This window comes from Phascolarctos cinereus, unplaced genomic scaffold (assembly GCF_003287225.1).
Source record: "Phascolarctos cinereus isolate Bilbo 61053 unplaced genomic scaffold, phaCin_HiC Scaffold_5;HRSCAF=322, whole genome shotgun sequence".
Classification (NCBI taxonomy): domain Eukaryota; kingdom Metazoa; phylum Chordata; class Mammalia; order Diprotodontia; family Phascolarctidae; genus Phascolarctos; species Phascolarctos cinereus.
In genome coordinates this window covers 19372901-19621459 of record NW_027555958.1, presented here as the reverse complement: position 1 = coordinate 19621459, position 248559 = coordinate 19372901, and the positions used below count along the sequence as shown (strand labels likewise).

The window sequence follows — 248559 nt, the reverse complement described above, 5'->3', positions numbered from 1 at the left end:
AGGGAGGGAGAAAGCTGAGGTTTTAAGTGGTAAGGAAGTGAGAGGGAAGCGTCTTTTTTCCTGGAATTGGGAATTAAATGAGGGCAAAGGGGAAAAAAGGTGCCAAGGCAAGGAGGATGTGAGTTTGAATTCTGCCTCAGATACTTAATAGCAATGTCATCCTCTGTAAGATAGAGCCTATGTCAGAAGGTTGTAGTGAGGACCAAACGAGCCAAGATGTATGAAGTGCTTTGCAAACCTTAGAACACTACATAAATGCTAGCTATTATAGGATATTATGACGAAGTTATTTACTTATTATTTTGAGCAAACAGGTGGGCCAGGGCAGTCCCTGGGCTGAGCCCCAGCTCAGAGGTTCGTATCTGCTGCAGCCTTTGCTGCAGGATGCTAAATCAACGTTTCCCAGGTCCCTGGAGGAGTAATTAAAGGCAGGGTCAGAAAGAGAAGGCCGCCTTGCTGCTGTCAGCACTGCGGGGGCTTTTCTGGGTGATGTTCAATGATCCATTATTTATAGGGCATTTGTGAGTGTGTGTAAGTATGCGTGTGTGTGTGTGCGTGCGCGTGCTCCGGGGCACTCTGCTTTTGAGCTTAAGTTCTGGCTGGTGTGCAAGGGGTGACGTGGCAATGTGTATGTGTCTTCTGTTGGAGGGATGTGTTTGTGCCTGAGGTCTGAAGCCCTGTGGGCGTGGGGACTGCCAGGAGGTGAGTGAAAGGATGTTCTGGGTGTGTCTGTCCATTCTCTCTCTCTTTGTTGGAATTCGGGGTTTTCTCTAGTCTAGGGATATGTCAATATAGGTTCGTGTGGTTGACTTGCATCGTTCTGAAGTGTTCTGACAAAGGTCTGAGCTAGGATGTGCCTGCCCTGCTACAGGGTGGGGGAAACTTGGGTCTTTGTCTCTGAGCACACACCCTGTCTCAGCTCAGTCCCTGTCCCTTGTCCTGATTTTTCCCTTAGGTTTAGGGCTTTCCAAGAGCTAGAAACCTTTAGTAGCACCCTGAGAAAAGGGAGCTGGTCCATGGTCCCTCCTTTCCTCGTTTTATTTTTTGTTTTATTATCTTTTGTTTTTTTCTTCTTCTTTTTGTTCTTTGTAAAAAAAAAATTTTATGAGCGCCTAGTATACTGGAGAGAATTTTTTGGGAGTCAGGAAGACCTGGGTTCAAGTCCTGGCTCTGACATATGCTGGCTGTGTGACCCTGGGCAAGTCACTTGACATATCATTGTTCTGTTTAAACTTCTGTATTGTACAGAAGGTGCTGACCTGTGCTGGGAGAAGTTCCTCACTGAACATTCCCTGTTCTACTGACATCACAGGTCCAAACTGCAAACTTAATACTTAACACCAAACACTAATATTTCAATATACAGAGAACAAGAAAGAGGATAACATATGTGATTGTGAACTTCCCCCACCCCCATCCCTTTGTCAATCCCCATTCTTTTGTTCCTTTAGGCTTTCCTTCTGTGATGCTGACCCACCCCACACCTTTCCTGAGGGGGTCTCAGGCTCAGGATCTTCCTTTCTCTCTCTCCTAGAGAAAGCTGATGACTGCAAGTGGGGCAGGGGTAGCTTGATATAAGGAACTTTGGACAGCTCCCCTGCTCCCAGATGTCATCCTCACTGATGTCTAAAATTTCACCATTAGAAATGTATTCCTTTGGATCTAGTAGACTTTTTGGTCTCTGAGAAGTCCCTTATGACAGTGTTGTTAACAGACACCCCCCCCCTTCATCCTGGAGTCTATCACCTTGAGGTGTCCATGAGGTAGCATGGCTAAATGGGAGAAGTACTGGCCTTGGAATCAGAGGATCTTAGCTCTGCTGCTTACTGCTTGTGTGACCTTAGGCAAGTTACTTAACCTCCCTGGGACTCAGTTTCCTGATAAAATGAAGGGTTCGGTCTAGATGGTCCCCTTTAGCTCCTTATCTGTGATCTGATGGCCTTTTGGAGCTAGCAAAAACCTGGTTCCATCTGTAAGATACTGCATCCCTGGTAACCTTCAGCATTCCCAGTGATCTTTCCCTCCTGTCCCCACCACACTGGGCTAGGAAGAGAAGATGGCATAGTCCTTGCTCCGCAATGACACCTGTGAACATTCCATCTCTCAGCAACCTCTTCCTTTGAAGACCACTCCATCTGTCTGTATCTCTTCATCCAGAGTTTTCCTGCCATCGTCCTCCAGCCTCCAGCTCATACTTGTACTTAGACACTTGAATGTACGTCTCACAGGTACCTCTAGTCCTTCTACCTCCTCCTTCTCCTCCATCATGGCTGCTCTGGCCTCAGTCTGAAATCTCTAGTTGACCAGCTGCACTAGACACTATTCTCCTTTGAATCCCTTCACTCTTTGTCCCACTGCTCAGGTCTTTGCAAAATGAGGCTCTGTCTGCCCCACCATCCTTCTCTGCTTCTGTGGGAGAGACTGGATCCACTACAAACCTAGATTTCTAAACTCAATCGGACCTTCACTGCTACATGACGATCCCTTTATTCTTTCCTTCTTGACTCTGTCACATTCTCCCCAGGGGCTATTTCAAACTTTCTCCTCTCTTTTTGAATCCAATCAATCCTTCATCTTCTCCCCCTGCCTCTCAGCAAAGAACCAGCAATGATCATGGTCATCCGTTGTGAGCTATGGGTCATAATGTTACACAGAGTCAGACTCTTAGTTTAGCTTAACTATTTTTCTTTCTTACAAGAGAGGGCTCAATGCTAGGGGTTGAAGGTTGGGACAGTTATATCTGCAAATGACTATGATGTAAAAAACAAATGTGGTCAATAACACATAGTTTTAAAACTTTTGCTGTCCCTTTCCATCATTTCAAGGTATTTCAGTTGTTCAGTTGTTTTTCAATCATGTCTGACTCTTTGTGACCCCATTTGGGGTTTTCTTGGCAGAGATGCTAGAGTGCCTTGCCAATTTCTTCCCCAGCTCATTTTACAGATGAGGAAATTGAGGCAAACAGGGTTAAGTGATTTGCCCAACTAGTAAGTGTCTGAGGCCAGATTTGAATTCAAGAAGATGTTTCCTGATTCCAGGTCCTGTGCTCTGTCCACTGTGCCACCTAGCTGCCCCCATTTCAAGGTATGAGCCTAAATATATTTTCTTTCCCATTAACAGTCAAATTCCTAGAAAAAGTCAGGAGTACAGTGGTTACCGCCATTTCCTTATCTCATACTCACTCTTTAATCCCCTTAAATCTGTTTTTCTAGCCCAATGCCATCTCCAAAGTTACTGTTGATTTCTTAATTTCCAAATCCAATATCCTTTTCTTTATATTTTTCTTGACCTCTCTGCAGCCTTTGACACTGTTGACCTCTCTGACATCCTCTCTCTTCCCTAAGTTTTCTTGACATTGCTCCCTCCGAGTTCTCTCTTGACCTGTCCAAATGCTCTCATTTGCTGCATACAGCTCCCACATTTGTTCTGCAAGGCTCTGCCCTGAGTCATATCCTCTTCTTTATCTATGTTCTTTCCCTTAAAGATCTCCTGAATTTCCATCAATCTGATTGCCACCTCAACACAGATAATGGCCAAATCTCTATTTCCAGCCTCAAACTTTCTTTTGAATTTCAGTTCTATATCACCAATTGTCAACTGGATATCACTGCTTGAATGCCCCCTCAACATCTCAAACTCAACATGTTCCCAATTATCTCCTTGTCTTCTGCTTCACCCCCATCCTCCATGCTTTTCCATTTTGTGCTGAAGATACCATAGTCTGTCTTCAGTTGCCCAGGTTCCCAAGCTCATGATCATCCTTGACACCTTCCTCTCCTCCATCCCTTTGTTTCAAATTCTCACAAGTCTTTTCAATCATACTTGGATAACATTCCTCCTATCTGTTGTCTTCTCTCTACTCACATAGTCACCATGCAACTTCAGGGCCTCAACACCTTTCTCTCAGTATCACAGTAGCTTCCTAATTGCTGTTCCTGCCTCTAGTCTCTCTCCTCACCACACAACTTCCTAAATAGCCTCCCTACGTCAGAGGTCTGACAACGTCGGTCCTTAGATCAGGAATCTGGCCCCAGCTGACCTTTGCAGGCCTATTTTGCATCACAACCCTTTCCCACTCTACATTCTATCCAGATGGGCTTAGCTTCCAGTCCCCAAATTTGGTGTTCCCTCTCCCACCTCCATCCATGCCCTTGTATAAGCTGAGTTCAAATCCAGCCTCAGATTCTTACTAGCTATGTGATCCTGGGCATTTCACTTAACCTCTATTTGCCTCAGTTTCCTCAACTGTAAAATGGGATAATAGCATCTAAGTAATAGAATTGTGAAGTTTAAATGAGTTCATACTTGTAAAGCATTTAGCACATAGTAGGCGCTTTATTAATGCTTATTCCTTTCCCTGTTTGGATTCTTAGACTATTTTGCTTCCTTCAAATCTCAGTTTGGGTGCCACCCTGATCCTTCCTTTCTCCAATTATCATATTTACTTTTCTGGTTCCATGTCTTATTCCCTTCAGTAGGAAGTCAAGGCTTTGAGAGCAGGAACTATTTTTTTTTCTTTTATCTTTGTTTTATCCCCAGTCCCTAACACACTAAATAAAGCACGAAATAAATGTTTATTGTATTGAATCTCACTGAAAGGAGAGAGTAACCAGCTTAGAAAGAGTGAGGAGGTCTACCAACATTTTTTTTTGGTAGAACGTTATTAATTAGCAATATAAGCTGACTTTGGCATAACATTAGGCATTAATAGATGGATGTAATTATATTAATGGATTGCTCCAATGGTCCACTCACCTCACTCATCTTTGTGGCTTTCCAGACCAAAATCCCTTCCTTGGTCACCACTCCCCTCTATGTGTCCTCTCTCCCATTAGAAAGGAAGCTCCATGAGGGTAGCAACCATCTCAATGTTGTATATGTACCCCAGCTTTAGAGTAGTGCTTGATTATATATTAAATGTTTAATAAAGATTTTTATTCATTCATTGATTGTGAAACCCCACTGTAGCACTGCTTGGATAATAAGACTCAGGGGCCCAAACCAGATGTTTGTGAATGAGTTCACCTTGAGTGTGAACTCCAGCAGCACTTGCTGGGTGGTGTAAGGGAAAGAAAAATGATTTCAGAGTCCTAGGACCTGGGTTGAAATTTTAGTCTAGCATTCAAGGCCCTGAATGGTGCAGAGCCAATGAAACTTAGTATCCATTCACTAGAAAGATGAGGAATAGCTGGTCTGAGACGCAAAAGCTGGATAGGAACCAGAAAGAGGAACTGTTGGGTTTAGAGAATAGGGAGAGACCTCCCTTCTCTCAGGCTGGAAGCCACTTCCTAAGTCCAGGATCAGCCTAGGGATGGGGGCTGCGTGGGGTGGAGCATCTTCGTGTCTTCGTTTTGCCCTTGATCACAGGATTCTAACCTCCTGTCAAAAGAGAGCCCCCAATATTACTCCTCCCTGCAGGAAAACAAAGATATCCCTGGGGTAACCAACTAGGCAGGTTCCCTAGCCCTCTTTCCCTCAAGCCAATCATGAAGGGTACTCTGAATCAGGGGAGGGAAGGGGAACATAGGGAATGCCTGTAGCTCCAGCCTAGAGGATTTGCCTTTCTCTCCACAGACTTCCAGTTCCTTCAGCCTCCCTGCACCTCCTGTTCTCCTTCCGGCTATTGTCTCCCTTCATCTCCCTCTTCCCTCCTCCCTTCTTCTCTCCTTCCCTCCCACCCCCGCTTTTCTTCTTGTCCTCTTAGATCTCTCTCTCCTCTCTCTCTCCCTCGCCCCTCCCCCCCTACCCTTTGCTTTCCAAATATTATTTTCTCAGTCTTATCCCTCTACAACTTCATCTATCTCCCTTCCTCCTGACTCTTCCCTCTTTTTTACTCCTTCCTCTCTGCCTCTATCACTCTATCTCATCCCTTTTCTCAGCTCGGAATATTTATCAATGCAGATCATTATACCAGGTGCTGGGCACACAAAGATTTAAGATGATACATAGTCTGGGCTTTAAGAAACTTCCATTCCTTTGAGTGGGAGCAGAGCGCAGGGTAGGATTCTGAAAGAAGGCGAAGAGGAGGACAAAGGGAGGGGCTTCCAGGATCTTCCTTCTCCCTCCTTCCTTTGTTCTTCATTTCTGTCTTCTCTTTTCCCTCTCTCTCTTCCCCCTTCTTTCTCTTACCTGGCTCTTTCTCACTCCCTATGATCAGCCTGTATTTCTGAACCCCTCAGTGACACTCAGACATGGCCCCCACCTCTCAAAGTTAGCTCAACACCCCAGGGACCAGAAGCATTTTAAACCGTTTTCCAGGAACCTCCTGAGGGATCCATTCTCCCATAGGAAGCTCCTGGAGGCCAGAGACTGTATCATTTTTGTCTGTGTGTTCCCAGCATCTATCACAGTACCTGGCACATAGTAGGTGCTTAATAAATGATTGTTTGGATTCAAGAGAAATTTTCACTCATTTTCAAAACTATTGGCCCCAGTCCCTTAACCCACCACTCTTAGCCCCTAGCTGCACCACTGGCTACACCTTCAGGACTTACCCTGCCCGGCCTCATCCGCCCCATCCTCCTCTTTTGGGGATAATAGCCCAGATAGGAGTGGAGGTGGGTGCATGGAGGGTGATGGCAGCTGGGTCTAGAGCTCACTAGTGTCTCTACCGCACTAGTCCCCATGTCTGTATCCTCACCTGGCACCAAAAAGCCTGGTTCGCCACACCCCCAGGGCTAATGGAGAACAAGAGGGAAGAGGGGAGAGGTCAGAGAAGAATTTCTAGGTATAGGCTGGGCATTTTCTTCCCAAGCCCCTGCTCCCAGCCCTGTTCTAGGGGGAGAAGGGCCCATTGCCTCTCCTGGTCCAGGATGCTTTTCCTGGGGGAAGGATTTGGAAAGGGGAAGTTCAAAAAGAGATTGTAAATGACCAGGCTCGGGAAAATCAGGAGGATGTCTCCACCAACACCCCTTCCCTCCCCCTCCCCCAGTGGCACTATCACCATATTTCCAAGCTTTCTCTGTTTCTTCATCTCCATATCCATCTGCCCTCCTCCCCCCACCTCCACCTCCACCCCCTGGGCCCCAGTGCCCTTCTCTTTCCCTCTTCTCCTCCTCCTGGTTCCCCCAGAGACTCCCTGGCTCCTACAGCCATCTCCAGCAGAGCTATTGGAGTGGTCTTCATTATTCTTTCTCCATTTGTCCTGGATTGAGAAACCCTGCTGTGGTCTGAAGCCGTAGACAGCTGCTCTGTCCTTCTGTCCAGTACTGTTTCCTCCCTTCCAAAGGGCTGCCCAGAGACATTAAGCATTGCAAATAGGCCAGGTCAGCTGTAACTAGGAAGGGGATGGGGCAGAGAGCCAGGGAAATAAGACCCAAACTTTCAGGAAAATGAGCCAAAGAAGTTTGTCCTTGGTTTCCCTCTCTCTTTCCCCTTTTCTCCTCTTCAGCTCAGGCCCTTCCACAATATCTTTCTGACCTTTGGAGAGTGTCTGATATCCCTTATTCCCACTGAATGATGAGTGATGGAAAATGGACCCCTCTCAGGGTTGGCTGCACTGAAAAAGAGAGGCCGAGAGACAGCAGCGCTGAACCTCAAAGAGTTTCTAATGATGAAGGGGCGGGGCTTTCTGGTGTCCCCATCACATCATAGGATAAACATTTTATAGGTTCAGAGCTCTAGAAGGAATCCCAGAGAGCCCTCATTTTATAGATGGGGAAACATCTAGGAAAGTTAAATGACCAAGGTCACACATAGGATCGTAGGTCTAGAGGTGGAAGGGATCTATCTTAAAGGTCTTCCAGTTCAATCCCCTCATTCTGTATATGAGGAAACTGAGATCCAGGAAGACTCAGTGAGCCACCCAAGGCCACACAATAAGTATCACAGGTGGTATTTGAACCAAGGTTCTCTGCCTCCCCAGGCAGTGCTCTGTCTGCCACACCAAACTACCTCCCTCCCTCACTATGTCCTTTCTGGTCCCTTCTTTGATTCTGAACTCCAAAGGCTGAAGGCAGGTCTATTCCTTTTTCAGTGTTCTGGGAGACCTAATGCCCTTCTCTGCCCCTGACCCTTCTGTGCTGACCTCCTAGCTCCTTGCATATTACTAAAACATAAGAAAAGACAAAAAAGTCAAAGGAACCTGGGAAAACCCTTATGAACTGATGCCTAGTCAAATAAACAGAACCAGGAGAACAATGCATGCTATGATGGCAACAATGTAAATGAAAGGAACACAAAAATGAAACTGATGCTGTAAAACTGTAATGACCAATCTTGGCCCTGCAGAAGAGGAGGGATGCCTTCATCCTTTCACTAGAGATGTTGGAGAGGGGAAGGGGAACTATGTGTATAGAAAGCTACACAAGCTGTCAGTAGTGGTCACTATTTAAAAAATGAAGGAAATTTCATGGAGTTTAAACTACTCAAGAGACATTGTCTCAGACTACTAGCATATTCCAATCAACCCTGCTCATTGGTGCTGGGATAGCACACCACCAAACAGGACACAAATTTTCCACAGGAACTATGTTTGTATAGTGAACAATATGGCATAGTCAGCAGAATGGGGGGGAGTGTCAGTAATAGCATATTGAAAGGCCTTTAGAGACAATCTAGTTCAAACTTCCCTTGCCCCAGCCCCACCCTAGGGGAAGTGTCTCAGCCAAGGTCACATGCATAATGCAGCACAATTAAGCTCTGGACTTACTTTCCTAGCCCTGACTCAAACTTGCAGGTCTGGTGCCCAGAGAAAGGTGTCTACTTTTTTCCATGGGCAGTCTGGGGGTTGTCTGTCTAATGCTCTAGTGTTCTCTGTCTAATGTTCATGAGCCCCCACTGGGGGCTTCCCACCATGATTTTCCATTGATATCAATTGGTCAACCAGACAATTCATTTTTAGGAAGGGGTATTTACTAGGGTGATATAATGACAATCAGTTAGTAAAAACATTCTCCTAAAAGTCTGTGACCCATGCTCTGTAAGCACATACAGAGTTCAGAGGAACATGAGCTCAGGCTTAGACAGTATATGTAGAAAATGGGTAACACAGCTCCTGGAAATCTTTTTAATTATGGTATAGTTATGTTTTGTTTTCTGCTGGGCTCTTTGTAGGACATTGAATCTTCATCTAGTCTTTTCTGTTCTTCATTTCTAATACAGGCACTATTGCCAGGTGCCCCGGTTATGTGCTAGGATGCCCAGCGAACAGACTAAATTCAATTTTCCATAGTTCACAAGGTCTTTCTCTGGTCAAGAGGAATGGGGCATGAAGAGTCTGAGGCTGGAACTGAGATGTTTTTACCCCTCCGAAAGTGATTCCTTTTCAGGGGTCAGGCTGGAACACCTCTCTCCAAACTCACTGTCTGTTTGAATCCCTGATTCCAATTAGCTCAATGGTTTTAAACAAGCTCAGAAGGCATGGGTAGGCCATTTCCCAGACTAAACCCTGTGAGGTTAATGGTATGAGTATTATTGTCCCCATTTGACAGCTGAAAAAACTGAGGTTGAGGTCCAGGATTCGGACCTAGATATTCAAACTCCAAGTTCACCTATGTTTGTTTACACTAGCTCCTCCGCCTCTCAGGCTTTCCTTCACAATCTGGAAATGATCTCAGTGACTTCCCTAGTAATAACTTGAGGAGCTCCATGGTGGGAGTAGGCCAGAAAAGCTCAAGCTTAGCTGGGTCTCATCTGTCCAGCTAGAATGTGAGCCCAAGGGCCAGGGTGTCCCCTTTTTCTCTTCCCACCCTCATCCCTACCCACCAACCCTGTTGAGCCCAGGGCCCACTACCCAGGGATCACTTGGGAAGGACGGGCTGAATTCAATTGAAATGACTTGATTTACCACCCTGGAAAAGGCCATACATTGCTGGCGACGTGTTTGGGGCTTTTCGTCCTCTGCTGGATTATTTACTTTGCACACATTAAAATGACTTTGAGTTATTGCTCCCATTATGGATTGTCAGCTCAGATGAGGGGGAGCTTAGTCAGTGCAGGCTGGAGCAGTCAGGGCAGGCCTCACAGAGGAGGCAAACCTTAAGTTGTGACCCAGTTTTCCACCCTCAATGTTTCTGGGGCTTTGGGTGTGGGAAAATGTGTGTGTGTGTGTGTGTGAGAGAGAGAGATTGTGAATGCATAGGTCAAAACCTTTATGAATCGATGTGTGTCTCAGTGCCTGTAAGCGCATGTGCATATATGTGCATGTGTCTGGGTACACATATGTGGAGTGGGTGCATGCTCAGCTCAGGTAAACTGGATCTTTTCAGTTGACAGTCTGACAGCAGAGGAAGAGAAACTGGGGCAGCCCATCATTGGCAGTATCAGTGTGACATCTGGGCATCAGCACCTGCCTGAAAGCGCTCCCCCCCACCTGTCTCTCCTCTCTCTCTCTCTCTTTCTCCCTCTGTCTCTCTGTTTCTCTCTCTCCCTCCCTCCTTCTCCTTCTCCTCCCCTTCTTCTCTCTCTCTCCCTCCCTCCCATCTCTCTGTCTCTGCCTCTGTTTCTGTCTCCCTCCCTTCCTCCCTGTCTCTTTCCCTTCCTCCTTTTCTTTCTCTGTCTCTGCCTCTCTCTCTTTGTGTCTGTTTCTCTTTGTCTCTCTCTCCCCTTCCCTCTCTCCCTCCTTCTCTCTCTCCCCCTCTTTTCTAATCTACTCTTTTGCTATTTTTTCTTTCTCAACACTCTATAATTCTTCCTTATTCCCTTTCTCTCATTATTTCTCATCTTTTTCCTCTTTCATTCCTCCTCTCTCAATCTTAATATAGTTTCCTTTCTCTGTCTTTGTCTCACTCATTTCTTCTCAGTTCTCTTTTTAATTCTTTCTCATTCCATTTCTCTCACTGTCTCTTAATTTCTGATTCTTTCATTTTTCTCCAATTCTTATTTTCTTACTCTTCTATTTTTCATTCCCTCTCTCTCACACTTTCATTTTTATTCATTCTCTCATGCCCACTCTTCTCTCTCTCTCTCTCTTTTTCTCCCTCCCTCTCTCTCCTTCTGTCTCTCTGTCTCTTCCTCCCTTCCTCTGTCTCTCTCTCATACACACACACACACACACACACACACACACACACACACACGCACATACAATTCTTTGTGCTTCTCTCAGTTAGAATACACCTCGAGCCCAGGTGAAACCACTTGAGGCCTTCTCTCTCTTACTGACTTTATCCAGCTCAGGTATCAGGGCCAGTGACAGGTTGAAAGGGCTCCCATGGGAGTGAGCAGCAAGAACAGGGGGTACAGGACAACAATCAGGAGAGATCAGCAGCCAGGTGGAAGGAGATGGGTATAGGTAGTGGCATAACTAGGCCAGGGTGGGTATGATGGCTGCCCCCGGCCACAGCAGCTGGGATAGGGGTGCAGATCTACCCCTCAGCCTGGTCCTCCCCTGCCTCCCTACCAGAGCTTCATCTTCAGTGCTTCTCTTCCCTCTCTCCTATTTCCTCTTCTTGACTATTTCCCCCTTACCCTCCATCATAGTATTCACCCTTCTTTCCCAGTCTTCTGCTCCAGTCTGTCCATCTCCTCTCCTCACCCTATTAGTACTTTAAAGCATCATGGTGCCTCCAACCTAGGCATGTACCTTTGTCTGTGGACAAACTGTCTCCTCAGTAAAAGATCAGCTCCTTGAGGGCAGGGATGGGCTCATCATTGTCTTGTCTCCCCAGCACCTAGGATAGCGCTTGGCACACAGTACACCCTTAATAAGTGTTTCTAGATTTTTCATTCAAAGGTTTTTAAACCCTAAATAGAGTACAACAATCTTAGAGAAAGAAGAACATTTAACTGGGGCTACTTTCTTGCATCTGTTTGCAAGGTGATGTCTGTTCCCAGCAATGGACTGGGAAGGAGGTTCTGGACCTAAATTCTTGCTTTTAATCTCCTTGCCTGGACCATATCCCCATTCAGTTTCTCCCCACCACCCCCACTTGATTCTGACCCTCCCCCAGCTTTAGCCCTCCTCCCTGGCTCCGACCTCTGCTCCAGAGATACGATAATTGGTAAGTGTAGACAGGCATAAGAAGCAAGGAGCCCAGAGAGATGACTGTTCTTTGTGTCTCTGGTCAGTTCCTCATGTAGGTCTGCACCCTTTTTTTAAAAAAAATTAATTAATTGGCCAAACACCTCTTGAACACCTATTTCCCCTGCAAGGAAGAGAAGGGCAAAACATGGTCTCTGCCTTTGAGGACCTGGGTTGAGACATGGGGAGAGATGGCAGTGTGGCTCAGTGCAGAGTGCTGGATGTGCAAATAGAGAGCAGGGTTCAAATACCAAGTGTTCTATTCACTTTCTGTAAGACCTTTGGTAAGTCACTTCCCTTGCTGGCCCCCATTTGCTTATCTATAAAACAAGAGAGGGCCCCTCGATGTTCTGGAAGGCCCCTTCCAGCTCTACCTATGATCCTCTAACTCCCGTACAGAATCTGAAGAAACAGGTGTTGAAATAAAGCTGTCTGAACCAAGGGCTAGGATATCAGTGAGATTCAGGTGCTGCAGGAATTCAGAGAAGAAGGAACAGTAGTTGTTGTTCAGTCTTTTCTGACTCTTGGTGACCCCATTTGGAGTTTTCTTGGTGGAGATGCTGGAGTGGCTTGCCATTGCCTTCCCTAGGTCATTTTACAGATGAGAAAACTGAGGCAAATGGGTGAGGCCAGATTTGAACTCAGGAAGATGCAGCTTCCTGACTCTAGGCCACCGAGCTGCCCCTATATTATAGGATCCTTCCATTAACAGAGGATATAAAGAACTCACCAAGGCCAGAGGGGGACTTGACCAAAATCACACTGTAAGTAGCAGAGCCTGAACTCACATACGAGGCTCCTGACCTAAACTCCAGCAGTCTCTCTAGTGTACTATCTAATAAACTTATTCATGCTGAAAAGTTGCCAGAAAGGTACAGAGGAAAGGTTTCTGTTTATAGCCTGAGTTTATGGACATTGGGCTGTAGAAATCTTATTTTAGCCTCTTTCCTTCTCCTCCTCCTCCTCCTCCTCCTCCTCCTCCTCCTCTTCCTCCTCCTCCTCCTCCTCCTTCTTCCCCTCTTCCTTCTTCCTAATAGAAGGATACTATAATATAGACTTCCCCTTCTCTGGCCTTCCCTTTCTTCATCTATAAAATGAATCAGTGGAGAAAAAGCAGTGGCCCTAGAGTCAGACAAACTGAGTTCAAAACATGCCTCTGACATTTAGGATGTATGTGAACTGAGCAAATCATTTAATCTCTGTGAGTCTGTAAGATGGGCAGAATTGACCAGTTAGTGACTGAGATGCCTTCCAACTCTGAATCTGCAATCACAAAATCTAATGTAGGGTTACAGGCTGAAGGTGCCACACTTTCTGCCTCCCTACCCTTCATATTATCCTCCAGTCAAAGGTATTCCCATCTAAAACAATGCTGAACCCCAAGGAGTGTGTTGTTATTGGCAAGGATTCTGGCATAGTGTGGGAGATGTTTTGGGATACGGGCAACTTTCCGCTGATAGCATACCTTTTCTCTAGGAGCCTTGGGGAGGCCTGGATTTGTGGGAGCCCTATTGTTTCTGGGCAGCTAGATGGCTCAGTGGATAGAGAGCTGGGCCTGGAGTCAGGAAGACTTGAGTTCAAATGTGGCCTCAGACACTTACTAGCTGTGTGACCCTGGACAAGTCACTTAACCTCCATTTGCCTTAATTCACTGGAGAAGGAAATGGCAAACTACCTCAGTATCTTTGCCAAGAAAGTTGGATACAACTAAAGGCTGAACAGCAATAACAACACTGTCTCTGGAGTTGGTGGCTTCTCATTCTGGCTGGGGAGGGAGAGGAAGGGAAGGCAGCAGAGGGGAGGTAGAAGGGAGGGAGGACTGGCTGCCGGCTGTCTCCTCCTGATCTCATATTTTATTAAACAGCTGTTTCAAGGTCGATCTGTCACGAGGGACAATTTCCCAGCCTCTGTAGAAACAGTTGTATGGTGTCGGGTGGTGTGGATGGAGGGGGAGGGGTTGGGAGAGAGAGAGAGAGAAGGTGAAATAAAGAGGAGACCCTCATTAGGGGGTGTGTGTGTGTGTGTGTGTGTGCGTGTACAGGGAAATGCACAGAGAGACACAGAAGGAGAACTGAATTGAGTACCTCCTCTGTACATAATACTATGCTAGGTTCAGGGAAGGGAATATAATACACAGAGAGAAGAAAGAAAAGAGAAAGACAGAAAAAGATGGAAATAAATGGATAGGGGAGGAAATAGTAATGGAGAGAGAAGCTGAAAAAGCAAGATGGTAGAGACAGGAATGGGGATGGTGAAGATGCCATGTTTGCCCCAGTGGTAGGTCAGGCAGGTAGACACGAGGCAAAGTCATCACAAGCTTTGGAGTAGGAGGTCCTAATTTGTATCCTGCCAATGATACTTACTATCTGTCTGACCTTGAAAAGCACTTAACTTTCCTGGGCCTCAGTTTCCTGCTCACAAAATATTAGATGAAATGGCCTCTGATGCTGGCTCTAGACCAGAGGTTCTTAATTTTTTTGTATCATGGACCCCTTTGGTAGTCTGGTGAAACCTATGAACTTCTCAGAATAATGTTGTTTGTTTGTTTTTTAATTCATAATTGAAAGAAATACTAAATTGTAATTAGAGATTAGTGAAAATAAAGATGTAATTTTTTCCCATTCAAATGCATAGACCCTTTGAAATCTCCACAGGCTCAGCTTAAGAACCCGTAATCTAGAACCAGGATCTAGGCAGTTGGAAATGAAGGGCTGGAGCTCAGAGGGAGCATTATTATTCCTGATCTCAATCGGGGGAAAAGAATGCTGAATTTGAAGTAGGGAGACCTGGGTTCCAATCCTGACTTACTTCCTCCCTGTATGACTTGAGGTAAGTTAAATGACCATAATGATCTAGGCCTTGGTGAGGGTTAGATTAGAAGGAGAGGTTAGATTAGAAGATTTCTAAAGCCGCCTCTACCTCCAAATCCTATGAATTATTCTCTCTCTCTCTCTCTCTCTCTCTCTCTCTCTCTCTCTCTCTCTCTCTGCCTCTGTCTCTCTCTGTCTCTCTTTCTGCCTGTCTAGCTCTCTTGGTCTCTCTGTATCCTGTTTCTATCTCTCTTTTCTCTGTCTTTGTTTCATTCTCTGTCTCCTCCTTCTCCCTCTTTCTCTGTCTCCCTCTCTCTGTTTCTCTGCCTTTCTTTTCTCTGTCTCTCTGGCTTTATCTCTGTTGATCTGTTTAAGTCTCTGTCTCTTAGTTTCTGTCTCTTTTCTTTGTCTTTGTCTCTCTGTTTCAGTCTGTCTCCTTCTCCCTCAGTCTCTGTCTCTCTGTGTCTCTTTCTCTGTTTCTCCGTGTCTCAGTCTGTTTCTGTCTCTGTCTCTCTGTCTCTGTCTTCCCCCATCCCTTCTCTCTCTTTTTGGTCTCCCAAACCCTAACCCCTAGCTAGGGCTCAGTTCTAGCTTTACCTCTTCCAAGGAGCCTGCCTTGAGCACTTCAGCACACAATGATCTCTACTTCCTTTGATTTCCTAAAGCCTTACAGTCTCAGTCACTTAGTGAGGGAGAGGCAATCACAAATTGGATTTTACTTGGCCATAGGCAGTATTGACCCTTAACACATGTGTTATTCTCTATCCTGATGACTGAATGCCCTGTATTGTTGCTCTGGGAGAATCATCCTTGCCCACTGTTCTCATATCCCCACAGATTTACCTTAGGCCTCTATATGGAGGGCTGGTGGTCCACAGTGGGCTTTCATTTGATCTCAGTGGCTTCTATATGAGGAACTGTCCTAGGGCTAGGGTTACTAGGAATAGTTAAGGCAGGCTTTGCTGATTTCCAACCTGTCTCTGACTGCCATCTTTGCCTCAAACATCTTCACTTACTCCACATAGGGAATCATCCTTGCTGATCAAGGAGTGATAAGTGTCCCCAATCCATCCTGGATATACATCAACCTAATAGCTACTTGAGCCTGTATGAGATCACTCATTGACTTTGTATTAATAAATCCTTTGATTGCCAGTCTCTGGACTAGCTTTTCCATCCATAACCCAAAGTTAGAGGCCTTCTTTCCCTCTGGTTGAAAGATGTGGAAAATTTGACTAAGATTTCTCATGCACTACATGCCACCAGTCTTCCCAAGAACTTTAGCACCATGACCTTGGGACATGGCAATTTCATGGAGCTTATGAAATTGCAACATGGGTCCCCTGAGGTTTTCCTTTGGCACCTCCATTTGTCTGCATTGATTCGCTGCCATGGGCATAATACTTCAATGTCCCAAACTCACCAGGATTCAAAGGATCCCTCATTTGTTGGGCAGCAGTTCTCCCTTGGAAATGACCATATTTTTACATATTAGAATCCTAGAAATATAGACCTAGAGCTGGCAGGGACCTCAGAGAACAATACTTTCATTTTATAAATGAGGAAACTGAGGCTCAGAGGTCATGAGCCTCAATCAAGATCATACAGTTTGCAAAAGTGTCTTGAATTTCTAATGGCAGGCTTGCAGCCTTTTCTCCATCCCTATTAGTCACTACCAGAATATGAGCTGCAGGTGTCTGCCCTACTACCATGATCCTCAGTTTATTGCTGGCCCATACTTCTTTCCCTAGGACTGCTTTGAACCTTCTCACTATGTCCTAATCCACCACAGGGGGGTTACTAGCTAGTTTCCAGATATCACCAACAGCACTTATCTCTTTAGGGATGCTGGCATGTACCACTGTTTCAGATCACTTACATAATATAGACAGTGTTTTGTCTTCATCCTTCTATGCCTCAAGCACTGCCAAATATTTCATCCAAATAACTTCAGTGTTACCTAAGAATTTTCCATTCCTTAATCCAAATCATTATTTGGTACTCCCGAGTCTTCAGTAAAGGTCCACTCCTACTACTGCACATACCAATTTTCCAATGACTGAATATCCATAGTGCTAGTTATCCCAACACATCCATAACAGCAATAAACAACAATGCTATGACAGCACCTTGACCTTGAAATAGAAAATAACTGTTTCAAAGCAACTGGTTGCATCTGTTAAAAAACTATTTAAAAACTTATTGCCCAATCAGACCAGGATAAAATGGAAGATTAAAAATTTCCAATTGATCCTTGCAATGCAAGAGCATCCAGAGAAGTAGAGAGCTTAGAGGAGCCCATAATGTGGGGGTACTCTGGAAGGTACCCCACATTCAGGCACATTGTAAAGCAGCATCTGGTCAGAACCATAGATCACAAACCCCCACTGATGCAGGCTTTTAAAAAACTAGCCAGCCAGAGCACACATTAGTTTAAAACAGAACATATTTAACTAAACAATATAGCAAAATAAATACCACAAAAGATTTCCCCACACATAAACAGGGTATACTCTTCTGTAGGTTAACACATCAGCAGTGGGAGAAGGGATATAGGTTTCTGGGGAACATATGTGGCCAGGGAAGACATGTGGCTGAAAGTTTCATGTAGCCAGAGAATTCACATTTCCAAAGAAGCATTCCCACTCAAGCTCATCTCTGCCTCTGCTGCTACTGCTTGCTCTATAAAAGAGCTAGTGGAATCCTCTGTGATGTCTTTTTTCCACTGAGTTGCTCTCTATTGGCAGCTCTGCTGAATTACTCTCATTCTCTGTTATCATCTTCTAGTCTTCATTTGCTATATGGCTTCTTCCCCCCATTAGATGATGGGGTTTATTAACTCTTTTAGGTCATGGTTCCTGGTACTATTTAGCTATTTTGTGATTTCAGACACCCACCAACTCCATCTGGTTAGCGAACCAGAGAAGCCTGTTGACATTTGTCTATATTATGAACTAAACTCATCTGTTCAGTATAAACTCTTCCTGTTAATTCCTATCTTATTATTGGTTGCTAGCCTGGGTCCCTGAAAATTATCTGGGGAATTCCACTTGGTGAAACTGTGAAGGAGCTGGAGTGAGCAGTGGTGAGGAATTTACTTTCAAACATTATGTTCCCTGGTCAATGAAAATTATCTCAGGAGCAAGATTAGAAAGGAGGTGGATGGAACTAGGGAAAGTCACAGCCTTTGTCCTGCTTTACCCTACTTCCTTCGGCAACCCAAACCCCACTGTTCTCTGTATAACAAATATTCATTAAACATCTATTATGTACAGAGACATTGGGGGAGAAGCACATTTTTTTTCCTGTTTTTCTTTTTTTTTTCTTTTTTTCTTTTTATTAATTTATTTTGATTTATCAACAATCACTTCCATATGCTTTTGAGTTTAAATTTTTTCTCCCCCTTCCTCCCCACCATCCTCCCCAAGACGGCATACAATCTGATATAGACTATATATATATATATACACACACACACACACACACACACACACACACACACACACACACATATATATATATTCCCCCCCCAACTTCTAGGCTGAACCAATTCAGGGTCTTGGAGAGCTGGGAACAAAAATTCCTGGTGAAATGTTGTGATACAGTCATATTTATAAGTACCCAAAGTGTTAATGGACAAAAACAGACATACAAAGTACATGTCAAAAGTGAAAATCTTGTTAAGTGGAATATTTCAGTGAAAAAGAGTTTTGCATTTCATTAGATTTAAAGACCACACAGAGTGAGATGTGTTTACATAAGCTTAAATCTCTAGTTTGCTTGGTGTCAAACTGCCAATCCAATGTGACCTGTATAAAGACCTTGTTATAATTTGTCTCTGGCACCAGACAAACTGTATAAAAGAAATTAGCATGCTTGCTTCAAACTTGTGCTTTTGAAAATTGCTTTGCTACCGTTTTAAAAATGACACAGGATGTTAGGACATTCGAATGCATGACTGTGCTCAATATTAAACCATATATGGGAAGTATTGTCGAGATTTAAGACCAACCACGATCCCCTTAACACCTGTAGAGGAATGTGGGCAGTTCTGGATTCCACATGGTTATTTTTCTATAATCTATATAGCTTGGAACTTGTTCAGGGAATAAAAACATTCTGAGCCCCAATACTCTTTCTAGGAAAGAAAAAACCAAATGCTTATACATACTTAAATGAGGCCTTTTGCATGAAAATTTTATTATTGGTAATAGTGACAAAAAGCTCTTAGCTATTTTAAGGGCACTCAAAGGATATTTATGAGCATAATTTCCCATTTCAATTTCAGTAGACCATGCACTGGATGTGGTCTTTTAATGAACAAAACATATATATATATATATATATATATATACATATACATATACATACATTCTTATTAAACATATTTTCAGATTAGTGGTGTTGTAAATTAGAACCAAGAGGAGGAGCCATCAGAAAGAGGAAACAAAACCCAACAGAAGAGGAAAAAAATTGCAAATAGCATGCTTCAATATGCATTCAAACTCCACAGTTCTTTCTTTGGATGTAGATAGCATTTTCCATCACAAGGCCTGTGGAAAGGTCTTAGATCCTTGTGTTGCTAAGAAGGGTTAAGTTTATCAATATTAGTCATCGAACAATGTGGCTGTTATTGTGTACAAAGTCCTCTTGGTTCTGCTCACTTCACTCAGCATCAGACCATACAAGTCTTTCTAGGTTTTTCTGAAGTCAGCCTGTTCATCATTTCTTATAGCACAATAGTATTCCATTACATTCATATACCACAACTTGCTCAGCCATTTCCCAATTGATGGGCATCCTCTCAACTTCCAATTCTTTGCCACACAAAAAGGCTGCTATGAATATTTTTGTACATGTGGGTCCTTTTTCCATTTGTATGATCTCTTTGGGATATAGCCCTAGAAGTGCTATTGCTGGGTCAAAGGGTATGCACATTTTTATAGTCCTTTGGGCATAGTTCCACATTGCTCTCCAAAATGGTTGGATCATTTCACAACTCCACCAACAATGCATTAGTGTTCCAATTTTCCCACATCTTCTCCATCATTTTCCTGATTTGTCATGTTGGCTAATCTGATAGATGTGATATGGTACCTCAGAGTTGTTTTGATTTGCATTTCTCTAATTAATAGTGATTTAGAGCATTTTTCATATGACTATAGATGGCTTTAATTTCTTCATCTGAGAACTGCTGTTCATATCCTTTGACCATTTATCAATTGGGAATGACTTGATTCTATAAATTTGTCAATTCTCTATATATTTTAGAAATGAGGCCCTTATCAGAGAGACTGGTTGTAAAAATTCCCAATTTCCTACTTTCCTTCTAATCTTGGTTGCATTGGCTTTGTTTGTGCAAAAACTTTTCAATTTAATGTAATCAAAGTTATCCATTTTGCTTTTCATAATGTTTTCTATCTCCTGTTTAGTCATGAATTCTTCTGTTTGCCATAGATTTGATAGGTAAACTATTCCTTGTTCTCCCAGTTTGCTTATAGTATCAGCCTTTATATCTAAATCATGGACCCATTTTGACTTTATTTTGGTATATGGTGTGAGATTTTGGTCTATGCCTAGTGTCTGCCATACTCTTTTCCAGTTTTCCCAGCAGTTTTTTTCAAAGAGTGGTTCTTATCCAGAAGCTGGGGTCTTTGGGTTTATCAAATAATAATTACTATAGTCATTGACTACTGTGTCTTGCATATTTAACCTATTCCACTGATCCACCTCCCTATTTCTTAGCCAGTACCAAGAAGTTTTGATGATTGCTGCTTTATAACACAATTTAAGATCTGGGAATTGCTAGGCCACCTTCCCCTGTGTTTCTTTTCATTAGTTCCCTTGATATTCTGGACCTTTTGTTCTTCCCAATGAATCTTGTTACTATTTTTTCTAACTCTATAAAATAATTTTTTGGTAGTTTGATTGGTATGCCACTGAATAAGAGAAGCACATTTTAAATAAGACAAGCACATGTTTCCATAATTTATAATCTATTGCAGGTTAGGACACAAATACATTTAGCCATACTATACAACTCTGCATGACAAGCGTGGGTATAAGCCAAAATGTTGTGTGAAGGTCAAGGGGGATAATCATTACTGACTGAGGAGGGGGAAGGAATCAGGAAAGGTTTCATAAAGGATGTGCCATGAGTTGGACTTCAAAGGTTGAGTACAAATCCAACAGGCAAAAGGGTGAACTGGAGACATTCCAGGGAAGGGAGTGAGCAAAAGCACAGAGGAGGGAAAATATGAGGTAAGTTTGAGGGACAAAGAATAGTCCCATTTAGTTGGAACATGTGAATAGGAGAAATACTGCAAAGGGAGGATGATACTAGATTGTGGAGAGGCTTCCCTCAATCAATCAACAAACATTTATTAAGCACCCAATGTATGCCAGAGACTTTGCTAGGCACTGGGGCTACAAATAAAAAGAGTGAAACAATCCTTATTGGCAAGGAGTGCATGTTCAAATGGGGAAGCAATGGATATATAATATTAATATATATATATATATATCATAAATATAAAGTTAACAAACAGGACTCTATGCAAAGAATGTCATAAAGAGAATTTGTAGTAGAAGAATGACATGTTTCAGCAAGATTAAACTGGCAGTCATATGAAGGATGATCTAGAAAAGAGGAGGGATGGAGGAAATGTGTCAGGAGACTATTGGCATAGTTCAGGCGCCTGGTAATGAGAGCTTGTGCTAAGGTGATGGCAGTAGGAATAGAAAGAAACAAAGTGATGTGAGAGACATCGTGGCAAGAGAATTGACAGGGGATAGCAACTGATGGGATATAAGAAGTGATGGATGGAGAAAGGAGAGTCAAAGATCGCACCAACGTCTGAAATATGGGAGATTGGGTAAATGTCAGCATTATCGGCAGAAATCATGAAATCAGATGGATAAAGTTTAGGGGAAAAGATAATAAGCTCAGTTTGGGACGTTGAGTTTTAAGTGCTGGTGGGACAGCTGAGTGGAGAAGTCATATGGGAGCAGAAGTCAGAGGTGGAGATTGGAACCTCAGAAGAGGTAGAACTGACAATAGTAGCTGAAGGAACCTGAGCTGTTTGGTCTGGAGAGGAGCCTTGAAAGGGCAGTGGGGCACCAGGTGTTTGAAGGGCCATCATGTGGGAGGAGGATTCGATTGGTTCTCTTTGTACAGGACTAGGAACAATGGGTAGGAGCTAAAGAGAAGCACTTTTGGTTTTGGCATAAGGAAACACTCCCTAATAATTAGAGCCCAGAGCAGAGTGTGCTGTTTCAGCGGTTCTCTCACGGGACATCTCTAGCAGGTGCTGGAGGGCCACCTGTGTGGCCTCTTGAGAGAAGGGTCCTGTTAAGGTACAGGTTGACGGACACCATCTTAAGAATCGCTTCCAGCTCCATAACATTTTTTTAAAGTGAAATTGTATTTAATAGCTTTTGGTTTTATTTCAGCTGAAAATCCCAATGTATATCTCTTTCCCCTCCTCCACTCAAAGAGCCATCCCTTAAAACAAATAAGAAGAAAAGTTTAGCAAATCTAATCCATTGAAAAAGTTTGACATTATATGCAATAGTCCATATCCTGAGTCCCCTACTTCTTCAAAGGAGGGGGGAAGGTACTCTCACGTATCTCTTACTGGCACTCAGTATAATTTCACAGCAATTGTTTTGATTGTTGTATTGGCTTATTTACATGCCTGTAAATCATTTGTGTATATTGTTTTCCTGGTTCTTACTTTGCTTTGCATCAGTTCATATGTCTTCTCCTGCTTCTCTGTTTTCATCACATTCACATCTTACTTCGTAGCAATATTCCATTACTTTCACATACAACTCATCTAAACATTCCCCAGGGGATAAGCATCTACTTTGTTTCCAGTTCTTTGCTACTACAAAAGTGCTGCTATAAATAGTCTGTTGTATATGGGGACACTAAAAAAAAAATTGACTTCCTTGTGAGTTCATACCTAGTGGTAGGATCTCTGGACAAAAGGGTAGTAGCTATGGACATTTTCGTCACTTTTTAAGCCTATTTCCAAATATTTCTCCCCCTCCCCCCCTGTCCCCAATGGTTAAACTAGTGCACAGCTCCACCAACAGTGCAGCAGTGCACCTGTCTTTCCACAATCCCTCCAATATTGACTATTCCTGTCTTTCCGTCATCTTTGCCAATTTTCTGGGTGTGAGGTAAAGCCTCAGAATTGTTGTCATTATTGTTATTTCTGTTGTTATTAGTATTAGAAACAATGTTTCATATGGCTGTTGTTATGTTGCAATTCTCTTGCCAGCTGTGTGTTCATTTCCTTTGACCACTTATCTAGTAGAGAAAGACTTTGGTCTCGTGTAAATTTATTCGTTACCTATATATCTTGCACACCAGACCATCAGCAGAGCTATTTGATACAATTTTTCCAAAATGACTCGTTGTTTCACATTCTTGTTGCATTAATTTTGTTTGTGCTCAAACTTGTCAATTTTATGTAACTAAAATTATCCTGTTTATCTTTTGTTGCTTCCTTTAGCTCTTTTTTGGTTAAGAAGTCATCCCCCTAGCCATAGCTGTGAAAGGTACCTGATTTGGTTCTTTTCTAGGGTTTTTTTTATGGTATAATCTCTAATATTCAGGTTATATACCCATTTTAAGTGTATTGGATTCTAAGGTTTGGTTTTTGTTGTTGTTCACTCATTTTCAGTCATGTCTGATTCTTGGTGACTCCATTTGGGTTTTTTGGGCAAAGATACTGGAGTGGTTTGCCATTTCCTTCTCCAGCTCATTTTATAGATGAGGAAGCTGAGGCAAACAAGATTAAGAGATTTGCCCAGGGTCACAAAGCTAGTGTCTGAGACTAGATTTGAACCCAGGCCTTCCTGACTCTAGGTCCTACATGTTATCCAACATGCCACCTAGTTGCTTAAAGTTTGTTTACAAAGTACCTTTCTCACCCACTTCCTGGGTGGGAAGATAGGAGAGAGTTTCCCTCTTTGCATCCCCAGAACCAAGCACTGGGCACAAAGTAGGTACTTAATAAATGTATGTTAAATTCAACTATAAATACTCCTCTCTCCTCTTTGCAGAACTGGGACCATGGGTATGGGGTGTTGCATTTACTGTCAGCATGATTGATGGTTTGACTGAATTATCTTTTCTTTTTAAAATGCTTGTTACAAGGGATGGTTCTGGCTAGGGGAGGAGGGATATGTTTGGACTTGAAGGTTATGTAAAAATATTTGAAAAATCAATTCAGCTGCAAGTATTATTATCCCCATTTTACAAATGTGGAAACAGGCTCAACAAGGCTAAAGTCAAAGAGCTAGTGAATGTTGAGGTCAGGCCCCAAATCCAGTTTCGGTGCTCTTTCCATTTGTCCACTGGTCCCTCACCACCTTCAGCATTTCCAAAATTTCCACCCCCATCTTCATCCCTACCATCCCTTTCTGGTCTCCATCACTATCAGCACCTCCACCCATCACTCTTCTCGGTGTTGACATCAATAAAACTACTACTCTGGCTACCATCACTGGTCCCTTCACTATCGTTAATATTGAAGAGAATCTTCCTGTGCTTTCTACTGCAGCTGGTGTTGTGTGAGGCATTGCACAAAGAGAATTGTACAGGTTCATTCCCCATCCTTGGGGAAATCCTCACAGTCTGAAATAGATACACTTAAGATTATAGGATTTTAGACCTGGAAGGGATTTTGGAGGTCATCTAGTCTCAAACCCTCATTTTACAGATATGGAAACTGAGGCTCAAGCAGATTAAGTGATTGCCTAAGGTTTTTCAGTTATAAGCATCAAGGATCACAGATCTAGAACTGTCAAGGGACCTTTGGATCACCTAATCCAACCTCCTCTCTTGACACAGACAGAAACTGGGGATAGAGACTTGCCCAAGGTCACAATGACAGCTAGTCAGAGGAAGCATGAAATCCTGATAGATGTATACAGGAGACAGATGGTTGAATTAAAAGATTATGCCCAGACACAAAGTAACCTAAGAAATCTCTACTATGTGCAAGTTGGGAGTAGGGAAGAAAAGAAGTCATGGGAGGATGGTGTCCAGGATGAATGGGATGGAGGCAAGCCATAGATTAGTTCACGTCCTCTGATCAATCTGGGAAGGCTTCCTGTAAGCAGCAGGTAGGATTCTTAGGAGCTATTCAAACCATCACAAAATTGCTTTCTTGGGCTGAAGGAATTGGATAAGACAGGAGTTTCTGGGCTAGAAGCCATTGAGAGGTGGGAATGAGATGAAAGGACTGATGGGAAGAGCAGCTATGTTTGTGTTTGTGTTAAAGGGGGTGATGGAAGGACCTCATCTCAGGCTCAGCCCTTGGAATTCCAGTGCCTCTGAGCCAGCCTCTGAGCCCAAGATCTTAGCCCTCCCTCTCCAGGGGTAGGTTGCCTACTCTGCCTGTTTTTCCTTTGAGCTGTCACAGGCTCCAAGGAAATCCCAGGCTCGTATTTTCAGGGTTCAGGTGCCAGGACCCCACCCGAGCCGTTTCAGCCCCTTTCAAAGAAGAGACAGGCAGAAGCCTTTCAAACCTCCCCGCAACACACTGCACACTCTCCTACTTGCATACCCCTCTCCTCTCCTTTGTTGTCCCTCAACCCCAGGGGAGGGCATCAGATCTTAGAGCCCAGTGCTTCCCTGAGGATGAAATATTCATGCCGCCAGCCGGCAGCAGCCAGCATGCCCGGCCTTTGGCTCACTCGCTCGCCTGATCATGGTGGGCCTGGCAGCTGCAGCCCAGGCAGCCCCTCCCCCGCCACCCCTTTGTTCTCCCTGCCTTGCCTGGGCCAGCAAGGGGGGAGGGGCAGGGAGCCCAGGTGAGGGGTGGGGCTGGTAGGGCCAAACAGAGTGGAGGTGGGGGTGAGGAGGGGGAAGACAGCCAGGCAGGAAGTTTGGCTCCCTCTCTCCCCCTCCCATTTCCAGTTGAGAGAGGAGGAAAGCTGATAAAATTGCAACCCTTCATTCAGTCTCTCATCGGATCTGAGAGTATCCGCTTAGATCTTGGGTGGGGTGAGGGTGAACATGGAAGATAAAGTATAGAATTTGGTCTTGGTGGAGTGGCTTAACCTGGCAATGGGGACTATTAGGTCAGAGTGGGCAGAGGGATTGTGAATCAGGGGGAGTCTTTGATTTCTGACCTCCCCTCACTGACATATACCTGGGACTTGGTGTTTATCCTGAACCCCTAACCTCAGTATTGAGCCCCTATGTCCAATATTACGCCCCAGTCCTTGGCATTAATTTTCCTAAAATGCAGATCTGGCCCTGTCACTCTGTGCCAAAAAACTCCAATGGCTTCCTATTAATTCTAGGATCCCATGTAAACTTCTCCGTATATATCTTATTTGCATGCGTGTTGTCTACTCCCTCCCTGTTAGAATGTGAGCTCTTTGAGGGCAGGGATTGTTTTTGCCTTTCTTTGAATCTCCAGTACTTAGCACTGTGCCTGGCACATAGTAGCTGTTTAATAAATTCGTGATCATTCTTTGGATCTGATTGTCAATTAAAGCTTTTTGCAACATAGTCCTTTCTTATTTTTCCAGCCCTGCATTCCAAGGTCCAGCCCTGCTGACCTGCCTGCTTTTCCTCACATATGACACTTCATTTCCCTTTTCCAGGTCTTTGCACAGGCTGTTCCTCATGCCTGCAGTGTGCTCCCTCGAATGTTACTTAGTTTTATATTTGCCTCCCCGTGTATTACCTCTTGAAGCCGGGTCCTTCTTCCCTAAACTACTTTTGATCTATTTTGTGTTTCTTCTGTGCGTAAGCCATAGAAAGAGAGGCTTTGAAGGACAATGAGAATGCACTGGCTTTGGAGTCTAAGGACCTGGGTTCCAATTCTGCTGCTGGTATTTACCTGGGTGGTATAATCCTTTAACCTCTCTGGCCTTCAGTTCCTTATCTGTAAAATGTCCTCCAAGGTCCCTTGCAGCTCTATAGCTAAGGTCCTCTAGCATCAGTGCATGCTGCCTTCCTTGGTTGAATGTTAGCTCCTTGAGAGGAAGAACTGTTTCCATTTTGTCTTTGCACAGTGCTTGGCTCATTGTAGGTACTAGGAAATGCCCAGAGATTCATTGACGGCTCATCTGAGCCTCAACCCTGACAGCCCCTGTGCTTGACACTGAACCGTCATCACTGAAATTTAGTTGCCTTCCCTAGAACTCAGGAATGCCCCCCCCATCCCAACATGGAAGGCGTCAGGGGCTTTGAAAAGTCCTTTCCATTCTGACCCTGAGTGCTATGTTGAAAGCTCACGTTTCAGAGTCCTCCATCAACTCCCTTGCACCATCCTTGGTCCTGACCACAACAGTAGCCAAAGCCTTCACTGAGCTCTACTCCACTCTGCCTGATTCCCTGCTTTGGGGAGGTTTGCTTCATATCTGAGGTTCTTAGGACCATAAAACCTTGGACTTAGAGCTGGAAAGAGCTTTGGTGGTCATCTAACCCCATCTCATTTTACAGTTGGGGAAACTGAGGCCTGGAGAGGTGACTTGCCTTAAGCATCAGCAGTAGGATTTGAACCCAGCTCCTCTGACTCTGGAATTAGTCTTCACTATGATTCCTCCCTCATTCAGCCTCTCTGGATCTGTTTTCTCCTCAGTAAAATGAGAGCGGTTGGATTATACAGACCAAGATTTATTCAACTGGAACAAAGAAAATGTCACAGGAAAGCCCTTTTCTGTAATGAAGGGGCTTAGCTGCAGAAGAGGCAAACCAGAGCAGTGAAGCTAAGAGCAACACTCCTTTATTACTGGCACTATGCAAAGGAGAGCTCTTTACTTGTCACTGGGGGTGGAGGTGAGAAGGGGAAAAGGGAAGAGGTGACTGGGACACATCAAGATCACCACTACCTGAGAGGTAAGGATCCAAGTGCATTTTTGAGTGATCAGAAACATCCTCGATTTAGCCAGTGGGGGAGTTCTGACCTTGAGCCTGATGATCTCAAGGCCACCAGAGAAGGAGGAAGGGAACTGGTGTTCTTGCTGGACTCACATTATACCAGCTCTCACCTGTCCTCCACTTTGGTGCAGGGATACTGGGACTGATTCTGAAGAGGGGCAAGTGTTCTACAGGGAGGTATAGGGTCCTGCTAAAGTGGGCAGATTGCTTTCTCCATTCTGAAATCATGAGAAGGCATCAATCATTGAGATTGCAAGGATGAAAGTTTACTCTGTGTGTGTGTGTGTGTGTGTGTGTGTGTGTGTCTAGAAGGAGAATATCCAGAGAGGAAGTAGGTTGGGAGTATCAGACAGAAGAAGAGATGTGATCTAGGAGGAACAGGTCAGAGACAATGTGGTGCTGCTGGTGGGTAGTCATAAGACATGTTTTTAACCTAGCTCTGTTGTTGATTGACTGTGACTTGTTTTAAAAAGGGGGGGCAGGGAAATGCTGATATTTAATTCATTAAAATAAACCAAATAGTTACTAACCAAATTTGGATGATTGTATTGATATTCAAGATTTAGTTTTCAATAAAACATGTAATTTTTAAAAAATGGAATATTGATCAAAGCGTGACAATAATTTTAATTACAGATTTTTATTGACAGAAAGAGAGCCAGAGCCAGATAGAGATAGAGACATAGTAAAGGCTGGGCTGCCAAACAAATGTTTTTTTCAGACTACCACATTCTGACAAAGCAGTATGGAAAGGCTTCAAACATCATGCCAGTGATGAAGTGTGTGTCTACCAGCCAAGGGCCAACCTGTCTAAGTCGAAGGGGATCTGCGACCATATTGGCTACAAGCTGAATTTCCCAGCCATGGCAATTCTGGAGGTCTGTCTGCTGAGGCATAGAGGGCTGAGATCTGTGTTGGTGGAGGGTGTACCCACGCTGAGGACATTACAGATCTCTGAAGTCTTGAAGTGACACAGCCAAACAGAAACACCAAAAAAGTTATTTAATAAAGTTTATTCAATAAACTCCAGGGACTCCTGATTACCTTAAGGACAGAACATAAACTCCTTTGGCATCCAAACACAAGCTGGCCAACTTCCTATCTTTTCAGTCTTTACAAATTGCTCCCCTCAATGGCTAAACAAACTGTGGCATGTGATCATAATGGAATACTATTGTGCTATAAGAAATGATGAGCAGGATGCTCTCAGAAAAACCGGGAAAGACCTACATGAGTCAATGAAAAGTGAAATGTACTGTGTACAAAGTAACAGCATTATTGTGTGATAATCAGCTGTGAATGACTTGGCTATTCTCAGCAATGCAATGATCCAAGACAGCTCTGAAAGACTTATGACAAAAAATGCCATCCATCCCCAGAGAAAGAACTGATGGTGTCTGAATACAGATTGAAGCAGACATTTTTAAACTTTATTTTTCTTAAGGGTTTTTTTTTTGGGAGGGGGGTCTATGTTGTCTTTCACAACATGACTGTTATGAAAATGTTTTGCATGACTACACATGTATAACCTACATTGAATTGCTTATCTTCCCAACGAGGGGCGTTGGGGAAGGAGGAAGAGAGAGAATTTGGAACTCAAATTTTAAAAATGAATGTTAAAAATTGGTTTTGCATGTAACTGGGGAAAAATAAAATGTTAAATGAAAAAAAAGGATAAGAAAAAACCCCCACCAAATTACTCCCCTCCGCTGACTCTACAATCCATCTATACTGGCTTATTTATTCATCACACAGGGCCATGCCCCCTACCTAGAGCGCTTTCCCTTCTCACCACTGCCTCTGAGAATCCCTGTTTTCCTTGAAGACTCACTGCGTGAGCAGAGTGGGATTCCTTCCCAGGAAGTCCCTAGATGGATGAAATCACAGAGACTTTCCCTCTCTCCAAAGCGTGTGTGTGTGTGTGTGTGTGTGTGTGTGTGTGTGTGTGTGTAGAGAGACACACACACATACACCCATATATGTATAGATGTATGTGCCCTCCAAAAGGTCTTCGTTACAAAGCATGAGGGAGGCCTTGGAATAGAATATTGTTGTTCAGTCATTTCAGTTGTGTCCTACTCTTCAAGACCCCATTGGGGGTTTTCTTGGCAAAGATACTGGAGCGGTTTGCCATTTCCTTCTCCAGCTCATTTGACAGATGAAGAAACAGGGTTAAGTGACTTGCCCAGGGTCACACAGCTAGTCTGAGGCTGGATTTGAACCTGTTTTCCTGACTCCAGGGCCAGTGCTCTATTCACTGTGCCTCATAGCTGTATGTACATATACATTTACATATACATATGCACATATATACATCCAATACACATATACATGTATATGCACATGCATACATACATACACGTTTATATACACACTTATGTATACATATATGCCTATACACATAGATGTGAGAATATATGTGTGTGTGTATCACCTAATTGTCACCCTGAAATTGAGGGGGTTCTTGGCAAGGCCAGGCATGAGAAAGGAGGAAGATAACCCAGGAGGAGGGAAATAGCTGCATTGGGCTCCAGGGAGGGTGGGAAGTACAGGAGAAGGAGAGAAAGCCCATCAGAGAACCCCAAGCTTTGGCTCTTGGGGCTGGTGGGGGAGAAGGAACAGGAGCCTTCTCAGCCTGGGCTCCCCTGGGCCTGTGATTCAAGTGAGAGGGGAGCTTCAGGAGGAGACTCAATCCACAGGGACCAACCCATCCCCCATGGACTTAAGCAGGCACCATGTTGTTGAGAGGTGGCAATCCCATTGAATTTCTCTGGGCCTTCATCTATCAAATGGGGATAATAAGCCCTTCCCTGACTTCCTCAAAGAAGTTTTCAGGTTCATTTAAGATGACTATAATTTACTTTAATTAATACACAGGGTCAAAGGATCTGGGTTTGAATTCCTGCTCTGACTCTCACTTGTGTGACCCTGGGCAAATCATTTCACTTGTATGTGCCTCAGTTTCCTCCTTTGGTCATCTATAAAAGCTGCATTGAGTTCTAATCTTATCTTTGACAGGGATGACCTAGGTGACCTTAGGCAAATCATTTAACCTTTGGGGACCTTACTTTTCTCATCTGTCAAATGATTTCTTTGCAGAGGTGAGGGGCTATGGATGTGAAACACGTATTTACTGTAAGATGGTTGATGTGTTGGTTAGTTTTCTAACTGTTATTCATCTTCTTTCTTTTGCATCATTTGTTACAAGAGATGGCTCTTTGGACAAGAGAGGAATGGGAGAAATAGGTTTGGAAAGGAAGGTAATACAAAAACATAGGGGTGTGTGTGTGTGTGTGTGTGTGTGTGTGTGTGTGTGTGTGTGTTTAAATGAGGAGGCTAGATAAGACTTGGGAGGCGTTATGGCATTGGACATGGAGTCAGAATGACCTGAGTTTGAATTTCATCTCAGGAACTTATTAGCTATAAAAACATGGATGAGTTACTTAACAGCTCTTAGCTATGATGATCTTGGGTAAACTACTTAATTGCTTTGAGCCTCAGTTTCTTCATCTGCAAAATGAGGAGGCTGGATCAGAAGGTCTCCAAGGGCTGGGCCAGCTCCAAACCTGTGATCTATGATCCTCTGAAAACTTCCTGGCTGTGTAATTATGGGCAAAGCATTTCACATCTCTGGGCTGCATTGTCTTCATTTGTAAATGAGGGTGTTAGATTTGATGACTTTCAAAAGTCATCTGTACAGTTATGATCCCAAGAAGTTGTTATCCACATGAAAGGGATTGATTAATATCACTTTAGTTGGAATTTCTCTAACATAGGACTCTCACCTCCTTCTCCCTTTCCTTCTCCTTTTCCTTCCTCTTCTTTCCCTCCTTCTCCACCCTCATCTTCCTCCTCCTTCTTCCCTCCCCTTCTTTTTTCTCTCCTACCTCCTCCTTCTCCTCTTCCTCTTTTCTCTCCTCCTCCTTCTTCTTCTCCTCATACCTTTCCTCCTCTTCCTCCTCCTCCTCTCCCTTCCCTTTTCCTTTTTCTCTCCCTCTTTTCCTCCTTCCCTTCCTTCTCCTCCTCTCTGTCCCCCCCCTTTCTCTTTCGCTTCCTTCTCCTTCTCTTTTTCCTCCTCCCCTTTCTCTCCTCTTTCCGTTGGGGTCTGCATCAAGAGTTTTTGCTCTGAGTCTGGGGAACATGCTGCTTTGCTGTTGTTTAGTTTGCTGGAAGATTTCATTGTCTCCAGCTCTGATAAAGCAGGAGGAGCTCTGTGGCCAGCTGGCTGCTGGTTCTCTGTCTCCTGCCTCCTTTCCTGATTTTTAGGTTATTAATATGTTACCTCCTGCCCCCAGCCTCAACCCCCTGAGTGCAGGGAGCTCCCAGCCAAAGTGTGGGACTTTGAGAATGCAGGACGTCTTTCTGATTCCTGGAGAAGAAAACAAACCCTGAGCCTGAGCTGCCCGGCCAGGAAATGTAAGCCAGGTTGAACACTCTCTTTGTCATCAATCCTTCCAAAGTGAAGTCCTGGCTTGAGGAGGCCAGGCCATACGAATTAGTCAAACATTATCATAATAGCTAGCACTTCATAGTTGAGAAGAGGCTCATTTGAGCCTTTCAGCAACCCTGTGAAGTTGTTTATCCTTCATTTTTTGAGGAGGACCAATGACATCACAAGGTGATGTCTTAACTCATTCTTGAATTGAATTGAAGTAAGGCAGAGTTGCACAAAGCCGTCAGCTTCACTGTCTTCCAGAATCATTGAAGTCCAGTGGCAGGACGAAAGTCAGGATGACTGGCAATGGCCCAGGATGCAGTGGATGACTGTGGCACCTTCAGTGCCTGACCAAGCTCTAAGCACTCCACAGTGCCTGCTTCAGCCACCTTCATGGCCATTGAAATAAATTGTTCTCCTTTGCCCATTCCACCAGGGGAAGTCTTCACATGGTTGGTAGACATTCCCTTAACTCACTGATGGGTTTCATGCCCATTGGTTACTCTCAACCTGGTTTACCCCATCTGCACAGACAGTTTTACTGGGGTGTGGCCACTGCACATGCTACAGCTTCTTGGAGTCACAGGTGAGAATGAAAGGTAGACATCAAAGGTGGATGATCAGCCCTGAGAAGGGCTCAACAGGCCTCACATCAGAGGTACAGATCCTCCTTGAATACCCCATACACCTTGTGAAGGAGGTGCTAATTAAAGCACTCATTTTATAAAAGAGGAAACTGAGGCTCAGAAAGGTACACTGACTTTCCCAGGGCCACACAGCCGATAAACATCTGAAACAGGATTTGAATGCAGATCTTTCTGACTTGAAATCCAACACTAGCCACTAAAGCATCTACCTGACTCCCAAGCACCTTAAATTTTATGTATTTAATAAATGCTTGTTATTTGTACTTCTTTGAATTTTTCATGAATGGTGTTCTGATTCCTTTCATGTATGATTTGGAGTGGATGGCTGCTAAGGTCTTCCAACTCTCAAATTCTATGATTCTGAAATTCTGTGACTTGCCTGGGGTCACACAATTAGTAAGTGTATGAGGCAGACCTGAACTCTGATCTTCCTTACTTCAGGTCTGGTGCTCTACCTGCTACAGCATCTAGCTTCATTAAGCAATAAATGCAGTCACCAAGCTTTTATTAAGAACTTACCCTGTGGGGCAGCTAGGTGGTGCAGTGCATAGAGCACTGGCCCTGGATTCAGAAGGACCTGAGTTCAAATCCAGCCTCTGTGCGACCCTGGGTAAGTTACTTAACCCCATTGCCTAAATAAATAAATAAAATTAAAAAAAAGAACTTACCTTGTGCTAGGTACTGGTAATACAAAGAAGATAGTTAACAGCCCCTGCCTGCCCTCAAGGAGCTTACATTCTATTGGAGGAGAAAACATATACATTTTTCAGTATATTCAGAATAGACGCAATATAAATGCAAGGTAATTTGGCAAGTGTGGGTTCTAGTAGCTGTGGAGATCAGTCAAGGCTTCATGTAGAAGGTGGTGTTCACACTGAGTTTTGAAGAAAACCAGAGTCCTATAACAATAGCTAGAATTTATATAGTGAATTAATGTTAATTAATTAACACTATACAAATCTATCCTCCCAATTGTGATATAGGGGCCATTATCATTGCTATTTGACAGATGAAGAAACTGAGACTGAGGGAAGTTACATGAATTGCCCAGAGTCACACAACTAGGAAGTATATGAGGCTTGATTTGAACTCAGATCTTCCTGACTCCAAGGTCAATACACTATCCATTGTGTCACCTGACCCAGTTCTGTTACCAGCATCTATGTGATGTTCTCTTTACTTCCTCTGCAAAAGTAGCCAGGGGTCCCATTATTCTTAAGCATATCTCCATTAAGGAAATCATAGCAGTTCTGCTCTGTGTTGACATGAGAACATCAGAATTGCCTCTCCCCACTAACCTCTGCAGTTCCTCCAGCAAACGATTCTTTCTAAAAGGCTGGGTGACACACTGTATAGAGGCAGTAGCCATTTGTGTGACCTTGGACAAGTTGCTTAAGGTCCTTGGACCCTCAGTTTCCTCATTTGTAAAATAGGGGGGGGAGTTGGACTAGATGGTCTCTGGGGCCTCTTCTATATTAAGAAGCTCATGATCCTTTTTGTCCTCATCCTCCCAGGTTAGACGTAGCTCAAATAGATCTGATTTCCCCTCAAGAAGCATCAAGTGATAATGTCATCCAGGAATTTCTCTAGTCCTGCAGGATCCTGTTTTCAGCCTCTTGGGGGGAATGAATTCCAGGAGTACACTCTCTACCACATAGAAGGAAGATGGCTTTTCTTTGTCCTAAAATAACCTCTTTCAAGCCTTATGTAGGTCCCCCTAGTGTCCCTGTTTGGGATTGGAGGAACTAATCGTGACTGTAGGGTAGGAATCAGATAGCATCCTCTTCTTTAGACCTCTCTGGCATCAGCCCATAGTTTTTCATGTGGTTGACAATAAATGTTTGTTGAATGAATGAATAAGTGAGTGAATATTTACCCAGAATAAGTATTTCATGGGTTCATAGATGTGTGCTCCCATATACCAATTCTTACCTTATGTAGGACCCTGACATAAAGGAGGAAGGAAAAGACCTAGTTTCTTTGCCCAGGAACCCCTGGACTTATAGTCTTAGGGAGTCATAAGTATAATGGATTGGGGGAGGGAGGGAGAGAGTGAAGGAGGAAGGGTACAACTCCTGCCCTCAAGGAGCCCCTGGTCTGATGAGGGAAACAGCCCCTGTCCTCTGAAAGCCTCGGTCTGATGAAAGGGACAAGAATCCGAATTGGTCAGATTAACTGGAATTAAGATAGCCTTCCTGGAGGTGTTACCTTTTGAGTTGAGACTGGGTTTGGAGGAGAAGAGTGGGCAGGGCATTTCCAGCTTGCTCAGGTGAATTGTCCTGAAGACTAGGAGGCCAGAAGGAGTAAGTTCATAGATTCTGAGTTGGAAGGGACCATTTAGTTCAACTCTCTTATATTACAGATCAGCAAACTGAGACCCAGGGAAACTAAATTATTTCCCCAAGACTGCACAGATGGTAAGCATCAGAGGCCAAATTTCAACCCAGATCTTCTGGCTCCAGAATTGACATTTCCCCCCACTGTTATGTGTATATGTTTTGTTAGTGGTAGTAGGTAGATGAGTGGATATTTCTCTATCAGAGCTAGGGAATATGAGGACTGAAGACTCATTTGTGGGAAGAAGCCTTGCAGTCCAGGCTGGGGGGTTTGAGAAATAGATGTTTATCTCATGGATAAGTTAGCTAAGTCTCAGAGTCAATCAAGCAACTCTTCATGGACTATCTACTCTGGTCCTTAGGCCTCTGCTCAGCTTTTCTATGTATGTATGTGGGGTGGTGGCAGTGGGAGCAGTGGTATATGGTCCCAAATTAACCGGGAGTTTTGAACTTAGCTGTGGAGACCAGGCATCCACAAACAAAAAGATAAGTAATAGTGGCAGACTGTCCAGGCTACATGTCTGTTCAGTGGAAGCAAAGTAAGTCCAACTCACTCTTGGCCTGGGGGAAGAGGCAGGATTTAAGTCTTTTGGAGGAGAGAGAGATCTCTGTGGGCAGGATTAGCCAGGAAAAACTTCCTGAAGGAGCTGGACCTTGAGCTGGGCCTTAGAGTTAGCCTAAATCAATCTCTAACCATTATAAACCAAGTGATTTCATGACTCTGCTTATTTTCTTGAAGGGAGGGAGGAAGGAAGAAAAAAGGCAGAGAAAGAGTGAGGGAAAAAATGAATGAAGGGAACAAAAAGAGAGAGAGGGACAAAAAGAAGAAAGGAAGGAAGGAAGGAAGGAAGGAAGGGAAGGAAGGAAGGAAGGAAGGAAGGAAGGAAGGAAGGAAGGAAGGAGAGAGGGAAGGAAGGAAGGAGAGAGGGAAGGAATGCCATCAAATTTTGGGGCGTCAACATTTAGCCAGTCCTTTACCCTCCCTAAGCTGTTGTTCTGGATGGCATTTCTGTGCTGTTCTTAATTCTGCCTCAAGCAGACACTAGCCGGGAAGCCTGGAGTAGTTGTCCCTCCTAGCCTGAAGGTGGCAACAGAGAGTTCCTTAAGCCACTGGAACCTGGGTCTCTCTGGCAACCTGTGACGGGAGGGGAAGGAAAGAGGAGGCTGAGCTCCATGGTGATGAGCTGTCCAGCATTTCAGCAACCGGAGCCTCATAGAGAGCTGGAAGAGGAGGAGGAGAAGGAGGGCACAGAGCTGGGCGGAGGAGAAGAGGCAGGGAAAAGGGGGACAAGGCACTGGGAGGGGAGGCAGGTCTGTAGGGCTGAGGGAGGCAGGTGAAGAAGAGGATAAAGAAGAGGAAGAAGATCCAGGCATCAGCCTCCCAAGCCCTGGAGAGAGGGTGGGGAAGCCCGCAGGAAGGTAAGGAGCCAAGAGCTGGGGAGGGCCAGAGGGGAATGGGGGACGTCGGGAAACATCTCCTAGTAGCCCAGGAAAGAAGGAAGGATGGTTCGTGTCTGGGGCTGGCCTGGACCGGGGCTAGAGAATAGTGTTTCTTTCTTGCTGAGCCTCTTTCATCTCCTTCTGCAGGGCAGGGTATTTACTCTGAAGCCAGAGGAGGAGAAGGAAGAGGAGGAGGAGGTAGTGGTGGTAGAAGAGGAAGAGGGGAAAGGATTATTGGTCTGGGCAGTGTTGTGAATGTGTCTGTGTGTTTCTGTAGGGTGGGGGCGAAGAGGCTCTCTCTCCCCATGGACAAGAGGCAGCTGGGGTTTGTCGCTCTGAAGCCAGTGTAGGCTAGAAAATTTCCAGTGTGTATGTTTGTTTAGTGGAGAAGTGAGTGAGTGTGTATATATCAGTCACCAAGACCCTGACTAAGGACATAAGTGAATCTCTTGTGGCTTAATTCAATTGGGGGAGGGGCATAGATGGGCAAGAATGAGGACACTTGAAAAGTTGCCTGGGTAACCCCCTGACTACCAGAAGTACCCCCAGATTCTCTCTCTCCCTCCCTCCCTCTCTCTCAGACACACATCACAAACACATAAATAATGGGGCACTCAGCCCTTCTTCCTTCAAGATAAGCAAAAAACTTAACTGAAGGTGGTGAGTTTGAATGAGGGACCATTTAGTGGGTCCTTACACCTCTGGGGGATTCAGGAGGACACTGAAGGCTCCAGCCCTACATGGTTGGGCCACTGCATCTAGATGACCATGGTGGCTGGCTCTGAAGAGTCACAGAATGCAAGGGATGCTGAGTGGGCAGGCTGGGGGACTGACAAAAGCTGCTTCCTTGCTAGCTTTAGTTCTGTTCCTATCCCCAAGTAAAGGCAAGAGGAAGAGGCTTTGGTAGAGCAGCTCCTCTTCTAAAGTCTCCTCATTGCCCTTCTTAATAGAAAGGAGCTGGGATTGGAAGGGCTGCATCATATACCATCCCATATACCATCCCCAGGCAGAGGAAGTGGGGGGGGTTGGGAGGGGTGGATATATTTCATGCCCCCTTTAACAGAGGGGAGGTAGAGCCACCAAGAACCCAGGGGTTCTTATCATCCCTGGGATCCTGCTGCCAAGGGGATGGGGCTGCATATGAATCCAGCATCTGGAACCCCAGGCATAAGAGAAATGTGCTGCTAATAGAGGGTGGGGATGAGAAGAAGAGCAGAAGCCCCAGCTAAGGACTCCATAGTCCTCTCTGGGCTTCTTTCTGGATGACTTTATATTCCCCCATCTCTTTCTATCATTGCTAGTATAGCTTCCTGGGGAACCCAAGAATGGAGAATCGGAGGCTCCTAAGGGTGTGAAGCACTGTCCAGATGCCCCCCCAGGCTAGAGACCTCACTACTCACCAACAACTTTGCATTATCCTCTCAAATAATTCTTTCCCAGTCAGGTGATCATTCCCTCCCCAAATCCCATCCTCTGCTCTCTCCTTCACCCCTTTGATCTCTCACTCCTACCATCTCAGTTACCTGTGACTCTGAATATCTCAGGGCAGGAGAAGAGCCAGAGTTTTGGGTGAAGGGTGGGGATGGGAGTAGAGGAGCTCCTCTCCCAGAGGCATCTTGAGGTCAAAGACCAGGAGAGCTCCAAGCTGCCTCCCCACCAGAAACTGGAGCCAGGCAGACAGGCAAATAAGACTTAAGCAAGCGTGCATTTTTAAATTTTCTTAACCTTGTTTTTTGTTCAGGATCCTATTAATGGGTGAGGCATATAGTGGTGACAAGGAGAAGAGGGTTTTTTCTTGAAGAGCAATTGCATGGGTTGGGGTTGGATTTTAAATAAAACGGTGTTGAACAAGAGGTTGACTGTGGTAGAATGAGCTTAAAAGGGAATTTGAGGACGCTCCTCCTTTCTCCAGAGTAGATAAATACTAAACTATCTGAGATGGTTTAGGTATCTTCCTCTGGGAGTAGAAGAATGAGCTCAATAATTTCTCAAGGTCCTTTCTGTCCCTGAAACTTAATGATGCCCATTTTACAGATGGAGACTGTTAGGCATATTGATGTGTGATTAGAGAGTGGGAGGACAGGGGGAAAGATGACTTCTCCAAGGTCACTGGAAGTATTGGGGGAGGGGGAAGAGACACTGAAAATTGAGCCAGGTTAAAACACCTTTTCGAGAGGCAGCTGGACATAGAACTAGGATTCCCCATGCCCCCCAAAACTCGAACGTCAGAGATGGGATTCTAGGTTTAGCAAAGAACTGTGTCCCCCCTACCTCACATTTCCTTTTTCTTGCCTCCCCCATCTGTCAGCCTCTCAACACCCAGCTGACCTCAGCAAGGGAAATACTGCTATTTTCCTCCTGGGGAGAGGGAATTGGCTCATTCCCTGAGATCGGGACAGTGTTAAAAATAGCTGCCAGTATGGCTGTATCTGGATCCTCTCGCTTATTCCCTCCCTACCTCCTTCCTACTTTGTTGACTTCCCAGGCCCCCCCAGTGAGTATTAAACAATGCCAGAGTTCTGTACTTTCTTCTTCTCCTTAAACCATCACGAAGATTGAACTCCAGGGGCAGTTTGGTAGAGTGGCTCTGCTGCAACTTGGACAAGTTATTTCCCTTCTGATCTTCAGTTCCCTTCCATACAAAGCACTTTGATACCTTGAAAAATCCCTGATTTCACAGGGCTGGGTAGTCCTTTCATCAGTACTGATCCAAATTCCTTCTAAACTCTTGTTTAGGGTTGCCATGGCCAAGATATTCCTCCCCTGGTGGCCAGCCATGTGCTCATGAGCTTTATGTTTGCCTAGGTGGGTACTCATACGACAGACACACTCTGTCTCTGGACTGGACTTGAAACTTTCTCAGCTTAGCAGGACCTGCTAGAGATTGTACCCTGAAAGTATTGGCTTCAAGACCCCAGTGTCACCTCTGTCTATAACGAGATATCACAGGAAGACTTTAGTGGAAGAACTATAAAATGGACATAAATAATACCCACCCTGCTTACTTCTCCCAGATATTGTAAGGAGACACAAAATGTTAGAACCAAACTGGACCTTGGAGACCATTAAATTTGACTCCTTCATTTTAATAATGAAGAAAACGGTGACCAAATGACTTTCCCAGATCAGATGAGAGAATGGATAGAAGAGCATGTTGGAAAGTTGAATTGCTATGCACTTTGCTGACTCTGCCCCCTTGGTCTTTTACAGCCAAACAGCCAGAGTCTTTTCTATCCAGTCTCTGAGGAAAAATTTTCTTATTTGATGAGCCCAGTGGAGAGTGAGGGTGGGTGCTGTTAATTGTTATTGATGGGAGAAACTGAGGTTTCAAGCAGAGTGGAGTTGTTAGGGATGAGTACTTCCCCCTAGCGAGTGACATCAGGACCATGCCTGGCTTCTCCTAAGCCTAGAATCCTGCCCTGTGCCATTCAATTTTGATTAGCCTCTCCCAGTCTTTTAGAGCAACAGGCAATTGAAATTTTCTTCCAACTCAGCATCAGGTAGCTTAGTGCACACATTTTGGACTCCCATTTTCGGGCCGTGCCGTTACAGCCACACCCTCAACATGGCCTGGATTTGTAGTCCCTTCTCCATGTCCACTACCCCTTCCTCTTCTTCTTTCTCTTTATCAGGACACTAGCTGGTGATGTGGCCAACCCTTTCCCACCCAGTCACTCATCAAGCCAAACTTACCTTTCCACCATGTTGACCAGTTCTCTGGTGATGAGTCCCAATGTAATAGGTGAGAAATGGCACAGCGGGTCCTGTGCTATCATAAGGAGAAGCAGTCTCCATAGCCACTTGCCTCTCCAACCTGAAGAATCAGTTCCCAGGAAGACCTTGGGATTCCTCAGGTCCAACGTGAGAGGCTGACTTCAGTGCTCCCAGGTGCCAATGATTACTGTGTGCAATGAGTGTGCATTTTGAAAGTGCTCCTCTGTGGACATCTTGTCCAGCCTCCCACCTCAGGTCACATCTGTGCACAAAGTAGGAGATGCTAACCTTGAGTCCAAATGACTTAGAGCCCTCTGAGATTTCCTCTAGCCTGCCTCTAAGGAGAATTTCCAGAACCACACAGAAGGGAGCAAGAGGATGTGACAGTGGCCAGACTTCAGGAAGCCAAGCTGGCAGCTTCTCCCTTCCTGTGGGGAGGAGGGGAGACAGCGTTTCATGCAAACTAAACTGAAAGCTCTGGGCCACATCTCTAGCTGCCTGAATGGCCCACTGACATCTCAGACTCAGAGAGGAGACAGTATGATGTAAACAGGTGATCTGAATTCCAGTTCTGGTTCTGTTCCCTTTACTACCTGTGTGAACTTCAGCATCACCTTGTCCCTCTGGGCCTTAGTCATCTGTCAAATGACTGAGTTGGACTTCGTTGTTGTTGTTCAGTTGTTTTTCAGCTGTGTCTGATTCTTCTTGATTCCCTTTCGGGATTTTCTTGACAAAGATACTGGAGTGTTTTGCCATTTCCTTCTCCAGCTTGTTTTACAGATGAAGAAACTGAGGCAAATGGGGATAAGTCACTTGCCCAGAGTCACACAGCTAGTAAACATCTGATACTGGATTTGAACTCAGGTCTCCCTGACTCTGGACCTAGCACTATCCATTACCACCTTGCTGCCCATGAGTAGAACTAGATCTCAAAAGGACCTTTCCAGCTCTAACTCTCATGATTCTATAATCAGAGCATGTCTCAAATTGAACTCCATCATCTCTGCCCATACCTGACCCTCCTCTCAGCCTCCCTACATCTGTTGAGGATCCTCCTAGCTTGGAACTCAAAGTCATCTCTCTCTCTCTTCCCTCTCACTCTTCCTCACATCCAATCAGATGCCAAGTCCTACTGTTTCTATTATTGCAACATGTCTTTCTTCCATTTCCTCCTTTCCATCTTAGCTCAGACTGCTCTCCTGGATTATTGCATTATCCTTTTAGCTGCTCTCCATGTTTCAAGTCTTTTCTCTCTCCACCCCATGGCTAAGATACAAGGTCTGACCATGTCACTCCCCTCTTCAGTGGCTCCCCATCGCCACAGGATAAAACATTTATGGATATCTTTTGTTTTTTTCTCATCATCTTCATTTCTGAATATGCTCTTCTCCCTTCCCAAAAAGCCATCAGTTATAACAAAAGAAAGATATCCTGCAACTTATCACTTATCAACCTGACCATACATGTTTTGTGCCCTTAGTTACCCACCTCTGTGAAGATTGGGGGAGGGGTATAAATGATCACATTTTTCTTTGAGGCTAAGGTTGGTTACTATAATTACACAGTTTTCATTTTTTGTTATGTTGTTGTAGTCATTGTGCATATTGTTTCCCTAGTTGTGCCTTTTCTTTGCATCTGTTCAAATAGATCATCCCTTGATTCATTGAAGTCTTCACATTCATTGGGCAAAGCACAAATTCTTTGCACCTGGCTCCTAAGACGCTCCACAGACTGGCTCCCACCTACCTTGCCAGGTTTATTCCATGGTACTTACTTCCTTTCTGATACTCTAGCCACAGTGAGTTCAATCTCATCTGGCATCCTCCTGCCTCTGTGCTTTCTCAGACCATCCAGGGTGCCTGTAATAGACATTCTCCAAAATTCCCCATCTTGGAATGCCTAATCTTCTTCAAGTTTTAGCTCAAGTGATATATCCTTCATAAAGAACATAGGGTTTTTCATGGACTCTGGTCCAGCCACCTAGAAGTGATCCACCATTATTTCCTGGGATCTCTTGAGCCACTCTGGTGGACCTCTGCTAAAGGTTTTATCACTTTCCAATTTGCATCATAGATATATCTAGGCACCTATTAAATCTCTGCACTAGTTTATAAACTCTCTGAAGTCATGACCTATATTCTTTTTTTAATTTTTATGTATCCCAGGGCCAAGCCCAGGGCTTTGCACAAAGTAAGCACTGAATAAATCTATGCTGGATGAACAAAGGAAAGCGGGATCCTCTTGAGGGAGTGGCTAGTGTGGTTCTGACTAGAGGCTGAGTATAACTGGACTGCCCTTGAATCTAGGGGCTTTGAAAATTCATGTAAGGATTTCTTCTGAGTCCTCCATTATTCAATGAAAAGCAATTTTAAATCTTCCCATTCCTGGAGTAGAGGACTTAGTGCCAGAGGTGAGGGTTCAGTGATGAAGATGGGGGCTGAGTGTCTGGAATGAAGAATAAGGATGGGGGATGGGAATGCCAGTGCTCAGTGCCCGGAATGGAAGCTCTGTTCTAGGGATGACAGTTTAGTTCTAGGGATAGGAGCTCATTGATAGAGATGAGAGTTCAGTACTGAAGATGGAGTCTTGGCTGACAGCAATGACAGTTCAGTACTGGGGATGGGGACAAGGCTGGAAGCTCAGTCAGGGAAGTGGATTCATTTCTAAGGATGGGGGCCCAGGGTCAGGAATAAAGATTAAACATGTGGATGGATGGCTCAATGTCAGAAATAGGGGCTCTCTTCTAAGAGCCACAAAGTCCTAGCATCTCTGGTTTTCATCTGTTTGGCAAAAGGAGAAGAAAAAGACAGCAGGAAAGCTTTGCCTGAAATTGTCAGTGCCTGATCCTTCATTCCAGTAATGAGGGACAAAGAGCTCAGTGCTGGGAATGGGACATCAATAATATGAAGGGAATTTAGAGTCTGAAGAGCTAGGTCAGAATCATGGATCTGCTGTGTTCTATCTGTGTGACCTTGGGCAAGTCACTTAACTTCTCTAGATCCTCAGCTTCCTCACCTGTAAAATTAGGAGGAGGGTGGACTCTAAGGTTTTCAAAGTCTTTTCCAGCTGTGTGATAAGAGACATGTGGTACTAAAGATAAGGTTTAGTGTTGGGGATTGAGGCAGAATTGGAAATTCCATATCAAGGATAAGGGACCTAATGGGGATGGGGGCTTAATGTCAGGAAAAGGGGCTCAGTGTCAGTGATGAGAGGCTCAGTGACAAGAATGAGGATTCTGTGCTGGTAATGAGAGCTCAGTGGTAGGAATTTGGGGCTCAGTGACATGAATGAGGTCTATATGCTGGGAATGGGGCTCAATAATAGAAATGAGGGCACAACTCTGGGAACAGGATGGGACTCAGTGATAGATGAGAATTCAGGGCTCATTCAGTGATAGAAACGAGGTATCTGCTGAAGCAGTACCATGGAGAGCTCAGAAGCAAATGGAAATCCCTCAATTGTGTTTTTTCTAGCTGACAGTAGGATTTCCAATTGGAAAAGCAAAATGCGATGTAGTGGAGAGGACACCAAATTTGGAGTCAGAATACCTGGGTTCAAATCCTAGCTTTAGCTACCACCACATGTCTTTAGGCAAGTCTTTTCATAATTTTGTTTTTGTAAAATGAGAGAAGTGGCCTAGGTGATGTCTAGAAGCCTTTCCAACATTAAATACTCTTTGGCATTTAGAGATTAACTCCTGGCCTCAGCCAGCTGTCTTGAAAGATATCATTCACTTGCTTACAAAAGAGACCAAGTAAGAGGGTATAGATGGTTCAGTGTACCTAATCCTCACCACTGGGCTCACAGTTCAGAGGCCACTCTACTAACCAGAGGAGCCCTCTTCACACCAGAAGGGGGATGAATAACAGTCTTATTATTTCTCCACATAGTGGAGTCAACTCTCAATTATCTACAACAAGAGATAGGGCAGAAGAAGTAATAAACCCAGGATAATCCCAAGCAGTAGTAATGCAAGTATTATTTCTATTTGTTTGTGAATGGGCCAATGGAAAAATGCACAATCAGAGGAAGTGGATTTGAATGTTAGCTTGGACTTTTACTACATGGCCTTAGATAAGTCACTTCTGGGCTTAGTTTCTCCTCTGTGAAATGAAGGTCTTGGACCAGTTGGTGTCTAGAATCTTCTCCATCTTTAAATCTTGTGCTTCTTTGAGAGGGGAGTATAGGGCAGCAGAAAGGACACTGGCAGTCACAAGACCCAGATTTGATTCATAAGGCCCTGGTTTTATCTGCTTGGCAAAAAGAGAGAAGGAAGACAGCAGGACAATCCTCTCTTTCTGAAGTCTTCAGGGCCTGTTCCTTAACTCTTGTGACAATAAGGAGAGAACAGGTTCCTGGGGAGACCAGACCCCAGGATCTAGGGTCCAGTGACTCACGCCCCTGTCTGTCTCTTGTTTCTGTTAAAAGATATAGAGGACTAGGTCTCTATCCTTACCCTGGGATGAGGACAATCAGTCATTATGTCATAGAATCTTAGCTCATACATGTAGAATTGGAATAGACATAAGAGGCCATGTACTCAAAGCCTCTTATTTTACACATGAGGAAAATGAGGCCCAGACAGACTAAGTGACCTGCTGAGAGTCATACAGGAGACTGTCAGTCAGTTAATAACCATTTATTAAGTATTAACTCTGTGCCAGGGATTGAAGCAGAGTCAGATTGAACCCAGGTCCTCTGACTGTAAAGCCAGCATCCTTTCCACCAGACCATACTGGGACCCTAATATGGGGACCAGGACTCCAGAGTTCTAAGCCCAGAGGCTCCTCAGCTGGCCCCTTACCTTGTCCCTCAATATCCCCGTATTCCCCTTTCTCACCTCTTTTGAATGGCTTTGGAAGGGGGAATGTCCATCGAGTGGAGGTGCCACTGAAATGGTGGTTCTTATTTGGGCTCTTGGCCCAGCCTTCTGGCTCCAGGTCTTCACTGCCAGAGCCAACCCTGGGCCTCCTGTGAGCACTGCTGATGCTCTGCAATAAGGGACCAGAGCCAGGCTGGGCTTCCTCCTCTCAAACCAGCCCTCAAGTCTGATTCTGTGTGGCTGCTCACTGCAGATTCTGCTCTGCAGGCTGCCGGAGTAGAAACAGCTCTCTTTGGGGATGCCTCAGAGGATGTTTCAGTTGGGATACACAGCAGAATGGCCAGTGACTTTCTGAGCCTGGGGTTAGAGAAGGTTCTCAACTCCCTGGCATCTCCTGGCAGTAGCTTCCCCACACTCCTACCCCCCTTCTCCAGTGCTCAGCATTTAGCATCAATCCAGGCAGAGACCTCCTACCTAGGACTGAGCCTCTCTCTTCAACACTGACTCTTCATGCTCAAAACTGTCTCCTCTTTTTCTGTGCTATGTTCCCACCCTTGACACTGTGCTCCCCAGTGAAACTCATCCCCAACACTGAACTCCTGTCCTTGACTCTGAATCCTCATTCCTATCACTGAACTCTTATCCATGAAAATGAGACCCATCTGCAGCACTGAGCCCTCTGAGTCAACTCTTACCACTGAAAGGGAGCCCTTAACTTGACATTGAGCCTTCTTTCCTGTCCCTGAACTCCCATTCACAGCACCAAGATGCATGCCCAGCATTGGTCCTTTATTGCTGGCACTAAGCCCTCATCTCCTGTGCTGAATCTTCATCCTTGACACTGAACTCCCATTCACAGCACTGAGACACAGGCCCAGTACTGGCTTCTATCCCTGACACATCATCTTTCATACCCCTGGAGCTAGTGACATTTCAAACTTATTTCCATGGAGTGTACATCAGTGTGAGCATCTATGTATGTGAGTAGACGTATGAATATGCGTGTGCAAATGAGTGTGATTATATATATGGGAGTTTGTACATGGGGAATTATGTGAAGGAGTGTCTGCAGGTCACCTGGGGGACAAAGGTTGGGCTGTGGGCATTGAGACCTTGGAGTCTCAGTGACAGATATATTCTGGTGTATGGAGGAATGGTGCTGTGAGCATCAGAGGCTGTCATGTTTGGGGGAGGGAGGGCAGAAGTTTTTAGAAGAATGAATCACTAGGTAGATGGATTGAAATTATGAGGATTCATACTTCACACCTCTCCCAATTTGCCTGTGTCTTGCTTTTATAATGGCCTCAACCTGTAATGGCTAGGAAGGACAGGGGAGGCAGCTCAGGAGTTAAAAATATAGTAATGGAGATCAGAGCTAGGAATTCAGGGAGCTGAGGGGAGGTGAGAGAGAGAGGAAAGGAGAAAGGAGAGAGACAAACAGAGAGCAAGATAGAGAGAGGGAGGGAGGGAGAAGGAAGGAGGGAAGGAGAGGGAAGGAGGGAGGGAAAGAGAGGGAAAGAGAGAGAGAGACCTCAATTAAACAAGACTCTCATTTAATCAGACAATAATTGTTATTATTAATGAAAATCACTAACGTGTATAATACATTAGGGTTTGCAGAACACTTTGCATACATATACATACATATATATATATATATATATATATATATATACATATATATATGTATATATATATATATATATACACACACACATAACCTCATAGGCACATCACAACAGCCCTGAGGGGTAGGTGCTTTTACTATTTCTATTTTACAGATAAGAAAACTGAGTCTCAGAGCTATGAAATGACTTGCCTAGGATCATACAGATAACAAGTATATGAAGAAGGATTCAAGCTTAGGTCTTCCTGACTGCAGGTCAACTCCTGTATCCACTACCTGTAACGAGACATGAAAGCTGGACTGGCTTGCACGGGGGTCAGGGAGGGGGGACGATGGGGGTGGTGTGAGGTGCAGGCATTCTGAGGAGTACTGTTTCTGCCAAATCCTAGTGGGGCTGTATCCTGGCAGCTGGGCTTGAGCAGTATCCTCCTCCCTCTTCACTCCACCATTTTTCTTTTTATTTTATCTTCCCAAGTCTTCTCTCCAACTAGCACCCCTTTCCCTGCTCCTCTTCCTCTCATCTTTTCTTCTCTTTCATAGAACATTTGTTAAATGCCTCCTGTGTATAGAGCCAATGGTAGAGATTCACAGCTTAGATAATAAAGTATAACTTTTTGACATATTCTAAGTGTATAGAGTAACTTTCCTCACAACAACCCTGTGACATATTAGTGCAAGAATCATTCTTCCCACTTTACAGATGAGAAGTTGAGGAATTGGCCCATTAGCACACAGCTAGTGGATGGCTGAGTTCAGATTTGAGCACAAATCTAATTATTCCTTCCATGGAGCTTACAGTCTAGTACATGGCTAGGACAGAAACATTGTAATATAGAGAACTGTAATCAATCAGTCAACAGGCATTTAAAGTGCTTGCTATGTGCTAGGCACAGTGCTAGGTACTCGAGATCCAAACAAAGTCCATGATTGCAAGAAGCCTATATTCTTTTTAAAAAACTTTTATCAATCATCTTTATTGATAAAATTATACAGTACACATTCCAAATACACATTTCAAGCTTCTGGATTATAAAAATAATGTGTATGTGATGAAAACTTATTACACAAAATGACACTGCAAAACCCTAAAATTAAATCTCAAAAAACACAATATATCTACGACGGTCAAGAGGAGATAAATTAAATCACAACTTTATTTACAAAAATACCCATTGAGGATTTTTTAATAATAGCTGCCTTGAGATTGCCACATACTAAATCTTAACCATGCTGCTCATTTTATTTTCTTAAGTTAAATGGGATAAACTCAAAATTATTTGGAGAAATCTGCCACCAAGTCAAGTACTGAAGGAGCCTATATTCTAATGGGGGAGACAGCTGCACATGTGATGGTCTATTTTGTTGTTGTAGAGTCATTTCAATCATGTGTGACTCTTTATGAGTCACATGGGTTTTTTTCTTGGCAAAGATACTAGAGTGATTTGCCATATCCTTTTCCAGCCCATTTGACAAATGAGGGAACTGAAGCAAATAAGGTTAAGTTACTTGCCTAGGGTCACACAACTAATAAGTATCTGAGGCTGGATTTGAACTCAAGTCTTCCTGACTCCAGGCCTGGCACTCTATCCATTGTACAACCTAGCTACCCAACAAAGTGGTCTATATGAAAGGAAGTATAAGGTAGTCTTAGAGGGGAAGGTGTTAGCAGCAATGTGTGTGTGTGTGTGTGTGTGTGTGTGTGTGTGTGTGTGTGTGTGAAGCACAGCAAGGGCACGGAGAAGGGAGACTGAGTTTCTTGTGCAAGGAATGGGAGAAGGCCAGTCTGGCTGGACTGTGGAGTGTGTGGAGGGGAGTCAGAGGGGAAGGTCATTAGTGATCTAAGACTTTTGTCCTCTCTCTTTTCTTATCCTTCTGATAGCCAATGACTATCCAACCAGGCAGCAGATGCTCCTTTGAACTTTCTCCCCCAGTTTTTCTCCCTTCCTGGCCCACCTCCCTCTTTCCCTGTTTCCTTTTGTCTTTCCTCTCAGACCTTCATTATTCCCAGCTGTCTGGAGATTTAGGGCTTAAGTCCCTCCCCCTGCCTTGAGCCATCACTGAGCAATGGCCTGGGGTCTGCCCGCCCCTATTCAGGTCTCATTGTGAGGCGTATTTGGTGACCTAACCTTTAGAGAATGGAGTTCCGTAGAATACGATATCGTGTGGAAGACGAGTGACATCTAAGCTTTAAAGGCAAATGTCCCTGCCAAGCATTGAATCCTTTCTGGGTCCCCTCTGCCCCTAGGGGACTAATTTTGTGCTCAGGAAAGTCAAACTCATTTGAATATCAGCCTGAACCAGGGTAGACTGGAGGGAAAACTTGAACAAGATCACACAATGCATTCGTAGAAAGAACATGGGATTTAGAGCCAGAAGGGGCCTTGGAGATCACCCTCATTCTACAAAGGAGGCCAAGAGACAGGAGGAAAGTGCCTACTTACCCAAAGTCATGTGGATGGTAAAGGCAGAGTCAATTTTCAAACTCAGGTCTTCCTACTCCAAATTGATGGCTCTTTTTCACAGCACTAGCCAAGGCCAAGTCCAATTGGTTCCTGGGTTATTACTGTTAGGATTATTGCTATTTGCCTCAACACATTCCCCCACCCACCAAGAATTAACTACAGCCATAATATTGGATCTCAGGATCAAAGCTCTAGTTCTAGAAGAGGCATTAGAGATCATCTAGTCTAATCTCCTCACATTACAGATGAGGAAACTGAGGCCCAGAGGGGCAAGTAGCTTGTCCAAGGTCGGACAGATAACAAATATCAGAGACAGGATTTGAACCCAGGTCATCGGACTTCAAATTCAGCCCACACTCTTTCTGCCACAGAGGTACTCTGCCACGTGTCAAGATTAGACCCCATGTTAGTGGAGTGACCTTTGAGTTGTGTGTTCAATCACAGGGATGGGCACCATTGAACCAACCATATTCTCTCTCCTCTGAATCTCTATATAGGCAAAAGCATGAAGTATGTGTGACCAGTGGCTGAGGTCAGACAAGTCTCTGTCATTTCCTAGATAGGCCTCAGTTACCACATCTGTAAAAGGAGGAGGTTAAACAAAATGACCTTTCCGCTTCCTCCCAGCTTCAAACCTCTGAGCATCACTAGGTCAGCCCATGCCAAGGCTAGCTGTTCCATGAGGACAGCCATAGTCCATGGCTTTGATAACTCAGTTCTGAATGCTACCTACTGAATGCAGGCCTTAAACTCCCTTCCTCTGCCCAGGGACCAGCAGCAGATTTCAAAGTCAGGCAGAAACATGCCTAGTCTTAAGTCCAATGCTGTAACATCTGGGCTATGTAGAAAAAGGCAGGTGAGGTCATTCTAGCATTCATAGTATCATAAATAGCAAGCTGTGACAAGTTCAAAAGATCTAGAGCTGGGGGTGGCTAGGTGGTGCAGTGGATAGAGCACTGGCCCTGAAGTCAGGAGGACCTGAGTTCAAATCTGGCCTCAGACCAGACACTTGACACTATCTGTGTGACCCTGGGCAAGTCACTTAACCCCAATTGCCTAAAAAATAAAAGATCTAGAACTGGAAGGGACTTTAGAAGTCCTCTAGTCCAATGCTTTCATTTTACATATGGGGAAACTGAGGGCTGGAAAGCAGAAGTTGGATGATTAGTAAAACAGTAAGAAGCAGTGCCTATTCCCAATCCAGGTCCCCTGGCTGCAATTTGAGTGTTCTTTCCACTATAATACAGGCTTAATAAGCTCCTCTGTTTGCCTAACTCTGGTCTTGGCATATTTTTGAGAAGTCACAAGAAGGAGATTTGAACCTTGTTCTCAGGGAATTCTCATTCTGGCTGGGGAGATAGGACTCATGTATAGGAAACTTAAAAGCTAGTTTTTTGCAAGGTACAGACAGTAAATGCTTATATGTCAGAGGCAGGGGAGCCGTCATTATGGGCTGGAAGGATTAGAGAAGATCACCTAGAATGCAGTTTCCTTCAGGACAAGGATAATATGTTTCCCCAGCACCTAGAACAGTGCTTAGTATGCACTAGGTGTTTAATAAATGCTTGTTGATTGATTAATTGAAAGAGGTGAGACTTGGCGTGGAGCCTTGAAGGGTGAGCAGGCTTTGCACCACTCCAGGAGGTGAGAAATGAAGGCAATCCAGTTGGAGGAAACTTCATGAACAAAGACAGAAGGATCAGAATGATCCTGGCATAGATACCAGTGGGAAGGAGATTGACCTGGCCAGTATGGAAAGTGTGTTTGGGGAATGAAGAAGGAATGAACTTGAATGCATAGGGTGGGTCTAAAGAGAGCCTCACACCATGGAATGACCATTGGGTTTGGAGGCAGGCCACCATTCAGCCACCACTGAATGGCACTTCCCCTCTACCTCTCCAGCCTTTCCTTCCACCACTCCCTTATGTGAACCCCCTGCTCCAGCCAAACATTCCACTGTTCCCACCCAGATGCCTCCCACTTCTCAACCTCTGCAACTCTGCTCATGCTCTTCTCTCCTAGAATGCTCTTTTCCCCTTATCAACATCCTACCCATCTCTCAAGGCCCAACTTAATTGGCCTTAAGGTCTTGCCTATTCCCTCCAGGTAGAAAGGACTTCCTCCTTCCTCTGAACTCCCAAACCACCCACTGGCACCTCTCTTCTGCCTTGGATTGCACTTATCAGTGTGGATAAGCCAGGAGACTTATCCCTCAGGTTGTAAGCTCCTTGAGGGCAGGGACCATAATTGAGTCATCTTTGTATGTCCCCAGTAGTGTCTAGCACAGGGCCTTGAACATCACGGGTGCTTAGTCAATGATGCTTTTGTTTGCTGAATCCATTTAGAAACCAGATCTTAGGATCATTGAATTACACGTTTAGAGTTGGACAGACCCCTGAGGCCAACTATTCCAACCCATGTTTGAACAACAATCTCAAGTCCCAGACGGAGGGGACCTTTGAGACAAGCTATTCTAACCCTCTCTTTTTTTTACAGGTGGGGAAACTGAGACTCAGAGAGGTTCATAGGTTCATAGATCTAGAATAAAGCTAGAAGGGACCTTAGAGCCATGTAGTCCAACTCCCTCACTCTACAGGTGGGAGACAAAGTCAAACAAGTAGTAAACATCTAATGAAGGATTTGAAGCCAAGCCCTCTGCCTCCAGCATCAGTGTTCTTTCCACTGTACCCCCCTTGACATTTCTACCAGTTTTCTGATCAGGCTGAAGTTGGACCTTAGTTAAGGACCTCTTTATCCAGAGCAGGGGAGTAGGATGAGGCTGGAAGTGACTCACATTTCTAGTCATATTTTTTAGATCAGGAGTGGAGGACTAGTCACTAGGGCCTTGCCCTTCTAACAAGCTGGGCGTAGTGTGGGGGCTGCAGATGTCTGCCTGGTGGGGGGGGTAATGCCAGCTGCAGGCACAGGGCTGGCACACGACACAGACTTTGGCTATGGAGCCAGAGAAGCCACAGAATGTTAGGGCTGGAAGGAGCCCTTTTTTTCCAGCTCCCTCCTTTTACAAAGAAGGAAATCTAAGGCCATGGAGGAGAAATATCTTATTCAAGGTCACACAGGTGGGGGTTGCTGAGCAGCGTGAGAGCCCAGAACTCCCAGCCCCCCCCATACCTTACTGCATCTCACTTGTTTAGCCAATGATGGGGCCTAGAGGTCTTTTTTTTGGCAATTGGGGTTAAGTGACTTGCCCAAGGTCACGCAGCTAGTAAGTGTCAAGTGTTTGGTCTGAGACCAGATTTGAACTCAGGTCCTCCTGACTCCAGAGCTAGTGCTCTACCCACTGCACCACCTAGCTGCCCCCCCTCGAGTCTTTCCAGGTATGAGCATAGGGAAAGGGCACAGCCAAGAGACCTGGGCCCAGAATAGAGAAGCCACTAACTGGGGTCTGGGGCTAGTTACGTTCTACAAGGTAGCTCGGTTCAGTGGCTGCTTAGGAGTTAGGACCTTGACTTCTTGTCTGGACTCTGGCAGTCACGGCATCAGTGGCTTAACTTCTTGGGCCTCAGTTTCCTCCTCTGTAAAATGAGGTGAAGGGAAAAGGAATCTAGACCACTTGATCTCTGAAGATGCTTTCAAGGGCTTCCAAGTTGGAGGAGACCTTAGAAATTGCCTAGACCAACGCTTTTACTTTGTGGTTGAGGAAACTGAGACCCAGAGAGGTGAATTCACTTTCTCAAGGCCATACAGGCAGTAAATGGCAGTCAGAATTTGAACCCAGGTCCTTGGATTCAACATTCAGTTCTCCTAAGTTCCTTTCAGCTCTGACATTCTATTTTATGACATAGAAAATATTTTTTATTAATTTTTATTAATTCTATTTGAATATCTAATTGAGAGCCAGATTTGCTTACAGAAAGTGCCTGAAATGTTGTCTGAGTCAGAAGGGAAGCCGTGGGCAATCCAAGCTCTTTTCCCCTTCTCCATGGCACTGCTACCATTGGCTATATTAGATCAGTTGCAGAAAATGCTGGTTAGGTTCTGTGCAGGGGAGGTGAGGGTGGGCAGCAGCAGCTTTGACATTTCTGCCTTTAGCAGATCTCTCTGACCCCTCTGTCACCATGTAAATGAGTGGAACGGGGAAGTAGGAATGCCTCACTTGAGGACCACATACTGACCATGTGGGGTCTAATGAATCTGAACTCCCAAAGGAGTTAACTTGTGACAATCACAGATTCATAGATTTAGATCTGGATAGGACCTCAGAGGTTATCTGGTCTACCCTCATTGTTTTACAGGTGAGGAAACTGAGACATAGAGAGTTGAATGACTTGCCCAAGGTCACATAGGTAGTAGACGCCAAGGCCAGGTTTTGAAACCAAGACCTAGCAGCATGTACTGCACCACATACTGTCTCTTAAGCTCTCCTCCTACCGAGTACCAGATTCCTCAGCGCCAGATGACCCGTCCCCAGAACTTAACCCACATCCTCTGCACTGATCTTCTGTTCCTAGCATTAAGCTCACATCCTTGGCCTTGAGCCTTCCTATCCCTAGCATTGGGTCTCCATAACTGACACGAAGCCCACAGTCTTTAATCTCCAAATTTTGGTCTGCTCTCTGTACTGAGCACCCTTTACTCTGGGCACAAATCCCCCATCTCTGAGCTCCCATCCTTGACATATAGCCCACATCTGCAACATCTCATGGCTAAATTAGCTCTTCTCTATGACACACAGCCCCTCTCACTGACATTGAATTCCCATCCAAGACATTAAGTCTTCATCCTTAACATTGAACCCCTATCTTCAGTACTGGCGCTGAGCCCTAATTCCTGGAACTGAGTTCTCATCCCTTATATTTATCCCAGAGTCTGGGGGACAGTTTAATAGCTTCAGTTGAATCATCAAGGACTTAGAATAAATTCTTGGCCATATTTCCACACACACCCTTTTGCCTTAGGAGCTAAGCCTCCCTAGTTGACAGTGAAGCCCTAGCATTAGCATAGTGTTTCTCTTAACATTGAAGCCCATGCCCCACAAGGGCCTTCCACCAATAGCACCATGCCTCCACCACTGGCACTCACTGAAGGGTCTGGCAGACATTTTACTCCAAAGAGATCCTGTCTCTGTTCTTCAAAGCCCTTTGTAGCTTAGAATCCCTGATTTCTCAGTTTCATGTCCTTGGCCATGATCACACCAGTTACACCTTGGACATTCCTTCAGGTTGTGTTCTGTCTTGTTCTTCCATCTTGGGCTTCATCTCTGGCCCCAAGGGCATTCAGAGAGGCTTCTGCCCATGCAGAATCCCATTGTGGCACTGTGGAAAGAGATGACCCTGGAGTCAAAGGGTTCAAATCCTGCCTTTATGACCTTGGCCAAGTGTCTTCACCTTCCTGGGCTTCAGTTTCCTAATCAAAATGGGAGGGTGGTAGGAGATGACCTCCAAGGTGCCTTCCAGCTCTGTATCTATCCTGTAATTCTAAGACCTTTCACCTTCCTTGGCCTCAGTTTCCTTATCTGTAAAATAAGGGCTTTGAACCACATGGCTTCTGGAGCCCCTTCTGGCTCTAGGTTAATGGTCTTATCTCCTTCCCCTTCCCCCAGAGGGGCATTTTAATGCTTGAAGGTGGGATATCTACCTACTTTTTCCTGACCCCAGCCCACAACTCCCTCAGAATCCAACAAGTTATAGTCAGTAATAATGGTTAATTAACTGCTTAATTAACTATTAGACTAATCAGATTAATTAGCATTAATTGGTTAATGGTTGTCAAGGGCTCTGAAGAGAAGTACTTCTTCAAAACTAAATGTTTCTGATATCCGTTTGTGGCTGTCATAAGGAGACCATCTTTGCTTTGTCGGGGATGGGGTGAGGTGGGGGGAAGACAATGAGAGAGTGGACTTCCTCTTGGATGACACCTGTGTGTTCTGAGATCATTGGTGACCATAAGGCTGTGGCCAATGCAGCAGATGCTTGGAAAGTGTCCCTTATTATTGGGTTGGGACTGCCTGGTACCGGCTCTGGTAATTTGGTGAACTGCTCCCATCTCTCCTTTAGCTCCCCCTCCCACTCCCAGAAGATGGAGTAGGCCAGCTGGATTGGAGGGAAATAAAAATTGGGGGGAGGAGAAGGGCAGAATGGCACAGTAGAAAGAATGTTGATTCTGGAGTCAAGGATCTGGGTTCAAATCATAGATCTTTCCCTTACTCCCTGTGTTACAAATCATTTTGGGTACATTACTTAACATGTCTGGACCTCAGTTTCCAGACATGTAAAATGAGGCAGTTGGACCAGATGTGCTCTGAAGTCCATTGTAGCTATACATGTGGAGTCCTTTACCCTCCCCACATTTCTCTTGTAGAAAAATGTCCATGAAGAATATGCCATGGACAGTATCACTAAGGCAGAGGAAGTGCTGGTCTGGGAGTTAAGAGAACTGAGTTCTGGTCCTTGCTTTGCCAGCTAACCTGAAGAATGACCAGAAGTTGAGCATGTGACTTTCTGGGTCTTATGCATCTCACCTGCAAAATGGGCATAAAGGAAATTTGTGAGGAGCAAATGAGACCACAGATAGGATTAAGCTCCATGGAGGATGATGTGGGAAACGCGTGTGAGTGGTGGCCGAATAATACAAGGAGGAGCATTGCTGGATGAGGGCGCAGGAGATGGGTTTGGGTGACAACCTTGCTGCTGGCTAGTTTGTGACACTGGCAAGTAAGACTTCTCTCCTCTTGGCCTCAGTCCCTTCCTCTGTAAAATGAGGGTGGGACAGAGACTCTCTAAGGCTCCTTCCAGTTGGAACAGCCTTAGGTCGTATGAGCTCCTCGAGGGAAAGTTTCCTCACCTGGAACCTTCACCTGGCCAGGGATATTCCTTGCAATTGTCTAGGGGTTCTGTTGCTTGGTTACAGAGGCCTTGAGCTCCTAGTGAATGAAGAAGGAATGGATACATTCCCCCCTCCCCTTCCCAAGCCCTATTCTCTAAATCCTAAGGGGCAGTGAATGTCTGGGAGAGGGAAAGGAAGAGGACAGTTGCTTAGCAGCCAGTGATGAACTCAATCAATACACCCTGGGCATCTCTCCTGCCCTCCTCTTCTGCCCAACAGAGGCCAGGCCTCTGAAAGAAGAGTTCCTTGGATCAGGGCAGAGGAGAGCCTGCCAACTAATCATAGAGAATATATCAGAGAGGATTTTTTCTAATGAATTTATCTAGATAGAGGAGGGAGGTTAGGCCCAAAAAAGCAGAATCAATTGCCGGTCTGGTTTCTTCCTGTGTTATTATAAGATTCCCCCCACCACCACATACACTTTTTAACCCCTCCCCTCTCCTGCCCCACGAGCATACTTATTCAGTCCTCAACAGGCCAACCCATGCAGCTATATGAGAACCCTAAGGTGAGGTCCTTGCCTTCTCTCCTATCTCAGGATGGAGCCCCCATCTCAAGAGCATGCCCTGCTGTCCAAGGAGGGAGCCACTCCTCCACTTCTCTGAGACTGAAACCTTTCTACTGCCAGGAGCCCAGATCACAAGCAGCCCTTGTGTTTTATCTCTGCAGTCAATATAAGAAGCCATGGTGGCATAATGGGTACAGAACTCGTCTTGGAGCTATAAAGGACTGCCTCTGACGCTTGCTAGTTGTGTGGCTGTGGATAAGTCACTTAACCTCTTGGAACCTCAGTTTTCTCGTCTGTAAAATGAGGTTGGATCTCTAATCTTCTCAGGTCCCTCTCAGTTCTCAATGGATGATCTTTGGATTGGACTCTTCCCTGCCTGGCAAAGTTGGGCTTAGGGCTGGAGGAAGTGAGCATCTCTACCCTTCAAACACTGGAGGCTAAACCTCTCTTCAAGGGACTCTCTTTAAGGGGATGTCCCTGTTCCAAGGCCAGCCAAGTGGCCCCCTTCACAAAGGAGCATGGTGCTGGGTCAGGGTGGGGGCACCTGGATCCTGGTTGCCCTTGTTATTAAAGAGACTAGGCTCTGGGTATAACTTCCCTGAATTCCCAGTCCTAAGGTCTGGAGCATGTATGAATGCTAACATGCATGCATGTATATAGATACATGTGTGTGCCCACTTACAGAATCACGGACTGTCTGAGCTGGCAGGAACCTTAGACATTACTAGCCCAAGCCCCTACGTTCCTACAGAATAGGAAATTTAAATCCAAAGGGAAAGTGACTTATTCAAGGTCACATCATCAGTGGCAGATCTTTCTCTCTAGCTCTTTGGATTCCTCATCTAGTGCTTTCACCACTACAGCATACCACCCGTCCTAGTTAATCCCCAAGGAAGTATGTGTCCCAGTCTTCTGGATCATAGGATGTCAGAGCTGGACGGAGCTTTGAGATGACCTTGTCCAACCCCACTGTTTTCCAGATGAGGAGAATGAAGCCTCTTGGATTGAGGTGGAGGGTGTCCTGTGGCTAGGAATGGAGTGGGCAGGAAGGGGCTAAATCTAGACCAGACCTACATGGAGAGCTAGTTCCCAACTTTGCCTGTCACCCTCCCTCCTCCTCAAATCCCCTCTCCAGGCCCTTCCAGACCCTCTCCCTGCCCCATCTGCAGCAAGACTCTGCCTGGGGTGACTTCAAGATCATGCAGGGCAAGGAGATTCCCCGGGAAGACATGGCCTCAGGACAGCCATCCCAAGCTGGCAGAGAGCCCTGGACCTTGGACAGGCACCTTGACCTGGGCCCATGCCATCTCAGTGGCTCATGTAGACACCTTTGGAAGAGGGCTTCTTGATGTTTCCTTAATTCCTTATAGCCTCAGTTTATTACGCCAGAAAGTGGAGCTCCCTCCCTCAAGTCTCCAAGCCACTAGGCAGACCTTCAAGAGACCCTCATTTTTCAGAGAAATAACCTGAATCCCAGAGGAGAAGTGACTTACCCAAGGTCATCAGCAAATCAGTGGCAGATGCGGTCCAGAGGGGTTAACTGATTTGCTCAAGGTAATACAAGTAGTAAGAATCAGAGGTGGGATTTGAATGCAGGTTTTCTGACCACAGCTTAGTATCATATAATGTAAGCTACACTGTTTCTTTTGTATTTGTATCCATGGGTGGGTAGATAGATAGATAGATAATAGATAGATACACACATTATATACAGGATATACATATATGATACACCTAGTATTCCATTCTAGACATTTAATTTCGTTGATATGAGGAGCCACCCCTGAGGAAACTCCAGCTGCCAAAACAGATCAACAAGTGTTCTGAAATTTCTCATCTTAGAGAGTTGCCTGGGGCACTCAGAAGTTAAGTGACTTGCCCAGGGCCACACAGCCAGCATGTATCAAAGGCAGGGAGGCCGACTCTCTCTGCTACACTGCCTAGCTGCCTAGAATGCAATAGGATGCTTACCAAACATTACTTGTTGAATTGAATAGAAAAATGGGCTTTAGAGCTAGAAAGCGCCTCAGATACCACTGAAGTTTTTGTTTTACAAATGGGGAAACTGAGGCCCAGAGAAGTGGACTGCCTGGCCCAAACTCACAAAGGCAGGAAGGAGCAGAGCCAGGATTTGCTGCTTCGTCCTCTGTCTCCAGGGCCAGTACTGGATCTGTTTCAACAAATACTTCTCCATTCTTATTCCTTCCAGGACAGAGCATCCTCCCCTGTCATGTCTCAGAACCTGGCTTCTTCTCTCTGGTTAGCCTGAGGCTGATTTCTGAGAGGCTTCCTTCCCTCCCAGGTGTGCTGGCTGAAGCTCAGTAGACATTCTACACTTCCTGCCTCACTGTCAGCCAATCATGTCACCTGCCTCCTAAGGGCAAGACAGGTTTGGGGGTGTTGCGCCCACATCCTTATATAATCACTGAGCTAGCTGACTTCCTCTCCTCTCCCTTCCCCCTCCTCAGGGAAAGAGGAGTACACAGCAGGCAAAGTGTTCCCATCATGTCAAAAAGCAGCATAAGTCAGCACGATGCAGGTCGCCACTGGAGTCTACTGAAGAGGCATAGGATGGCAGACGTGGAGCTGAAAAGGATTTGGGGGATCACATAGGTCGTTTTATAAATGAGGGACAGAGACCCTTCAAGGTGCAACAACTTGCCTAAGGTTCTGTAGGTGGTAAGTGCAGAGCCAGGATTCGAATCCAGGTCCTTTGCCTCTGAATTAAGTTTCCATTATACCGTGCTGCTTCCCATTCCTCCAAGAGCTTGGGAACATTTTCTTTTCCCCTGGAGGGCCCAGCATTTCCCTCATTTCATCACATGTTGTTGTTCAGTCATTTCAGTGTCCAACTCTCCATAACCCTATATGGGATTTTCTTGGCAAAGATACTGGAGTGATTTGCCCTTTCCTTCTCCAGCTCATTTTACAGATGAGAAAACTGAGGCAAACAAAGTTAAGTGACTTGCCCAGGGTCACACAGCTATTAAATGTATGAGGCATGATTTGAACTCAGGTCTTCCTGACTCCAGACCAGGCACTCTGGTGCCCTATCCACTTTGCCACCTGGCTGCCCCAATCCGAACTACTCATTATTCCCTTCTCCCCCTCCAAATGGGAGGGAGAAGAGGTCAGAAGAGGAGGGGATCTCAGGGAAACTGTAGAATGGAGAGATGATAATGATCCCACAACCAGCAGCAGGTGAGACACTCAGAACTTAAGCTCATCTTCTAACTCCAAGTCCAGGGCTCTTTGGACTATTCCAGGGCTTCTGAGATCTGGAGTAGGCAGAAGGTAGGAGCACACATTGAACCAGTAGGGAGAAATTCTGGGATCTCTGGCAAATTCATTTGCAGCTTGTGAGGTGGGGATGGGGAGGCATAGAAAACAATTTGACCCTGGGGCTATGCTTTTCTGGGATGAAGGTGGCCCATCTCCCAGAGAGTTGGCCCATTCCCTCATGAGAACATAGCCTTAGAGCTGGAAGAAACCTTGGAGGCATCAGATCCACTCCTCTCACTTTACAGATGATGGCCTAGAAAGTGACTTACCCAAGGTCACACAGCTAGTAAGTGCATGAGGCATGATTCAAATTTAAGTCTTCCTGACTCCAATTCCATCACCCTCACTGCCTGGGGAGAAGGGAAGGAGCCACAATGATGGGACCTTGGGGGTGTAGGTCCTGGAGTGATGGTACCCCATGAGACACAAGCTGGAGAGGACCATTAAAGGAGGCTCAAGGATGATAGCTACTCCAGGGGAAAAGCACCTCCTTTCTTCATCATTTCCAGGTTTGTTACCCCACACCCTGCAGGATTCATGAACTTTCTGAGTTTGAGGATTGGACTTAGGAGGGGGTGAGAGATGTTATTGGGAAAGGACTCCACCTTTGGAAAGATGATGGACCCTATGGTTTGATCAGATGCTGGAAGGACATGATGCCTACATATTGGTGGGTGCTACCAGGGATCCCTGTTCCCCCAAGTTCTAGGCTCGTGATCCAGCTCTGCTCAGGCTTTCTTTCCCTTGCTGAAACACAGCTGGCTCTTACCATCCACCTCCCCACTCCCAGGCTAGGTGGGCGAGGGTGGCTCCAGCCTTGTCTTGGGAGTTGATTCTGGGCTCCCTCCGCAGTAGCGGCTCCAGAGGAGACCAGAGCCTTGGAAGCTACTGAATAATTTACAGGAAGACTTTTAGCTCTCCTTCCTGCCTCTTCTCCTTCCTAGGTTACTTAACAAATAGGACAGTCTTTTCCCTCCTGAGAATCCAAGGAGAGGGAGAGAAAATTCTGCTTCAGGAAGATGGGTGGTAACCCTTGTGATGCTGGTTTATACCAGTCTCTATCATCTGTACCAGTATATATGAGTTTGCCCTGGTCTATACTGGTCTGTGTTGGATAATTCTGTATGGATTGTCTGATCTGATCTGACTTCTTCTGGTCAGCACTAATCTGCATTACTTTTTTTAAAAATAAGGGGATGGGGCCACGAGGTGGTGCAGTGGATAGAGCTCCAGGCTTGGGGTCAGGATGACCTGAGTTCAAATCCAGCCTCAGATACTGGACACTAGCTGTGTGACCCTCGGCAAGTCACTTAACCCTGATTGCCTCACCAAAAAAGGCAAAAAAAAAAATAAGGGGATGTGAAGAAATCTGGGAGGAGTCCAAAGACCCAGAGTAGTCTCAGCTTTGTCACTTACTTACTGCATGACCTTGGGGAACTCATGTCCCCTCTCTGGGCCTCAGTTTCCGCCTGGGTACTGCTCATTTCACTGGGTGACCTCAGAGAAATTGCTTTGCAAACTGTAAAATAAATATGAGATGTTCTCATAGGAGCAGAGCTGAAGGTGATTTTAGAAGCCATCCAGTTCAACTCTCATTTTTACAGATGAGGAGACTGCATCCCGGAGAAGGGGAGTGACTTTCCCAAGGTCACACAGATAACAAGTAGTAGAGCTGGAATTTGAACACAGGGCTTCTGACTCTAATTGCAACGTTCTTTTCCCTACACCAAGCTACCATTCCTGGGGATCATCTGGGATCTGCTGTTGCCAAAGTCCACTTAGGTGTTTTGGGTGGCATTTGGTGTAGTTTTTTTTCCAGAAGGCCAGGGACCAGCAGTTATCTCCCTAAGGGAAGCACCCATGAAAATCACTTTGGTCCAACTTTTCCCCTGGTAGCCTGGGTGCCATCCATGAACTGAACATAGCTGACAGTGAACACTGTGGAGGAAGACTGAGGTTTCAGGGAACATAGCCACCATACATGGGTGATCAGATCATATCTTTGATGACTAAGACAGAGCTGTTCAAAGACCCTAGTCTAATGGGGAAACAGTTTCTCTCCTCAGGGAACCTTTAGTTTTGTGGGGTCACCTCTTTCATTCTGCCCCCCCCCTCAGAGAGGCATGACTTTGTTCTGGTTGTCCTCCATGTCTGGAATGTCCTCTCTCATCACCTCTATTTCAGGACTCACTTTCTGCCTAAAACTTTTCATGCTCCACTACACACACACACACACACACACACACACACACACACACACACACACATACATGCATGCACATATAACCTTCCTCTCAAAACTATCCTTGAGTTACTTTATATGTATTTTCTATGTATTTCTATGTACACATATTTATCTCCTTTGATAGAATGTAAGCTCCCTGAGGACAGGAACTATTTGATTTTTGTCTTTGAATCTCCAGGACCCAGGACAGTACCTGACACATAATAGATGTTTAATAAATGCTAGTTGGTTGATTGATGAGAGTGGCATAGCCTTGTCTTTGAAGAGCCCCAGCTCTGAGAGTCCACAAACGAAAAAGACTTATTATTCATAAGGAAGTAAAAATCAACAGTGATCAAGGGGATGCTAGACTGACACTAGACATATACTGTTAATAGGGGAAGGTCTATAAACTAGTCTGTCAGAGCTGAAGGGAATTTTAAGAGCTCATCTAGAACAGTCCTTGGGCACCTAGGTGGCACAGTGGATAGAGTCAGGAAGACTCTTCTCCCTGAGTTCAAATCTGACTTCAGAAGCTTACAAGCTGTGTGACCCTGGGCAAGTCCCTTAACCTTGTTTTCCTCAGTTTCCTCATCTGTAAAATGATCTGGAGAAAGAAATGGCCAACCACTCCAGTATCTCTGCCAAGGTAACCCCAAACGGGATCACAAAAAGTTGGACACAACTGAAAAATGACTGAAAAGGACAGCTTTTCTTATTTTACAGAAATGGCAATTGAGGTTCAGAGAAAGGACGTGACTTGCCCACAGGGTCACACAACTAGTAAGTGGCAGAGATGAGATGAAAACATAATAAGTAAGGAGTAGCTGGAGTATAGTGGTTAGAAAGCTGGCCCCTGGGTTTAAGTCCTGTCCCCAGCATATTTTGTCTGTGTGACCCTGGTGAAGTCATTAACCTGTGTCCCAGGAACCTCTTGAAGACCATAGGAGTTATGGAGACAGCTAGGTCATGAAGAAGATAGATCATTGGGTCTGGAGTAAGGAAGACCTGAGTTCAAATCCACCCTCAGGCACTTATTAGTGTGTGACCCTGGGCAAGTCCCTTAAACTCAGTTTTCCTGAGTTTCCTTGGCAGTAAAATGGAGATAACAATAGCACCTACTTTCCAGAGCTGTTGTGAGGATGGAGGGAGATAATCATTGTAAAGTTCTTAGCACAGCGTCTGGTACATAGTAAGCATTGTAGAAGTGTTATCTATTTTTATCAGCTATTGCAGGTTGCAGAGCAGGCACTGAGCTGCACTGATAGGGGAAGATGCCCCTGCATCGATAAAATCACAAGTCCAGGGGAAAAGCCAGCCCCATTTTGGAGTGAGGGAGCAGAGCTACCAGGCTGAAAGTGATGTTCTTTGTAGAGAGATAGGGATGGATTATCAGTCCAGATGATCCTGAAAGCCTCAGCTGGCCCTGGGCCAGGAAGGGGTTCTAGCCCTAGGGGTCTTTGCCAGCAAGAGAGCAGGTTTGCTGCCTCTCTCCCCGCCCTCCTTTTCTCAGCAGCCTGGGAAGCAGAGACGCAGTCGCAAAGTCCTGTCCATGGTACTGGCCGGGATCCATAGTCCTTGTCCTTTCCAATGTCACTATTGCTATGGGGCCATGGGGTGGCATCGAGCCCTGGGAAGACAGAGTCAGCTAGCTATTCGGAGCTCTGTCCCAAGTTCCCCTCTGCTATTTTCAGGATGAGGGTGGAGGAAGATGGGGATGAGGGGGCGGGGGTGGTAACATCTCTCTTGCTCACTTCTCTTCCAAATCTTAGCTTTGGACAACTCAGAGGCTTTTATGAGAAAACATTCCAAAGCTTCTGGGCCTGGGGCCTGGAAGAAATTCGGGTCAACTCAAAGAAATCAGGTCGTGGTTAAAAACAAAATGGAAACATTGCTGCCCTTGTCTCTCATGCCCCTGTAGTCTTTGGCTGCCATGGGAGGTACATACCAGACAGGAGGTGGGAGGCCTGTGGAAGAGGACTTAGGGGGTAGGTATCCAGAAGGGATATATGTTATCTAGACTATGCAGGTGCAATGACTGGTGTGGTCATGATCATGGGTTAAGTGTGGGGATGGCATTTATCACCACTGGGACAAGGCTGGGAATCTCATCCATGTCTCAAGGGAAGCAGTGTGGAATAGTGGATAGAGTAAAGGACCTGGAAGATCTGGATTCAAATTCTAGGTAAGTTATAAACCTCTCTTTGCCTCAGTTTCCTTATCTGTAAAATGAGGATCTGGGACTTCAGGGTTCCTTCCAGGCCTACATCTATGATCCTTTGATTCTAGGATTTGGATACTACCTCTGTTACCCTGGGGATGTCACTTAATCTCTGTAGGGATCAGTTTGCTTAGCTGTAAAATGGGCTTAGTCTCATCGGAAAGGCACTATGTTTGGAATCAGAGACCTCAGGTTCAGTTCCTGATACCTTCATTTACTTCTCGGGTGACTTGGGGCTTAACCTTACTGGGCTTCAGTTTTTAATCAGTAAAATTGAGGAGCTGAGCTGGCCTCTCTGGTGGCCTTTTAATTCTAAATCAGATACAATTAGGACAAAGTTACCTCTAAGATTCTTCTCCCCGCCCCTCTTTATTCAAGGCAGCTGTCATCAAGGGCTGTCCTTGAGGCCAGGACCAACTGGGTCCTGTCCCTGACACACACTGGTGGTATGACCCTGGGGAAAGTCACTTACCTGTACTCCCAGGGGATTCTAGAAAACTAAGCTTTGAAGCATGTGCCAGTGGGTATTGGTGGCAGGAATTCCTCACTATCAGTTTTCTACATCAGTGGAGTCATGGACCCAAGCCCTCCTCTTCTCCCCCCTCCCCCCCAAAAAAAACCCTGCCTCTTGAATTCTCAGGCACAGAAAAAAATTGTCATTAAATCATTGGGACTTCAGAGATCATCTCCTCCCACTCCTTCATTTTACAGATAAAGAAAGGAAAAGAAGGAACTTGCCAAAAGTCAAAGTTCATTGGTGGGAGAGCTGGGATTAGAACCCCAGTTTCCTCACTCCCAGTTACCTACTCTTTCTACCTCACTGAGTTACTTCTCCTTTGACCCAACTGACTTTGTCTTTCTAGTCTCTCCCTACAGTCTGCAGGATGAGACAAAACAAATGTTCTTTCCTAGGTCACTGCCCTTCTGTCCCAGGGGGTGCTTGTTCTGTCACCCCTTTGTCAGGATCAGCACCTCTCCCTGGCCTGCCCTGGTGTGGATGTCTTAGAATCACGAGACTGCTTATTAACGGACATTCACTGACTGGAAGGTACCCAAGGACTATCCCAATCTTCTCATTTTACACATAAAGAGAGGAAGGGCCTATGGAAGGCAAATGACTTGCCAAAGGTCACATACGTAGAAAGTAGCAGGGCCAGGATTCAAACTCAAATTCCTTGATTCCAGTGCATCCAGATCATTGCACTGTATGGTGCCATCGTGTGTGTGCGTGTGTGTGTGTGTGTGTGTGTGTGTGTGTGCGCGCGTGTGTGTGTGTCTGAAGGGTAGACCCCAGAGCAGGGCTGAACTGAGGGGTGTGAGCTCCTACTTTCAGAGAGATGGTTTCCTTTTGACCTTCAAGAGGCCTCATGTCTCCTTAATGAGGTTCTAGCCCCTGGCTCTGTCTCAAAAATTTGGCAGGGACCACTAAGTTATGAGAATTCCAGGGTCCTTGCCTAGATGTTCCTTAGCCTTTATACAGGATCCTCTTATGATTCTTCCTCAGTCACATCCATATCCACATTCCCCAAAGTGAATCCCGGTCCCCAGAACCCAGGCCCCATCTGCAGAATTGAGTCCCCAGTTCCAATCTTGAGCCCCCATCATTTGCACCAAACCTCCATCTCTGACACTGAATCCACATTCCTAGTACAAAGCTGCTTTACCATGCATTGAGCCCCCATCCTTAACCCTGAGCCCCCATCATTAACCCTGAGCCTCAATTCCTAGCACTGAGCACCCATTCTTAACCCTGAGCCCCCATCCTTAACCCTGAGCCCCCATTCCTAGCACTGAGCACCCATTCTTAACCCTGAGCCCCCATCCTTAACCCTGAGCCCCCATTCCTAGCACTGAGCACCAATTCTTAACCCTGAGCCCCCATCCTTAACCCTGAGCCTCCATTCCTAGCACTGAGCCCCCATCCTTAACCCTGAGCCCCCATTCCTAGCACTGAGCCCCCATCCTTAACCCTGAGCCTCCATTCCTAGCACTGAGCACCAATTCTTAACCCTGAGCCCCCATCCTTAACCCTGAGCCCCCATCCTTAATTCTGAGCCTCCATTCCTAGCACTGAGCACCAATTCTTAACCCTGAGCCCCCATCCTTAACCCTGAGCCCCCATTCCTAGCACTGAGCACCAATTCTTAACCCTGAGCCCCCATCCTTAACCCTGAGTCCCCATCCTTAACCCTGAGCCCCCATTCCTAGCACTGAGCACCAGTTCTTAACCCTGAGCCTCCATTCCTAGCACTGAGCACCAGTTCTTAACCCTGAGTCCCCATCTTTAACTCAGTCCCCAGACCCAACCCTGAGCCCCAGCCTCAGCACTGAGTTCCCCTTCCAGAGTGGATAGAAATTTAAATTGCTTCCACTTGAACCCTAAGTGCTCCTAACACACCTTCGAGCACCTTTCCAGGGCTCTTGGCCTCAGCACTACATCCTATCCCCTCTGCCACTGGGCATCTAAACAGCCACTTTGCGCATCTAGACCTCAATTACAGACAATAATACCTGCACTGTCTACCTCTCAGCGTTGTGAAGGAAATGCTTTGTACACAGCATCACTGTGTTATTATTACTATCATGCACAGTCCACAGCTCTGGTCATACTAGCTCCCACCCTCCTGAATGAGACAGCTTGTTACAATTTCCCTTTTCCTCTGGGAAGTCCCAGACTGGGACATGGTTTGGTCCATAGTGCATGGCACTAACACCACCACCATCCCTAGGGTTGGGAGCTCACTGGGGAGGTGGGTCTGTTTCCTCATTGAACAACCCAGAGGGATGCTCACTTCTCAGTCAGGTTGCACTCTTGAGGGGACAGGGAGAGGGGAAAGGCAAACCTGTGCATTATAATAGAGTGCATCGATTTCCCCATGTTTCAATTATGAGAATCAATGAGGATGCGGTAGGATTCTGATAGATGTGTCAGCAGCTGGTTAATGATGGCTAATGTATATTTATGCAGAGACATGCTTAGGGTGAAGGCAGAGACCTCTTCTCCTCAGAGGCCCAGCCAGAGTATGAATGGGGCCTGGACATTGCTGGAGGGATGAGGAGTGATGGAGGAAGGGAATGTTCTGGATGGGAGGGGGCAGATGTCTGCCTCTGGGTACCTTCCGGCCAAAGGAGGCTGGGAGCAGGGAAAGCAGGCCTGTGTCCAATGTCTGCCTCCTCCTCCCCCGCTACTGGAATAATTGGCAAGAACTCATGATGCCTATCTCAGGCTCAAAGGGGGGCAGTGTCTGTTTCAGAGTGGTGATAGGATCACAGAACAGTGAAACAGGGTGGAGACCAAAGAAACAAAGAGGAGCCAGTGGAAGCCAAGGATACTGGTGTGGGTGGGGAGTGGGGATGGGAGCTGAGTACCAGGGATGAAGGCTGTGTGCTAAGTAAGAATGTGGGGCTCACATGTTGGGGTTGAGGACTATGTTTGGAATCAGAGACCTCAGGTTCAGTTCCTGATACCTTCATTTACTTCTTGGGTGACTTGGGGCTTAACCTCACTGGGCTTCAGTTTTTAATCAGTAAAATTGAGGAGCTGAGCTGGCCTCTCTGGTGGCCTTTTAATTCTAAATCAGATACAACTAGGATGGAGGCTCAGAGCTGACCAAGTGGTCACACTGTCAATGCTAGAGGCTTGGAGTCAGGAATGGGAGCCAGTGATGATAGGAATGCTGTCAATTCCAAGTATGGGGATTCAGAGATCAGGACTCCAATGCTAGGGATAAAGGATGGGTGCTCACAACCGATGCTCACAATGAAGTCTGGAGGTCCAGTTCTGGGAATGGGAACTCAGAGTCAGTGATAGGAGTTCAGTGTATGGGTGAGGGCTCAGTGCTGGATATTGGGGGGGGCAGTCCTGAGTGCTCACTTGAATGGAGCTTCATTGTCAGGCATTAGGGCTCAGTGAAGAAGATAGGAGTTAGTGTGGTGGTTTGGAGATCACTTCCAATTGTGGAGGGTTAGTGCTTATAATAAGGGATGAGGACTGAGGTGGTAAGTATGGGCAGTCAGCGCCATAGGCGAGACTTATCATCAGGGAAGGAAGCTCAGTGCAGAGATGGGGCTGCAATGTGGTGGACGTGGTCTATGGAAGAGATGGGGATTCACTGTTAAGGATGAGGACTCACTTAAAGCCAAGGAGCTTTGTTCTGTAAAGGGAAGGTAGAGAAGCACGTGGGTCAACATTGAGCAGCTGAGAGAGAAGGAGAAGGTGGAACTCCCCAAATCAATAAAATCTGGCCTGGTCCCAGATCCTTCTTTAAACCCTTCCTTAAGAAGCAAGTTGTGCACCTCTTGATGGCTCCAGAATCAGTAACCAAAATCACTTTCCTGAGTCACCCCATTTCTTACATCAATCCCTTCCTCAAGAATCTACAATAGCTCCCTGATGCCTTTTAGATTAAATCCAAATGGAATTAGAAGCTCTTCATCCAACTATCTCACCCCTATTCCCATTCTCATATCACCAGCTTCATCTTTTCTTTTCTCGTTTTGATCTAGCTAAACAAATCTCACCATCTCCTGCATACATCTCATTCATTCCTACCCTGTGTATTCATACTGGCCATTACCTTCCCCCTCTTTCTCCTTTTGTGGGCAGCTTTCCCTCCATGGACTTTTGTTTCTTCCCTACTTCAAATCCTAGTTCCAAACAAACACCTCAAACAATTCACTTCCCAGGGGCAGCTAGGTAGCTGAATGAACCTCCATTCAAGTGAGCACTCAGGACTGCCCCCCCCAATATCCAGCACTGAGCCCTCACCCATACACTGAACTCCTATCACTGACTCTGAGTTCCCATTCCCAGAACTGGACCTCCAGACTTCATTGTGAGCATCGGTTGTGAGCACCCATCCTTTATCCCTAGCATTGGAGTCCTGATCTCTGAATCCCCATACTTGGAATTGACAGCATTCCTATCATCACTGGCTCCCATTCCTGACTCCAAGCCTCTAGCATTGACAGTGTGACCACTTGGTCAGCTCTGAGCCTCCATCCTAGTTGTATCTGATTTATCTGGTACAGCACCAGCCCTGAAGTCAGGAAGACCTGAGTTCAAATACAGTCTCAGACCAAACACTTGACACTTACTAGCTGTGTGACCCTGGGCAAGTCACTTAACCCTAACTGCCTAAAAAAACTTACTTCCTCTTGGAAACATTTTCTGAATGTTGATCCATGTGCCTCTAGTCTCACATCTTCTTTTGTGCTCCCCACTCCATCCTAACCCCCCTCAACATACAGAAATTACTCACATGTTTGCAGAATGATTTACTGACTGGCAGAAGAACACAACACGATAAGGCTTTGGTCAGGGCCTATTATATGTGAGAGCACTACACATAGTAGGAAGAGAGCCAGATCAGGAGTCAATAGACCAGAGTTCAAATCTCAGCTTTGGTGCTTACTAATTTGTTACCTTGCGCATGTCGTTTAAGTTCTCAAGGCCTCCCATCTATAAAAGGAAGATGACCCTGAAAGTCCCTTCCAACTCTAAACTCCTAAGTCTGTCTGTGAGCAAGACAGCCCCTGACTTTGAGAAACTTAAAGGTTACAGAATGTTAACAGTACAGCATCACATATGGCTGGACATATTCCTCAAGCAGGATAGGAGAATTTGGGAAAATAAAAGGAGGCTCTGAAACAGGAGGAAATAGCCCAGAAAGGAGAAGGGAGGTGCCCCAAGCAGCCCAGGTCCAGCCCTGAATCTCTGGGTGTATTGCACACACTGTGGAAGTAGATTACAGGCAGAAACCATTTTCTCTCTGATCACAGATAGCCCTTCAGGCCTTGAAAATCACACTCAGTGGGTGTGAGTTAGCACTCCTGTATCCTTTCCCTGATTGTCAAGAAATCTCAGGAAATGAACGAGATGATTCTTCATGTGCCAATTAGTTTCTTCTCACTAAGAGTTTTTTACTTCCTGATCCTACACATTGCAGGACCAGTATAGGGCCCAGATGGGATGTGGATGCTGCACCCATGACTAAACTTGGGGGCTAGAAGAGTGAGGAGAATCTTCAAGGCTTGCGGCTTTCAAAAGTTTTTCTGAGTCCTGAGTGCCCTAACTTTCTGAAGTGACTGGTTAAACTATGGGCATTGGTATAATGGGATCGTAACTATGTATTGGCATATAAAAAAAAAACCTAAGTCACAAGAGGGAGGCAGTTCAGAAATCCAACCCTTCCAGAAGATGTGGAATATGTTATATGTTCCTGAACTAGAGAGGACAGGAGTGAATGAAGGTTTCAGCACCTAGGACTTGTGGACAGCTCCTCCACAGATAGGGAGCTATCCAGCTCTTTTTTCCTCCCGTGGTCTTTGAGGGACCTGCAGATATATCTTAATGGGGGAATTACTGAGACTCTCTAAATCAAATGAGTGTGTGTGACTTGAAGAGATGGTCAGAGTGGAGTGAATGTTGAAAAAGTGTAATATAGGAGATTCTAGATAGGGCTATGCATCACTTGATGGGAGGGAGAGGGGATTGTACTAGTGGTGGTGGTAGTGGTAGTGGTGGTGATGGTGATGTGTGTGTGTGTGTGTGTGTGTGTGTGTGTGTGTGTGTGAATGAAAGAGGATAAACCCAAAGTTATTGGATTCAGCGCAAGAGATGCCACAGGCTGCACTCTCAAAGGATTCATAATTGATCTCAGCTAACAAGGGATTGGGGAGCTCAGAAAAGATTTGGGAAAGTGAAAGCATAAACAAAATCTTAGGGAGGAAATTGGGGAGAAAGGTACCTAAGCCTCAAGGATGACATAAACTGGAGCAAACAATGTGTTTGCTGCAGCAGCTTGAGGGGAGTGAGGGATGTCACCTCTAGTGGGATGTGCTGTCTGTAATGAAGGATGAATACTGGGAACTTGAGGAGATTGGGGGCTTACAGTTAATTCTCAATTATCTGTTCTGGGAGTAGGTTAAGAGGAGGAGGTGATGTAGACAATCCCCAAACCAGTTCTAGTTGATTTGGGGATAAATCAAAGATAGACATATTCAATTCCATACCCACAGACTATCTCGAGGTAGGTGGCTAAGGAGGATCAATTTAATTCAATTCAGCAAACATTTATTAAACATCCACTGAGTTCTAAGAATCTACAAAAGCCCTCCTCTCCTGCCTCATTGTGGTGTGGAGGTCACCCTGACTTCTTGAAGTCTCTGCTTACTGGTCACAAACTCTGGAAGATTTTGGAAAGGAAATCTGGAATGGCTTTGAGTACAAGCCTGGTGACAGACTGCATGTCTATTGCCTGAGAAGTAGCCTATGTTCAGGTTGGCTGCAGAGTGATGATGTGTTTCTTTGCCATAATAGCTCTCTGCAATTAGACTGTACATTCCCAGAAGATGAGGGCTGTATTCTTATTTGCATATTAGGGCTAGGGAAAGGAAAGAGGTGACTTGAGAGTCAGAGGACTTGGTTTCAAATCCTGCCTCTGATTTTTCTAGCTATGTGCTGTTGGGCAACTTGCTCAAACTCCCTAGGGTTTGGTTTCCTCATCTATGAAATGATGGGGTTGGACAAGAGAGCCCCTGAGGTCATTCCTATGAACAAGAAGAGTAGGTAGGGCGCTAAAAGTCTGGGATGCAAGTAGAGAACTGCATGAAATTAACACTGTGATGGCCTCTGGGAAGGGTATTGTTGTGTGGGAGCCCTTTTCTTCCATTTCATCATCTCTGTGGCCTTCAAGACCATCACTTTTCCCTGGGTACCACTCTTTTATAAGTATTATCTTTACCTACTAGGATGTAAGCTCCTTGAGGGAAAGGATCATAGACCACTTTTGCATTTCTATCTCCAGAGCTTAGCACAGGCCTTGTTATTGTTGTTCAGTTGTTTTTCAGTCCTGTCTGACTCTTTATGGACCCATTTCGGGTTTTCCTGGCAAAGATACCTGGAGTGGTTTGCCACTTCCTTCTCCAACTCATTTTACTGGAGAGTAAACTGAGGCAAACAAGGTGAAGGGACTTTTCCAGGGTCACACAGCTAGTGTCTGAGACCAGATGTGAACTCAGGGAGAGGAGTCTTCTTGACTCCAGGCCTGGTGCTCTATGCACTATGGCTCCACCTAGATGTTAGAATGTTAGCTCTTTGAGGCCAAATACTATCTCACTTTTGAATTTGTATTTCCAGAACTCAGCACAGTGCCTAGCACACATTAAATGACTGATAAATTCTTTTTTATTCAATCATCCATTTATTTATGATCAGAGAGTCAGAGAGGCATCACCACAAACTCTCCACTATCATTTGCATTGGTATTATCCATCTTATGGATATCTGTAGCAAATTTTTAACCTTAAACTACTTTGCTCTTCTTTAACTTACCTTTTTTCTGGGTCATCTCCCCAATTCCTGCCTCCATCTGTGTCAGGGACCTGCTTTAGTTCCATGCTGAGAAAAGCCAGTTAGGAAAGGAGACCTTTGGCAGACAAAATCCCATAATGCTTCTCACTGCCAGGGCCATTTTAAAGTTATCTGATGCTTTCAGTTATCCATGCCCTGCTCCATTCTCTTAGCACTCGTAAGGTAGAGTTGACTGTCCCATCAGTTAACCTTCTCGTCAGAGGAGCTCCCTTCCTTCCCTGAGGCTAGACTCTATCCCCAGATGGAACTTCCCCATTGGAGCAGATGCTCCCAGAGGGCAGGGAATGAATCTTCTTCACCACGTGTGCCTTAAGCTGCTCCCTGTACAGGTTTTATAGTCAAATCATGTGTGTGTGTGTGTGTGTGTGTGTGTGTGTGTGTACATACATGTGCATGTGAGACCATCTGTTCACTGACATTTTTTTCTTCCCTATGCCCATCCACTAACACCAGCAAGGACTACTTACCTCCAAATGCAACTGATGGGTTCCCCTAAAGTCCTTGCTAGTGATCCCCTCACCACCAGTTCCCTCCCCTCTCCTGGCTGCCATCTCTCTATGAATGATTATCTCATTAGCAGAACAGTCTTCCCTGGCTGTCGGTAGGGTTTCCAAAGCAGATTGGCCCCCTGAGCTACAGATGTGCTATTTCACCTCCAATTAATCTTCATCAGGAAGGGATGGGTTGTACCACATACCCTTTTCTATCATCCTGGCCCCTACTCTGTCCTGCAGACCATGCATCCCCCCCCCAACATTTCTCAGTTCTGGATGTTGGGGGAAAGTGAAAACAGAGTGACCACTCACCATTTGGGTGTGACAAGTTGGAAGGGGGAAGGAAAGGACTGGGATCTTGATGGGTTAGATTTTTAATAGATTAGGACAGGAGGGTCTGAAAACAGGACACTGGCTCTTTAACAGATCTCTTGGCTTATGAAGAAAGCAGCTCCCCTGTGTCAGCAGGCATTAAATTAGAGCTTCATGACTTAATCTGTGCTCAGGTGGGGCTGGGATGGCTCCAGCTTCTCAGTTCCTAGCTAGGGGACTTGACCTGGAAAGCCCTAAAAAGAAGCAAGAATGGGGGGGGGGGGGATGGGGGGGAAAGGGAGGAGTAGGATGCAGGGATGCACTCAGATTGTAGCTAAGGTAGCTATTACCATGGGCTAGGTATGCTCCCTGGCCTGGGGTTCCTGAAAAAGTCAGCTTGAATTTCTTCTGAGTCCTCAATGGATAGGAGTCAAGGGGGAACACATGCATCATGGCCACAGCATCTCTGATCACTTGGTGTCTCTGGGCCCTCAGCCTCTATCTTTATAGAGGTAAAGGTCTATGGAAGGGGCTATAAAAAAGAGGTCTTAGGGCAAGTGACAAGATACAAGCAGAAGTTTCAGAGATGATTTTTGCCCAAATTGAGGGACACTTGGTATCTGACTCTGTCTTCCCATTTTCTTTGTCCGCACATGTCCTTCTCTGATTTTCAATATGTCCTTGTCTTTTTCTAAGTCTCTGACTTTCTGGGCCCCTGGTTCTCTTTATCCCTGCACATATTTTATTTTTCTAGTCACTCTGTCTTTCTTTGCATCCCTGTTTTTCTCCCTATATTCCTACAGCACAAGTCACTTGCTTGCTTAAAAAAATTCAACTGGGGGGCAGCTAGGTGGTGCACTGGATAAAGCACTGGCCCTGGATTCAGGAGGACCTGAGTTCAAACCCAGCCTCAGACATATAACACTTACTGGCCGTGTGCCCTGTGCAAGTCACTTAACCCCATTGCCTAGCCCTCCCAAAAAAATTCAACTGGCTACCTACTGCTTTGAGGATAAAATAAAAATTCCTTTATTTGGCCTTTAAAGCCCTTCACAATCTAGTTCTACTCTACCTTTCCAGGCATATTATACATTACCAGTAATGGTGTGCTGGTAAATGTTTAACAACTGGCTCCCTATCAATAAAGTGTATTGTACACTTTAAAGTTTGATCTGCATTATTAAACTTTCTTGGCCTAGACAATCAGCAAAAAATAACTTAAACCCTTATTTGTGGTGTTTTCTGATTTCTGAGGTCTAAATGTTCATGCTGAAAATTGAACCATCAACTCTTGTGAGCTTGGCTCCAATGTACCCTTGAGATTCTCCTTCTCCCGCTCTGTGATCAAGCCAGATTGCTGTCCTTCACATGTTCTCACTCTTCCCTGTGCCTTTGGGCTGTCTTCCATGTCCCCCCTCAGCATCATTAAGTGCTCAGCCCAAATGTTGCCTCCTGAAAGAATGAGGCCTTTCCTGTGCTCCACACTTCCTAAAGGCTCCCCAAACTGACCTTGCATAGATTTGCTATGTATAGATTACCTGGAATTTTCCCAATAGAGAATAAGTTCTTTGAAATAAGGGGCAGCTCCGTTTTTGTCTCTGTATCCCTAATACCATGGATGAATGAATGAATGAATGAATGAATGAATGAATGAATGAATATGTCACTGTTCCTTTCTCTGACTTAATATCTCTGGTGATTTCTATTTCAGCAAAGTTCAATCTCTCTCCCTCTCTGTCTCTGACTCATTATCTCCAATGAAGGATTTGTCTTTTCTTCCTCATCTCTGTCTCATTATCCCTGTCTTTTTTTGTGTCTCTATCTCCATCTCTCTGTGTATATATATCTCTGTCTCTCTGAATTCCTATCTTGGTTTACATCTCTATTGACCCCTTTGAGAAAGAATTCCCTAACCATGGAGCTAGGAAACCTTGGGCAAGTCTCTTCACCTTGAGATCTTTTATTGGACGTTCTATGCATCTCTGAGTAAGCCTGCTATACGTATCATTGTTCCTGGGCTAACATATGGACCCATGATTAGCAGTTAGACACTACAAGGCTCTCCCAAGGTGCCACCTGCTACAAAAAGCCTTTCCAGATCTCCTGCTTATCAGTTCTCTCTCCATCCTCAAAAATTCATATTCCTAATTGTCTGTGCACATGGCCCTTCCTATCCCCTCACAATAGAATAGAAGTTTCTCAAAGACAGAGTGTCTTTCCCTTTATCTTTGCATCCATGGCACCTGATGCATGGTAACAAGCATTTAATAAATGTTTGCTAAAGGGCTAATAGAGAAATACGTTTTGCATGACTTTACGTGTATAATAGATATCATGTTGCTTGCCTTCTCAATGGGTGGGGGAGGGGCTGGAGGGAGGAAGAGCATTTTGGAACTCAAAATTTTAAAATAAATGTAAAATTTTTGGAAAGTACTTGTTAAATTGATGCAGATACTTGGGCTATGGATTTAAATTTAGAGCCAAAGGAGACCTTAGAGACAATCTAATGCAGATCCTTCATTTGACAGATTAGAGAACTGAGGCCCGGAAGGGTTAAGCAGCTTGTCCATGGGGATACAGGAAACAAATAGCAGGGGTCTGGAGGTAGACTAAGATGGTGAAGGTTAAGATGATGGTGGCAAAATCATTGCCCCTGTTCAGTGCCAATCTAAAGAACCTCCCCTTGGTAGTCACCCTGGATCCGTGACTCCCTTATCTTGCGTGAAGAAGAGGAGGTAGCCATTGCTGGGTTTCTGCATCAGTGTGGTACAATGGAGATACCACTGCCCTTGGAGTCAGAGGATGTGTTTAAATCTCAGGACCTCCAGATGGACATGTCTAGCAAGCAGTTGGAGATATGGGACTGGAGCCCAGGGGAAAGGTCAGGGCTGGAAATATCGATGTGGGATTCATCAGCCACAGAGGAATGGGTGATGCTGCCATGAGAGTGAGAAGAGGACTGAGGACAGAGCTCTCACTTGGTGGAACAAGAGGAGGAAGCAGTAAAGAAGACTGAGAAGGATCTGTCAGATGGGTAGGAAGAAAACCAGGAGAGAGTAGTGTCATGGAAACCAAGAGTGGAAGGAGTATTCAGGCAGAGGGGTGGTCAGAAAAGAATGATGACTGAGAAAAGTCCACTGGACTCTAGGGCAATTAGGCATCCCTCTGAAGGTCTATGCATCCTTGACTGCTCTGGCCTCTCTTTCTCGCACTGGGGTTCTGGTGCCACAATGAACTGACTTTCTCTGCGGTACTGGGAGCTATAGTTAGTTTCATGCTCCTCCTGGTGTATTAGTGGTTAATTTTCTCTCTTCTTCCTCTTCCTTTAGCCTCAATGAATTGTTCTCCCTTCCCCCCAGCTCCTCTAGGGAGGAGGTACTGGCTTGGCACTCCCTTATCTCTTCCCTGCAGCCTTTGCTGCTGCTCCTGCTGCTGCTGGTGGCTGTGTGCTCTCCTCTCTAAGGTTACCTTCTCCTAGAATCATAGATTTAGAGCTGAAAGGGCCCTTAGAGGTCATCTCATACAACCCCCTCATTTGTCATAGAAGGACAACACTGGGGCCAAATGAGGGGAAAGGGCTTGTCCATTGTTACACAGGTGATTAATAGCAGTACTGGTGCTCAATCCCAGGCCCAACTCCAAAGTGTGCCACATTCTTCCTCCTTGAAAACTTCTTGTGAAGTCAACCGAGCTCAAGGCTGAGCCTTGGAGAAAAGTCTAGGGGTGGCCGTGCCTCCAGCTGTTGTTGTCCATCCCACAAGAGTTGAAAGTGGAAAAGAAAACCTAGGTTCAAATCCCATCCTTGACACTTACTGGCTCTATGATCATGGGCTACTCCCTGAGCATCCATTTTCCCATCTTCAGAATGGGTATGATAATGTCTGCTGTACCTACCTCAAAGTATATTTGTAAGGATCAAATTAGATAATGTATGTGAAGTGTTTTGCATACTGCAAAGTGCTACATCAATGGCTACCATATTGGTGCAGCTCCTTTCTCCCTGTGAAAGAGGCCCCAGGGCAGCGCGTCTGTTGTCATCACCTCATGTATACATTTCTCTACCTAGAGAACCCAGCTTATGAAGAACCCCTCAACTTCTCACTCTCATACCAGAATAGACTTCTTGGCCCCTCAGTTTCAAAGGGAAATCCAGAGGTTATTTGGTTCCCCCAAAGAGAGCAGCCTACTGGACACTGTTCCTTCTCCTTAAGGTTTTGTTCTATCCTTGTATGACTGCAGCCCCTGGGACACCATCTTCTTCCTTTTAACACACACTATCCATTCCACAAAACATATGAGGGCAAAAGAGAGCAATGAGAAGGGTACTTGTTCTGAAGTCAGAGGCCATGGGTTCAAATCCTGCTTTTGGTGACCAATAACCCGTGCACTTATGAGCAAGCTACTTCCCCTCCCTGTTTCCCCCTCTGGATGAGGTTGGACTGGATGGCTCTGAGGTCCCTCCAAACTCTAGAGCTGTGATCCTACCCATTCAATCTTAGATAAATTGTTTGATCACTCTGGGCCTCAGTTTCCTCCTCTGTAAAGTGAGGGATTTGTACTAGTGTTCCCTTCTAGCTCTATGCTCTTATTACGATCCATGCCACAGAAGGGTAAATGCAGGCTCAGAGAGGGCAGTGTCTGCCAAAGGTGCCATATGTACCTGGTGAGTAAGAATTCAGGTGTCTGGGGTACTGGCCCACTATTGGAAAATAAAAGGAGCATATAAAGAGACATCAAGGTGATAGAGAGATGCTCTTGAAGTCAGTGAGACCTGGCATCAAATCTTGTGTCTGACACACACTGGCTATGTGACCCTGGATAAGTCACTTAACTTTTTCACTTAACCTCTCAGTGTTGTAGGCAACTTCCTAAAATGGAGCAGGTATAGATCTGCATAGGTGGAGGGAGTTTCTCCCTTGGGAGTTCTCTTAGCCAATAAAATCATAGCTCTAATTTTAAAAAAAAAATTAGCATGTGAATGCAGACAATAAGTTGCTTGAGGGCAGGCATCCTTTCACTTTTATCTTTGTATCCTCAGCACCTAGCTGAGCCCAGACCATAGTAGGCACTCTAAACATGCTTGTGGATTGATTGATTGATTGATTTGTCCCCTTCCTGTCCCTTCTTGGCTACCCCGAGGCTGGGGTGCTCTATGTGTGTGTGTGTGTGTGTGTGTGTGTGTGTCTGTCTGTCTGTCTGTCTGTCTCTGATTCTCCCTATGTCTCTGCATCTCTGTGTGTGTCTGTCTGTCTCTGATTTTCCCAATGTCTCTGCATCTGTTTGTCTCTGATTCTCCCAGTCTCTGCATCTGTCTGTCTGTCTGTCTCTGATTCTCCCAGTCTCTGCATCTGTCTATCTGTCTCCGATTCTCCCGATGTCTCTGCATCTGTTCATTGTTTCATTGTGTTGGGGTGGGTCTGCCCCCCAAACTCTTGTTGTCTCTGCCATTCTCAATGTTTGCCTCTCGTCCTGTGTTTCAGTTACCGTCTCCCTTGGTGGCTCTGTTTCTCTCTTTGTCCTACTTGCCTCAATCTCTTTTTGTGACTTGTGCATGTCTCCTTATCTCAAATTAGATATCCCTGACTGTGAGTGTCTCTGTTGGCAATTTGTATGCTTTCATCAGGGGCCCCAAGTGTGGCTGATACTTTTGCATTTCTCTCCTGTCCCCTTCTCCCCCTCCCACCCTAGACTGCTCCCCCCTTACTTCCTTCCCCCACCCAGGGGAGGAAATAAGTCCTCCTCGTTGCTTAGCAACCAGCAGCCAGCAGCGTCATGGAGAAAGGAAATAGAAATAGCTCGAGGTGGACCCCTCCTCCCCCCCAACACACAACGGTCCAATGATGAGCTAAGACAGCAGTGGCCCTTTGGTCTATCTTTCCATCTGGCAGGGAGGGGTTCAACGGGGGCTTGCCACCTGAAGTCTCACCTTTAAATCAAAGCCACAGTCCACCTCCTCAGGGCCTGGGAGAAGGTGATTTTGGGGGGAAGGCACTGGTGGCAAGTTATTCCCCATAGCAAGAGGCAGATCCAGTGCACAGCAAAATGATGAAGAAGGTAACATTTATCCTTACCTACTCAGCACCTTCCTTCTGTCCATGCGGACCCCTGACTCTGCCATATTCTGTGTCCTTATGACAGGGTCATGGAATCATGGGATCTGGAGCTGAAAGGGAGCTACCAGATCATCTATTCTAACCTGTCATTTTACAGAGAAGGAAACTGAGTTCCAGAAAGGGTGACATAGGTCACAGAGACAGCAAGGAGCACAGCCGAGATTCTAACCTAGGTCATAGGACTATAGATCTAGAGCAGAAAAGTACTTTAAAGGTCATCTAGTCCAACCCCTTCTTTTCACAGATAAGGAAACTGAGAAGTTAAGGACTTGCCCAGGGTCACATGGATGATGGTATTATATATTATGAACTGGAAGACTTAAAATCCAGAGGTCTTTCCACTGTGCCTTGATTAGCTAATTGGGGAGGGTGTGTGTGTGTGTGTGTGTGTGTGTGTGTGTGTGTGTGTGTGTGTGTAAAGGTGTTATTTCTTCAACAGAAACTTTGTTATAAGGGATTCTCAGAGACAAAATCATTAAGAAGCAAAGGTATGACTTCAGTAATTGTTCAGCCTCCAAAGGGATTAGAAAATCTTTCATCAATAAGAAGTACAGGAAATGGGGTACAGAAGTCTATCCTGCCCTATGGGAAAATAGAAGGGGAAGGGGATAAGAGAAGGGGCGGGGAACAGATAGAAGAGAGGACAGACTAGGGGAAGGGATATTCAGAATGCATGCCATCTTGGGGTGGGGGGAGGGGTGAGATGGGGTGAAAATTTGGAACTCAAAAACTTGTGGAAGTGAATGTTGAAAACTAAAAATAAATAAATTTATATTTAAAAAAATTTAAATTTAAAAAAAATTTTTAAAAAGAAAAGAAAAAGAAAATCTTTCATCCCCTGAGCAGGCTAGGCCCTTTTCCCAGGAGGATGGGCCCCACATAACCAAGAGTCCAGGGGCTCCAGTTCCCAAGGCAGAGTTATCCTTCGCTCGGGCTCATCTGGATTTCATTTAGCCCCATCAATCCAAACTATATGGCATTCAGCTCAGCCCCTACCCTCCTCAAACTGCCTCAGGGAAGCAGCTACTGAATGAATTGTTAAGGACAAAGAATGATCCTTTCCCTTGTGTACTGAGCTTGAAATCTAAAGGGCATGGCCCAAAGCAGGGGTCAGGCCCTGAAAAGTGTTAAACCACAGCGATACACAGGGATATATACCCGGGACTTCGAACACATGTATAATGCATGGTCTCAATACACTATGCTCCATATGGATGGAACTGTAATTTTTTTTTGCAATGTAAGGCAGTTCCCAGGGTGGAGACTATCAGCAGATGGCAGTAATGATTTAATAGGCAATAGTAACTCACATTCTTATAGTGCTCTAAAAGTGGAAAATCACTTGACATATCATTTGATCCTCACTGCACCCTGTAGTGATGTGTGTGCTATTATTATCCCCATTTAACAAATGAGGAAACTGAGGTCTAGAGAGAGGTTAAGTGACTTGCTTATGGTCACACAGCTAAGAAGTGTTGGAGACGGAACTTGATCATGGCAGTATCTTCCTGATGCCAAGTACTGCACTGCACTCCCTCCAGCTAGTGCTTTGATAAGTCACCACCACCATCACCTTTGTTTGGACTGGGCCTGTGATTTCATTGGTACTGGGAACTCACAGTAAGGAAGCTCCCTCTGCGATTGCAGGTTACCTCTCATTCCACAACGTGTAGTCTTAGAGACTTGCTTGGGATAGAGAGCTCAAGTGCTTGCACAGGGTCGTGTAGTCAATGTCAGAGTTGGAATTTAAAGCCATAGCTTCCTGACTGATGCCAGTTTTCTAACCACAATGTTGTTGCCTTTCCCATATATCCCTTACCTGGGTGTGTATATATATTCTTAGTCCTAGCTGTGGAATACTGAATGTGCATACTGTGTATTTGTGTTCATGTTAGTGATAAGTGCCAATGTGGTTCCAAGGAATGGACACCAGGGTTAGAATCCTGGCACTGCCATTTATTCACTGTGTGATCTTGGGCACTTACTTCCCCTCTCTGGGCTTTAGATTCCTGCTCTGTAAAATGTGGGGGAGGGTATTAAGGGTGATTGATAGTGGACAAAATGATATCTTAGGGACTCTTCTACCTCTAGCATTTTATGGTCTTATGCACCATTCGTCCCACTCCTTAGATGATCATGTGTTATCCTCCTTGTCCTGGAATCGGGCACCAACAGTGTGGATGGCTGTAGCTGAAAGTACCCATGTGTAACTCCCACCTAAAAGCTTACTTACACCTGAGAATGGTTCTTTGGTCTATTGAACTCAGCCTCTCAGATTCTCTCCTCATCCACTATAATTCCAGTGACTTCTCTTTGTTAATTATTTCCATTTTGTCTTTTACATAGCTTACTTTTATGTGCGTTAAGTTGTTTCCCTCATTGGACTGTGAAGCTCCTTGAAGGCAGCTTTCACCTTTCTTTGTATCTCAACACTGGGCGCAATGCCTGGCACATAGTAGCCTCTTAATAAATATTTATTGATTGGCTGACTGGTGGGCTGAAATCCATTTATCAAAAGGAATCACCCTCAGAGAAGAGTCTTCCTGAGGTTGAAGGAGAAGAGAACCATATTTCTTTTCCATATTTCCCCTTTCCTCTAAATCTTCCCTAAGCACACAGAAGTATGAGGGTTGAGGGTGGCCTCTGTCCACGGTCCTGATTCGATTCAATTCAATTTTGTTGGCCTGCAAGCTCAACTAGTGTCAGTAGTGTGGTACAGAAGCCAAGGAATCTAATGTAATCCTGGCCCGGCATTAATAGAAGTCTGCTGACTGGGATGAGAGGAGGGACAGATTCATTATATTCTGCCCTGGCCAAATCACACCCAACAAACATTTATCAAGGACTTCCTATGTACAAGACACTGTGCTGGATACTGGAAATAGCAACAAAATGAAAAAACCTTCCCTCGAAGAGTTTATATTCTCCTTGGGGGATACAACATGTATGTGTTTATATGCATGCATGCAAGTATGTGTATGTATATGTGTGTGTGTTATATGTATAACATACATGGCAACTCAAGGAAGAGAGAAAACCCTAACATCTAACGTGTTTAGGAAAGGTTTCATATAGGATATGAGCTGAGCCTTGAAGGAAGCTAAGGATTCTAAGAGGCAGAGATGAGGAAAGAATACATTACAAGCATGAGAGACAGTACGTGTAAAGTCATGGAGGTAGAATATAGACTGTCAATTTGGGGGACTGGCAAGGAAGCCAGTTTGACAGGTGTTTAAAAGCAAATAATGTGCATCAGACCTGGGAAGGGAGGCTGATGCCTGACTGTGAAGGGCTCCAACTACCATGCTGAGGAGTCTGTATTTACCCAAATAATACTGAAGTTCTTCATCTGAAGTATCATGTTCAGTGTTGGGAGATACATTTTAAGCAAGACACTGACAAGCTGGCGTGTCCAAGAGAAAGTGACCAGGAAAGTGAGAGGACAGAATATAAGATTATAAGATAATGTAAGATTATGTAATAAGAGCTTAGATCTAACACTGGAAGGGATCTCATAAATCAGTTTGCAGATGAGGAAACTGAAACCCAGAGACATTGTGACCTAGTGTGCTAGATCATACAGATCATAATTGGCAGAGCTGGGATTTGAACTCAGGTCTCGTGACTTGAAGTTCATCACTCTTTCTGAGTGATGACTTTTTGACTGTACTGTTTCCCTTTGTTATTTGAGGATTAGTTTAAGGGACAGAAGGTGTTTGACCCAGAGACGTTTAGAAGACTTAGGAGTAAACAGAGATAGTAGCTGCTCTTGGGTCCTTGAAGGGCTATCATATCAAAGAAGGGTCAGACTTGTTCTTCTTGGCTCATGGGCAGCACAAGGATCATTTTGGGCATGGTGGAAGAAGCTACAGGTAGGCAGATTTAGAGCCAGTGGAAGGAAGAATTTCCTAAGAACTACAATTGCCCCAAAGTGGAATGGGTTGCCTCAGGACAAAGTGAGTTCCCCTTCACTGTCTGCAAGATGAAGAAAGAGGAATTCTCATTGGAAAGGTCATAGAAGGGATTCCTATTTAGGTATAGGTTGGAGTAGAGGTCCTCTGAGGTACCTCAGCTCTGAGAGGCTGTGATTGCATGACTGAATTGTTGGCTGGGGTTGGGGTCCTAATCTTTTGTGCATTTACTGCAGTGACACTAGCCCTGTATAGGGCTGGTGGTGTGGTATTGAAGGGGAGAGGTAGGGCTGGAGCTGGCATGGAATCATAGAATTAGAAAACTAATGGAACTTGAGAGGTCATCTAACCCATACCCCTGCCTCTGGGCAGTCATACATAGCAGCCCTTCCTATTCCTGTGGCACAATCCACGGCAGCTGAATAAAGCACAACTGAGACTCCACATTCTCCCATACTTCCTTGCATTTTGTGGGGCTGTCAGGGGAAGTTTAGTTTGGTCCCTAAAGTTCCTTGTAATTTGGAGCTGTTGGAGACATCTGTCTGGATGGACATGAGGAGCATTTTCACTTGGCAGTTGTTGCTAGCAAGGGTGAATGCAAAGTCAGAAGACCTGGGTTCAAATCTCAGTTCTTCCACTTACTACCTTGGGTGACTTAGGGCAAGTAACATAACTTTTCTGGGCCTCAGTCTTCCTATCTGAAAAAATAAGAGGAGTGGCCAAAATGATCTTGATGGTCCCTTCCAGCTCTAAATCCATGAAGAGCTGGTCCCATGAAGGCCCCAAGAGCAGAAGTTCTAAGAGTTTCATTGCTAGTGTGGGCACAACTACGGATTAAGTGCAAAAAGATGGGGGTGAGATGGATTGGAGACCCATGCTAGTCCTTATACTGCCAACATTTAGAATATTTCCATGAGTATATAGCTCAGAAGTCATAAAATCTCTGTGGCTCAGTGGAATGTTGAGAATGCTGAATCTGGGGCCATAGGACTTTGGTCAGATTCCAGACTCTCCTATTTACTATCTTTGTGACCACAGGCCCTCTAAGGGCATCCGATTCATTTGTAAAATGAGAAGATTTGACTAGCTAACCTCTGAGGTGCCTTCCAGCCCTAAGCCTATGTATGGACTATGAACTGGAGAACTAGGAGGGACCCCCCCAGATCAGCTGCCTTTCAAACAAGAGGAAACTGAGGGAGGAGGGAATTGACCTGTCCAGGGTCACCCAGATGCTAAGTGGCAGAGCCAGTGCTAAAAATCAGGTCTGGAGATCTCCTGTCTTGATATAATGCCACAATAGTGAGCTTCTGGTCAGTCATTACTCGTTGAACCCTTCTCAAAATAATGAAATTTCAATCCAATTACAGGGGAATGTTCTGGTGAAATTTCTTCAGAGCTTCCTCTTGTTCAATGCAAAACATTATACATTCCTCCCTAACTGCAGTGCTAAGGATAGAAGGGTAAACCTTGGAGTTGGGAGTAGTTAACTTGAGAGAAGGAGAAAGATGACTCAGGGATGCAAGCTTTGCCCCTCAGACTATGGACCACTTTGACACTAACTTGCTTCAAGAAGGAAAAGGGGGCTGTATCTCCTGGGCACTTTTCTTCTTCCTGATACTGCAGGCCTGACACTGACACCCCCCACCCTGCCACTTCTACAACAGGCCAGCTCCAACCTCTGTAGGAATTCCTTCTCCTCTGGCTGCCCTTTTCCTTTCATGCCCAGAAGCTAATGTGAACAGTGCATCTCCCATTGAGTCATCATCCTGAAATGAGCAGAGAGGTTAAGGAGGAGAACTTTTCTGGGTGGGTGTTGGGTTAAGAAGGGTAGATCAGAAATGAGTTTGGCACTAAATATCTCTTTCTCCCTCTCTGTCCATTCCACAGAGACTGCAGCCAGCAGGTCCGTGCGGGCAGCCATGTCCTCCACTTTCAACAATGGAGCCAGCATCCCATCTCCACCAGATGCCGCCAATGGCTTCCCCCAACCCAGTGCCTCAGGTGCCTGGCACAGACCAGAGGAGGAGCTACGGGTTGTGGAGCCCAGCCTGGTGAAGAAGGCCCACCGAGAGATCCTGGACCATGAGAGGAAGCGGCGTGTGGAACTCAAGTGTATGGAGCTGCAGGAGATGATGGAAGAACAAGGGTGAGTGAGTCCAGGCAGATGAGTAACCCAAAGACTGAGTCACTGCAACCCTACTGACCACCTGGGGCCAACCCACCATTTTTAATAATAAGCCCAACAATCATTTATACAATGCTGGCAAAGTGGCTACATATCTGGCCTTAGAGCCGATGTTCAAGTCCCGCTAGTGTGGCTGTGTGGCCCTGGGCAAATCCCTTAACTTCTCAGCCCTCTAGTCCAGTGGCATCAAACTCCAATTGAAACAGATCCTCACAGGCTGCTTATTGACTAAGAAAACCACAAATTAACATTATCTTTGTTGCATTCTATTTGCATTGGTTTTGTTAAATATTTCCCAAATACACTTTAATCTAGTCTCAGCAGCCCTCCAGAGTTTTTCAGGCCAGGAGTCTGATATCTCTGTTCTAAGCAATACTCTAAGGTGATAAGGATGACAACAGCTAACATTTATAGAGCTCCTACTATGTGCCACCAGGCACTGTACTGAGCGCTTTACAATTGTTATCTCATTTGATCCTCACAACAACCCTGGGAGAGAGGTGCTATTACTACCCCTTTTTACAAAGGAGGAAAGTGAAATAAAGAGAGGCTAAGTGATTTGCCCAGGGTCACACAGCTAGTAAGTGTCTGAGGTCGGATTTGAACTCATGTCTTCCTGACTCCAGGCCCAGCTCTCCTCACTGTATTACCTTGTTGTCCAGTAGGAAGTAGGAAGGGGGATTTGAGGTAGAGGGAGTTCTCTTTACAATCTACCACAATGCCTCACTTAAATCCAATTCACATGCATGTCAGGACACAACCCTTGGGATGTCTTTGGTTCTTTTTGAAAATGAAGTGCCACCAGCAGCAACAACCACAATGCCTCTGTAATATTTCTGTGGATCCCTGTGCCATTCTACATTTCCCTGCATCCCAGATGGCAGAGCAATTTTGAAGCAATGAAATTCCTGGCTGGTGAGCCTGGGCCCCTCCCTGACAAGCATGCTTGCCTGGTGCAGCTGCAGTCTGGGGAATGCAGAAATACCAAGTGGGCTGTTGGCAAATCAGCTGTTAAGGCCCCCTGTGGCCAGCCAGAGCCCTGTACTGGAAAGAGCCTGGGGTGGCTGATGTGACTATGGCCATGGGATGAAAGCAAGGGGTGCCAGCCCTGAACCTGGGGGCTTTGGAAATGTGAATCAAGATTTGTTCTCATACGTCAGTTTCCTGAGAAGCCATATTACAAGAGGAAAGGACAATGGATTTTTACCCTGATGACCTAGCTCAAATGCTGCCTCTGGTCCATGTTACTTGTGTGACTTTAGGCATTCACTTAACTACTCTGTGCCTTGGTTTCCTCATCCGTAAAATGAGGGAGTTGAACTAGATAGCCTTTGAGGTTCCTTCCTAATCGAATTTTCTGATCCTGCTGAGGGAGGATGGTAACTCTACTCCCATCCCCCTGCAGAGTGGATAATAGTAGAGGACTCAGAGCCTATGGGTATCATAGTATAAAGGAAACAACACAGGCATTAGATTCAGGAGACCCGGGTTCAAATCCTGGCTCAGACGCCTGCTATTTGGTGGGCCCTGAAAGAAGGAATCATGGGAAAGTCATTTCCCCTCCTGAGCCTCAGTTTTCTTGTCTGTAAAATGGGGTAGTTCTTGGTATACTCAAAGAGTTGTTGTAAGCAATGTGCTTTGTCACCGTCAAATCACTAGGTAAATTTGCAGGGGTTTTTGTCCCCTATTGAACTGAGGATCCCTCTAATCATACACTCCCACTTCTATGTCTCTTTAGGGTTTACAAAACTCACTCCTCACAGTGCTTCTGAGAAGGAGAGAGTGTCAGTATAGTTTTAGAGACCAGGAAAATGAGGCTTAAGACCTGGCCCTAGGTCACCCTTCTGACAAATGTCAGTCAAGATTTGAACCCAGGTTTCCTGCCTCTCAGTGCAGGACTCTTGCCACTCAGCTCAGCCCTGCTGTGAGATTCTGTTGTCCTGTGCCCAAGGAGTGGCTTAAGATTCCCCAAGACCTAGAGCTGGAAGGGACCTGGAAGGTTAGCTGCTCCAACCCCCTCATTTTACAGCTGAGGAAACTGAGGCCCAAGGAAGTTAAGTGACCTGTCCAAGGTCACACAGATGGGCCTCTCCTGTCGGCACAGCCCTGGGCTGGGTACTGCAGAGGATGGGGAAGAGAGCCTCAAAAAGCCCTTGATATGATGAGGGATATACCAGGCCTGCCTTCAAAGGTATAATTCTTACCTTCATGGAGCCCCTGGTCTGGTGAGGAAGACACAATTCCTCTTCTCCCATCTCTCCTCAGTCCAGCAAAAAGATGGTTACACCTGCAGACAATTGGTAGAGTTGCTAGGAAGACTGGGGACTTCCACCATCTCTGAGTAGCCCTGGAAACTGGGTTAGTTCTCACTGGGCTGGCTAGATCAACAGTAAGACCAGAAGCATCATATCTCACTTTGGCTTAACAAGAGAGACTTTTAAGAACTCAGACCTGTGGTTTTATTGGTATGGAGAATTGCTCATAAGGAAACACCCTACGCCAGTGCAGGCTAGCATCTGCCCCGTCCCTTATAGTCTTAAAGAATTCCCTGGAGCATTGAGAAATGAAATGACTTAGTGTCCAGGACTTGCTGACTCCAAGGCCACTTTCTTATTCATTCTGCCTCTCTCATTAAGCTAGATTTGCAAAGATATTTCCACAGTTCTCCCACTGGATCTTTGCCACAATCCAATAAGACAGCAGGAATTATTTACCCCTTTGAACAGATGAGGAAACTGAGTCCCTCAATGCACAGGTTGCTTGCCTAAAATCACTCATTTTCTCCCAACTCCCATCCTGGTGCTTGGTGCTCATTGAGATGCTCAGGCCACCCAGAGGATGAAGGAGACAGACACTGGTGTCCTCCTTGTGGGAGAGGGAAAGCATGCTTCTGTGAGTCCTTCAGCTAGCATCTCCTCCCAGGAAAGGGGTGAAGCTGGATTCCCTGCTCCAGTTTCCTCCCCCAAGGGATGTCACTTAGCTGCAGGGCAAAGGGAGTAGGAGAAGTAATTGCTGCTCAGTTTTCTTTCCAATCCTCTCCTGTTGCCTCTGCAAGGAAATTCCTGGAGAAGGTGAGCCTGGAGCCCCGGGGAAATAGCTGGTGATGTCCCTTCATGATGCCCCTCCAAAGTCATCTCATTCACCAGGCTAGCAGTTGATGGGGAGAGGGAGAGTCATGCTTCTTGGGGCCAATTGCCCCAGGGAAGGGGTGAGAATTATATGTATGTGTTAATAACTAGGGATATGGGAGGAGATTCTAAAAGTGGAAGTTCCATTCTAGGGATAGGGTCTCAGGGCTGGTCGTGGGGTCTTAGTTCCAGAGATAAGGACTCAATTCAAGGAAAAAGAGCTAGGTTGTAGGTACTAGGACCCAGAATAAGGATGCTAAATAATCCATTAGGCTCATCATAAGAAATGATATGTTTCCTGAACTCCAAGTGAGTGCTGAGAGAGGAGGAGATGGAAAGAAACAGAGACACACACAAAGCAAGTTATTAGCAGGCAATACAAACATATTTGAAAGAGCTGATGAGCTATTGATGTGCAAAAAAAAATTCTGTTTCATGCAGCAAAACTGTAGGCTGTGGTCCCTGAAGAGGGAGTGGTGGGTCTACAGGTGCCTTAATTAAAGGCCATTATCTCCATAGTTAGGAGAAACAAGTTGCGATATTGTATGTGAAAATGATTTGACAAAATGACAGAAAACCATTTCCAAGAATGGGAAAAGTACTGAGCACATATACTTAACTCTAAGTCTTCATAATTGACACTAAGCCTGGGGGCTTAGTACCCATTCCAGGCACTCAGGCCCCTGCCCTGCCCTTTAGTTCACAGCTCTAACTCCTCATCTCTGATGCTGAGCTCTAGTCCCTGGGCCTGAGCCCCATCCTAAAACTGAACTCCAATGCCTGAAGCAGAGGCCCCACCCTTAGCACTGAGTGCATTGCCTAAGCAACTATGACCCTGAGCCTCCATTTCAGACTCTCTGCCCCCAAACCCAATACAGAGGTATCATCTCTTACATTGAGCTCTTAGTCACCAAAAATGCACCCTCATCCCTAGTACCGAGCCCTTGTTTCTGACACTAAGTCCCTAATTCTAGCAATAAACTTCCATCCTTACTACTGACTGTTCATCTCTAGCATTAGAACCTATCCCCGCTCCTGACACTGAGCCTTAATCCCCAACTGAGCCTTCAGGGATGGATGGGATTTAGACATTCAGGGCAAGAGGCCCTGAATGTTACAGATGGGGGTAACAACTTCAGTTAAGGTGCGGAGGTGGTAATTACACTCAAGACTATTCATTCACAATTTTGTTTGAGCCAGTCTTTCTAGTCTAATTCATGTCCCATCACATAGATGCCTCATTGTTTCCTGTCTTTGTCCTGTTCTTTTTCATTGCTTGTATCTTCCCCCATGCCTGGAATAGACTCCCATCAGCCTGAATCGTTACCAATTGAAATTCTGTTCTTCAAGGCTCAGCCCAGGCACCAACTTTTCCATGAATCTTTTCTCGATTCACCTTGCTGCCTTCCCCCAGTTAAAGAGGTCTCTTCCCCCCGCCCCAATCTGCCCGTGTCTTCTCGGCATTTATCTCAGTCTCCCTTGGCTCATGACTAGTTGTGTGTTCCTCTCTTCTCTTCCCCTGTTGGAGTATAAGTTTCTTGAGAGCTGGCTAGATGTCAGATGTATCTTTTATCTCTAGTAACCAATTCTATGCCTTATACACAGATAGTGCTTAATATGTTTGTTGGATAGAATGGTATGACATATGCAAGAGACAGTGAAGAAACCAGCTTAGCTTAGAAAAGCCAATGGCTGGATTTGAGTGAGTGGTTGGAGGCAAAGATGTTTGGCATAGGGGCTACATTGTGAAAGACCTTGAACTTCAGATTTGTCTTTGCATTTCACCCTGTGGCCAATAGAGTATCGATGAAAAATTCTTGAGCAAGGGAAAGATGTGATGATGCTAGTGTTTTAGGAGATACATCTGGTAATAAATAGATATTATGTATGACCAGCAGATCATAGGACCTTGGGTTCACAGATTGATAGCTGGAAGGGACTTTGGAGGTCCTCTCTCATCCCTTGCAGAATGAATGAATGAATAGTATTTGTGTTAGCTATGTGCCAAGCACTATGCTAATGCTGGAGATATAAATAGAAGAGTAAGACAGTCCATTTTCAAGGAGCTGACATTTTAATGGAAAGACAACACATATAGAGGAGTGGAGGTGAGGGAAAGGAATTTTGATCTTAGGGATACACAAAGATAGAAAGCGGAACAAGTTGAGAGGGAGAAGTGTTAGTTGATTTGCTCTTTACAACGGCAGTGTGGATTTGGTTACAGTTCTCAGAGCAAAAGGTGGAACCTGGCACCCAGAGAGGTGAAGTGATTTGCTCAGGGTCACACAGCATCAGAAGCCAAGTCCCTTGACTCCACAACCAGATGGCTATGTGGACACGAGGGACAGCCCCAGTGAAACAGTGATACTCTTGAGATTCTGAAAGAACTCAAGAAACTCTCTAGCACTTTGGATAGCTCCCTTATGGACAGAAATCACATAGGAGACAAGAAAATGTGGAGAGGGTTCCAATATGAGTTGCCAGTTGGAAAGGACCCGAGGAGTCATTTAGTCCAACATTTCTCCCAGGTAGAAATGCCCTTCACTGAACCTTGATTGATGGACCCAGGTCACCTGCCTCACCTCACACATGCATCATTTGCCAAAACTTGTCTCTACTTTCACAACATCTCCCTTCTCTCCACGGATACGGACATTACCCTGGTTCAGGCCCCCATCACCTCATGCACAGACCCTTGCAATAGCCTCCTAACTGATCTCCCTGCCTCATCTATTGCTACTCCAATCCATCACCCCCATTGCTGCCACAATAATTTTCCTAAGCACAGGTCTGACCATGTCCCCCTGCTCACTACTCAACTCCAGTTGCTCCCTAGTACCTTTAGGTGCAAAACTAAACTCCCTGAAGCTCTTCACAACCATTCCCTCATTTTTAATTTTCTTATCCATTATTCCTCTCCACAAACTCTGTGGCTCAGCTCTACTGGCCTACTTGCCATTCTGAACACAGGACTCTCCATGTCCCATCTCAGGCTGACCCCAGTGCTTGGAAGGCACCTACTCCTCATCTCTGCTTCTTGGGATGTCTAGTTTCCTTTAAGACTCAGCTCAAGAAATGCCTTTTAAAAGAAGCCTTTTCTCATCCCTCTAGCAACTATAGAATCTAGCTGCTAATACCTTCTTCTCTACGGTGACTCTGTCTACTTTGTGTGTGTCTTGTATACATATGGTGCATGCCTTGTTAGAATGTAATTTCCTTGAGAGTAAGGACTGTTTCATTTCTGTCTTTGTATCCTTATCATCCAGCTTGGTGCTTGGCACATGGTAAACATTCAATAAATGCTTGTTGGTTGATTGAATGATTGATCCTTCATTCTCTTAAAATAACCAGTGACAGGGAGCTCACTACCTCATGAGACATACCCTCATTTGTGGAATGATCTTTGTGTGCTATGAGACTGGGGAGGGGGTGAGAGGTGTGCATGGGAAGGCCATTGATCCTAATGAAACACCCTTAATCACCATAGGAGTCAAGAGGGAAGTAGGCCCCAGGCCATGAACATCTAGATCTATACTTTGGAGTTAAATCCTTCAGGAGGCATTTTAGTGTGATGGAAAGAGGTCTGCCTCAGGAATAGGAAGACCTGGGTTCAAATCTGGACTCTGCCACTTGCTACTTGGTAGCTAGGTGACACAATAGATAAAGTGCTGAGCTTGGAGTCAGGAAAACCTGAGTTCAAATCTGGCCTCACACTACCTATGTGGCAAGTCACTTCACCTCTGTCTGCCTCAGTTTTCTTATCTGTAAAATGGGGATCCTAATGGCACCTACTTCACAGGTTTGTTGTGAGGATCAGATAAGAATATTTGTAAAGCACTTAGCAAAGTGCCTGGCACACAGTAGGTGCTTAATAAAAACTTGTTTCCTTTCTTTCTCCTTACTTTGGGCAAGTAACTTTACCTCCCTGGGTGTGAAGTTGGACTAAATGAACCCTAACATCCTTTCCAACTCTAAATCTATTTATTTTTTTAAATTTTATTCTGAATTTAACAAACACCAAAAAAGAAAGGGAACATTTCCACACACAAAATGAGACAGAAAAATATTCTATGTGAAGCCATGAAACTACATCAAATACAGCTTGCTTTTAAATATATACATGCATATATAAAATGCCACCTGTTCCTTTCTTTATCACGTGTTACTTTCCAAGTTGTTCTGCTGATTTCTGCTTTCTCCTGACCTTCCTTCAGCTCCCTTCTGAGCATTTTAAAGGTGTTTCAATGTGCCTCTTTTCTTTCTTTTTTTATAGCAAAATGATCCCTAGTCTCTCTTCCCAAAATAAAAAAAGAAACATACAATTCTTGTAACAAATTAGGCAGTCAATCAAAGCAAATCTACACATTTGCTACGTCCAAAAATGTATATCTCTTATTCTGCACCTTGTATCTGTCACTTGTGAAGAGGTGGGCAGCAGGCTTCCTCATCATTTCTCTGGAGCTGTAGTTGGCCATTGCACTGATCAGAATTCTGACTTCTTTCCAATATGTTTGTTTTCCCAATGTTACTGTTATTGTAAAAATTATTTACCTGGTTCTGCTCACTTTATTCTGCATCAGTTCACATAAGTCTTCCAAGGTTTCTCTGAATCCATCTCCTTTGTAATTTTTTATGGCACAATAATATTTCAACATATTCATAGACTATAATTTGTGCAGCTGTTCTCTAATTGATGAGCGCTCCCTTAATCTCCAGTTCTTTCCCCCACAAAATCAGTTGCATAAATATTTTGGTACATATAGATCCTTGTCCTCTTTCTTTAATCTCTTTGGGTTATTTGCCTAGTAGTGGTGTCTCTGATCAAGAGATACGCACAGTTTAGTGACTTCTGATGCATAGTCCCAAATTGCTTTCCACAATAGTGCACTTTTAAATCTGTGATCCTATTACCCCCAAACTCATCCTCCTTGGTACCCACTCCTTTCTTCTCCCTCCCCCACTTCAAACACACACACACACACACATACATACATACACACACACATATATACATACACACACACACACACACACACACACACACACACACGCACACACACACAGAGTCCTCAGGGAGAAGGCAGGGGAAGAGATACAAGGGAAAATTCAGGGAAAATTTTTGTAAATAACAACAACAAAAAAATAAACAAAAATGTATTTGAGAGACAAACATTCATGCATACCCACACATGCCTCTTATATTTTCTTCAGGCTCAGAGATTTTTCTTCATTGATATCACCTGGTCATTCATATTCATTTATTTCAGCTTGAATCCATTAGTATTTCTTTCCTGTATTCATATATTTGATTAATATTCATAACAATTACAGGAGAGTATATTCATTTTATACTATTAAATAATATTCCAACCCTTAATATTTATTTGCTAGCTCTGTAATTTGGATTATGAATGCTTTCCTCTCAGGTAACCTGAGGTGACTGTGAGAAGGCTCAAAGCCTATGGTGGCCCCAGTTGGGGCCAGCCCCCACCTCTATCCTGAGGCATGGGTGACCTAACTCCCTAACATGATGAGAACAGCAGCATTTTAAAGCATCTACTTAAAGTAAGACAGTATGGGAAAGTGAATTAAGTGTTAAGTCTAGAGTTACCAGAAATGGGTTCAAATCCTACCTCTGGGCATTAATACCTAGGTGATATTTTGCAAATTCCACCCTGTCCAAAGCCTCAAATGAGTCCCTGAGACCTATCCACAAAGTCCTAGATAGGTTCTGTCTGTTCTCCCTAGGACAAATCACAGGTTTTTGATATGTCATGCCTACAACATGTGCTAGACACCGTGCTATGCACTTAGGAGTTAAAGACAGAAAGGAAACCAGTCCTTGCCCTCAAGGAGCTTATATTATAGTGGGGAGATGCAATGCATAAAGAGAGAAATAGACACAAGGTAATTTGAGCAAGGAGAAGCAATAACAACCATGAAGAATGAGCAAGGTTTCCTGGAGAAGGTGGTGTCTACCCAGCCTTTCATGATCACAGGTTCATTGGACAAAAGACTATCAGATGGAGAGAGTCAAAAGACATGGGTTTCAAAACTGGCTCTTTTGCTGTGTGACCATCAATAAGCTGCTGGACCTCTCTGGTAGAGTAGGTAGAGTGGTTCTTTAAATCCCATGAAATTTGGAGTTGAGGAATTTTGTAGTTGGAAGAGCCATCAGAAGACATTTCATTCAGACCATTTCAAGATAGAAGGGGCCTTTGAGATCTCAATGTCCAACTCCTCTTCATTTTACTGAAGTAGAAACTTCAAGCCAGAGAAGGAAAACAACTGCACCAAGGTCACACAGCTTATAAATGCCAGGACTAGAATGAGAATGTGGGTCTCTTGCCCCCCAGTTCCATGCTTTTGTCCTATAGAAATGTAAGATGTTGATATTTTTCCTTCCTCTGCCCCAATGACTCATCCAAAAATGGGGAGTCTGACTTTGTCCTAGGCTGGAAGGGAGACCGCTGAGAAGGGTGTGGAAGGAAAAGGATTAAAGAGGGGGAAGGGGAAGGTACAGTGCCACTTGAGGGCTCTTTGTCCAGTCTGCTGCCAGGAAGAGGAAGCCACTCTCCACTGATACCCTGCTAGGCACCAGGACTGTCTTTTTAAGCACCTTTCAGTTACAGAAACATAGAATGGGATAGTGAAAAGATTTCAAGTCAGAAGACCTGAGTTCAAATCCTGACTCCATCACTTATTACATATGTGACTTTTCTCAAGTCACAGCCTCCTTGGGCCTCAGTTTCCTTATCGGTAAAATGAAGGGATTGGATCAGATAACCTCAAAGGTGTCTTTTGGCTCTAACTCTATGACCCTATGATCTGCAGCTGGTAGGATCACCTGCTTAACAAGGAAACATTAAGCAACAAGAAATCCCAAAATAATTTGGCATGCTGTTTCAGTCACATTCCCACTCATAGAGACTGGTACTTTCACCCGCTCTACTGCCAATTCCTCCCCAGCTCAGCCCTGCTATCTAGAGCCCACCAAGGGGCTGGGGTAGAAGGGGTAAAGCAGGCCTTAGGTCTGCTTGGATATTTAACTATATTTTAGAGGAAAGAAAAGAAATGGGACTAACCCTTGCCATCAATCATGATATCCCCTCCTCCTCTCAACCCCTCTGTCCTGCCTGTATCACTCCAGATTTGTCTAACACTAGAACAGGATTCCTTATGAAATAGTGAGCTTCTCACCATCCAGAAAGTATAAACAATTACACATTTCAGTGATGGAATGCATCACAGAAACAGAAATGGGTGTGAGCACTTTCTGTCCTCAAACGACTCGCCACCTCCAGCCAATACAGGGGGCATCTAATCAAAGAGTCCATCTTTGATTATACCTCTCATCAGTTTTCCATCTGCAAAATGGGAAGACCTCCAGTTCCCTCAAAGGCAGGAAGGGGTTGTTGGCGGGCAAAGAAAGCCAAAGACCCTAGTGACACCAGCCTTGCTTTATCCTTCTTTTACACCCTCTCTGCTTGCTGCAGGTATTCCGAAGAGGAGATCCGACAGAAGGTGGGGACCTTCCGACAGATGCTGATGGAGAAGGAGGGGGTCTTGACCAGGGAGGATCAACACGGTCGCCACATGTGAGTCTCCTCTGGGGAGAGCTGGGATCAGCAGGAGCGGGGTTGGGGCCAGAGGAAGAGTGTGAGCTAAAGACCATGAGCCCCAGTAGGTTTGGGGAGGAGCTTGAGAAACACAGGGGGCAGTCCCCTTTGCTCAAGTATTAAGCCAGTGGTAAAATAATGAATAGGCTGCTGAACTTGAAGTTAGGAGGACCTGAATTCAAATCCTACTTTTGACACTTATTAGCTGTGTGACCTTGGGCAAGTCACTTAACCCCAATTGCCTTAAAAAAAAGGTGCAAGGTATAAAAGTAGACTAAAACATACTTTAAGAAAGTCACCAACCAACAAGCATTTAGTAAACACCCACTGCATTCACAGAACTGCATGGACATTAGGGATACAAAGACAAAAGTGAAATAATACCTGTCCTCAAATAGCTTACATTCAAATGAAGGAGACAACATACCTCTATGCAGGTACATACAAAATTAACATAAAATAATCTTGTTTGGAGGAGGCACTAGCATCTGGGGAGGAAGGAGAAAGAAAGAAAGACTTCATGTAGAAGATGGTGTCTGAGCTGAGTCACGAAGGAAATTAGGGATTTCTAAGTCAGAGATGAGCAGGGAATGCATTCTCTGAATGGGGGAACAGTCAGCACAGAGGAAGAGATGAAAAGTGAAGTGTGATGTATGAGGAACATTGGAGGGCCAGTTTGGCTGAACCATGTGAAAAAGAGCAATGTATAATAAAGCTGCAAAGATAGTTTGTGACCTGGTTGTTAAAGGCTTTAAATGTCAAACCAAGGAGTTTATATTTGTTCCCAGAGGTAACAGGAAGATACTAGAGTTTATTGGGGTGGGGGAGGAGAAGGCAAGTTTTGACATGGTCAGACTTGTGCTTTGGGAACTCAGTAGAGAATGACTCACTAGTACAGCAGAGGACTCTGGTAACTGAGATTTAGAAGGTCAGTGAAGGAATAAAGGAATTAAAACTAGAAATGGTAAAGTAGAAAAGCTAATCCCAGAGCAGAGGGCACAATAGTCAAAAGATCAGATCATAGAATTTAAAGTTGAAAGGTCATACCATTCCAAGTGTCTTTGAGATCATTGAGTATGACCCCTCATTTTACAGAGAAGGAAACCAAAGTTCAAAGAGTGAAAGGGACGTGTCCAAGGTCACACTTCTAGTAATTAACAGAGCGGTGACTTAAACTCAGGTTCAGACTAGGTCCTTCAACTCCAAACCCATTGTTCCTATCACTGCCCCATGGGATGATATCTTTACAGATGGAAGGGACCAGTGTCTCTCCGCTTCATCTTATAGAAAAGGAAACTCTGACCCAGAAAGGTTAAATGATGTGCTAAGGTCACATGAGTAGCAAACCCAGCTCTTCTGACTCCAACTACGGTGCTCTTTCTAGCATATCATAACTGTCATGAAAGTCATTCGTTCTATGCTGTATTGTTATTTAGGCTTTGTTTTCTCAGTCAATCTGTCATTTTTTTCACTTTATTGGACTGTTTAATCCATTTACATTTAAAGCTATAAGAGTTAGGTTTATATTTTCTTCCAATTATCTCTAATGTTCTTTTTCTTAATTAGAATCTTTTCCTCTTACTTCATAAATACGATACTTTGTCTCTTTAGTTATTTTATCTTAGTCTACTTTAAGGCAACCCTATTTCCACCAGCTATCTTCCCCAGCACACCAGGCCATTTGTCACCCCTTTACCAAGTTTTAGAGTTTTGTTTTATTTATTACTTCTTTTTATGTCTTGCCTTTATCTTTTTTTATGCTTTTTTGCTTTTATTTTTTATGCTTTTATTTATTTAAGAAGTTTTCAAATTCTTTCTCTTTTTTCTATTAATTAAATAATGAAGTAACATCCCTTTTCCTCCTCTCCTCTTCAATTTATTTTGCTTATTAGTTTTTGCATTTCATTTTCTGCATCTTTTTGGGAGAAAAAAGGTTTTTCCTTCTTTCTCTTCATTATTTCCCTTCCATTTCTGTCATTCTAGATTTTTATTCTTTGATTCATGACCTTTACTTTATTTATTCCTCATGGAATTCAAGCTTCTAAAGTACCTATTTTGAGCTCCTTCTTCTGAACAGTTTTTATTTTATCACCTTGTAGATCTTGCCCCATGGCCCCCTTTTTCTGCTGTGTCTGTGTCTTGGAAATACCAGTTCCTGCAGGTGATAGAGAAAATATGTGCCCAGGATACATATCAATCCATCCATTTACATATATACAGATATACATATATGTTTGTACACATGTGTGTCTATATATATATATAGAGACACACATTGTGTATATATACATGTTATATGTGTATACAAATATACATGTGTTCTATTCATATGTTTATGTAATGTGTATTGTGTGTGTATAAAATCAGTAACTGCAACATGAGACAGAATTTGATAAGAGCCATAATAGGACTGCAAACCGGGGTTAGATGAGGTTGGAGGAAGGAGAATGACTTTAATAAGCACAGTCTGTCTCCTGCCCAGAAAACCAACCCATCAAGACAGCCCTTAATTACTCTCAGCTCTCCATAGATAGGGACAGGTGAAGACTACAGCAATCCTTCAAATAAAAATAAAACTATCTGAAGGGCTGTCATGTGGAAGAGGGGTTAGAGTCATTCTCTTCGGCCTCAGAGAGAAGAACTAGGACAAATGAGTAGAAGTTGTAGGGAAGCAGATTTTTAGCTTAGTGTGAGAATGAACTTTCTAAAGGTCAGACATGTCCTTCCCTTGATTCCTCTCAAACACTGTCACTAACTGACTACCTGACCTTGGACAGAGATCACTTACTTTCTTTAATCCTTCATTTTCTTCCATCTGCTACTTGGACTGCCTTGTGAACCAGTGATCTCCTTGGTATTGGAAGTCCCAGTTAAGTTGGATGGGACCTCTGAGATCACCTAGTCCCCTGTGTATGAGCTTTTTAACTCTTCCTTATGTATGAATCTTTTCTCTCCAACCAAACTGGGAGCTCCTTGAGGGCAAGGACCATGAAGGCTCCTTCTCCTCTCTCCTCCTCAACACAAATCACAGGGGTGGGCATACAGTGAGGTTTAGTCCAACCTCTTCATTGTACAGGGTAGGATACTTAGGCACAGAGAGGTTCTGGTGTGACTTGCCTGAGGACACAGAGCTTACAAGTGGCAGACATAATATTCCTCCTAGATTTTCACTCCAAAAGCCGTCATTCTTTCCACTAAACTGTATAAAGAGGATTACAATGGACCTTCAATATCATGGAGTCTTTTATGTTATGAATCAAAAAACTGAAGCCCAGAAAGGAGAAATGAGAGCCCTGATTTCTCTGGAAACATTTCATTACTATACTTCATAGATGAAGAGATGGCAGAGATCTCACTGGCCACCTAGTCCAAACCCAACGTTTTACAGTGGAGAAAACTGAAGGTCATGAACATTAGGTGATTCACACAAGCTCATGTAGAGAGTAAGCATCAGTGGCAGGACATCAACCCAGGTCTTCTGTCTCTAGAGTCACTGTTCTTTATAGTGTACCACACACTCAAGGTCACACACAAGAAGTAACAGCAAAGCTGGGACTGGAATCAGGGTGTCCTGATTCCCAAACAGGGACTCAAGCCCATCAGGAATGTTATAGAGATTATTTTTATCTAGGATGAGGGGCTGGATAAGACGACCTCAAAGTTCCCTACCAAATCTGGGATTCCATGATCTCCAGGTCATAGGATCATCGATTTAAAATAGAAAGGGACCTCTTAGTCATCTAATACAGTGATAAGACAACTGAAGCCCAGAGGGCTTCTAGGAACTCAAGGGCATACAGGTAGTGAGCATCAAAGTTGGTATTTGAACCCAGATCCAGGTCTCTTTTCTCTGCAACACACTAACTTTCCAAGTATAGCTGAGTCATCCAGAAAGAAAGTCCCTTGTCCTCTATCATCTCTAAAAACAGGAACAAGTTTCCCTAGGAGAAAAAGGGATGATCATGCCAAGAGAACAGCAAGCCAGGGGCAGGACTGAATGTCTGAACTCCTCCTCACAAGCCTGTGACACCACTGAAATGTTGCTTCATCCATGAAACATCCTCCATGCCGGCACATAACCCACTCCCATCGCTGGGTCCCCAACCCTAGTAGCCTCTAGGAAATGAGAGTTCTGTCACACCAAATCCTGGGTTACATAAAGATTAAGGCATTGAGAAAATGTATGTTTGTTTCTCACTAATCCTTTCCTCTTAGAATAGGTAGTTTGCACAGAATTCAGCCTTTCCATTAGAAATCTTCTCTCCATTTACCTAAGATTTACACAATCAATAACTCAGGTTCAGAGAACCTAGATCTTTCCTGCCCTCCACCACTACTTCTCTGAATGGGACTAAAAGAGCCATGATGAGGATGTGATTGTCAGCATTCAATCCAAGGAACATTTAATAAATTCCTACAAGGCATGGGGTCACTTAAACTTGTCCCTTAGATTCTCTCTGAGCCCTCAGAGGTCAACTAATACCAATTTCTAGCAGTCCCAGGCACTAGCATTGGAAGAATAAAGCCTAGGGATGGGGTCATGGGAGATTATATGGGAGCAGGGGACATTAAGGAACTAAGGCATATATAGGCATATAAGCAGGCAAAGTAGATGGCCTCCTATGTGGAATTATCTGAGTGGTGCTGAACAGGGCCCCCAAATCTTTCCCCAGTTACTCATTATAATTCTTGAAATATCACCATTCTAGCTCTGTTCCTTTCAATCATGAAGGAATTTTGTATAGGATCAGAGTTGGAAGGGATCTTAGGACCATTTGATCCAATCTTCTCATTTTATAGAGGAAGAGAGAAAAGTCACTGGCCCAAGGTCAAACATGTATTAAGTAACAAAACTGGGATTTGAATCCAGGTTTTCTGATTCCAAATCTATCTAGGGAATATTTTGTTATAGGTTGGCCCCTTATCTGAGAGCTACTGATAACATGATGCAGAAGAATGAACATGGCATTGGTGCCAAGATAGGGGATGGGGAATCCCAAGAAAGGAGAAGAAGGAGAAGGGCTCTGAAAAGAAGGGAGTAAAACAAAGACCAACGTCATTGACTTAAGCATGGTACTGCTGGCTCTTTATCTCCTCAGGGATGGAACTCTGGGGACGAGAGAAGAAGGGGAGTTGGGGAGGGGGAAGGGGAGTAAGGGAAGGAGACCAGTGGCCACAGCTCTCTTTCCAAGTTCACTCACATAGAAATTCATTTGAATTCTCAGGCACTCTTCTTGGAAAATCCCATCCAATTGAATCATCATGAGTACCCATGAACATTTGTCATAAGCCACCCAATTTTATGCATCATGCACTGGCTGCTTGGAAGTCAGGAGGTGTGGGGGTGTGAGGAGGGGCTGAGATGGATCCAAGTGAAGATGGGTAGTCAGTGTCTTCTAAATGGTGCAAGTAATCTCCTTTGAGATTTTCTCCTCTGACAGAGGGTCTTGTCAGTGGGGGTTAAGGAAGTCATCTCTCTGGAAGGCATAGTGGAAGATGACAAACAGAAGGCTCCAAGGAGAAGACTAGATAAAAAAGAATCCTGTCTTCTTCTTCTCTGTTTAACCCCATATTGTGTGCCCCACCATTGTACTTTTCTCATCCTCCCTACCAAAAAAGGGGGGGGGGTATTTTAAAGCCTTTGGTGATCAGAGAGAGAAAATTCCAAATGCTTCCAATGAGAATGGGCCATTAGAACAAGGGTGACTTAATTCAGACAGAAGAAAGAACTTTCTAGGGCACAGTGCTATATACATTCAAAGATGCTCTGAAAAGGCAGGCTGAGTAAATGAATTCATACCCAAGCTTTGTTCTAAAAATTTTTTCCAGTTTCATGGCAGGGTGGGTGCAATGATCCAATGAATAAGAGAAGCCTAAGTCCAGGAAGAATCTGAGTGCATTTGAACCCAGAGCCTTATCCTCTTGTAAGAGGAGAGTCCTTGACTAAAGGTCATCTTGGGATTGTTGAGACCTTTCTTGACAGAGCCTTCCATTGCATATTCTGTGATTTGCACTTTGGCAGAGAGAGGAGAAGGATCCCTACACACAGGGAGCTTATATTCTGGAAAACATGGAACAGTTAAGATAAAATGAAGTATAGGATAACATGACAAAATGTGTAGGGCAGATTCAGTACCAGAGGAATTCACAGAAGGGAGCCATCAGCACGGGCTGGTGTCATGTTTTTGAGAACAGGGAGAAGAACTTAATAAACTCAAAAAACATTCAAGGGGGACACTAAAGTCTAGAGGGGGAGAAATTACTTCCCCAAGGTCATACAGCAAGTTATCCACAGAATTGCAACTAGAAACCTAGACTCCAAGCCCAAAATTCTGCCTAGTTTTTCCACATTGACTGAACAGAGTCTTCACTAGAGATTGTAAAGCATTCTTTCCAAGCTGACCTTAGAGGTAATTAAGTCTAGCATTGTGGCCTGGAGACAGAGTACTAGATTTAATGACCTTTAGGTGGGGGGGCCTTCTCATTCTGTTTTCCCTGGAATTGTGACTCTTCTGAGAGCAACCAAGAAAACATATCCAGAAACAAACAAATGAAAAACAAACAACAAACAAAATAAAACCCCAATCAGGATGGGAGGGAGCTGTCCATCATATTGAACCAAACTCCTGCCAAAGTCTATCAACTTTACCATGATGAAGTCATGTCTCCAGGATGTAGATAACTCATTTAATTCAGTAAGGCAATATCCCTCAGACTAGGGGTTTGGTGTTCATGAAGGTTGGTCAACTGATGAAGTTGGGTTTTTTCCAGCTTTTTGTTTTGCTATCATGTAGGATTGGCCCAAGATGAGCAAAGCATTTGATAAACCTTAACTCCCTTTCCTGGGCCTCAGTCTCCTTGTGGTCCTATGAAAAAAAAAAACTGGCTTTGGAGTCAGAAGACCTGGGTTCAAATCTTGCCTCTGACTCTTAATAACTGTATAACTTTGAGCAAGTCACTGAACCTCCCTGAGCCTCAGTTTCCTCAACTGTAAAATGAAGAGGTTGGAATAGATGGTCTCTTAGTCCATCTTCCAGCTCTAAAGCAATAGTTTTACAAACTGTAAAATGAAGAAGTTACATTAAAATTACCTCTAAGGTTTCTTCCATCTCTATACCTGTGATCTTATGGTCCCATCCTCTGTAGTCTCTGTCTGTCTGTCTGTCTGTGTTTCTGCGTCTCTGTCTCTCTGTCTGTCTCGCATTTGGTATGGTCTCCAGTCCCTAAGAATCTTCTTGAAGTCAATGAATGGCATGGAACAGTAGGAAGTATGTTGGCTTTGGAATCAGAGGAACTGGATTCATTTTCCACCTCTGATGCTTGCTATGTGACTGTGGATCAATAATTTCTTCTTCCTGGGCTTAGTTTCTTTTTTCTTTTTTCTTCTTTTTTTTTTTTTAGGCAATTGGGGTTAAGTGACTTGCCCAGGGTTGCACAGCTAGTAATTGTCAAGTGTTTGGTCTGAGGCTGGATTTGAACTCAGGTCCCCCTGACTTCAGGGCTGGTGCTCTATCCACTGGGCTTAGTTTCCCTGGTTGAAAAATGAATGGGTTAATTGGCCTCTAAGGTCCTTTCCAGCTTTTGATCTGTGATCTAATAATCTTTCCAAAATGTGTTAGACAGAATGGACTATTCTAGATGTAGCTTGACCTGGGCAGAGCACAAGGGTTATCACCTCCCTCATTTTGGACACTGCAATATCCCCTTCCAGTTCTGAGCAGAATCAAATGGGTAGATTGAGAATGCCTTGAGCAGAGCCAACAAATGGTGAGACACAATCTGAGGCTTTTTCATCCAGGGATGAAGTTCTTTGACGATAGACAATTACCATCTTTGACAGCAGAAAATAAGAGAGGGTTAATTAGGTTAACCATTGGGAAACAGAGGTTAGCCCAATCAAGGAGGGTAAGTATGCAGTGGCCCGTTGTGGATTTCCCCTATCAAGAGCAGCAGGACTGACAATTGGGCTGCTGTTGCTTTTTGTTTTAATCGCATCTAGTAGGCTTGGTGCATCTGGCACCAGCAGGCTCGTTGGTTGCTTCCAGCTTTGGTCAGCTCCGGCAAAGAGGCTCAACTCAAGCAAGTTACGAATCTCCTGAGCTTCAGTGAAGATGATAATGTTGATAATACGGGGGAAGAGGAGGGAGTAATAACCATCTACCTGCTTCTCATAATAATTTTTTCAAAATTACCTCGGGGGTGAAGGAAGAGGGAGAGAAAGTGCTGTCACGTTGCTGAAATGCAATCGATCACTTCTTCATGCCTGCTCATTGATGAGGAGAGTCGGTGGTAGCAGAGAGGCATTTACAAGGTCAATGGAGCCCAGTTAAGACATGCATGCCTCCTCTTTTCATGATCAATTTTAGCTTCGAGGTAATGATTATAATTTTTAAATAACATAATAGTAAAAATAATTAGAAAGGTAGAAACAATGCACTGCCTAATGTTCTGAGGTCCAGTGTGGGCCCAGAGAATAAAGAGCAGAACCAGGATTCAAACCTAGGTCCTATAATTTGGAATGCAAGGCTCTTTTGACTATTCCAAGCTTGACTCCAGTTCCATTGGGAGGAGTCCACCCCCTGCACAGCAGAAGACAAACCCAAATTCCTGGGCCCCTTCTGGCTCCATAATTCATCTCATCCACATGTTCTTACCCCTCATTCTCTTTTCTCTTTGCTTAGCTTCAGAATCTATCTTATTTCTCTTCCAGAACAACCTTTCATCCAGCTTGTTAGGGAAATTATCCTTTCCTCTGGGTGATTTGGAATATGGAGGGGAGACAGTTATTATTGCTTGGAGCATCCTGTGACCTCATCAAGGAGAGGATGTGGCTGTGTCTCTAAGGTTACCATTAAACCACTCAACTGAAAACACCAGCCTCCTCAATCAAGCATTTGTCCTTTTCCTCTTCTTCCTCCTCTTCCCCTTCCTCCTCCTCCTCTGCCTCCTCCTTCACTCTCCTCTTCTTCTGAGAGTCAGAGTTTAGTGATGGAAATGGGGAGCTCAGCGCCAGCATTAGGGGACAAACTCAGTGGTGGTATTAGGGGTTCAATGTTGGCCAAAGGACCTTAGTGCCAGAGTTGGGACTCAATGCCATTCTGTGTGAAGTTGGGAGGGTAGTGCCCAGTGCTGGGGAGGGGGCCTTAGTTTTAGAGTAGGAAGCTTAGCTTCAGTTCACCTTGGCTTCTTCTTGTGAGAGACATTTCAGACCCCACTCTCTCTACAACCCCAATTCAGATAAGGTCCTCCACCCAAGGTACCTTCAACGAGGGGCACTTTTAGCTGAACAGGATGGAATATTTCAAATGGAGCATTTGGAAAGAGCAGCAGGTCTAGGTTACCGAGGGACAAGTTCAAGTTTGCTCCCCTCCTCCATCCATGCCCCCAGTCCCTGACAGTGAGCTCCCTTTCCTAACTCCTTATGACCTCTGAGGCTCCACAAGAGTCCTTCTCACTAGCTTCTCCTGACCACTCAATCTCAGTAGCTTTTCCTCATCTCTTTTTATGGCTCCCCTCCTCTCAGTTACCCCCAGCACTAAGTGTGTATGTGGGGGGGGGGTGATGGAGCCTGAAGAATGCTGGGGGATTTGAGCCAGCATTAGGAGGAGCTTGAGGAAGGCTATAGCTTTGTGGGGATCCAGGTAAGATCTGGATTGGCTAAGATGGGTTACTTCCATGGGTTGATGCTATCACTTTTGGTATGTATAATGAGCTCCTTTACTCAACAAAGCTTCTAGCTAAAGAACTCTCTCATCTCCCAGAAGCCTCAGTTCTTGATAATTAATTCCACCATAAAGGCAGTATGGTATAATGGAAAGAGTGGGGGATTTAGAGTCAGAGGCTCTGGGTTTAAATCTTGGCTCTGAGGGCATTTCCTACCGTGTGACCTTAGACAAGTCACCACCTCTCTGGGCCTCAGATGCCTCATCTATAAAATGAGAAGATTAGACAACATGGCCTTGGAAGGAACTTCTAATTCTAGATCTGTGGTCCTATGTTGAGATCTGTCTTTTTTTTGGGGGGGGGTCTTACACGGGGGCTGCTAGATGGTTCAGTGCACAGAGCATTGGGCTTAGGATCAGGAAGACACCTTTCTGAGTTCAAATCCAGCCTCAGACACTTACTAGCTGTGTGACCCTAGGCAAGTCACTTCACCCTGTTTGCCTCAGTTTCCTCATCTGTACAATGAGTTGGAGAAGGAAATGGCAAACTCCTCCAGTGCCTTTGCCAAGAAAACCCTAAAATGGGGTCACAAAGAGAAGACTGAACAACAGCTTACACAGTACAGGGTAAAGAGTTCTGGCCATGGAGACAGAGACCTGGATTAAAATCCTGTCTTAGACAATGATGATCTGTGTGTCACTGTTCTATGTGGCTTCTGCATCTGCCAAATGAAGGAATTGGCTGATGAAGTCCCTTTACCTCTAGAACTATGATCCTATGTGCCCATGTGACCTTGGGCAACTCCCTTATCTATAAAATAGAAGGGATTTCTTGTGTCCTGGGCCCCTTGGACCTCTGCTGTTGTTTTTGTTCAGTCCTTTTTCGGTCACGTCCAACTCTGTGCAACCCCATTTGGGGTTTTCTTGGCAAAGATACTAGATCGGTTTGCCATTTCTTTCTCTAGTTCATTTTATAGACAAGGAAACTTGGGCAAACAGGGTGAAGTGACTTGCCCAGGGTCACCAGCTAGTAAGTATCTGAGGCTGAATTTGAATTCAGGGAGAGGAGTCCTCCTGACTCTAGGCTCAGCACTCTGTGCACCATGGTGCCATCTAGCTTCCCAGTAGGCCGAAACCTATAGTCCCCTTCTCAGAATAATCTTTTTAAATGCATAAAATAAAATACCTAGGATTACCAATAAAACCAATTGTATTGAAATTCTTATCAAAATGTATTTTTAAAAGTTCAGAGACTAGACGATCTCTAAGGCCCCATCTAGTTTTAAAGATCCTATGCCTGTGGGTGGAGGTGCAGGGGCGGGAGGAGGGCACTAAGTCTAGAGTGGCCACAGTCTCTGCCCTCATGGAGTTTACAGTCTGTTCCGGGCATGTGGCCCACACCTTAATGTAGCAGTTGGCTGTTGGCTTTGTCCTAGTGCTTATCCAGGGCAGACCTTACTCATTCCTTGGGGGCATTATCGCTTCTCCTTTTTGCTTAATTCATCTGTTCTTGTGACTCTTAATCCCTTTGCTATGGCCAGCAGCCCAGGAGGAGCCAGAGGAGGAGTGGCTGCTCCTTGGTCCCATTGAGGCTCAGCTCCTGAGACCCTAATGCATAACTGCATCCGCTTGCCCAGGGAAGCTTTGAGATTGGCAGGTAGCAAGCTTGAGTGGGAGTAGGGTTAGAGGCGGTGAGTGTGGAGGGTGAGCTCATCACTTCCAGAGGGGATGCTTTCCGTTCTAATAGGAGGAATTGATGGAGAGTGTGTGTGGAAAGCCATTTCCATCCTTGCTCCCCCCAAATGTGTTCTTTGCTTCATGGCTTCATTGTGAGAGGCAACACGGCACGATGGAAGGAGCATTGAGCCTCAGTCGCCTCATCTGTTAAATGAAGAGGCTTGGCTAGATGGCCTGTAAGGTCCCTTTTAGCACCAGAGCTATGATCCTGTGGGACTACATCCAGGTCACTTCCCTCCCTGAGCCTTAGTTCCCTCCTCTAAATGGTGGGATTGGACTAGATGATCTCTGAGGCTCCTGCCAGCTCGGAATCCTATGAATCCCAGGAGACCTAGGCTGAGTCCTGACTGCTACTGGATAGCTCTTGGACATTGGCAAATTTTTGCTTCACATCGATAAGCCTCAGTTTCCTTTAAGTGAAAAGAAAATCCTAGTTCTGAGTGTAGTTACTACCTGTGTGACCTTAGACAAGTTCCTCAACATCTCTGGGCCTTTTCCTTCATCTGGAAAAGGAAGGGTTTGGACTAGATGGCCATCCGAAGTCCCTGCCAGCTCTAAATCTGTGATTCTATACACTCACTGCTTATGTCAGCTGGGGCAAGGGTCAGCTTTCTCTGGCCTCAGTTTCCTGATCTGTAAAAGCAGGGTGTTTGACTAGATCACCTCTGAAGAACCCTTTCAGCTCCAGAGTTATGACCCCATCACCCCAGACCTCCAGTCAGTCCCTCATCCGTTGGTATATCCATTCATTTCAGGGACATTGTGCCACGCCCAAATGTTAAGCATCAGAAGACGCTACAAACACAAAGACTTTAGGAGTCTCTGTGGTTTGGTTTGCTTTTTGCATTATCCATGCCATTGCAGTCACCTTCATTAGCATGGATAACTGAGAGCAGAATGTATTATTGTGTTAACTGATGTGCAAGCTACAAAGCATCTCCCAGAGCACCGGACGCCCACGAGTGGGTGAATCTGGCCTTGCTCAGCCCCTGGGCCCTGGAAGAGAGAGGAGGGGAGCTGGCCCAGAGGAGGGGGCTCAGGCGGCATTCCATGGAGAGCAGCCCATCATTGCAAGAAGACAAATTGGAGGCAGTTAGGAGGAGAGAAGCCAAGATGATTAAGGGCCCAGGGAGAGGATTGATTTATGAGGAAAGATGGTCGGAGCCAAGTCTCAGCAGCAGCTTGGTAAAGTGATGACTTTGGGAGGGGCAGAGGAAGGGAGCGGGAGGGAGGGGAAGCATGATCACAGTCTATAAATATTTGAAAGGTGGCACCTTCCCAAGGCGAAGAGGATGTAGGAAGTGAGATAATGAGGAGGAACAAGGCTAATGTGAAGAAATGGAGAAGTACTCAGCATCCAGAAAAGAGACAAGTGTAGGGCTGTTCCGTTCAGCTCAGCTCCTGTATGTCTGGTGCTTCGTGGATGGACACCCGAAGGCTGTTCTCCTCAACCTCCCTGCAGACAAAGGCTGTCTCCTCCTTCAGTGACTAAATCAACAAGCATTTAATAAGCACCTACTAAAGTGCCAGATGCAGCAGCTAGGTGGCGCATACCTGGCACACCAGGCCTGGTGTCGAGAAGACATTTGTCTCAGTCCAAATCCATCCTCAGGCACTTCCTAGTTGTGTGACCCTGGGCAAGTCACTTAAACCTGTCTGCCTCGATTTCCTCATCTATAAAATGAGCCGGAGAAGGAAATGGCAAACCATTCCATCATCTTTGCCAAGAAAACCCCAAATGGGGTCATGAAGAGTCAAACGTGGCTGAAATAACTCACAAACGTGCCAGACACTGTACTAAACAGTAATAAAGGCAAAAGTAATCCCTGCTCTCAAGGGGCTTGTGGGGGAGACAAAGTGCAAACAGCTATGTTCAAACAAGACCACATGTACATGCACGTAAATGTATATATACACATGTGCATATATACACCTGAACATACATGGTGAATTATATATATTATAACATTATATGTTTATATGTTTTCTATGTAATTATATATTATATATAATTTATATATAATTACATATTATATATATTTTATATATAATCTATAATGTGTATAGCATACATTATATAAACATATAAAATTATGTTATTATAAATTGTAAAAATATATAAACGTATAATTGTAAATTAAATATCATCCCAGAGGGAAGGCACTAACATTAAGGAGAACTGGGAAAGGTTTCTCTTAGAAGGTCAGATTTTAGCTGACACTTGATAGAAGTCAGGAAAACCAAGAGCACAGATGAGGAGGGGGAGTGTTCCAGCTATGGAAGACGGTCGGGGGAAATGCCCAGAGTCGAAGATGGCATGTTCTCCTCGTGCAAAGAGCACCGAGGAGGCCAGTGCCACTGGATCATAGGGTATGAAAGGCAGGAGGGGGCTAGGTCCTGAGGGGCTTTGAATGCCCAGCAGAGCACTTTTGTGTTCGATCCTGGAGGGGACAGGAAGCCACTGGAGTTTATCACATAGAGGGGTGATTTCATTGGATCTGCCCTTTAGGAAATCGCTTCGGTGTCGGGATGGAGGATGGATGGGTGGGGAGAGATCTAAGGCAGGCAGACCCCCCCAGCAGCTAGTGCAGTAGTTCAGGCATTGAGGTGATGAAGGCTGCACCAGAGGAGAGAAGCAGGCGTTGGAGAGGTGCAATGAAGGGAGAATTGCATCACATTGGGGGCTCCCCCAAGGCAGGGACCGAGATTTCTTCAAAGACAGAGACTTCAGTCTCTCCTGTCAAATGAGGGACTCCCTGGCTGCAGAAACGTGGTGCTCTCAATGAAATCAGGGGATCCCTTAAAGCAAGAGCCGTCTCCCCATCAGACCAGAGGCAGCTAGGGGGCGCCATAATGCCTAGAGTGCCAGGCCCAGAGTATGGAGGACCCGAGTCTAATTCTGGCCTCAGACACTAGCTGCATGTTTCTGAACAAGTCACTCCACCTCTGTCTGCCTCCATTTCCTCAACTGTAAAAACAGGGATAATAACAGCACAAGTTCCTTCTTGGGGGCAGGAACTGGGTCTCCTAAATGAATGCAGAGCATGGGAGGCAGTGTCACCCGTGGTGGCAAAATGCTGAAAAGGGCATGTGCTGAAAACCGGGGATGCAGGACTTTACACTGATCTGTGGATCCTCGCAGCACGCCTCTCCCAGCCGGCCCCCTTTCCCTCCTCACATCATCACCACCCTGGCTTGGGCCCTTGTCCCCTATCGCCTGGATGGTTGCAATTACCTCCTAACTGATCCCCCTACCCCAAATCTGCAATAGGAGGAGGCTCCCTGACCTTTCCCTCTGTTTCTGTCTCCTGGCCAGAGTGATGGAAAGCCACTACTTGATTGAGGGGGATGCCCAGGGCCTGGAGTACTTGCCCTATGAGGAAGACTGCCCTCTTGAATGTGATTGTCCTGCTGACTGTTACCGGGCTGATGGTGGGCACCGAGAGTACAGGTCTGAAGGAAGCCCTGGGGAGGGAGCAGGGATTGGGGAAGGTTTCTGAATGGGAAGTGAGAGCTGAGCTGAGTGACTGGGTGGGCTCTGAAGGCCGGGGAAGCTTTGGAAATGCAAGGTAGTCAGGGAGGTGGGGGGAAGGGTGGTAATCTGGAGAAATGAAGGGCTGTGGGTACTTTGAAAGTAGGGCTTAGGAGGCCAGGCTGCGGACTTGGGCTCTCCTTGTACCAAGTCTTACCTCTCATTCCACCACCCCCCTCCCAGGACCAAGCACTGGTCAAGCAGCTCAGCCTCGCCCCCTCCCAAGAAGAAGAAGAAAAAGAAATCTGGACATCGGAGGAGTCGGTGAGTGGGCAGAGACCCGGGGCTTCTGGAGGGACAGGAGGAGCCCAGAGGCATGTGCCTGGAGAAATCCTGAGCTCTAAGTCACCTGGGAATCAGGGTGGATGTCCCTAATGCTGACACAATGACCACTGGCCCTGGGGTCAAAGGACCTGGGTTCAAATCCTGCCTCAGAGCTCTATCCATGACCTTGGGAAAATCAAATAACATGAGAGGATTGGACTAGATGTGTTCTGAGGCCCCTTCCAGCCCTCAGCCTAGGATCCCCCTCCTCAGCTGCCATCTACATCTCCTTGATCTCAGCGCTCTGCTTGACGGGGTCTGGGGGTGGGGGAGGGAGGGAGAAAAGTTGGCCCAACAGCATCCAGCATCATCCCTTTGGGCCTCTGCTCCCCATCCCCTACTCCCCACCCTGGGAGATGGGCCCTGACCCAGTTAACCACCTCCGCTTCTATCTTTCTACCTGCCTGCCTGCCTTCCTCCCTTGGGACCTGTCCTCAGCAAAAAGAGGAAGCTGGACTCTGAATGCAGGTCAGTGAGCTGGGCTGGGCTGGTGCCTTTGGGCTGGCGGGAGTGTTAATCTCAGGCTTCAGAGACTCTGCTGAAGGCAAGGGCTGTGAATGCCAAATAGACGGCCACCCTGAGAGCAGAATAGAGAACCCCCAAGGGTCCTTGCAGAGAACAGGCTAGGAATCGCAGCAAAGCCCAACCCAGAGGTCCTGTGCCCTCTGCCTTCTCATTCTGGCCCCGTCCAGACCAACCCAGACCTATGCCTGTGAGGGAGTAGACCCCCCAATACTTCACACTATATTGCTATTAGGAATTCCCTACTAGGTCTTAATTCCTTTGAGCTTACTATTATAGTTCATATTTCCAAGGGAGGAGAGAGGGACAGCTGCTATCAGCCAAGGGCAAGGATTATAGCAACAGTGAGAACAAGGTCCTTGGAAAATCGGGTCGAGGCCAGAGACCTGGGGGAGGGGAGAAGAGGCAATAGGGCCAAGGGGCTCTACAGAAATCAGACTTCACAATAAGTGCCAGCCATTGAGGGTCAGTTTCACCATCTGTGAAAGGAGAGAGAAATAACCACTGACCTTCCCAGCCCCTACTATTCTATGATTCCTGATTCCCAGGTATTTAACACCCACCTTGGGATCTGAGATTTTTTTCAAACTGCTTTCTCCTGAACCTGGATGACAGAATTTATCTTCTCATTCCCCACCCTGGCCTCACCATTGGATTCAAGAAAACGCAATGCAGTGCAGTGCAATTCAGTTCAATTCAATTCAGTTCAGTCCAATTCCATTCAGTTCAGCTTAATTCAGTTCAACCTGACAATAATTGGTTAATCACCTGCTGTGTGCAGAGTACTGTGCTAGACAGCTAGGGAGAAGTACAAAGCTGAAATTAGACTCAGTCCTTGCCCTGGAGAACTCTCAGTCCAAGGTGGGGGGTGGATAACCCATACATCAAAAACTGGAATACGTAATAATACACTATAAAGGCAGCCAAAGCGTTACAAGGCTGGGGAAGGAAAAGGGCAGTGCTAGAGTAAGTGGTATTGGAGTTGGACTTCCAAATAATTATAAGAATTCAAGAGGTCGTGGGTGGTGGTGCAGAGAACAAGGTCACAGGTGGTCAATAGTCCAATTGGGATGGACTATAGATTGTAGATTGTACCCGGAAGGGACGAGCTAGGTGCTACATTTCAGAAAGGGCATCAATATGAGAGAGAGCGTCCAGGTGAGGGTGACAGAGATAATGAGGTCAGTTTAAGTGACATTTGGTTTAATAAATTGGTGCTGTTTGATTTGGAGAAGAGGGACACTGGGAGGACTTGAGAGCTATTATGTGGACCGGATTATTAGACTTATTTTGTTTGGCCCCAGAGGCCTGAACTGGGAAGGTGAGGTGGAGGTGGGGGAAGATGTAAATGGCAAAACTAGAGATTTCAGCTCCACCCAAGAAAAACTCACAGAGAGGGCTTCCTGAAAGGTCAATGAGCTCCCTGGAGAGATGGCGGGTTGCCCCTCCCTGGAGGTCTTCCAGTAAAGACAGGAGGACTAGGTGTTGGGGATGTCTGAGGGGCCCATCAGTCAGGTACAGCAAATTGGACTAGATGGTTTCAGGTCCTTCCTAACTCAAACAGTCTGGTTCTGATTTCGTGAGTAATAAGAGATTAGGTGATATCAGGTATGGGGATGGGGACTTTAAATCAAGCAAATTACTTTGAACTTTATTCTCTGAAGCAATGGGGGGCATTGAAGGGTCTTGAACAGAGAAGTCACTGATCAGATTTGGGCATGAAGAATTTAACTCATCATCTGATGTGTAGGACGATTTGAAGGGGGAGGAGAGAGAATAAAGGTGGCATGCCTTATTAGGAACTTGTTGCAATCATGTGAGCACATTGTCAGCAGAGGGGAGGAGTGGGAAAGAAATGGTCAAGGAAACAGAGGTGAACGCTTTTGCTCCTGTCCTGTGTCAGCAGCTGTGGGAGCTCCTCACCCCTTCGGAAGAAGAAGAAAAATGGAAAGAAGCATAGACGTGACAGGTACCTAAAAAGTCTTGTCCCCTCCCAAACCCTGGAAACCTGAGCCCTCCTTCCCAGGTCTGTCCTGCTCCCCCACCCACCTCACCAGAGTTCAGAGTCCAGGCAGGGAAAGAGAAGGAGGGCAGGCTTAATTCCTCAAAGGTCTGTTAAATGGGAACCATGTTGTCGTATCCAACAGGTCTGACTCAGGATCCCGGAGGAAGAGAAGACACAGGTGAGCAGGACCTGCAAAGGGAGTGGCAGGGCTGGCTGGACTGTCAGGTCCAACTCCACCAACCTTGGTTGGAGTGTTGATAAGTAGGGGCTGGACCTGGAAACTGAGGAACAAGGTTAAGACTGAAAGCCAGTCCCAGCTCAAACCTGCTCCCAACACTGTGTGTACCCTAAGAACAGAGCTCTACAAGGACTCAAGGGGTGAGCCCTTTCTCTAAATGGGTGCAGGATGTCTAGTGGGTAACGATGGGGGTCCCTGACCAAATTACCGATGCTGAGAGATTTGGGGCCGGGAGAGGGAGGCTCCTGGGTGCCCCTGGAACTTCCTTCCTCCCTAGATGTTTTGCCTGTCTGGGGAAAACTAAAGCAGCTCAGATGCTCCAAGATGCTGAAAGGCCCACATCCTACTTCACCTTACCTTTCAGTCCCTCTAACTGGCATAGGACCATCCTTGTGACTTATTCTGTGACCGTGGGCAAGTCATTGACCTCTCAGCCTCAGTTTTCCTATCTATAACATAGAATGTGAACTCCCTGAGGGAAGGGATGCTTTTGTCTTTCTTTGGAACACAGTAGGTACTTAATAAATGCTTGTTGATTTGACTAGAGTAAGGTCCTTCCCAGATCTAAATCCATGAACCTAAGTCACTTAATCTCTCTGGACCTCAGTTGCCTTAACTGTAAATGAAGGAGTTGTACGAGATGGCCTCAGAGATCCTCTCCATCCCCAAACCCATGAGCCTATGATTCTCTTCCACTTCCAGGCTTCGGCTTTGGAACCTTATTGACATGGCTGAGCCAGAAATTGGGCTGGCCTTCTGCTGCCCTCCAGTGGTGGAAATCTCTGGCAGAGGGCACCCACTGAGAAGCTTTGCATTGAGAACCCATTTCTGGTCAGTTCTACCCAGGACTGACTGGGAGCCAGTCGAAGGCCAGGCTGCTCTATCTAACATAAGGCAACCAGAAGATCCCATTCCTTCCCTCTGGAAGGTTGCCCTGACAAGGAGACCACATTCACTCAGAGCCCTGGTTGTGCTGTTTAAGGCCCCCTCCAATGCTATTAATCAACTAGCAGGCACTGATTAAGCTCCCAGGCTAGGTTCTGGTCCTACAAAGGCAAAAATACAACAGACCCTGCCCTCAAGGAGCTTCTATTCTATTGGGAGAGATAACATGTATATGCATAAATACATTCAAAATAAATGCAAAAGAGAAACAAGGTAGTTTAGAGAGGGAGTGCAGAAGAAGGGGAAGGAGGCAGCAAGGTAGCAGATAGGTGGCACAGTGGAGAGAGCACTGGCCCTGAAGTCAGGAGGACCTGAGTTCAAATTCGACCTCAGAGCAAACACTTGACACTTACTAGCTGTGTGACCCTGGGCAAGTCACTTAACCCTAATTACCTGAAAGTAATAAAAAAAAAAGAAGAGGAAGGAAAGAAACAAGTATTTATTAAGCACCTACTATGTGCCCGGCACTGTGCTAAGCACTTTATACATATCTTTCTCATTTGATTTTTTGCAATAACCCTGGGAGGCAGGTGTTATTATCATACCAATTTTACAGATGAAGAAATTGAGGCATATAGAGGTTAAGCAGCTTGCCCAAGGACACACAGCTAGTAAGTGTCTGAGGCTGGATTTGAACTCAGGTCTTCCTGACTCTAGACCCAATGTTCTATTCCCTGTACAGCCTAGCAGCTAGGGAAGACTAAATTCTAAATCCTATAGCCATAAGATACAGAATTAGAAGACCTGGGTTTGAATCCTGGTAACCTTCATGACCTTGTCACATGATCTCATTGGGCCTCAGTTTCCTGTAAAATAAGAGGGTTGGATTAGATCTCTGCAGCTCCTTCCAGCTCTTAAGTCCCATGATCCCTCACTCACTAATATTCTACGATGCTCTGATCTGGTGAAAACTGGAAATTATTTGGGTTAAGGGCAAAATGGAGTGAGCCAGCTAGCGGGTATTGAGTGGGTCTGGATTGACTAACACAGTTGGAGGGAATATCTGAACCCGACAGAGCAGCTGAGCACAGACCTAAAAGCGAATCTAGAAGCTCAGAGGAGGGAGAAAGTTCGGGGAAGGGGAGAGGAGAGGAGGGCGGGCATGAGACAAGAGCCTTCCATTTCAGAAAGATCCCACACCATCTCACTCCAAGTTTTACTGGATCTGCCCGTACTGTCTGTGCAGGGACCCATTAAGGGCTGAGCACCTGGGGCCACTCAAAGGCTGCCAGCTGAGCCCTGCGCATGTGGATAAACTGTCCTCATCTCTCACATGAATTAAGTCAGCTCCAGATGAAGTGCATACATAAAGACTGAGCTGCCCAGAGGGAAAGAATGAAATGATGTGGGATGTGAAGCCCGGGAGAGCTTCTCAGAGGAGATAAGCTCTGAGCCAGGTCTAGGGGGTCTAGGAGCTTCCCAAAAGTGTTGAAGTGGAGGTGAACAGACCCTGTGTTTGAGGTAATGAGCAAAGTTGTGGGCGATCCCGCCATAGGGCTTAGCTCTCAAGGAAAGGTGAGTTTTCTGGCAGGTTCTAAGTCAGACAAATGAGGAGCCAGTGACCCAGGTCACTTCTCCCCATTCCTAACTCCCTGACACCGAGATTCCTATTGTTTGTAGATCCCGGAGCCCCAAAAGCAAAAGAAAAGAGAAAAACAAAGAGAGAAAGAGGTAAGAGACCCATATTTCTGCCCCTGTCAGGGTGGGCTGCCAAGAACCAGCCCAGAATGGTTTGAGGCCTGCCATGAAACTATACAGGAGAGCTTGGTTTAGCCTGAATTCCGCTATAGACTGACTCAGGCTTTGAGAAGTGGAAAGATGTGTTTGGGGCAAATAGTCTCTCCTTCTGCCCCTGCCCTTTCCTTTTTGTAGAAGGGGTTGGGGTGGAGTTGACTGAGGCCCAGAGAGGGGCACTGGAGGATGTTAGTGGCCAGTGCCAATTTTAACCAGAGGAAGAGTAGGTAGACAATGAGGTGGGGTGACCCTCCTGGCCTCCAGATATCTCTACCACCTGTTGTGCTCTGTTGTTGCTTATTATCCCTCTGATGGGGCCAGATCCCCTCCCCAAACACACTTTCCCTGGTGAGGCCTCCTTCTGCTCCAAATAACTGATCTTGGGAGGGGGAGCGTAGGGTTTGGCCCTCAGTCATACTAGGGTGGAAGGGGCTGAAGCCTTCTCCCACAGCAGGGTTTGATGGGAACACTGAGCACAAGGAGGAAGGGCTCAAGAGCTTCCTTTGGTCTGAGGGCTTCAGAGCCAGGCTGGCCTGTGCAACCAGCCTCCCTCTCTCCATCTCTTCCCCTCACCTTCTCCTTTTCCAGGCCTCATAGTGAGTCTCCTTCAAGAAGGTGTCATCGACACAGTAGCTGTAGTTCTCATAGCGCCTCCATATCTTCCAACTACAGCAGCTCCAAATCACCCAGCAGGTAGGCTGGCCAGCCTACAGCAAACCATGGTCATGCCCAGGGCATGGCAGATGGGATGTAGCCAGGCCTTTGGGCTAACATCAGGGGCTGGGGGCTTGGAAAATGTGGGTGAAGATTTGGGTTTTCCTTCTGAGTCTTACAGGGCCCCTTGCCCTCTGTGGAGGGTCTAAATGCCTAGAATTTGGTTGGGAGATGGTTGGAACATTGCTCGATGTGGAGGTGCAGGCAGCTCTAGGATGACCTGCCCATGATGCAATCCAAAGGGCTTGGGTCAGTCAATGAGCCCATTCATCAAAGCTCCCATCAGGCCCCCCAGGGCTGAGCTCCCAATTCAACTGGGGTGACAGAAGAAGAAGACAGGGGCCCTGACTTCATGGTCTCATGGTCTTATGGGAGAGGCATGGAGAAAAGCAGGGAGTAATACTAGGGAGTGAAAGCTAAGTGTTTGCATGACTAGCTATGCATACCAAGTTCTGGAAGAGGTGAGAGCAAGCAGATGTTATTGGGGGCTGGAGGAGTCTGGGCAGACATCCTGGAAGAGGTGATGCCTAAGGGATCTTGGCCTCAATTTCTCTCTAAGGCAGAGGGGCCAATGGAGGGGTGGGGGTGATGTGCATGATCAGAGAGCCTTGTGCCTCTGGTCTGTGTAGCCAAGACTGGTTCAATGGAGAGGAAATGAAGTAGGAGGGTCCCACCCTGGCTCCCTCCATCCCTCCCCTTGCTACAGACTGAGCCCCAAACCCAGAGACGATGGCCCCAAGGCCAGTAGCCAGCGGTCCAGCAGGAGCAGAACGTCCTCTCCTTCGGGCCGTAGCCGATCGGGGTCTCCACACCAGAATGGCCAGCGGAGTAGACGTCCCAGCCAGTCCCGTGGCAGCCCATCGGACACCCCTCTGGACGTATGTACCCCTGGCTCTTGCCACCATTCACCTTCCCCTCTCCACCCCACTCCCCAATCTCTGGCAAAGGTCACCTCACATTTATAGAAGGTCAGGTGGGGTCAAGCTCAGACCCTCCCTCACACCAAGCCTGTAGATGAATCCCGTTCCTTGTGTGTGTGTATGTGTGTGTATATGTGTTGGGGATTAGGAGAGACTGCAGTCCATTGCCCCTGCCTCTCCCTCTCCCCAGCTATCTTGTACCCAACAAGGGCAGATTATACCAGACCTCCTACTCCCCACCTCAAGCTCCTGAGTGCACAGTTCAAGTAAGTAGGTGGAAAAAGAAGATGGCAGTCTTCCTAGAGCTACACAAGGGCTGAAGATGGACCCCAAGGTGCTAGTAGAATAAGAAGAATAGTTGTAAGAGTAGCCCCTTCCATTTGTGCCAGCATTTTATCCTTCCTCAAGAGACTTTCCCATCCATTATCCCATTTGATCTCTCACCACCACCCAATGAAGAAGGTATGGAAAAGATTATTCCTATTTCATAGATGAAGAAACTGAGATAGAGCTAATGAGTAGAGGAAAAAATGCACTTAGAATTCAGAGTTCTTAACAGCCATATGTCCTCGTAACTTGGAAGTCCCAGTGACCAAGCCAGAGCTGCCTCTTACTACAAGAGCTCCCTCTGCTACAAGGGCAAGACCCCCCAAGAGCCCCCTTCCCCTGGCTGGGAGTGGGGGGAGGCCCACATACCCCATTTGGAATGTGTAAAGGAGGCAATATTACTGGGAAACAAATTAGGATGCCTTAGGGTCAAGGGTCATAGGTCTAGTGATAGACAGAACCTCAGAAGTTACCTAATCCAACCCCCCTCATTTTACAGATGAGAAACCTGAGGCCTGGGGAAGAGAAATGGCTTAAGGGGGCTCTCCCCAAACTGTTAGTGTGTCATCCCCCACCCCAACCCCCTACTCCCATCCTCTTTTGTTTCCTGGGACCTCTGAATAAGAAATGCACATGTCTCTTTGACGATCTTAGAGCATTTGCTCTAAGGAGACATGTTTTAATTTCAGCTCCTAGCATCAGCCTTGGGTAGTAAGGCTTTTTGTCCCCAAAAGCAACTTGAGTAGTTCAATGTGGTATCACTTAGTCCACAGATCCCTGTCCCTGGCACTCAATGCCCCATCCCCAAGATTGAGTCTCCATCAGCAGCACTGAGTACACCCATCCGCAGTGCTACTCCCTATCTGTGACATTGAACCCCCACCCCAGCACTGATCCCTGGCAGTATCTGCCCCCAAAACTGAGGTTTTCATGTCTGGTACTGAGTTCCCCAAAGCCAGGAATATTTTAAGCCCCATGAAACTTTTGAGAGCTTGGCACAATTCTTACTCTTTTTTTTTTTAAAGCCCCTGGTCTGGTCCAATTTTTTTTCTCCAGCACCAACACTGCATTTAAATTATGAAATACCACATGAAGTGAGTCCCACCCTTTTTGCTTTGAAAGACCAACCTCCTCATCCCACCCTACTTTTTGTCCTTATACCACACTTTTCATCTAAGATATCTCTCCTTTAAAGAGTGATGAGGGGTTTTTGGCTTGGCCCCACGGGACAGAAGACTAGAAGTTAGAGAGAAGCCAATTTCTGCCCAATATCACTTCTCAGCAATTAAAACTGTCCAGTAGCAGAATGGAGTATCTGGTAGGTAATGAATCCCCCATCATTAGAGACACTCATACAGAGGCTGAAAGGCCCCTTGTCAGTGACATTATTGATGTAATTCTGAAATTGACTGAGAGTTTGAACTAGACAATATCTGATGTCCCTTGAATTGAAAGATGCGTTGACCATCGGTCAGCTCCTTCCTCTCTTGAGGTATGACCCAGATCTATCCTGTACCCATCCTTTTGGTAGGAGGGCATGGCTCTCTGAGGTGCACAGGGGCCACTGGACACTCAAAGATCACAGACTGAGATGGGGGGATTAACAGGATCAACTAAACCCAAGTCTCCACAACTCAACATTCATTAATCCTTCCACCAAGAAGGTGGAGACAGGGCTGGGGGACAGGGGACCTGCTCCTTTTTGAGACTAGAATCACAGCATTTCAGAGCTAAAAGGGAACTAGAGACTGTCTAGTCCCACCCTGTTCACTGGAAACTGAGCCCCAAAAAGTTTAAGTGATTCATCTTCAGTCACAAAATGAGTTGGTACCAGCCCCAACAGCAGAAGTCGAGTTTTCGAGCTTCCAGTCCAATTGGCTTTCTAACGTGCCTCAGCCCATTAAATATTTAGCCCACCTCTCCCTGATTCCTCTGGGAAAAAAGGTCACTTCATTTCACCTCCTTTGCCTATCCCTAGGCAAGAAGGTCAAGATATGTCTTTCTGGGGCTAGAAAATTATAGCCAAGCCCTCTGGATTCTAGACTATCAGCTGCCTTAGATAGCTTTTCTGGTCATACCCCTGCTTCAGAGCAGGAGCTATGTGTAGTACAATTCATCCCTGGAGCCTTTGGGGTTTGATCTCCACCTCTCATGTCTTAGCATAGCAGCAGCCATGTATGTGTTGGTTTTGATTTTGATTTCAGTTTTTGGCTGTTTCCTTTCATTCTTTTTCCCTGTTTTTTTTTTAAACAAATTTTCCCATTTCCTTAGATAAGAAAACCAATGGCAACTACTTTGTGGATTGCAAGGGAACCCAAGAAAATATCTCTATGTTCCAGATGCTATCCACCCATGGCAATTTTTATTTAAGAAGAAAGTGATTTCAAGAAAGCAATTTACTCTGCAACCTGGATGGAATATTCTTTAGTGCCTTCCAGGCCCTGAGTTCTCTTTAGCCAAACCTCCTGGCAGTTGGAAGCTCCTCCCTTGGTCCATAATTGAAAGGCAGTGGAGTGAATCAGGAAGGAGACACTCCCCTTCTCTAGGTCAGTCCAGGAAATATCTAAATGGATCCTCTATCATTGGTTTTCAAAGCCACAGGATGTACTCAACATGGCATAGTCCAGGCTAACCCAGAGGGGCGCAGACTCACAAAACTAATGGGGACGCAATGCATAAACTCAAAGAAAATACGACCCACAACCTTACAGTGGATGGAAACTCTAAATCTAAAGAGGACAACACCTGCCTGCCCAGGAGTTCTGAGCCCATACACCCAGGAAGGAAGGGGCCAAACATTAGTTTCCCAATGTATCAATATCCTCTAGAGGGCCTCAGGGCCTTCATTAGCTAGCTCACACAAGGTAATGACCAGCCTTCTGTGAAGTCCAAAAAAGGGTGACATTAAGTTGTTTAGAGTTCCCCATGTCAAGGAGGTGCCTTAGCCCACACTAGGGAGCATCCACTCCTAAGGCATAGCCAAAAAAAAAGAAGAAGAGAAGGAAATCCTATTTACCCCTACCTTTTCCCTTTTATTATATCTAGCACCTAGGACAGCAACAACCATGTGGTCATGGTGGTAGGATGAAAGCTGACCAAAGGTCAGACTCTTTGTCAAAGAGAGACTCTTTATGCTGCTTCCTAGTTGCTACCAACCTTAAGGTTCTCTACCCATTGCTTTGGAGAACACTGAGACTAAGAAAAGAAAAAGGCCCCCCTCCCCAAGCCTTTAAATTTATCCAGTGCTCTTCAGGGACTTATCAGCTGTTCTATCCCATGATCCCTAAAACTCTCCCTTAAGGCAATAATAGTAAGACAGAAGACAACATGATCCCCAAAATCCAAGAAGAGATCAGGTATTGCCCCCTCCCCAATACTGTTTCCCTCCAAATAAAGGGTTCAACTTTGGCCTGTTTTGAACCAATTTCAAGGGAACTCATTCAGGTTGAAGGTGGCAAGGGAAGGGACCAGCCAATTATCACCCTTCTCCCAGAAAACAAACCAGATGAGCCCTATCCCCTACTTTCTTTAACATTAACAGACTCAGGATCTTCAATCATCTGTCCACCCTCTCTGTCCCAAGATAGCCATGTCCCCTGAGCCTCTTCCAAAACCAGCTCCCTGGGGAATACTAGTGCAATCTTGTTTCTCTCCCTTTGCTTGGGATGCTATTGGGTGGGGTGGTCACCATCCTCCAACCTCCCCTTCTTTCCCTTGGGAGAGTATTTTGGAGGCAGAATCAAAGCCAAGAGGAGACCTAGCCCCTCTTTTTTCAGGTTGGGGTGTCATAGAGTTTAGCAAATGATGAGAAATGTTTTGGTGGGAGGTGGGGATGGCAAAGTGATGGGGGAGATTTTTGCTTACTCTATTTTTTAAAAGCCACACAACACTTTTTAATCCCATTTGTGTTTTTGTTTGTTTTTTAGCCTCCCATTTGAACCGTGGTAATATGGGGGATTACAGCAGGCAAGGGCTGGGTTGGGGGAGTTCACCTACCTTGTCCTGTGGTTTTTCCCCCCTTTCTTTTCTTGATCTTATTATATTTTCTCCCATTTGTAATGTACAGAAATGCAAACTATTTCTCCATTTATTTTATTTTCTGGTATCTACTGTGTTGTTCTAGAATTTTGCGTTGTGTGTGTCGCTGTGGACGCCTTTGGCCACGTCGATGCAGAGACATGTTTTTGAATTTCAAGTGGACACTGATCATTGTTTCAAACTGTTTCTTTTTACCCCTCCTCTGTAACTGGAATTTAAAAGGGAAGATGACTATAGAAAGAAATAATTCATACTGGGAATACCCTTGTCAAGTAAACATCCCTTCCTCCAGGACCATAAGATTGTAGATTTAGTTCTGGAAGGGATGCTAAATGCCATTGAATCCAATCTCCTCATTTTACAGATGAGGAGAAGATAAGTGACTTGCCCTGAGTCACACAGGAAATATCTGGTATAATTTGAGCTTAGGTCTATTTTGACTGCAAGCCTAACATTCTGTCTACTATACCTCCTAGCTGTCTCTCACAGGGTAAGGCCTAGGGTTACTTCTTGTCATGGACCAACAAAAAGCCCATAAGATAATGGAGCAGGAAGAGGGGTCTTAGAGGTCATTTGGTTCAACCTTCTCACTTTATGGATGGGCAAATTGAGATCCAGAGAGCGAGAGTCATCCACTCCATAGCTCATAAATGCCATAATCTGGGGGTCTCCTGACTCAGGCTGATGTTCTTCTCATTGCACCCTAGTTCCACTTCTGAAGGAGGATAGGGAGGGTATATGATACATTGTAGTAAAGATCTAGATGATCCCCAGAACACCAGACACTTGGAGCTCCAAGGTTCAGGAGGGAGACAAAGGAAAGACTATCAGGCAGCCCATGGTATGAAGCACAGATTCATCACAGGACATCAAGGAGAATCCAGGACATGAGGATTATTCTTAATTTACAAAGATAGTGTTAGGAAGAGCAAGCATGGCCCTGGAGCATTTCCTTGGGAGCCCCTCATAAATAGGCTCTGGGGCAGACCTAGGGATCCCTTTTGGGGGTGGTCATCATTCGCCTTATAATTAAACAGTCAAGGCCCCTGGAACCAATTAGAACTCAAAGCAGAAATTCCATCCCAGTAGAATTCCAGAAAGTTGTAGGACACATAGAAATGTAGAAGGAGGAGACTTGTCACCTTGCTCCTCTACCCTTGCAATGTCACTGAGTGGCTGAGCTGTGAAGCAGGCTCAGACCAACCTGTCAATGATCACTGTAATTTGTTGGTGTACTATCAGTGGTTGGTGGTTCATTAGTAGCTCAGACAGCTGATGGGAAGAAGCCCGTCCTCTCCTTCCCATTGCTGACTCACCCTAAGAGATAGGTTCTGGCCAATATCCTGAGAATTCGAGGCTGGTCTGCACTCCTGGAAACACTAGGCTAAAGCACCAGCCGAGTCCTCACCAATGCCTAGTTTTTCCTTTGCCACTTTATAAATCCTTATAAATAACTTGGGAGAAGACATGAGAAAAGGCCACAATTAGCTATACTCCCACTCTGAGAATCCTCCAATGGGTCATCTCCATTTTTGCCTTGGCCTCTGTGCCTTTCTGTCTCATCAGAGTAGGACACACCTGCTGTCATCCTTCTCCTACCAAGGTCATAGAGAGGATCCTTTGCAAAATCCATGGACCTCAGCCGTAGGAGCCCAGGAGAAGGAAAGGTCCAAACCAAATAAACTGAGGGGGGGGTGGTGGAGGGCATTCATTTCATCAGAGAATCTTTCCACTTTTAAAAAGGATTTTCTTTTAAATAGTGTATTCCCCTCATGTGATTTTTAATGGGATGTAATTTATACAATATCCATTTCCATTTCTATTTTTCAGAAACACATTGGGTGCCTAAAGTAAAACGCATCTGTTTCTAGGAAGAAGTCATGAATCGGCCCCTTGCCCCTCCCTAGAAATCTTTGAACTTCAAGCAGAACCATAAGCCCTCCCCCAAGTTCTTGATTTAACCTTCATTCATGCCAAGGGAGACAACATGAAAGAGTGGATAGAGTTGGTCTTGAAGCCATGAAAACCTGGGTTCAAATCTCACCTCTGACACCTACTGGCTGTAACTGGACAAGACACTTAACCATTCTAGTGATCAACTCCCTGCAAATAGAAGTTGCAGAAAAGGTGTTGACCTGAACTGGTAGAGGGAGTTTCCTTACCTGGGTGTCCTCATGTTTAGTCCTGATTCCTGTGTCCTATCCCAAGAAACAGGCTCTAAAGATCCTTACTGAAGCTGGTAACTAATACTTCCTCATGGCACTTAAGGGTTTTTTCTGCTGAGCCCTTCCATTGGTGTCTATTTGACCTTCTGCCCTCTATAGCTCTCTCCCCACCCTTGGTCAGTTTAGATGCCTGAATCCAGGAGAAGGGTGATGCTCCAGCAAGGATTTGCAGAGAAAAGATCGGCATCTCCCCACCCAAGTCTGGTGATCCCTGGGAGAATTAAGTAGTGAATCCATAGGCATTTATTAAGTTCCAGCCAGGTGCCAGAAGCTGACCTAGGTGTGAAGAATACAAAACCAAAAAAAGTAAAACTGTCTCTGCCCTCAAGGAGCTTACAATCTAAAGGTAGTTGAGAAGGTTCTAGGGAGAGGAGATAGGAGAATCTTGAAAGTGCTTTAAGGGCCCCTTTCAGTCCAGAAAGGAAAATGAGAGGTGGAGTGGGAGTTTTCTCTTTATGCAAATAGCCCTCACTTGTTCGAGACACACTGAGTGGCCGGTGGGGAGCAGGTGTTGAAACCTCCGAAACCCAACCTGGTTGACTTCCCTTTTAAATGGACGGTTTTCCTTTCCACTTTCATCCTTCCACTCTGACTGGCTTCTTTTGGATTGCCCTCTTCTCTCTCTCTGTCTCTGTCTCTCTGTCTCTCTCTCTCTCTGGGTCTGTCTACTCCCTCCCTTGCCCTCCCCATCTCTGTCTCTTCCTCTCCTCTCCCCGCTATGGGCCCCCTCCATGTTGTTCCATCTCCATCTGCTGCTTATTGCATGCTCTCTGGAAGGTCTCTGTTGGTAAGAGAGTTAAAGGCAACTCGGCTCAGACATTCGGAACAACAAAAACAAACAAGAGCAGAGAAAAGTCAAATGGCTGCTTGGGGTGTCCTGAAATGCCGCCCTACAGGGGGATGGGGCGCAAGCCCCTCTCCCCTGCCCCAGCCAAATCAACTGCTTTATTAGCCAGGGGTGGAAAGTGGCGAATACTAAAAAGAGTCATTGTCTTTTTCCCATTCTGCATCCAAATGGGAGATTTTCCTTTTCTTTGTTATTATTGCATTCCTGTCACTGACCAATCAGAAGGTAGGTATTTGTCTGGCTACGCACGTTCCCATCTCCAGATAAGCCTTGCAGCACTGAGCTTGGTTTTAATGTGATATTCTCTTTCTTTCTCTCTCTCTCTCTCTCTCTCTCTCTCTCTCTCTCTCTCTCTCTCTCTCTCTCTCTCTCTCTCTCTCTCTCCTGTCTCTGTCTCTTTTTCATATGATTTTTTTGGTGGTTCTATATGTTTTAAACATTTTTTAAAAGCTAAAAGGCCATTTGTTTCTCCTTTTTTGTTTTTTGGGGGGGTTCCTTCTTGCCCTTCTGTCCCCCTTTCTAATTCATCTTTTTTCTTTTCCTTTCCTCCTTCCTTCCCCTCATGTATTCCTTCCTCCTCCCTTCTATATCCCCCTCCTCTTTTCCCTTCCTTCTATGCTCTTTTCCTTCTCTTCCTTCTTTCCTTCCTTCCTTCTTCCTTGCTTGTCTCTCTCTTGCTCTCTCTTGTTGTTGTTAGAATGCATTTCTGTGTGGTTTTAGCCTCCTGACTCTGTATTTCCTGTTGTGAACAGTGCATTGTGTTGGATTTCCTCTGCTGCCTGAAGTGGCGGGTAACCAAAATTCACCCAACCTGCGAAGCCATTCTCTCAGACTGGCCAAGTTGGGGGCTAGCTTGAGAAAGAAAGAGGAAGCATATACATTGGTTTTGATCCCAGCTGCCCTGAACACAATTACAACCCTTTGGTGCTCAACTTTAGCATCAAGATTTTCAAGGAAGTTTCAGGATGACAGCCAGGAAGAAGAGAAATAATTCATCCTTCTTCCATTATGAAAAGGGATCATTCACAAAGAGACTAATCAGTGAAATCTGCCCTTCTTTTCCCACCTACGCCAAATCCCCACTTCCTTCACCCTGTGGGTTTTGGCTGGGCTCCGCTGAGTTAAAGAGCTATTTGAAAATCCCCCTAGGATAACATTTGAGGGGAAGCCTGGGGTAGAATGAATTCCTCCTCTGTCCTCCCATTGGGCTTTCTTTGGGGCCTCAGAGCTAATGGCAGCCTGGACAGCAGCTATGGACCACAGATAGGGAGAGGATGCCAGGAAAGCTCAGCAGTGCCTCCTGGAGATCCTTAGGGGTTGGGGGAAGCCCCAAGAATGTAGCCTGTACACCAAAAGTGGGGGCTGAGCTAGGCAACATGGCTGTTCTGTGTGCATTGAATTTTAGTTGGCCTTGAGAGAAAAAAGCCTGGGTTTTGAAAGCTGCCTTTCCAAGGAAATCCTCACAAAAATAACAGCTGTCAAAGATGGAATAGGCTTCTTCCGAGCCTTGCTGGAAGTCAGCAAGTAGAAGCTGGGTATGGGGGGACGGGATTCCTTTGGAGGTATAGGTTGGATGAGATAGCCCCTGAATTCCCTCCTACCTCTAAAAGTTCTATGGGAAAATGGGCAACTAGAATTTCTAAAATCTGGTGGAGTCCAGCCCAGCTGGAATGTTCTGGATTCCATCAGAGCTGGAAGGGAACATAGAGGTCCCTCTCTCTTAGCTAGCTAGGTGTCAACCTTAGGAGGATGTGCCATGACACCCAGGATCCAGGAGCTCAAGCCCCTAATAATCTATCTCTTTTCCCACTCTAAGAAAGACCCCCTTGGCTTTCTCTAGCAGACTTCCCATCCCATTGTCCCCTATGGAAGGGAGAGGAATCTTCCTTCCCTTAGGCTTATTTGCATCTCCATTTATGACCCTGCCTTGGGAATGTAGATGAGTTGGGAAGATTCTTTTGAGGTAGAGGGAGGAAAGAAGGAATACAGACCCATCATTTCAGTAGTTTAGGGGATTCCTGGTGTATTAAATCCTCTTCATGGATGCAGATCAGCAACTGGATTTGTAATTTTATAGTCTTAGAGTGTTGCCTGGGGGTACTAAGAGGTACTGCCTATCAGTACAACCTATCAACAAACATATATGGAGTGCTTGCCTTATATCCCGCACTTTGCTGAGCCCTAGAGATACAAAGAAAATTCAAATATGGTCCCTGGTCTCAGGAGGTTTACAATCTAATAGGGGAGGCTCCACAGCCCGCAGAGCTAGTTCGTATCAGAGGCAGGCAGGGAACATTCAAGTGTTCCTGACTCCTAGGCTACTTTCTCTCAAAGGAAGCAAACTTCGGGGTGGGGGATTAAAGGGCTAGAAGAAGGAGGGGGTTTTGTCTGGTAAGACAGCTGGCACTCTGTTCCCTTTGACCTCTTCCTCTCCCTCCCTTACAATTTCACCATCAGAGGCCTTACGATTAATTAGGCCATTCTCTCAGGGCACCAACACATTACCTCTTTCCCCCAAGGTTCCAGAGACTTTTAAAGCTGAATGACAGCTACCACACAAGTCCCCACCCCAACCAAAGAAGAAAGTCTGGAGGGCCCACTGGGCTGACCAACCTTAGTTTCCCTTCAACAGGCCCAAGATTGTATTTTTTAAAGCAAAGGAATATTTTTTTTGCCCTTTTTACTATTACAAAAATATTTGGGTATGACTCATTCATTTTTTTTCTTTCCTTCTCTGCTGTCAGGATATTCCATTAAGGCTTCATCCCTGACCTTTATCCTCTGTTACTACACTTCTTTTTACAGGCAGATGGGACTAAAGCATTCATGTCTGTATCAAGCTTTATGCTCTCTTTGACCTACACCACCATGCCCCCCCCAAAAAAACCCACTTCTCTCTGTCTCTCTCTCTCTGTCTCACACACACACACACACACACACACACACACACAATTTCATTCAATGGCTCGCAAGGCAGAGCAGAGGTGAATTATTCCCATTTTGCAGATGGGGAGACTGAGGCTCAGAGATATTAGGTCATTTTGGAAATCACACTCAGCAAGTTAGTGTGGTAGAGGCAGTACCAGGACCTCTGGCTCCTGCTAGCAAGTGGACATGATCCCTGTGCATTTCTGCCACTTTAACCTCCAAAGCTCTTGCTCCTCTATTAACAACTGATTTTTATTGGTTTCCAGTTTCCCTGTTATCTGAAGTTATTACTGGCACACTAGCATTGGTCTGAAGGTGATGCAAGGTTGGGGGAAAGTGTCTGAAGATGGAGAGATGCAAGGCTAGAAAGACTCCCAGGGTCTGGCATGAGGCCTCAGGGCTTTGGGGGGAGGGGGGAGGGGAGATGATGGAACATAAGAGAAAGAAATCACATGACTGGAGTGGTTTATGAAGCCCAGGGGTGGTGGTTGTAACCTCCTAGCTTTGCTGGTTTCCAAATCAGGACTTTCCCTAACATCATACTTTGTCCCCTCAAAAAGCATAGTATTTTTTTTTAAAGCATAGTATTAAGAGAGATTATATGTATGCAGAGGTAAGGAGACATGTCAGCTTGAGTCTGGGTAGAAGAGATTTGGGAAGGGGTGGGGTGGGTGGGGGGAGGGAGGTTGGTGCAATGGGAAGACAGCTAGATTTGGAACTAGAGGGTTTCAGTTTCAATTCCATCTCTGCTACTTGCTATGTGATCTAGGCCTCAGTTTCCTCTTCTATAAAATGGGCACAGGGCTGATCTCTAAGGTCCATTTCACCCTCAAATCTGAGCTCATGTAAGCAGCAGTCTTTGCAGTCTGTTCCTACCTCCACTCTTCACTCCCATCTCAGAGGGGAATCCTAGGGTGCCTTTTCCCAGGATCTCACAGTTCCTCCCTCCCATTCTCCCACACACACACCCCCAAGTTTCAAGTTCAAGAGAAGAGGATGTGGTCACCAGGGAAACCAACTTCTCAACCAGATGGACCCCTCTCTATATCCTTCTTGGTCCTGGGGAAGGGAGTTGGTGCTTGGGGAGAGGGAGGGGCATAGGGTGCATAGGTCTAAGTGGATTTAACTATAGGTAACTCATGAGGCAGGCAGAAGAGGGCAATGTCTGTAATGGCTAAATGTTGTAAGAGGGAGAGATTCAAACATCGGCCAGAAAAGGGGTTGAAAGATAGGTTCGTGCCTGGCTATGAGTTTTTGAGGCCCCTGAGAGTTTCATTCTGGGGTTGACCAAGCACTACAAGACTGTCTCCTATATACCCATCCCGGAGTTAGGCAGCACCTTCAGGGAGCCAAGAGGAGGCACAGTCCCTGCTCAGAGTATGACGGGCCGACAAGAAAGCATCAAATACAAGAATTTCAATTGGCTGCCAAAGTGAAAATTTTAGACACTAGCAGAGAGATCAGGAGATCAACAAAGTAATGAATCATTTAACGAGCATTGTGTCTCATGTGTCTGGTATAGTGCTAGGTGCTGAGGTTACACATAATCAGAGGAGGCTTCCTGGAGTAGGCAGGACCTAAGTTTGGCAGGTAGACTTATTGATCTCTAGGATTTCTGCAGTTTTACCTCCAAGCTGTTCCCCATCTTTTAGCTGCTCATTTTATTTTCATGACATGTCTTGGGAGACTGGGATGGAGGCAGGGATAATTCTCCCCATTTCAAAGATCCTGGAAAAGAAACTGAGGCCCAAGATGCAGGGCAAGCCAATGATGGGGATGAACCCAGAGCCTAGGTTTCCTGACCTCCCAGAGCAGGGCCGGGGTTGGAGGGTGGGTTGGATGGCTAAGGAGGTGATAGAGACATGAGCCCCCAGGGGAATCCAGAAAAGTAGGTTCCGGGTACTTGATGGGTGCAGCTGAGATGATTCACCAGTCATGGGCCAGCCTGGTCATGTGTGCTGGGTTCCCATGCCACTGAGGAGCCATTCCAGCCATGCTACTTTATCACCTCACGACACTGAAACTGGGCTTAGGGTATGGGGGATGGAGCTAATGGTGGGGAGGGAACAGGTCTGGATCAGGCAATCAGCTCATCCCTCCTGACACCTCTGCCCTCTTTTCATCCAAAGGCACCTAAAGGATGTTGCCATGATCCCCAGGTCTGAGCCTTCTCAGCACTGGCCACCCTGGGGAAGCTCTCCTCATCCCTCTCTTTGGTTCGTGGCCGCTGGCTACTCAGGTTATCAGTCGGTGGCTCTCTAACAAAGCTTGGGTCACAGACTATCCTCTAGCATGGATCCCCTTGGGATGATCTCAATTGAGGTCAAGTCAATTTCTGGCTAAAAGGAAGATGTGGGCATACAGCCTCCTCTCCTAACCCCAGGGTCCTAAAATAGCCTTGTAGATAGACACCTCATAACTGACCCCCTAGACTGCCTTACATCATACTCAGGAAACCAACTCTTCCTCAGAAACCTGGCATTTGCTGAAGTGTGGCTATTGCTCAAGGGTTGAGCCTTCCTCACAGACCTATTCTTTACAATCCTCTCCAACTCCCCACCCCCATCCAAGGACCCTAAGAAAACACCTCCCTGGTGGTGTTGATGGTAGAAGGAAATTGAGGAAAGTGCCTATAGAGTCAATCTCTACTAGCTGCCTCCCACACCCTCCACTTAGCCCCTCCAAAGGCTCTTTCTAAGGCTCCTGCAAACTCTTTCAGGATCCTCCTGTCATGGTTAGCCATTGATCTCTGCCGAGGGCACATCAGCAGAATGCTAATGAGCACAGGTAGCCTTTTCTTTTTTTTATTTTTTCTTTTTTGCTTCCAGCCTTTGTTTTAGCTTCCAAAAATCCAAGGTGATCCCTATCCAACCTGTTTCATAACTTGGTTTTGAAAATCTATCTACACACACACCTAAAAACAGGAAAGCAAAGATCCAGGTGAGCTAATTCACCAGTCATTCCTTCCTGAGTCAGTGGCTCAGCAGTTGGTGATGCCTGGTGATGGCAAGGCCAAGGTCGAGGAAACGGGTTGGTTCATTTTGATCTTTCTCTCTATCTATCTCTCTTGCATTTTTGTGAATCTAATGATGAACTTATGTTGCCCCACTTTTCCCTTCTCTTCACACCTTACCTACTAAAGGAGGAAATGCCACTTTTTTGGTAAGTGGACGTTATCCAAGAGGGACTTAAAAATCAGAATTTTTTAAAAAAAGAGAAAAAGAAAGACAGTAGGATGAAGCTACTTACAGCTCAACAGCTCTCTTCAGGGCCAAAAAGAAAAAAAAATCAGTTTCCCAGGAGTTCAGAGACATATTTTATTTCAGTATCTATGACATTCGTGGTTTTTTTTTTATTTTTTTGGTTTTTTTTCCTTCCTTTCTCTGGTTCTGTTTTCAGTTGAGTTCTCCCCAACCCTTCCCTGTCCCCCCTCCCCCTCCCCATTCCTTCCCCAACCCTTTGCCATCTGTGTCTTGTTTGACCCCATCTCTTCATTATATAGCTCCATCTCTATCTCTTGTTCTCTCTATACACGCTCTTCCCCCTAGCCCCCTATGGCCGCCTTTTCTGTTCGTACCATCTCTGTGATATTCCTGTGTTGGGTTTTTCCCCCCCTTCCTTTCTTTCTTCCTTCTCCTCGCCCCCACCCTCATCCCTTTCCCCTTTGGGTGGAAGAGTCTGTCGGTTTGGGTTCTTTGCCCTACTCTGGTCTCCCCCCTTCTCCTCTCTTTCCCACCCCCAATCGTTCTTTCATCACCTCCGCCTCCCCCTATCCTCAGCCTTCTCCCCACCGTTCCCCCAACCCACCTGGACCTCCCTTCTCCTCTCTTTCCGATCCGTTCCTTGGTGTTTTTGCATGCGAAGAGACTTGCATGAGCTGCATTTATGGAGGCCCACCCAGAAGGTGTGATCAGGAAGGAAGGAAGGAAGAAAGGAAGGAAGGAAAGAAGGAAGGAAGGAAGGGGCAGGGCAGGGCAGCAGGGTCTGTGTAATTTGCAGAATGCACCGTGCGTTGACGATGTGAGCGACAGCGCGTCCCGGGAGGTAATCTTTAAAAGCCCATCTCTCCTTCTCTCCTTTCCCCTCCTTCTCTCTCTCCCCTCTGTCTCTCGTCTCCTCTTTCTTTCTCTGTGTCCCCTGTTCAGAGGCCCAACTCGCCCGAACCCCGAGCCCACACCAAAGAGGAGCCAGCCCTGACCACACCGCCTCGGGGGAAAGAGGGTCGAAGCCCCAGCGGCTTCGCCGCAGCCACTGGTCAGGGGCGGCCGAGGCGGCACAGGCGGAGGAGGCACAGGAAGTATGCCCGGAGGAGGAGGAGGAGGAGGAGGAGGCGGCGGTGCCTGCGGGAGCGTAGCGGGAGAAGCCAAGCACCGGCGGCGCTCGCGCTCCGCCACTTCGGCGCCGCGTCGTAAGGGACGCAGACGGCCCCGCGCCCCGGCCCCTCGGAGCTCCCCGCGATCGCTCAGCCGCGCCGGCTCCAGCAGCGACTCGGATGCGTCGGGCGCCTCCCACCAGCCGGGCCCGGAACCCAGCCAGGATCGTAGCCACTGCGCCCCCGGGAAAAAGTGAGAGCCCGCGGGCCTGCGGGTTGGGACTGGACTGGGGTCCGGGAGCCTCAGCTGGTGGCGGCGAGCCTAACCTTGATCCCTAACGTCCTGCCCCAGCCCAGCCCAGCCAGGCCTAACACCTGGCACCCCAGCCCAACCCAAGTGTAAACGAGACTGGAAGGGCCCTCAGAAGCCATCCAGACCAACCTTCCATTTTAAAAATGGGGAAACTGAAGCCCGGAGACATGTGACTTGCCTGAGACTCCGAAGTTGGGATCAGATGTAGAGGTGGAAGGGATCTCTAGTCCAAGCCCCTCATTTTAGAGAGGAGGAAAGTGAAGCATATAAAGTGCAGGCGACAACACTTTCCCTGCCTTGGGGTTAAAGGACATTCCCTGCCTCACACTAGACCCTGGAGGGCAGTGTGGTGCAGTGAATAGGGAACAAGGCACTCTACTCATTGCCGGGGGGGGGGGGGGGGGGGGCGGTCTGAGCCTCATTCTTCCTGTGGAAAATGAAGAGTTCAGGGGAGGTCATCTGTGAGGTGTCTGCCAGCCTCGACTGTTTGGGAGTCAATGCTGGGGCCACCTGCTGAAGCGAAATTGGAGGCAAATGCTGCTTCTGACCAGCACCACCTACATAGCCTTGGTCAAAACACTTCACCTTCCTGGGTCTCAGTTTCCCCAACTGTAAAATGGGGGAGGCATGGAGCTAGATGGCCTCTAAAATCCCTTCTAGTTCTGCAGCTATGATCCTGTGACAGCCCCCAGAATTTGATCACACTGGCCCCACCTTCAACACAACATTGGATAATACATTCCCAAGCCTGAAGAAGACTTTGGAGTATCTCTCTCCCTCCCTCTCTCTCTCTGTATGTCTCTGTCTCCCCCACCCCACTTCTCTTCCTGTGCCTATCCCTATGTCTGTCTCTCTCTCTTTCTGTCTGTGTCTCCTCTTCTTCCTCCTTGTCTCTGTCTCCCCCCTCTCTCCTCTCCCTGTCACTATCCCTCTCTTTCTGTCCTCCCCTCTTCTCTCCCCAAGTCTATCTCTATGTTTCTCTCTGTCTCTGTCTGTCTGTCTGTCTGTCTGTCTGTCTCTCTCTCTCTCACACACACACACACACACACACACACACACACACCACACTCCACTGAATTCCCAGTTATTCAGTTCCACCAACAGGGTAGAATGAAACTCTGGATGATCAAAAATCATTCTCCTTAGCCCTTAGACTATAGATGGCAGGTCACTGAGCAGACAGGCTAGCCTGGTTACACACTTTTCTTAGATGGATCTTCAAATGAGGCCCAGTTTCCTAAGCACATCGTGGCACAGTTGAAAGAAAGTGGATTTGGAGTCTAAAGGACCTGGGTTGAAATCCCAGCTCTTTGACTCGCTACTGTGTGACCTTGGGCAAATCACTGCACCTCAATGGGCCTCAGTTAATGGGCCTACTGTAAAATGAAGAGTCTGGCCTTAATGGTCCTCAGGTCCCTTCTAGCTCTGAGGAATCCTCTTATGCTTATTGGCAAGGAGGCTGGGCATATACTGAGAAGGTTCTGAGAGGTTCCCAAGTTAGTGACCTGGAGCATCCTTGTACCATTAGCTGGTAAGGATCACAGAATCTGGAAGGTACTTGAAAAGTCATGAATCCAACCACTTTTCATTACATCTGGGAAAACTGAGGCCCCCACAGAATGAGACCGGCTAATGCTTGTGCAGTCACATTTCCCAGAATCAAGCAGATTTAGTCAGCATCTAGCTGACCCAGTCTGTATCACTTACTGAGTGATAGAGTGGAGAGAGCCCAATGAATTTGGAATCTGAAGACTGAAACTGAATTCTAGCACCAAGACTTTTGACCTGTGTGAGCCTGGGAATACATCTACCCTCTGTGGGCTCCAGGTTTTTCCTCTGCCATATGACTAGGTGCTCAAAGTCTCTCCCAAGCTAAAGACTTCAACTGTAAGCAATGACCTAGTGTCCGGAGTCCCTCTGGGCCTCCTGGAAAAGGCACCTGATTCCCCCCCATACACACCCCTCAGTGTGATAAAGTGCCTTCCCCAGGTAGGCCTGGTTGCCCTCCAAGCTTGGTGTTGGCACAGAGACGGGGTACATCCTAGGTCCCAATCCCTGGACCTTGCTCCTCTATGGAAGAAAATCATAAGATGGCAAGCCCCTGCATGGTGTGGGGGGTGGGGGTAGGGGTCAAACAGAGAACTTCTACTGAAAGTGTCTAGCAGGGCCATGGTGAGGGTGCGTGCAGCAGGCATGGCCATGGTCACACAGGGAAGGCAGCCCTGAAGCTTGGGAGCTTTGGAAATTGGAAGGCCTGTGTATCACAGGGTCTATGGAAGAGTATCAGGATGAGAGAAGGGAAGCAGATTGTATGGGAGGGACGGGGGAAAGAGAACTTGGAAATCCTAAGGTCTGGCCTGAGGGTTGTATCAATTCCAATTAATGTGAGCCTGTCTGTTTCAGAGAGAAGGAAGGTGATGGCCGGACAAGGCACCCAGAGGGGGAAGCTACTAGGCCCCGGCGGCGGTCCCGGAGTTACTCACCTATTCGTAAGAGGCGTCGGGACTCACCTAGTTTCATGGAGCCCAGGAGGATAACCAGGTAGGGGCCCAAAGGTGGGGATGAGAGGGGATGGTCACTGACCAATGAGGACCCTGATCAAAGGTACAGGTATTGTGGCCATGGCCGTGGGCTCAGTGCAAAAGGGACCTGCCTTGAGTGCCTGATCTTGGAAAATAAGAATGAAAAATTCATCTGAATCCCTGAAAGCTGCAGAGAAAATGTTTTTGACCTCACAAGGTCAGGGATGGGGATAGGAGCCCATTGTTCACTGACCAATGTCAAGAATCAGGGCTCTGATGGAGATGGTAATTCAGTGTCAGAGTTGAGAGCTCAGCTCAGGGTTGGAGACCAAGACTCCATGATGGCTCAATTTCTGGGATAGAGGTTCAATGTCAGCAGTGGAGGTTTAGTGTCAAAGACAAGGGGTCAGTGCCAGGGATGAGGACTGAGGGTCAGGAATCAGAGTTCATTGTCAAGGACAGAAGCCCAGTGTCAGCTCTGTGCTGGGAATGATGGTGGGGTGCTGGGGAAGAGGCTTAATGTCCAAGATGGGGGCTGAATATCAGGGTTCAAGGTTCCATGTTAACACTGATGGGCAAGGGAGTATGTGGGAGAGAGAGAAGTGCAGCATTGAATCCTATGGATTCAAGGGCTGTCTGCAGAAGAGGGTTGGAAAAGTTAGCCAGCCTTTCTTTTATCAGCAGGGCTAGGTGAGGTAAGACTCCTCCCAGTCACCCCTAGGGCCCCATTCCCCAGTTGACTTCTTTTTTTTCCCTTCCATCTCAAGGTTCCATGAGGAGAAAAGCTGTGGCCAGGATGGGGGAGGGGGGACCAGCCGGGTTACCATGGTAACCTTCCACCAGGACCCTCCCCCATCCCTGAGGGCTGCCTGGAAAATCCCTGTGTGAGGTGTTCAGCTCTTTCAGTCTGTCTGTCTGCCTCTGACAAGACTAACCTTTCTGCCTAGCTTTCAGTCATCTCTAGGAATTGGGACGGGCAGAGGGAGGGGATGGGGAGGACGGGGGAGGGAGGAAAACAAGATCTGGTGGCTAGGAGGGTCTCCCTTTCTTTCAAGCTCCACACATGCCATTCCCTCCTTCCACTTCCCCCCTCCCAAGCCTTACCACTATATTTCTCTGGAGGTCTATTACAAGGGGAAAGCAGCTGACATGATCCCAGCTACCTGCTCAGGCTAAAGGCAGGGATAGCCTAGCCCTTTGGACATGGATTCCTTCAGAAACCCCTTGAATTGTCCCTCACCCCTGGGATGAGATAAGAAGTCTAAATGTCAGTGCTTGTCCTGAAATCCAAGCAATCAATGGCTTGGTTAGATGCCAATTATGAATTGGGACCACCCCCCCATCCCCAGAACTGACTGGGACTTAGGGCCCCCCTGTTGGTATCTCTCCTGGATGAAGGACTCCCCATCCCAAGCCTCACTTTCTCTCTGTCCACCAGATGCAAGGTGTGAAGACTGAGGATGGTGACTTCCCAATCAAACTCCAAGGCAATGTGATACAGTAAAAAGAGTTCTGGTTTGGGGGTCTGAGGCCCTGGGTTCACTTCCAGGCACTTCCACTTAGTCAATAAACATTATTAAGTGCCTACTATATACTAGGCACTGTGCTAAAAGCTAGTACCACTGTGACCCTGAACAACTTTGCCTCATCTGGAAAGTGAGAGGGGTAAACTAGAAGGCCTTTAAGGTTCCATCCAGCTCCCAAACTATGGCCCTATCTTTTCCCATCTGTGAGTGGGGAAAGGCACCAGCTCTGACCACTGGACCATTACTGTCCCTGCCCTCTCCCAAGTCAGGCTGCCTCCCCTTCACTAACCCCACAGTGTTTTCCTTCCCTGTATTAACTGGGGTAACTGGAGTGCTATCTTCTAATCATTCCTTTCTCCTCTATTAACCACAGCTACCTGGCTGTAGACTAGCCTCTAAAAACACCTGAGCACCTAAGAGGGAAGCAGGGGAAGGAGGAGGGAGACTGGGGACCTAGTTTTTCCTAAGGATGAGGAGAGTGGCCCACAGGGTCATTTCCCCAAGATCCGAAAGGTGGAAGACATCCTGGTACAGTGGAAAAAGCCTTGGACCCAGATTCAAGAGCCCTGGGCTATAGGTCCAGCCCTGAACCCACTGCATGGCCTTGGCCAAGTCACTTGCCCACTTGGGCCTCAATTTCCTCTTCTGAAAAATAAAGGTGCCTTTGGGGCTTGGGCCACCAATTCCCTTCCCACTTTCTTTGAGTTCCCACAAAATGAGCCCAGATAATTGGGTGATGCTCTGCCGAGCTTTAGAATGTGGGGAGAGCAGACGAATGGAAAATACTTCCTGGCTTTGGAAGCAGGGGATGTAACTTTGAACCTCAGATCTGTGTGACCTTGGCAAGTTACTTTACTCATCTATGGCCTCAGGCTCCTCATCTATAAAATGGGTGGGTTTAGACTCAAGGGGATCCGAGTACTCTTCCAGCTCTGGCTCTCCAGGATCCTATAAATATTTTCTCTAATGGAAAATGTGATTCCCTATTCCCCCCACCCCCAACCCCAGCTTCTTCACCCAAGGGCTCAGGCCTGTTCAGCCACGTCAGCCCCGCTGGCTGGGCTTACTGTGGCAGCTGCTGCCGCCGAGCCTGATGTCCTTCCCTTCCCTCTGCAGTGCCCGGAAGCGCCCGATCCCCTACTACCGGCCCAGCCCTTCCTCCTCCTCCTCCTCCTCCAGCTCCTGGAGCAGCCACACCTATAGCCGCAGTCGGAGCGGCAGCCACAGCCCGGACAGCTACAGCAGCCGAAGTGGGAGCCGCAGCCGAACCCGGAGCCCCTCCAGGACCCCTAGTCCCAGCCCCCAGCCCCAGCTACAACAGTCGCAGCAGCTCGGAAAGCGGTGGCTTCTGAACCCCCGAGAAGTCCATGCTCCCTTTCCCTTGGAAGCCTGCTCCTTCCTGCTCCCACTCAAGAGCCCCCACCCCCACCTACCCCTGGCCCAAGGGACCCAGCCAGGGGGGAGGGGCAGGTGGAGCTATTCTCCTGTGGGGTGGGGGAGACTCCCCTGCATACCCACTCTCTCCCATCACCGCCAGCTCTGGTCATTTTTCTTTATATCCCACAGGGTGGACCCAGGTATCTGGGCAGCCCAGGCCAAAGGCCCTGCTCGGCCAAATTCACCCATTCCATCTATCACTGTCATCCTCCAAACCAGCACCAGGGAGAGCTCCTCCCTCCAGTTTGGGGGCGAAGAAAAGAGCAACCAACAGGTGGATGGAGACTCTTGCCCTCTGAATTGGCCCCAGGGCAGAGAGTGCCCAGGGGGCACTCAGCCTGACTGGGGAGGAAAGATTCTCCCCCCATCCTCTCACCCCTTTTCCTCTGACCCTGTTGTACAAGGTTGGGTTGGCAACAGGGGAACTCTGTCCTGATGGGGATGGGGTTGGTGCACCCCAGAACCCCAGAGACCTCTCCCCAATTCAGGCACAAGGCCTGATGACAAAGATCGGGATCCTATCGCTTCCAGAAGGTGCCCTCTCCATTCCTTGGGGTTGGGCACTGCCCCAGAGCACCAAGAGCCACTGAACACAGGACGAGCTCAATCCCTGCCCCGAAGCCCTACTCTGCCCTGAGCCACCCACCCCACAGGGAAGGGGACTTCCTGGGGAGCTGGCACAAGGAGATGAAACCCCTCCCTCCCAGAATGTATCCCCAGCCCCCTTCCCCTCCCTGTTTGGTTGGCAGAAGACACGAGGCCTGGTAACTCCCCTCACATCTGCCTCCCTCTCTCAGACCTTTTCTTTCCCTTAGCCATCTGGACTTTCCTTTGGCCTTCTCTTGGGGGAACTCAATGCTCGATGTCCAGAAATGCTCTTGAAAAAGAGAGCATCTGGCTTCAATTCCGGTTAGAAACAACTGGGAGAGATGGTCCAACAATGCAGTGAGTAGGACCTAGATCAAATGAAAGGAAAGACTCCCTGACCATTGAGCCACGGAGCCATTCATGGAGTGACCCAAAGGCGACCTCTAGTGATTCCAAGGCAGAAAAGGAGACACAGCTCTTGGCCTAAGGTAGCCGTAAGGGCACGTACCCAGAGGGATGGAATAGTTGACCTTCCCACTTCAAGGAATAGAGATGGACATTTGGTGGGGGAGGTGCAAGTGACCACATCAGTCTGACAATTGGACTCCGGAAGGGAACCTCACCCAAAATGTCCTTTCTCCCTCCCCAGGGCTGATATCCCCTGCCATTATGAATTTTGTCTGGGTTGGCTCTATCTACTAAGCCTTCAGCATGGTCCTCCTCTGGGGTAGACGACCCTTTCCTGCATATACACACATCTCTTTCATCTGTCAGGCCCTGGGGACTCTAGATCTGGGCCTGAGAATGACTCCAATTCCAATGAGACCTAAAGAGGCAGTTACTTGAAGGGGGCTAGTGAACTCTCAAAGTTGGACTCAGAGCCTCAAAGGGACTGTGAATTCCAGGGCCAGTATTACTCTAAGTGAGCAACACTCCCCTCCCCCAGGGAATTAGGCTGCTATGTAATTTATTTATTAATTTATTTATTTGTGTCTTATTTATTCTCCCCCGGGGCCTCGAAGGCCGGGACCACTCCTCTCCCCACCACAAACACCCTATCCACCTTGCCAGGCTAGGTGTCAGGGTCTCTGGCCCTTGCTGCTCTTTCTCTGGGGGAGAGGGTCTCTTCCTCACCACCCCCACCCCAGGCACACATCGCTCTGGCCCTGGCATGGGGGTAGGGCCCTAGGGACCCCACCTCCCCTTGTTCCTTCTTGACTCCCCCAGCACTCCCTCATCCTTTCTGACCCCCACCCCATTCCCCGGAGCTGTGCATCAGGGATATCACCAAGTCTTCCTCAGTCCAGTCAGTGTCCATCTGGGGGGGGAGGGAGAGGGGGTGACCTGACCCACAATATGGAGAACAAGTCCGTGCTCTGTCCCCTCGGGTAGGCCAGGATGCTCTTCTGTGTCGATCCTCTTTGAGGCGGCATTCAACCTGGCTTTTCCTTTCATTTTTCTTTTATTTCTTTCTGATCCTGAGTCGAGGTGTAGTTCCTTGAGATGGTTGGAATACAATAAAACACAAAGTATACACTGTCCGGGTCATGTGGGGTGAGCGTTCAATTGTTCCCCACGTGTGGGGGGCTGGCTTTTATTTTATTTTTTTCAAAGGGGGAAGATTTTTTTTTAGCAAATTTTTAATAGAATGTCAGTTCCAGAAGGAACGTTAGTGGTCATCAAATCCAATCCCCTCACTTTGCTGATCAATCAGCAAGTGTTCATGTTCCAACTATGAGCCAAGCACAGTGCTAGGCACTGGAGACACAAAAAATATGAAGAAAAAAAAATACAGACACTCAAGAAGCTTACATTCTAGCATGTGTGTGGAGGTGAGAGGGAGATAACAAGTATATATGTAAGTGTATACAGAACAAATATAAAGAGAATGAATACAGACAAATACTAGGTAGTTGGGGCAGGACAGCACTAGCAGTTGGGAAAAGCAGGAAAGGCTTCATGGAGAAAGTGATGCTCAAACTAAGTCCTGAAGGAAGAGAAGAATTCTGTGCAGTAGAGCTGAAACGAGTTCCTGAAGACACACCCAAATGAGGAAACTGAGGCCCAGAAAGGGGAGCTTGATAAAGTCACAGAGACCCCTGCCTGCCTTCTCTTCCTATGCCCTTCCCCATCACTCTCCCTTTGAGCATCCTTTCACATGTTTACTGCCCCTCTCCCATACCTGTCCTTTCCTATAGCCCTGGTTTGACCTATCTAGACAAAAGAGTCTGATCATTTCATTCCCTCTGAAGTATGAGAGATTGTAATGTTGAATCCAAAGGACTGAATTCCTAATAGTAGAATCTGACATCAGTGTCTCTGAATGGACAGAGCTGCTCCATGGGGCTTGCCCTACTCTCTTTGATTTCAGTCCAATTCAATAAACATTTATTAAGCACCTACTACATTAAAGGAAGTGTTGCCCAATGGAGAGAGAGCTGGTTTTGGAGTCAGGGAGACCTGGGTTCAACCTCCAGTTCTGACACGTTGGCTGTATGACCCTGGACAAGTCATTTAGCTTCTGTGGCTGAGGTAGTTCTTTAAGATTATGCAATGCAGAGGAAAATATTTTCCTCCCTGGGAGTTCCCTACATCCAGGAAATCACACTCAGGGAAAAAACCCCAAACAGTTCCTGTCCTCAGGGAGCTTATACAAACAGTATTCTATTGAAGGGATCATATTGATAGATCATTATCGATCACTATGGACAGATGACTAACTACAATTTCAGAATTCAAAGGGCACTTAGAAGTGTGGAAATCTGAAAATGTCTCATGGGAAGAGACAAGTGCATGGCCCCCAGGATTCTAGTTCAGCCATCTACCCCTAGACAATAGGGTGTAGATGGGGTGAGGAGAGGGAGAGTTCCCAAGGGAAGGGAAAGAATCCTCAGGTGACTCACAGGCTCCCTAGCCTCACAGCCTGTGGACATGGAGAAATAATGATCTGATGGCTGTCATAACCAAACCTGGAGGCTGTGTCCAGGGAATGGGGAAGGGGGACGCCCTATTTCCAGGCTTGACATAGTAGTTCGGTGTTTGTTGGGCTTTTTGAGTCCCCCATAGCTTAATGAAGAGTAGTTTGAAATGTCCCCTTTCCATTAGGGAATGGGGATGTGGCAGCTTCCCCCTTCCCTTTTCTTATTCTCTGAGAGAGCAATCTAGCCCCCCAGACCAGATCTGCCCCTCATCTCCATTTACTTATAGTGCCTTACATATATCAGTTTCCTCATCTCCCTCTCCCACCTTCCCACGGTAGTCAAGGACTGCATCCACCATTGCTAAGCAACAGGATGCTAGGCATTGTTACCTACCTGACTGCTGGGATTGGACTGTTGCTCCAGGTGCAACAGTGAGAGTGGTGGAGGCCCAGGATGAAGGAGGGGAGGGCTGAGAGCACAGATTACCGTCTTGGGTAGGGGCTTCCATTGATGATGCAGGCAGTCAGATTGTGTTGTCCTAAGGGAGAACAATGCATGGGAAGCGGCTGACGATGCCAAGTTCTAACAGGAGGAGGCAGCAAGGACTTCAGGTGTTGACTTGGGATAGGGCTGGATAAGTTCAGGGCAGTGCTGAGGCTGCAGTGGCTCTAATAGCACACTGCATTTAAGAGTTGAGGGTTGCCCAGGGGCCAGAGACTTTGAAAATGTGAGTGAGGGTTTCTTCTGTTCCCTCAAAGTCTCTGAGGAAAAGAGTATGAAATTTGTCAAGTCTCTGAGGCAGATTAAACACAGAGATGGGGAGCTCAATTTAAGGAAGAGGGGCTCCCTGCTGGACATGGAAAGGTGGAGTCGGTAATGAGTATGGGGGCTCAGTGTCAGGAATCTGAAAACTCACTATCAGAGACATCCCCAGTGCTGGGGCTGACGGTTCAGGAACAGGCACACGGGTACCTTGTGTGGGATGCGGAATCAATGTCCAGAATGGGGGCTCAGTGTCAGGGATAGAGGACTCGATTTCAGGAAAGGAAGCTCAGCCCTGGGGATAGAATTCAGTCGTGTATAGTCTAATGGAAAAGTCTAATGAATGCTAGGCTGTACAGACTCAGTCAGACCTCTGCTCGGCTTTCATTTTTGTCTCTCTATCCCCCTAATAAGTGCGTATTGATTGATTGGGAAATGGACTACGTGTCTTCCCTCTCCCTTTCATCTTCAAAGGCTAGGGGAGGGGAGGCTCTGCCCTAGGCTGGGCAGGATCCAGCCCTCAAGGTCTCCCTCAGCAGCTACAGAAGTTGCTGGCCCCACTATTCCCAATCTTGCCCCACCCCCTCCTTTAATATTTGATGCAACGTGAGTCAGCAGGCTGGGGTTGGGGGTGGAGGTATGGGAAAGGATCCAGGACACTGAACCATCCAATGAGAAAGCTGGAAAGAGGCCTTGAAGCTCATCTTGTCCAACCTCCTTGTTTTCCAGATGGGGAAACTGAGTCTGGGTTGAGGCCACTCCCAGTGGTCTCCTATCTCTCAGTCTTCTGTCTATTCCCTTGCACCAGGTAGTGTGGTGGAGATGGAGGTTCCTCGGACTCAATCTCCTGAAAAACTGCCCCCTTGATGGTCCCCAGACACAGGACTGGTGTACTGCTTGGCCCATCAAATGCTATTTTTCTGAGAGGAGAATCTTCTCCCTTGGGCCAGGGGAGGGGCAGAGATGAAAAAGAGATTTCTTGGAACCTGCCTTGGGGAAACCGCCCCGCCCCACTGCCCCCTTGGGTGACTGTCTCCCCGCTTGGGGCTTTGGGGCTCCAAGGTCCAGCCCCATCCCACCCAACTCCTGCTGGCCCCTCCAGGGGGTAGCCTCAGGAGCTGCGCCAAGTGGAAGAAATTAAGTCCTGGAGAGGGGGTTGAGGATTGGGTTCTGGCTCAGACTCATGGTGCTGCAGGGACCCTGCCAGAGCTGGAGAGGTGGAGGAGAGTGTTTTTTTCCTTGGGTGGATTCATGACTCCCCCAGATGGGCACTCTCTCCGGGGCATATGCCATCTCCCCCCACACACATACCCTTGGTCACAGTTCCCCACCAAAAGTGGACCACTCCACATGGTTCCTCTGGAGCACCGGGTGCCCTGCAGCCCCGAGGTTGTCAAAGGGCCTAAGGATCTCAGATCTAGAAGTGGAAGGGACCGTAACGCCACTTAGGCCAAAAGCCTCAATTCAGGCTCAGCCCACTGCCTTTCTTGGGTCTGCTCTCCCCTGACGATGTCCTTGGCAAGCAGGCATCTCACAAGTTGTCATTAGCATCTGGATCACCTGCCACTCATGAAATTGGGGGAAGGGGGTGTGCACAACAGTATTGCCATCAGATAAATAAATCTGATCGTGCAGGAGAGGGCGTGATGGGGCCTGGTCCCCGAGACCTTGACTATGAGCACAGTGGTTTCTCCTAAACTGTCTGTGGTCATAAGGCACCATTTGAAGTATGTTTACCACCGCTCCCAATTCTCCTCCCCCTACTCTCACACACGCGAAACAGTCAGGGACGGGGGTTGACACAGCCCCAGCCCACCCAATCTGCAGGCCCCCTCCTCACTGCCATCCCCAGAGCTGTAGTAGGTGGCAGGGGTGACTGTGCCTTTGCTTTCCTAAGGAAAGCCTTTAGAGCTGGGCTGCCTTTCTCAACAACAAAACAAAGTAATTTTTTGGAAGCCACAGTTCTGTTTTGTTTTGAAAAATCTCTCCCTCCTTGTAGGTATTAGAATCAGAAAGCTAGAGTCCTAAAAGACCTCAGAGGTCATCTAGTCCAACCCCAGCATTTTACAGATGAGGAAACTGAGGCCCAAAACAGGGGCCCAAAGTCACACATGGAAAGGGTCAGAGGGGAACTGGAAACACGAGCCCTGTGTCCAAAGCCAGTGCTTGCTCTCTACGGCACCACACTGCCTCTACTAGAGTAGAATGTCCCAGCCAAATCCAGGGGCCTTAGACATCATTTAATGCAATCTCTTCAATTTACATAAAGGCAGTTCGATGTTGGGAAAATGTCATTGAACTTGGAAGAAAGAGAGCATTGAACTTGGTGCAGAGATAGAAACCGGGACCAAGAGGAGGCAAGTGACCTGCTCAAGGTCACACATGGCATTAGTGACAAAGCTGGAATTGGTACCTTGGTCTCCTGACTTCCAGTTTAGGGTTCTCTCCTAGAAGATATGTAATAATAATCGTGGGATAGAGACTGACCCTGTAGGAATTCATTGCTATGGGGAACTCCCAGGTGAAGAAAGTCTCTCCACCAATGCAGGTCAACACCTTCTTTGAAGTATATAGTCTTAGTTTCCTAAAGATTAAATAACTTGCTCAGGGTCACACAGCCAGGATGTGTTAGAGGGATGACTTGAACCCATATCTTCCTGGCCCCAAGGCCAGCTCTCTACCCATTCCTCCAAACTGCTAATAATAATTATAGACATTGTTATAATGATTCGTTATGAATTCTTGAGTCTCACAGCAACCTTAGATGCGCTGTGCTACTAGTATCCCACTTTAGAGATGAGAAAACTGAGGTTGCTCACTCCTGTGTGACCGTAGGCAAGTTATGCAACCCTCCTGAGTCTCAGTTTCCTCATCCGTAGAATGGGATCGCTTAGATGGCTTCTGCACTCCCATCTGGCTCTGGCTCCTATGACCTGCCCAGGGCCCCACTTTCAGTTTCAGATTCAAACCAGGCTTTCCAAACATGCCCAGCACCCTCTCTGCCCCAGAAAGCTTTTCATCTTAGAGCAGCCCAATCTCTAAAAGGAGATGAGGAAGCGAGGATGACTCAGAGGGACCCCGGAAGGCAGTGTGAGATGAGAGGCCAAGTCCTGGGCTAGCTGGGGAAGGGGGACTGCCGAGTTTGGCCATGGGAGCACAGTTCACTTTGCTGCCTGCTCAATCCTTGTATTTTTGTTAGTGTCCCCCCCACCCCAGGACCTGGCAGAATAGGAGAAGCAAACCAAGGCTCATAGGATGAGAGAATTTAGAGCTGGGAAGTCATCACAGGATCAGATCAGCTTAGAGGCTACCTAGTCCAACCTCCAGATTGCACTGGTGAGGGGAAGTGATTTACCCAGGAGCACACAGCTAGCAAATGACAGAGCTGAAATTCCTACCTAGTTCTCTCTCCTCCTCCAAGATCTTTTCTGCTGCTACCTGGACTCTCTTCCCAATTCTCTCATTAAGTCACAGTGTGACCTAGGGCAAGTCCCTTTCTTGCTCTTAGCCTCAGTTTCTTCCTCTGTAAAATGAGAGGTTGGAGCAGATGACTCTAAGCTAGTTGGACTGATGACTTCACGGCACATGGGCAGACTATTTCCATGGCAGGCAGTCACAGACACAAAGTATTGGAGAAAGTTTTTTCTCGGATTCATGTCCCTCCAAGTTCACTCCTCAGAGTCCAGTGTGACCCCAGTGGTGGCTTACTTCCTCAAGGCTCTAGCTCTGAACTGATCCTTTTGTTGTCCTTAATGGCCCTCCTCTCTTTCTCTAAATGTCCTTTCTATACTCTCTCCCTCTGGGCTCCAGCCTACACCTAGAGCCTGGTCTACACTCGGACCTAGTCTTGTTCTTGATGGAAGAGAGGTGAGTATTGACCAAGGAGAACTCTCAAGGAAGAACTCACCTACTACAGCCAGGGATTTAGGAGGTGGCTGGAACAAATCTATCTACAGTCAAGATATCCCCAATTCATGGAGGTTTTGGGGAGAGGGCATGAGTTTGGAGGAATGGACCAGGTTGGACAAAGGACAAACAGGTTCAAGGGATGCAGACTCTTGGGTCTAATCCTAGTTTAGCCACTGACAGCTGTGTGACCTTCCCTTGGTTTCCAGGGTGGGTACAGTTCTCAAAGACAAGGGGACGGGAGGATGAAAGGAGATTTAACCTGTCAAGTGGTTTGAAGCCCACACCCACAGAACACAGCTGGGCGTTTGTCAAGAGGTATAAAAGGCTTTGAGATTCTAACTTGAAAGAGGTCCAGAAGCTGACAGCTTCCTTCTCCCAAAGAGGAGAGACTCCCAGACCCCACCCAGGGACAAGGTGAGCAGGGAAGATTGACACTCCCTGTGGTTTCTGATCTCACCTATTTTTCAGAAAACATGGTTGGGTGGGGCTTGGGAGAGCCAAGAGCCAAGCTGCATAGAAGCAGATCAGAATTCCTGACCCTTCGTCCCTGCTCGTCCCGTCCCAAGAGGCTTGGACAAAAGAGGAGGCAGGAGAGGAGCTTGCTCAGTGGAAATACAAAGGCATCCACAGGAGGCAGCTAGGTGGTGCAGTGGATGGAGCACTGGCCCTGGAATCAGGAGGACTAGTTCAAATCTGACCTCAGATACTTGACACTCACTAGCTGTGTGACCCTGGGCAAATCACTTAACCTCGATTGCCTCAAAAAAAAAAAGGCATCCACAAACACCCTTATCCATTGTTTAAAGATTCCAGGGCTCACCTCCTCTACCCTTCAACTTAACATTGTCTGATGCCCTCCCTTGGCTGGAGTAACCTGGTGGTAGGAGGAGAGAGTCAGTGGGAACAATTCACATAGAAGAATCCTGCTGGGATTATTTTGTTTTCTCTCTTTGGATTGATTATTCTTGTCTTCCAAAATTGGAAAAGATCTGGGGCAGTGGGGAGATGAGGGCCTGCCCGTAAGCTGTGTGTATTTTCTACCCTTCTGCTCCCTTTCTTCCAGATTGCTCAAAGCATTTTATAGGTGTGATCTCACCAGCCTTGACCCAGCCCCCTTGGGAAGGGACCTGGTGTGGGTTTCAATCATCTGTCTCATCTCTGAGCTTGGAGCCTTTTACAGGCTTGAGCTCACTCATCCTATTTCTCCAGTTCTCCTTGACCTAGAGGTGGGGTGGGGATGGGAGGGGGGGAGACACTGATGAGTAATAGGAGCAGAGATTTAGATCTTACATAGAACTTAGAGGTCACCAGATCATAGGATCATAACTACTGGAGGGGACTTCTGAGGTCATTTAAGTGTCCAAACCCCTCATTTTAAATATGAGGAAACTGAGACCCCAAAGGATTGGGAGTGGGGGAGCTGGAGCCCTTCATAGCAGCTTAACTCTAGAGCTGGAAGTGATCTCAGAGGCTGTCTGGCTATTTTACAAATGAGAAAATTGAGGTCTGAGCAGGTGAATGACTTGCCCAAGGTCACACAGATATTATATCAGAGCTAAGATCTGAACCTCAGGTTTTAGGGAGTTCTTTCCATAGAGTATCCACAGAGACAAATTAAGGCTTTGAAAAATGGAAGACTTTGCCTCTTTGTCTCTTTGATAGAGACTATCCCAATCCCTGCCCCACCTCTCTTGCCATTTTATACTGGGGTGTTTGCTATGTTTCACAGGAATAGATCTTGGGGGTCCCCAACTTCCCTGGGAAGTGTGTGCCTTTTGTGAGGGATTAGGGTCATGTCATAGGGATAGCCAAAGAAGCTAAGAGCTAACTCAAGCCTGGGCAGGGGTAGGGGCTGAGGACAGGAGATGGACAGGGGCAGGGGGTGAGTGCAGAGGATAAGGAGGAAAGGAAATATCCTTGGAGAGAAAGGGAGGAGGTGGGGACAATAGGAAAAAGTGGCTGAGATCCGAAGCTGAGGCTTTTTAAAGTTAATGAACCAGAGCACAGTCCTATGTCTTTCTCACTCCTCACTCCCTTTGTATTGCTCTCCTCCCCAGGTATCCTCCTATCAGGGTATAGAGTTAAGAGTAACATGGTTCTATTATTGATAATTTATAATGGGGTGAGCAGCTAACTCCTAGAGCCTCAGTTTCCTCCTCTGCAAAATGGGAAGAGGGGCTTTAAGGTTTCTTCCAGCTCTAAACTTCATGAAGCCACAAGTTTCCTGGTTCAAGCCCTCCCTGTTCTGTGTGTCCCTGGCAAAGTTGCAACCTTTTCTGGGCAATGGGGGGGGAGCCACCCCCTTGAGGGATAGGAATAGGGGCAACCCAGTCACACCCTGTTCCCTGGGACACTCAGCTAAACCTGTACTCGCTGTACCCTGGGCAGGGTCTTGGCCCAAGTGCCTGGGAAATCGGGGATGATAGAGGACATTCTCTCCCCCACCCAACACCCAGCCTCTCACCACCTTCCCCTCTTCCTTCCTTCACTTTCCAGAAAGATGAGTGAAGAAGGTTCGAGGTCTGGGGCAGGACTTGGACTTCTTCTCCCTCTCTCTTTCCTCTTCTCTCTCCCTCCCCAAGGAATCTAAGGGGGTGGACGTTGTCCTAGCCCGGCCCCCCTGCTCCCGCCCCCCAGGCTTTCTGCCCCAGTGTAATTACCATTAATAGAGTCTTGAGACTGCCTGCTAAAAATAACTGGCTCTGACTCTTTATAGCCGGGGCCAGCCCAGCCTAGACACTCAGTCCCAGAGCTCCAGGGGAGAGTTGTAGGTACTGAGCATTACCCACCTACCGCTGAGAATTCAACATGACTGAGAGACGAGTTCCCTTCACCTTTCTCCGAAGCCCCAGCTGGGATCCCTTCAGGGACTGGTACCCAGCCGGCAGCCGCCTCTTCGACCAGTCCTTCGGGCTACCCCGCCTTCCAGAAGACTGGTGTCAATGGCCCAGCCACACCAGCTGGCCAGGCTATGTCCGGCTGCTGCCCAGCCCTGTGGCTGAGCAGATTCCCGCTGCCGCTGCCGCTGGGCCCCTGGTACCCCCACCCCCTGCCAGCCAGGCCTATAGCCGAGCACTCAGCAGGCAGCTGAGCCGAGGGATGTCAGAGATCCAGCACACAGCTGACCGTTGGCGGGTGACCCTTGATGTCAACCACTTCGCCCCTGAGGAGCTGACTGTGAAGACCAAAGATGGCGTGGTAGAGATCACTGGTGAGCAGGCATCCCAGCACCTTGCCCCATTTCTCCATCTTGCCCCTGGGCATTACTGCCTACCCAGGGGGCCAAGTTTAGGGGGTAGAGATGGGGGATAGCCCTGGCTATGGGCTTAAGGGGAAGGGAGGCTTGGGGGGAGGGGGGAAGCATTCCTCCTGAACCTTCAGAGGAAGAATATTGCAAATGCTATCAGCTGCTGGCTGTCCTGGGATAGGGCAGGGCATGGGGGTCTGGGGCTGGGTAGCAGGGCTGGCTACCCCAGACTCTGCGGCAGGAGGTGATGGGTTAATCAGGGGGCCTTAGTCACAGCCCCCTCCCAGCATCCTTCCCTCCTACCCTCATCCTGAAGGAAGCTGGCACACACTGTCCTCTGCCTGGACTTGCAGAGAGAAAACATGTTTATTGCTGCTGCACATGAGGGAGGAAGGAACCTAGATGGGGCTTGGCTCAGAAATGCTAGGCTCAAACTCCACCCCCAGGCCCCCTGCAGGGCTGAGTCTCAGTTCCTTCAGCAGATTGTCATGCTTTCCCCATTAAACATTAGGAGGAAAGCTAGTGGACAAGCACTTATAAAGTGCCTACTGTGTGCCAGGTGCTGTACTAAGCACTGTTGAAACCCCTCCTTTGCTCTGAACCCGAACATCTGCCTGCCTTTGGAACCTTCTGATTCTGGCTCTGCCCAGGGCTGTGCAGCCCCATTTAAACTCCCATGCCTGGCTCCAACTTCTCAGCCCTAGAGGCTGGGGATACTTCCGGCTCCTTCCATTACTGAAAGCTTCAAAGAAAACTTCATATCCCTCTTCAAAAGCCTCACTGGCATTTGGATGGCCACACACCCCTACCCCTTCAGGCAGTGGCATAATGTGCGGTAAATGGGGAGGACCCCTCCAACAAGAACTCCCCAGTCAAGAGAAGGGAATTCTCACAGGGTTGTGGAAAAACACTGAATCTTCAGCCAGAGGTTCTGAGTTCAAAAGTTTGGTTCTGCTATTTGCTGTGTAATCTTGGAAAGAGTCATTTCCTTTCTCTGGGCTTCTATTTCCTCTTCTATTAAATGATGGTCTCTAATGCGATTCTATGGCAGAACAGCCAGGGAGAGAGGGTGGATGGTATTACTGTGTGTCTCCCAGAGGCTCCAGAGGCTTCATTTGTTTCTCTCCCACCTCCCCCAGGCAAACATGAGGAGAGACAAGATGAGCATGGATTCATCTCCAGATGTTTTACCAGGAAATATACGTGAGTATTGGGAGAGGGAGTTAGCCCTTGGGGACAGGTCTTCAATTCCCAGTCATACCCCCTTTTATTCCCAACCATGCCTACTTCCCCCTCCCATGTTCACCCCTCCCCCTACAGACCCACTCCAGACTGATGGAAGGGTCTGGTGGCAATAGTCTGGGCCTTGAGTCTCAGTGTGTGCCTAATCCTTTGTTCTTCGCTTCTGGACCCAGGGTTAGAGGGAAAGCATGGTGCTGAATTTGGAGGTTAGAAAGATGTGAATTCAAATCTCACCTTTGCCACTTGTTAGCTGTGTGACCCCGGAAAAGTTACTTGATTTGAGTCCCAGTTTCATGAACTTTAAAAATTGAGCTAGATGACCTGAAAGGTCTCTTTTTGGGGTAAAGCTATGAGTATAAATGGGTCCCTATGATGGGGATGGAGGCTTTGCTAGAGATAGGGACTCAGTACTGGAGCTAAGGGCTCAGAAACGCCAACCATGCCCCTCCAAAAAAGAGGCTCCATATATTTGGAGTCTGGAGAGGTAGTGCGCCACACTGGACAGAAAGCTAGCCTTGAAGCCAGAAAGACAGGGGTTCAAGATCCTCTCCTCCAACACATTCTGGCTGTGTGACCCTGGGTAAGTCACTTAATTTCTCAATGTCTTGGGTAACTCTCTAAAACTTTAAGGTTCAGAGGAGGGGTCAGCCTAAATTATTAGCAATGTTTCTTCACCCAGAGATTCCTATACCAATGAAATCCCGAATCCACTCCCTAACCCTATGTTAGACGCCTATGGTAAACAAAACACTCTGCTGGGACTAGAGGAAATCTAAAAGTGAGAGAAGACATGGGCCTGGCCTCCCCAAGCTCCTGACAGGCAGTCCTGGCTTCCCTAGCAATGGCCTTGCGCCTCACACCTCTCTGTCCTTTCTCTCTCAGCCTGCCCCCTGGTGTGGATGCCACTTTGGTTGTGTCTTCCTTGTCCCCTGATGGGACACTGTCTGTGGAAGCCCCTCTTCCAAAGCCTGCCATCCAGTCAGCAGAAGTCACCATCCCGGTCACCTTTGAATCCCGTGCTGAAATCGGAGGTGCCGATGCCAAGAAGCCAGAAGGGGCAGATGCCAAGTAGAGACCCCAGACCTGAGTCCAGTGGGAGGCCCTCATTCTCTCCTGGGATGATGCCTTGAAGCATACCTGTCAGTCTGCTTGCTTTCTACCTCTACCTATGCCACCCTGCTATTTTATACTGGAACATTTACTGTGTTTCCTAAATAAAGCTGGAAAAAAAAAACCGTAATGATGGTACTGACTCTGTGTCTCTGCCGGGGCGGGGGGGGGGGAGGGAGGCGCGGGGGGAGCTAAGGAATCTGAGGCAGGTTGGTTGCTGCTTACCAATTCAATTCAATTGGACAAGTATATATTAAGCACCTACTACGTGCCAGGAACTGCATTAGGGATTGGAAGTATGAAAACAAAAACATTTCTAGGGTTGTAGACAGTGTGAAAAGGGATAGTGGGATATGGTGGGTTAGGACAGCTGGTGACTTTGTGGAGTCCTAAGCTTCCTAACAGTTTTTATCAAATAGATAGATGAAAAAGCATGGGGAGATACAAAGAGAAAAGACAAGCCTTGCTCTCAAGGTGCTTATGTTCTATTAAGGGGGAGAAATGTGTAGAAGTTTCAGGTGGAAATCAGCTGAATGGGAACGTACCATAGTCCTTAGAGTGTAAAGGCAAAGCTGATGGTGATGTATCTTCAGTAATGACACATCTACTGAAAAGACCATAGCAAGTGCTCTGGAGAGCCAGACATCTTAGAAGTCTCCAGTTCTAGGGATAGTGGTCTTCTAACCCAACTGTACAAGATGGACTACGGGGTGTATGTGACACCCTCATTAGGAAGCTACGGGTGGCTGTGGTCCTTTGGTGGGGCCCCTGGGGAAAGAGGTATGTGAAGGGCTCTAAAGGAGCTCCAAGGTGAAAGTTCATCTAATAACACCTGATCCCAAGGAGTTTTTACAAGATGGTGAGTTACTGACCCAGATGAAAGGTAGTATGGCCTAGTGAGTAGAAAGCTGGCCTCAGAGTCAGGAAGATCTGGGTTCAAGACCTCCCTCTGATACATTGGACTCTATGGGCCTGGTGAGCCACTTGAATCATTAGTGCTATCCCTAAAGCTTTACAAGTTGCCAATCAGTATTGGGAAAGAGAATCCTCACACTGGAAATGTCCTACAAATGATAATGATAAAATTGACTCAGGTGGGGTCTGGTTAGGCGTGCGGAAGACAATAATTCCTGAGCCCAGCCTTGGTCCACTTGCTACATCAATCCTTTGTGTCCTAGGATTCTCTTGGCTGGGCACCATCTTTCAATTTCCTAAGGACAGTTGGCCAGTGACTAAGGAATTTCCTCTAGGGGGTCCAGATCAATCAGTCAACATGCACTTATTAAGTACCTACCATGTCCCAGGTCATGTGCTAACCACTGAGGATACAAGACAAAATCCAAATAGTCTCTGTCTTCAGAGAATTCATACTCTAACCCTCCCCAGTTACTGTCAGAGCCTAAAACCCCAGCCTCTAATTCCAAGGTCTTCAACACCCTTTGACCTTGTCCCCAAGTCCCCAGACCTTAGCCTCCCATTCCCCAGTGCCCCCAGCCCCACAGCTTTCAAAAGCCCCAGGCTCCAAGGCTGCAGCTTGCCTGCCCAGTCTCTTATCACCATTAATTAAAAAAAACCCTACTAGGTGCAATGAAACTCCTGAGCTTTACCAGGGAAGTAGAAAGGTAACTTGGGAATGGATAGTCAGAGATAACCCTCAAATCTACCCTTCAGGAATAGATCTTCTGGGCTGTAACTGGAGAAGAGAATGACCACACCGATTGCTACCTGTGATGTACCCTGGGTTCTCATCTCTAGACCCAGCCTTGATCCCCTGGTCTCCCTAGAACTTTCCACACTAAGTAATTTGATTCTTTCTGCACTTATTAAAGTGAAAGCAATGAGAGGCAGAGTGACCTAATGGAGAGGGCTGGCCATGAGGTCAGGAAGACCTGAGTGCGAGACTGACTTCTGGCCTACCCTGGCTGGGCGACCTTAGCCAAGTAGCTTCACTTCTCAGTGAAACCTTCTAAGACCATACATTGCAGAGAATATGCTGAGTTCCCCATACCAGTGAAATAGCAAGTCCCTCACCCTATCCCTACTATGTGCAAGGCACTGGGCTAGCCTGTGGGGGCGCAAGGATAAAGCAAAAAGAAACCCTTCTCCCTCAAGAGACTTACATGCTATGGAAGTAACCTCTCCTAGCCCTCTAAGGTCAAAGAGATATGAGAGAGACAGAGACACAGACAGAGACAGAGACACAGAGACACACAGAGACAGAGACAGGCAGAGACACAGAGAGAGAAAAGAATGGGAGGAGAAGGGAGGGAGAAGAGAAGAAGGGAAAAGGGGAGGGGAGGGGGGAGGAGGAGGAGAAAGAGGAGGAGGAGGAAGAGAAGAAAAAAGAGAAGAGGAGGAAGAGAAAGTGAGAAAGACAATGGTACATAGATATAAATCAACAGATATATAGAGATATGTATGTGTGTATGCATATATATACATAAATACACATATATACAAGTATATAAACACACATTCACACACATGTACATATAAAGACATATACACATATGTCTAGTTCTATAAATACATAGATGAGATACAGTTATAGATACAGGTGAAATATAGATCTGATACCTCCAAGGGCCCTTCTCTGACCCTTAAGCTCCTTCAAGAACATGAACAAATCCTCCTTCCACCCCCCTCCCTTACCTCTCCCTCCCTCTCCTGGGCATGGCAGGAACAGCTGGGGGGGGCACTTTGCCACTTGCTGCCAGCAGGGCCTAGAATTGGGCTGCCAGGCTGCTGGAGGGTCTTGTCCCATAAGGATCACTTCACAGAGTAGGGGACGTTCAACCTGGAAAAGAGAAGACTTAGGGAGAGGCATGAGATCTGTCCTCAAGTATCTGAAGGGCTTCCATACGGGCAGAACCAGGAGTAACAGGTAGAAGCAGGAGTGTGATAAGTGTTTAACAACCAGGTCTCAGCTGGGGAAGGGAAGGTGTAGGTCTGATACACTTTCAAGTTTATTAAGTTTGCTAAATAATAATATTATTACTGGAGCATTATTAACATCCTTTCCATCACTTTCTTAAGACTAGACAATCACCAGCCAACAAAGTAAACTCTGATTTGCAGCTTTTGCTGATTTCCCAGGTATAAATGCTCACACTGAAAATTTAACAAAGGGGAGCCAGTGAGCCAGCTCCCAAATGCCCTTGAACATTTAGGCTAGATGTTATAAAGACCTAGGTTGATTCTTTCAGTTAACAATGGAAGGCCTCAGGGTAGGGAGGCAGCAGACATAGGCAGCAGCTGATGAATTTCTCTCTGATTCACCTTCCCACTGATGTTAGTTTTGTTCTGATGGCAGATGACTAAGGCTTTCCTTGGTTCATTCATTTATTCATTTACTCATTCAACCATTGGGTATTTTATGTGCCCAGGCTAGCCAGAGAAGAATCCTTTCTGGCCCTGCCTGGGACCTCGGGATCTAGCCAGAGAACTAAGTTTCACCTACATGAAATAGGCAGATAAAAATCAAAGGGAAGTCACTGATCAGCAGTGGACCATTTAGGGGCAAGCGCAGGGCAGAGATGATGAGAAAGAGTAATGACAAACATCCTCCTCTCCCTACTTTGTCTGTGGCCAAGCTGGTGGCTCCTTCTGCATCACCCCCCAGTGGAAGCCTTGACAAGCTGATCTGGATTGGAATCGTGGCTCTGACACTCACAAATCACTAAGCCTCTCTGGCCTCAGTTTCTTCCTCTGGAAAAAGGGGGGGGCATTGGAGTAGGTGATCTCTATGGTCCCTTCCAGCTCCAATGATCCAGGATTTTATCACTCTGGGACTGCCAGGGCCCAGTGTACTCCATAAAATGGGCAACAGTGGGAGAAGCCCTCAGAGACCCTTGAGAAGACCAAGATTCAGCTATTTAGGTTGAAAGGAGGAGGGAGAGTGCCGGAGGCAATTTCGGGGTCATGAGTAAGGGAGTGGGGCACACTTCTGGCAGCTAGAAACAGGGCACACCAAGGCTCCCCTCAAATAGCCTTCCTCTTCTCACATGCCACACCTCCTGCCCCTCCCCTCAATCCTGACTCCAAAATTCTTATGGGGTCACAGGCATCTGAGTCAGGGGGTAGGATTAGCTCTGGAGAGGGGGAATGAGGGAAGATGCCCAGAGCAATTGTGCCAGGCTGCTTGCCCTAGCTTGCCCCTCCCCTCCATGACTCAGCAAGGGAGATTTGGCCAACTTCTCCCTCGTGAGAGCTCCAGAAAAGGGGAGAAAATTCTGGAACCGGACCTAGGCTAGGTCAGAAGAAAGCCCAGGAGTCCAAAATCCTTATCCCTCCTGCTTCCTTCCGGATAACAGGTTGATAGAACTAGAGTTGGAAGGGACCTCAGAAGGCATCTAGTCCAAAGTCCTCTTCATTTTACAGATGAGGAAACTGAGGCCCAGGGAGGTTCAGTGACTTGTCCAATAATCATCAGTGGCAATATTTAAACTAAGGTCCTCTGACTCCAAATCCATTGTTCTTTCTACTGCCAATGGGCCTAGCCTTCATCCTGGCTTTGCCATTATCTGTGTGACCCTGGGCAAGTCGCTTAACACCACCACCCCTTCCTTCAGACCTCTGTTTCTCCCTAGTATAAAAGGAAAAGGTTTGACTGGACAATCTTCCTCCTCACTCTGGCATTCTGTCCTATTAAATGACTGATAGATAGTCTAGGACAGAGAATACTGCCTCTCCCACAAGCCTCAAGAGCCATCAGATTTAACTCTTTAAGGATAGACTCAGTCTGAGAGCATCTGATGACAGACACATAGCCGCCTCAGACTCCTTTTACAGATGAGGAACTGCAGCCCTGAGAAGTGACACGATTTATGGGACAGTATTCTCTGAGCACCCTAGGACGGCCCCAAATTGTCCCAGAGTTTTGTGGTCTTGCTGAGACTGCTGGTCATCTGTAGCACTCAGAAAGGGAACATGGGCACTGTCTGAACCACTCCCAGTCTGTCTCCTCTCAATCGCCCCCCTCCCTCCTTCTCCCGTCTGTCTCTTCTGAAATCCAAAGACTGTTGCTTAGCAACACCTGAGCCAACAGGAAGCTTGGGATGCCCAGATGGAGATAACAGACACCCAGGATTCCACCAAGAGGCATTTCTGGGTTCCTTTCTCCCTGTTCTATGGCCCCTGCCAGCATCATACAGCAGCTCCTATAATTCTGGGGCTTCTTCCCACCACCCCATGACCTCCCCGCAGGGCACTCCCCCTAAGACCGCACCACTTTGTCCCTCTGCAACACAGAATTCCTCCCTTAACATTTCTCTCCATCCTTCAAAGCTCAGCTTAATTGCCATACTCCCATGCTGCGGTCTTCCCTGGCCATTTTGGCCACAGTGACTTCCTGTGATCATATTGCTGGTTAATCTTGTGGCCCCCAACAAAGCTCAAAGCAGGGACTGTGTTTTCTCCTTCTCTAGTTTTATAGGATCTTAGGATTGTAGATCAGGGGTAGAAGGGACCTCAGAAGCCATCTAGTTCAACCCTTTAATTTCACAGATGAGGAAACTGGGGCCTAGAAAGATTACGAGACTTGCTTAAGGTCACACAGGTAGTCAGTGTACAAGACAAAACTTGAACTCAGAGCTAGTGCTTTTTTTTTTTATAAAGATTTAGAACTGGAAGGGCCCATAGAGGTCACTTGGTCCAAACCCTCCATTTTACAAAGGAAACCACAGAAAAGCTGAAGGCAAGTGGAAGTGAATGGACCACAAGGTTGCCAGAAGATTCTGCCCCGTCCACAGAGAGCACCTAGACACTAAGGTAGGATGATGACCGAGGGGTGCACTGCTAGACATTGGGGAAGGGGGTCCAGGATGGAAAAGGGCTTTCTATTGATTTTTCCTTACTATTTCATAAATCTTGACTCTATAGTCCGATATCTCCTCATTTTACAGAGAAGAAAATGAGGCCCAAAGAGCTTAGGTGAGAGAAGGAGACATTGTGACATGGAAAATAACATGGGCCCTGACGTCAGAGGCCTTGGGTTCATATTCTGGGTTTGCAACTTTCTGCCTTGGTGACTTTAGACAAGTCACTTAACTTCCCTGGGCCTCAATTGGACTAGATGGCCTTTGAAGTCCTTTCCAGCTGCAAATCTATGGTCCTATAATTTATCCAAGCTTCTGCTGTGCCACTGTGGAGAATACAAGACCCTTGAGGGCAGGGATCCGTTCATTTATGTCTTTGTATCCCTAAGCATCTAGCATAGTGCTAGATCATGGTCTTGTTGATTACTTGACTGAGCCAATGTAATTGCTGTTAGACAGAAGTTCAGTGTCCTCACTAATTATAGCTTTTGTGGCCACTCATCCATAATCTATTGATTTCAAGAGGAGTCAAAGCTAGTTTCACTAACAAGTACTAGTGAGAGACAGACTCCTCTTAGCAAGCAGGCAGGTTTGAGCTTAGAACGACCAGATGACAGATTCAGAGCTGTAAGAGATCTGAGAAGTCATCTGGGCCAGCCCTGTCATTTTGTAGATGAAAAAATTGAGGCCCAAAGAGGTGAAGGACTTGGCCAAAGTCACACAGGAGCAAAGCTGGGATTTTAACTGAGGGCCTCTGCTGTGTCCTTCCAGTCCCACAGCCTCCCAACCTAGGGGTCATCTTGGACTCCTCATTGTCTCTCACATCCAATATCCAATATGGTGCCCGGCCTGTCAATTTCACACACAGCCCCCCTTTTCCTCTCCAGCAACTCTTGTAGATTTCACCTCTGGAGCAACTCTTGTAGATTTCACCTCTGGCCATCTCTTATAGATTTCACCTCTGGAGCAACTCTTGTAGATTTCACTTCTCCAGCATCTCTTGTAGATCGGACCCCTGTGCACCTTAGATCTCTCCAATACACCTCCTTCTCTCTAGCTCTAACACTCCCCTCACACTGGTGCAGCCCCTCATTACCTGACACCTGGATTATTGCAATAGCTGCTGGTGGGGCAGTCTGCCTGCCTCAAGGCTCTCCCCACTCCAATCCATCCTCCATTTGGCAAAGGTATTTTCCTAAAGTGTAGGTCCAACCATGTCACCTCCCCGACTCAATAAACTCTAGTGGCTCCCTATTGCCTCCAGGATCAAATACAAAATATTCTGTTTGGTGTTCAAAGCCCTTCATAACCTGGTCCCCTCCTATTTTTCCAGTCTTCTTATACCATACCCCCTACCATGTACCTCTATTCAGTGACAACATCCTTCTGGCTTTTCCACAAACAAGACATTCCATCTCTCAGCTCTGGGCATTTTTCTGTTTACTTTTCCTGGAACATTCTCCCTCCTCCACTTTACCTACTGACCTCCCTGGCTAAAATCTTATGGTTTAGAGGAAGCCTTTTCCAACACCTCTTAATTCCAGTGCCTTTCCTGAGTTAATTATTTCCCATTTATCCTGTATATAGTTTGCTTTGTATGTATTTGTGTATGGTGAGCTCTTTAAGGGCAGGGACTATCTTTTGCTTTTTTTTAATATCCCTAGAGCTTAGCACTGTGCCTGGCACATAGTAAGCATTTAATAAATATTTACTAACTGACTGACCATTGCCAAAGTTAGTGCTTTCCCTTTCTGCCAGGGCCCAGTCATTGGAGACCTAATGCTCAGTGGGAAGTAGAGCCCCTCATAGAAGGATTTCATTCAGCATTGGGGGGAATTCCTCAGTAGGGTATTGGCTATTGGGAAAGACATACAGGGAGAAAGACAATACACTGTATGAGCTACCTGAAACTGTGGCACCTCCCTAGATTCCCAGAGAGAGACCTGAAAGGGAGCAGCTCGGGGAATGAGTCAACTACATGTTTTACTTATGCCTTGTGCTTTTTGGGCAAGTTAAAAAAACATGATTATGGAGAAAGTAGGATGATGGAACTGATGGAGAAACACAGCCCTCATTGGTCCACAGCGACCCAGTGTAAACAAGAGGCAAGATCCTAGGCCTGTGAGACAGTAATCAGGATAGTCATAAGGACTTGATTCAGAGAAAAGTAGGGACTTGAGAGCCTAAAGCTGTCAGCCTTTGAGATCCTGGGCCCCCTGAGTATACAGTGGCCTGAAATCCCAGGACTGAAACGTTTGCATGTGAAGGAGAGGTAATTTGGTGACTGTGTTAGCTCAGCTAGCTACTTCCCAACAGGAAGAGGAAAAAGGTCTGGAAGAATGCTTTAGAGTGCAGTAATCAAAGGGACCGTGATTGTGGGGGTACCACACAGGCCAGCAGATTCAAGGATCAGAGGTGTCTCCTGGTCACCAGACCTTTCCCTGAATAACTACATTTGTCATAACAGAATTTGGCTGTGTGTCCTTTCCTTATTCTTCCATCAGACCAGGGCCTCCCTGAGGGTAAAGGCTGGGTCTCTCCCGTTAGCCTGGGACCCCAGGGATTTCATTCCCCAAAGTTCAGATTCTAAGACAAGAAATTCTCCAGAATTTTCCTTAGATGAGAAGTCTGCGTCCCAGCCCTTGGGGAAGGAGGGGCAAGCGCCCAGATCCAGGGCTGTCTGCTAGGGATCTTGAGAGTACAATGGAAACAATGACTCTTCAGCTCAGCTGGCTCAGCTCCAGCCCAGCCCAACCCCCACATTCCCTTTGCATTAGGCAAGTGCCCAGAAAAGCTTTGATCCCCATAGCTCAGAGTTGACCCTAAGTGAGAGTCATGTCAGCTTTTGTCACTGGGAAGCAGGTTGGGATGGATCTGTTCCAGATGGAGGGTTGGGTGGGGAGAGGGAAGTGCCTGCTCAAGGGTCCCATTGGGCTTTTTTTTCCCTTTTTAATAAATACCAAACCCCAGTGGCAAGCATCCTGGAGTTGGAACTCAAGGGGCTAAGTTCAGTGCCCTGCTGTGCTCCTTCCACTCCCCATGGGCCTTCAGGCAGATCTCTCAGCTTTTCTGGGCCCCACCTTCCTCATCTAGAAAATGGAAAGAAAGAAAGTAGCCAAATCTGAGAGTTAGAGCTACAGAGGGAGGGAGCCACTTCAGGTGCGGAGGGCAGAGGGTTCAGTGCTTGGATGCTTGGGATTTGAACCAAACCTCCCCACGTCCAAGTCATCTCACCATCATGGGTTCTATCTTCCTCCTCTGGAGATGCCTAGATGCCTCTAGGACCCCCTCCTGCTCTGTCTGACCTTGTACCCAGGCAGGGAGAGAGGGAGGACCCGACAGATCCAGGGAGGCAAAGCCCAGTGCCCAAAGCTCAGCCCCCACCGAGAGCCTCAGGTTTCTTGCTTGAATGAACCGAAAGGTTCTCCCAAAGGCCCCCAGGGCTGGGAGGCTTGAACTCATGAACTAGTAAAGAAAGGATTTATTAAGGCATTACTGCATCACAGGAATTGTACTATGTGCAGGGACCACAAATGCAAGCATGCAAATAATGGAAGATGACAGCTATAGGGGAGCAAGAGCGGCAAAGTCTGCGCATGTCCTCATGCTCTTGAGATAATCAGTCATCACAGCAAGCAAGCATACTCCTGAAGTCCAAAGACCTTGGTTCAAACCCTGCTTACTGCCTCTGTGGCCTTGGTCGGGTCACCATCTCCTGTGGTCTCAGTTTCCTCATCTGTAAAATGAGGGGATTGGACCAGATACCTTCCAACTCCAAAGCTATGATCCTTGCCTTGGATTAGTGGAGGACTCCACCCCAGTTAAAGCAGGTATTAGGAAGGATAGGGATGGAGAGAGTAGGGTGGGGAGCTGGGATTAAGGAGGGGAGGGATGGAGGGAGGAACCTCTGACAGCCCTAGGAAGGTTGCTTAGGTCTGGAACTAGCAGGAGGAGGGGGTGGAAGTAAACAGGCCTGTGAGCAGCTAGAGCGAACAGCTGCCCTCCAAATCACTCTCCCACTTTGAGGGCCAGTGTCTGAAATCCTACCACTAGAACCTCATTCCTTAGAATCGTACTCCAAGAGTCCCCTTTTCTAGGACAGACACCCCGGGGAAGGGGAATGTCTTAAGCCTTATCAGTCATCACCTCAGAAGGGATGATAGGGACAGCTGAGAGCAGTGTCTTAGGAAGTGGAGGCCTCTGGGAGAAGGGGAAGGTGCCAAAAGTACAGATTTCACAAGTTACCCAAGACACCCTGGGTCAGGCTTGTATATGGAAAGGGAAGGGAGAATGGGAGGGCAGCCATGAACTGCCGCTGGGCTGGGCAAAGGGCCTCCAGGGTTTGATACGTTCCTATTAGACAGTTCTGATACCCCCTTCTTAACCCAGAGGCCAGATTTATGTGGCATATGTGTGTGTGTGCTGTTGAATCGTTTAGGTCAGTCATGTCTGACTCTTTGTGACCCCATTTGGGGGAGATATACGTACATATGACACACACACACATGTCACATTTATATGGCACTTTAGACACTGGACAGAGGGCTGTCCTCTGAGTCAAGACCTCAGTTCAAATCCCTACTCTGAGACATACTGGTTGTGAGAACTTGGAAAAGTCACCTGACTCCAAGCAATTCTCTGACTTGTGGGAGCAAGTGACTACCAGCATTGGGAAAGGGAGTTTCCTTTTCAGGAATTCTGCATAGCAAGAAATCATAGGTCCCATTCTTCAAAAAAACATGTCATCTACATACACATATGTGGGCAGTCACGTGGCAAAGCGGGTAGAGTGGTGGGCTTGGAATCAAGAAGACCTGAGTTCAAATCCAGCCTTAGATATTTACTAGCTATGTGACCCCCGAGGCAAGTCACTTCACCTCTGTTTGCCTCAGTTTCCTCATCTGTAAAATGGGCATAATAATAGCACCTACCTCCCAGGGTCGTTGGGAAGATCTAATAAGATAATAATTGTAAAGCACAGTGCCTAGCATATAGTAAGTGCTACATAAATGTTAGCTGTTATTATATATGTGTGAATATATATACATATATGTATATATATATATATATATATATATATATGTTATTTATAACTTTAAGTTTACAAAGCACTTGATATCATTTGCCTCTCATAACAACCCTGTGAAGTAGAGGGAACAGGGCCAGCAAAGTACAACGGGATGCATAAGAAGGCTGCATAGGCATCCCAGGTTAAAAGCAGAAGGAAAGAAACAATATCTGTTACATTTACACGTGGTTTGTGTCTTTTTACATGGAAACATGAAGTAGGTTACGAAAGATACATTATCCCCTTTTTGAACATGAGGAAACTGAGTCTCAGAATGGCGAATTAACTTGCCCTAAGACCTTGAGTACATAACTCTTCTCCACACAGTTAGTATTCCAATCAAACTTCCCTACTTCATATTCCCTAACCTTAGCATTACATCTCCCACCAGGCATTTACCCAAGCTGTGCCCCTTGCTTACATGGTTCTCACCTAACCTTGGCTTTTCAGAATACTTCTCTTCTGATAAAGCTCAGCTCAGTCATCACTTTCTCAGTGAAGCTGTCCTGTTCTCATCAAGTGTCTTTCCCTCCCCATATTACTTGTTTGGTTTTTTTTTAAATTTAATTTATCTAATTTTAGTTTTCAACATTCACTTCCATAAGATTTTGAGTTTAAAATTTTCTCTCCCACTTCTTCCCCCTTCCCAGATGATGTACAATCTGATATAGGCTCTACATATACATTCGTGCTAAGCATATTTTCCCATTAGTCACGATGTAAAGAACAATTAGAACTAATGGGAGGAACCATGAGAATGAAGCAATAAAACAAAACAACAAAAGAAAAGGAGAGCAAATAGTCTGCTTCTGTCTGCATTCAGACTCCATAGTTCTTTCTCTGGGTGTGGATAGCAATTTCCATCATGGATCTTTTGGAGTTATCTTAGATTCTTCCATTGCTGTGAAGAGCCAAGTCTATCAAAGTCAGTCATCCTATAATGTGGCTGTTACTTTGTACAATGTTCTCCTGGTTCTGCTCATTTCACTCTGCATCAGATCATATAAGTCTTTCCAAATTTTTTTGAAGTCTGCCTGCTCATCATTTCTTACAGCACAATAATTTTACGTTACATTCATATATCACAACTTGTTCGGCCATTCCCCAGTTGATGGGCATCCCCTCAATTTCCAGTTCTTTGCCACCACAAAAAGAGCTGCTACAAATATTTTTGTATGTGCAGGTCCTTTTCCCATTTGTATGATCTCTTTGGGATACAGCCCTAGAAGTACTAGTGCTGGGTCAAAGGGTGTGCACATTTTTATAGCCCTTTGGGCATAATTCCAAATCGCTCTCCAAAATGGTTGGATCATTTCACAACTCCACCCCCCGTTACTTTACATACGTGATGTAGCCACCCATCGCTCACCCTCCAGTGGACTGTTAGCTCCTTGATTTGTAATTTCCATAGAAACTCTAGCTATTATTATTTTTTCTCTTTTTAAAAAATTTTTAGGCATTTGGGGTTAAGTGACTTGCCCAGGGTCACACAGCTAGTAAGTGCCAAGTGGTTGGTCTGAGGCTGGATCTGAACTCAGGTCCTCCTGACTTCAGGGCCAGTGCTCTATCCACTGTGCCACCTAGCTGCCCCTCTAGCTATTATTATTAATGAATGTTTGTTGGTTATTGATTATTGATGGCTTCTCATTCATTAAAAAACTAAAAATAAACTTTTCTACCACAGCCCCAAATAAAATATCACACTTGAATCATCCTTTAATGTTGGAAGTAACCATAGGTTCCATGAGGGCAAGGGGACATGTCTTATTTAAATTCTGTATGTCCCCCAGTGCCTAGCACAGTACTTACTCTTCATGAACTAGGAGAATAATCAATGTTTTTTGAATGAGTAGATGGACAGATTAACAGATAGATGGATTAATGAATGGATAGACAGATGGATTAATAGGTGGATGGATGAATACATGAGTGACTAGGTGGATGGATGGATGAATAAATGGGTGAATAGGTGGATGGATGGATGGATGGATGGACAGATAGATGGACAGATAGATGGATGGATGAGGTGATTTCTACTTCTCTTGTTACTACTATAAGACTTCCTCACTTATGGGTTTACCCTGCCCTCATCTTCCATCTAGTCTGAGGGGGAAATAAGTCTAAGGGAAAAAATCATGGAATAACAGAATATTAGATCTAGAAAGAACCCTATAGCTCATAATGGAACTTCCTCATTTTACAGGTAAGGGAATTGAGGCCCAGAGAAGTCAAGTTAATTATCCAACATCTCACAGCTAGCAAGCGTCAGTCCTGAAGCTAGGGCTCTTTCCATTTAAAAAGACTCAAACTACTGTGTAAATATAACAGATATTGTTTCTTTCCATTTGCCTTTCCTCTGTTGCGAATGTCTAAGGAAGAAAAGGTCATCTTGAAGGGGGGAGTGCCCAGATTTCCCAGCCGCATTTCAGAGTTTCCTTGGCTGCCCTCTCCTGACCATTCTCTCAGTTTGAGAAGAAACTCTGCCCCGGGCTCCTGTCCAGCAGTGGCTGCAGCAGCACAGGGACTGGGGCTGGGATTGAGCTGCAGGGCCCTGGCTCCACCCCAGAGGGTGCAGTCGTCCCATTTCTGCTGCAATGCAGGGAAGAGCCGGGCCCTGGAAGTCACGGTGCTCAGAGCTGGAAGGGGTAGAAGGGGACGCAGAGAGGGGAAGCATGACGTGAGGAAGGCTAGCTGAAATCAGAGGAAGGTCAACCCTAAAAGATGAAGAGGCCAGTGTAGGAAAGGAAGGCCACTCAGAGAAAAGATGCCTGTGATGGCTGGCATTAGGTGGGACCTGAGGGGAGTGGGAATGCCACCACCACGGGGCCGCTGAGTGATCCAGGACCAGTTGCAGCCTTTATCTGTGCCTCAGTTTCTCATTCTAAAAAATGAGAAGGGAGGTATCCCAGTTATCCTGGCTATGGAAGCTGAGAAGAAAGGCCTTAGGGCAAGTTAATTTGCCATTCTGAGACAAACTGTTTCCTCATCTGCAAAAAGGGGATAATGTGTCTTTCACAACCTACTTCATGTTTCCATTTAAAAAGACTCAAACTACTGTGTAAATATAACAGATATTGTTTCTTTCCTTTTGCTTTTAACCTGGGTTGGCTGTGCAGCCTTCTCATGCACCCCATTGCATTTTGCTGGCCCTGGTCCCTCTACTTCACAGGTTAAAGTTATGAGAGGCAAATGATATCAACTGCTCTGTAAACTCAAAGTTATATATAACTTTTATCTGTGTGTGTGGTGGGGGGCAAACAGCGGTAAAGTGATTTGCCTAGGGGGTCACATAGCTAGTAAATATGAGCCCTCAACCTACAAGCCAACACTAGGTTCCCATTCTAAGCCCTGAGCCACTCATCTTCAGCTATAAGCCCCAATCCCCAGCACTAATTCCACAACCCCAACCCTGAGTCTCAATTCCTAGCATTAAGCACATCCCCCATGTCTGACCCTGCCATCTTTGACCCTGAGCTCTCCTCTCAGGCCTGTGTCAGAGCTCCCATTGATGTGCACTAAGCCCCCATTGACATGACTGAGCTTTCACCCTTCTTGCAGAGATGCAGTACTGGGCACTGAACACCATTTCTGAACATTGAGACTCTCTCCCGGGTACTGAGCCCTTTTCTCTAGGACTGAGTCCCCTCCTTGAATTGTGCCTACATCCCTGGTGCAGAACCCTCATTCCTGATGAGAGTTCTCCCTTACCACTAAGCTCCCACTAGCATCACTAAACCCTCATCTCTGACACTAAATACTCCTTCCTCCCTCCTACCCACTGAGCCCCTATCCCTTGGCAATAATGGGCTCCGATCCCTGATGACAACCCTTTATCCCTGTAATACTGAGGCCCCACTCCCAATACAATTCCCCAACCACTGTCACTAACCCCCATCCCTGACTATAGTCCCATTTCTAGCCATGGACCCTTACCCAATATTGAATCTTCATATCTGTAAAGTTCCCAATGATCTCTTATTGCTAGATGTGATCTCTGTTCCAGGCCTCATCTCTACCACCTTTCTGAAGCATTTGAAATGGTTGACCACGCCCTCTTCCTGAATACTCTTTCTTCTTCCCTTAAAATTTTTTTACTATATAATTTTATCTAAATTTATTTTGTTATTTAAATTATTATTTAATTAATCTGACTGATAAAATTTAATTATTTATTTAATAGTCGACAAAGAGCAATATTTCAAAAGATAAGGAACAAAGAGAATTGTATATGAACTTTTGTTACATATTGTTTGTTTTTTTAACAAGTATAATTTTAAATTTAAGAAGTTACTAACCAAATTGCTGTGTTTGTGTCTTCTTCTGAACTTTTATTTTCTTTTCTATATTTTAAAATGTATTATTGATGTTATTTTCTTTTTTTTCCCCTCATCTCTATTACTACCTACTAACTCGTTCCCCATGATCCAAATAGAAGCCCTTCTTTTTGACAAATAAGTACAGACAGTTTTCACTTTATGTAAGTGGACTATTCTATAGACCTTTATGTAAAGTGATTTTTATATAATGCATATTTCCCTGGGGACACTGGGAAGGGAGGAAGGCAGGAAAAGGGTCTTGCCCCTGTGGAGAGAGGGTCTGGCACACAGTTCAAGGACACATAGGGGCGGAGGACAGAGAAGTAAGAGCAGGAGGAGGATTGGGGGAAGAGCCAGGGACGGACAAGGTACGAAGTGCAAACAGAAGACAGATGTGGGCAGGGTGGGCCTGGCCTCCCCTCTCAGAGTCAGAGGTCTCAAGTCAAGCCCCAAACCCAGCAGCAGCACAGCCCTGATGGTCTCCCTCCAAGGCATCAGTTCTTCTACTTACACTTGGAGGGGGTTGGGAGGCCATGGAGCACCAAGCCAGGAGAGCACAGTATTGTACAGTAAAGTTAATATAGGTATTTCTTTTGTAATGTGAATTTCTTTCAGAACTCCTTACCTAAAGTCAAATTTGCATAATGGAAATTTAAATAAAGCGAATCACACCAACATATAAGCCATATCTGAAAATGGGTGCCTCATTCTGAATCTCTAGTTTATCACCTCCCTGTCAAGAGTCAAAATATATGTTTCACCATTGGGCTTCTGAAGTCAGGATTGGATACTGTGTTCATCAGAGTTCTGAAATCTTTCAATATTGTTTTCCAAGACAGTGTTGCATTCACAATGGAAATTGAGAGCCAGAAGTAACCTTAGAAATTATTGAGTCGGGACAGCTAGGTGGTACAATGGATAGAGCACCAGCCCTGGAGTCAGGAGGACCTGAGTTCAAATCCGACCTCAGACACTTGACACTTACTAGTTGTGTGACCCTGGGCAAGTCACTTAACCCCAATTGCATCAGTCCCTTCAAGTGTGGCCAGAGAGTAATTTGGATAACTTTTCCAATGTCATACAAGGAGTAAGTCGCAGAGTTAGGATTTGAACTCAGGTCCTTTGATTCTAAATCCAAGTTGTAAAGGTAAATAAAGTGGTAAATATACGATATAGCTGGAAAAGGAGGTAGAGGCTTGTTTGTCAAGGGTCTGGAACCTGTGGCCTCAAGGCCACATGTGGCCCTCTAGGTCCTCAAGTCCTCTAGTGTGGCCCTTTGACTGAATGCAAACTTCACAGAACAAATCCCCTTAATAAAAGGATTGTTCTGTAAAACTTGGACTCAGTCAAAAGCACCTAGAAGGCCACATGAGGCCTTGAAGCTGCAGGTTTCGCACCCCTGGTCTTCAAAGTCAAATGGAAGAGTTTGTCCCAGCTGAAGGGAGTCTCTGAAAGCTGGTGAAGTGATCAGAATATCATTTTAGCAGCAGTGTAGATGATAGTTTGGAAAGAGGCAGATCAAGTTGAGGCCCACCTTAGCAGCTCAGGTGAGAGGCGATGAAAACTTGAATTAGAATATTGGTGTCATAGATGCAAAGAGGAGGGCAGACGGGATTCTCAGCCCCTGTCACAGTAATGGTCCCTCATTTCTGAACCTGAGCCTGAAACAGCCTTCATCCCTAAACACTGAGCATCCCAGGTACTGTATCATCTGTCGCTGACACTCTGACACTGAGTCCTTATTTGTTACTTTGAGCCCCTATCCCCAAGATTATCACCATCACTGAGCCCCCCTCCCAAGCTATGTGCCACTGAGGCACCCGCCTCTGTCACTAATCTCTCACTAGAACTGAGCTCCCTTTCTCCACACTAAATCCCCATCCCATTACCCAAGCCCTCAATCTTGACTCACATCTATACTACTAAGCCCCATTCATGCCCAAGATGCATTCCCTCTCCAGAACATAAGCTTCCATCTCTGTCACTGGATTACCATAACCAGATAAAGGTCCCCATCCCTGACGCTGAGCCCTCATCCTCAGCACTGAGTGTTCCACCCCCACCAGACAGTAAGTCTCCATCTCTGACATTGAATTTCCATCCTCATAACTGGAATCTATCCCTGACACTGAGCTCCTGTCCTTGGCAGTGAGCCCTGACTCTTTCACTGTGCTTCCACACCTGTAATTCAGACCCCCTCCTGAGAAATGGGCACCTTCCACTGACATTGATTTACTTAATAATAGGCTATTTTTTTGGAAATAAATTGATTTGACATCAATCTCACATCCCTAGCACTGAGCTACCTTCCCAGTTCAGGGCCCCCATTTCAGACGTTAAGCCTGTATCTCTGATATAGCCCCAGCACAAAGTCCCTACTCCATGAGCCACTCACTGGCCCTCAGCACAGAGAACCAGTTTCTGACACTAGCTCCTCTCATGATCCTTCAGGTTCCCCTCTACAGCAACAAGCCAGCATCCCTGCAACGGAGTCCCCATCTCCAGCACTGAGCCCTGTTCTCTGTCTCTGATTTCCCCACCCCTGACTGTGAGGCTCTATCCCTGGTGCTCAATTTCAGGCTCCAGCACTGAGATTCCACCCACGGGAATCAGTCAAGCAATTGGTCACCAATTCTGGGCACTTAGTGACCGTCCCTGACATGATACTTCCATGACCGGCACTGAGACCATGTCCCAGTGCTAAGCACCCCTCCTTCCAATGGATCTCCCCACCCCTATTGCCGAATTCCTCGGCACCAAAGCCAGGGGTGACAACCCTGAGTCGATCTTTCTTGCCCTGAACCTTCATTCTGTATTTAATCCACTGAGTGAACCAGAGAAATTCTTGTCCACATTTTCAGAGCCTCAGAGCTAGCCCCTCCCCAACACCACCACCCCCTCCTCTTTTGCACTTAGCCCTTACTTGTGGCTTCACTGGCTGCACCCTCAGCACTTCCCTGCTGGGAAGTCATGTGTCTGGAAGGGCAAGATATTTCTGGGTTAATCAATTTTTCTCTGATGCCATGTCCCTTCAGCCTAATGCTTATGATGAATGGAGACTGTTACCAGAATCCAGGAACCCAAAGTCCTGGCTGTCTGACGAGCAGAGAGAGCCTGGAAGGGCTGTTGGCATAAAACGGGGTTTGGTCTGAGAAGGAGGGAAGGCTGAGGCTTGCAGGAAATTCTGAATGTGGAGGAGAGCCAACGTATGAGGAGACAAAACAGCTCCCCTCCAGGGCTCTGGGGCTTCCAAAAGTTCCCATGTGAGTGAAGCTTTACGCTTTTCCGTGGCCTCTCTCAGTCTCAAACTCATCCCATCCAATAAGTCTCTTCTGACTGACTGCTGACCTGCTCATTCTCCTGACAGTTAGGGGTGACTGAGGCAAGGTTTATGTCAATCCCAAAAAGCATTTATTCAGTGCGTACATATACCCGGCACTATGGGAGGTATTGGAGAAAACAGAATACAGCCCCTGCTTTCAAGGTGTTTACATTCTACCCTGGGTGGGGGGATGCTGTCGAGTCATTTCTCAGTCCTATCTGACTCTTGGTGATCCCATTTGGGGTTTTCTGGGCAAAGATCCTGGAGTGGTTTGCCATTTCCTTCTCCAGCTCATTTGACAGATGAGGAAACTGAGGCAAACAGTGCATCCCATGCATGGAGGAGAGTCTGTGCAGAGACATGCAGATTGGAGATTGCACTTCATATGAAGAACAGATAAAAGGTCAGTTGGGTTGGCCCAAGGGAGTGTGAGTGAAGGGGGCAGGGTGATGTATAGTAAGACCAGAACGGTAGGTTGGGGCCAGGTTAAGAAGAGCATTAAATGCTAAATAAAGACATTCATATTTGATCCTAGAGGCAATAGGGATCCACTGAAGTTTATTGAGTAGGGGAGTGACATGGTCAAATCTGCATTTTAGAAAATCATTTTGGCAGCTGTGTGAAAGATGGATAATGAGAGATCAGACTTGAAGCACAGAGACCAATTAGGAGGCAAATCAAAAAATTTCTTGAGGGGCAGGTAGGTGGTGCAACAGATGGAGCACCGGCCTTGGATTCAGGAAGACCTGAGTTCAAATCTGGCCTCAGACACATAACCCTTACTACCTGTGTGACCCTGGGCAAATCACCTAACCCCATTGCCTAGCCAAAAAAAAAAATTTCTTGAACCCCATATATGAGAATTCTTTTTGTTCGGTGTATCCAACTTTTTGTGACCCCCATTTGGGGTTTTCTTGGCAAAGACACTGGAATGGTTTGCCATTTCCTTCTCCAGCTCATTTTACAGATGAGGAAACTGAGGCAAACAGGATTAAGTGCCTTCTCTAGACTCACACAGCTAGCGGGTGTTAGAGACCTGATTTGAATTCATGAAGATGAGTTTTCCTGATTCCAAGCCCCATTTTCTATCTACTGCACCCACCTACCTGCTAGTGTCTAAGGTAGGATTTAAACTCAGGTCCTCCTGACTCCTGGGCTGGCACTCTATCCACTGCACCACCTAACTGCCTCATGTGAAAGTAATTATACTATTGCTATCCACCGATCAAGAGACATGCAAACAAAAAGCTTCTAGGAACTTAGCAAAGCCTTTAAAGGAATTGGAATTTTCTTAAGCATCTACATACATTTGAAAAAGTCATCTACAGACATGTGCAAGATGTGTTATTTATGTGTTCTACAGATAAAAAGGACCATACCTGGTATGCATATGGTTTCAAGCACCTCTTGCAATAACTGCAGGATCCATGGTCCAAGGTTGGGAACCAGTGGATTATTCTGTAGAAAAACAGCTATTTTGGTGATGCTTGGGGGGTGTGGGTGGGGAGTGGGGAGTAAGATGAAAGTCACCAGCCCTTTTGGTCTTTAACCATCTAACCCAACTCCTGTGATTTGCATGGAACCCAAGGAGCTTAAGGGTGCTAGAGAGGAGTGTCCACAGCTTGGCCAGCTTCTTCTTCGCAGTTTTGCTAAATGGAGGCTCTAGGAGTGAGTTGTCAGAGCTCAGGAATAATAGGAATTAAAAGGAACTTTCTGACTAGAATTCAGGTGAGAGTCTGACTAAGAGATTAAAATAGGACCAAAGGATAAAAGGACCAGCTTTTAAAATTGCCTAAGGGCTCCACTTGCTAGCTGTCTGGGCGAATGCCCCAGTAGTGCCTACTTCCTGACAAAGCTAAGGATAGCCCCTGGGCTACGGACTAAAGAGCTGGCAGCCCCTCCTCTCTCCCCGACCCAGACCACCCTGTGGAGAGGAAGCCACAGAGTAGCTCAGACCAGCCTTTGGCACCAGCCAGCAGCAGAGAGATGAGCAGCAGAGCACCCTAGCTCAGGGGAGGGAGCAGTTTGTTCAGTGACATCACCACACGAAACAGGCAGCACAGACGCTTGGGAGTCATGAACTGCTCCTAACACATGTGTGTCCCATCAAGCATGTACCCTGGTCATATATGTTTACTGCATGTGTCTCCGCCCAGACAGTGTGATAACCTGTGGGAGAATGTACCTCTTTGTGCTGGGGGGATCGTTTCGCTTATTTCACAATGTTCTTTGATGAAATGTCTTTTGCTTTGAGCTAACCTGTCTTTTGGCTGGTCTAGTAAAAGCAAATATCAGTGGGGGCTCATAGGCATTTTTGAATGGATACTGAGGCACAAAGTAACTTCAAACCTCAGATAGGTATGGAGGGCTCACGTGTGTGAGAGGCCATAGATTCTACAAGGCAAGCTCTAAAGCACTTTTCAACTCTATGAAACAAATGTATGAAGATTCCCCTAAGAGCTCAGTCTGGATCTGTCATTCCATCTGGTAATTACTCAGCACCCATCTGGAACTTCAGCCTTTGTCACTTACCTCCAAGGGGAACAAAGTCACTCCTCACAATGGACACTCCCAGGGCATCTGATTCCTCCAGCTCTGACTAGGTCCTGGCTCTAGTGTCTAGATGTGGAAATCAGCTATGTAAATCCTGGGCCATCCTTTTCATGATGTCATCTCCTGCCTCAGGCTTGGACTTACCAGAGAAGCAGTGCCCAGCACATCAAAGTTGGATTTGGGAGCCAAGGCACTGGCATTAACTGGCCCTGGAATCTTTGGGCAAGCCACTTCACTTCTCTGGGCCTCAGTTTCCTCATCTGTAAAAGGAGAGAGTTGGATCTGATCATCTTTAAGGTCCATTCCAGTTCCAACATTCTGTCTTATTTCCCTATTAGGCAAGAGACTGCTTGAGGGCAAAGGCTATTTCTCCCTACCCCCATCAGACTAGAGGCTCCCCAAGAGCAGGGACTATGTCCTCTCCATCAGATAAAGGGGTCCCTGAGGGCAGGGGCTGTGTCCCCCCCATTAGATAAGGGGCTCTCCAAGGGCAGGGGCTGTATCTCCCCCCCCATTACATAAGGGGCTCTCCAAGGGCAGGGGTTGTGTCTCCCCCCCCATTAGATAAGGGGCTCTCCAAGGGCAGGGGCTGTGTCCCCCGCCATCAGACCAGGGGCTCCATGAAGGCGGGAGCTAGGTCTCCCCCCTCTCAGACCTGAGCCTCTCAATTCCACCCCACTCCCCATCTGTATTCCTGGAGGGGCTCAATGTGGGATATTCCTAATTGACTGAAAGAACAGCCTTGCAGATTACCGGCCCCCTTTCCGCATTTCTGTATGCAGAGCTACGGTGCTTCACAATTCCAAAAAGATCTATGGCTAATGACAAAGAGTCTGGATGACTCACTCAGAACCCCGCTCCCCCCCTCCCCCCAGATCCTCTCTCTTCCCCCTAGCCTTATCCTCTTCCTGGTTAAATAAGCTTTTCCCCATTGTCTGGTGATTCCCTTTCAACGCCTCAGCCTCTTCACAGCTCCAGCAGCTCTGTTGTGAGTCGGACCCCGGAGGGAAAAGAAGAGCAGATGATGCTGGAGGGGGGATCAAGAGGAGGAAAAAGAAAGGATTGAAGAAACCTGTTCCTCCCCAGCCCCGCCCCACCCCAGGCTTCCTCCAGCTCCGAAACTCCCCAGGAGTAACTGGGGAAATTGGGGAAGGGGAGAGAATGTGGCAAGGTCAGATCTTCTTATTAAATGAATCCCTCCGTCCCCGCCACCACATCCCTTCTTCCTCTCCCCCCTCCCCTCCAGGGGTCAAGCACTGGTGCCCACAGCTCTCCTAGGCTCACAGACCTTCCTAATCACCCTTGCGGCCCTTTAGGCAGTAAAATTCCGTACCCAGAATAATGCTCATTTATTTGTTTGCTTGTTTGGTTTTCAAGGAGAAGCCAATTTTAATTCATTCACGACAACAATAGCAGCCCTGCTGGGTGCCTCCCTTTCCTTTTCTGATTTTCCAATCCGTGGCACTTTCTCTTTTTCAGTGGGGAGCAGCCCCTCCCGCTCTTCTCTCCCCATCAAGTCCCAAGTCCCTTCCACCTCCCATTGACTGAGGGTCAGTCCCTCTGCTTCTTCTCCCAAGGGATTCTATCTACTTGCTGAGCCTTACCCTTCTCTCACTCAGGAGAGGAGGGCTCTCTGCCTTCCCTATCCCCCCAGGGACTACAGGAGTTCATAGCATTATATAGGAGATTGTTCATCCCTGAGTGACTGTCCCTTCCCCTTCCCACCAGGGACTGGCTGAGAGCAGGGGCTGTACCTCCCCTTCAGCACAGGGGCTTCCTCAGGGCAGACCTAGGGCACCCAGGGGACAGGGGTTCCCTATCAGACCAGACCTCCTTGAGGCTGCCAAAACTTACTGCTGCTGCTTCTACTCAGTAGTGAACCCATTGTTGGCTGGCAAATCACAACAGACAGATATAGGATCATAGATGGAACAGATCTTATGGTCCATTTAGTCCAACCCATTCACAGATGGGAAGACTGAGAGCTCAGAGAGATTAGAGGAGATTCCCAGAATCACACAGGTAATTCACACAATGGCAGAGACAGGATTTGAACCCAGATCCTCATTGATTTCAAAAGCCACTTTTCCCCACTGTATCACAGATGCGTGGCCACACAATGTTTGTTTGGATACATCTTGCTGGGAAATAACTTGAGAGGTTCCTTCTAGTTCAGAGAATGTGACTCTGGGACCTTAGTTCCTCGTGGAGGGAAAGCTTCCCCACAGCTGGTCCAGGGAAGCATAAGGCCCTGGAGATGGCAGCAGGGACCTGGTAAAAGCTTTCTGGACTAAGATTAGAGCTGCCACGAGGGCAGTGCTGAGTAAGGGGTGAGACTCCTGAGATTGATGCAGGCTGGTCTAGCCAGCCTCCACACTCCACAGGGAGGAGGGGAGCCAGGTGGACAGCAACAGCTAGAATGACTGAGGAAGCCAGGAATGCAGCCCCTGCCACCCCGGTACTTCTGCCCCTCCACCCCCACTCTCATTATCCTTATCCAGTCTGACTGCTGTACTCCCTGCATTGGTGCATTTCTAAGAGGCTCTGACTGCCTTTGTCTGTCTCTATAAAAAATTCCACAGCCTCCAGCCCCTTCCCTGATTCTCCTAATTGGTCTATAGTCTGTCTAGACCTAATAGCCTGGGCTATGGTTATGTAATGAGCTTTATTTCCCAAAGGTATTATGATTTTTTTTTAACTAGGTAAAAGAGGCCATTCCTTGCCTCATTTCTTACCTAGCCTTAATCACTGAATGGGCATTGCCCCAGTCAAACTGAGACCCAGGAAAGACCTCGGCTTAAAAAGGCCAAGGTCCCCCACTTCATCCTGGGCCATCTCCAGTCATCCTGATCTATATCTCGCCACTGGGATTGGATGGCTCCAGAGCAGAAAGTGAGGCTGGTGACTGCACAGCCCTCCCTCACTTAAATCCAATTCACTTGCATGTCATAGCCTCACCTTCCTGATGTCATGGTCCTCTTCTAGAACAAAAGACAAACTACACATTTCCAAAACTCTGCCCTTCACTGCAGTTTAATTATTAATTGATCAACAGACATTTTTCTTAATGAGCTAGATAGTGTGTTAAGGGTCAGACACACAAACATAGCAATGAGACAGTCTGTTCTCAAGGTGCTCATATCCAACTCAGAGAAGATAGATTGTTCATGGAGAAGTAGATACTACAGGAGAGACACAAAATAAATACACAGTAACGGAGGAGGGCACAGGGACAAATAACAAGGGGGAATCAGGAATGATAACACTGCAGAGGAACATTTGGAAGGGCTTCCAGGGTAGGGATGAGGAGAGAGGGTGCTCCTGGCATGGTGATCAGCTTTGTACAAAAGCCTAGGGGCGGGAGATAAGATTCCCTGTGTGGGGAATAAAAATGAGGCTGGTGTGGTGGGAGCCCAGAGTGCAGGTGGGGTAATAATGACAGGTTAGAGTCGGTTCATGATGGGCTCTAAATGCCAGAGCTGTTTTGATAACATCCTTAAGGCAAAGGAGGAGTCACTGAAACTTTTGTAACTGAGAAATGGCAAAGTCAGACTCCTACTTCATGAATAGCAATCAGCCGGGCAGAGGGTGAATTGGAGAAGGAGGAGACTAGGTCCTGGGAGCCTGAGTTAGAAGCCATTGAAATAATGCAGGTGAGAGGTCATGAGAGCCTAGGCTGGAGCGGATGCGGCAGGAGGAGAGAAGAGGACAGAGAATTAGATGTGGAGGAGGTAGAATCAATGAGGTCTGGTTACTGATTGGCTGGGAGGGTGGTAAGTGAAAGGGGGAGGGAGAAGGGGCTAAGCATCTATATAGCCCTACTGTGTGCTAAGTGCTCTACAAAACATTACCTCATTCACTCCTCAAAGCAACCCTGAGAGGTAGATGCTGTTATTATCCCCATTTTATAGTGAAGAAAACAGGCAAACAGAGGTTGAAGTGACTTTTTGCCCAGAGTCATACAGCTAGTAAGTGTCTGAAGCTGGATTTGAATTCAGGTGTTCCTGACTCCAGGTCCAATACATCTACTGCAACAGCTGTTGAATCTTTTCAGGACTGACTCTCTGTGACCCCATTTGGGGTTTTCTTGGCAGATACACTGGAGTGGTTTGCCATTTCCTTCTCTAGTTCATTTGGCAAATGAGGAAACTGAGGCAAACAGGGTTAAGTGACTCACCCAGGGTTGCACAGCTAGTAAATGTCTGAGGCTGGATTCGAGCTCATGAAGATAAGTCTTCACTCTATCCACTCTGTCCATCTATCTACTGTGCAACCTAACTGCCCCCAATACCGCAACACACCTAGCTTGTAAAGAGGGTGGAAGACTCTTAGGCTGGTACCTTGGGTGGCACCTTCAACAGAAAGAGAGAAGTTAGGAGGAGAGGTGGGTTTAGGAGGAAAAGTAACAAGTTCTGTCTTGGATATGTTGAATCCAGATGGAATCCAGCCAAGTGGAGATGTCCAGAAAGAAGCTGGAAATTCAGAAGAGAGGTAAGGGCTGGATATGTGGGTTTTGGAGCCACCTGCATAAAGATGATTCAATAACCATGGAGCGGGGAGGGAAGAGGAGTGGAGGGGACCCAGATCTGAGCCTGGAGGATACACGGGCACCTGGGTAGTACGATAAGTTTAGAGGACTAAGGCCCCAGAGAGGGTGGGGCTCTTTGGGCAGGAAAAGACAGGTGCTCTGCCTTTTCATGAGCTTGGGTTCAAATATTCGATGGCTTTTTTTTTTCTGGGTCAGGATAAATGTCCTCTATTTGATGTTTTGTTAGCTTGAGTGTTTGCATGGGAGCTGAAGGCCCTTTATCTTTTTTTGTGGAGGTCTTGGCTCCAGCCACATTCTGACATTCCCAGGGTGAGGGAGTTAACAAAGATGATGGTATGTGAGAGGCCTCCAAAATGGACTCAGAGCCTTTGTTCTGGGTCCTAGATTCTATGTATGTTGTCATTTCCTTTTTATGGAGGAATAAATGAAGCCTAGAGATGCTGAGTAATAGCTTGAATTTATACAGCATTTTCAGGTTTGCCAAGCTCTTTACAATTACCTCACTTTATCCTCACAACCATCCTGGGAGGTGGGTACTATTATTAATGCCATTTTACAGATGAAGAAACTGAGGTAGACAGCTAAGCCTCAGGTAAAATCTTGCCTTCTACAGGAAGTCTTTCCAGATCTTCTTTAATGCTAACATCTTCCCTCTGAGATTATCTCCAGTTTATCCTGCATAGGCATTGCCCAGCCTTAATCACTGAATGGGCCTTGCCTCAGTCAAACTGAGACCTGTTAAAGACCTTATCTTGAAAAGGCCAAGGTTCCCCACTGCATCAGGGGCCCTCTCCAGTCATCCTGATCCATATTTGACCACTGGGCCCAGCTGGCTCCGGAGGAGAAAGTGAGGCTGGTGACCTTGCACAGCCCTGCCTCACTTAAATCCAGGTGGCATCACCTCCCCGATGTCACGGTCCTCTTTGAGAATGAAAGACAAACACACAACGACAACAAAGGCAGGGACTGGTTTTTGCCTTGATATCCCCAGGATAAGCACAGTGCCCAACATGCAGTAGGTGCTTAATAAATGCTTGTTAATTCGACTTGGTAGAGGTGAAAGGATCTGCCCAGAATCACAAGGTTCCTCCAGGCAGGATCTCAGGTCTTCCTGACTCCACAGACCCAGCTAGCTGCCTAAGGTCACTTGCCAAGGTCCATAGTGGTTGATCCAGAGTTCAGACGCAGGTTTCCTGACTCCAAGGCCTTCCTGCTTCATTGTTTTGTTTCTCTGATTTTCTGGTGACGGGATACAAAGCCAGAAATACACCCCCGCTCTAACAACACCCCCACACAATTCTCTCTCTCTTTCTCTCTTTCACACTCACACACACACACACACACTCATACTCTCACACACACATATTCTCTCTCCCTCCCTCTCCCTCTCTCTCTCTCTCTCTCACACACACACACACACACACACACACACATACATATTCTCTGTCACACACTCTCAAACACCCCCCCATATATATTCTCTCTCACACACATACATATTCTCTGTCACACACTCTCAAACACCCCCACACACACATATTCTCTCCCTCCCTCCCTCTCTCTCTCTCTCTCACACACACACACACACATTCTCTGTCACACACTCTCTCTCTTTCTCTCTCTCTCTCTTTCACCCACACATACTCACCCATACATGTTCTCTCACACACACACTGTCAAACACCCCCCACACACACTCTCTCTCCCTCCCTCCCTCCCTCTCTCTTTTTCTCTCTCTCTCTCTCTCTCTCTCACACACACACACACACACACACACACACACACACACATACATATTCTCTGTCACACACTCTCAAACCCCCCCCACACATTCTCTCTCCCTCCCTCCCTCCCTCTCTCTCACACACACACACATTCTCTGTCACACACTCTCTCTCTTTCTCTCTCTCTCTCTTTCACCCACACATACTCACCCATACATGTTCTCTCACACACACACTGTCAAACACCCCCACACACACTCTCTCTCCCTCCTCCCTCCCCTCTCTCTTTCTCTCTCTCTCTCTCTCTCTCTCTCTCTCTCTCTCACACACACCCACACCCACACACCCACACACACACATTCTCTCTCCCTCCCTCTCTCTCTTTCTCTCTCTCTCTCTTTCACCCACACATACTCACCCACACATGTTCTCTCACACACACTGTCAAACACCCCCACACACACATTCTCTCTCCCTCCCTCCCTCTCTCTCTCTCTCTCTCTCACACACACACACACACACACACACACACATACATATTCTCTGTCACACACTCTCAAACCCCCCCCACACATTCTCTCTCCCTCCCTCCCTCCCTCTCTCTCTCTTTCTCTCTCTCTCTCTCTCTCTCTCTCTCTCTCTCTCTCTCTCTCTCTCTCTCTTTCTCTCTTTCACACACACACACACACACACACACACACACACACACACACACCCTTGGAACTGTTCATTTAAACACAGCAGATTTCTGAGGTGCCTAGAGGGTACATGAAATCTGTCTTGGCTCCCCAGGGAATGTCTGGCTTTTAGCTTAATTTCCACACTGCCCTTTTCATCCTTTCCTGGAGTGTGCTACCCTAGAGTGGCTGTATTGGGAAATTCTGCCACTCTAGCACTGTTCAATTGAATCTTACCAGTTGAATTTCCTTTTTTTTTTTTTGGCTCTATCCCAGGATAGCAGGTGACAGCTCTTATCTAAAACCTTTGGCCTCAGCCTTTAAACATCAGTTGACTAAGTCACCTCTCTGAGGCAGTGTGGTCCAATGGAAAGAACGCATTGGAGGTGCTGGGAGCCCTATCTGGGTTCTTTTCTCCATTGTGTGCCTTTGGATATCTGTGGATATCTGTTTCTTCCACTATAAAACAGAAAAGTTCCCTCTCAGAGTTGTTTTGAGGCTCAAGTGTGTAAAGCTCTTGATCACTGTGAAGCACCTTCTAAATATATTCCTGTTATCTGACAGTGGATCAGGAACGACCTTCAGAAATAATCTGCTTAATCCGGGGTAGTGTGTCCTCCTCTGCCTGGCATTCCAGGCTCTCCAAAGTCTTGGCCCACATCGATTAGCTCATTGCTTGGCATCTCCATGTAGAAGAGATTAAGGTACGATCCTGGGCCTCTGGCCAGTTCCCTGTGGGGAAGCCTTTGCAGTCCTGAGGCCCACAATGCCAAACTGGACAGCTCTCCCATCCTGGAGCCACAGAGAACTCTGATTTCCCATGTCCGTGCTTTTGTCCAGGCTTTTTCCTATGCCTACAATGCCCTCTCCCACTTTCTGTCCCCCAGTTGAATTTCTGCGCCATCCTTTAAAGTTCAGTCCAAATGTCTCCTCCTCCAGGAAGCTCCCACCAATGGTCCCCTCTCCAATGTCTCCCTCACATGACACATGGTTTGCCCCTCTCATGCATTTACTTTTTTTTTCTTAAGTCTCCCATCTCCTCTCAGCTGGAAGGGCAGCAGCCACTCACAGCCTGGTCCCATTCTATTTGTACAGGACCAGTTCTGCTTCTGACTTGGGCCAGTTTGCCCCTTCCCAGACAGCTACCACATGGGCTCACCATAGCATGCCTGACGTTTAATGAGGACATTGGCCAACTTTAGCCCGACTGTAACTCAGAACTCCATAACACAGGAGTTCGGTCAGCCTCAGCCTTCCCTGTAGCATAGCTGGGATCACCACACTGGGCTTCATTCATAATGAAGTCTTAGTATCTTACCCCACCCCACCCCCAAGACTGTGAGCTCTATGAGGTTGGGGCCCTGTCTGAGCCAGACTTTGCCTCTTCCTCACCACCCAGGGCAGTGCTCTGCAAACACCAGTGATTGATCACAAGACTCAAGACCGTCCCAGCCAGGGACCTGGGAGCTCAACAAATCAATTCCCTCTCCTTGGAGAAGCTAAGGGGATGTGACTTGCCCAAGGTCACACAGAGATCTAGCAATGAGGCCAGGACTAGAACCTATGCTTAGAGGCTTTGCCTTGATTGCTAAAATTTCAATATAAGCATTTACATCTTAGAAATTGGCCAGCACTAAAAATCAGGACTCCATTTATCGTTTTTGTTGATTATCTAGGCTTAAGAAAAGTGATAGTTATTCAGATTAAGCTTAGTGTGTGTCTTGGCTACATTTTTCAGTGACTGGATTGTTAAACATTTACCAGCACACCCTGCCTAAACAGGAGCTGAAATGAAGTGACCAAGCAACCGGAAAAAGGTCAGTTTGGCTGGAAAAGAGAATGAACGGAGAATAATGTGCCATAAGCTGGCCAGTCAGTGAGTAAGCATTAATTAGGCACCAGGGAGTATACTAGCACTGAGGATACAAAGAAAAATAAAAACACTGTTCCTGCCCTCTTGGTGGGGACGGGGACATAAATAACTCAGCACATTCAAGATATGTACATAGTAAATGGAAGGAAATCTGAACAGAGATGGTATAAATTGGAGCCAGATTGTGACTTTGTGTTTTGAGGTAGAGGCAGCAGGGAGCTGTTGGAGCAGGGGCTGGCATGGGCAGACCTGTGCTTTAGGGAGATTCATTCAGCAGCTGTGAAGGCAGGATTGGTGAAGGGAGTACATCACTCTGCCCGCCCTGACTCTCCATCAAGGACACAATGGGGCTTCTGTGTTGACGTGACATGATGTAATGTGATAGGAATTATAGTACATGATAGTAATTAGATGTTAACTTGGATGATGGGAGGGGCTCCCCAGACCTACTCCTCCAACCACTCCTGTTACAAATGAGACAACTTGTAAAGTGCCCTGTAATCCTCAAAGCACTACATAAATGGTATACTATTATTGTCATATTATTATAAAGTACTATATAAAGTTATAATATTATTATTCATAATAGTACTTCAATTCAACAAACATTTCTTAAGTGCTTAAGATTCTGCTTGGGGCTGCAACTACAAACACTAAAATGAAACAGTTCCTGATCCCAAGGAGTTTATATTCTACTTTACAACTCGGAAACACACAAGACTAACGCTTAAATCTCTGCGATCTTACACTTACATTAACGCTTTCCAGTTGCAGAGCCATGGCTGCGATTAACAGTGGATTTGGAGTCCCAGGACCAGGGTTCAGCTGCTTACTACTAGCAAGTCCGTTGACCTCCCGAGCCTCAGTTTCCTCTTTTAAGTAGAAGGTTGGACTTCGAGAAGACCCTAAAAGGCCAAATCTACCACCTTGCGGACAAGCAACAGATTGGCTTGCACTTGGCTGCGGAGGAGGACTATTTTTTTAAAATTAGGAACTAGAAAATCATGAACATTTCCATACATAAAGGTCAGAAAGAGGACTATATGCAACTGTAATCCACTTCATACGGCTTATTTTAAAATATATATATATGTACATACATTATATACGTGTACATATGTGCATACATACATACACACATACATATACACAAATTTTCAGGCACCCAGACATCTGGTCCTCGTCCTTCGCTGTCCTCATCTCCACTTTTAAAAAGGATTTTTTTTTTTTTTACTTTGCATCATAATCACTGTTAGAGTTAGAAGGGCTTAAGTTTCCACAGGTAGAATAATGCAGAGATTTAAAGAACAAAGGTCCCAGGAGGTGGTACACTGTAGGTGGGCTGGGCTTGTGACCAATAGGAAGTAAGTGGATTGGTCCAAGAAGACCCCAAAATCAAGATAGGGGTCGAGCCAGCTCAGACCAGTTAGGGTCAACCTGAGGACACCTGAAAAATGTTAGTGCGCCTGCTTAACGAACTTCATTACTATTATCTGACACACCCCGCATAAAATTAGAGCCTCATTAACGAGTCATGGGACATATGACCAAGGGAGGGGGAACATACTTGAGCCTATCAAGGGGAAACATGTAAGGAAAGGTGTAACCTAAAAAGTGTTGGACCAATCGGGGCCTGGGAGGTTTCCCGCGGAATTCAACTGCATAAAAGCACACTTGCCCTTGCACTCAGGGCCCACCCCTCCTGAAGAGGGGTGGAGCCCGCTTCTGGCCAGAAACGTCTAAATCATCTGGACTTTCTTTATAATAAATTTTCTTGATACTAACTTTTTGGTGTCAAGCCTATTTCTAACAATCACTAACACATATTCCCCTCCAAAATTTAAAAAAAAAGATAAAGAAAAAAGCCCTCCCGAGTTAGGATTATTAAAAATTGATCCCAGATTAATAAACCCAGAGTCCTACGCCCCAAGGCTTCTTGGTAGAAGCGGGGCAGATCTACGGCCTCCCTCCCTTGCGCATGCGCGCGTACACTCTCCTACGAGGGCTCTGGGCGCGGACACTAGCCAGCTCCCCGGCTAAGAAAGAAGGAAGCCCCAGCCTTAGCAACAGGCAGGCCATTGGAGGAGCGCGAGAAGCCTTCACCCTACCATTGGCTGGCCGTGCTGGCCCGGGATTGGTGGGCTGAGCCTTTGCCCAAGGGATGGGGCGTGCCGCTGCAGTCTGGCCCGTCCAACCAACGGCTTGGAGATGCGGGGATGCAGAAGAGCGGGGGAGGCGGGGTGCGGCGGGTACCAGAGAGCCGGGGGCCCATATGGGGAGGGGATGCAAGGACAAACGCGGGGAATTGGGGGTGCGGGGACTAGTGTGAGGAACAGGGGTGCACGGGAGAAGGGGTGCAGGTGCAGAATGCGTGCAGCCTGGGGTGTGGGGACAAAAGCGAAGAAACTGGGGGTGCGGGGGCGGAATGCAGGGGGAACTGGGGGTGCAGGGATTAGTGCGAGGAACAGGGGTGCACGGGAGAAGAGGTGGGGGAACCTGGAGTGTGGGGGCAAACGTGGAAAACTAGGAGTGCGGGAACCTGGGGTATGGGACGAAGTGCAGACGGAAGTGGGGTGTGGCTGCAGAGTGCAGGGGAGTGTGAAGGGTGGGTGCAGAGTGCATAGTGAGGGAGGAATGTGGGGGCGACACCTGGCAGAACAAGAACCCTCAAACATAAAGCCTGTCTGCACAGCCGGACACAGACCATCCCCCATTGACAAGTCAAGTCAAGAGGCATTTCTCAAGCGCCTACCACGGCCAAGGGCTGTGCTAAGTGCTGGGGACCCAGAGAAAGTGAGGGACGTAGACTGCATCAGGGATGCGAAAGCAGGGTGTGGGGCTGGAAGGGAGCTTAAAGTCCCTCATTTAGATCATTTGATAGAGGGGGAAGCTCACAGGAGGGAAGGGACTTGGCCAAGGTCTCTCTGTAAGCAGGAGGTAGAAGTCTGTCTCCCAGTCCAGAGCTGGACACACTCAGTCTCACCCAAACTGAGATGTACAAGACAGGTCTGTATACATAGACATGACAAAGACACGTGCAAGGACACTGGTCCCCAGACACACGCACAGAACACAGCCACAGACCAGCGACTAACGACAAGTCACTGGGGCCCAGGAAGGCAGGCTATGAATAGAGAGTACTCAGCGGTGACTCTGCTAGTCTGAATAGGGCAACGTTCCAACCCCAGTAGAGCCCCACAGATCCATGGGAAGGCATCAGACTAGGTGCTAAATGAGGCATTTTTCCATTTCAGATTTACTTTAAGCAGAGGATTGGAAGTAGACAAGAGCTCTGGTTGCCGAGTCTCAGGACCCAAATTGAAATTCTGTCTCTGCTGCTCATTATCCATGTGACCTCAGATATTTCCCTTTCCCTCCCTGGGGGAGCACTTCTCCACCTCTGTTAAATAAGGGCTTGAGGGCTAGTGATCTTTGAGGTCCTCTTCAGCTCCAGCACCTATGAGAGGCAGTAGTAGTCAGAGGTGGTCAGAGTCACGCTTTAGGAGGCAAGAAGACCAGGTTCGAATTCCACCTCAGGCCTTTGGATCTCAGCCTCCATGCCCTCCTTTGTTAGATGCCCCCACGCAGGGGCTCCAGTTTTAAAACTCAAGGAGTTCTGATTTTTAAACATTGTAGAAGGCACCCAAATAAATGAATGTCTTTTCCTGGCTCTCCTTTCTGTCCTCTGTTTCCCCAAATCATCAGGCCCTCTGCAGCCCAAATGACCCTGTTCTTGCAGGTGGGCTGGAGACCTAAATGAACGCTTTGCTCTTCCCCTTTGGTCTCGGTGATGTCCATCACAGTCTGGTAGAGGGCAAGACATTGGTGTCAAGAAGATCTGAGTTCAAGTTCTACTGTGGGCAAGTGAATGAACCTCTCAGCCTCGTGGGCAGCTCCCTAAAACTCTTAAGTTCTAGGGAGGAGCGAGCTTCCTCACATTGGTCTGGGCTCCTCCCTTTCTCCTCCCCTTTCCCTAGTCCTAAACTTGTCTGGGTTTCCGCCCTCCTCCACTTGCAGGCTGCAATTCAGGCTTGCACTCTGAAGGTGGCAGCATGAGAGAGCGGTCCTAGCCAGCTCAGCCTCTGAAGCTCCCAGCCTTGCAAGGGGGATGAGGGAGACGGCTGCTGAGGCAGGAAGGACTTTCCAAATGTGGGGCTACTCCTAGCCCTGGCCCAGCCTCTTTCCTCGTCCGGCCTACCCCCCTCCAACCCAAGCACCCAGTCAGTGCTCGCATCGAGGCAGCCCGTCCTCTGAAAAGGATCCCAGGATGTTAATGGACTACAGCCTTAATGAGTCGAGAGGGACTTAGCAGCCAAAATAGCAGATGAGATCTTCAAAGAGGCACAGCGTCCAGGGCTAGGAACTCCTCCCTGGTCAGACTGTGTCTGGAGTATTGGGTATATTGGGGTACCCCATTTTAACGTGTGCTTTTCTGTACACACAGGGCTTCTGAATGGTACCGTATGTAGCTTTTTTGAAGGGATTGTGGATGTTTATCCTGGAGAAGAGAAGGCTCAGGGAGTGACTGACAGATTCTTCTAGTATTTGAAGAAGTACTAGATTTATCAGCTTGGCCCCGAAGAGTAGACTGGCATGGCCCTGTAGAAAGAGCGTTGGCTTTGGGGTTAGGGGCTGTGGGTTCAAATCCCCTCCCTGATGCATACTCCCCATGTGACCTCCCTGGACATGCTCCATTCTCTAAAATGAAGGGGTCTTTTCCAGCTCTTGCTCTATAGTTATTTCACCATCTGGGGCCTCAGTTTCCTCACCTATAAAGTAAAAGTGTTGGACTGGATGACCTTTGATGACCCTTCCAACTTGACCTCTAGGATACCATGAAATTGGAGAATGGCAGATGTGGGCACGATTTCAGGGGGGAAAACAGCTTCTTAGTGATGAGAGTTGTACAGCAGAGGAATCGACTTCCTCAGGAGGTAGTGAGCTCCTCATCCCCCTCACAGGTCTTTGAGTAGAGGCCAGGCATGGTTCCTGTTCAGATAGGGGTTAGACTAGTGGGCCTTGGAGGTCCCTACTTCTAGCTCAGGTGTGGAATGAGCCCTTAGGGAGAGCCCGGGCATCAGGCACCCTCCTCTGATGCCCCTGGGGGCATGGCTGGAAGGGCTGAGTGTGCTTTGGGTGCTTCCCCTCCACCCTGCACCCCTGTTTTCAATGCCATTTCTCCCCTCCCAGCTCCCATCCTGCTGCCCTCAGGATCCCTCCTGTCCAAGAAGAAAGCTTATGGCCACTGAAGTGTGCAGGATGGAATGTGCCATACCCTCCGGGGGAAGTGCCCCCCCCTCCATTGAGGCAACAGAATCGGTCCTTCATTAGGGGTCCTCAAGAGCCACTCAGCAGTGCTCCCTTTTGGGGAGATCCCCACCTGTATTTGATATTCCTGGGAACTTAGCGAAGATTCTCTGGCCTCTGCCTGCTGAAGAGCCACCCACCAACACACAAAGGTCATTTTGCTCTTGGCCGATCAGGGCTCCCATAGGGACCCTGCTTCAGCTCCTGTACCGATACAACTTGGTTTTAAGTGGGTCAAATCAATACCAATTGCCAGAGGATGGCATTAGAGGCTCAGAACTGCTGGCTTCCCAGACACAGGCTGTAGGGCAGAACCCAAAACGACAGGTTGGTGGCAGCAGCAGAGAGCTTCCCACACATGTAGACAGAAGGTAAGGCACACGCCTCAACTTTGCTCATGCTGTCCCTCATCCCTGAAATGGACTCCTTCACCTCTGGTTATCCAAGCCCACCCATTTCAGGCACCATGAAGCCTCCTGTGATTGTTATCCTTAGATGAAAATGACCTCTCCCTCCTCCAGTTTCTGAGTACTTTTATGTGGACCCTCTCCCATTAGATCCAAAGCTCCCTAGGAAGATGGTGGGTGTCCTGTCTAACTTCACGGCTTAGAGTCTTTTGCCCATCAGAGGGACTTAACAAAGGTTTGTTAAACTGAATGCTTTTGTTGAACAGAATCTTGGATTGTGTCTGGCACATAGGAAGTACTTAATAAATCCTTCCCGATTGATCCATTTTCTACACCTAGGGTCCACGCAGAGTCAAATGTCAAACCCTAGCAGTGATCTCAATACAAACAGTTCACTGCATCCTCTCCACAGGCAACTCCACTAGTTAAGCTTAAATGTATTAAGCATAAAAGAGTTGAGCCAAGTCCAGAGCAGAGAACACTGCAGGGCTGCTATCATGAAAGGAGGTGGGGCACAGATGCCAAAGGCCACCATCACTGTGCAGACCCAGGCACTGAAGGCAGCTATACCTGTGTGTTGTAAAGGGCCGTGCAATCCGTGATGAAGAGAATGTTCTCTGTAGCTTGTAACAGTATGCAGATATGGGGTTGCGGGGCACAGTAAATCCATACAAAGGAAATGTTTTCCTACTGCTAATTCAGAGTTGATGCCCAGGCAGAGAGAACTCTGAGTGTGTAGCATCGGCCTCTTCTGTGGGGCTCAGGAAGGTGGGCCTCCTACCTTCCAGCCTCTCCTAATTTCCAATCAGGTGCTAAATCATCAGACAGAAAGATACTACAAGTGGAAGGGGGGAGAGAAAAGCCTGAAGCTACTTCTCTCTATCCTGGGCCCAGCTTCTCTACGGCCAGTGTCGTGTGAGCAGAGACCCTCAAACAGTGACGGTATCGCTGCCTGATTGCTACTGGCCCCTAAGCTTCAAATGAGAACAAAAGCATACGGGACTCAAAAAAATGCTACAAATGAAGTGATTCAGAGAAGCACTTTCTGTGGAGTTTCTACTTGGAAAAACAAACTGGGAAATGTTTCCAATCGAGATGGCACAGTTAGCTCCCTAAGAGGCCTGGTTTCATCCTCATCTCCACAGGGAGCGTCCCTGGCCTGCTCACTGTGGGCAACGCTTCTGCATCTTCTCCAAGCCCCTTGCCTCTGGTGGAGGTGGTGATGGGGCAGCAGTGAGGGGAAAGAGGGGCTTAAACTTCATGGGCTCTTGGAAATCACCTAGTCTGGCCCTCTTTTTATGGGAGAAATGGAGTGTCAGTGAAGTGACTTGCTAAGGTCAAACGGCTAATAATCGGCAGATAGGACATCTACAGGGCAGCCTTGTTTCCCCACACTGATTCATGGGCAAAATGGGAGAGGGAATGGGTGTTACCCAAAGTATGTGCACCGGGAGCCAGAAATCCACGGCAAAGATATCTGATTTCCCCAATTCTTTCCACAATTCATATAGTTTGATGTAATGGATAGGCCATTAGACTGGGAGTGGAGACCTAGGCTGTAACCATTCCTCTTCTGGTACTTCCTGCTTCCATTTGGGTAGGTCACATTCTCAGATTCAGTTTCATTATCTGCAAAATGGGGGTACTCTCTCATCCTGCCCTACCAACAACCCATTCAGTTTGCTGAATTCAACAAACGTGTGAGGCTATGTGTACAAGGCATTGGGGCTGCCATAGTTTTGGCTCTGTGGACAATCTAAGGAAGATATGGAATGTTCACGAAGACTGGATGTAGAAGAGAACCAAAGTGTTTTACATCAATTGGAAGGGCCCTCAGCTTGCAGAGTAGTGGGGAGGAATCTGGGAAAGCTTGATGGAAATGGTTGCAACCCGATGGGGTGATGGGGTTAGGGAGGAAGGGTGATTTCAACAGGTTCTGATGAGGTAGGGGGCATACCTTTTATGTGTGGTAAGAACCTCTAAGAGGGAATCTTTAAACTAGTCTGTGAACTTACTATTCTGATAGCTACTTCCATATATTTGGTTGCCTTTGAAAACGTATGGATTTAAGAACATCATTCTAAAGTCTAGTCCATGAACTTCACCAGATGTCCAAAGGGGTCTGCATCACAAAAAAGATGAAGAATCCCAGCTGGATAGCAATAAAGAGTGCATAGCATAGTAGATTAGAGCAGGGTAGACAAGGCTTCTTCTGAGGGCCAGGAGAATTTGTATTGTATCTAGTAGACAACAGAAAAACCACTGAAGGTCTTGGGACTGACATGGTCAGACTTCTCTCCCCATTTGGGAGATTCTGCAGATTGGGGGGGAAATTGGAGGCAGGAAGACCATTACTAGACAAAGGTTGGTATAGACAGTTTAGAACCCTTATCCGTCAAAAAGAAAAAAAAATCCCATTAAAAAGTTCTGAGCCACACATTTCCCCTGCCCACTTTCAGTTTTATTAAATTTTGCCATTTATAATTGCTTTTATGTACAGAGCCATGTACATGGTTTCTCCCCCACTAATGATGGTGCTAATTGATATACGGTCTCAACCCAGCCATTAATGTTCAAGAGTGCCCATTTGTAGAAGCACTGGTCAAACCCAGACACTTACCGAGTGCCCACTATGAATAGCAAGGCATTTCGAGGGACACAGAGCCACAATCTGCCCTCAAGGAGCTTCCCTAGGAACAGAGTTGACATTTCCCAGCTCATACAGATAGGGCCCCGGCCATGGCTTCATTAGCACAGTGTCTTAACCAACTGAGCAGGTCCAGACTGGACCAGACCGTCCTTCTTGACTTTGTCTTGTCTGTAAAGCTGAAATTCGTTGTGGATGCCTAAATGTCACCACCACTTGGGCTTATTTGGGAGGCTTTAGCAGATATCTGAATATTTACTTGAAAGGTACCTTTTAGATACAACCAGCTTCTGATTATGTGCGGCTGATTTTAAATTATAGGTTGGCCCGCTAGTCCCTTTTCTTCATTGCTTTCCCCATGTCCCAAGAACACATAGCACATTTTGTTGCTAACCTAGATAGTCTGTAATTAGGAAGGTGTTATCTGTTGGACTTCTGGAGAATAACTGCATGCCCAACAGAGATCGGTGCCATTCTTGGACACATTTTGTTATGAGTCAATACACACTCCAGGCTGGCCACTTCAAATGAGGATCAAGCTGAACAATGACTTGTGATAATGTGATAATTAAATATAAACAGAATGGAGCAAACCTGCAGTCCAGACTTTTAAAGTATTTATTAAACCTGTTTTCTCTCAATGACTACCCCATTCAGGACACCTGTTCATTAAGTCACTGTTTCTGGGCTCAAGTTTGTCCCCTTGCCATTAAAGAACTTGGGGGTACCTCTATCAATAATGGCCACGGTTGCAGGGAGAGAAGGTGCCGTCTCATTCATTTGGCTGAGAACACACAAGTCTGTCCAAGAGCACAGGGCCAACCCCACTGTTGTCCAGTGAGGTCCTCACTGCCCACAGGAAGATTGGAGAATGAATTCTCTGAAAGCCATGTCACTCCAGGAATCACCAACAATGCCCTTCAACAGTATCCGCAGGGACATCTTTAGTCTCTGGCCCCTTCTCTATTACAGATTAAGTATCAATCTGTGACTGAAATCTACGACCTAAGAATTAAAATTCAACTTTTTAAATGGAATTTCTTCATCACACAATTTTTGCTTTAGGCTGAGGGCAGGGTCAGGAGAGAAGTCTTCTCCTTCAACAGCCTGGGATCCTTATAGAGGGGAAACATGCCCTTGGCCATCCTAAGCACGCCCCTTCTCCTCTCAAAGCCACCAAAATGCTGAGCCCGCCTGTCCCACATACTGATGAAGAGAGACACCGGAAGTGGGAAGGGTGTGAGTTTGGGTAGGGAGAGAGAGTCAACTCATCCAGAGTGTCTGGATGCTGGGGACAACACCCTGTGTCGATCTGGGTAGAAAACGCAGAATAAATTCAGCACACAAGTGCGCACTGACATCAGATCTGTAAGTTTATTTGCTCAATGTACGACGGCTACATAATGACTCACATTCATGATATTCCATCACTGAGGAAAACTGCTAAGAATGGTCCGTGTGTGAGATAATTCCTTACAGAAACACGGAGCTGAAAAATAATCACTGATTAGACCTTAGAAATAGTTCACTGCATAACATGACAAAAAGCACGAAGGCTCATTCCAAGAACATAATCATCGTTCTCCTACACCGTGATAGTTAGAATTTCACTGTGACAACGAACACCAGGCATTAAGATTAAGCTAATACTGGTGCTTCTTTTGCTTTGTTTTCCTTTTTAGAAACAAAATAAGATATAATTGCATGTCACTATAGCAACATCCATAACAGATCAATTTGTTACGATCACTATTTGGTAGAGCGAACTTTACCCCCAAAAGAAAAAAATAAATTAAAAAACTTTAAAAAATTTTTTGAAGACTTAATTTTTTTTTGTCATAGGAATACATAACATCTACAGTATAAGTTAATAAATCTCAAGCTACTGTATAGAAATACAACACTAGCATGCACAATATGGTATCGATAGAGTAATGGAGGAGCAGTCATTTCACTGGAGAAACAGTATCATAGGCAAGTGCATTTCTTAAAAAAAGGAAAAAAGAAAAAAAAAACAAAGAGGAAGAAAGATCAATGAAGCTGCTTAAGAATCCAATCCCCGCCCCCACTCGTCCCAGCCTCTGTGTGATCATGGTCTGAAGGGTTCGCTAAAAGCAGCCAGAGCCAAAGCTGAAGTTAAAAAAAAAAAAATAGGTTTTGTAATTCCAGTAAATTACTTCCAAGTCATACAGGTAGGGACAACACTGCTCACGTCTGAACATGAATTTAAATTACTTTAAAGTAAAATAGAACCACACCCCATCTCCCCCCCCCTCACCCCCATCTCATCCACTCCATGGCATCTATTCAAAATATCAGCTGGCAGTATCTGCAGGAATCCAGGTTTCTCCTATCTGTCCTTTCAGTGGGGGTCATTTAATTCAGACTTTTCCCTCTAGTTCACAGAGATGAACTTCTAAAGGGAGTCACTTTCAGGGAGACTGTGTGGTGTTACACAGGGAATACATTTATTCTGTGTTAGAAGAACGATTTCTTCTGACTTCATCGGCATTTGGGTCCAGTTTTCATGATTATAAAGTCAATTTTGGTATAAAAATTTAGCAGAAACATTTGTCAGCCATTTTTTTCATTCAGTTAATTACTTATTCTGCTTAAACAAGGGGACAAAAACCAAAATATCTGTGACCATAAGACTTTAGACACATTATAGCCATTTTTTACCAAAAGAAAATCACTGAACATAACATATAAGCAACACTGATATATCATGTTTATAGACTGGCTTCTCCAAAAGGAGAAGGGACTCAAGGCTTACTGGAAACCAATTACTGGTGCCGAGAGCCCTGCGTTTTCCTTCTATCCCAATCAAAGAGAGCTCTATCTCCAGCATTCAGCACAGTGCCTGACACACAGTAGGCGCTCAATCAATGCTTGGTGACTGACTGACTAAATAAATGAGAAGGGACTGGCAGTCAACCTCCAATTTCCCACGCTTTAATTTTTTAAAAGCTGGAAAAGTGAAAAGAAAAAAAGTCGTTAAGTCAAATAAAAGCAAGTGATATCTAGTCATGATCTGGGTCCAATTTATTTTCTCCCTGCCTAAATAAAAGAACTTGGGTGGGGAAGAAGGGGGAGGGGAGACGTTTCTCTTTTTTCAATGATGAAGAGAAAGAAAGAATAGGCAGTTCCAGGGCTCCCTAAATTTCATAGGGCTGTGTTCATGCGAACCTTGCTCTTCCATTGTGGATTTCTCTACCAAATGGGCTTCTAGCACCTGAAGTTTCCCTCACTCTACCTACCCCAGCCTCTTCAGGTGGTCACCAAGCCTCCACATAACCCAACAGGTGACCGAGTGCCGTGGGACAAAGGTACAGTGGGAGAGAGTCAAGTGTGAAAGGGGACTGGCAGTGGAATCCCTGAGGAAGAAGCCGTGGCGTCATCTCGGAAAACACCAACACGGCACGTGACACACAGACCTGAATTCTCTCTGCTTTTTTTTTTTTGTGGTGTTTAATCCCTCTCCCCAAACTACTTCTATTAAAGTTGTCTTAACTATTTTTGGTGGAGTAAACAGCAGAAAATAAAAAGAACAGAACAAAGTTCCATCGCCACTTGCCAAGCACCTGTTCTTTACCCATGAGCCCCAAGACAGGGCGGCTCTGCTACCCCTTGGGCGAGTCGGTGGGCCCGCAAGGTGGAAAGCAGGGCTCGGGAAGAAAAGAACACCAACATCCAAGCAAATGAGGAGACACGAGAGATGGCTTGATGTCACGTATGGCTGTCACATAGAATACTGTAAACTGTAACTTAGTGTCAATACTGCAAAGCTAAGGGGCGTCTCGGAAGAGCTAACGTGGCCCAAGTCTTAAGGCTAAATGAGCCGCCACACCGAGGGGATTGAAGCGATGCCAGGACGGGCAGCGTGCACCCTGCAAGATACACCACTACGACACAGGGACTACACACAGTGCCCACAACTCAAGACACGAGCACACAAACATTCAAAACAAACAAACAAAAAACAGGATTCTTACTGGAACCACAGAACTTATTCAAATGAGGGCCAATCCATTCAAGCTGTTTTTTCGTCTTAAACCCTATCACTAGCAATAAGTTAAATCAAAGACAGCTCCACTCGGATTAATCTACAGAACAGTCCGTATGCCAGTGTGAGGCTGCCACTCCACACCAGCACAGCCAGCCCAACTTTCCACTAGTGGTATTTTGGCAAAAATGTCAAAGAGGCAATCAAAGATAGGCCGTGGGTTCCTCCCCGGGGAAGGTCACCCCCTCCCTTCCCCTCCCCCACCCGACCCCCCCCAACTTGTGGGAAAAAAAATAAAGACTGCAATAGTAGCATCAGCGTGCGGCTGCCAGTCCACCCGGGGTCTTAGTTGTTGCCTTCTCCGCCATCGTCGTCCTGCTGGTCACTGGTCCAGAGCGTTAGGTTGTCCCGGAGGAGCTGCATGATGAGAGTCGAGTCCTTGTAGGAGTCCTCGTTGAGGGTGTCCAGCTCGGCGATGGCGTCATCAAAGGCGGTCTTGGCCAGGTGGCAGGCCTGTTCTGGAGCATTCTGGATCTCGTAGTAGAAAACGGAGTAGTTGAGAGCCAGGCCCAGCCTGATGGGGTGAGTGGGCTGCATGTGCTCCTTGCTGATCTCGTGGGGCTTCGCTGTAGGCCTTCTCCGAGGACTCCACCACCGTCGCCCTCTTCTCTCCCGTGGCCACTTCAGCCAGGTAGCGGTAGTAGTCCCCCTTCATCTTCAGGTAGAAGACTTTGCTCTCATACTGGGTCTCGCTGCAATTCTTGATTAAGTAGTTGTCCAGCAGGCTTAAGACGTCCTGGCAGACCGCTTCCAGTTCCTTCTCGATCTTCTCGCGGTAGGCGCGCACCATCTCTATCTTCTTCTCATTGCCATCGGCAGACGTCTTCTGCTCGATGCTGCTGATGACCCGCCAGGAGGAACGCCGAGCCCCCACCACATTCTTGTATGCCACAGAGAGGAGGTTTCTTTCTTCGTTGGACAGCGGCTCATTCAGTTCTGTCACCTGGGTTTAGAAAGACAAAAAAGACATTAGAGTAAAGGTGATATTAATAGGGCTTCCAGCCTTTCTAAGCTGTTGTTCAAATTCAAAGAAGATAGCCACGTAACGGAGAGAATCTGCACAGAGGAACAAAGGGAGAGGAGGAAGAGAGGGGTGAGACGCATGAAAACGGGCACAGAACCTCAAAATACCACATCACCGGAACCCTCTATCAAAATCTGGCCTTCTAACAAGAGGCCTAAATCAAGTAGGCTCTCTGGACCTCCCATCATTTCCACCTTTGGATGCTGGATCAGAAGTCTAATGCTGATTAAAAACCCAGACTTCTCCCCATGGGGGGGTGGGGGTGGGGGAGAAATGATACTTTCACCCAGTTAAAGCTCCAAAGAGCAACACATGCAAAAACTGAATTCTGGGGCAAAGATGATGAAGCAAATTTAGATCCAAATTAAGCCTACAGTTCCCTCAAGTCATCTTCTATCTCTCCATACTGATATTTTAATATTCCAATAAGTGAGTTAATCACACACACACACACACACCCCCTACCTAGTACCCAACATGAAGCTGGCTTGGATCTCTGGCCTCATTCACTACACCAGGTTTTACTAGCACCTAATAACCCCCCATACCACTCTTTTATTCTGAATCAGAACCAAGCTGTTTTTTTTCCTTTATGCTTTCAATCAATTTACAAAATTTTGTGAATCAGTTTTGATAACATCACCTAACATTTACATAGCACAAAGTTTTCTGTTTTGGGCTATCCTCCTTCAGAATAATGCACAAACTCTTCTGCTCTATGGGTAGAAGGAGCTCCAAAAAGCAATTTGGCCACACCCTTCAGAGTCAATCTTACTGCCCACAATTCCCCAGGCTAACTACTTGGAACCTCACCTCCATAGGTACCTCTTTTCACCCTGAGCCTGTGGCCATACATTAGGGGGAGGAGGACCTGTGCGGAATACTGCCCCCAAACGGCATTATCCCTGAATGACAACAGCTGAAATGTCTAACCATGCCACCCTCATCACACCTGTGTGAGGCAGGCAGGTATCTCCAGATGAAGACAGGGCACAGAAGAGCTAGTGGCCTATGCAAAAGCACAAAGTCAATGAGAGCAGAATCTGAGTCCTCTGCCCTTGGGCCGTGCTCTTTCCATTAGGCAACCCTACCTTAAAATCCAAGTTCTACCAAGCCATATTAAACTAACTTCTGGCATATAGAAAGCCATTAATTTGCTAGAAATTACGGAAACAGAACATCAAACTAGTTATAATTCTTTAAGATGACAAATCCAAGCTTGGAAAACTAAATTTGCTAAGATCTCATTACAGTGCCTACTTTAAACTACATGCTATCTTACAGATACAGGTAAAAATTAGATTAAAAAAGGGCCTTATCCCCCTCTCATCTTATAGAAGGGAAACCCAAAGCCCAGGAGTTAAACGATTTGACCAAGCCCACACAGTATAGTACTAAAAAAAACTCCTACATTCGAACCCAGCTCCTGTGACCCAAGCCCAGTTACTTTTCATTATACCGGCCTCGATTCTCCAGTCCGGCATTAAGGAAGCCTTGGTGCTGTCATCAGACTTGGTTCAAGCGATATGAATAAAAACATGTATTAAGGATGCTCTTCCTTGACATGATTTAAGGGACAGAGCAACACCAGGATGCAAAGATGGATGGGGCTGCTTGTTTCAAGCTGAATCTCCCACCACCAGGGAGAACGCCCATACCTCCCTGTGCGGGGAAATCCTCAGAACGTCAAACTCCCTCCCCACCTTTGCCACCATCCCACCACTCCCAGGCCACACTTGGACAAACCAAAACTGGATCGGATGGCTCCTTCAGAGCGTCAGAAAGCACAGAACAGCGTTTGGTTTTTCTCCCTTACGTCCAGCAGCAGCCTTGCTACTTCACTGGGCAAACCTGTCTCCTGCCTTCCTTTTGATTCCTATCTCTGGACAGCCTCCTAGGCTCTCCACCTTCCAATCTGGCCGAGTATCCCAAAATTAAACTGCCGCCATTATCTTTGCTATGTTGCTCCCCTGTTCAAATCCCTTTAATGACTCTGTAATCTTCAAAGTAACACCCCAACGCCTCACTTTGTGGCTGAAGAGTCTGTAAAGATCACCTGGTCCCACCCTACCAATTCACTCCAACCTCCACTGGCTCTCCAACTTGAATCCTGTGGGATGCAATGTTTATACAGTCTGATTCCTACCACTAAGAAAACCTGTGCCATATTTGGGGATGAGGAGGGGCAGAAGGCAATGAAAGTTAACAGCCAAGCCATGAAAATGGCATTATTCGTGACTGACAAATGAAATTTACTAGTAAAGCAACCCTTTGTTAAACAATACCATTTAACAACTTTGTTAAAGAAGAATAAACAAGTTTATTCAGGCACAAAATATTGCTTAAACTCATACTCAAAGTTGCTTTTAATTTGACAAATTCACTGCAGTGTATTCATAACACTTAGGAATTACATTACTGGATCATTGACTGTGTAGGTCTGGACAGCACACAGATCACTGAGCACAGCACTGCTTGTTATAATATAATATCTCTTTCACTGCAACATGAACCTTGGGTGCTCAAGACTACCAAGATGAAGTTCTGGCCCTTTCCCGAAATCATGCTGCCCTTATTTGAAGGGCCAAAAACTATTTAAAGCCCCAACTGCCTCACCACTATATATCATAAGGCCTTCACCAAATAAGGAGTTGTTCAGGGGCAGTCAAAGGTTAGCAATCTGTGCTTATAGAAAGAAGTGTGTTTTACTAACTCTGAAGCCTTAAATTGGAACATCACAATGTTATGAAATAGTACTATTACCTTTAGATCTAGTAACTCAGTCACATTTGGAAAATCCCCAAAGAGATTTCTCTGCCAATGAAAGTCCAGACACAAGATCCTTCAATTTCTAAAAACTGAACTTGTGTCATTCAGCCCTTAAAAAACAAGATGCCTAACATCTATTAATTTAGGGGGGGGATAGTCATCTGAATGGAAGGTACAAAATGTATCTTTTTTTTTTTTAGGGGGGACATTTATGTTTCAAAACGGAATCAACAGAATCAGTTTTAATACAAATAAAATCAATACAACTTTTGAGTGTATTGCAACAATTCATCAGTGCCTGGGAGTTTAGCAAGAAATGTAGAAAAAGTACAAGGTTTTATTCCCCAGAGCTTTTCTCCTAAAAAAAAAAAAAGATTCTAGTTCTAGAATTCACTCAATTGGCTCCAATTTCTGAGATACACATGATCCTCGTTCAAATTCAAATTTCACTTAGTGGGTCAAAGGTGCCAAAGAAACAAGGCTGTGAGGAAAGGAGAAGCCCTATCTATTACCACACTGACAACTGAGTAATGAACTGCTCGACCATAATTACACGTGCACTTGGAAATGGGCAGCAAAGAAGGCAGCTAGGTGGCCCAGTGGATAGAGCAAATCCGGCCTCAGACCAAACACTTGACACTTGCTAGCTGTGTGACCCTGGGCAAGTCACTTAACCCTAATTGCCTGGGGAAAAAAAAAAGAAATGGGCAGCCAAGGTAACTATGTCTTGCTAAGAGCTACCTCTTCAAGGAACTTTTGCTGCTCCTGGAAAACATTTTCATTGACTTTCTCATTTTGTGTTTCAGCCATGTACAGAATACAGTATTCCTAAACTTTCCAACTCCTCAGCCACCAAGAGGCTGCATGCATCAAGATTTCTCTTCCCAAGCAGGAGACACTGCACACCTAGGAGAAGGGACAAGTAGACTCCTGAGATGCAGAAGCCCCTCTAGATGCAACAGAGATCCCCTCTCCACATGCCCAACAAACATACATCGAGTACTGAATTCTGCTTGGAGAGCTCCCGGGCCAAAGGCAAGAGCAAACCCGCCTGCTTCTGAGGAGGCGCCTTCAATGTGTGAAAGCTTCTTCTACAGACGGAGCTGACATCTATCTGCCCAACTCCCACTCACGGTCCCTACTGTTGTCCTCTGCTGCTATGTAGGACCTCTATTCTGTCTTACCTAGAGGGCAGTGACCCTTTAACTACCCGAAGGCAGCTCTTAAGTCTTTCCTAAGCTACCTCACCCCCAGCTGGGTCCTTGAACCAGTCTTTATAAAACATAACTTGTATAGAATGCCTTATCAAAGGCTCTCCAACAAGAAGACAGACCAGAGCAGAGCACTCCAGAGGACTGAGGAACTAGAATACCACTAGCTAAAACGATGAATTGCTTTCGGGGGGTGCTGTATCACACTGGGTTTGCTGATTAATACCCCTCCAGTCCTTCCCCCACTTGAATAGGCCAGCCACGACCATCTCTCCTAGACTCAGCAACTGATTTTTTTGAACCTGGGCTTTCTAGTCACAATAATTAAGAGCTGAGAACTAAGTCGCAAGAGATTCTACACAGACTCCTATGAAACTATGTTTCATATTTTTGGTTTAAAATTCTGCACGTATGACGTGCTTTACAGTTACACATTTGATGCAAATCAAAACAACTCTGAGGTACCACATCACACCTATCAGATTGGCCAACATGACAAAACAGGAAAATGATGAATGTTGGAGGAGATGTGGGAAAATTGGAACCCTAATGCATTGTTGGTGCAGTTGTGAAATGATCCAACCATTTTGGAGAACAATTTGGAACTATGCCCAAAGGGCTACAAAAATGTGCATACCCTTTGACCCAGCAACAGCACTTCTAGGGCTATATCCCAAAGAGATCAAACAAATGGGAAAAGGACCCACATATACAAAAACATTCATAACAGCTCTTTTTGTGGTGGCAAAGAATAGGAAATTGAGGTGATGCCCATCGATTGGGGAGTGGCTGAGCAAGTTGTGGTATATGAATGTAATGGAATACTACTGTGCTACAAGAAATGATGAACAGGCAGACTTCGAAAAAACCTAGAAAGACTTATATGGACTGATGCTGAATGAAGTGAGCAGAACCAAGAGGACTTTGTACACAATAACAGCCACGTTAGGCAATGACTAAGATTGTTAAACTGAACCCTTCTCAGCATTACGAGGATCTAAGACATCTCCAGAGGCCTCAGGATGGAAAATGCTGTCCACATTCAAAGAAAGGACTATGGAAGTCGAATCACTATCACTTATTTTTACCTTCTGTTGAGTTTTGTTTCATCTTTCTGATAGTTCCTCCTATTGATTTTAATTTTTACTTACAACTTCATTAATGTGAAAATATGTTTAATGGGTATGTAAATGTAAAGCCTACGTCAGATTGTGCGCCGTCTTGCGGAGGGTGGGGGGGAGGAAAAGGGAGAAAAATTTTCAACTCAAAAGCATATGGAAAAAAAAATTATTAAAAAAAAGTTACACATTTGAGATTGTTATCATTGGCACAGACAGAATTTGGCATGACAGAAATGAACATGGGTCACTGCTGACATGTGTCAAACCCTTATGTATGCTCAGCATCTTTGTAGACAGAGAGTAAAGTGAACCTTTTGGAAACTTAGTAATTTGTTCTGTGTATGTTAATTCTGTAGTTGTGCTTTGCAGACCCAAAGAACAATTCAACAAAGATTTAAGGGCCCACTTAGGTGCCAAACCCTAAGTGCTAAGGAGATCAAAAGAAATAAAAACATGATTTTATGTTTCTCACAGGATGCACAACTAAGGGTATATACTATAGTGTGATACAATAGGAGAGAACAATGGTTTGGGGTTTGAGTTCAAACATTATGACCTTTGTGACTTCAGACAAATCATTTCCCTTCTCTAGGCCTCAGTTTCCTTCCCTGTAAAATGAAGGGATTGAACTAGATCAAAGGTCCCTCACCCAGAGCCAGTGACCTGTTAAAAAGCACTCTGGCAGCCACATTCAGTCATCCGTTTCCTTTGCAATCTACTGCATTTAAAAACATGACATGACACATAAAAAGGGGAAGCAGCTCTGGAGGAGAGGGTGTCTGAGGTCCCTCCCAGCTAGACACTGATGGATCCCATGGAACCAGGACCAGTACAAAACCGAACCGTTACTGAAGTGGAGGGAGAGGGAGAAGACCCAAGGAAGGCTGCATGAAAAAGATGGAGTTCAAGTTAGGTAGGACTTTGAACAGGAAGAGGCTGGGAGAGGCGGCCATTCCAGGAGAGAGAGAAGCTAAAGGGGGACAGCAGCACCAAGGACCAGAAAGGTAACGGGTCCTCTATCTGGGAGGCTGGCAGAGTCACTTAAGAATCGGACAGCAATTGGACAGATCATTGGTTGGGTCTTCTATCCATGAGGCCATAAGAGTCATCTAAGAATTAGACAGATCATTGGCTAGGTCCTCTATCCGGGAGGCTATAATAGTCACCTAAGAATCAGACGGCAAAGATATGATCATCACAGAGAGGGTGCTCTGGTCTCCAGTCTAGCCTTCCTCTTCACTTCCTTCAAATCTCTTCCCTTTGAGCTGTAAGTTGCTAAGAGAGCCTTCCCCAGCAGATACTCTGGATACGTCTGGTATTTAGCTTTCTACATACATGTTCTTATTTCTCCACTTCTACCAGCCACCCAACAGAACCTAAGTGCACTGAGGGCAGGGACTATATTTTTTGTCATGTATCTGCAGTGTCTGGCACCTAACACATTAAATTAATCAGGCAACAACAGGAAGGATGAAAGTGAAGTAAGGGGAGGGATCGATTAGGAGGCTGCTGCAATAGTCAAGTTTGGTGGAAATGAGGGCTCTGAATGGGTGGAAGCAATGAGAACAGGATAAATTAATGTGGCAGGTGACAAATTGTGGAAGAATATAGAGAATCCTCTATCAAGAGAGAGCTCTACGAAGGGTCCGGAGATGGCTGACACTGCCGAAATACGGGAGACGCCAAGAGGACGAGACGTGGGGAGTGAGAGCTCGTGGTGGAGTCTGAGGGGCAGGAGGGACACCTAAGGGGGAGGGGCAGCTTGACAGAGATCTACAGGAGAGAGGCCCAGGGCTAGGATGAAGACTCACCCAGAAGGGAGAGGAAAAAGAAACCCAGCAGATCCAGACTGCTACCAGGAGAAGTCGAGGAAGAATGCCCATCTTCAATACACCTTCACTGGCAATGGGGTTTACTAGAAAGAAAGGGCTCCTGACCTGCCAAAAGACTGAGGCCCTTCTGCTCTTGCTCTGCCAACACTTTTGCTACTGTGAGCAGGTCATTTCACTTGGCCTAAGCTTCCCCACTGATCAAGCAGAGGAGCCTGGACTGCTCTTCATCACTAGGCTAGGGAGCTGTTCATTAGGGGTCTATGAGTTTCAGAGATTGCCAGGCTTTGGGAAAGCTGCAAGACAGCACCAGACAGCTTTACTAAATAATTAGTCACTGACAAGTAAGCAAGCAAGTGCTCCTTCTATAAACTCAATGTCACACCCCATGTATGAAAAGCATTTTTCAAACATAGATAGACATTGTAACGCAAATTTCACAGCAGCATTTGGTCATTGTGTATTTCTTGATGTTGAAAGCAAAAGGGGTCCTCATGCTTCAAAAGGCTGGGAGGTGATTAAGGTCCCTTCTGGTTCTAGGCTACAAAAAAGAGTCAACGACTTCATTTTTGTGACTCGCTATTGCCAACTCAAAAGCATGGGCCACTGGATTCCCATTTCTACTAACAGGTAGAAGAATATATCACTAGTAAGACATAAGTAAGCACAATTCTTCTTTTATCCTTTCTAGTGAATGAGTGGCAAGGTTTCTCAGAACACCACAAATATGGCAGAAGATAAGAATACTCAGTGTCAGAGGTACTGTGGAAAGATGGGCATCCACATGCACTATGGGTAGAATTGGGAATCGGTCTAATTACTGCGGAAAGCAATTTGGAATTATTCTAAGAAAATAATTCAAATGTCTCTACTCTGGTGCAGAGCCCCCCCGGCCCCCCGCATACATCCACAAGAAGCCAATGATAAAAAGAAAGGTCCCAGAAATACGAAAATAGTGGGAAAGATCTAACGGATACCCCCTGACTGGGGAATGGCTAAACAAGCTAAAGCACATAAATGCTATGGAACATTAGTGGTGAATACGGTGACTACAGAAGCACGGGAAGACCTCTATGAACTGATGCAAGTGAAATAAGGAGAACTGGAGAAAACAACATACACAATCGCCACAATAACATGAATGGAAAAGAACAAAACGACTGAAGATGCGACGCAAGAAGGCAGCCCCTGTTCTGTCGAGGAAGGGACTCTGGCTGTGGAACACCACACGTGACGGCAGACTTTCTGGATGTGTTGACTGATCTTTGCCGACTGCTCCCCCTCCCCCCTTTTAACCACTTGTTACAGTGGAAAGTTCTCCCGTAAGAAGAAGGGAGGCACTCAGAAATGCAGGTGATGAAGAAAAAGAGCTATCAATACCAAAGTATTTTAAAAGCAGTACAAATAGGTCTATTACTCCCAGGATACTAATCATGGTGACTAATTTCTAGTAACTATTCATTATAAAGCCCAACCAGTGATAGCCAGCTTCCAGCATGTCTTTCCTGGGGTCCCCAAGACTGGTGCGGGCAGGGCAGGGGCCCAGCCTCCTGACTTCTATTCCAGGGTTCCTTTCATCACGCTCACCAACATTTCATAGTGTAGTAAATTAAATACTGCAAATCAATATTCTAAGTACCATGTCTACTAATTGCCTTCCTGCTCTCTGGAAGCTCATGTTTTAAGGAAAATAAAGGAACATCCTCGTCTTACCTATTTGGTCCTTTCTTCAAGTTTTCCCTTTGGAGACCTGTAAAAGAACCTAAGGCTCAGGTAAAATAAGTCTGATAGGCAGTTAGAACTAGATGAGAAGCCAGGCTCTACAGGGAGGGGTAAAGAGACAGTACCAGCAACTGACACTAGTAATCACAATTAGGAGGCCAGAGAACCATCTAGCAATTTTTGATACTTTGTAAAACATCATGCCACTCCAACCACCAAAATGAGAAAATAAATAGAAATAAAATATCTTGACATAAGGAGGTTGGGACAAGATAGTGAAGGTTTCTTTTAGCTCCAAATTCTATCATTTCAAACATCCAGAAATGAACTGCCCGCGTTTGGAGATCTTCTGCTCAGTTTTACCTTTAGTCTCGACTGAAATTTATTCCTGCTTCACCACTTAAAATACATGTTCTAAAAGAGCTGGTTTTCTCCTACTACTGGAGGAAGCTCTCTTTGCCCCCAACAAGGCTTCAACGCTTCCATCTGGAGGAAGAGAATATCATCAGTGTGGATGTCCTCTCTGCTAACTTCTTAATAAAAATGAGTTGCTGTGCCCTGCCCCCCAACAGAAATGCAACAACTGGGTGAGCAGCCCTCTCGATAGATGGTGGTCCTTGGATCACCCAAGCAATCAGCTGGTGGCCCTGTCTTCCGAGCTCTTTGCAATTGGGAAGGCCCAGCCACGCTTAGGCTTCTACTGCACAGTCACCTTCATACCACTAGGAGGCATTCATGGAGGACTTGTGGGGCGGATCCCTCTCCACCTGAAGGTATCATGTTGCTCTTGTATGAGTCCCTCTCCTCTTCAAGCCTGCTCTGAACATTTATCTTAAGCCTGATTTAACCAGGATCCTGCTGGGCTGACCAGCAGCTTTGGTCAAAAAGGTACAAGGAGAGCTACTCTATCTCTAACTTGAGGTTCCTACAAAGACCAGGAAAAATCTAGTTACCCTGACCTAGACATGATATGATTAGCAAACAGACTTTAGCTCCTTTCTGGACCATGTCCTCAATTCTAGTGTCCAATCTTTTGGTCCAGATTAGGGTTTTCACAAAGAAAATACATCATCTCAAAGGGCATGTACTGCTAGTTCTCATGACAAAATAAAATCCTGGTGTGAGTAAATATCTGACCATCACAGCACCACAGATTAGGAGCTCCAAGCCACACGGGCCTAAGCTGCTGCCGAGACCTGTTAATCAGCCCTCTGCCCAGTCTCTCCTAATTCAGATCTCTGTCAAAGGTACCTCTTATTTGGAGGATTCCAACTTCGTCCTGATTGGCCAGTCTCTCCTCTCTCTAGCCCACCTCTGAGACCCAGGAGCCAAAACCATTCACGACTTTCCACTGACCCTGGGACAAACTCCAGACTCCAGAAGGGCACTTAACACCCTTTACAGAGTAGCTCCAGCCCACCTTCCCAGGCCGATTTCACATCACCTCCCCTCTGTGCCCTCCACTTCCCCAACCACGCTGGCCTACTTGGCCTTCTATGCATGACAGTCTCTTTCCTGTCTCCGTGCCTCTGCAGTCTGCTGCCCGGCACTGAGAGTTCTCTTGGTTCCCCTGCCTCTTAGAACCCTTCATGCTCTTGGGAGCCGACTTCCTTGGAAGCTAACTCTCCACACCACTTTCTAGGAAAAGCCTCGGGGGGGGGGGGGGGGTTGGCCACGCTCCACCCAAGCCCCTACGTGACCACATAAGTACACTTTTTAGTTAGTTGGTGTACATGCTGTGACGTCCTAAAAGTAAAATACAAGTCCCCTGAAGGCGTTTTTGATCAACTGGTGCCCAGCACATGCTAAGCACTTAAAACTTGTTGATTGATGGCTGAATCAATACTGCAAGAATGAGATGAAATCATTCATCAGAGAGCACATAGGAAAGTAAAAATCTAGAGGGATCAGAAAACTCACGCTCTCATTAACTTAATCTTTGTCCTTGGGTCAGGGCCAGCGAAGAGAGAAACCAATTCTATGAAAATGTAGGCACTGATTGTAAATGTTTATCTGAGGTAATATCAGATATTAAAACCAAAATTATATCAGAATTTAGTCTACTATTATTGTATCATATATATAGCCATTAATGTGAGAACAAAGGATGTGACTACAAGACAATTATTTAACAGTATAATGACATTTGGCAACATTTTACATTATGAGACCATGTACTCAGGGGGAAATTTTAAGTGCATACCACTGTGTCTAGGGGACCCAGTACTCTCAGAGTTGCACAAATGAATCTTATTAGACAATTTGCCATGTTTTGTTGCAAACAGAACATCTACTCAAATAAAATTCATCAGTTAATACTGTGATGCAACAGCAGTTAAGAAGGGCTAGTGTCCACAGAACTATGCACTTGAAGTGAACATCTGTGAGAATTAAACGGCCAAAGATGGCAGATTGGTCTAGAACTGCTTCCCTAAGGACTTTAGGACCCTTCCAAAAGATACCGCCTAATAGACTTCTAAAAGAGCTACACATAAGTTATTCATGTGTACAAGGACTTGTATTTATTTACCCCTCTGGCCCGAAAGCGCTGGTTAATTGTCAACCTAAGAGCTGATTGTGAACACACGATAGAAGGTAGTTTAGTAATTCTACAGAGTGGCACTGGTGATTGCTAAGGAAATGAAACAAATTAAAAAGTACCACAGGAAGCCCAAATCAAAATAGTAAAAAGAAATTAGTAACTTGTAAGAAGACCCATTGTTGGCTAAAAAGGAACTGGAAAAAACTAGTTTGCTTTTAACCAGGTGGTTTTATTTAGCAGCATCATGTGGGGCATAAAAGACACATACCCCAGATTATAAAGAGAAATACTTGCAGTATTTCTCTTTAACAGTTATGTTATGGAAGATCTGAAAATGTTACACACCATTACACAGGATCAAATATTTGTCCACGTTTTAACTAATTTGAAGCAGGAACAAGAAACTATTCCTAGGATAAGCTCTTAAACTTTAATCAAAGGCAAGGAAATTCTATCACTGGATTAGGGAGAAGCACTTAGGTATTTCTGACTCTGCTTTCTGCATCTTCTCCATTTCCTTCCCCTCCTCCTCCTACTGAATGGAGGCGGCTGTGGAGAATCCAAGCAAATATAACCCAAGTGCTGGAAGGTCCTCTGAAGGCAAAGACCTTGAATGAAATATACAGCCACATTTGTCTCTTGAAGACTAGCTTAAGTATAGAAAGACGGTTTACCACAGGCTTGGCTGCCAGGCATTTTTTTCAGAGGGGAGAACCGAAATTCATTCATTCAAGTTTCTGCAGGGGCACCCAAAAGGGCTGTGATCTGCACTACAGGTCATAGTCTACCACAGATTCTAAAATTATTACATTATTGCCCATTTGGTTCATCTGATGGGGTTCACTTGAAGAGCTGAATTCAAGACCATCTTTCTAATTGGATAATTAGATTCTTTTATCTTTCCCAATAAATGGCTCTACTTCTAAGGCCTATTTTTTTTAACAGTGTTAACCATTCACATCACAGCTCTAAACACAGGTAGTTAAATGGTGATAAAAAATTATATCCTCATCTCCAAAATTACTGGCACCATCACTAAAAGCATTTAATGACCTGATTAGACATTAATCATACAAAAAGATAACACGATACTTTTAAAGACATTCAAAAAACTATATAAGCAGTATCTATCCAAAAGAGGGCGTCAGTCACTAACACCTTTTCTTATCTGTACTCCCTGAAATACCATCTTTGTTTTGAGTTCATCAATTTCCATCCAACACCGCTTGGGTTTTAAAAAACTAACATCTAAACTGGGCATTAACTGTACAGATAACTTCGGTTTTCAGTCAGCTTCCTTAGACCCACAGGACTAGCCCCTTTTCTGTGAGCAGCCTTATTTTAACTAAGCAATCAATGATTATAAACAGCTAAGCTGTTTCTGAAGCCTCCAGAAGATTTGATCCATGTGGAATGATCCAGTTTTTCAGTGCTAAAGCAATGGGTCCATGTCTGATCAAGAAGGAATATTAGACCCCAGCCAGAAGCAAAACTGGCTTCTTGTTGATAGAGCTCCAGCTTATCCCTTCAGCCCCTTTATCAGAAAGGAGGAAAGGCAACCCGAGAGGGAAGGACCTCAAAAGACTAAGCAGCGATAGCCTCCTCAAGGATCCTGAAGGGTCTGATGGTAATCAAGATGAAGGCCCTTGAAAATGGAGGCCCATCTCTGCTATACCATCACCTGAGGTTAAGAAAGCAGCTCCTTATTAATGAGCTTTTAAAGGTGGCCAGTTAGGGATGTACACCCCCCCCCCTTTAAACCATCTCAGCTGCTAAGTAATTGAATGTTTGAGGAAAAGGATGACCATGACGAGTCCTTCCCTCAACTGTTCATCCTTCTCCACCCACAGCTGTGGCCTCATCACCACTCTCATCTGCTGGGGATGGAAGACAGAATTAGGGACCATCTGGGGCCATGTGAAGAAAAACCTTCACTAACCAGATACCTCACAAATGCTGCTCCAACCTTCATTCAAAGACCCCCAGTGAAGGGGAACCCAGTATTTTGAGACAGTCCAAGCCATTTTTTGATAGTTTTGCTAGCTTTTCTTTGAAAAACCTAAAATATTCTTCAAGATCCCACCCACCCTTCCACCCCCAAATCCCCAAACTTCCTTCTCCACCAATCCTCAAGTGAATGTATGTGGCAATGGCCCACTGCCAGCCTGGCTGCTGTCTTCTCCTCACCCATGGCCTTCCTAAACCAAGCCTGGTGCCCTGAATCATACTCTCTTCTGCACACATGGGAGAATACAGAGGAGTCTCTATGTCGCCTCATTTGTTCCTGGAACTTATCATCTTATTTATATAACCCAGGACTGCATTAGCTTTGTTTGGGGGCTCCCCACTCCCACAGGCGAGAATTGGTTAATTTGACTGATACTGACCTTGCAGTACACTAAAGGGAAGCTAGGTGGCGCTGCATCAGAGAGAACACTGGGCCTGGACTGAGAAGATTCCCTCTTCCTGAGTTCAAATCCAGCCTCAGACACTGTGACCGGAGGCAAGGCACTCCACCCTGTTTGCCTCAGTTTCCTCATCTGCAAAATGAGCTGGAGAAGGAAATGGCAAACCCCTCCAGTATCTTTGCCAAGAAAACCCCAAATGGAGTCACAGAGAGTCAGATATGACTGAAACGATCCAATAACGGCACAGTCAAACCCCCAGATCTTGTACTTGGGGAATTGATTTTTTGACCCCAATGTAAGACTTTACATTTCTCCCTGTCATACTTCAAACTGTCTCATCAGCCCAGTATCTACATCGATCAGTGTTTCTGGATCCTGCCGTTTCTCCCCGGCTTTATGTTGCCTGTTAAGGATGCAGTCTTTATAACCTTATTCAAATTCCTTTCCTGGGCCTGTCCTCCTGCCTCCCTTAGCAATGGGGAGGTTGGAGGCAGAGGGGGAAGCAAGACAAAAAGCTTTCAGTATGTTTAAAGCAGTAGGAGGGTCTCGCTGGTCAAGGGCCTATACAGAAACCCAACACTGGCAGAAACACGTACTAGCTGACTCCAGTCCTGCAACAGGTAACAACACACTACCTCTACAATGCATCACTTCAACACACAAGAATATCCCGCTCTCCAAAGCTACTGGTGCTCAAATTTTTTTTTCAGCCAGTCTTCTCCATATTTCCAAGTGCCCCAGGTATTTTCCCCTCTCCTCTGCCCTGCCCCAAATTTTTACTTTCCCAATTCCACTAGTGGCTCCCTGCCCTTACCTTGATTTATTCTCACAGACTCCGAGGACGATCAGCACTGGAACAAATCTATATCAAAGTACACTGGCAGGGTGTAGAGGGGTTACTTGCAAGTCTGCTGACCCATGCTGGGCCTTCCCTGCTGAGCCAAGAGAATTATTCATTCGTTACCTTTTTGCTGAGATGCTGGATTGGTGTAAGGGGGCAGCAGAGATTCAAACCATTCCAGAATTTCTTTCTAGAGCCATGTAAGTCCTGGTCCTACAGGCAACTTCTTGTTTCCTGGGTCTGGTCCTAGTGACATAGCCATCATTCCTCTCAAGACAACTCTCACCAAGCACATTTTAGCCCCCATAATTCCTTCCCTCAAGCCCTACGCCAGATCAGGTTTAAAGCCTCCTGCTGCCTTCTCACTGCGCCACTGCAGCTGCCTTTTCACACTCAGCTGTTTGAAGGGGGGGAGTGCTCTTTAACCGTCCCTCCCCCACTGCCAGCTGCCCCCTGTGATCACTGTCACATCCCCAGCCCTGATAACAGTCCTACTAGTGACAGAATTACTGGAGATGAAAGGACAATTCACATCATATTTGGTCCTCTTCCTCAAGCTCAAAGACTGGATCTCTAGAGGACAAAAGGGGGAAGACTAATGATATTTGTTTTGGTGGCATAAATGTAGAAGTGGAAAAAAAAACAAACTCCTCTTAGCTCCATTAAAAGATCTGCATGTGAAATTTGTGCCATTTTGTGCCATTTGCCTACATGTGACCAAAAACCACACCATAGATGAAAGCAATGTTCAATCCAGACAAAGAAAATTCTGCTTATGGCAGATTCACAAGTGAGATGCAAAGAACAAGTCTAAAAAAATGGAGAAACCGTGCAAGAACCGGCAGGAGACTAATGAAGCTCAACATGATTCCACAATGGCACAAAATGGTTTGTTTCTATTCAAGGAGCAAATATCTCATCATTGTTTGACTGCAAGGGCTTTGACAGCAGAAGGGGTGAGGGGTAGGAGTCAGCAGCTTTAAACATCAAGGACTTGCAGCTTCTTTGCACTGAAAACATACTATGATCTTTGCACCTCTGTTCACAGCCTTAATTTCAGAATGTAATAAAATTACAGAAATCAAATAAAAAGCCCAGGTGGCAACCATTTTGTTTAAGTCTTTTTTGTTAATGCTGTATGGAGGGGCCAGGGTGAAGCCAAACGGACCATCTCATCACTGCAGGGGAACACTCAGTGCGGAAATCCTCATCATCGATGCACGTCAGCCAAACAGTCTGTAACAGTCTTAGAGTTCACAGGGTAAGTGACTCCACAGCATGGTGCATGGACAGGCAAGGGTCAGCCTTGGAGTCAGGGAGGTCTGAGTTCAAGTCCTACCTGATACACACTGGCTTATGCCGCTATGGTAGTTACTCAACCTCAGAGTAACCCAGGCAATTCTTTTTTTATTTTATTTTTCAGGCAATTGAGGTTAAGTGACTTTGCCCAGGGTCACACAGCTATGAGTGTTATGTGTCTGAGGCCAGATTTGAACTCAGGTCCTCCCGACTCCAGGGCAAGTGCTCTATCCATCGTGCCACCCTACCTGCCCCTCCAGGCAATTCTTTAAGACTGTAAGTTACAGAAGAGACAGTGGCCCGCATCAACCAAGCGTATTTTATTTCCACACTTCAGAGGTACAAGCAGAAAAACAGGCTGGTCATCCTGGCCGGCCCTGTGGGGAAAAAGCGACTCTCTACAAAGGGGATGGAAGGAGGGGAAGAATCACTGGTGAGGTGAGGCATTTGCACTTTTCATCACAAGGCTGCTAAATGACATCATAATCTGTTCCTGGAGAGAAAAAACCCAACCTGATAGAGACCCCAAGCACTATTCTTTCAAGGACCCCACATCACCAAACAGTACAGCCTCCACGAAGGTACATTCAAACGGAGTTGGGAAAGAACCGAGTCATTAGAGACAGGGAGAGGAAGAATACCCTTTAAACACATTTGAGAAGGCCCCTCCCTCCTCACAAACCATCACTTAGTGGGACAGTACACCTAGGCCTGGAGTCAACGTCCAGAGAACTCAGCTGGTGAGCATCGTGTGATTTCTGGGTGCCGGCCGGCATCTTTTAAATAGCAATCCGTCACTTGGCACGGTACCTGGCACACAGTAGGCGCCTAATAAAGGCTTGCTTGCTCTGCAATGCCAAACCACGCAGGGTCAGAGTATACACTTCCACCCGGCTCAGTGCTTATGACTACCAACACGGTCCTTATTTGCTGTAGGATTTTACTTAGTACACTTCCTCTCTGGGCAATGATAGGGACATCTGTCACCCTACTGGATATATTCTTAGTAGGGTAGAAAGCTAAAAACTGTTATCTTTTTGCATGAGTCTAGAATCGGACTTATTTGGAGCTACTTCTAAAGTATAATAGCTAACATTTATAGAGCACTTTAAGAATTGCAAAGCACTTCACAAACTATCTTCTCATTTGATCCTCACAACATCCTTGGTAGGTAGGTGGTGTTATCATTATCCCCATTTTACAAATGAGGAAACTGAGGCAAACCGAGGTTATATGACTTGCCTGTGGTCACAGCGCTAGTAATGGTTTGAGGTTGAACTTGAACTCAGGTCCTCCCAACTCTAGGTCCACACTCTATCCACTGGGCCATCTTGGTGTATCAACGATACTAAGGCTGAAATATCACTATAATTCTAGGGTCAACTCTAGAGGTGTTCTCTAGGCTAGCTTCATAAAGTTTTACATTTAAGCAGAGGCTTTCTGCCCCTGGTTCTTTTGAGAGTACCTTAAGGTTTAAAAGAGATTAGTTGAGTAAGGTCCTAGATTATCAAGGAAAGAGTGACCTCACAGTGACTGACACTTATAGAAGGAGCCTCATATACACCTCCTATCACTTGACCCTCACAATCAACCCACCTTTGAGGTAGGTACAGGTTCTTTTCTTACTAGGTCCAGAGAAATTAAAGTGATTTGTAGTCATGGTCCAATTAATCAATTAGTAATTCAATCAATCAATCAACATTTATAAAGCACCTACTAAGTTCCAGGCACTGTGCTAAGTGCAGCTTTCCAAGCCTGCTCCCCTCTACTAGTCTCTCTCCAAGGGGTATACAGAGAAGATCCATCAATGATGGATCCTCCACAGCCCCATGAGGGAAGAATGCCCATCACTTGAAATAGGGGTTGGCAGACAGCCACCTCTGAAAAGTCTGCAGAGGTATTATTACCCCATTAGCGATAATGGCTATTGATCCAGCCATCCTGGAAGACACATGAGTTAAAAACAAAAAAGCAAATTTAAGATATCATGTAAAGGAGCCTAATTACCAACTGTACTGGGGAGGTGATTTCTTTAAAATTAAGGAACTCTCCAAATCCCTTATGAAATATAAGGGGTTAACACAGGGAAGGTTTTAATTGTCACTCATAGAGAGACTCCTTTTCTTTCCCAAAGCAGTTGCAAGTACCAGTAGCCTACTTAGAAATATTAACTTCTTAGCAGGCTGTTACAAAACCAAAGTACAAAAATGGCATTGTCTAGGACATGAGAAATAGCAAGGTACTCTCAAAAAAAAACATCAATTCAACAGGAACAGCTCAGGAAAAAGACATATCAATTCATATCGTTCTGAAACATTTCATCATTCTCATTCGAGACACCCACATACAACCACTATTGCTTTAAGTACCTAAAAACTGGGGGCAAGAAAACTGAATTATGCCTCTGAGGCAGAATGACACCCAACCATGGCAGTCAGTGAGAGCAGCCAGTACTGCCTGGGGGCTCAGAGAGAAAGGCTGGGTAACTTGCCCACAATAACAGCTACCATTTGCACACTGCTTAGCATGTCAAGTAATGTGCTGCCCAGTTTTGACAATTCTGTCATTCAGATCTTTGTAACAACCCTGGGAGGTCAGTGCCATTATTATCCCCATTTTACAGATGAGGAAACTGAGGCAAGAGGTTAACTTGCCCAGGCAATCTTGCCATTTCCATGTTTGCTTTGGTTCTGATCTATGCTTCCCTTCCCATCTAGAAAGCATGCTGACAAGTCCCCCCTCTTTGCTAAATGTAAGGTTACGTGAACACTATATGCGTCTAAGGCAGAATTTGAACTCGGCACTTCCTGACTCTAGGCCTGGCTCTCTATCCATTGAACCATCAAGCTGCCACTTACCTCTTAATGAGGTGAGATTTGAACCCTGGTCCTAAGGCCCTTTCTAGGCTGCTGCTGAATCTACTATATACCATGTGAATACTTTTCATAAAAACTCTTCCCTTAATCCGAGCCCAAATCCTATGATTTGATTAATGAACTCTATTATATGGGTAACAAATCCATCCTTTTTTCCAAGCTTATTTAAAGAGAAGTTCATTTGTAGGAGAAATTTAAGTTTTTGCGTAAAGCTGATTCTACATGTAGTGTATGCCATGAAATTCAAATATCAGCTGCTTATCAACTGCTCTTTGTGTTCCACTGTTGGTCATCCTACAGAATGGCCAGATGTGATATAAAATGCAAAGACGATCAGCCCCAATGTACATCTGGAGGTCACTGATTAGTATGTCTAAAGGCACCATGATACTGTAAAAAGGTTCCGGACAGCAGAACAACCCTTCACCCTGTCACAAATTTCATTTTCTCCAGCAGGGTAGATACAATAAAATTTTCAGTCCCACTCAGCTCCTGTATTATCACATTTCTGCATTACCTTGGCCATGGGCCATTCAAACACTCCCTACCACCTGGGCGCATTGCGGCCTCAGTGCCATTATGTGTGACATCACCGTGTTGCTAAGGAAATGAGTGCGAGGTCATAAGCTTTCCTGCAAAACTGCAAATGAGGAAGAGTTAGAAGGTTCGAAAAGACAGGGCAGTCAAGACAAATCCATTTAAGATTAACGCCTGTTAAAATGCTCCAGCTAATATACTGCAAAAGAAGAAACAGGTTTGAATGAAAGGTTAAAAACCATCAATGGTACCAATGTTATGCTGAAATACAGGCTAGATAGAGCATCCACCCCCAACTGTAACATAATTCTAGCAGGGAGCTCCTTCCCTCATAATACTCCTTTTAAACGTCTAAACATAAAGGGTTTCAGCATGGCCTACTTTAATGATCCAGTTCAATTTACACAGGTGTGACTGAAATCATAATACATGGGGTCGTCCAATTAAGGAGGGTTTATCCTGTATACTTGGTTTATTCGGCCATCCAGTTTTAAACTGGTGTATTTTTAATACCTCTGTTATATAACTGTATACCTTTGTTATCTATTTGTCAAGGATACCTGAAGAGAGCCTGTCAGATACTGGGATAACTGAGGCAACCAAGTCATCCATCACATCATGCCATGCCCAGGTTCCTTTGGTCCCATTCCACACCTGCTCCCTCCCCCATCCTTGAACATGCTGACACGTTCCCCCTCTGATAAATGTAAGGTGACTGAAAAAATGCTGCAATATAGGCAGGCATCTGTACACCAGACAGGCTGCGACATTTCAAGATCAGCATTCCCCCCTCATCAGTAGGAGGGGACACTCCAGCCTTTTCTTTATCAAAGGGAGAAAAAAAGAGCCCAGACCTATCTCACGAAACAAATAACAAACATTTCCCCCTTTAAAGCAACCCCTCCCTCCCTCCACCCAGTCTAGCCTCTCTGCAATATGACAAATGCAGAATCTTCTGGAATGACTTGGTAGTGCCTCCCACGATCGCTTTGTTTGCAAGATCAGATCAGAGAGAAGAATTTTTTTAAACTTATAGGGATTTCAATAGATGTACGCCTGCATTTAAAAAAGAAACAGCAAATGTCACAAATCGAACCACTTCGCTTGATACATAACCTTTATTTTAAGGGGAAATACTGCATGTTTCAATTGACAAGGCTGAGGGGGGAAAAAAACGGAGATACGCTCGAGACAATGAAAAGAAAATGAGAAAATGGTAAAATGCCCCCCGGCCCCCACCCCTTCTCCCCGAAGGCAGGAAGGAGGGAGGGGAAGGAGGTGGGGGCATTTTTAAAGAAGAAACTGAGCAAATAAGAGCCACGCACGGCGATCTTGGAATGATTGAGATTTTTTTAAACAACTGACCCAGGGGTTTTTCTGCCCCCCACCCCGACCCCCCCATCCTGAATTCCTCCCGTGGAGGGGGGGAGGGAGTGGTGGAGTGAGCAGAAAGGAGAAAGCAGGCGACTGGCGAGTGAATGGGAGAGGCGCCGCCCAGACAGACAGAGAAAGAGGAACCTCCGAGAGCGACCGCATGGACGAGGGCCCCCCCCAACCCCGGCCCCACCCCACCCACTCTCAACGCCCCCCACACTGCAGGGAGGGCACAAAGGGCGACCCCCCCCCCAATCTGCCAGCCCAGCAGGGTAAGGGGTGAGGATGGAGGCCTCACATCCGCCACCCACCCTATCGCGAGACGAGGACCAGGGCCCTGTCGCGACATGGCTCTCGGCCCGCCCTAGCACTGTCGCGACAGCGGGAGGGGGCACTCACGTTCTTCATGGCCGCGGCCATGTCGTCGTAGCGCTCCGCCTGCTCGGCCAGCCGGGCTTTCTGCACCAGTTGTTCGCGGTCCACCATCTTCACGGGGCGGCTCGGGCCGGCTCCTGCGGGGCTGCGGGGCTGCGGGGCTGCGGTCGGCGGCGGGGAGGGCGCGCGCGGCGAAGGCGGCGGCGGCTCGAGCCCGGGCGGCGGGCCGACCAATCACGTCCGCGGGACAGCGGCGGCGGCAGAGGCTGCTCGGGCTCTGGCTCCTGCTGCTGCTGCCGCGGAGGCTCGTGCTGCAAAGGAGGAACCCGGCGCGAGGCGGCTGCGGCTGCTGCGCGTGCCGCGGAAGAACAACCCCCTCCGGCCACGCCCACGGGCCTGACGTCAGCTCAAGGCCCCGCCCCGCGCCCCCTTACCCCCTCCCTCTTCCTCGGCCCTCTCCTCGTCCTCCCCCCGTCACCGCCTCGTCGCAAGGACTCCTGGGACGTGTAGTTCTTTTCACGGAGAGCGAGTGCTCCTGACAACTTCTGGGCTGGCGCAAGGAAAACTACACTTCCCAGGAGGCTTTGCGCGGAAATCCCTCGGTCTTTGAGGGAGGGGAGAGGCCGGGTAGAGTGGGGCTTTTGGCAGCAGGGCACTTACAAGAAGGAGGGAGGGACTTGGGGGAGAGAGCCTGAGCCACAGGGGGCGGGGGTGGGGGGGCCACCTTGGGCGCGCCCCACTCCCCGGGGTTGTACTCGCAGCCGTGGAGGAGTGGGGGAGGGAGGGAGGAGTGGGGGAGGGAGGGCGCGGCGTGCCATGCATCACCCAGACGGAATGCTGATTCACTGCCTCCCGAGGCTCCGCCCCTCTCCCTCTCTGCGTAGCCCTGCCCTTCCCCCTCCCTGCCCGGCCCCCGCCCGGGTCTGCGCGCCTCCCTCCCTTCCTCCTCCTCCCTCTCTCCTCCCAAGCCCGTTCTCTAGGGACGTTGTCCCCCTTGTTGAATGGGGAGGTGGGGGGTGGGCGCGGTTTTCTTGGGAGAGCCGCGTCACTCTCCTGCTCAGTAAACTCCAGTGGCTCCCTGCTACCCCTGGGATCAAATCCATGCTTCTCTGCTGCCCTGTAAAGCCCTCCACGACCTGGGGCCAAGCTATCCCCAACTGACCCCTTACTCACGTTCCCCTCCCTCTCCCCCCCTCAACCCCCGGCCCTTCGAGGCTCAGCCTAAGAACCGCCCACGTCTGGTCTTGTATCCTCTAGAAGAGTGGGTGGAAGGCCCCTGGGGGCAGCCACTGAGGTCCCCAGTGAGACCCTGGACGGCCCAGGGCCCTCCGTGCCTTTGTCCTGCCCGCCGCACCCCGTGCTTGGGATGCTCCCCAGCCTCATCCCGGTGTCCTGGACTCCCTGGCGTCCCTCTTCAGCACCCAGCTCGTTACCCCTTTCCACCTGACTCCTCTGAGATTAAATCCCCTTTAACCTGGCACGGACAACGAGAGACTGAGGACAGAGGAGATCTCTCTGTCTCTCTCTATGGATCTGTACAGACATATCTATAGAGATACAATCTGCAGCTGTAGATAGCTTTACATATCTATAGATAGATATGCAATCTGTAGGCAGAGATAGCTGGATTGTACATTGTTTGCAAGATAGAGATATAACTAGGTATCTAGAGATGTCTTGACAGATACAGATATGTATCTAGATAGATACAAGGTAGATATCTGTATCTAGATAGATATGGACAGATCGATCTCAATAGAGACATAGGTATAGCTCAGTCAATATGGACCAGTTATTAGATGGATGGATCGATCTTTGCACGGTTGCCTGCTGTCTCCTCCCTTAGAATGTGAGCTCCTGTGTTTTGGCCATTCTTTGTATTCTTAGTGCTTAGCACAGGGCCTGGTACATAGTAATGCTTAACATATTTTTACTCATTCGTTGCTTGTGGTTCCTAATAAATGCTATATCTGAATTGGATTGAAATGGCCTGAAATGAATGAAATGCTAAAGTCCATCCCTGCTTCCCAAGGAAGCTCAGCATGGACATTCTAACACTTTCCCCCATCAAAGACAGTTTGGTTTCAGCTTGGTTCTTGGTGATACAATGCACAGAGTCACACAATGCCATGGAGTCACAAAGACCTGGGTGCAAGTCCTGAGTCTAACACAGGCTATGTCACCCTGGGCAAGTCACTTAATCTCTAAGAGCCGAAGACAGCTCTCTAAATTTAGAGATTGCACAGAAGGCTCTGGCTTTCATTGATGGAGAGTTCCCTTACTGTAGATTCCAATGAAATCGCAAGTCCAGTGCCTGTCTTCTGAAATGAATCAACATTCCTCTCCATCATGGGTCATTATGGTATTTGGAAAGAGCCCTGGACATGGAGTCTGGAGATGGCTGCTCTTGTTCAGTAACTGTCACTGTGTGACCTGGGGTGAGTCACTTCCCCTTTGGGGGCCTGGCTTTCTCCCACTACAAAATAAAGGTCACTTCCAGTTGGAACATTCGATAGGATGGTGATCTCATGCCCAGGAAGAGCATCCAGCTAAGGACCTGGCTCTTAATAGGAAGGAAGGAGGGGCTGGGGCAACAGGGCCGAAGCGGGCCGCTCCTCAGTTCTTTCTACTTTGGGATAAATGGGAAGTGAACAGTGATTCGTCAACAGAAATGAAACTACTTGAGGCGAAAAGGAAACAGACATGACCAACTGCCCTACATTGTGACTTTCCTAAGAGATCAGTAAAAACAGTGTGCGTGGCACTTAAGACCTCAGTATTGGAATCCTCATGTAGTCCCCCAGGCTTTATGGGCCTGAGAATTCAGATAAGGGCACTCCACACACACACACACACACACACACACACACACACACACATACACACTCACAGAGATACATACAGACACACACACACACACACACACAGGGGGAGAGAGAGAGAGAGAGAGAGAGAGAGAGAGAGAGAGAGAGAGAGAGAGAGAGAGAGAGAGAGAGAGAGAGAGAGAGAGAGTCCTGAAGGACTGAGAGGCCTGTTTTTAAGACCTCGGCTCAAAGAACAATATAACACACATTTACTAAGTGTCTATCATGCACGGGCCACAGAAACAAAAAACAATCAATTCCTGTCCTTACCTAACTTGCATTTCCCTGGAAGAATACATCATAGAGTCATAGGTTTAGAACTGAAAGGAACCTTTTTCTAGAGGAAGAAATATAGATAAGTAAATGCACTGGGGTTTAGAGTTCCCTGGGTGGTTTTTTTTTTTAAACTACAAACCCCTTCTGTTCTGTGTAGATGACTAAGGGTGGAGGTCTGATGGCAAAGGAGCATCCAGAGAACGGCTAAGCTGGGTAAAAAGTCATTATTTCTCCCACCTCCCCAGCCAGGTGAAGTCCACAAACATTAATGAACCACCTACTGTGTGCCAAGCACTATGCTAAGTGATGAGAATATTAAAAAAACATTTTTAAGGCAAAAACCAGTCCCTGCTCTCAGCTCGTACTTATAGCAACACCAAGCATATTCAAAGAAATACACAGAAATTCCAAGCAGGCCTTCTCGGCCTTCAAAGTACACACCGTTGGAGGGGCAGCTGGGTGGCCAGTGGATAGAGCACCAGCCCTAGATTCAAGAGGATCTGGGTTCAAATATGGCCTCAGACACATAATACTTACTAGCTGTGTGACCCTGGGCAAGTCACTTAACCCCCATTGCCTAGCCAAAAACAAACCCCCAAAAAAGTATATGCCCTTGGTTGGCCATCTTGTGTTTGTTTATTTCTTTAATCTGGCTGTTCAAAGGTTTCTGGGCCTGGCCACCATGTTTACATTGAGCGACTGTGTAAAGTTTCATACATTTCACCTGGAAACAATATTCTCATGTCCCTCCTCGCCCTTCCACTTCCAGGAGCCAACCATTACTAAGGGAGGTTCCTGGTTTTCCTTATCCAGAGAGGCTAGCATACATACATTTTCTGGGGAGGAGAAAGTCCTACCAAATTATAAGCTATTTGAGGACAGGGACCGTACCTCACTCATCTTTCTAACCCCTTTCAGGGTTAAAAATAGAATGTGGCACCCCTGCTCAAGAAGCTTCAGGGGGTCCCCACTGTGTTTAAGAGGAGAGTAAAATTCCCTCTTTGTCCCTATCTGTGACAGTCTGGGTCCAGCCTATCCTTCCAAGCTGATTACACTTGAGTCGCGCCATTTGGGGTTTTTTTTGGCAAAGATTCTGGAGTGGTTTGCTATTTCCTTCTCCAGCTCATCTGACAGATAAGGAAACTGAGGCAAACAGGGTGAAGTGATTTGACCAGGGTCACACAGCTAGTAGGTATCTGAGGCTGGATTTGAACAGTCTTCCTGACTCCAGGGCTGGTGCTCTATTCACTGAACCACCCAGCTGCCCTTGATTATACTTTACACCCCCTCATGTGCTACATGTTAGCCAAACTGGCCAATTTGCTATTCCCAAATTACAACATCCCATCTCCTGCTCTGTTCCCAAGCAACAAGGGTTTCACAGAATATTCACAGAGACTCCCAGCCTGCTTATGGCTAACCATAATGGGGCCAGGGGCAGCCAGGTGATAAAGAGGATAGAGCTCTGGGCCTGGAGTCAAGAAGCCAAAAATTCAAATCCTTCCTCAGATACTAGTTGTACGACCCTGGTCAAATCACTTAACCTTATGCCTCATTTTCCTTGTCTGCCAGATGATGATGATGATGACGGTAATGATGGTGATGATGATAGGGCCACCTACAGGGTTGTTTTGAGAATCAAATGACAACATATTAAAGCACTTTTCAGACCCTTAAAATGCCCTATAAGTACCAGCTGTTATTATTATTGTTGTAATTATGTGTATGTGACTCAGCAGTGAAAGGGTTTGGTATTTTAGTATCTTATATCAAATCTTCAGTGGTCCCTTGGTCCCTCCCTCACCCTTTGACTACAGGACTGGCATGGGTAGCTGTGTCAGTTAAAAACTGACTCCCGTATGGCAAATAAGTCTGTAACTAGGCTTCTGGTGAGGAGCTAGGAGGATGGGAGGTGCTCTTCCCCCGCCCCCAAGCCTTTGACCACTCCCACATGGAGCATGGCCCCAACTAGGCCAGCTTCTACCTGAACCCCTGACCCTGATTGCCTTTCCTGCTTTGGATTTCCTTTCCTAAGTACATGATCAAACATCATTTTCTCTCTCTCTTTCTCTCTCTCTGGCACATTTTTTAAAAATTTTAAACAAATACAAAATGAGAAAACAAAAAAGAAAACATTGCCATGTATACAGAAGACCATAAGAGATTAAATATAACACAATAAATTTCTATTTCAAGAAAACCTATATAATAAATACTGCACGTTGTTTTCAAAGCTGCCCAGCTTTTCTTTGCTGCCTTTTTGGTTTTCTTTGTTCTCTGCTGTGCACTTTTTACTTTTATTTTTTCCCCTCCCTCCTTCAAAAAAGGCTGCAATTAAGTGTGAATATATATAATATATATATGTACATACATATATACACATATATAGTTATCTATAAACATACACATATATGCATATATGCACTTATACACACACAGACATATATATAAGACTGTACCATGCTTATTTCCTTCTATCATCTATATCTCTAAAGGTGGATAGCATCTTCCTCCGTAAGTCCAAATCTTTCCATGTTTTTCTAAATCAACCAGTTCATCATTTCCTACACCACAGCTATATTCCAACCCAGTCACATCCTATCTGAGAGATTGTCTGTGAGAGATGTTCCCCCAATTTTCTGCATTCCTTCTATTCTTGACTACATAGGTTTTATTTATATGGAAAAAATTTAATTGAAAATAATCAAAATTATCCTTTTTTGCAATTCAACAGTGCTCTCACCTTTTAATATAGTTTAAGGTCTGCTGTTGCTGAATCTACTTCCTTTACATCTTCCCTCCTCCCTGGTTTCTTTAAAGTTTCTGACCCTTTGTTCTTTTAAAATGAACTTTGTAATTTTTTCCCCTAACTCAGTAAAATATTTTTAGTAGTTTAATTGGGATGACATTGAATAAATAGATTAGCTAAGTAAAATTGTCATTTTAAAACTTATATTGGCTTTACCTACCCATGAACAATAAATGTTACTTCAATTATTCAGATCTGAGTTTATTTGTATCAAAAGTATTTTATGTTAATGTTCATATAGTTCCTGTATCTGTTTGGCAGATATAGGCTTTTTATACCATCCAGACAACATTCTGAAGATGTAACCTTCTGAGTTTTAGAAATCCTGGGTCTATTGGGTGACGCTGACTGTCAGCAAGAGTAGATTATTCATCAGAGAAGATGATTACCAGCAAAATGACATCTGGGAGTTTGTTTGGATCATGCAGAATTGAGGTGAAATATGGGCATGCCTATTTGGTAGTCTCACAAACTGTTTCCTGTTTTCAAGTCATAACACTATGTATTTATTTTTCATGTCATATATGTTTGTGTGCCTGGCATATAGTAGGTATTTAATAAATGCTTATTGATGACTGATTGATGAAGGGTCTGGAAAGTTTACATACCTCCAGTCCAGGCTTTGCCATCCTTTCTAAGTGTGACTTTGGTCCTCAGCTTTCTCTTTCTGTAGAATGAAGGCCCGTCCCAGTTCTGACATTCTATGATTCTCTGATCACCTCCCTTAGTGTGTATAACCCTGATTTGTGTATTATCAATAGCACATTTTAAATACTAAATTGTCTTTCCCTGACAACTCGGCAGGTTCTTTGTCTCCCCCTCCTACCCTCAGCTGAGCCTCCACCCCCACCCACAGTAGACATGTGCTCAGGAAATGCAGCCTATTGTGATATTAGTCAAAACCAAACATAACCAGAGATATAAAGTATGAATGTAAAAAGAGGAATTGACTCTAAAGCCAAAGAGAAATGCTTTTGGGATGATCCAAGGCTTTGCTTTCTCCAGCAGAACATTTGATAGAGAACCATAGGTACCCTATAGGCTTGGGAACAAGCAGAAGTTGGGAGCAGCCCCAGACTTCTTCATTACTTCATTAGATGTCATCTAACAGTATATTTTATATGGAACAAGCCCCTCTTCCATTCCCACTGTTCCAAACATCTTAGGTGATTCATCTATAGATGAAGCTATAGAAATTAACCCTTAAAGATACAAATCTTCCTTTCTCCCCAACTCTGCAAAATAGGAATCTAGAGGCTTTTATATGGAGCTATAACTAGGGTGGAACAGATGACACTTTTGCGAGGGTCTTGAAATTTAAAAGGTGCTGATGTGCCTGGATTCCTTCAACAGTGTAGAAACAGCAGATTTAGTACCCAGCTAGCAAGAAGAATGATGTAAAACAGGAAGTTGTCAGAGTTTCCACCCCCTTCCACCCAACTGCTTACCAGGTAAACTTTTTCTTGCCCTAGGTCTGCCCCACCCCCCAAGTTTTCATGTTGCCTACCTAGAGTATAAAAATTGTTAGCTATGGCTCTGCTCTCAGAGTTGTCCCTCCACAGTGACTGGCAACCCAGTAATGGTCAAGGTCCTTGTCTCATCCTAGTATGACCTCTAAGATCTCTTTCCTTTTTCTTCCTTCCTTCCTTTCTCTCTTGCTTCTTCCCTCCCTCCCTTTCTCCTTCCCTCCTTCCCTCACTTCTTTCCTTCCTTTCTTGTACTCTTCCTTCCTCAGTCTTTTCATTTTTCCTAGCTCAATCATTTGGGATGACTAGCCACGTTTATTATGACTCCTGTGATTCCAATCAGCAAGTACCACTTATAATATCCAGATGCCCAGATCCCACCCACAGGATTAGGGTGACTCCCTGCTTCATTAACTCTTCTGGTAGGAGAAGCAGGGCTGTCTGGTCATCCATTTTGCTTCCCGCTGTTCCTGGGAAGTGGTTCCTGTCACACTCCCCAAAGACCATCCATCTTCTCAGCCTGACAGTTCTTTACAAATTCTTGTTCAATATTCTAAACAGGGATGGGTAGTGAGGTTGCTCCCCTCTTTTGTCTTTCTGGGAGAAGGGAAGCATCTCATCTCTGTGTCTGGAGTTATGTTGTCCTTTACTTCTGAAAATAGGCATTGTAGTATGATGGAAAGAACTAGGCTTGGAATCAGGAGGGCACTGGTTTTGAATACCACCTTTGATACTGCTTTGGTCTTAATCAAGTCATGTGTAACTTGAGATATATATATATATAAAGAGATATACTATAAAGATACTATGTAGTATGAAGATACTATGTAGCATAAAGTATAACACTATGATGAACTAAAAGTATAAAGATACTATGTAGCATAAAGTATAAAGACACTGTGTAGCATAAGGTATAAAGATACTATGTAGCATAATAATACTATGCAGTACAAAGTACGGAGATACTCCAGTATTTTTGCCAAGAAAAACCCAAATGGAATCACCAAGGCAGACATGATGGAAACAACTGAACAGCAACAAAAGTGGACACGATAATGCTTACCTGTCACAGGAGTATTAAGGCTCAAGTTATGCTTGTAGCACTTTGTTAACCTTGAAGGGTTATATAAATATCAACTATCATTAGCCTCTCAATTGGGGAATATGGATCAAGAGGCTGAACTTGTACGACCCTAAATCCAGAGCTGGAAAGGACCTCAGAGGCCATAGAGTCCAACCCATCATGTTACAGATGAGGAAACTGAGGCCCATGGAAGCTAAATCACTCCATTAAAAGGGGAGAAGAACGGTTTAGGATCCATCGGAGAAGCAGCAGGATGGCTCATTCATTTTTATTACTTAAGTGTCTTACACAAAGTCCCACAGCTATGATAGGCTTCAGCAGCAAGATTTGAACCTAGGTCCAATGTCTCCAAAGCTACTGTTTTTTCTGCTATCCCTGCACTCAGTATGTATGACCTTGGGTAAGTCCCTTCGTGTCTCTGAGCCTCGGTTTTTTTCATCTCTCAATAAAGTCAGGGGGCAGTGGGACTACATGTTGTCCTTCCCCAGTGCTGTGATTCATGGTCTCCCAGCTCTTGCTCCTCCTTCTCCTTGAAGCCTCTACCTAACCTTCTTCCCCACCTGCCTCAAACAGCTTTCTTTGCTCCCGTGGCCTATGACCTTCAGAATCTTGATGTCCCCTTGCCCAGACTGGCTCTTTTGGCAGATACCCAGGAGATTTGGCAGATGTCCTGAGAGGTAAACCCTCATTTGGCACTGGCTTATGCAGCTGGACACCTTGGAGAGCTCTCACTTTCCTTGGTCCTATCTTCTAAATGACCTTTAATGCATTCTCTCTTATTGATGTCTGGGGTGCATTAGTGTCCTGCTGTTACTTTGCAGTCATAAATCTCTCCCTTCCCCATCCACTCAGTTCCTGGCTTCCTCCAGTGGTTGGAAGGTTCTTTAATTGGCCCATAAGCATCCTCTCCTGTGCCTCAGGCAGGGTTGGAGGGAAGAAGTCATCAGAGATGCTCCCTGTGTTCCCGTGGGGACAAGGCCCCATCCCTGCTTCAGCAGGACTGTCTGCAGACTTGGAGCCCTGCCTGCCTTCCTATCCACTATCCAGGATCCCTGACTCAGCTGTGGATCCAAGCCTGTGAGTCTGAGTAAATGAGCAGAAAGTAAGCCCCTTGTGGTCTCCATTTCTTCCTGGGGACCACCAAGGTGCTGAGCCAAGTGACTCACCTCCTGGGGCATGGGAGGAAGGGAAGGTGAACGGAGGGGAGAACAGCACCAGAAGCGCTCTCCTGATGCAGAAATGACTTCACTCTTAGAGAACATACAACCCAAAGAATGTCAGACACCTACCAGAAATTGGGGGAGAGGAAGGGTGGCACTGCTGCCCAGGAAAAAAAAGACCCTTCCCGGAGCCAGGAAATCAATCGTTTACTCTGAATAGCTCAAAGTATTGGGTGAAAAGAAATCCAGATGGAGTGTAGCTCCTGCTGCATGGCCTCGGGGAAGTTACTGTACCTCTCTAGGCCTCCCTTTTCCATCTGGAACACAATGAGAAGAATTCCTCAGTACCTTTCCATCTTACAGGTGGAATGAACGACTAATGAGAATGGGAAAGGGTAGATGGGAACAATGCTTTTGATGCTGTGAATGTACCCAGACCTGTGACATACAGAATCTGGTACGACTTAGAGGAGACAGAAGCATCTTAACCTTCACATACTGAAAACAGTTGGGTTGGGCTCTGGGGCAGGGAATGAGAATCAGGTCTTGTGGGCTTCCTGGAGTGAGGGAGGAAGGAGGAAGGAGGCAGGAGGCGGGAACAGAGCTGTGTATTCCAAGGCTATTTTGCCGAGTCAGCCAAGAACTCTAATGCTTGCTTCTTCGAGAGTTCAAATCCCTCATGGTCATGGAACGGGAATGCTGGTGCTGACACAGTGAGATGGGAAACCCTTGCCTGCATTGGAGGCAGGATGGGCAGGCAAGTCCCAGGACCCCAAATTCCTCCCCCCCAAAGGGGTCTCAGAAGCCAGCTAGTCCAACCCCCCCATGTTAGAAAGGAGCAGGGAGGACCAGAGAGGGGAAGGGGCTTGCCCAATGACACGCAGGAAGTGAAAATCAGAAGTGAGATTGCAACCCAGGTCCTCAGACTCCAGAACCAATGTCCTTCTCATTGTCTCACCCCTTCCCCTCAATCACCACAATGAACAAGGCATGTCATGCATGCAAGGATTTTCCCTGATAACTACTGAACCTGGCAGGCCAATGCTTTCAACAATCTCAGGAGTTTCTGTTTACGTGTGTTCTTACCCACCCACCCATACAGGACCCCAAAATTCATGGGCATAGAGATGCTACTGACCTCTCAGCTGGAAGCCAGCTGAAATTTCTATCACTCAATCAATAGGCATTTATTAAGCACCTACTATGTGCCAGGGTCAGCAGCTGGGAGGCTCAGTGGATAGAGTGCTGGGACTAGAGTCAGAAAGACTCTTCTTTCTAAGTTCAAATCTGGCCTTGGACACTTAATAGCTATGTAACCCTGGGCAAGTCACTTCACCCTGTTTGCCTCAGTTTCCTCATCTGTCAAATGAGCTGGAGAAGGCAATGAATGGCAAACACCTCCAATATCTTTGTCAAGAAAACCCCAAATGGGGTCGCAAAGAGTTAGACATGACTGAAACGACTGAGCAACATAGAGATTCTGGGCACTGAAGCTGCACAGATACAAATAAACCTCAAAGACCTTATGCTCTCTTAGGAATGGAGAACATGGTACATAAAGGCAGAAGAAGCTTTCATGTCTGGGGAGAAACAGCTTTGGCTGGCCCAAATGTGGAGTTCTTGACAAAGTGACATGAACTCAGGGAGGGGGAAGCCAGATTGCACCAAGCATTAGCCGAATGGTCAAGGAGTTTGCATCTTCTAGAGCAATGGATGGCTATTGAAGACTTTCAGTAGCAGAGTGCCATGGTCAGACCTCAGCCTTAGGAAGACCATCTTGGTTTCTGTACAGAGGATTTGACTTGAGTTGGGAAGGTTGTAAAGCAGGGAAACCAATGAGGAGGTTATTATAGTAGTTGAAGGGAGAGGCCAGGGGTTTTCACAGGAACTGAAAGGGACCTCAAGGATCATTTAGTCCAAGCCTGTCATTTGACCCAAGAGGCCTGGAAGAGTTAAATGACCTGTCCAAAGTAACAAGGTGACAGGCAAGATTTAAATCTGGGTCTTCTGACCTGAAAGACAATCCTTTTCTCCCACTTTGGAGGCATTCAGAGTTGACTTGCCCAGTGTACATAGCTAGTAAGTATTATCTGAGGTCACATGTCTCCTGACTCTAGTGCCAGTGCTGTATCCACTGAATCATCTAGCTGCCTCCCAGTCCTATTCTTAAGAGGCAGAGTATATGGGGAAGACAGCAGAGAACTAGATAAGAGTCAGGAGTCCTCAGTTCTGGTCCCACTTTGGACACTAACTGGCTGTGTGACCTTGGACAAGTCACTTAAGCTACCTGCCTCATCTGTAAATAGCAACTATCTCACAGGGCTTTTATAAGCATAAAAATGAGATAAAATTTGAAAAGTTTGCTTTGCAAACTTTAAAGTTTTATATTTGATAATGACAATGATGATGATGATTCTAGATGAGGGATAGTGTAGTTTAATGGGTCAGGGCTGACCTTAGAGGCTTGAGGGATATGGGACTGGCCTCAAAAGAACCTGGGTTCAAGCCATACCTGCAATACATATTGATTGTGAGCTTCAGCAACTTAACTGCTCAGATTCACACAACTCCCTAAGGCTATAAATTGTTGGTGAAGAGACTGACCTGCATTGATAGTGGGAATTTCCTTACTGGGACTTCCTTAGACTAATAAAATCACAGGTCTGGCAAACTGTATCTCCCAGGTCTAGTGAAATTTCTCTCACTCTCTCTCTCTCTCTCTCTCTCTCTCTCTCTCTCTCTCTCTCTCTCTCGCGTGTTCTCTTTCTCTCTGTCCGTTATACATATGTGTGACACATATGTGTACATATGTGTCTACACTTTATTTGTCTTATGTATATGTATCATATTTAAAATAAGAGATATATACATAACTGATTAGTACCAGGGAGCATTTACACCAAGCTCCTCTGTCCTCTGACCTGGTTCATTCATTTTTATTGCTTAAGTTTATTTGCACGAGGAAACAGAATTCATCAGAAAGGTGTTAGGTTCCAGTCCTTGGTCTCCCTATAAAGAGGCAACTTGGCAAAGTGCTCATCTTGGAGTCAGGAAGAACTGGGTTCAAATCCTGCCTTTGAGAGCATAAGTGAGTCACGTGACTTGAAGTCTTGGTTTCTTGATGGGTGATGCCCGTAGGGATACCAGCATGGGGCTGGTAGGAGGCTCCAGTGAAGTCATGTGTGTAAAGTACTTTGCAAGCTCTGATCTACAATATAAATGTGAATTATTATTGACAGCAAGCCCTCCATCTTAGGATTTATTGTCTCTGGAAGAGCTTGGGCATGAATGTGGGTGTGTGGGCCTCAGTTTCTTCATTTTTAAATGGAAGGTTGGATGAGATGACCTCTAAGCTCCCTTCTCATTGGAGATCTGGGATGGCTGTCCTGGAGCTGCCTCCTTTTAGACAATTCCTTAGTACAAAGAGGGTTTCAGATTCATCACCTAGGAAGGCAGAAAAAAAACCTAAAATGGAGGGGAAGAAAGGATGGAACGAGAGGAAGTCACGGAAGGAGGAGGGAAGCACGGCGACAGTGAGTCTTAACTGAGGAAAGGGGTTAAGAAGTGGGGACCTCATTAAGGGAAGTAGGAGGCCCAAGTCAGAAGACCCCAGTGGGGGCTCTGTGTGTGGGTAGTGGGGGAGGGGAAGGGAGAGGACTAGAAGCAGCCTCGTAAGAGTTTGGGGTCTCCACTCTACTGGCCATTCTTGAGGCTAAAGATCCAGTGTTCATAGTAAACCTAGGGGCTGGCAACCAAGACAAGGTAATAGAAAGAAGGCCGGATCTGCAGTCCAAAGATCTGGGTTCAAATTTTGCCTTGATACTTGACAGCCATGTGACCTTGGACAAATGACACTACCTCTCTGGGCAGAAGTTTCCTTATCTGTAGAATAAGGGGCCCCCAGGTCCCTCCCGGCTCTAAATCTGTGAATCTAATAAGAGGAAGTAGGAGAGTGGATGCAGGAGACAGACAGGTGGAGCGTGGAACAGGGAGGGAGAAGGGAGAGGTCTAAGGGTTCCAGGTAAATTGTCAGAGGCTGAGCCCGGCACGGTTCCTGTCTTATTCAGACGCACCTGATCTGCACATCAGCTCCCTCCCCGTTCTGAGGCTGGAAGGCGGCGACATCAGCCCAGTCAGGAATGAACACGTGTCTGTCTAAGGTGTCTGGCAAATACCCGAACGGAGCATTATAAGGCTCTTCCTTTGCTGCCTTAGATGGATAAAGAGTGAATCAAAACAGGAGATTCTTTCCTCAGGCAGGCCAACTTCATCAGCTCTGGGGACAGACCAAAGCAATTGGTTAAAGAGATGTTTATGCAAAGAAGACTCGTTGACTGTGAAGGGTTAGCGTTTGTAATGTCAGAGCCGGGAGAGGCCATCTTTCCAGGTGGAGGGAACTGAAGCTTAAGGTCACACACACACACACACACACACACACACACACCCCATACACATACATACACACATACATATACACGCATATATACACACACACACATGCATATATACACACACGCATACAAACGTATGATACACACACACACACACACATACACACACCCCATACACATATATACACACATACATATACACGCATATATACACACATGCATACAAACGTATGATACACACACACACACACACACACACATACACACATAGTTTACCAAGGGGCAGAGCTGAGATTTGGACCTACGTCTCCTGACTCCCAGTCTAGGCTCTTTTCATTCATGATACTATGAAGCACAAAGAGAGCCAGGTCCTTTCCTCTAGACCCAGGGCACTTCCAAACACCTATTGATTCAGGTTCATGGAATCAGTGTTAGGGCAGCTAAGTGGCAGAATGGATAGAGCACCAGCCCTGGAGTCAGGAAGACTCGTTTTCCCAAGTTCAAATCCAGCCTCAGACACCTATTAGCTGTATGATCCTGAGCAAGTCACTTCACCCTGTTTGCCTCAGTTTCCTCATCTGTCAAATGAGCTGGAGAAGGAAATGGCCAACCGCTTCAGTATCTCTGCCAAGAAACCCCCAGATGGGGTCACGAAGAATTGGACACAAGTGAACAACAACAATAAACAATGAGGGTGTTGGGGGCAGCTAGGTGGCACAGTGGATAGAGCCCCAGCCCTGAAGTCAGGAGGACTTGAGTTCAAATCCAGCCTCAGAACAAACACTTCACACTTACTAGCTGTGTGACCCTGAGCAAGTCACTTAACCCCGATTGCCTAAAACAAGCAAACAGACAAACAAAAAAACCAATGAGGGTGTTGAATGAACTTGAGAGATGAGTAGCATGTGAAAAGGAGATTCTGTGATTATTCTATGGGGAACAGTAATGTGCAGGGATTGACTGTGTCACTCCCCTGCTCCAAACCCTTCAATAGCTTCCTGTTGCCTCTATGAGAAAATACAAACTCCTCAGCTTGTCATATTCAATGCCTTCCACAACCTGACTCCACTCTACTTTTCCTGCCTTACTTCACACTGCTCTCTTTCCCTTCCCACGTTCTAAGTTCTAGCCACAATGGAGCACTTCTCAACCTCCTCCTTTCGCCGTTCACCTTCCTGGGAACCCGCACAGACTGTTCCCCATTACTGGAATGGGCTTCTTCCTCATCTCTGCCTCTTGACATCCTTCTCCTCCACAACTGTAGGCAAACTATACCATCTCTGCTTCACTTTCCCTATCTGTAAAATGAGAAGGTTGGACGGGTTGACCTCTAACATTCCTTTCACATCTGAATCTATTATCCTCTGACCCTACCCTGAGACCATGGGCAAATCTTTTAACCTCTTTCTCATTTGTAAAAAGTGATCGAGCTCAATGTCTTCAAAGGCACCTTACAGCTCGAGAATTAGGATTCTAGGGTCCTGGTAAGGTTAAATTTCAAGAAACTTGTCCCAAGTCCTCTAGCAGACAGGTTTTTTTTTTCTCCCCAAATATTCCCAAAACACTTTGTCTGAATTTCTCATAGGATAATAGGCTTGGGGTCCCTTCTAAGGAAGGGATCCTCTTATTTGATGGATCAGGAAGCTGTGACTTGTCCCACCACTACATACCTTGTATTATACTTACCTGTGTTCAAATCCTATTACCCTGCCTTCCCATCTCCACCCCAACTCCTTAAGAATGTACACTCCTTGAGGGCAGAAACTGTCTTGTTTTCATTTTTGTGTCTCCAGTGCCTAGTATGTTGCTTGGCACATGATGGGTGAGTTATACTTGTCAGATGAATTGAATGATAGCAGCTCATACCAATATAGAACTTAAAGGACCAATGGCATTGTTTCTAGCTCTGCACAGCTGGCCCAGGCCCTCAGAATGGCTTGTTGTTTGGTTAGGATAAGCAGGGTTGATTAGTCAGGGGAACTCATTTGTAATTTTCTCGGCTCCTTTCCTCAGAGGAATTTTCTTGAGTCTTAAGAAGGGCTGAGCAGAGAGGCTTTCAAAGGCTTAATGAATAAGATTGCATTGTCATATGGAGGTTACTGAAAGATTTCCTGGGCACATTTCTTTTCAAGAATGGGCATTCCCAGGTTCCAGGGGACTTGTGGGAACAGGAGGACACCCCAGGGCATCTTTCTCTTCTTGTCACTGGGAAAATGAGAGAGGAGGTCTTGTTTATCTGCTAGTAAGACAGATTTATGTCCAGGGAACCTTTGGACTTCCATGAAACAACCAAGGTTGCAGATGGCTGGAGATTCCAGATTTATTATTAATTATTATTATTATAATTATTATCTAACACTGATATGTTGCTCATTTAAGTTCTCACAGTAATACTGGAATGTAGGTGCTATTATTATTCCCATATTATAGATCAGGAAACTAAGGCTTGACCAAGTTAAGTGACTTACCCAGGATCATGCAGCTAGTAAGGTCTTCCTGACTCAGTGCAACATTCTACCCTCTAGTTACCCCAGAGAGCTTCTCTATGTAGGGAGCAGAGAGGCAGAGAGTCAAGCATCATGCTCAGTCATGCTGACAGTGTAGTCAATATGGATACAGGCTTTGAAATGCTTGGTTTTAAAAAAAACCACCCCGGTCCTAGTAGTAGAGAGATGAGGCTCAGTAATGAGGCTGGAGGATGGGAAGAAGGGTGCCACAGTACTGGCGTTGGAGTTGGGAGGACCCAGGTTTTCAAGGAAGATCCATGCTGTCTATTACATGTTATCTAATATGTGCTGTCTATTACATGCAGTTTATTATACGTTGCCTATTACATATTATCTGTTGCCCTCATTCGAATGTGAGCTACTTGAGGTCAAGGGCTGTTTTTGCCGTTCCATGTCCATAGTGCTTAGGCACAATGCCTCACACACAGCCTTAAATAAAGCTTGTTGACTGACTGATTACAGACCTAGAGCTTGGAGGGACCTCAGAAACCATCGTCTGACCTCCTCAGTTTACAAAAGAGGAAACAGGTTCATGAAGACTGTGACTTGCTCATGGTCACCCAGATAACAAGTGGCAGGGGTGAGATTTGTGGCCAGGCTTTGACTCCAGGGCCACTGAGCTTGTCGGCTATACCAGCGACTCTCCTGTTCCTAAAGAGATCTTCAAGGATGGGAACAATCACAGCCCCTGTGAAGAGAGCCAGAAAAGAGACAGGATGATTGGCCCTGGGACTCCTCCAGCAGATTGTGCAGAAAGAAGAGACAGCCAGCTCCACTTATCTCCATCTCCCAGCCTGGCCTGCCCTAGCCATCGATCTCCATTGATCAAGATGGATGAGCCAGCTGGCAGAACATGACCAAGGTCACACTGCTCCCTGTCTAGATCTTTCTATCCTGTGCTTTCCTCCCTCCTTAGGAAATTTGGCCTGCAGTGGTAAAACAGGCTCAAGATTTGGAACCAAAAGACCTGGGTTTGAATCCTGGCTCTTCTACTTACTGCTTCTGTGACCTTGTGAAAGCTACTTCTTCTCCCTGAGTTTTTGTTTCCTCTTCTAAAAAAATGAGGGGATGGACTAGATGACCAGTCAGGTAGGTCTCCGCCAGCTCCAACTCTCTGATCCTGACTAATCCTATGCTCAGGTGTCCCCTGGGAAGCCTCACCATCTCCAGTGATTGCCCTAGTGATGCAAGACTTTTCACAGACTTCCATGGCCCTCTACAGAGGCTGCCCAGTCACATTAGAACAGGCTTTTCCCTCTTCATTCTCTCCACATCCCCTGGAATGTAGGGGAGAAGGGGACAGAGGAAGAAGTGGAGAAATAGTGGACCCGAGAGGCAAAGTCACTTTTTGAAAGCCACCCAGAAAGTAACTGCTTGAGGAGAGAAAAGCAGGCTGAATTTGGAATTACAACCCCCATTCTGTCACTTATCTATGTGACCTCGAACAAATCGCCTCTCCAGGCCTCAGTTTCTTTGTTTGTAAAAGGAGATGGATGGATCTCTGAAGTCCCTTCTGTCTCTAAAGCTGTGATCCCCTGGAAGCAAAGTCAGACTGTGAGGTGAGTGTGCAGGGACTCAGCCCCCTCTATACTTTTCTTTGTAGCCCTCTTAGTGGCAGACCAACCATCCCCCCTGTCCTGACTTCCCATGATCCTCTGGGCCTCACCATTTTCCCTGCTACTTTCCCCACCTAAGAACAATCAACAGTTTCCATCTGCTGTGAACTAACATAAACCCTTCTGGATGTGCTCTCTCCCCTAATTTGAATCAAGAGCAAGCATTCTCTCAACTTTCTGAATGTATTCTCAGTGCTTAGCACACCCTAACCTCTTCCCAAATGCTTTTTCATTGCATCACATCCTGGAAGGGGTGCACAGAGTAGGGTTCTCCAAAAGAGCAGATTCTCCTGGGAACATGTACCTTGGGCAAAATTGCAAAGTAGGCAGAATGGTGTCCTGCATCTTTTCTTTTTTTTTTAAACACTAGACCCATGATTTCATCAATGGAAGGAGCTCCCAGGGAGGAAAGTACTCTAGCAATATAGTTTAGCACATTCTCTGCAACATGTAGTCTTCAAGAGATACTGGGAGGGTCACTGGAAGGCAGCCAACTTGCCCTGGGTCCCACAGGCGGCACACGTCAGAGGTGGGACTTGAATTCAGGTGTTCCCGGCCCAGAGGAAGGCTCTCTACTCAATGGATTTAGGCATTTTCCCTTAGTGATGCTATCCTGGTCTTCTCTTTAGGTCCACTCCTCTCATTATTCTCTTCTCCTTTTCCCCCTCCCCAGTAGAAAACTACTCACAAGAATAAACAACATCTAGTGAGTGCCTCCTATAGGTAAAGCCTTGTGCTAGGGCTCAAGGAGACATAGAGATGAGTGAGATTGGGGTCCCAGTGCTGATATTACACTACTGGAGAGAAGCTACCTAAACTGTGCATATTAGTAAAATCCAAGGTCAGATCTGATGTGTCATTGGAGAGGTACAGAAAAGGTCCCATGGGGGCAGCTAGGTGGCACAGTGGATAGAGCACCGGCCCTGGAGTCAGGAGGACCTGAGTTCAAATCCGCCCTCAGACACTTGACATTTACTAGCTGTGTGACCCTGGGCAAGTCACTTAACCCCATTTCCTAGCCAAAAAAATAGAAAAGAAAAAAGAAAAGGTCCCATGACAGTTCAGAGGAAGAAGAGACCGCTTTCTGCTGGGAGATCAATGAAGACTTCCCTGAGCAGGCACCTCTTGACCTGGGTCTTGAAGGCCAATCAACGGATTTAGAGCTAGAAGAAAACTCAGAGGCCATTAAGTCCAACCCCTTCATTTGACAGAGGCTGATAGGGGATCAGTGACTTGCCCAGGGCACAGCTATTAAATCTCCCAGGGTACTGAGTGACTTTTGTCCAGGGTCACATGGCTAGTGGTGTCAAAGACAGTACCTGAACCTAGATCTTCCTGCCTCCGACCTCAGCACTCCAACCTGCTGCCTTTGAAGGTTGACTGGGATTACAGCAGATGGAGGATGAGGTCCTTAGAGAAAGGATATGCTATAGCCACCCGCCTGAGATAAAGCAAAGGGCTATAAAACTTGGCATACCCTTTGACCCAGCAATACCACTACTAGGTCTGCATCCCAAAGAGATCAAAGAAAAAATACAAAAATTTTTATAGCAGCTCTTTTTGTGGTAGCAACGAATTGGAAATTGACAGGTGCCCATCAATTGAGAAATGGCTGAACAAGTTATGGAATATGATTGTGATGGAATACTATTGTGTTATAAGAAATGATGAGCAGGATGTTTCAGAAGAACCTGGGAAGACTTATATGAACTGAAACAAAGTGAAGTGAGCAGAACCAGGAGAACATTATACATAGAAACAGCAATATTGTACAATGATCAACTGTAAATGACTTAGCTATTCTCAGCAATAAAATGATCCAAGACAATTATGAAGGACCCATGATGAAAAATGTTATTCACCTCCAGAAAGAGAGCTAATGATCTCTGAAAACAGATTGAAGCACACTTTTTAAACTTTATTTTTATTATTTTATTTTGTTTGTGTTTTCTTGCACAACATGGCTAATATGGAAATATGCTTTGCATGATCTCATATGTGTAATCCACATATTGCTTGCCTTCTCAAGAAAGGGGAAGAACAAGAGGGAGGGAGAGAATTCAGAACTCAAAATTTTTAAAAATGATTGTCAAGAAAATTTTTTACATGCAAGTGGGAAATATTTAGTGGAACAAATAAAATAATTTTTAAAAAAAAGAAGAGAAAAAGAAAATGGAGGTGGGAGGAAGGAGCACTTACACTTGCGGGAGAGGGTCAGGATCAGGGAATTCTACTAATCCATACTTTGTTTACAGAACTAATTGTGCCTGGCCCAAAGCTTGGCAATGGTCCAGACAGTAATCCTAGGTTTAGAATCTGAAGGGACCTCAGATCTCCTATAGTAGGCTCACCCCACCCTCCATTTATTGAGCTAAGGAGGTGAAACAATTTCCCCAAGGACACACAGGTGATAAATAGAAGAACTAGGGTTTGAACCCACATTCAAATGACCAAAGCCAGGTGTTCATGTTTTGTGCCAGACTGTGTCAGGGAAGGTCTGCCCCTTTGAGGACAATAGGCTGTGTGCCAGTGGGAAGGTGGCTTTCAGGCATTCCTGAAGCGTGCCTTGATGGTCTAACTCTGTGTGGCTGAGCATTCAAGGCACCTGTCCACACACACACACACACACACACACACACACACACACTTTACATTTCCCTACCCCACTAATCCTGAGAAGACTCCTGTCTACAGGGTCCAGCACAGGCTGGCCACGAGTGAGTAGCGGGTCTTTTTTTAGCACTGCTCTCAGCAAGGCCTCTTCAGAATATAGGCTCCTTAAATAAGATCTGACGTTGGCCCAAACAAATCAGCTGGGTTATTCAAGCTCGTTTCTCTTCCAGGAGTGGAGGAAAAGGCCCTGGATGCTGCAGGGATGGCAGAAGCTCATTCTCCCCTCACCTCCCCTCCCTTTCCCCAAGTTTCTTCTTTCCTTGGCCAGAGCTGAGGGTTAGGAGTGATAGGAAATGGGTCTGGGGCCCTAGGTCCACTGGGGTTACAGAAATGACTGAGACAGAGTTTCTGTCCTCTCGGGGCTCTGAACCTTCCTGGAGAGACAACTCACATGCCAGAACCTATTAGCGTGACAAAGGAGTTGAGGGAAATTGACAACACTGTCTTAGAGGGAAGGCTTCATGGAGGAGGTGGGAAAGCAGAATAAGGTGTTGCTAAGAAGCATTTGATGGTTTAGTGCATAGAGCCACAGATCTGGAGTCAGGAAGACTCATCTTTGTGAATTCAAATCTGGCCTCAGACACTTCCTAGCTGCGTGATCCTGGGCACTTAACCCCATTTGCCTCAGTTTCCCCATCTGTAAAATGATCTGGAGAAGAAAATAGCAAACCACTCCAGTATCTTTGCCAAGAAAACCCCAAATGGGGTCACAGAAAGTTGGACAAGACTGAAATGACAGAGCAACAGAAGAAGCCTCTAGAAGGAAGAAGAACACACCAATGGCGAAGAGGGAGCTGGGCTACTGAATTAGCCAATCAAGCGACATTGAGCACTTACTAAGTGCCCAGAGTACAAAAATAAAGAACCACACAGTTCCTACCCTCAGGGAGTTTCCATTCAAACAGGAAAATAGGTGGATGGGTCAGAGAGGCTGGGACAGATTGGGTCTAGTTCACAGGTTCCTAGATCTGAGCTGGAAGGGATCTCCAAATGCACTGAGTTCAACCCTCTACTTTGATAGAGGACCTTGATCCGCAGTGATCCCACCCTCGAAAGTGTGTAAGTTCCTCAAGGACAGGAACTCGTTTATTTTTGTACTTGCACCCCCCTTCCAGGACATAGTCTGTGCACAGTAAGTACTGAATCCATAAACGGGGATGGGGATAACACTCGTGATTTCACTGGAGCTCCTCAGCTGGGAAACTACTTTACCAATGCAACTTGGCACTTTTTCAGGAGATTATTATCATTTTGGACAGTTGCCTAAGTCATTGAAAAGTTAAATGACTTGCTTAGGATCACATAGTCAGTAGGTCAGAAGTGGAACTTGAACACAAGTCTTCCTGACTTCTGTATTGGGTTCAGTGGAGGGGAGGAGAATAGAATCTAATTGAATGGAATTCATTTTAGTTCTAGGGTTTAGCAATATGTCTACAGCTTGGTATAGGAAAAGGGCCCTCAAACTCCTTGCTCCTTTATTTGAGGCTCAACAAACTGCCAAGTGAATTGAGAAGAGAGGACACATATTGAAAGAACTCATTCTCTTGGGAGGTAGGGATTGTTTCAGGGTCTAGCAAATAGTCAGCACTTAATGACTCCTTGGTGATGGATATACGGAGGAAATAATTCCAAGGCAACCTAGAGGCAAGATTTGGCTTCAAAGCACTGACAAAAACAGAAAGTTGTTGTCTCAGAAGGTGATGAGGTCTTCAGTGAAAAAGTCTGGGTGACCATTTCTCTGGGATGCTCTTCTGGGAGGGGATGAGGACAAGATGCTTCCAGTTCTTTGGCCCCTTCTGAGGCTGCATCTGAATCCCCTGAGCAGGGAGATAGGTGTAGGAGGCCAAGGAGGAGGTAGAGTGCCAATCAGCATCTTCAAGCTACTGGGTAGTGGGCCACTCTATTTTACTATCTCCTTCCTTGATTTGGATTTTTTCCTGTCCCTTCAGCCTCCTCTTCTCTCTCTTCTCTGATCCCTGATCTCTAGTCTCTTTCTTCACCCTGCTTTTCTCTTTCTTCTACCTTGCCTTTTCCTCTCTCTCTTCCTCTCCAATTCTCTTCCCTTCTCTTCCCTTTCCTCTTCTTCCCTTTGCTGTCCTCCCATTCACTGTTCCCATCACTTCCTCTCCCCTCCACTCTCCTGCCTTCTCCTCCCTTCTCTGATCCTTCTCCCCCAGCCTCCCCTTACCCCTCCTCCCCCAAGCATTGTTTTGAACTTCGCAGTGTGGGAAATACAGATGTTTCCAGAGTCAATGTCCTGCATTGTGCTCCTCTGACTCCCCAGAGCCCTGGGCCAAGCTGAGAACAGAAGGGAGGGTTGCAGCTGGGGTGGTGGAGCATTTACCACCAAGCCCTATAAAGGGGAAAGAAGTATCCTTTTACTGGCCCAAATTGACCTCTCCTTCTTCCCTTCCAGGCTCCCCTCACCATTCCCATGTTTCCCCTTCTAGCCTCCATTAGACCCTTCAGAAGCCCTTTTCACTCCCTTCCCTACCCCTACCCCCAACCCAGGGAACCCATTACCCAGGAGGGCTTGGTCTAGAACCCTGAAGAATCCCTGTGCTCCATCTCAGGTGACTCCTCCCCTCCTTCCCATGGATCACAGCATCATAGATCAGGAGTTGAAAGGGACCTCAGAGGCTATTTAATCCTCATTTTGACAGATGAGGAAACTGAGGCCAAGAGGAATGAAATCACTTGCCAATAAAGGTTACATGAGTAGTATGGAGGTGGGATGGAACCCAGTCCTCTAATTTCAAAACCAATGTCATTCCATTGAACCAGGCTGGCCCCCAAGGATGGGTCATAAGGAAGGGAGTCCAACTGCTCCAACATCTGTGCTTACCTAAGCTGGGCCATGGGACTCCTGGATAATCCTATTCCTCCATCAAAGTACCAGCTAGAGACCCTTTAGGCAGACCAAATTAGACCCCATCATGTACTGATCCATTTAGCCTCCAAGGTAGGAGGTCCTTAATCAAGGTGCTACCTTGGAGCGGGGCCACTGGATTTGCCTCTTTCCAAATCAGGGCAGCTGTCAAGTGGGAAAAGGGTTGAGGGATCTGGAGCATAACCAGCAGGGAGAAGAGGGAGCCTTTCCCCTCCTCTCCCCCCACCTCCCATGCTCCTCCTGCACCGATATCTCCACTGTGGCTCTAAGCAGCTGCTGAGGACTGGGCACGTGACCTTGGTGCCGCTGGAATTGTTGCCAGTGCTGGCCCCCGGTGGGCACCTCTCCCATAGCTGGATGCCTCCCTACCACCCACATCAGGCAGGACATCCTTAGTCCCTCCAGTCCTCCTAGAATCATAGATTGAGCTAAAAGGGACCTCAGAAGTCATGTGGTCCAACCCCTTCATTTAACAGATGAGGAGACTGAGTCTCAGAGAGGTGGTGCCTTAGCCAAGGTCAAACAGGTAGTAGGTAAGCTTCAGAGGGTGGGATTTGAACTCAGATCTCCTGACACTGCACCACAGGCTTCAGGAGGCAGCTCCTTCCAGTTCTAATTGTTAGAAAGCTCTTCCTGAGACTGAATGTAAGTCCGCCTTCCTTCAACGTCCACATTCCCAGCCCAGCAGCCAGGGTCTGGACAAGGCTTCTTTGCAGTCCCAGCAAAGTTTGAACATTGACTCCCCCCCTCACCCCGGAATAATAATTGGAGCCTTCCCTGAGTCATGGAGAGCACACTTTCCCAGCACACATCCTTGACACCAAATCCATCCCTTGGCTTGAGATGCCTGTGTGCGTGCAGCCTTTGTTATCTCCACTACACTGAGAATTTTTGTCTCCCGTGTTCCAAATCCCCCATTGTGTAATACTGGGCACTGGGCCTCATGCCCAGTGGCCCCTAACCCTGCCTCTGCAAGCTGCTGTTGTAATGAATCCTTTCCTCTCACCCCCAAGAATGGCACACCACATTCAGGTTCAAACCTGGCTTCTTTTCACCTAAGACCTCTGCCCGCCCTGCTTTTCCAAAGGGCGTTGCTCTTTTCGTTTCTCCGGGGTCTAGAGCTTTCTGAGCCTGTGTTGGGAGCAGGGATTCAGTCTATCCAGAAGCAAGTGTGTGTGTGGGAGTGCTGATACTTTGGAGGATGGGGGGAATAAAAGAAAGGGAATAAGCATTTATTAAGCGCCTTCAAAGTGTTAGGCACATGCTAAATATTTTGCAAACAGTACCTCATTTGGTCTTTAAAGAGATGGTTTAATTTCCGGTGCCCCACCCCAGCCATCCCTGAGAGTAAGGATTTAGCCTGCTCTAGTGTGTATGAACTGGATGCTGCTGATTTAGGGGGGGTGAGGTAGGGGAGGGGCTGTCCATTTTTCTCTGGCCCCTGCGCCCATTTGTCCATTCCTGCTAACCGCACCCAAGCTCTCCCCCACCCCCATCCTCTCGCTGCATCTGGTCCCTACCAGCCCCCAGCCTGGTTGACTGATGATGGCTCCACCTTGCCCCCGTCTCTTCCAATCGGCTAGCAGCTGGAGAGCAGGATGGGGCGAGCATCAGGAGACAGGAAGACAAGGCTGCGGCTGGGCTGCGGAGAAGGATCTAGTGGCCTCTCCCGGGGGGCCCTTTCCCCTCATCCTCTCTGCTCACTGCAGCTCGCCCAGCCCTAAACCCAGCCCCCAAGCCCGGCCCGGCCCCAGCCCATCCGCACTGTGACTCAGCAATGAAGTCAGCCCCACCCGATGGGAGACAGAAAGAGGAGAGGGTGGGGATCTGCTCCCCGCCCCCCCCCCCCCCCCCCCCCCCCGCTCCTCCATCTCAGCCTGCTCAGGGGGAAGGGGGAAGGAGGGAGGTTCAAATCTCCTTACCTCGTCGGGTCACAGGCGCCCCGAGACAGATAGTCTGTCCCCCCTCCTCCCTTCCACCCCGCCCCAGCTCCTAGGGCTGTTAGGAGGAAGAAACCACCTTTCTTCAGGGGTGTTGCTGGGGAGACAATGTGGGCTCTGACTCTCTCCTCCAGCCGCTTCCCTCTCCACGAGGATGGAAGCTTAGGCTGTGAATGTCTGCTTTGGCTCCCTTCACTCCTCCCCACTCTGGCTCACCTCTGTCCCCATCTCCATCATCACCTAATACCGACAGAGCCCCTCCAGGAGGGGACCCGATAGATCTGTGGTCATTGTTTTATTTTATTTCATTTTATTTTACTTAAATCTACCCGGGAAGGGTCGGGCTCAGTCTTTGCAGAGATCTGAGGTTTGCTAGCTGCGTTTTGCTTGGGCCTAAACCACAGGCAAGAGGAGACAGTCCTGGGTGAACGAATAGCCAGAGAAACACACAGAGGAGACTGGGTCAGAGTGGAAAGAGCAGTGTCCTGGGACTTCTAGAAGGTTTAGCACTGATCTGCAGTTCTGGCTCCATTTTCCTACTCACTAGCTACATGGGCTGGTGGTTCTGGAATGTATGATCATAGAGGTGCAGTAAATAGAGCACTGGCCTGGACCTTAGAATCCATCCAGGTGCAACTGCCTCATTTTATTAACCAAGGAGGAAACAAAGTCCCCAAGAAACCACAACTTGCCCAAGGTCACACAGTTAAGTGTGAGAACCCAGGTCCTCAGACTGTCAATGTTCATTCCCTTGTACCAGTCAGTCAACAAGCTTTATTAAGCTCCCGCTATGTGCCAGACACTGTGCTAAGCACTGGGAATGTAAAGAAAGGCAGAAGACAGTCCCCTGTGCTTAAGGACCTCTCAGAGAAGTGGGGGAGATAACATACAAACTATATACATACAAGATACATATAAGGGAGGACCAGAGGGTAGCCTCAGAGGAGAGGCACTAAGATTAAGGAGGACTGGGAAAGGCTTCTTGCTGAAGGTTCTTTAGCTGAGACTTGAAGGAAGCCAGGGAAGCCAGGAGGCAGAGATAACTCCCTACTGGGTGACCTTGGGTGTCTTTAACTTCTCAGAAAATCAGTCCCCTGCCTCCAAAATACAGGTGATAATAACTGCCCTGAGGTAACTGGGTCATACAGTGGATAGAGCACTGGTCTGGAGTCAGGAAGACTCATTTTCCCAGTTCAAATCCAACCTCAGATACTTCCTAGCTGTGTGACCCTGGACAACTCACTTCACCCTGTTTGACTCAATTTCTTCATCTGTCAAATGTGTTGGAGAAGGAAACGGCAAACCACTCCAGTATCCTGGTCAAGAAAATCCCAAATGGGGTCATGGAGAGTCAGACAGGACTGAACAAAAACAAAATGCTTAAAAGTTTGTAAAAGACTTATTATCTCATTTTTATCTTCACAATGACCCTGAAAGGTAGGTACTATTATTATTCTTATTTTCCAGATAAGGAAACTAAATCCACTTCAACCAAAGTTGAAGTGACTTGCCCAGGGTCACACAGCTAAGTAAGTGTCTGAGGCTGGATTTGAACTCTGGTCTTCCTGACTCCAGGCTCATTGTGTTATCCACTGCCCTTTGAGCTTCCTAATAGAGACAATCAGGGCTATAGGAGTTCATAGTGGGGAGCCTTGGGAGGACTTCATGGAGGAAGCAGCATTTGAGTGATTTGTCTCCTTCAGGGAAGGGAAGTGATATGCCCAAGGTAACAGAGCCAATATGGATGACCTTGACCTAGACTAGTCACTGGGGGTGGGGTTCACTGATAGCTCCTTCCCTCCTATCATTTGACGTCAGGTCATCGTCTTTAGCATTCACATCACCCTAAAGACGCCTCGATATCCTGCCTATACGTTCCTGTCTGTCTTCTCCCAGGTTACACTCATTCCTAGTGCCCTCACTATCTTGTCCCCCCAAAAGTACCTCATGCTGTCCCCTCTGCCTTCTGTCTGCTTGCTCCTCCATTCCATTCTCTGGCTTCCAAATCTCTGCTCAAAGTTCACCTTCTTTGGTCTACAGGGAGCCCCTCTGACCCTCTGCACCAATGCTTCACCTCACCCTAGTGAGTCAGCAGTATTTATAAATGCTGTTTCACTGGGCACTGGTTCATCTCATTTTCTAAATTGGTTTTACCAAGGGAGACCCCAGTGTTCCAGCCAAATCTTCAGATTATGCACAGAAGCCCTTCCCATAACTGGCCAATGACGCACTAGGAGAAAAAAGACCTAACCTCATATACCCACAGTCCACTTTCAGGGAGGTCCACTCCTGCCCAATAGACTTATTATCTTATTATTTTGACATTGACCAAAGTCCTTCTGTCCTCTCACCGCTTCTCTCAGCCTGCCTTTATTCTTTTCAGAGTTGCCTTGCTTTTCATTCATTCATTCATTCAAGTGTCTATCATGTGCAAAACTTGTTAGGTATGGGAGGGATCCAAAAAAAGAAAGAAAATGTGATTCCCTATCCTTCTAGAGCTTTACAGGAGAGGCAAGGCGTGTCTTCAGATAACCATAAGGCTAGGCAGAATGGAAGAGAAAAATGTGATAAGAGGTGTCAATGTAGTCATCGAAGCTTTCAGAGGCAGGACATATCACTTCTGGTCAGGAGGAGGAGAGGACGATCATGGCATCATTGATTTAGGACAGCTCTCTGAGGCCATAGAGTTCAATCTTCTTTTCTTACAGATGAGGAAACTGAGGCCCAAAGAGATTAAGTGATCTCCTCAGAGTCGAACTAGGATCTGAACCCAGGTTCTCTGACTCCCACTGGGGCTTCATGATGTCTATTGTCTCCCCGGGCCAAACTTTACACCCCCTCCCCCCATTCATTTTACACAACTCATCTCCTCACTTTCATTCTATATGTATCTATACATTTGAAATGTGTGTTTTATATGTTCAAGTTGTTGGGTTTTGCTTTTGTTAACCATGTCTCTATTCTCTTTATTTTCATTGGAAAATTTAACCCATCCACATTTAGGGTTAGATCATTGCTATGTCTGTGTTTTAGAAATCAGTGAATGGGATTCTGGAATGAAAATCACCATTTCAGAGGTTGAAAGATAGTTGGGCACTAAAGAGGGAACTCCAGGCTTGGAAGGAAGGAAGAAAAGGAGGGAGGGAGGGAAAAAGAAGGAAAAGAGGGAGGGAGAGGGAGGGAAGAAAGAAGGAAGGAAAGGAAGAGGAAGGGAGGAAAGAAAGGAGGGAAGGAAGGAGAGAAAGGGAAGGAGGGAAGAAGGAAAGATTTATGAAGTACCTACTATGTGCCAGGCATTGTGGTTAAACACTTTACAAACACTACCTCCTTTGATGCTCTCAACAGCTCTGAGAGAGAGGTGCCTTTATTGTCCCTATTAGAAAGTTTCATTTAGAAAACAACCATCAGCAAACATTTATTAAATGCCTTAGGATTTGTATTGGGTTACAAAGACAAGAGAAACAGTTCTTGCCCTCAAGGCAGGCCTGGGTGATGCCACAGACCCACAGATGCATATACAGGGCAATTAGATGACCTAGTGTGCAAAGAGTACCAGACTAGGGAGTCAGGATGACCGGAGTTCAAAACCTGCTTTTCACATTTACTAGCTGTGTGACTCTGGGCAAATCACTTAACCTCCATTTGCCTCAGTTTTCTCATCTGTAAAATGGGGATAGTAATAGCACCTATCTCCCCCTTGTCATGAGGTTCAAATGAAATAACATCTATAAAGTGCTTTGCAAAAGCACTTAATGTAATACTTCCTAGCTGTGTGACTCTGGGTAAGTCACTTGACCCCAAATGCCTCACACACAAAAAAGCACTTAATGAATTATAAAAATGGTAGCTATTGTTACTATTATATTAAATAAATGCAAGAGACAACAGAGGGCCAGGACAATGGGATGAGAGAGAGGATTCTTTCCACTGGGAGATCAGGGAAAGCCCCATGGAGGAGGGGACACCAAAGTGAAGCCTTGAAGGACGCTCAGGATTCAGAAAGGCTGAGACAAGGCCAGAATGAATTCTGGGCAGGGGGAGCACCTGTTATGTACCCTGAGCTAGAGGGGATGTGAAATGTTTGGGGGAAAGCCATGGGACATCTCCAAGATCACATCTTGTTTTAGGAGTATCTGTCTGAGAAACCTCTGCTCTGACACTGGTCATGCCCCCTTCTTCCTGACCTTTTCTGGAAATTTCCATGGCCCGTGATTGTATTCTGTATGTCACTCAACAAGGCCTTGCCCATCCAGTATTTAGCATCTCCCTGCCATTGGCATCAGAGATGGGAAACTGACCATATGTGCTTGAGCAAGGACCCACCCTCCCCCCCATGGCCTTGGGTGATTTGTGGACCTCATGGAACCATGGAATCGTAGAATTGAGCTGGAAGAGATTCCAGAGACATGTAGTCCGGTCTGCTCATTTTACAGATGAGGAAACTGAGAACCAGAGAGTTGAAATGATTTGCCCCACGTCACACATGCAGCAAAGGGTGGGGCTTAAGATTTGAACCATGTTCCTTCTACTCTAATTCCAATATTCTCTCCACATTTCCTTATAGGTGCCCTGTTAGAGGGGCAACAGGAACCCAAGTGTCCAGAACTGGGTGTGATCAGCCTCTCTGATGGACCATGACTGATTCCCTTCTCTCCTCTCCCTATGGCCTGAGGAACACCAGAATCCAAGATTCTGGTGACTAATGTCTCTAGTAATTAAGACCCACCGCCCTCCTCCCCTTTGGCAACCCAGGCTGGTGGTATGTCCTTGCCCCCAAAGCCCTTTTGCCTGTTTCATTTTACCCCGTGAGTCTTTCCTGTGTGAGCCCAAACACTCCATAATAAAGACCTAATGCCTTAGGGGTCATGGCCTGTGTGATCCTTTGGGGGAGCTCCTTTAAAGTTTACCCACTGCTAAAATCCACCGGCATAAGCCATGAGTCCAGTTGAACCGGAAAGTTGTATGTGAAGGGGAGTTTATGTGAAATGAGCCTGGGAAGGCAGGATGGTTGGAGCCCAGGGAGCTATAGCTAGATGAAATAGCTTAGACAAGCGAGTACCATTGAGGCTGCTCTGGGGAGGCTTTTGACTACGCCCAGCCCAATTCCTGTTATTTCTGTAAAATGCCCTTTTCCCTGAAGAATACTAGCTCAACTTTCTTCCCTCTAAAATGGAGATAGTGATGCTCCAGCTACCTGTCTCTCAGTGTGGTTGGGGGGAGGAGGGCACGGGGAAGGAGGAAATGCTGTACAAACCTTGAGCTCTATAGAAACCAGAGCTCTGCTTATTGTGAATAAAGGCACCCCTGTGGTCTGAGGCCTGTAGTGGGAGGGATAATAAAGGGAAAGAGAAAGTGAGGGCGAGGACTGGGAGGCAAGATATGGGAGCAGAAAGGAAGGAAGGAAGGAAGGAAGAAGAGGATGGATGATTAAGGATCTGGGGCAAAAGGTCGTTGATCTAGAGGTGGAAGGGACTTTGGCGGTCATTGAGTCCAATTCCCTTATTTTACAGATGAGGAAACTGAGGCCCATAAGGGGGAAATGTCTTATTCAGGATCTCACAGCTGGAAAGTGTCTGAGGCAGATTCAAATCCAAATTCAATCTGCAGGCCACGTATTGACTTGGAAAACCACAAATAAATATTATCTGTGTTGTATTTTTA

At 46.3% G+C, this 248559-nt stretch overlaps 3 protein-coding genes and 2 long non-coding RNA genes across 5 annotated transcripts; 2 read left to right on the top strand and 3 right to left on the bottom strand.

Moving 5' to 3' along the window:
* The first annotated feature begins 36273 nt into the window (after positions 1-36273).
* SRRM3 (serine/arginine repetitive matrix 3) lies at positions 36274-139205 on the top strand. The gene is given in 16 exon segments (XM_078154705.1): positions 36274-36522; positions 85338-85596; positions 96260-96361; positions 111098-111232; positions 111497-111577; positions 112076-112105; positions 114066-114128; positions 114307-114342; positions 116968-117018; positions 117670-117774; positions 118502-118673; positions 133226-133311; positions 133313-133645; positions 136109-136246; positions 138870-139053; positions 139055-139205. Coding segments are annotated over 15 exon segments (1794 nt in total). The 5' UTR covers positions 36274-36522; positions 85338-85369; the 3' UTR covers positions 139106-139205.
* Positions 139206-140744: 1539 nt separating this feature from the next.
* On the bottom strand, positions 140745-143609 carry LOC110221281 (uncharacterized). Its single transcript, XR_002328075.2, has 2 exons — positions 143093-143609; positions 140745-141275 (listed from the first exon to the last, which is right to left on the bottom strand). It is a non-coding gene; the product is annotated as an uncharacterized LOC110221281 (long non-coding RNA).
* Positions 143610-149876: 6267 nt separating this feature from the next.
* On the top strand, positions 149877-153099 carry HSPB1 (heat shock protein family B (small) member 1). Its single transcript, XM_021005750.2, has 3 exons — positions 149877-150581; positions 151757-151820; positions 152742-153099. Exons 1-3 carry the CDS (start codon positions 150179-150181, stop codon positions 152929-152931), a joined length of 657 nt encoding a protein of 218 aa, XP_020861409.1. The 5' UTR covers positions 149877-150178; the 3' UTR covers positions 152932-153099.
* A 39484-nt stretch (positions 153100-192583) lies between these two features.
* Positions 192584-217597, bottom strand: YWHAG (tyrosine 3-monooxygenase/tryptophan 5-monooxygenase activation protein gamma). The gene is given in 3 exon segments (XM_021005671.2): positions 192584-195852; positions 195854-196237; positions 217247-217597. Coding segments are annotated over 3 exon segments (744 nt in total). The 5' UTR covers positions 217334-217597; the 3' UTR covers positions 192584-195579.
* Positions 217598-229810: 12213 nt separating this feature from the next.
* LOC110221283 (uncharacterized) lies at positions 229811-242671 on the bottom strand. Its single transcript, XR_002328077.2, has 3 exons — positions 242479-242671; positions 230955-231157; positions 229811-230325 (listed from the first exon to the last, which is right to left on the bottom strand). It is a non-coding gene; the product is annotated as an uncharacterized LOC110221283 (long non-coding RNA).
* Positions 242672-248559: the final 5888 nt, after the last annotated feature.

Excerpts from the sequence above, each read along its gene's own strand:
- HSPB1 (XM_021005750.2), top strand. The coding sequence starts at position 150,179 with ATGACTGAGAGACGAGTTCCCTTCACCTTTCTCCGAAGCCCCAGCTGG. Across the intron at positions 150,582-151,756 it reads TGGCGTGGTAGAGATCACTG|GCAAACATGAGGAGAGACAA; the intron begins GTGAGCAGGCAT and ends CACCTCCCCCAG. Across the intron at positions 151,821-152,741 it reads TGTTTTACCAGGAAATATAC|CCTGCCCCCTGGTGTGGATG; the intron begins GTGAGTATTGGG and ends TTTCTCTCTCAG.